Source organism: Lynx rufus, unplaced genomic scaffold, assembly GCF_022079265.1.
Source record: "Lynx rufus isolate CCGP_SWC_20201006 ecotype Redwood Valley unplaced genomic scaffold, mLynRuf1.p SCAF_5, whole genome shotgun sequence".
NCBI classification, from domain to species: domain Eukaryota; kingdom Metazoa; phylum Chordata; class Mammalia; order Carnivora; family Felidae; genus Lynx; species Lynx rufus.
In genome coordinates, this window is record NW_025814867.1 from 32572027 (window position 1) to 32860384 (window position 288358).

Below are 288358 nucleotides of genomic sequence, written 5' to 3' on the forward strand. Positions count from 1 at the left end.
TCTCTCTGTTGTAATATCTTGTGATTTCTGTCTTCTTGACTAATATGTCTCTAAACTTTCCTCAAAGGAACCCGCAGTCATTAATAGGGTCACTGTGCTTTTGGGAAAATGTTAATGTTCAGATTTTCAGGAATTACCAGACACTGGATCTCAATTATCTAAATTGAAGAAATTATCCAAATTGAAGCACAGAAGAAAAAAGATTTGAAAAAAAAAAAATGAACAAAGCCTAGAATGACTGGTACTAAGGACAAAGAAGTCTAGCATAAATGTAGATGTCTCAGAAAAGAGAGGGAAAGGGGCAGAAAGAAATATTGGCCAAAAGTTTTCTAAATTTGATAAAAGGAAACAGCAACAACAAACAGCAATCCACAGATCTAGAGAAATAGGTGAACTCTAAGCTGCATAAATACAAAGAAAACCAGCCACACCTAGAAACATAGTGCAAGTGCTGAAAAACCTAGAAACAAAACTTTAAAAGCAGCCAGGGTGGGGGTGGGTGGGGGGAAGACATACAGGAAAACAATGAAACTTACGGCTAGCTTTTCATCAGAAACGATGGAGGCCAGAAAACAACAGAATGAAATTTTAAAGTGCTGAAAACAAACAATCACAAACAAAAAAAACCCTTCGATGGCTTCCTATCATCTATAGAATCAAGTCCTTAATTTCTATAACCTGCTAGTGCTTACATTTCTAGTCATCTTCAGCTCCAGCAATATTGTGTAATACCTTTTTGATTGTGTAATACCTTTTTCATTGCAGGCCCCTCTATGTGGAAAACCCTTCTCTTCTTTGCCTTCTTATTTGCCTGACTAGCCTGACCACACAACTCTCCCTGTGGCTTAATGCTCCCCTGTACGTATCTATAGCTGTATTAACTATATTAATAATAAATATATTTAAAGCTCATTCTCTGACACCGGATTGAGCTCCTTTCAGTATAAGACTGATCTTCAGATCTCTAGCACCTATTGTAGTGTCTACCACAGAAGAGGACTCAATAAATTTTTGTTGAAGTTAATTCCCGTAAAGGCATAACAATACTCAGTCCAGATATTAAATTTAGTTACCAGGGTCCCCTAATTTCTATACTTCACAGTCAAGCTTGTGATTAGTTACTTCTTGTTGATTAGCAGGTAGGACTTTTTTTTCATTGTTGTTGTCCTAAACTGTCCTACCCAGCAGTGATGCTGAAGCAGATCATTGTCTCATCATTTCTAACTATAAGCTATCAAGTCTCCTGGGAAAAGTCTTGAGATATGGAGGCTTGATTTTCCCTTCCTTGTCTTCCCAAATCCTTTCCTTTGGGATTAATGAAGTGAGCTGCCTGCATGTTTTTATCCTAGACCTGCTATTGCTTACATTTCCAAAGCCCCATTTCCAGTCCAGAGGTCATATGTTTTGGCCCAAATTTTATTGTCATCTGATTCTGGCTAGTGCCTGGTCTACTCAGCACTAATTAGCAGGGGTGATTCCCATTTTTGGTTTGAGTTCCGCTAAAAGAGAGGAAGAAGAAGCCATGCGCATGTTTATGTTTGGAAGTTGGGGAAAGCGAGTGTGTGAAAGGAAGTCTCTGGGACAACTCCCACCCCATGACAACATGTACTCCATTCCTTCTAAGTCACCATAATGCAATTTCATACATGATTTTTGCCTATCTACCCTTTTCCAATGCTTTTTTGTTTCATCATTATTTTTGTTTCATCATTATTTTTATTCAACTTTTTCTCCTTTTCATATTTTTTTGAACTTTTCTTTTTTTTTTTTTTAAGATGTCCTGGTAAGAATGGATGATGAGGAAACTTGAAGAAGGACCACTAAAAGGAAAAAAACAAAACAAAACAAACATGTTTATAGGGAACTAAAAGCCTTTTTAAAAAACTCTTTCTCTTACTTCTTCTATTGTTTAAATAGGTGACACACAGAACTCAAGACATACATATTCCCTTACACAATAAAATCTAAACTTATGACTTCAGCATATTTTTCTGGGTTTATTTTCCCTACTTAAGGCAGTGGTTAAGACAGAGCTACCTGATGGCAAGAACCACTTTACCTGTAGTATTTGTATTAACACCTCCAACCGCATCACATGTCAAATATGTAAGTAGATTTGAACTGAGCCACATTTTGCTAATAGTTTGTTGTATGATTTTGGAGAAACAGCTTTAACCTTTGAACAATCCTTTCTCCAGCTTCAAAAATGAGTATAATAGTATCTCAATCCATAACTTTATAAGATGTATCAACAAATAAAACTATTGTGTTAGCTTGGGTTCCAATAACAAAATACCAACAACTAGAAGCTGAAGTCCCACATCAGGATGCCAGCATGGTCAATTACAGGGGAGAGCTGTCTTCCAGGCTTGCACATGGCCCCCTTGCCACTGTCCTTTCATGGTGGAGATAGCAAGCTCTCTGTTATCTCTTTCTATAGGAACACTAATCCTATAGGATTGGGTCCCCACTCTTATCATCTCAAAAAGTCTTAAGTACTTCCTTAAAGGCCCTATATTCAAATACAATCACATTGGAGGTTAGGGATTCAACATACAAATTTTGGGAGGGGATATAACTGCAACAGCCACTATAAAATATGCAAAGGTATTTAGACCCTTAGAATAAATTTAAAATTCACTTCCATTATTCATTTTGGATGCTAATAATGGGATATAGACATAGAATAGCTGTTGTCAAGAGTTTCATGGTTTACTTGCTGGAGCCAACTTGAAGCCAGGAAGGGGTCAATAGGTGATTTGTGCTTGACCTTGTGATCCTAAATAATAGCAACCAAACCATACATATCAGCACTCAAATGAATAATTTTGAAGTTAAATGCAGAAAAGTGCGAACTCTTGGGAGTTACGGTCAGGGCCAGGATTAAAGAAGGGATAGGAAAATGTATTAATTTTTACTTAAACTATATTTACTTAACGATCTATCAAGTACTAGGCAGTGGAGAAAAACAATACTGACATGGTTCCTGACTTAATAGAGTTTACCATCTAGGTACGGATACGGACAAGCTCTTTTAACAGCTTGGGTGGGGAAAATACCAGTGCTTCATGAAAGGTACCTAACACAGCAAGCTTCCTTGGGGAGCAAGGAAGCGGAGCCACAGAGTTGGTTCGGGAGGAATAATGCCCGCTGAGGGCGAGGGGCTGTAGTACCGGCGTGGGGAGAACCAACTTATTGATGACCCGGCAGGTGGCTGGGGCTGGGTCCCCAAGAATGGGCACACCTGGCACCGAAGGTCATTGTCCTCCTCACAGAATGGCTACCACAGAGACTGGAAAGCTATCCACGCACCAGGGCACTTACAAGGCCCTCAGACTCAGCTTATTTCGGTTTATGGCTCAAATTAACCATACGTCTTCTATTTTTCTCTCAAGTCGTCATTTCAGGCCGTTTGGTTTGTTTTTCGTTTTTGCTCCCCGCCCTTAAAAATCTGCTGGCAAGACCCTCTTTCAGGTGCCGAAACCAGAAGGGAGTTCCCAGAACAGTTGGGGCTTAACTTGGGAAGCAATAATTTCTGCTATGGAGTCCCTAACGTGGCACTGAGGAAGAAAGGCCCAAAGTAATCAGCCAGAGCAACCGAAGAGGCAAAAGCGAAAAGAGTCAGGGTCAGGCCAAGCGCTTCCCAACCTCTCGCTCTCTCTCCGCGGAGCTGCTTCAGCTAGCTCCACGCCCTACACACCGCTTGATTGACATGCGGACACGAGCAATCCGAGCGCGGCGCAGACAGCCCTCGCTTCAGGGATAGGAGGGAAGGGAGCGACTGAGCCTATCGGATTGTGCCGGGAGGGGGTTTCCTGCCCGCGCGGATCCGCCCGCCGCCTCCCGGCCAGTCGGTGCTGGAGCCCCGCCCGCTCGCCGCGCGCCTCCCGCCCCTCTCCCGAGAGCTACGCGGCGGCAGAGCGGAGGCCTCGTGCCGTAACGGCCATCGCGGCGGCCGCGGCGGCGTCCCGGTGCCTTCCTCAGGTGAGCTGGGGCCGCACGGACCCGGCAGAGGGAAGGTGAGACAGTCCTGCCGACAGGCAGACGGCAGACAGCGGTTCCTTCCCCCGTACGTCCACACAGCCTGTTACTCGCTGCGTCGCTTCCTCTTCTCCGGCGAAGTTAGCTCCCCGGGCGCCGTCTGCCGGCCCGGAGCTGAGCCGGAGGGGGCGGGGAGGCCGCTCGGCCGGGCCTGGGCGTTTGCACCGCGGCTCCGCGCGACCCTCTGGTCAGTGCCCCGGGTGGCGCAGCCCCAGGCCTCGCTCTGGCCGGCCGCTCTTGCGAGGCTGGGAGGTCGAGTGTACGGCGTGCGCGCTCCCCCGGTTCTTTTTCCTCCCTAAAAAGTCCTGTTGGCTGTTGTGGCGTAATCCGAGGCCGGGAAGGTAGGGACCTGGTAGAGGAGGGAAGGGGCACGCTCATCTCCAGCGCTAGAGAAGGGGAAGGAGCCGCAACCTGTGTTGAGGGTGGACATCCTTGGGATGCGCCCTGTGCCCCTCCCCTCCCCCCCCCCCCGCCGTTTCCCTCGTTCTCGGGAAATCTGGGTTATTTTAACTGTGTGGTCCTGCTGTATATACGTACGTTTGCTTGTTGCTTGCGCTGTGAGCTTTTGACTTTAAGTGTAATATACCCGGTAAAAGAAAGAAATCTCAATAGTTGGTTTTGTACTGTTTTCTTAGGCGCTTCCATAAAAGTTAAATTTGCAGTTAGAAGCTTGGGAAGCTGGATTTTTTTTAGGGCTGAGAACTGTAACATTATAGGAGCTAAAGTTAATGTCGAACGGATGAGCTGGTCACCTAAAAATAATTTTACCCGTTAGATTTGGTAAGAAACCGTAGGAGTTAGGAAAGAATGAAGTTGAGAATTTCTAATCCCATCTTGGATGGTGAGCGAAGAAGATCACTGTCTGATCAAAACGGGTAAATGTTGCAAGAGGTATTCATTTTTAGAAGGCCTACTTTGGTAAATTTATGAAAAACCAACCATACAATTTGTTAAGCATTTGGAAAGCACTTTTTTTAGAATCTCAGTCTTCATCGAGGTCACAAAGTAAATGGAGAAATAAGCCAAGGTTTTGTTTGTTTGATAATTGTCAGTAATGTTCAGTTCTTAAATAGGCTCCCATTCACAGTTTGATAGTAACTCAAGAACTAAGCATTGGTTGTTTAATAGTAGTTTTATTCCATCTTGATCACAGACTCAAATTTTCTTTTTTGGGAAAATTGTGATCTGGAGGAAATAGTTATAATACCTGTAAACACTATTTGCAGAGTACTCAAGACTTAGCTGTCCTTGTTCACGTGTTACATTTTAAATTTCCGCTTTATTTTTCTGCACATTATCTTTTAATCCAGGCTTCACCAGTGCTTTCAGGTCCATGTAAATAAAATTTCACACATACACAGAATGTTTTGTTAGATACCGAATGGTACTTTATGCCTATGGGTTTATTTTCTTTTGGACCTTTGAGAGCTTTCTTGCCAAAAAGCTCAAGGTAGATTTGATGTGATTATTGTTATAAATCACTTGTTGGAAAGGCCTGGGTGGCTCAGGTCACGATATCACGGTTCATGAGTTTGAGCCCCACATCTGGCTCACTGCTGTCAGTGCAGAGCCTGCTTCTGATCCTCAGTCCCCCTCTCTTTCTCCCCTCTCTCTCTCTCTTTCTGTCAAAAAGAATAAATATTAAAAAATAAATACAGGATACAGTCCATTTTTTCCTATCGTAGTATCACAGTTTAACAAGTTTCACAATTTACTTACCTTTATAATATGGAAAGATACCAAATGTTCTCTACCTACATCAGGAGATTAAATGATTATTTAGTTGCTAAGTAAAATTGGAGGAAACTCCGTGAAATCACTAAGCATTTAACAAATTCCTTGTAAGTACTTAGCTGTGCTGTTTTAGGAAGACAACTGATGTTTAAAGATTGTTTAAGGCAATGATTCTATCTGGATGATCCTCATTTTACTGATTCCATATATGCTTTGTTTTGGTATACCATACTTTCAGCTACCCAGACACAAACCTTGTGTCTTTGACATCTTTCATTAATATAACATTGGCAAATTTTCATCCACCATTTTTTTGGAAATTTCTTTCGTATATCTTTTCCTTTAGCTTTTAACTAGGTTTTCTGCCTACCTTTTCTCTCTATTCAGTATGTTCTGCCTTCTGCCTTAATCTTAAAATAATGCTTCCAGCACGTCCGTCACTGTGAAACCAGCAATAGCTCCCTGTTACCTACAGAGTATACTTCAGAATTCCTCATCTTCTGATAGTCTGCTCAAAGCTTACTTTTTTTCATATGACAGTGGTATTTCTCTATGGGAGCTGTCCATCCTAACTAAACCAATCTCTCATTCTCATTTAGACTTTGTGTTTGTCTACCTTCGTATCTGTTGAAAATTTGATTGCCTATCCATAGCCCTCTTATTCTTTAAAAGAAATCCCCTCAAACCCCCCCAGATTATTACCAAAGTAGCAAATGAAATCCTATTTTGTTGAAATTTAATTTTTAGTCCTGAAGTCAGTGTAGCCTTCCAGAACTTTCTGTTCCCTGTGTTGTTGCTTTCCTTTGAACCCATAGCCTTACTGTTTTATCATTCCTTTTTTTTTTTTTTTTAAATCTTATGTGGGCTTGTGTCATGATATGAAGCAATATGGCAGGAACATTGGAATTCCAACCATTTGATTTATAGGTAAGGAAAATGAAATCCATACAGAATAACTACACTAAAATTCACACATCTAGTGATGATGGCAGAGCTGAAACCCAAACATTGATTTCCTAAGTCAACTTCTGTGTATTTGTTTTTTTTTTTATTCAATTTTAATTTTTTTTAATGTTTATTTTTGAGAGAGAGAGAGTGTGCATGCATGCACGTGCCAGCAGGGGAGAGGCAGAGAGATAGAGGGACAAAGGATCTGAAGTGGGCTCCGTTCTGACAGCACAAGCCCAGAGCCCAATTCGGGGCAGAACTCAGAAACCAGGAGATCATGACCTGAGCCAAAGTCGGATGCTTAACTGACTGAGCCACCCAAGTGCTCTTTTTTTTTTTTTTTAAGTTTATTTAGAAAGAGCGCGAGAAGGGGAGGGGTGGAGAGAAACAATCACACAGTCTTAGTGCAGAGCCTGATGTGGGGCTTGAGCCCAGGAACTGTGAGATGATGTCCTGGGGCAAAATCAGAGCTGTTAAGCTTAACTACTGAGCCACCCAGGTACCCCAAGTTCTTTGTATTCTTTAAAAATTTTTTTCCTTTGAATTTTTTTAATGTTTATTTATTTTTGAGAGGGGGGAGGGAGAGAAGGAACAAGTGGGGGAGGGACCAAGGGAGAGGGAGACTGGATCCAAAGCGGGCTCTGTGATGCCGGCACAGAGCTGGATGGGGGCTGGAACTCATGAACTCACAAACCTCAAAATCATGACCTAAGCCAAAGTTGGACACTTAATCACCGAGGTGCTCTTCTGTGAATTTCTTATGAAGTTATACTACTTCTCATATTTTGCAATGTAGTTTTGTATTATTTGCTTCACATTACTTTGCACTTTGTGTTTTTATGCCTTCTCATTTAGATTCAAAACCTGTATGTAAGGGCAGTGGAGTCTTTATGACTTGGATTGTTTAATCATTAAAACTGATTTAAAGTCTTTTTTCTATGCTTGTTAGCTGTATTAACAGCATTAACAAAAATAATATTGTCATCTCTATAGTTGAGTCCATGATTCATTAAAAAGTGAGTGGATCTCTTAGAACTATTACTACTGAAGGTTAGTTTGCTTGACTCTCTTGACTCAAAGAGACTGAATGTTTGGTTGTCTTCAGAGTAAATGTGAACATTGCAATGGTTTGGAGGAAATCTGCAGGGTTGATCACATAACTATATTTAATGATCTAGCTAAATGTTCTTTTTCTCTTTTAGATTCTTAGAACAGCAACACTTTTACATTTTTCTACTTTGTCATCTTGTTCATCTGTCACGAAGCAGATTATTGAGCAATCTGCTTATTGAGCAAAGTATTCTGCAAACATTTCCATTTCGGGAGTCAAAGCTTTTTTATATTTGTTCTTGACATTTTTTTCTCCTTTTGGCTCTAAAGTTTCTGTTAATAGCATCAGCATAGGGTTGCCTTGGTATTTTTTTTTTTTACATTTATGTAGTAAGAGTTAAATGGTGTAATGTACAACAGAAAACTGTCAGGTGAAATATCTCTGGAGGGAATGTTTTCCTCTTTTGGTTTGAAACAGGTTAGAAGCTGTTTTTCTTTTATTTCCTGGTTTACAATTGTTTTCTAAATTATTTTTTATTAAAAAAAATTTTTTTTAGTGTTTATTCATTTTTGAGAGAGAGAGAGAGAGAGAGAAAGAGACAGAGTGTGAACAGGGGAGGAGCAGAGAGAGAGGGAGACACAGAAACCAAAGTAGGCTCCATGCACTGAGCTGTCAGCCCAGAACCCAACGTGGGGCTCGAACTCATGAACCATGAGATCATGACCTGAGCTGAAGTCAGACACTTAACCAACTGAGCCACCCAGGTGCCCCTATAATTGCATGTTTTTTATTTGTTTAAATAAATTATCTGCTGTGGGGTGCCTGGGTGGCTCAGTTGGTTAAGCATCCACCTCTTGATTTCAGCTCAAGTCATGGTGTCATGGTCCTGGGATCGAGCCCCATGTCAGATTCTGCGCAGATAGCAGGGAGTCTCTCTCTCTTTCTCTGCCCCTCCCCCCTCAAAATAAATAAATAAACATTTAAAAATAAATAATCTGCTAAAATAAACTGTTGAAATACTATCTTGTTCTGTATTCCTGAAATTGTATTTAAGGATTGCTGAATTGGATGGAAGTATGGTATGAATAATTTCTGCTTTTCCTCAAACAGACCAATTGAATAAAGCAGTGAGAATATGGCTTTTAAAAAATGGATATGTCTAAAAAGGTTTTTAGTTATTGTTGTTGTTTTAAGAATTGGCCTTCCAAAAATTTCAGTACATACTTCCAAATCATGTTACATTTAGATCAACTCAAATAATTGATATAACAAAGAATTAATATGCCCTGTATTTTGAGTATTCTAGCAAAATAAAAATTTATATTTACAACAGAAATATTCTATTAATTAAACAAGGCATTGGAAAAATTTCCTTAGAAATTTTTGATTGCTTACAGGTACTACATGTTCTTGATAACATTTTTTATTTTTAGAAACATTTAGAATACTTTGTGTACAGTCCCATTCACTCCCCCCCCCCCCGCCGCCCCCCCCCAATTGTGCTGCCCAGGGAAGTCACTTTAATTTTTCTGTGTTTTTTTTTTTATTTTCCATTTCCTTTTCATATTCTTTTTTTTTTCTTTTTAAAGATTTTAAGTAATCTCTGCACCCATTGTGGGGTTCGAACTCACAACCCCATAATCCAGAGTCGCATGCTCCACTGACTGAGCCCGCCAGGTGCCCTTCTGTATTCTTAAGAAGGCCTATAAGGCCTTCCATTATTTGGCTTTTGCCCACATTTTCCCTTTCCTTTAGGCTGCTCTTTGGGCCTTCTATTGCCAGGCTGGGTTTGTTTTTGTTTTTTTTTTTTTTGTTTTTTTTTGGTCTTGGAACCTGTGAACATGCTCTTCCCTATGGGCAGATGGCTCCCTTAGGTCAATTAGTATTAAATTTGGCTGCTGCTAATAGAAAGAGGCCAAATTTCTTTCTCACACCAGAGAGGTCCAGCATTTGTGTGGCACTCATTTACTAAATGTTATTTCCAGGTGTTTTTTTCCGTAGTGTAAATAATTGCGAGATACAGATCTTTGTGTATAAAGCCTTAATTTTTTCCCCCTTTGATTAATTCCTGTTACGGGATGCAATTGAAAATGTCATTAATTTCCTTAAAAACTTTTTAGAGAAAATATGGTTAAATTTTTTAAAATAGCAAAGTACACAAATTTCATTGTATAACTCAATGAGTTTTTATATTTGTAGACATACATCCATCACCCAGGTCAAGTATAGAACATTTCCAGTGCTCCAGAAGGCTCTGTCATATGTCCTCCCTATCATTATTTCTTGTCCCCAAAAGTTAATTACTGTTCTGACCTGTATCATTACAGGTTATTTTCCCCTGATTTTGAATTTAATATATCAATAGAACCATACACTATACATGTTTTGTGGGTGACTACTTCTGCTTAATATTGTGCTTATGAGATTCATTTATGAAGTTGGATGTAGCAGTAGTGGGGTCTTTCTTACCAAGGGTAGTATTCTGTTGATGAAATCTACAATTAAAAATTCACCATTAATGGACACTTTGTTCCTAGTTTTTTTTTTTTAGCTATTATGAATAAAGTTGCTATATACATTTACTTACAAGTCTTTCAGTGGACATACACACTCATTTCTTTTGTGTATGTATCTGGGAGTATAATTATTTTCTTGTCTACCAGTTTTTGAACGTGCTCGGAGCAGCTTTCTGTCTTGTCCATGGCAGTTTTGGTGATTTCTCTCTCTGCCATAAGGCTAGTGATCCCCCTTGCCTTTCTCCTGTGTTAAATCTCTTAATTCCTGTGAATCATGTCGCTTTGACCCCACAGTAGATTGCTGTTAAAGGCTGAGATCTCGCATGAATGAATGCAAGATTTTTTTTTTTTTGGTCTTCCCACGTGATTTTGGTGAGTGATGAATTTAGGTTGGAAATAATTTACTTTCAGAATTCTGAAGACCTCGCCATTGTTTTTGGCTTGTGATCCTTTTGAGAATTTCGAGGATATTCTGATTCCTGATCCTAATGTTTTTTGCTTTTTTTGGAATTTTGTATCTCTTGTATTCTGAAATTTCATGAGGGTGTGACTTGGTGTACATGTATTTTTGTGCGTTTTCCTGGACATTCATTGTTCCAGCCAGATCTGCAAAATTATGTTTGTTAGTTATGGGAAATTCTTTTGAATTATTTCATTGATCGTTATATTAGTCTGCTAGGGCTACCATAAAAAAATAACTAGAGGCTGGGTGGTTTAAACAACAGAAATTTATTTTCTCACAGTTCTGAAGCGTAAGAAGTCCAAGATCCAGGTGCTATCAAGGTTGGCTTCTGATGAGATTTCTTCCTGGCTTGTAGACCGGCCTTTTCACTATGTCCTTACAAGGCTTTTCTGTAAGGAGAGTAGTCTATCTCCTCCTGCTCCGCTTCTGAGGACATCAGTCCAATTGGATTAAGGCCCACTCTTAGGACACCTCCTAAAAGCCCTTTCTCCAAATTCAGTCACATTGGGAGTTAGAGCTTCAAGATGGATGTGGAGAGGGGGAAACAATTTATTCTATAACAGTGGTTTCCTCTCCTTCCTTTTTCTTTCTGAAAATTTTATTTCTGCTAGTCTGTTTGTGTATTAGACTACCCCTTCAGTATTTGTTTTTCTCCTTTATTTTTCATTTCCTACTCTGTTTGCTCTATATGAGTGGTTTACTTTATTTCCTGAGCCTTCTGTTGAATTTTTCATTTTTGCAAGCAAGATTTTGATTTCCCAAGAACTCTTTGTTCTCTTAAAAAATTTTTTTAATAAGGAGCATTCTGTGCTAGTTTCATAGATACATTTTCTTCTCTAATTTCTGAGACTATAAAATGTCTTTTTGTTTTGTTTTTGTCTTTTTTTCCCCCCCTTGTTTCTTGTTTGTTCTTGGAGACTCTCTTCTAAATTGGTCTAAGTTTTATGTTGGAGGTTTGCTTCAGGGGTCAGTAATCCGTGGATGTTATCGTGAGATTGAAAGCTTGAATTAATGGGGACTTAAAGACTTTGAACTTTATTGCATGGTGGTCCAAGTGAGCCTTTTTTTTTTTGAGAAAACCCTGAAGGTGTTTTTTTCTTAAGGGAAAACACAGTTCTGTTTGAAGGCTAAAGTTTTGACTGCCTTTTTTTTTTTTTTTGGTGTAAGGGACTGGTTTCTCATTCCCCACATTTGGTAGGGTACACAGATCTTTAATTATATCTGGTGATCCTCCAGTTCAGAGTTAGGTAGCCAACCATCAGGTAGATTTGGGGAGGAAACTTCTAAGTTTTTAACCACTTCTTAGCTTTCACCCAGTCTTCCTTACTTAACTCCCTCTTTTCTTAGTTTAAGCAGTAGCAGGTGCTGCTAGTTCCTGACTCCTTTGAGGTTTCCAAGGTATAAATTGGGTTTTTCAATTACTGGGTTAGGCTTCACCTTTCTGGAATTCGCTGAGGTAGTTACCAGTTGTCTCTTTTTGGTTACAAAAATTTGTTGCTATTGTTTGCTTTCCTGTATGTTTTGCCTTCTGTGTTAATTTTCTTCAAAAAAAAATTAAGTGTTAAATCCACTATTTTGATTGAAACCTCTCAAAAACCTTATTTGTACTGTCCTAAGCTAAGAATGATTTTACATTTTTAAAGGGTTATAAGAAAAAAATATGTGACAGAGACTGTGGCGCACACAGCACAAAATATTTACTATCTGGTCCTTTAGAGAAAAGTTGGCTTACCCTGTCCCTTGTTATAGTTTCTGATTTCCTTTAATAAAGCTGTTTCTAGACTACTACTTTACTCCCACTCAAGCTTAAGTTTACAATTTTGGAACTTCCTGAAGCTGTTTATTTTAATTTAGTCTAGTGCACATCATGGAAGTTATGACTAAGAATTGGTAGGTTCTACTCAATTATCAGAGATGTGGGATAATTGTAATGTAAGATCTCAAGGAGTAGGATAGCAAAATATTGAAGAAATAAGTCATGGAACATGCAATATATACATAGATACATTGTTCTTTGTCTTTGTCACTTAAGTGCAGAATTTAGGCACCAGTACTTTTAGTAATGGGAAGAGGGACAGTTGTCATAATGACAATAGGCTCAAGTCTTATTTTAAATGAGCCCTGTTCGGGGCGCCTGGGTGGCTCAGTCGGTTAAGCCGCCGACTTCAGCTCAGGTCATGGTCTCGCGGTCCGTGAGTTCAAGTCCCACGTTGGGCTCTGTGCTAACAGCTCAGAGCCTGGAGCCTGTTTCAGATTCTGTATCTCCCTCTCTCTGACCCTCCCCTGTTCATGCTGTGTCTCTCTCTGTCTCAAAAATAAATAAACGTTAAAAAAAAATTAAAAAAAAAAATGAGCCCTGTTCATCAGCCCTCTCTAGTTGGTAAATCATAACTGGCAGAATAGTTTTGGCTCTAGGCAAGAGGCTGTTCTAGGCAGTAATATATATACACATATAAGTGTGTGTGTGTGTATGTATATATATATATATATATATATATACATACATACATACATATATATATGTATTTTTCTACCTGATGCCAGAAATGAGAGGGAGACTTCATTTGAGCCACATGTCAAAATGGGAGAAACAGGATTACATTGTTGTAGGAAAAAAAAAAGTTTTTTTCTTTAAGTTCCACTGCCAAAAAACTCAATTATGTTTAGTCTTAATTGGTTTTTATATTTTAAAATTTTAACATTTATTTTTTGAGAGACGGAGAGAGCGGGAGAGAGCGAGAGACAGCGAGAGAGCAAGCGTGGGGGAGGGGCAGAGAGAGAAGGAGACACAGAATTGGAAGCAGGCTCCAGGCTTCAGGCTGTCAGCACAGAGCCCAGTGTGGGGCTTGAACTCACCAACTGTGAGATCATGACCTGAGCTGAAGTCAGACGCTTAACCTACTGAGCCACCTGGCGCCCCTGTTTAGTCTTAATTGTATGAGCAGTCTCATCACAGATTGCTTGTATAATTATCTTTAATTCCTATAAATGGTATCTTGTTTTAGTATTTATCACTGTTATTTTTTGTATGTTCCAGAATTATTTCTGTGAATATACAAACTCATGCTCACTTTTAAAAAATACGCTCATATTCTACATCTTATTTTCTAATTTAGAGATTCTGGAGTCAGCCTAAATTCCACTGTAGGCTTCATCACTGTTTGTTTGGGGTTAGACCTCTATAAGCCTCATTTTTTTCTCCTCTGTAATACGGGATGATACCTAATCAAAGGATTATTATAAGGATTATTATAAATGCAAATTCATTTCCAGGTTCCACTTGATTGCTAAGTAGTGTTTTGTGCGACTGCTCAAGGGTATGGGTTTCTTTCTGGTGGGGTAAAAATGTTCTAAAATTTATTGTGTTGATGGTTGCACAACTCTGAATATATTAAAAACCATTAAATTGTACACTTTAAATGGGTTATTGTATAGTATGTGAGTTATATCTCAGTAAGGTATTACCAAAAAAAGGAAAAAAAGCTGCTCAAACCTAGATCGCTTCATCAGTTTGTATAGCTAAGTGCCTGTCCTCTTCCTGCTTCAGCAGGAGATTGAAGATTTATCCTCTGTAAAGGACAAAATAGTGTCTCTGAGAGAGGGGTGGGCACTAGACATAATTGAAGATGAGGTGTCCCATGGAAAACACCTGAATTACCTGAAGTAAATGTACTCAATGTTGGGACCCTTATTAAGGCCTCTTCTCCTTTTTGGCTCCCAGAATTCTGGCTATCAGGTAGGAACTTGCAGGATGCTTCTTTTAACTAGCCCCAGAGGAAAAACTGTAAGTAATTCACAATCAGCTTTTAGGGTCTTACTATTATTTTATTTTACTTTACTATATATACACATATATATACATATAATAAACATATTGAACAAGTACCAAATGTAAACTTTATGCTAAATGCTCTGTGGGATGTCAAAGAAATAGAAGACTCATGATTTGTAAGAGTTCATAATCTAGCTTTAATTAAAGAACAGTCCTAAGAAATACATTGACAAAGACAAGTTTAAGAAACATCTTACCAGAAGTTCTCAGTAAATAATTGGGGTTGATGGAAGGCAAGTGAGGCCAAATCAGTCAGGTAAGTATAATCAATAAAGGAATGATGTTCCGTATATTAATAAATTTTCTCTTAAACACCTGCTGAATATCTAGGCTGGTGATACCCATATGTACAATGAGGACTTCTGCATTTTCCATGAATTTTTTTATCTTGGAAGTTAACAAATCTTTCATTACCCGGGGGGTCATCCCTGCCAATTTATCACTTAAAATACATGACTCAAGCACTCCAAAAACACTCCTTGACCCCTGAATTCTATTTGTCTTACATCTGGCTAAATAAACGATCCTTCCGCTGTAGTAGCAAGCAATAATCAACTATGACAGGCATCCTGTCCTGAAAATGCTGCTCCATCACTTAGATTTTTCCCTGGTCTGGACACTCTTTCAGAGCTCTTTCTACATAGTGGGATAGATTTCTACCATCTTATCTGGAACAATAGCCTTTCACTTACTGGTATCCCCTGATAATCCCACAACTCTTTTCGTTTTCCTTCACAGAAAGACCATGCAAGAGCTTAAGACTTCTGTAAGACAGTCTTGTTTCAGGAGATGACCCAGTCTCTCCAGCTTATCGTCACATAAACAGATTTTGTCTCCAAATGAAAGATTTGACCACCATAGCTACTGGTAGATTGATAACAAGCCTTCTCCAACCAAAGCCAGTGCCTGGCTGACATTTCCTGTGGTAGCTGGTGATTTGAAATGGCTGCTGTTAACAGACCAACTGAACTTTTGAGATCTCCACTCTTTCCAATTCCTCTTGAGTCTGCTGGTCAATCAACTTGTCTGTTCAACTTGTCTGTTAAGAGTACAGCTGTGCATGAATTTATCCAAGTAAGGTTGATGAAATCATAGTATAGGTGAAGATTTTTTTTGCTTATTAGTAACATATCTTGCTCCAGTTTCATCTCTTAACCAATAGAAAATGAACAACATCTCCTCTGCAGAAGGCAAGCATGGGATTCACATAATTATGCACTGCCACAAAATGTCAGGCCAGCTATGGAACACTGGAAGAATACATCCATCCATAAGGAAAAGTCATCCACACTTTCAGGGATTGTTTCAATCCAATGACCAGTATCTTTGTTAAGAATGCCATGGCCATGGGGCACATGGGTGGCTTAGTCAGTTGAATGTCCAACTTCAGCTCAGGTCATGATCGCATGGTTTGAAAGTTCGAGCCCTGTGTCGGGCTCTGTGCTGACAGCTTAGAGCCTGGAGACTGCTTTGCATTCTGTGTCTCTTTCTCTGCCCCTCCCTGCTTGTGCTCTCTTTCAAAAGTAAATAAACATTAAAAAATTTTTTTAAGACAAGAATGCCATGGCCGATAAGGAAAAAACTGTGAGATGAGCTGGATCTTTCAACTTAGGCTTAGAATGGAGAGGCTCAATTCACCCTTGGAACCACTTAAAAGACACCTAGACTCACATGTCCTTTTTCCCATTGCTCTTTAATGTCAATGCAAAAACAGCCTCTGCTGTCATTATAGATTGCAAGAGTTGGATCATCTATAAACTTAATATGCAATATTGCTATTCCTGGAGGATGAACATCTGTTATTGATCTTAGAAGTTTTCCATTGGCCAAATCCCACGTCATGGTAGGTCCTTTAGCAAAGCCACAGAGAAGTCTTGAGTAATCGTTGTTGATACTGAGGGCAGAGATGGTTCCATACTGTCCTAAAACACTAGTGCTTCCTAGTTGCAAAGCTTGATTCTGATCACATATTAAGCCAATTCATGAGATGTGCTGCTATTAGATTGGACACTAATTGCTGTAGGCAAGCCAGCATCCACTTTGTTAGCTACAGACCCTATCTGGGCAGAAATTCCCTTCAGTAGTGAATGTTGCCTAATCCAAGGAGTGAAAAAGAATCAGGTAATTTCTTCTTCATTTTTAAGTTTGTCTTGTCACCACTATCTGAACTTGCTACAGATGAAGTATCATAGGAGTGAGAATCAGTAGTATCAATGTTTAACAATGTAAGATCCTCAAGAATAAAAGACTCCTCTTCATCATCAGTCTTACTGATTATGCTTTCCAATGTTGGAGGAGTATCAGCTGTAAGGGATATCAAACTCCTTGTCATCAATCAGATTATTTTTTTTAAGTTTATTTATTTTGGGGGAGAGAGAATGTACTTGTAAGTGGGGGAGGGGTAGAGAGAGAATCCCAAGCAGGGATTCACTGTCAGCATGGACTCTCATGCAGGGCTCAGTCTCATGAACCATGAGATCATGACCTGAGCCGAAATCAAGAGTTGGATGCCTGACTGAGCCACCCAGCTGCCCCAGTCACATCATTTTTAAACTCCAGTTCCTTGTCTAGATCCATGTAAGAGAATTTTGAAACTGAAGGTTCAAGATTGAAAGACTTATTCAGCTCTTCTTCAGTAGTCTTGGCACAGAGGCTCTGTTAGACATTTTTGTGGTCTGGTTCATTTTCCATATTTACTCTTTTTTTTCTTTAAACGAGAACAGATCTACGCCTTTATTTTTTGGTAAATGTAAATCCTTGAGGGGTATAGTATCATTTGGATCCTGTGGCCAATGGCTTTAGCAGGAAGGTTGCTTCAGAATTTGGCATGAACCATGCCAGTGTTGCTGTGAGCACGTTATTTTTCCACAGATTACTCTGGTTTTGTTCAGTTTGCCATTAAGAGTCACTGTGTTTTTTACTTTGTACATTAAGCACATCTCTTACCTAGATAGAATTCAGTTTCATCTCGAGCATAAACACCTTCAATTTTAAGAAGAGCTGTGTGTTCCCTCTGCTTTCAGAGAACCTGCTTATGGCCAGCAAAAATGGCCTTAGACCACAGCCTTCCAGATATATTTGTCGTTTTAGGAGTCCCGTTCCCAGCAGGCCTCCACAGGTTCTAAAATGATGGAAAGAGCCCATTATTAACTTTTAATAATTATAATTCACTCAACCCAGGCAAATTTTTACTTGGTTTTGTTTTGATTTTTGGCTTTAGATCATGATGACCTGAATGATGATCTCTACTTGCAACCATTCCAGCCCAGGACCTTTTATTTATTTATTTATTTATTTATTTATTTATTTATTTATTTATTTATTTATTTTATTCACTTATTCATTTCTTTTAAAGTAATTTCTATGCTAAACATAGGGCTCAAACTCACCATCCTGAGATCAGAAGTCACATGCTTTACTGACTGAGCCAGCCAGGCTGCCTCTAGGGCCCTACTTTTAAATATGAGCAGACAATCAAGGATCACCAGGTGCATGAAGTAAGCTTTTAACATGAGATCAATTACAAAAAAAAATTTTTTTTTGCAACAGTCAGAACAAAAAATAATTCTTTAAAATTAGAGCATAATAGTAAGAAAAAACAGTAGAAGAAAGGAAGTTGAAGTAGAGATCTTTAATAAAGTAGAGGAAAATATGGAAAATAGGTTATAAAAAGAAAAAAGGTCAGTCCAGGAGGTGAATTTCCGTATAACAGAAATGCCAGAGAGAAAAGAGTGGAGAAAAATTATCAGTGAAATAATGAAGAAAAATCCCCAGAGTTGAGGAACCTCATTTTACAAATTGAGAGGAAATGGATGAAAATAAATGCATACCTTCAATCTGGGACTAGTCAGGAAAATGGAGACCACATTACTTATTATAACAGAATTTAAAGAGTTGTTTAGCTATATTATGGGTTGAATAATGTCACCTCAAAAAGATATGTTGAAGTCCTAGTCCTTCAGCATCCCAGAATGTGACCTTATTTGGAAATACAGACTTTACAGAGGTAAATCAAGTTAAAATGAGGTGAGTGGAGTGTGCCCTAATCCAATATGATTGGCATTCTTTAATAACAGTGGAGGAATTTAGACAAATTTGGATGAAGACAGGCATAGAGAGAACATGGCCATCTACAGGCCAAGGAATGCTTGAGGCTACCACAAGCTAGGAGAGAGTCCTAGAACAAATCCTTACCTAGTTACCTAGAACATTGCCAGTACCTTGATTTTGGACTTCTGGCCTCCACAACTGTGAGATGGATATTTGTGTAAGCCAACCTAGTTTGTGTTTCTTTGTTATAGCAGCCCTCAAAAACCAATACACTAGATAACTGTAGAACTGAAAAGACACTAAGGGAATACTCAGGTATCATACAGATAGTAACTATAAGAAGTAAATTACTAGCTTCTAGGGCTGGAAGAAGATCTTGGGATTATTAGAATTTAGAAGCATGAAGAGTGGTCTGGAGGAGCCAAAACTGAAACTTCTGAGGAGTTGCTACCTGCTCAGAAAGTAAAGGTATTTTAGGGTGGTCTGTGAATGGCAGGAAAAGCACAAAAGCAAAAAAAAATTGCTAACTGGAGCCAGTTGCTGCTGCTGGAATCATTGCTGTTGCCAGAGTGAAGTTTGTTGGTTGATGGTTGTTGGTTGATGCTGACCTGAAGGAGTATCTCCTTGTTCCCTCCTTTAGTCTTCTAGTGTCTTTCTTGTATGGAGAATACAGAGTCTGATAGGGAGTCAGCTAGCAAAGGAGATATGTGATTTATAGGGTTCCAGCCTCCCAACATTACAGAGTAGAGAACTAGGTTTGAAGCCAGGAGCAATAACTAACTAGTACACATAGACACTGAGGTATGTCCTCATGAAAGTTTGAAGTACATAGAACAAAGAACATCCAGAGGTAGGGGAAATGAGTCATTATAGAGATTCAGTATTCTCAACTGCAGACTCACAAGCCAGAAGGTAGTGAGTCTCAAAATTCCTCTCAAAATCTGAGGAAATGATTTCCAAGTTAGAATTGTATTCCCAGTCAAATTAAGCATAAGTTTAGAGTGTAGACATTTTCAGACATGCAAGGTCTCCACAAATTTCTCTTCCCTACTTCCTTTCTCAGAAAGCTAATGTGTGATTTGTTCTACCCACCAAAAGGAAGGAGAAAACCTCCATAAAAGAGAAGGTGAAAGATACAGGAAACAGGAAATCAGATTTTAGAGAGACAAAGGGAATCCTAAGGTGATAGTAAAGAGGATTCCCTGAATGCTGATTATCTAATAAAAGAGCAGTAAGTCCAGATTGTACCAGGTAAGAAGGCATTGGTAGCTGTATGACAGTGAAATTAATAGAATACCTGATGTCTGCATATTTAATTTAGGAAATTTGCAAGGAATTTGGAGTTGAATAAGTGATATCTTTCCTTTGCTTAGTTTTTTATATTGGCATTTTAGAACTTTGTTCTGGAATTACTTCCCTCTTATACTCAGTCCTGTGACTTTTAAGTAGTATCAATAGGTGGATGCTTTACAAATTTATATCTCTAGGAAAGATCTCTACCATTTTACATTCCCACCAACAGTGCACATTTTACATTTCCATCAACAGTGCCCAAAGATTCCAATTTCTCCAAATCCTTACCAATCCCTTGTTATTTTCTTTTTTCTTTCTTTTTTCTGATAGTAACCATCTTAATGGGTATAGGGTTTTAGCTCATTGTGGTTTCTGTTTGCATTTTCCTAATGATAAGCAGTGTTGAGCATCCTCTACTATGTTTATTGGCCATTTATATATCTTTGGAGAAATGTCTAAGTTCTTTGTTTTTTCATTGGGTGGTTGTTGAGTCTTGACAGAAATGTATCAGTTGTGGTTTTTCTTTCCTTTTAACTCATTCTTGATAGAGCAGGCAGAGAAATGTTTTTAAGATTTCTGTATTAGTCATGGTATGCTAACAGCCCTAGTAAGCAACAAATCTTTGTGGCTTAACACAGTGGAGGTTTCTATTACTTTCTCACATTACAGTCTAGTGTATATGTGTAATGGAGTAGGAGTTGGGATACCTCTGTTCCATGCAGTCATTCAGGGAAAGAGGCTCCTATATCTTTTTAAGTCATCACTGTTACCACCATGAGGCTTTTGGGGTTGTTTTGAAAAGAGAAGGGAGTATAGAAGAAGCTTTTAGTCCCCATATTGGAAGTGGCATATATCACTTTCACCCAGATTCCATTAGTCAGAACTGAGTCACATGATCCCACCTAACTACAGGGGTGACTGGGAAATGTAGTATAGCAATGTGCTAATGAAGGAAAGGAGAACACAGATCTTAATGAGCACTAGCAGTCTCTGTCACAGTGTATACTAGATTAGAACTTCTTGCTTAAAACTCTTTAAGAACTTTATTTAAAAAAATTTATTTTTAAGGTTCATTTTTTTTAAATTTTTTTTTTTTTCAACGTTTATTTATTTTTGGGACAGAGAGAGACAGAGCATGAACGGGGGAGGGGCAGAGAGAGAGGGAGACACAGAATCGGAAACAGGCTCCAGGCTCTGAGCCATCAGCCCAGAGCCCGACGCGGGGCTCGAACTCACGGACCGCAAGATCGTGACCTGGCTGAAGTTGGACGCTCAACCGACTGCGCCACCCAGGCGCCCCTAAGGTTCATTTTTGAGAGAGACAGAAGGAGTGAGTAGGGAAGGGGCAGAGAGAGAGGGAGAGAATCCCAAGTAGGCAACGCACTGTCAGCACAAAGCCTGATGTGGGGCTTGAACTCACGAATTGTGTGAGATCATGACCCGAGCCGAAACCAAGAGTCGGATGCTTAGCTGACTGAGGGAGCCACCTAGGTACCCCTAAGAACTTTTTTTAATGCATAGAACAAAACTGGCCTATGTCTGTTTCATCCTTACTTTGTATCACTTTTTCCTTTATTATTCTCAAGCCACATTAGACTAGGTCATTTCTCAAAACACGCCAGGCTTTTTCCCTCCTAGAACCTATGTGTTTTGTGGTTTCCTTTGCTTAGAGAACTCTAAATATTTACATGACTGTCTCCTTTTCATCTTAAAATGTCAGCTAAATTCCATCTCTAACTAAATTTCTGAAGTAGCCCTTCTAGTTCTGTCCCTTACGAAAGCAATGTGTTTGTATGTATCATAGCATTTGTCACAATCTATAATTTTTTATGTGAACATTTTGTTTGCTTTTCCTGTGTCCTCTGCTAGAAAGAGATGTCTTTTTTTCTCACTGTTCAATTTCTGCTGCCCAGCCAGTACTTAGCATATGCTAGTCATTTCATAAGTGTGTTGTATGAATGAAAGACTATTTATTATACACAAACAAAAGTGGAGAGACTAGAGTGAATAATAACCAAGAGCTCATGATAATTTAGATGAATTGCTGAGGACTTGGGTTTTAGTGGAGTCTGTATCAGTGGAACCAAAAAGGATGAATGAAGGACATTTCAAAGGAAAACACAACAGAAATTGCCGTGTGACTTAAGGGGGGAGTCTGGGTGAATGGGATGATGATGCTTTGTGATTACCAGAGGTGAGTAAGAAGGTTAGAAAAGTTGGCTTTTTGGAGATTATAACTGGTTAGGATTGTTGCATGTTGAATTTGAGGTATTGAAAGAAGAAATGAGGAATAGTAGTTTGGATTAGAGAATACAATTGGAACTACAGACTTGGGAGTCAACCGGCCAATAGTGATAAGATGAAGCCATAAAAATGGATGATCTGGGGCACCTGGGTGGCTTAATCAGTTAAGCGTCTGACTCTTGGTTTTGGCTCAGATCATGATCCCAGGGTTGTGGGATTGAGCCTGTGTCAGGCTCTGCACTAAGCGTGAAGCCTGCTTGAGAGTCTCTCTCAACCTCCCCCCTCCCCGTTTTTCCACCCTCCCCCCCTTCATGCTTGCCCGTTCTGCGCGGGCGCGTGCGTGCGCGCGCACACACACACACACACACACACACAAATAGAAGATCTGTTGGGAGAGAGGGTATACACTGAGAAGAGCAAATGACTCAAGGGGAGAAAAAAGAGGAGCCACAAATAGAGACCAGGAGGAGTAGGTGGAGGGGGAGGAAGAGAACCGATTTAGTATAGGGTTAAGGAAACCAGAAAAGAGTTTCAGGAAAGAGTGATGGTTAGCTTGGGTGCTTCTAGTATGGCTATTCCTTGTGATACGTATTTGAAGGTTCTAAAGTGTTACCTTTCATTAAGGTTATAAAATGGTGATATTAATATCTGCTTCTTAAGATTGTTGTGAGGATTATTAATATATTGTATTAAAAACAATATACTTAATTCATGCACCATGTCCAATAAACATTTTGAAGTAAAATACAATGGGACAGTACAGTTAGGGATTAAGGAGTTTGCAGAGGGAGAAAAAAGTACTGGGCTTCTGTAGCAACTTTAGAGTTATATTCTTAAATGTTATAGTAAGTTAAAATTGTACTAAAAGCTTATATAGAGATACCACTTAATTTTTGTTGAAATGTTTTTAGTAGGAATTGTGTCATCACAATGGTTATTGTTCTTAACCATATAGGTTTACTCAGTCTTATTCTGGAAGCATTTATAATGCACATGCCCCTTGGAAAGTCATTGTCCTTTAAGATAGTTTGAATAAATTATTACTTAACATTTAAATGGAGGTATATTTAAATAAAGAGTAGAGTATATTTAAATTGGAAGCATAGTTTAATATGTCAAATTGCACTAATACCAGCTTAAAGCATCTGACTCTTTTTGGTGGTGGAACTTCACTTGTGGATAGTATGGAGAAATTCCAATTGTTGCAGGATTCTATCTCCAGCTGAACAAGTATGAGAGTCATTAACACGAGGGAAGATGGAAGCTTTCTTGCATTCCTTTTTATTCTCATCTTTTAAAGTTTGTTCATCTTTTTGTTTAGGGTACTTGGGTGGGTTAGCTGATTAGAGTTTGGTACTATATCATATCTTGTATCATCAGTCATATATGAAATATATTCATATCTTAACATCTATTATAATGGAAAAAAGTAAGATGTTGCCTTTCTCATGATCAGTAGCAGTCTAAGAATAAAACTTTGGAATAAAGGGTAAGGTAAAAGGCAAATAGGTAAAGAAAGAAGACACAAGGGGAGACAAAAAGAAGTTGAGAGATAATTGGTGAAAAGAGCTGTTTAAATTTATCTTTCCTTTGCATTGGGTTTTAACTTGCTGTGAATTAGCAGTTGAGAATTGCTTTGTCATGTAAGTGTCCGTTGGCTGATGAATGGATAAAGATGTGGTATATAGATACAATAGAATATTATTCAGCCATTACAAAGAAGGAAATCTTGCCATTTGCAATGACATGGATGGAGCTAGAAAGCATTAATGCAAAGTGAAAAAAAGTCAGAGAAAGATAAATACCAGATGATTTCACTTACATGTAGAATTTAAGAACCAAAACAAATGAGGGAAGCCTGGGTGACTCGGTTGGTTAAGCATCTGACTTTGGCTCAGGTATGATCTCATGGTTCATGAGTTCGAGTCCCTTGGGCTCTGTGCTGACAGCTCAGAGCCTGGAGCCTTCCTTGGATTCTGAGTCTCCTCTCTCTGCCCTTCTCCCACTTGTGCTCTCTCTTTCTCTCAAAAATAAATAAACGTTAAAAAAAAAAAAAAAACCAGAGCAAGGGGAAAAAAATAGACAAGCCAAGAAACAGACTCTTAACTATAGAGAACATACTGATGGTTAACAGAAGGGAGGTGAGTAGGGGGATCCGTGAAATAGGTGATGGGGATTAAGGAGTGCACTTGTAATGAGCACTGGGTGATGTATGGAATTGTTGAAACACTATATTGTATGCCTGAAATTAATATAGTATATGTTAACAATATTGGAATTAAAATAAAATAAAATAGCTTTGCCATTAAAATATAATTGGTGACTTTTAGGTTATTTGCTACCCAGAGGAGACATGGCTTCCTAATTGTAAAATTCACATATAAGTATCATTGAATTTATATCCATAAAATTGGTGGTGGAATTTTTAGCATTAGGTAGGAGGACAAGGGAGGGAAGGACAGCCATATAGCAGTTACTATACTAAGTGTTTTATGTATTTTGTTTAGTTTTCATAGCCACCCATAGGTAGATGTTACTGAAGCTCAGAGAGTTTAGGTAACTTGCTCAGTGTCACACAGATAATAAATGGCAGAGCAAGAATTTAAACTCTGGTGTTTCTGTCCTCTCTTAGTTATCTTTTATTTATCCCTTTGCTTCATTTTACAATTCCATTCAGTCACTTGTTGGTCTATTGGCTTAAAGGAAAAAAAAAAAGCTCTTTTGAGATACAATTCACCCATTTTTTTTTTTTTTTTAATTTTTTTTTCAACGTTTATTTATTTTGGGACAGAGAGAGACAGAGCATGAACGGGGGAGGGGCAGAGAGAGAGGGAGACACAGAATTGGAAACAGGCTCCAGGCTCTGAGCTGTCAGCCCAGAGCCCGACGCGGGGCTCGAACTCACGGACCGCGAGATCGTGACCTGGCTGAAGTCGGACGCTTAACCGACTGCGCCACCCAGGCGCCCCTACAATTCACCCATTTAAAGTGTACGATTCAGTGGCTTTTAGTATTTTCAGAGTTTTGCAACCATCACCACAATTTAGAACATTTGCATCACCCCTTAAAGAAACCACATTCCTATTAGTCATCACTCTTTAACTTTCCCTACTCCCAGCCCTAGGCAACCATTAATCTGCTTTCTGTCTTTATGGATTTGTTCATTCTGGACATTTCATGTAAATGGAATCATACAATATGTAGTCCTTTGTGACTGGCTTCTGTCACTTACCATAATGTTTTTAAGATTCATCCATGTTAAAACATGTATCAGAACTTCATTCCTTGTTATTGCTAAATAATATTCCATTGTATAGATATACCACTTTTTAAAAGTTTATTTATTTATTTTGAGAGAGAGACAGCTCTAGTGGGGGAGAGCCAGAGAGAGAGGGAGGGAGGGAGGGTGGGGGAGAGAGATAAACAATATGTATTCTGGATATTAATCCCCTATCATATGTACGACTTGCAATATTATTTCCCATTACATGGTACACAAAAGAGTATAATTTTGATGATGTCCAGTTTATTTTTTTTGTTGCCCGTTCTTTTGGAGTCAGATCCAAGAAATTACTGCCAAATTCAGTGTTGTGATGCTTTTGCCTTGTTTTCTTCTAAGAGATTTATGCTTGCAGCTTATTTGTGTCTTTGATGCATTTTGAGTTCTTGTTGTTTATAGTGTAACGTAAGGGTCCAACTTCATTTTATAAGTGTTTATGTGAATATATGTTTTCATTTATCTTGGCCATATAACTAGGAATGGAATTCCTAGGCTAAAGGTTAAACTATGTTTAGACTTTGAGGAACTGCTGAACTGTTTTCCAAAGTGGCTGTACCATTTTACATTCCCACTAGCAGTATATGAAGGTTCTGGTTTCTCTGTTGCTTTTCAAATCCAAACCACATTACCTTCTGACTGGCTTATTTCAAAAATTTCCTTGGAAGGCCTCTTTGGTGATAATCTCACAACTCTGTCTTTCTCTTGTCCTCTTTAAGCAATCTTAATGCTGTACATTGTATCATAAAAAATTGGAGGTGAAATGAACTATAATCATAGAAGTTAAACTATCTGTTTTTCAATTGATAAATAAAATTTGGGGAAGAGATTTGACTCCATTTTAGAATGATAGTATCAAGACTAGATCCCTTACTTTGCATATAGCTTTCATTTATTTATTTATCAATTAAATTTTAAAAAATCTTTATTTATTTTTGAGAGAAGGGGAGACAGAATACAAGCAGGGGAGGAACAGAGAGAGAAGGAGACACAGAATCCGAAGCAGGCTCCAGGCTCCAGGCTCCAGGCTCCAAGCTGTCAGCACAGAGCCCGACACGGGGCTCATACTCACGAACAGTGAGATCATGACCTGAGCCAAAGTTGGACTCTCAACCGACTGAGCCACCCAGGCGCCTCTATAGCTTTCATTTTATTAAATCATTGTGTTTCCCATCGATGTGTCTAAAACTCTTTACCTAACTGTGTTCACTAGTTTTCCTCCCCACCATCTCCCCTAAAGTAGTCTAAAAGCAAGGAGTTATGTGCAGGTAATTTATTTGACAGGTGATCCTAGGGAACAAGAATAAAGGACCAGGGTAAATAAGAAGGAAAGCTAGTACAAGAATGTATTATTGAATTACTCACTGCTGTGGCAACTAGGGCTCAGTTGTAGTGGGAACTTCTGAGAATATAGGTGCTTCTCAAATTGTCTCCTCATGGATGGACAGGAGTAAACTGTTGCCTGCTTTTGTTCTCCATTAGTTGGCAGTTGCCCTGGGGTAGTATAAAATCTTTTGCCTTCCCTTCATCACTTTAAGATTCCACACAAGAGCCAGCCAAGTGGGTTGGTTCCTTGTGCTATCTCACTTCATGGCCTCAAAAGAGCCCCAGAGCAGAAAGCAAACGAATCCCAGTGTGTTCTGTGTGGGGAATAAGTCAAAACTTACCTGGAACCATTAGCCTGAGCTTATGACAGGTGTGGTGGTCAGAATAATGATCTCCCAAAGATGTCTATATCCTAATCCTCTAAACCCGTGAATATGTCACAAAAGAGACTTTGTAGATAGTGAGATTTTCCTGAATTATCTGGGTGGGCCCAGTGTAATCACAAAGAGCTTTGTTTTATAAGAGGGAGGCAAGAATGTCAGTCTAAGAAAGAGATATGATAATGGAAGCAGAGATTTGTCATGAGGTGTCTGAGAGCCAAGGAATACAGGCAGTTTCTAGAGTTTGGTATAGAGAAGGAATGAATTTTCTCCTAGAGTTCCTGAAAGAATGCAGGCTTTGATTGTAGTTCTGTGAAACCTGTTTTGAAATTCTTATCTTTAGAACTTTAAGATAACAAATTTGTGTTCTAAGCCACTAAATATATGGCAATTTGTTACACAGCAGTAGGAGACTACTGTTAGAGCTAGCATCAAAGGAGAGACCGACAGCATGAAGGTGAATATGCCATGGTCATATGCTTCACCATTAAATAGATCTTTTGGTTTGGGGTGATGTTGAGATGGATTTTGATAAAGCAAGCATTTTGAAGCCATTGGATGATGGTTCTGGGCAGTGGTACTGTTGAGGGACACTTTGGATAGGGAAGGCAATATCATTTAAGTAAGTGTAAATTCTGCTGCCTTCCACAGTTCTAGAGTCCCAACCCCATTACGCCACCTGATCAGCTTTATGTCTGGTAAGTTGCTGTGTGTATTCTGCAGTGATCCTAATCCTACTAGAATTTTTTCAGTTTTAGTAAGCTTTTTTATTATATTTTTCAAAAAGTAAATTGATGTTTTTGATAACAAGGATCTGAGGAACGTGAGTTTTAAATTTTAATATGGTCACTTGTATGATTTTATTTATAAGGAATTCAAGAAAAGGCAAACTATAGTGACAGAAGGCCCATCAGTAGTTGCTAGGGGGAGAGGATTGACTATAAAGGGGCACAAGGGAACTTTTTGAGCGATAAAAATGTTTTAGAGCTTCATTGTGGTATAAGTTACACAAATGTAACACAAAATGTATTTTGTACATTTATTAAGATTCATTAGATCTTTCAGCGACTGCGAAGCTGGGAAGATCTGCCTGGGCCAGGGACATAACGATCTCCTTATCCTCCTCCCCTTGAACCTTTCTCCAAAGTTCCTCAATAAAATGGTTTGATCACCCCCCCCACTCCAGAAAAAGACTCATTAAACTCTATACTGTTTTTAAAAAAATTATTTTTAAAAATATTTATTTTTGAGAGAGAGTGTGAGTGGGGAAGAGTCAGAGAGAGAGGGAGACACAGAACTCCAAGCAGGCTCCAGGCTCTGCTCTGTCAGCACAGAGCCTGACATGGGGCTTGGGCTCACAAACTGTGAGATTATGACCTGAGCTGAAGTCGGATGTTTAACTGACTGAGCCACCCAGGTGCCCCTTATTAAACTCTGCACTTAAAATCAGTGTAGATTAAGTCTCTCAACTTATTTGAAGGAAAGAAGAGGATTTAATGTACTCCTTTTTCAATCTTTTCCATATTTATTTATTTCCTTTTAGGTAATAATTTTTGATTCTTAGGTTTGAGAAATTCTTCCCTTCTCTGGGATTTTTTTTTTCTTCTGATTTTCCCATTTTATTAATTTCTGTTCTTTGTTTCTTTTTATTATCTTGAAATATAACCAGGATGTTTTAATCAGGTAGAGTAAGAGCCACAGAATAGAAATGACTGTCAGAAGGAAGAAGGTTTTACTCAGTTTCCTAGCAACTGGAGGCACAGCATTCCATGCCACATCATGGTGCCACATGGAGAAGCACCAAGGTTGGTCAGGATGCAGAAGGAGCAAGGGGAAAGCATGTCCAGAGCCTTTATTGTGGTTAAGTGGGAAGAATGGATGAGGCAGGGTAGGCAAGCCTGAGCAAGTTGAGGTTTGGATAATTTGAATAATTTATAGCTCTGGGTGATAGGATTTGTCTCTAGCTGTCTAGTACCTGGCCCCAGGGTGAGTTAGAACAGTGGGAATACAGGTTTAGTATGTGAGAATTTTTGAAAGGAGATGATAGGTAGGGGGTATAGGCTTTGGATTACTTGGTTATGTTTCAGAAATGTGCTCTCAGGCAAATTGTCATCTAGGTATTAGGTAAACCTGGGAGGGAGAGTCCCTCTCTGGGTCCAAAGGACCCTGCTATGTCAGACCATCATAAATATAGAAAAAAAAAAACATGACTAATACACTTCTGCTTTCTTTTGATTTACTTAGTTGTCTTTTTCTAGTTTCTTGATTTAAAATGTATTAGTTAAGCGGTGCCTGGGTGGCTCAGTTGGTTAGGCGTCAGACTTCAGCTCAGGTCATGATCTCATGGTTCATGAGTTCGAGTCCCACCTTGGGTTCTCTCCTGTCAGTGGGGACCTGCTTCAGATCATCTGTCCCCCTCTCTGCCCCATTTCCACTCTCAAAAATAAATATTTTTAAAAAATGTCTTAGTTAAGCATATTCATTCATGCTGTTTAGTTACATGTACAAGAAGGCTATAATTTGAGTTGAATTACACATTTTGATAATGTAGTACTTTTATTGTTGCTCAGTTCTTATTTTATCATTTCTAGTGTGGTTTTCTTTTTTTGTTTTTGGTTTGTTTAGGAGTCCCTTTTTAAGTTTCCAAACATTTAAAAATGTTTTATTGGCAATATCAATATTATATTATGGGTGGAGAGTATAGTCTTAGGTATAAGTTCTTTGAAATTATTTTGTGTCTTTGTGACTCTTAATGCATGATCAATTTTTGAAAATGTTGTTAGTTTGCTTGAACATAATTATATCCTTATTTTTTTGTTTGCTGAAAGATTCTCTATACAGCTGTCAAATTTACTCATTTTACTAGTCAAGTATTCTATATCCTTATTTATTTTTTGACTTCTTGTCTATCAGTTTTTAATATAACAAAATTAGAGACTCATGCAGTGGTTGAAGATTAATTTTTTTCTTGCAATTCTGGGAATTGTATGGAATCTTTAGATTGCTTTGGATAGTATTGACTGACATCTTAACATGTTAACATCTTAACAATTTTAAGTCTTCCAATCTATAAACATGGATGTTTTTCCACTTAGTTATGTCTTCTTTTTTCCTCTTTTTAAAAAATGTTTATTCATTTTTGAGAGAGAGAGAGAGCGTGAGCAGGGGAGGGGCAGAGAGAGGGGGAGACAGAGGATCCAAAGTGGGTTCTGGCTGACAACAGCAAGCGTAGAGTGGGGCTCGAACTCACGAACTGTGAGATCATGACCTGAGCCGAAGTTGGATGCTCAACTGACTGACCACCCAGGTGCCTCTTACGCTTTTTTAAATTTTAATTTAATTTAATTTTTTTAATTTAATTTTTTTATTTTTTAAAGTTTACGTCCAAATTAGTTAGCATATAGTGCAAAAATGATTTCAGGAGTAGATTCCTTAGTGCCCCTTACCCATTTAGCCTATCTCCCCTCCCACAACCCCTCCAGTAACTCTCAGCTTGTTCTCCATATTTATGAGTCTCTTCTGTTTTGTCCCCCTCCCTGTTTTTATATTATTTTTGTTTCCCTTCCCTTACGTTCATCTGTTTTGTTCCTTAAAGTTCTCATATGAGTGAAGTCATGATTTTTGTCTTTCTCTAATTTCACTTAGCATAATACCTTCCAGTTCCATCCACATAGTTGGAAATGGCAAGATTTCATTCCTTTTTGATTGCCGAGTAATACTCCATTGCATATGTATACCATATCTTCTTTATCCATTCATCTGTGGATGGACATTTGGGGTCTTTCCATACTTTGGCTATTGTTGATAGTGCTGCTGTAAACATTGGGGTGCATGTGTCCCTTTGAAACAGCACATCTGTATCCCATGGATAAATGCCTAGTAGTGCAATTGCTGGGTCGTACGGTAGTTCTATTTTTAGTTTTTTGAGGAACCTCCATACCATTTTCCAGAGTGGCTGCACCAGCTTGCATTCCCACCAACAATGCGAAAGAGATCCTCTTTCTCTGCATCCTCACTGACATCTGTTGTTGCCTGAGTTGTTAGTGTTAGCCATTCTGACAGGTGTAAGGTGGTATCTCATTGTGGTTTTGATTTGTATTTCCCTGATGATGAGTGATGTTAAGCATTTTTTCATGTGTTGGTTGGCCATCTGGATGTCTTCCTTGGAGAAGTGTCCATTCATGTCTTTTGCCCATTTCTTCACTGGATTATTTGTTTTTTGGGTATTGAGTTTGATAAGTTCTTTATAGATTTTGGATACTAACCCTTTATCTGATATGTCATTTGCAAATAGCTTCTCCCATTCTGTTGGTTTCCTTTTAGTTTTGCTGATTGTTTCCTTTGTTGTGTGGAAGGTTTTTATTTTGATGAGGTCCCAATAGTTCATTTTTGCTTTTGTTTCCCTTGCCTCTGGAGACGTGTTGAGTAAGAAGTTGCTGCCAAGGTCAAAGAGGTTTTTGTCTGCTTTCTTCTCGAGGATTTTGATGGCTTCCTGTCTTATATTTAGATCTTTCATCCATTTTGAGTTTGTTTTTGTGTCTGGTGTAAGAAAGTTGTCCAGGTGCATTCTTCTGCATGTCGCTGCCAGTTTTCCCAGCACCCCTTGCTGAAGAGACTGTTTTTATTCCATTGGATATTCTTTCCTGTTTTGTCAAAGATTAGTTGGCCATATGTTTGTGGATCCATTTCTGGATTCTCTGTTCTGTTCCATTGATCTGAGTGTCTGTTCTTATGACAGTACCATACTGTCTTGATGATTACAGCTTTGTAGTATAGCTTGAAGTCTGGGATTGTGATGCCTCCTGCTTTGGTTTTCTTTTTCAAGATCACTTTTGCTAGTCGGGGTCTTTTCTGGTTCCATACAAATTTTAGGATTATTTATTCTAGCTCTGAAGAATGCTGATGTTACTTTGATAGGGATAGCATTGAATATGTAGATTGCTTTGGGTAGTATTGACATTTTAACAATATTTGTTCTTCCTATCCAGGAGCATGGAATCTTTTTCCATTTTTTTGTGTCGTCTTCAGTTTCTTTCATAAGCTTTCTATGGTTTTTAGTGTATAGATTTTTTACTTCTTTGGTTAGACTTATTCCTAGGTATTTTCTGTTTTTTTGTGCAACTGTAAATGGGATCGATTCCTTGATTTCTCTTTCTGTCGCTTCATTCTTGGCGTATAGGAATGCAACCGATTTCTGTGCGTTGATTTTGTATTCTGCAACTTTGCTGAATTCATGAATCAGTTCTAGAAGTTGTTTGGTGGAATCTTTAGGGTGTTCCATATAGAGTATCATGTCATCTGCAAAGGGTGAAAGTTTGACCTCCTCCTGGCTGATTTGGATGCCTTTTATTTCTTTGTGTTGTCTGATTGCAGAGGCTAAGACTTCCAATACTATGTTGAATAACAGTGGTGAGAGTGGACATCCCTGTCTTGTTCCTGACCGTAAGGGGAAAGCTCTCAGTTTTTCCCCATTGAGGATGATATTAGCGCTGGGTCGTTCATATATGGCTTTTATGATCTCCTTCTATCCCTACTTTCTTGAGGGCTTTTATCAAGAAAGGATGCTGTATTTTGTCAAATGCTTTCTCTGCATCTATTGAGAGGATTATATGGTTCTTGTCCTTTTCTTTTATTGATGTGATGAATCACATTAATTGTTTTGTGGATATTGAAATAGCCCTGCATTCCAGGTATAAATCCCACTTGCTCATGGTGAATAATTTTTTTAATGTATTGTTGGAGCCGGTTGGCTAATATCTTGTTGAGGATTTTTGTGTCCATGTTCATCAGGGAAATTGGTCTATAGTTCTTCTTTTTTTAAAAATTTTTTTTTTCAACGTTTTTATTTATTTTTGGGACAGAGAGAGACAGAGCATGAACGGGGGAGGGGCAGAGAGAGAGGGAGACACAGAATCGGAAACAGGCTCCAGGCTCCGAGCCATCAGCCCAGAGCCTGACGCGGGGCTCGAACTCACGGACCGCGAGATCGTGACCTGGCTGAAGTCGGACGCTTAACCGACTGCGCCACCCAGGCGCCCCGGTCTATAGTTCTTCTTAGTGGGGTCTCTGGTTTTACAATCAAGGTAATGCTGGCTTCATAGAAAGAGTTTGGAAGTTTTCCTTCCCTTTCTATTTTTTGGAACAGCTTCAAGAGAATAGGTGTTAACTGTTCCTTAAATATTTGGTAGAATTCCCCCGGAAAGCCATCTGGCCCTGGACTCTTGTTTTTTGGGAGATTTTGATTACTAATTTGATTTCCTTACTGGTTATGGGTCTGTTCAAGTTTTCTTTTTCTTCCTCTTTCAGTTTTGGTAGTGTATATGTTTCTAGGAATTTGTCCATTTCTTCCAGATTGTCCATTTTATTGGCATATAATTGCTCATAATATTCTCTTATTATTTTTATTTCTACTGTGTTGGTTGTGATCTCCTTTCAATCTTGGTTTTTTTTTTTGGGTCCTTTCTTTTTTTTTTTTTTATCAAACTGGTTAGTGGTTTATCAATGTTGTTAATTCTTTCAAAGAACCAGCTTCTGTTTTCATTGATCTGTTCTACTGTTGTTTTTTTTGTTTGTTTGTTTGTTTGTTTTGATAGCATTACTTTCTGCTCTAATCTTTATTATTTCCTGTCTTCTGCTGGTGTTGGGTTTTATTTGCTGTTCTTTTTCCAGCTCCTTAAGGCGTAAGGTTAGGTTGTGTATCTGAGATCTTTCTTCCTACTTTAGGAAGGCCTGGATTGCTATATACTTCCCTCTTATGACCACCTTTGCTGCGTCCCAGAGGTTTTAGGTTGTGGTGTTATCATTTTCATTGACTTCCATATACTTTTTAATTTCCTCTCTAAATTCTTGGTTAGCCCATTCATTCTTTAGTAGGATGTTCTTCAGTCTCCAATATTTGTTACCTTTCCAACTTTTTTCTTGTGGTTGATTTCGAGTTTCTTAGTGTTGTGGTCTGAAAATATGCACAGTATGATCTCGATCTTTTTGTACTTACTTAGGGCTGATTTGTGTCCCAGTATGTGCTCTTCTCTGGAGAATGTTTTATGTGTACTCGTGAAGAATGTGCATTCTGCTGCTTTAGGATGAAATGTTCTGAATATACCTGTTAAGTCCATCTGGTCCAGTGTATCATTCCAAGCCATTGTTTCCTTGTGGATTTTTTGATTAGATGATCTTTCCATTGCTGTGAGTGGGGTGTTGAAGTCTCCTACTATTATGGTATTACTATCCATGAGTTTCTTTATGTTTGTGATTGATTTATATATTTGGGTGCTCGCACATTTGGCGCATAAATGTGTACAATAGTTAGGTCTTCTTGGTGGATAGACCCCTTGATTATGATATAATGCCCTTCTGCATCTCTTGATGCAGTTTTTATTTAATGTCTAGATTGTCTGATATAAGTATGGCTACTCCAGCTTTTGTTGACCATTAGCATGATAGATGGTTCTCCATCCCCTTACTTTCAATCTGAAGGTGTCTTTAGGTCTAAAGTGGGTCTCTTGTAAACAGCATCTAGATGGATCTTGTTTTCTTATCCATTCTGTTACCCTTTGTCGTTTGATTGGAGCATTGAGTCCATTGACGTTTAGAATGAGTACTGAAAGATGAATTTATTGCCATTATGATGCTTGTAGAGTTGGAGTTTCTGGTGGTGTTCTCTGGTCCTTTGTAATCTTTGTTGCTTTTGATATATCTATCTATCTATCTATCTATCTATCTATCGGTAGATAGATAGATAGATAGATATGTATATATATATTTTTTCATCTTCTCTCCCCTCAGAGAGTCCCCCTTAAAATTTCTTGCAGGGCTGGTTTAGTGGTCACAGACTCCTTTAATTTTTGTTTGTCTGGGAGACTTTTTCTCTTTCCTCCTATTCTGAATGACAGCCTTGCTGGATAAAGAATTCTTGGCTGCATATTTTTCTGACTCAGCACACTAAATACATCCTGCCACTCCTTTCTGACCTGCCAGGTTTCTGTGGATAGGTCTGCTGCAAACCTGATGTGTCTTCTCTTGTAGGTTAGGGACTTTTTTTCCCTTGCTGCTTTCTTGATTCTCTCCTTGCCTGAGTATTTTGTGAATTTGAGTATGATATGCCTTGTTGATGGTTGTTTTTTGTTGAATCTAATGAGGGTCCTCTGTGCTTCCTTGATTTTGATGTCTGTGTCTTTCTCCAGGTTAGGAAAGTTTTCCGCTATGATTTGCTCACATAACCCTTCTACCCCTGTTTCTCTCTCTTCCTCTTTTGGGACCCCTATGATTCTGATGTTCCTTTTTAATGAGTCACTGATTTCTCTAATTCTTAAATCGTGCTCTTTTGCCTTAATCTCCCTCTTCTTTTCTGCTTCATTATTCCCTATAAGTTTGTCCTCTGTATCACTGATTATCTCTTCTGCCTCATCCATCCTTGCCGCTGCTGCATTCTTCTGTGATTGGAGCTCAGTTATCGCATTTTTAATTTCATTCTGACTGTTTTTTACTTCTTTTATCTCTGCAGAAAGGGATTCTGATCTATTTTCGACTCCAGCTCGTATTCTTATTATCATGATTCCAAATTCTGGTTCAGACGTCTTGCTTGTATCTTTGTTGGTTAAATCCCTGGCTGTCATTTCTTCGTGCTCTTTTGGGGTGAATTCCTTCATTTTTGTAATTTTGAAGGAAGAAAAGAAATTAATGAGGTAGAAAAATTTTAATTAAAATTAAAATATTAAAAACACACACGCACAGACAGAAATCGAATAAATGATGCTAGATCCTAGGTGTGTTTTGATCTGGGTGTTGAAAGTGGTTTGACAGATTAGAGGGAAAAATGGGGGGTGGAAGGAAGTCATTTGAGAATCTGAAAAAATGAATACACTGAAGTACACTAAAATGAGATGATGGGAGTAAAATAGAATTTGAAAAAATGTACACAAAGGGAAGAATGTAGTAGAAAAAAATAAAAATATTTTTAATAAAAATTAAAAATAAAAATGAATTTTTCTTTTTCTGTATTCAAGAAAAAGAAAAGAAACAAAAAAGAGAAAAAAGACAAAATAGAAAAAAAAGGAAGTCGTTTGAAAATTTGAAAAGTTGAATACACTGAAGTAGACTAACATAAAATGATGGAAGTAAAATAGAATTTGAAAAAATTTACACAGAAATAAAAATATAGTAATAAAAATTAAAGACAAATATTTTTGATAAAAATTGAAAATAAAAATGAATTTTTTCTCTTTCTGTATTCAAGAAAAAGAAGTGTAAAAGAGAAAAAAAAAATTGAATAGATGAACCTGCTAACAGATTGAAGTATGACCGAAATTACTTCGTTTTCCCTTAGAGGTCAGACTGTGTAGTGCTTTATAGTCCATAAACTAGGCAGGCAGTGAGACTTGTGTTCTTGAAGAGCGAAGTTGGCCCAGTTGGGCGGGGCTCAGTTTAACAGCTCCGCTCTCCACTAGATGGTGCTGCTAGCCTACTGGGGTAGAGTGTTGCGGTGCTGTAGGTGCGTATGCGCATGTGCGGGAGCAGTGAAAATGGCACCACCCAGCTGCCCAGTCTCTAGCTTTGGAACTCTGTTCTCCCGGATCAGTAGTTGTACACTCATCCGCTGTCTTCACCTTTCGTCCACTCCCGCTTTTTCACTGTCTGTGACCAGGCGCCAGGCAGTACCTCTCTCCTGAGTTTCGTCTCAGATGTGGCTGTTTTCCCCGGCCCCTTACTTCTGAAGGACTGTGGCTTTGACCCATTCTGCCCCTCTGAGGGAAGGGTCTCACCGAGCAATGGCCGAATGAGCAATGGTTGAATGTTGGCTGCACCCAGGAACGCTTGCTGGACCCTGCTGCTGCCAGTGCCATGAGACTGTGGCCAGGTGCCAGCCCGCCCCAGAAAAAGTTCGCTAGATAGTGTAGCAGCAGCGTTTCAGGGATTATGGAAACTCACAACACACATCTGGCACCAGGCTTCACCCTTAACGACCTTGTTCCAGCACCAGCGAATGTGGCCGTTTTCTGGGGTCTGCTGGGATCAGGTGGCTTCAACAGTCTCTACCAAATGTCCTTCCAGCAGTGGAACTGCTTTTCCCTGTGTGGCCTGAGAACCTCCCGGACCCCACTCTGTTCCTGGGGATTCGCCCTTCCCACCAGAGCACCGCCAGGTATCAAGCTGTGGAATTGCAGCCTTTGCGCTCCCCTTGTTTACAGTCTTAATGGAATTTAAACCGTTTCCTTTCTCCTTTCTCCCTTTTTAGTTTAGCCCCTGCGGCTGTTTCAAGTTTTCCACTTTCTCTCCAGCTGCTTTTGGGGAGAGGTGCTTTTCCCATATTCTCTGCCCTCCCCCCCCCCCCACCCCGCCAGTCTCCGTCCTCTCTCCACTCGCAAAAGCACCTCCCTTCCTGCCCCTTCCTGCTCCTCACTCCCCAAGTTCACCTCTGCACCGCATACCTGCTGAATTCTGTGGTTCAGGTTGTGCAGATTGTTGTGTTAATCCTCCAATCAGTTTTCTAGGTGTGTAGATGGTTTAGTGTTGGTCTGGCTGTATTTCATGTACACGAGACACACAAAAAACTTCCATGCTGTTCTGCCATCTTGGCTCCTCCCTCTACTCTTTTTTTTAAATTGAGGTTTGTGGGTGTTTTTTTTTTTAAGAACAGTTTTAGGTTTACAGCAATATTGAGGGGAAGATACCAAGATTTCCCGTATACTCCCTACCTCATACGTGCATAGCTTCTTCTATTATCAGCATTCCCCACCAGAGTGGTACAGTTGTTACAATTGGTGAACCTACATTAACACATCATAATACCCAGAGTCCATAGTTCACATTATGGTTAACTGTTTGTATTGTGTACTTATTTCTTGTTTAATTTCTTTCATTACATTTCACAATGTAGTTTTCATTGTAGAAGTCTTTCCCATCCTTAATTAAGTTTATTACTATAGATTTTATTCTTTTTGATGCTCTTGTAAATGGTAAATAGTTTTGTTAATTTCCTTTTCAGATTGTTCATTGACAGTGTTTACTAACATTGTTAGTGTTAGAAATGCAGCTGATTTTTGTGTTGATTTTATATCCTGTTACTTTTGCTGAATTTACACCAGCTTAACTTTGATAACAGAAAAACTTTGCTATTATAAGCTTCATTCTCATCCCCTTCCATTCATTGATGAAATGATATACATCTTTAAACATTGTGTATCGAAACAATTATTATTGCAAATGGCAGAAATTGGGTTTTAATGCATTAGTCTCATATATTCTCTAGAAAGGAAAAATGTAGAGTTACAAACCAACGTTACAATAATAGTAATTTAGACTAGTGTTTTTAAAAATTGTTTATTAGTGTCTTAAATCTTACCAAAAACAAAAAATAGAGTTGCAGACTGCATTTTCAGTAATTCCATCTTTAAAATTTTTTTTTAATCTTTATTTTTGAGAAAGAGAGACAGAGTGCCTGCAGGGGAGGAACAAAGAGAGAAGGAGACACAGAATCCAAAGCTGGCTGTAGGCTGTGAACTGTCAGCACAGAGCCTGATGTGGGGCTCGAACCCATGAACCGTGAGACCATGACCTGAGCTGAAGTCGGATGCTTAACCGGCTGAGCCACCCAGGCTCCCTTCAATAATTCCATCTTTTGTGATTGCTCATGTATTTACCTTTATTGAGATCTTTATTTCTTAATATGACTTGAATTATTGTTTAGTATTATCTGGGAATGTCTTAATTTCTCCCTCACTTTTGAAGGACAGTGTCTTTTTTTTTTTTAAAGCGATTACTTTTATTTCAATAAAATAGAAAAGACAAATGTACATCCTTCACAGTGTCACCACTTTAAAAAATAATACAGCAAATGTATCTCCTGAAGGTAAAATGAAGTTCAAGACCATGAGGTATCAGTGATTTTCCCCACTCAAGAAGTCACCAGGATAGAACCCTCCCAGCTATTAAAATTGCTAAGACCTTGGTCAGGTTTGTGAGCTGTTCCTGATCATTTGGTTACATAACAAATGAAAGGTCTGAGAGGGAAGGAGAAGGAACAGGAAAGGAAATTACAAATGAGGGAACTTTTGGCAACATTAACAAAGCTTACTATATCAAATTCATAATCTAAAAACACCCCTACCAAGCCCTGGGGTCTTGGAATGTAGTGGCACAGTGGCGGGGAGGCAGAGAAGAGACGGCAATGGTTATCCACGTTGACACACAGAAGTAGAAAGATACCCTCAGAGTTGAGCAGCAAGTCATGGTGTTTTGTCCAGGATTCCCTGCAAAGTCCTTTAATCCAATTCTGAGAGTTTCCCACATCCACCTCCCAGTAATATTTGCCAGAGGTGAAGGCAGCCTGAGCTGCCCAGGAAGGCTTATACTGTGAACTCGCTGGACTGCGGGGCAGGTCTTGATGGTCGGGACGGCACTGCAAACATCTCAGGTCTTCAAACAGAGGCACACAGTAATTCCTTATGTTATCACCAAATATAATATACACTCGGAAGTTGTTAAGCCTTTCAGACATCCCGGTGATTGTCCCCTCACTGGGCTGTGGGTCCACAGGCTGGGGCAAGTGCGCCTGCACTGACTCCTTTTCATGATGTCTTCCAAATCCTGGAGCAGGCGCACATCTGCTCTGAGGCACATTTCCTTCAGCTCCTCATAGATTCTTGTCAGGAGTTTCCCCATTTGAAGCATTCTAGCTACATTTCTCCAGAGTCGATGAAAAATTTTCTTGCCTTCAATTGCCAGGCTCTCTAAATGTTTTTGCTTTTCTTGTGGAGGTATTGGTACACCTTAGGATATTCAGCCTTGATCATCACCATCCTTAGATTTACAAAACCCTGCCATACTCTAAGTAAGTTGTACTCTTTGTTTATATTTCTCTGATTTCTCTGCCTGTTTTTCCAAATAGATTTCATTTGCATCAGAAGTTTCTCCCTGCAGTTCTCAGCGACCTGTGAAAGTGGACAGTGTATGTGAGTGGTATGCCCTGGCGAATGAGAGCATTGCAAACACAGCAGGCTCTTGTCAGTTGGACAGAAGATATTCTTTAGTGCTTGGTGTATCCAACACACCTGCCTGGCAGACCTTGGTAACTGCTTGGCAACTGATTCTTTTTTAGCACGAGCTTGTCCCTCAGCAGAAATAATGCTTTTGAAGTCCATGCATGGAGATACTGCCCTGCATACAGGGCAACAGGTAGGATGCTGGGCATCTTCCCACAGGAGGCAGAGACACGGAGTACAAAAGCTGTGTCCACAGTTAATGGTGACAGAGTCTGTGAAATAGTCCTTGCAGATGGAACAGATAAGCAGACTGGGGGCGCAGCACACAAAAGTAGAATCCATGTTTCTTCCTGTCAGTCTTCTCCTCCGGGAAGCTCTCTTGCCTGTTCCTGTCTGCCCCCACCACCCAGAACCCATGTTCTGTATCTCTACCTAAACTGTCCAGGTTCAGGAAGAGGAGGATTTGGGTGGGAGAGGGCAAGAGAAGCTTCCCTTCTCATCTGTGCTGTTTCCTTTCTGAGCAAGAACTTGAAGGACAGTTTTGTCGAACATTGGATTTTAGTTGGCAGTTTTTTATTTCAGTATTTTGAATATGTCAGTCTACGGTTGACCTTTGAACAACATGGATTTGAACTGTGTAGGTAAACTTATATGCAGATTTGTTACTTTTTAATTTTAATTTTAATTTAATTTCTATTTATTTTTAAATTTACATCTAAGTTGGTTAGCATATAGTGCAATAATGATTTCAGGAGTAGATTCCAGTGATTCATCCCCTATGTATCACACCCAGTGCTCATCCCAACGAGTGTCCTCCTTAATGCCCCTTACCCATTTAGCCCATCTCCCTACCCACAGCTCCTCCAGCAACCCTCAGTTTGTTCTCTGTATTTAAGAGTCTCTTATGTTTTGTTCTCCTTATTTTTATATTATTATTACTTCCCTTATGTTCATCATCTTAAATTCCTCATATGAGTGAAGTCATATGATATTTGTCTTTCTTGGACTAATTTCACTTAGCGTAATACTCCCTGGTTCCATCCACATAGTTGCAAATGGCAAGATTTCTTTTTGATTGCTGACTATTACTCCATTGTAAATATATACCACATCTTCTTTATCCATTCATCTGTTGATGGACATCTGGACTCTTTCCATACTTTGGCTATTGTCAATAGCAGTGCTGTAAACATCGGGGTGCATGTGCCCCTTTGAAACAGCACACCTATATCCCTTAGATAAATATCTAGCAGTGCATTGCTGGGTTATAGGGTAGTTCTGTTTTTAATTTTTTGAGGAACTTCCATATCGTTTTCCAGAGTGGCTGCACTAGTTTGCATTTCCACCAGCAGTGCAAAAGAGATCCTCTTTCTCCGCATCCTTGCCAACATTTGTTGTTGCCTGAGATGTTCATTTTAGCCATTCTGACAGGTGTAAGGTAGTATCTCATTGTGGTTTTGATTTGTATTTCCCTGATGATGAGTGATATTGAGCATTTTTTCATGTGTCTGTTAGCCATCTGGATGTCTTCTTTGGAGAAGTGTCCATTCATGTCTTTTGCCCATTTCTTCACTGGATTATTTGTTTTTTGGGTATTGAGTTTGATAAATTCTTTATAGATTTTGGATACTAGCTCTTTATCTGATATGTCATTTGCAAATATCTTCTCCCATTCTGTTGGTTTCCTTTTAGTTTTGCTGATTGTTTCCTTTGCTTTTTATGCAGATTTTTAAAAATTTATTTTTAATGTTTTATTTTTTGAGAGACAGAGTGCAAGCAGGGGAGGGGCAGAGAGAGAGAGAGACAGAGAGAGAGACAGAGAGAGAGACAGAGAGACACACACACACAGTTTGAAGCAGGCTCCAGGCTGCAAGCTGTCCTTGTGGAGCCCATTGCTGGGCTTGAACCCACAAATGTGAGATCACGACCTGAGCCGAAGTGGGACACTTAACTGACTGAGCCACCCAGGCTCCCTATTATGCAGATTTTTTATACTACAGGACTGTAAATGTGTTTTCTCTTATCATTTTCTTATCATTTTCTTTCATCTAGCTTACTTTATTATAAGAATACCGTATATAATGCATATAATATACGACATATGTGTTAATCAACTGTTTATGTTATTAGTAAGGTTTCTTGTTCAGCAGAAGGCTATTAGTTGTTAAGTTTTGGGGAAGCCAGAATATATGGGTTTTTGACTGCGAAAGGGTCCCAACCCTTGCATTGTTCAAGGGTCAACTCTACTTACCCTCTTCTCTCCTCCAATGTTTCTTTTTTTGTATTATTATTTTTAAAAATGTTTTTATTTATATTTGAGAGAGAGAAGACAGAGCATGAGTGGGGGAAGGGCGCAGAGAGTGGGAGGCATAGAATCCGAAGCAAGCTCCAGGCTCTGAGCTGTTAGGGCCTGATATGATCCGTGAGATCATAACCTGAGCCAAAGTCAGACACTTAACCAACTGAGCCACCGAGGTGCCCTGCATCCTCCAAAGTTTCTAATGAGAAATCTATTGGTGATCTTATTGAGGATCCCTTTTATGTGATCATTCACTTCTTCTGTTGCTTTCAAGATTCTCTCTTTTAATATTTTCATTTATAGTATGTCTCAGTATAGATTTCTTGCGTTTATCCTACTTGGAGTTTGTTGAGCTTCTTGGATGTTTAAATTCATGTCCGTTACCGAATTTGGGACATTTTCAGCCATTATTTCTTCTTCTTTTTTTTTTTTTCAATCTTCTTAATGTTTATTTCTGAGACAGAGAGAGACAGAGCATGAGTGGGGAAGGGGCAGAGAGAGAGGGAGACACAGAATCCGAAGCAGGCTCTAGGCTCCTAGCTGTCAGCACAGAGCCTGACGCGGGGCTTGAACTCACAAACCATGAGATCATGACCTGAGCCGAAGTCAGTCGCTCAACCGACTGAGCCACCCAGTCGCCCCAGCCATTATTTCTTCAAATAATCTCTTTTCCCCTTAGTGTCCCTCTTTGCCTTTTGGCACTCTCACAATGCATCTGTTGGTTCTTTTCCTGGTGTCCCACAGATCCTTTATTCTCTCATTTGTGTGTGTGTTTGTGTGTCTGTTCGTGTGTGTGTTCCTCAGGCTTGCTAATTTCAATTGACTTGTCTCCGTGCTCACTGATACTTTCTTTTACCTGTTCAAATCTGTCTTTAAATCCCTTTGGTGAACTTTTCCTTTTTGTAATTGTACTTTCCAGCTGAAGAATTTCTTAGGTTTTCTATTTCTTTGGATACTATTATTTTGTTCACACATCATTTTCTTTACTTTCTTTAGTTAGTTAAGCATCTTTAAGATATTTGTTTAAAGTCTTTGTCTGGTGAGTTTGTCAGCTGATTTTTCTCCAGGATGGTTACTATTGGTTTTTCCCTTTGAATGGATCATACTTGCATGTTTCTTTGTATCCCTTGTGATACATTGGTTGTTGAAAACTGAATGTGTGAATTTAATAATGTGGTAAGTCTGAAAATCAGATCATCTCTTCCCCAGGGTTTCCTGGGTTTTTGTTTTTATTGTCGTAAACTTTCTCTGTGCCAGGAACCACTTTGAATTATAAACTTAAGCTTTCCTCAGGTCTTCACTGAGCTTGTGCCTTTTTCTGGGTATATGTGGTGACTTTCTTTTTTTTTTTTTTTTTTTTTTTTTGTGGTGACTTTCTTAATACCCCTATTACTAGTTCTTTAGTGTCCGGCTCCTGAAAGGAGAAGGTTAAAAAAGACTCCAGCCCTGTAGATTAGATTTTCTTCAGCCTGAGGGAAAAGGGCTTACATAATTGGTGTGTGTGTGCGTGCGCGTGCACGCATATGCCTCTGTCAGCACCTCAGTGATCAGAAGCATCGTTCAACTGTCAGAACACAGATCCCTGATATATGGATGACAGGATCCTTATTGCTCATTTTGACTCTTGAAAGCTGCTCTTGGAACTAATGTACAGCTACGTGGCATGGGCCTGGGGAGTGGAAGATGCTACTACTAGCCATTGCTGAGCTAACTGAAATTAACCAAAGTTAATAGTCCAAGACTTCCTCTGGAAGTTTCAAGCCTTGGGGTAGTCTCCAAAATTGTAAAATAGTTCAGTTAGACAGATTCTGCTAGTACAATTTTTGTCTAGGTGGAGAGACCAAATTTGGAGGGCTTCTTATGCCACCGTCTTCCCAGAATCTTCTCATAACTTTACAAAAGGGAGTTTCATTATAGTTTCAGAGTTCTTAGTCTTTTTTCCCTTGTTTTTCAGATTATACTTCAAAATAAACACATATGAGACCTTTTACTTAGTTTTTAAGTCTAGATAGCGGATACATAAAAGAAGGAATTTTTGTTTTCTGATACTTTTTTTTTCCTAAGAAGAAAACCAAATGCTTCCAACTGGAAGCGGATAAGACTGGAAAGCAAGAGACACCTTAAGGAGACAAATGCCTTCATTACTACTAAGGTGATGGTAGTGAGAATGGAGATAACATGGAATCATTTGAGTCCTATGAAGGAGGTAAAAAGGACAAGAATTGAGATGCAGGGATTGACTGAATAGGGTTTCATTAATCCAGATAACTAGATTGATAGTGTTACTGTTTACTGAATTATAGAGCACAGAAGCAGAAACTTTGTAGGGATAAATGTGAGGTGCCTACGGAGTAGATAAGTACTGTACTTTAGAAAGCATTTTCACACCTAGTTATTTTTTTTTAATGTTTGTTTATCTTGAGAGAGCATGCATGCAAGCGAGCACAAGCTGGTGAGGAGCGGGGAAAGAGGGAGAGAATCCCAAGCAGGCCCTGTGCTACCAGCACAGAGCCCAGCTTGGGGCTCCATTTTAACGACCATGAGATCATGACCTGAGCAGAAATAAAGAGTCAGATGCTCAACTGACTGAGCCACCCAGGCTCCACCACCCCTAGGAATTTTAAGTGATAGTGTACTGGTTCTCTGTAACTCTCTGGTAGGTCCTATTGCATGCATAAGCCAAAAGATAAAGATATAAGCCAATTTTAATAGTAAGACTTAGGTGGTAAAGCCCTGAAAATATTTTTGAATACAAATTACATAAGCACATGGAGAACATGAGGGAGAATTAGAATTAAGTATAGCAGTTCATGTGAAAATACTCATATTATGATTAATTGCATGTTAAATATGTCCTGAATTTCACGTTACATACAAGTTTTAGTATATGTTAGGAGAATATGGTTCCTAAATGTGATGGTATAATCTAAACCTTATTTGTACTATATAGCATGGGGAAATGATAGTTTCACTGTCCCCTGTGCTGTGTGTATTCTTTTGGAAATATGTACAACTTTGGAAACATGACTTGGAATGACACTTAAAAGAGATTTGGTAATTAAGAGTTTATTAAAGAGTAAAGACTAGAATACCAAGGGGCTAAGATGATGAAAACATTAGAAAACACAATACAGATCTGGTTTTATTTAGTCCAGATAATTTAAGGAGAAATTTAGTTAATAGTTTTGATATGATCATAGTTTTGATATAACTCAGGAGACTTTTTGATACAATCTGATTCAGTTCTCTTATTTTAACAATAAGAAAATGGAGTTTCAAGGAAGTTAATATGACATTCCTTGACTCATAATTAATGACAAGGCAGTTTAATGGCAACTCTTGTTTGTTAAGCATGTTTTATTTCTAGGAGCAGTAGAGCAGAGCTGAGACTAGAGCAAGGCAAGCAAGTTGCCTAGGGTACAAAGTTGAAGGAGGCAGTCACTTTCAGGTGCAGATCCTGGACTTGGAAGATCCTTATTTATCAAAGTAGTATTTGAATAGTCCTAGGACACAACTCCCAGCCCTGCAGATTAGGGATAGCCTGAGGAAGCTAGATGGCTCACTGATGGTGGAAGAGAATTAACCCTCAAGACCTAGGCCTTTGTATGTGGTAATCTAACAGTTTGCAAGTACCTGTGGAGTATTACTTCACTTAATGTGAGAGTGGTGTGGGGTTTTCTGTTCTCAGGCCTGGATTGGTTCCTATACTCCTTTTTTCTTTGAATCAGATCTCAGAGGCTGTAGTTTCTTTTGTTCTTTTAATAATTTAAAAAAAATGTTTATTTTTGGGGTGCCTGGGTGGCTCGGTTGAGCATCCGACTTTGGCTGAGGTCATGATCTTATGGCTCATGGGTTCAAGCCCCGTGTCAGGCTCTGTGGTGACAGCTCAGAGCCTGGAGTCTCCAGCCTGCTTCAAATTCTGTGTCTCCCTCTTTCTGCCCCATCCCTGCTTGTGCTCTCTCTCTCTCAAAAATAAATAAACATTTAAAAGAATTTTTTTTAATGTTTATTTTTGAGAGAGCTAGAGAGTGCAAGTGGGAAGAACAGAGTGGGGGAGAGTGGGGACAGAGGCAGTAGGTTCTGCGCAGACAGCAGCAAGCCTGACATGGGGCCCCAACTCCTGAACTGCAAGATCATGACCTGAGCTGAAGTAGATGCCCAACGAACATGCGCCGCCGCCCCCCCCCCCCCCCCCCCCCCCCGCCAAAGCTGTTTTCACCCAAAACCTGTTGGGGGTTCTGTCAACTTGGCTGGTGAGGTAGAAAATCTAGACATACCTCTCATTCCTTTTCTTTTACAGCCCACATAGCCAAATATGGAATCAATTTAGAGATAATAGTGACAAAGATGTAAGAGATTAACCTAAATCTACTTTTATTATCATGACCTTTGTTCTCTAGTTTCTGACTGCCATTTTATTTTTGAGGGTGCAGTCACCTAGTGGAGCTCCATTCCCCTTAGGTAAAGGACAGGTTTGTTTATGAGGGTCTTTCTCCCCAGCACTTAGAGGTTAGAGGCAGTCTAGACCGAATGAAATCCCTACTTCGGTGTCTCAGGAAGATTATTTGTTTTTCACAGAACCTCCACAGTTGATGGCACAAGTGAGTAGAAAAACCGTTCTCCAAATATTTAAAAAAAAAATTTTTTTTAACGTTTATTTATTTTATTTTTGAGACAGAGAGGGACAGAGCATGAAGGGGGGAGGGGCAGAGAGAGAAGGAGACACAGAATCGGAAGCAGGCTCCAGGCTCTGAGCCATCAGCCCAGACAGAGCCTGACGCGGGGCTCGAGCTCATGGACCGCAAGATCGTGACCTGAGCTGAAGTCGGACGCTTAACCGACTGCGCCACCCAGGCGCCCCCGTTCTCCAAATATTAGTGGCTCCCTTTTTGGCATTAACTTATGGGAAGAGAATAAAACCAGAATGCATGGCTTTTGTCTTAGAACTAGTGGGTATAAAGTTGTTATGCTGCTTCTCTGGATCTTTTTTATACTGGTACCTAGCTTGCCTCCTTAGGACCATTATACTTTTTGTTCTTAAGGCCTTTGGAGTTAAAGGCAGACCATTTGTTTTTATATTACACTTTAAAATTGGTGGAATCTGGAAACCAGAAGTGAAGACAGGTGGTTTTACTGGCTTAGTCAAAGGTGTATCTAAATGTATATAAACATTCGCAGTACATTAGACCCAGTTTACAAATGCAATTGGCATAGTTTGTGATGCTCATGTGAGCAGAATAAGTTTAATGTAAGTCAGCATTACAGATGAAGTAATATTGGCAAGAAATAGAACTTTTTCCACTAGCTTGTAAGCTCTTTCAGGACAGACTTATCTTTGTAAGCTGGATAGCTCATACTGTGTCTTGCACATAGTAGAGCCTTAAAAAGATAAATAATAGACAGGTGAAAGCTTGGTTAAGTCAGGGGTTTGGTTGTTCATAAGATCCACATCGTTTTCAGTGTTAGTTTTTTTTTCTAGTTAGACAATGATTTTATTGCGTGAGTACATAGTCAAATTTATGCAACCAGGGCAGAGGCTGTGGGTGACTCATATTTCCAATTGCGGGGAGAGGACTCCTTTGGTCTTATAATATATCAAGCCAACTAGTGAAGACAGCTCTCGATCAGAATCAGTGGGGATTTAACATCCTTTTCTGTTCCTCTCAAGATTCTTTCGAACAGCTTTCTTAATCAAATGGTCGAGATCCTCAGGAACATCAGGAGCAAGTCCTTTGGACTTCAGAATTCTCAAAATTTTATTGCTTGTCACAAAATGTACTTGTGCAACACCATATGAGTCTCTCTCAGGATTACACTGATTTATGAGGGAGTCAGGACCTTGGCCAGTTTGTAGATCTGTTCCTTCACGTCGGCAGACATCAACTTCAGCCAGGTGGGGACGCTGTGGCGATAAGGCAGAGCCAACTGGGACAGGCCCTTTCTGGGAGCATGCATGCGAGCTATGAGGCAGCAATCAGGCAATGAAAGAGTCCAGTGTTAGCCTTCATTAAACCTGGTCCAGAGTGTTTACACGTAACACACACACAGAGTTGTTAAATTTGGGAATGTCTGTACTTGCTATTAGGGTTTTCTTAATCTCCATTTAGTTTATTTTATCCTTGCTTTTGCATTTTTCTTACTTCTGAAGTCTTTCTTACAGAGTGTGCTTTTTTTCCTTTAAATTTGACACTCTAGGGATGCCGGTCTGGCTCAGTTGAAAGCATGCTGTCTTGATCTTGGGGTTGTGAGTCATGCCCCTCGCTGGGTGTAGAGATTATGTAAACAAACAAACTTCAAAAAACCAAATTTGATACTCTATTTTTTCTTTCAGTTCAGGTGCTCGTTATCGTATATTGGCCCTATTTGTTTGTTTTAACAGAAAAGTAATTTTGGTTTATGAAGTGAAATATCCAGGGATAGATTCTGGGTTGAGGAATAATTAGAATTGGAGGCTCAAAAAATAGAATCTAATCTCTGTGCACCTCTCAGCTTCATTGTCGGGTTCTGTATAGTGACATTTACTCTGCTTTCAGGTTTAAGTCTGTTGGGAAAAGAGAGAGTGCTTTCCCAGTAACCTATGTAGACATCCTAAGAAACTTTCTGAATCAACAACTTGTTTTAAGCCCATTCTTCACTAGTCACAGGAAATAAGGGGATTTAATATTCTGATTAGCTGTGCTTGATTGCATATACTACCCCTGGGTTGGAACTCCACCTAAAGAATGTCAATATAGAATTGGTGGATGGGGGCAGGGATGGAGAGGATAGGGTCTGAGAAGGAAGCTGAAACACTACTATGAAAAGAAGAGAAAATGGATGCTCATACAGCTTGAATGTCAGCTAGCTAGCTATTCACCATTTTGGTTGACTTAAGTTTGATTTTTAACGGATTAGTGAGGTTTTCTCATTTTTTCTTAATTATCAAAGTAATATATGAACATAGATGAAAATGTCAGACAGTGCTGGGGCACCTGGGTGGCTCAGTCGGTTAAGCATCTGACTTCGGCTCAGGTCATGATCTCTCATTCATGGGTTTGAGTCCCGTGTCGGTCTCTGTGCCGACAGCTCAGAGACTAGATAGAGCCTGCTTTGGATTCTGTGTCTCCCTCTCTCTGCTCCTCCCCCACCTTGCACTTCTCTCTCTGTCTCTCTCTCTCTCTCTCTCTCTCTCTGTCTCTCTCTCTCTCTCAAATGAGTAAACATTGGGGTGCCTGGGTGGCTCAGTCGGTTAAGTGTCCGACTTCAGCTCAGGTCATGATCTCACAGTTCGTGAGTTCGAGCCCCCCATCAGGTTCTGTGCTGATAGCCAAGAGCCTGGAGTCTGCTTCGGATTCTGTGTCCCCTTCTCTGTCTGCGCCACCCCTGTTTGCACTGTCTCTCACGGTCTTTCAAAAATGAATAAACATTAAAAAAATTTTTTAAATGAATAAATATAAAAAAAAATTAAAATGTCAAATAGTGCTAAAAGGCCTAATAACAAAAATAGCAGACCTTTGCTCTCCTTTTTCTACCCCCTTGCCTCAAGAAATAATCACTTAAAAATTTTTTGAGCTCTTGTAGAAGCAACAGCGTAAAAAGTTGAAAGTGATGACTTCTTGAGACCAGCAGGAGGAAAAAGGAGGAGGAGAACAAAGGACTGTTAACTTTTGTTAGAGGCCTTATAGTACTATTTGACATTTTAAACTATATTCATTTATTACTTTGATAAATAAAAAACATGTAATTGTTTTATCTCCTGATGGATTAATTTTAGACACCTACTGATTTTCTGTTAAGGTTAATGAGGTTATTTATTTATTTAGCAATCTCTGTACCCAGCTAGGGCTCGAAATCACAATTTTGAGATCGTGAGTCCCATGCTGTACCTACTGAGCCAGCCAGGTGCCCCCATTTATTTTCTTAACCTTTCTTAGCCTTATTGTCTTAGTTAAAATTGTATATTCATATTCGGGATTTTCATCATTATGACTATATAAAACACATACATATTGTTTATAGCTGACCCATCTACTATGATTAAATTTTACTTCTTGTGTAATTTTTTTAATTTATAAGAAATTTATATGGTTTACATTTAAAATTTTCTTTGTTGTCTTTGAACTTATAGCTAAGCCTTCCCATATTCCAACAGTTCTATAAATAGCCTAATCTGTCAGATAATTTTACCAGTTTTTTTTCTTTTTTTGGAATCCTCCAATTTGGACTGTTTATTCTAGATCTGCTTCTGATCTTAATTTACTTTTGCTAGCATTTTGGAAATTCCTTTTGCCTTTATTCATTGCTTTTCCTGCTTCCTAGATTCTGTGTCTTTTTTCTTGCTTTACTCCTTTGTTTTGCTGGAACATATTGTCTGGTTGTTTCCTAAGTCAGTGTAAATTGGAATTAAATTTTATGAGAATGGTTGTCTGAAAATGACTGTTATTCTTACACTTAATTTTACTTGGTAGTTTGGCTGTATAGGGGAGTTATGATTTAAAGTGTATAGAATTTCAGTTTTGCAAGATCAAAATTGTTCTTGAGATGGATAGTGGTGATAATTGTGCAACATGATGAACGTACTTAATGCCACTGAACTGGACACTTAAAAATGGTTCAGATGATAAATTTTATGTGTATTGTATCAGTTAGCTAGGGCTGCCCTTCAGAGTATCACAGATTGGTGGCTTAACAGAAGTTTATTGTCTCAAAATTCTGGATGCTAGAGTCTAAGATCAAGTTGTCATCAGGATTGGTTTCTTCTGAGGGCCTCTCTCTGGCTTGTAGATGGTTGTCTTCTCTGTGTCTTCATATGGTCTTTGCATAGTGTGTGTCCTAATCAGCTCTTCTTAAAAAAAAATTTTTTTTTTACATTTATTCATTTTTGGGAGACAGAGACAGAGCACAAGTCGGGGAGGGGCAGAGAGAGCGAGAGGGAGACACAGAATCCAAAGCGGACTCCATGCTCCGAGCTGTCAGCACAGAGCCCGACGTGGGGCTGGAACTCACGAACCTTGAGATCATGACCTAAGCCAGAGTCGGATGCTCAACTGACTGAGCCACCCAGGTGCCCTGGTAATCAGCTTTTCTTATAATGACACCAGTCCTACTGGATTAGGAGCTACACTAATGACCTCGTTTTACCTTAATTACCTCTTTAAAGACCTTATCTCCAAATACAGTCACATTCTGAGGTACTAGAAGATAGGATTTCAGCATCTGAATTTTGGAGGGGAAAAAATTGAGCCCATCATATGTATCACAGTTTAAAAAATGCATATTAAAAACATGAGTATAGTTGATTATCAACCCATTTAGGTTTAATTGCCATGTAGTACAATAAGGATTAAATCAGTTAATGTGTTTACATTTGTTGTATTAATTATGCCAGTAAATTCTTCATTATGTTACTTTTTTTCATAATTGGTGATTTATACCACAATTACTTATCATTTAGTAATATTAGCAAGATTATTCCTTTTACTTTAGTGGTAATGTATAATGGTTTCTTCTTTAGATTATATAAAATGTAATATTCTTCAGAGTGTAAAATGGTGATATGTTCTTAAGGTGATCTTGATACAGCTTATAATTGAGAGTAATAAGTAAAATTTTGTGATAGCTGACAAAATAATCATATAGGGAGTAGTAAAGCATTAATTAAATAAGTTGTTGAAAAATAGAATTACAGTTGATTATTTTGAGAACATGTTTTGCTTGATATACCTTTCTTTACTCTCAGGCCTTATTAGCTCAGTGTACTGTTAGTCTGTAAAAACTACTTAGTAAATATTTGTTGAATTAATTTTGGTATGCACAGAACTATTGCCTGTGGTTTTTTTTTTTTTTGTTTGCTTCTATTGAGGATATGTTCAAAGTGATATTTGCAAAACTAAATACAATAAGGTGGCATTTTATTTGACCTGTTTAAAAAGAAAAAGTCCTGATATTTTTTTTTTTAAGAGCCTTTATTTCAGACTAGCTTATAATCTTTTATTTTCCCCATGATGGGATTCTTACCTGTGTTGTTTCATTGTAAGAGTGTTTAACAATCAAAATTACTTGACAAGATAGTAGGGCTTAAAATGAATAGAATAAAATCGTTTTATGAATTGCTTTGTCTTTTTGCATTACTTACAGCATATTGAAGTTAGGTATTTGGGGATTTTTTTTCCCCCTTCATTGTTTACTGAAAGATCTGTAACCCAACCAAACTTCCGGAGTTAGTCACTTGGGTATTGTCACTCTGCTGATTTTTATCAGAAACAGGAAATTGTCAAGTTATGTGTTAAACTATAAGAGAGTCTAAAATTGCATTTGTATTAGCATGAGAGATTTCTTTTTAGAATTTTTTTCTATCACTTGCTAATTCCATACTTCTCAGAATGTAACAATTGCCTTGCCAAAAATGGTCATATTTATCATGGCCTATATACATAGCAAACTGTACTCTTCCTCATAGTTTACATATCACACACAATATGATTGGTAACATGATTTGACAGACTTAGTGTCATTAATATATAAATATACCCAGTAAATGTATAAAATATAAAAGTAGGTTGGGGAAGAATATATTTTTAGGTGTTTGGCCTGATGTTATTATTACTATATTTAGATTAGCAATTCTCTAGAGGTTCCTAACATACCTTTTAAAGAGTCTACAAGACCAGACTATTTTCATTATACAGAGATGTTAATTTCCATTTTTACTCTGGAGATTCTAGAGGCTGTATGAATGCAATGATATTTTATAATAAAATGTCAACATTTGAAGATCTGCAAAACTTAGTGAATGTATATTGCATGATGATACAGAATCATATGTGAATATAAACAAGTCCATTTAAAGTATCAGACTGAGCAGTGAATATTTTCTGCCAAATATTTTAGTTTACATTCAGGAAGATTCACACTTTTTAGAGTGTGGTTGAGATTTGACACAGTTATATAATCACTGCCACAATCCAAATACAGAACAGTTTTTCACCCCCTCATGCTTTTTTTTGTTAATATATTTAAAATTTTTTTTAACATGTATTTTTGAGAGACAGAGAAAGAGACCGAACAGGGGAGGGGCAGAGAAAGAGGGAGACACAGAATCTGAAGCAGGCTCCAGGCTCTGAATTGTCAGCACAAAGCCTTGTTCAGTGCGGGGCCTGAACCCAGGAACCGTGAGATCATGACCTGAGCTGAAGTCAGAAGCTTAACCGACTGAGCCACCCAGGCGCCCCACCCCCTCACGCTTTGTAGTCCAGGATGTCATAAGTAGCCTTTTGAGTCTGTTTCAAGGACATTGTATATGGTTAATCTATGTTTAACTTTATAAGAAGCTGCCAAACTGTTACCCTTTAGGTGGCTATACTGTTTTGCATCCCCACAAGCGCAATGTGTGAGTTCCCATTGCTCTGCATCCTTATTGACACCTGGTACTGTTGTATTTCCTCTCCTCTCCTCTCCCCTCTCCCCTCTCCCCTCTCCCCTCTCCCCTCTCCCCTCCTCCCACCCCCCCTCCTTCTGTATGTCCCCTCCTTCCCTTCCCCTCTCTTCCTTTCCTATTACCTCCCTTATCTTTTTAAGCCATTTAATTTGCTGTGTCATGATATCATTTTGTGGTTTTAATTTGCATTTCTGTAATGACTAATGATGCAGAGGATCTTCATATGAGTTTATATGTGATCCTTGTACACTATCCCCTCTTTCCAAAAGTTCACATTATGCCACTTAAAGACCTACGTCAGTATGGTAATGACTTTTTGTAAAAGCGAAAATCCTCTTTGGATTTCTTTCGGTTGTCAAAAACAGGTGCTTAGTACGTGAGATATTCTTTAGTAAAAGCAAAATGGTGTGACTTGAACTTTCAGAAAGAAGGGGATACATTGTATGTCATTTTTGCTTGTGAAAGGTTTCATAGGAATGCTGTACTTTCAGGTAGTGGGGGAAACCTCTGTCTTCTTTGGTGAAGTATCTGTTCAAATATTTTCACCATTAAAAATGTTAAATTTTTAAATATTTTTGTCCATGGCTTTTCTGGGCACAGCCTGAGGCACAGTGCTCCTTAAGGAATAACATGCCAGTGGCTCTACTGGCCTGGCCTCCATGACTTCGGGCTGGCAGTCTTCCAGCCTGTTGAAACCCAGGTAATGGCCTTCTGTTTTGAGATGGGGGAGGTGGCCTTAATGATCTCTGAATCACCTTTTGGGTCCTTCTTCCCTTGTCTTGAAGAGTATCTCACATTTGCAGTGGCATATCTGTATGTTGCATCCTATTAAATCTAAGAACACTGACAGTCTTTTTTCATCTTTGTCTCCTTCCAGTTCATATTGGCTATTTCCTGCTGGGGTGGCTGATTGAATCCCATGTTCACACCTTTACAAATCCCTATCAAAGAATCTCTTGCCACACTCGTAGTGTTCTGTTCTGAATGTGTTTTCTCTCTCTCGCTCGTTCTCTTCTTCTTTTTTTTTTTTTTTTGGCAGTACAGCAGACTGAGAATTTCTACCTTTTAAATTAACTTCCCTTTTGATTAACAATTATATCTTTAAGATATTTTTCTTCTCATGTTTTACTGTAAGCACTCAAGTGAAACCAAGCCACAATTTCAACACTTTGCATAGAAATGGCCTCAGTCACATAGCCAGTTTCATCCTCACAAATTCTACCCTTCCACAAAACACTAGGATGTGAATACAGTTCAGCCAAGCGCTTTACCATCTTCTAACAAAGATCACCTTTCCTCCAGTTTCCAATAACATTTACCTTATTTCTGTCTGAGATGTTACAGATTGGCCTTTACTGTTGTTAAAAAAACAAATTCGACTGGGTAAATGTAAAGATCTTACTGACTTTATTTGATGATGCATGAATTGGGCAGCATCTCATCTAGCAGATAGAAAGGAACTCCAAAGAGCTGTACAAAATTAAAGCCTTTTATTGGTAGAGAAAGGCAGGAAAAGGACGTTTCTAGCAAAGAGGCCACCTTCCTGTGGAGGATGGAAAGGTGCTGGGTAGGGTGGAGGATGGAAGGGTACCTCACTGGTGCTGACAGGTAATTTCAGATCGACTGGTTAAAGGTTAAATTTCTGGGAGAGACTGAAACTGCAATTATGCTAGGTATTGAGTCTTAGTTTTCTGACAAGGGGCTTAGTATGAGGGACTCCATTTTCGGTCTATTGTCTCCCTCTTTTTTTTTTTTTTTTTTAATGTTTATTCTTTTTTGAGAGACAGAGAGAGACAGAGCATGAGCTGGGAAGGGGCAGAGGGAGGGAGACACAGAATCCGAAGCAGGCTCTAGGCTCTGAGCTGTCAGCGCAGAGCCCTATGCGGGGCTTGAACTCATGAACTGCGAGATCATAACCTGAGCTGAAGTCAGATGCTCAACCAACTGAGCCACCCAGGTGCCCCCGTTGTCTCTTTTTTAACACTGTATTTCAGTCAACATTCTGTTCATGACCACTTAGGGATTCTCTTAAAAGGATTGAGGCTTTCCCTACATGTCTCCCACTTCTGAGCCTTCAGAAGAATTTACCCTTAATGGTCTGTTCATGGCAATGTAGAATTTTTCTAGCCTGTACTTCCAGTTTCTGTCCATTATCCAGTTTGAAAGCCACTCCCACATCTTTAAGTATTTGTTACAGCTGTACCCTCAATTCTTGGTACCAGTTTCTGTATCATTATGTTTGGGCTGATAATAACAAAATACGGTAGGCCGGGTGGCTTATAAACAGCAGAAACTTACTGCTTGCAGGTCTGGAAGCTGGAAGTCTGAGATCAGGGTGCCAGCATGGTCAGGTGAGTCCCTCCTCCATGTTGCAAGCTTCTTGTAGCCTCACATGGTAGAAGGGGTTAGGGAGTTGTATTGGATTTCTTTTATAAAAGTACTAATCCCATTCGTGAGGGCTCTATCCTTAGGGCCTAATCACCTCCCAAAGGCCCTGCTTCATAGTAACTATCACCTTATGGAGGTTAAGATTTCAACATTAATTTTGGGGAGACACAAACATTCAGACCATAGCAACAGTATTTCATTATGTTTTTAGTTTTAGGTTTCTTTCATTTATGTTTCATTACATTGGTAATTTGTCTTTTTGGTGATTCTTGCTAGAGAGTTATCAATTTTGTTGATGTTTTCAGAGAACATCTTTTGGTTTCAATGGTTTTTCTCTAGTTTCTATTTCAGTCTCACTGATTTCTGGTCTTTATTATGTCCTTTTGTTTCCTCTGGGTTTAACATGCTCTTTTTCTAGTTTTTTAAGGCAGAAACTTACATTATTGATTTGGGACTTGTTTTCTAACATTTTATTAATGACAATACTATAACTTTCTTTGTAAGTACTTTATTAGCTGCATCTAAAAAAATTTTATATGTTGTGTTTTCAGTTTTATTTAGTTCAAAATATTTACTAATTTCCTTTGAGTTTTCCTCTTTGATAACATGAATTGTTTAGAAGTGTAGTGTTTAATTTCCAAATACTTAGAGATTTTCCAGTTATCTTTCTGTCACTGGTTTCTAGTTTAATTCTGTCATGGTCATAGAATGTATGCTGTACAATATCAATTCTTTTTACAATCATTAAGGTTTATTTTAGTGTCCAGAATATGATCTGTCTTGGTGAATATTCCATGTGCCCTTGAAAAGATGTTTATGTTGCTGTTAAGTATAGTGTTATGTAAGTCAGTTAGATTCTCTTTGTTGATGATATTGTTTAAATCTTTTTTTTTTTTTTTGCTGCTTTTATACATGTTCCGTGAATTACTGAGAGTAGTTGTAGTTTCCAAGAATAGTGGATTTGTTTACTTCTTTCAGTTTGAGTAATTTTTGCTTTATGTATTTTGCAATTCTGTTAAGTATATATACATTTAAAATTGTTGTGTCATTTTGGTGAATTGACCTTTTTCTCATTATCTCTTGTTTCTATACCCAGTAATTTTTCTTGTTCAGAAATCTACTTTGTCAGATATTTATATAGCAGCTTTACCTTTCTTTTGATTCCTGTTTGCATGATCTTTTACTTTTATGCTATCATATTTAAAATGGGGTTCTAATAGTCTTTTATTAATTGAATCTAACTACCTCTCTAGTGTAAGACCATTTAGTGTAATTATTGATATATTTGTGTTTAATTATTTGTTTACTGTGGAGGTTTTTCTTGTCTTCTTTTGGATTATTTGAATACTTTCTTAGTATCCATTTTATTGTATCTATTGGTTTTTGGTTAGATCTTTGTCCTATTTTTTTAGTGATTGCCCTAAAGATTATAATATTCTATGTATACTTGACTTTTCATATTATATCTAGAATTTATATTTTACCACTTCAAATAGAACATAAGACCTCACTGGGTGATGGGTATTGAGGAGGGCACCCTTTGGAATGAGCACTGGGTGTTGTATGGAAACCAATTTGACAATAAATCTCATATATTGAAAAATAAAAATAAAAATAAAAAGCAAAATGTTCCCTGGGGAGGGAAAAAAAAAAAAGACCATAAGACCTTACAACCAAATAGGTCCCGTTGCCCTTCCCACTTTATATAATAATTATCATATGAATTATACATATGAACCCCCATGATGGTATTATAATATTCCTTCTCAAGAGCCATGCATGTTTTAAAGAATTTAGAAGATAAAAAATAATCTTACTATATTCACCCACGTATTTACTTAAAAAAATTTTTTTTAATGTTTATTTTTAACAGAGAGAGAGAGAGAGAGAGAGACAGAGCATGAGTGGGGGAGGGACATAGAGAGAGCGGGAGACACAGAATCTGAAACAAGCTCCAGGCTCCAAGCTGTCAGCACAGAGCCCAATGTGGGACTTGAAATCACAGACAGCGAGATCATGATCTGAGCCAAAGATGGATGCTCAACCGACTGAGCCACCCAGGTGCTCCTACTATTTTTTTTTTTTAAGTTTATTTATTTATTTTGAGAGAGCACATGTGAGCAGGGGAGGGGCAGAAAGAGAATCCCACACAGGCTCTGCATTGTCAGCACAGAGCCTGACACAGGGCTGGATCCCATGAACTGTGAGCTCATGCCCTGAGCCGAAATTAATAAGAGTTAGTGCCCAAGCCAACTTCAGGTGCCCCACGAAAGGCCTCTAATTGAGAAACAGCCTCTTCTCCAGTGAAACATTTAGTTTGGTAAATGTGGTTTGTGAATTTGCTCCCTGTTTTCACATTATATTCAATTTATATGATTTGAACTAAGCTTGGCTAAAAGAGATCAAGAGAGAAATGGCTGTTAAAATAGTGCAAATGTTTCTACCCATTCTACTCTTAGTTTATGCCTCAGGGTACACATGACATAGGAAGCATTACTTTGCTTTTTCAGTTGGCCTCAATAGCTATCCCGATGTTTTGTCATATTTAAAGATACATCGTTTTTCCTACTGTCTGGATTCTAAATTCAAATTAACTCTTACCTAACTGAAGAAATGATCTTCAGAGGAAATTTAACTTATTAGTGGTTTTTTTTTGTTTGTTTTTGTCTTTTCTTTTTTTGTTTTTGTTTTATTTTGCTTTATGTTATAATTATTTAGGTGTTAGTTGTGGTTCTACTATAAAGCAAATTTACTTCATACCCTTATTTCTGTTACATTTCTTTTTCTGTCATACTTTTCCCAATTTTCCTCACCCCTACTTTGTATTTTGGCTGCCAGTTCCTGTTAGCTAGTTTTCCATTAGTTTTATCTTTTATAGTACATTAAAAAATAAATAAATAAAGTAGGAGTGCCTGGGTGGCTCAGTTGGTTGAGCCTCCGACTTTGGTTCAGGTCATAATCTCACGGCTTGAGAGTTTGAGCCCCACATCAGGCTTGCTGCTGTCAGCACAGAGCCTATTTTGGATCCTCTGTCCCCATGTCTCTCTGCCCCTCCCCCGCTTGCACTCTCTCCTTTAAAAATAAATAAAACATGAAAAAATAAAGTAATATGTATTCAAACCACACAGATCTGTGGCGTACGGACTAAGTTTTACCCACCTTACCACTCACTGATTGAGGCTATCACTTTTACAGCTTGCAATATATCCTCCCAGAACTTTTGTTTTTTGTTTATTTTTGAGAGAGAGAGAGGAAGAGAGAGAGCACACAGGCTCATGAGCAGGGGAGGGGCAGAGAGAGGGGACGTAGGATCTGGAACAGGCTCTAAACTGACAGCAGAGAGCCCGATGTAGGGCTCAAATTTACAAACAGCGAGATCATGACCTGAGCCAAAATGCTCAACTGACTAAGGGCATCCAGGCCTCCCCCTCCCAGAACTTTTTAATGCCTATACAAACATCTGTAATTGGAATTTTTTTCAAAGTAGAATTATAATCCTCTTATTTTGGAATTTGCATTTTTACTTAATATTTATTGGCCATTTTACCTTACCAGTACTTTATAATTTAGACACTCTTGGTGTGCATTTCTTTTTTTTTTTTAAGGTTTTATTTTATTTTATTTTATTTTATTTTATTTTATTTTATTTTATTATTTTTTTAATTTTTTAAAATGTTTTTATATATTTTTGAGAGAGCGTGAGTGGGGGAGGGGCAGAGAGAGAGGGAGACAGAATCTGAAGCAGGCTCCAGACTCAGACCTGTCAGCACCACCCCATGCGGGGCTCGAACTCAAGGACTGTGAGATCATGACCTGAGCCGAAGTCAGATACCCAACCAACTGAGCCAGCCAGGCTCCCCTAAAGATTTTATCCTTAAGCAATCTCTACACATAACATGAGGCTCAAATTTACAATTCCAGGATCCAGAGTTGCATGCTTTTCTGACTGAGCCAGCCAGGTGCCCCTTGGTGTACATTTCATTCCTTATTTTTCATAGCAGTGAAACAGCAAACATTCTACATAACTTTAAATACTTGCATTATTTTTTCCTGTAGTATGTAGGTTGCTGATTCAAAGAAATGTGCATTTAAAATTTTGACAATCATTGTGAAGTTTTTCTTGAAAACTTTTGTACCTAAAATGTAATAACCAAGTTAAAAAGATACATGACTGGAAAGATTTATGTCAAAGACAAAGGGCAGATATTCCTGCTATATCCAGTTGGTGTTCTAACCACACAGAAGCATATATTCTGTCTTTCCTGTTAGGGTCTGTGTATTAGCGTAATCATAAATGTTCTTAGTAAAACATTCACAGTTTCCTAAAGCAGGTTGAGCTAGCAAATCATCATTTTGGAGATAGTAGATCTGGGCAGTGATCATCAATGGCTGATAAAACCATTAGGTGAAGCTTTGATGGGGAGCTTGATGATAGGTGAATCAGTTTGATATTATGAATCCACCATTCATTTTAAACATCAACCAGATATAGGGTGCCTCCAGTTTTATGCCAATAAGTACACATGAGTATCTCTGAAGTATTCCTACAAAAACAATAATAGAACCTGGGGTGGGTCAGGGGAGTAAAGCCTCTAGATAAAATTACCAATTTATAGGAGATAGGGAAGATAAAGGAACACCATGAGGATGCACCTCAGTCAAATCCACAATGTGGGAAGTGCTCTAGAACAAATGAAGCCAGGTTCTTCAACAAATAAATGGCATGGAAATAGTGGGGAAAGAGAACTGTGTTATATAGATTAAGGAGATTTAAAACATTAACCAAAGTGCAGTATACAGACTTAGTTTAGATCCTGGTTCAAACCAACTATAATTTTTTTTTTTTATTTAAATACACTTAGCAAAACTGAATGAAATGAAAGAATTGTTGGAGGTGCTTTTAAACTTAATAAAGAAGCACTTATATTTTTAACGGCACAAGTTTTAAAAAAATATGTTGATAGCTGAATTTCAGTATAGTTTATTGTATTTGCAATCTTCTGTATTTTTATGCATTTAAAACCTTATTCTGAGTAGGAGTAATAGGTTTTACTAGACTTAACTTTCTTTTTGCTATGGGGTGAAGGCCCATGGCAGAAAAGGTAAAAGCCCCTTGATTAGTTGCTAATTTTCATGGGGTATGTGTTATCTCTTAGTACTTATAGGTGAGATCATAGGATTTCCACACTCCCACCAAAAATTGGGGGGATAAATAAACCACAAAGGCGGAATATTGATAATTGAAGTTGGGTGATAGGTGGGGGGTTCGTTATACTATTCCTTACTATGTATGTGTTGAAAATGTCCATAATTAAAAGATACAACCTTTATATCAATTTTTAGTTACAATTCCAGTAAGTAGTAGAAGGCATATTTTGTACATTCGGGGGAGCTTTGAATAAACTTGGGCTATTTTTCTGTTACTCTGATAGGTAAAGACTAATGCCTCAATTTTAGTTTTCATTTCTTTATATAAGGACATTCAAGTGGATCTTTTACAGTACTTTTTGACTCCTTTCTTTTCCATAATTGCTTTTTTGTTCTTTGCCAATTAAAAAAAATTGTTTATTTTTGAGAGAGAGAGACAGAGTATGAGTGGTGGAGGAGCAGGGGCAGAGAGAGAGGGGGAAACACAGAATCCAAAGTAGGCTTCAGGCTCTGTGCTGACAGCTCAGAGCCTGATGCGGGGCTCGAACTCACAAACTGTGAGATCATGACCTGAGCTGAAGTCAGATGCTTAACCAACTGAGCCACCCAGACGCCCCTGTTCTTTGCCAGTTTTTAAACTTAGTTTCTTAACTTTGTTTTTTGATGTTGGTGGTAGGTAGAATAAAGGCTCCTGAAAGATGTACACATTCTAATGTCCAGAACCTGCGAATATGTCACCTTATATAGTTAAAGAGACTTTGCATATGTTAAGGATTTTGAGATGGGGAGATTATTTTGGATTACCTTTATGGGGCCACTGTAAATTATAAAGGTCTTTATGAGAGGGAGGCAGAAAGGTTAAAGTGAGCAAAATAGATGTGAGGATCACACTAAAGATCAGAGTGGTGCAGTCATGAGCCAAGGAATGCAGGCAGCTTCTAGAAGCTGGAAATGGCAAGGAGTAGATTTTCCCCTGCAGCCACCAGAAAGAACACAACTCTGCTGACACTTTGATTTTAGCTCATAAGACCCATTTCATACTTCTGACCTCCAGAGCTGTAAGGTAATTTAAGTCACTAAGTTTGTGATCATCTGTTACAGCAGCAGTAGGTACTGTCCTTTGCTGTAAAAAAGTTTAAATTTTGTTTTGTAGTTTCTAATACTGGAATCATGGTAATAAAAGACTTCCTTACATCAGGAGTGTGAAAATATTATTTCTATATTTTTTGTTTTGCTTTTTTTATCTCTAATCAATGTATTTTATTTTTAACTTTTAATTTTGAGATAATTATAGATCCATATGCAGTCATAAGAAATCTTACAACTTACTGAGAGATCCAGTGTCTCCTTTATTTAGTTTCTCCCAATGGTGACATCTGGCAAAAGTATAGTACAGTATAACATTCAAGATATGAATATTTATATAGTCAAGATACACATTTTCATCACAAGAATCCCTGATGTTGCTCTTTTGAAACCACCCCCACTTCCCTCCCAATTCCCATTCCCTTCTTAACCCTAGGCAATCATTAATCTCTTCACCATTGCTATAGATTTGTCATTTCAAGAATATCCTATAAGTGGAGTTACACAGTGTGTAACTTTGGGATTGGTGTTTTTTGGGTTTTGGTTTTTGTTAATTTGGGGGTTTTTTTGGTCACTCAGCATAATTCCCTGGAGTTACATTCAGGTTATTGCATATATCAGTTATTTTTTCCCCCCTTTTTATTGCTGAATTATATTCCATGGTATGGAATGTACCACAGTTTATTTAACCATTCTCTTGTTGAAGGACATCTGAGTGGTTTACCATTTGGGGCTATTATAAATAAAATTGTTTTGTATTTAGGTAAAAGTTTTTGTGTGAATGTAAGACTTCATTTCTTTGGGATAAATGCCCTGGAGTACAGTTGCTTGGTTGTGTGGTAGTTGCATGTTTTATTTTACAAGAAGCTGCCAAGCTGTTTTTCAGAACATCTATATCATTTAACATATTCTCATCAGCAGTGTATGAGTGATTCAGTTTCAACATATCTTTATCAACATTTGGTATTGTTACTGTTCTAATTTAGCCATTCTGGTAGGTGTGTGTGACATTTCAATGTGGTTTTAATTTGCATTTTCTTAAGAGCTAATGATGATGAACATCTTTTTATGTCCTTATTTGCCATCTATATATCTTCTTCAGTGAATGTCTCTTCATGTCTTTTGTTCATTTTCTACCTCTGTTTTTCTATTATTGAGTTTTTCCTTCTATGGATCTTGCTTGTGGTGTCAAGTCTAAGAACTCTTTGCCTAGCTCTGTATCCTGATATATTTTTCTTAAAATTTCATAGTTTTACATCTAAGGTTGTCATTCATTTTGAGTTAGTGTTTGTATAAAATGTGAGATTAGGTGTTGTACTTTTTTGCCAGGGGTTGGGTGGTGGCTATTAATGTCCTTTTGCTTAGCAACATTTGTTGAGAAAACCCCATTCCCCAGCCAGTGAATTACTTTTTATACCTGATCAAAATCCAGTTGGGCATATTTGTTATGGGTCTGTTTCTGGGCTCTCTTTTCCATTGTTATACGTGTCTATTTCTTTGCTGATATTATACAACTTGACTATTATATCTATATAATAAGTTTCCCCAAATCATTTTATATTGACTTAAAGAAATGTGTTAGCTTATTCTAGTTATTTTGCCCTTCCATCCAAATTATAGAATAATACTGTGTATATAAGCAAAAAAATTTTGCTGGGACTTTGATAAGAATTATGTAAACCTGTGTATCATTTTGGGAAAAATTAGTGTCCTTACTGTGTGTCTTCCATTTCAGAAACACTTTTAGATTTTCTTTAATTTCTTTCATCTGCATTTTGTAGTTTTCAACATATAGTCTCCTTCATGTTTTATTAGCTTTGTACCACTTTCATTTTTTCCCATTTTTAGTAATTATAAATGGTATCACATTAAAATTTTTTTTTTTTAATGTTTATTTATTTTTGAGACAGAGACAGAGCATAAATGGGGCAGGGTCAGAGAGAGAGGGGGAGACAGAATCTGAAGCAGGCTTCAGGCTCTGAGCTGTCAGCACAGAGCCCAACGCGGGGCTCAAACTCACAGACCATGAGATCATGACCTGAGCCGAAATCTGAAGCTCAACTGACTGAGCCACCCAGGCGCCCCAATGGTATTGCATTTTTAATTTTGGTGTCCATGTGTTCCTTCATAGAATATAGAAATACAGTTGATTTTTGCGTGTTGATCTTGTGTCCTGTGACCTTGCTGAATTCACTAGTTAGTACTGGGATGGAGTTTTTTTGTTTTTGTTTTTTTGGGGTTTTTTGGTAGCTTTCTTAGAATCTGTGTTATCAGTCATGTCCTCTGCAGATAAGGAGAGTTTTATTTCTTCTTTTCTGATCTGTGTGTTGTTTATATCCTTTACTTGCCTTGCTGAACTGGCTAAAACTTGCAACACTTTGTTGAATAAGAGTAGTGAGAGTGGATATCTTTACCTTGTTATTGATTGTAGGAGGAAGGTATCTGTCTTTAACCATTAAGTATGTTGTTAGCTGTAGGTTTTTTGTAGATCCCATTTATCAAGTTGAGGAAGTTCCCTTCTATTTCTGTTTTTCTGAGAACTTTTATCATGGGTATTGAATTTGTCAGATGCTTTTTCTGCATTGAGTAATATGCTCATATGATTTTTCTTGGCTTGTTAATGTGAATTATACTGTTTAATATTTGAATATTGAACCAGCTTTGTATCCTTGGAAAAAACCCTACTGGATCATGGCATATTAATTCTTTTTATATACTGCTGAATTCCACTTGCTTATATATTTTTTAAGGATATTTGCATCTATATTAATGAGGGATATTGGTGGTCATTTTTTCATACTGTTGTTGTCTAGTTTTGACATCAGGGTAATACCAACTTCAAAGATTAATTGGGAAATATTTCTCCCTCTACTATTTCCTAGAAGAGATAATGTAGAACTGGTGTAAGTTTTTTAAATAATTGGTAGATTTCTTGAGTGAAATCATCTGGACCTGAAGATTTCTTTTGGGGGGTAAAGTTTTTATATTATGAATTTAATTTCCTGAATAGTTATGGGGCTATTCAAATTATATAGTTCATAATGAGTGTGTTTTGATAATTTGTATTTTTTGAAGAATTGGTCCATTTCCTCTAAGTTGTCAAATTTATGTGTGTGGAGTGTTTATAGAATTCCCTTATTATTATCCTTTTGATGGGAAGGAATGACTTTGATTAACCCAAATACAGCTTTGAAGCTAGAGTCAGTCCTCCCCAATTGCATGGCTAAAACAATAATAGTGAGGTGACAATTAGAAGGATAATTGAGATATTGTGAGGAAATGAGAAAGTTCTGGGTATACAACCTACAGCGCCATCACACCAAATCTTAAATTTAATAAAATATCATTTGCCGGTTTTATATGATTACTCTTCTAAGTAAATTTTAAACTTGGTTTGTCACATTTCAAAATAAATTCCACTGGGACCTACAATTAAATTTCATTAAATTTATAGATTAATTATAAGGGTGTGTGTATGTGTGTGTGTGCGCGCGTGCGTGCGCACATGCAAGTTCCCACAGGGAAGGAATCAGAGTCAGTGCTTAAGTATGCCCGAAAAAAAAAATCCTCTGCTTTTTATTGCCTCAGAAAATTTATCACTCATTGCTGTATATTTTTGCATCATGTGCTAGTAATTATTTAGACTTGGTTGTAACTTATTTGGAAGTGAAGTAATTTCATACAGAAAAGTTGCAGGAATACAAATTGATTTTTCTGATTTCTCCCTGTTCATTGTTTTTTTAATACTACATCATCCTCTTATTTTAGCATTATTAGTTATTTCACTGCTTTACATACTTGAGTCATTCTTTCCAAAGAATATATGGTAGGTTTTGAGGCCTTGCATTGCCCCCCAAAAGTATCTACCTTATAAACACAAAACTATCTACACTTGAATGCTAGTGAATGTTGAATTCTAGATTAAAATGCATTTCTTTTTTTTTTTTTTTTTTCAACGTTTATTTATTTTTGGGACAGAGAGAGACAGAGCATGAACGGGGGAGGGGCAGAGAGAGAGGGAGACACAGAATCGTAAACAGGCTCCAGGCTCTGAGCCATCAGCCCAGAGCCTGACGCGGGGCTCGAACTCACGGACCGCGAGATCGTGACCTGGCTGAAGTCGGACGCTAACCGACTGCGCCACCCAGGCGCCCCTAAAATGCATTTTTTTGAGAACATTGAACAACTTGCTTCCTTGTTGAGAAAGGAGAATGCTATTCAATATCCAAACCCAAAAGCTGAATTTATTTGCTTGCTAAGCCAGAGATAGCTTTTTATGTATGATGATCTCTCTGAAGAAAGTAGGGAGCTGAACTAGTAAGTTCAAGAGTGAGTTAGACTTGTAAATTTCCTTTCTTTTTTCTGAAAGAGTTTGTGTAAATTGGAATTACAATTCCTTGTATTTTAATAGAACTTGCCTATAAAACTGTGTGGTTTTAATGAACATCAGGTTGTTCATTATGGGAAGGTTTCTTAATGACTAAGATTGAATGCTAGTACCTTTTTAGTTTTTATTTTTCTATAAATTTGCACATTTTAGTTTTCAGATTTATTAATAAAGTTGCTTATAGTATTGCCAGGTGTTTTGAATGTCTGAAGCATCCATAATTAGGACTCCCTTTTCATTCTTGGTATTTGGGTATGTTTTTCCTTTATTCATTTATCAGTCTTGCCAAACTATGTCCATTTTTAGTCATGGCAAAGAACTACCTTTGTATTCTATTGAGACTTTCTCCTATATCATTGTTTTCTGTTTCATTAAATTCTACTTTTATTTGTATTACTTCATTTTTTCTACTTTATATTTTACTTTTTTAACTGCTTAAGACAGATGCTCAGTTCATTAATTTAAGGTTTTCTGATTTTTCTGATGTAACTATTTACAACTAGGATTTCTCTATATATAGTCCTTTTGCTGCATCCCACAGATTGGCTATATAGTCTTTTTATTACTTTACTTCTCTAAATATTTTCACAATTCTATTATAATTTCTTCTTTGACTCATAAAGTTTTAGAAGTTTCCAAACAGGAGGTTTTTATTTTTTTTTATTTTTTATTTTTTTAGCTTTATTTATTTATTTTATTTTTTTTTCAATATATGAAATTTATTGTCAGATTGGTTTCCATACAACACCCAGTGCTCATCCCAAAAGGTGCCCTCCTCAATACCCATCACCCACCCTCCCCTCCCTCCCACCCCCCATCAACCCTCAGTTTGTTCTCAGTTTTTAACAGTCTCTTATGCTTTGGCTCTCTCCCACTCTAACCTCTTTTTTTTTTTTTTTTTCCTTCCCCTCCCCCATGGGTTTCTGTTAAGTTTCTCAGGATCCACATAAGAGTGAAACCATATGGTATCTGTCTTTCTCTGTATGGCTTATTTCACTTAGCATCACACTCTCCAGTTCCATCCACGTTGGCTACAAAAGGCCATATTTCATTCTTTCTCATTGCCACGTAGTATTCCATTGTGTATATAAACCACAATTTCTTTATCCATTCATCAGTTGATGGACATTTAGGCTCTTTCCATACTTTGGCTATTGTTGAGAGTGCTGCTATGAACATTGGGGTACAAGTGCCCCTATGCATCAGTACTCCTGTATCCCTTGGGTAAATTCCTAGCAGTGCTATTGCTGGGTCATAGGGTAGGTCTATTTTTAATTTTCTGAGGAACCTCCACACTGCTTTCCAGAGCGGCTGCACCAATTTGCATTCCCACCAACAGTGCAAGAGGGTTCCCGCCAAACAGGAGGTTTTTAAAAAGCTCTTTTTGTTATGGTTGTCAGAGAATATGGTTGTAGGATACCAAGTACTCGAAAGTTACTGGGACTTTCTCTATTGCCTAACATTTGATCAATTTGTATGTTTATTCCATTTGTATTATCTTTGGAAGTAATATATGTGTATGTTTATTAGATCAGATTAATGGTTTTGCTGTCAGTTCTTTTTTTTTTTTAAGTTTATTTATTTTGAGAGAGAGAGAGACAGTGCACATGTACAAGCAGGGAAGAGGCAGAGGGAGAGAGAGAATAGGAAGCAGGCCCTGCGCTATCAAGCATGGATCCCCTCACGGGGTTCCATCCCACAAGCTATGAGATTGTGACCTGAGCTGAAATCAAGAGTCTGGTGCTTAACCACTGAGCCACCCAGCCACCCCTTGATGTCAGTTCTTACCTAGCCTTACTAATTTTTTTTGTCTCCTTGATTTATACTGAGATAAGTATGTTAAAAATTGTCCTCTGTGATAATGGAGTTGTCTACTTTTCCTGTGGTTCTATCAATCTATTTTGGAACTATGTTAATAGGTACATATAAGTTTAGCTGTTAAATATATTTCATAACATCTTCTATTATGTATTGAACTAGTTTTTGTAGTGAACTTCTTTATTACTGGTAATGGTTTGCCTTAAAGTCCTTTTGTGTGTTATTAATATAGCTACACTAGTTTTGTTTTGATTAGTATTAGTATTGCCTGTTTTTTTGTGTGTTTTTTCGTATTTTTCCTTTAATCCTTTCAGGGCTCTTAGGGTTTTGGTGTATCTCATTTGAAAAGCATGTATACTACTACTAATTAATTAAACCTCATAAAAAATGTTTTCTATGTGGTTACAGTGCTGAAGCTGCTGAAAGATGGCAGAAGAAGTGGTGGTAATAGCCAAATTTGATTATGTGGCCCAACAAGAACAAGAGCTGGACATTAAGAAGAATGAGAGATTATGGCTTCTGGATGACTCTAAATCCTGGTGGCGAGTTCGAAACTCCATGAATAAAACGGGTTTTGTGCCTTCTAACTATGTGGAAAGGAAAAACAGTGCTCGGAAAGCATCTATTGTAAAAAACCTAAAGGATACCTTAGGTAAGTTATTTTGTATTAAAACACCAACAATACTTTTTTTTTTTAATAGTTTCTTTTAATTTGTATTTATTTTTGAGAGAGAGACAAGAGCATGAACGGGGGAGGGACAGAGAGAGAGGGAGACACAGAATCTGAAGCAGGCTCCAGGCTCCGAGCTGTCAGCACAGAGCCCAACGCGAGGCTTGAACTCACAAACCATGAGTGAGATCATGACATGAGCCTAAGTCGGATGCTTAACTGACTGAGCCACCCAGGCACCCCAACAATACTTTCTTTTAAATGGATGCTAGAGCTTGGTTTTTTGTACAGAATTTTGGCAGCATTGGGCAGAAATGACCAGAGAAGACCAGGACTAGACTTTCAGGTAGGCCAGGTAAGTTTGGCTTGTAGCAGGTATTCAAGTCAGAAGACTGTTAAAGGTCCTAAGTGTTAGTGGGTATTTTCTATAAATCTAGCTGATGTTCAAGGGCCAAACCAGAGTGGTGCTAAATAGCAGAACTGACTTCTAGCCTGTACTCCTTGAACCATGAGTGCCTGTTGGAGTGTAGGTAGATTCTGCATTTAAGTGAGACAAGGATAAATGAGGGAGATTTAGAATTGCTTACATGGCGTTAAGGCAACTTATTTAACTTGGCATATTGCTGTATTTTAACCTTTAATAGCTTACATTTCGAATTTTGCTCTCAAAAACAAACCATCATTTTATTCTTCCATTTGATGAGAGTTTTAAATTGTGAATCATTACTGTAGATTAGCATATACCAAACTGATGTCTTTCCTATTTTGTTTTTCTTTTTTGCCTCTAACTGTAGTTTGTTTTTACTAGCCCTCCATTAGGACCAGAGATAATGGAACCCATTTCACACTGGGCTTGGCTGAGCTGATAGGAAGGAAATATGCACAGATGAGGACTGGCCTCTTTTTTCTTTTAATTTAAACTCTCCTTGGCTGACAGGAAGGAATTGGGAGGGACAGAATTTCATTTTTGGTATTCAGGCAAACATGCTGTTACTTAGTGGTTCTTTGTCTATATGTAGAAGAGAAAGTAAAATTTTTCCTTGCAGAGATACTTTGGGAATAATGTGGCATGATTAACAAATATGAAATATTATTGACTAACTGCTTTGTATTTTATTTCTTGTTAAACATTGTTATTCTAGACTAGAGTGTTCTTTCAGTTATCAGCAATAGAAGACAAATAGCAAAAATTAAAATATAGTGTAACTCAAAGTAAATATAAAATGTTAGAATATTGGTTTGTGTGGTAATAACATTTCCAGTATTCTAAAGGTAGTTTAATAACGAGTTATTAATCTGAATTTTCACCGTAACTTTTAACTGTGTATCTGAGGTTACCTTTTATTATGATTTTAAGGTTTTACAAATGAGACCATTATTATTAGTTTTTTTTTTAATTAAGGGTTTTTTTTTTAATTTTAGAGAGCACAAGCAGGGGCGGGGAGTGAGAGAGAGGGGCGGGGAGGAGTCAGTCTCAAGCAGGCTCCACACTCTGTGCAGAGCCCAGTACAGGGCTTGATCCCATGCGCAGAGCCCCATGTGGGGCTGGAACTCAGGAACCATGAGATCATGATTTGAGCAGAAATCAAGAGTCGGACACTCAACTGACTGAGCCACCCAGGCACCCTTATTAGTTTTTAGTATTCGTTTTTTAAGTGGAAGACAAATCAGAAGACTTTCCTTGACTAGCTGAAGACACCAGAGTTAGAATCAGGAATACTTCTGATTTTGTAAATATTGGACACTTACTTAAAGCATGTAGATCAGAAGTATTGGGGAAAATTAAGGTAACTTCTATCAAGAAAGTATGCCTCATAGTGATGAAGACACAGAAAGGACTAGGGCTACACCTAGATAGACTTTTTTGTTCCTTTTGAAAGGATACTGGTATCCTGGGACTAGAGCAAATGTGTAAACAAAAGATTGCAAAAAACCTTAATATCATAGAGCAAAGAAGAAAAATATCCCACTTTTAGATACTATTGCATATAAATTTATAAAGCCCAACTAGATAGGGGCACCTGGGTGGCTCAGTCTGTTGAGTGTCCGATTCTTGATTTCAGTTCAGATCATGATCTCCTGTTTCATGAGTTCCAGTCCTGCATGGGGCTCTGTGCTGACAGTGTGGAGCTTGCATGGGATTCTCTCTCTTCCTCTCTCTCTGCCCCTTCCCTGCTCATGCTCTCTCTCTCTCTCAATAAATAGACATTAAAAAAAAAAAAAACAATTTTATATATGTATATAAAAAGCCTAACTAGATAGAATTTTTATTATTTGTTAACACTCCTGGGAAACCTTGTATACTATTTTCTGATATTACTAAGATAATTTTGGCAAGACTTTAAGTTCTAGGATATCTCTTTTAACTTTATTACTATATTACTTTTATTGCTGCCTATATTGCAGGGTACTTGAAAGCATTTGTTTTATTGTAATGATTTTTAGTTCTCCTATATAATGATGTATATCCACCTTTTGTATCAGATTGCCTTCTCTTTGTATTTCTAACCCCCTTTTTGGTAACTTAAATGTCCCATGTAGTTAATGGTTTTGTTTGACAATGATTATGCTGGTGGAGACTTTGTTTGAAAGTTAAGAAAGAAAAGGAGAAAACAAAGGAAAGCGTGAATGCATGAATATATTTTCAACTACTGAAAATACATGCTTTAAACCTTCTTCCAAAATAAGGCTGAATAATGAGGTAACATTTGTGGCCATGATGATATACTTGTTTTACAGGTTCTGTTTTAGTTCAGAGGGGAAAGAGTTTTGGAAGGAGAGAAGCCTCAGAAAGGCTTTCTATTCCCTGGGTGTGGGCCAAGTCACATGGATTGGGTGTGGGGAGTTTCAGTGTTGCAGAACAGACCAGGAAGCTCACTGAAATTATCCTGAGCTGTGTTAACAGACTGACAAAAGAGAACACGGGATTTTTATTCAAAATGGATTGGTTAAACGTCTTTAAAGATTTTTTCAGTAAGTTCATCTGTTTATTAAATCCATACTTTTCTTGTAGTTTTTGAGTTAGATATTTCACTTTAGTGAATTTAAAGAAAAACTGTATGGAGAGAACCAGGTGCATTTATATAATAGGCTGGTGCTTTGTATTGTCTATGATACATAAGCTAAATGGTGATACTTCATAAAATACTAGTTTTGACTTGATAAGTAAAATAGTTTTAAAATGCTTTAGTTCCAATGTTTAAATAATAAGTAGGAAAAGGATATAAATGAGTTTGCAGTTTTAATTTGGTAACTTTGAACTTAGCATAGACATTTGAAGTGTTAAATTGTAAACATATTAAAAATGTGAAGAAAAGAACGGATTAGGTGAGCAAGTTCCTTCAGCCTCAATATTTGAATTAACATAATATTGTTTTAGTACTTTTTACCTAGATTTTAGAGAAACAGTGTAGAAAATAATATTGAATAAAGCAGCAGTAAAAGGAATGTTTTTATTTAATCAATGTAAGATTGCTAGAAGCTGCTATTTTGGTAAATGTGAGATTTTATATTTTGAAATGAGTTGGAGAGCAGCTGCATCCAAAGAAAATGAAAATACTGAAAAGCATGGTGAATTATTGGGATTGTTTTTGAGTTCATTTTATAAAGTAATACTAATACTAACTTATAAGAGCCTAATGTGTATATTTGCTGATGGCCTTTTTATGATCTTACGATAGTGAACTTGATTTGATCTCTTTGAACATTTGCTTGGTGTTTCTAGAAAAATGAACAGAGGAGTTGTTGTAGAAGTTTCTTATGCATAAGGAATCTAGGGAAACAAAGAGTAACCTGTTGAGAGATTTCAGGGAAAGGGCAAAATGGAAAAGGAGCAAGTACTTTGTTGAAAAGAATACTGTAATTGTACTATTAAGACTCATTTGTTTCTTCAGTTAACTTTGGTGGCCAAGTGAATCCTTCTGGAATAGGTCTCCTTTGTTTACTTTTTGGGAAGTTAATACATTTTTAGATCCACTTTTTGGATTAGTTTTCCTTTTAGAAAGCTTATTAATTCATTCATTTATCAACATATTTTTCTTGAGAGCCAACTGCAAGCCAGATAAAAATTATAGAATGAAAAACTAATACTAACTCTCATGGAACTTACATGGTGAGGAGGTAGATGGTAGTGGTTATTTAATATTGATAATACAGTGGATTTCATGTCTCAGTTTGGTTGTAAATGATGTTGACCATAAATCAACTATAGAAATGGTATAAAAAGAATATATTGTATCATTAAGATGGTGATTCATTATATACCATCAATTCAATAATAACATTATCATTTACTCTTTTATCTTAGAAAGTTGATAATCTTAAATATGTTTGTAGACTGAGGGTCAGGGTTTATAACCAAGGTATTCCTTTTCTCATTACCTGCAGCAAGCCAAAGCTTGAATTTATTTTGCTTTGCAGTAGAAGATACAGTGTATCTTTGTGTGGTGGCTAGAATAAAAAAAGAGGGCTCAGGATTTTAGGTAAAACAGAATAATCAAAAACAATAATTTATTTTATTTCATATAGATGAAATGAACAGATAAAAATACAAAAATTTAAATAAAAACCTTTAATGGGAAAAGTGCTTGGGCAGCTCAGTTGGTTAAGCCTCGGACTCTTGATTTAAGCTCAGGTCATGATCTCACAGTTCATGGGATTGAGCCCCAAGTTGGGTTTTGTACTGATAGTGTGGAGCCTGCTTGGGATTCTCTCTCTCTCTCTCTCTCTCTCTCTCTCTCTCTCTCTCAGTCTCTCTCTCAATCTCTCTCTCTCCTTCTCTCCGTCTCTCTCTGTCCCTTCCCTGCTCATGGGCACATGCACTTTTTTCTCTCTCTCTGTCAGATAAACTTGTAATGAAAAGAACACCATTTATATGTATTTAGAATTCCCTAGTTGTGCTCCCAGATGTACCCCTTACTTAGCCATGTGGTTGAAGGTATATAACTAAACTTCCCTGATTTCTTATTCCTTATTTGTGAAGGAGAGAGTTAGGCAAGACTAGATGATCCTGGGAAGTCCCTTCTAATTCCGAAAGTCTTATAATCCTGGTAAACCACTGATGAGTTTTACGTGTGATAGAAATCAGGGGAAAATCCATGAGGGAAAGAGAACTAGTTTTGAAGAAGTAGGAACATAAGAACAGAACTATATAGTTCCTTAAAGAATTAGAAGGATCAGTAGTACTTTCTTCAGCTTCCTTTTATTGAACATTTATTTAGTCAGTGATTTAGATGGAGGAAAAGTGACATGCTTAAAATAAAGAAGAGCTAATGCTGGAAAAATAATACATTGGGTTCAGATATATGTTTGAAAGGTAAAAACTGAGAAATAAACAAGGTGAATCGGGACAGACATTAATGTAAAATTCTAATTAATTTGAATTAATTTAAAATTTTTAGTTACTTAAAATTGTTTTTAATGTTTATTTTTGAGAGAGAGACAGACAGTGCATGAACGGGACAGGGGCAGAGAGAGACGGAGACCCAGAATTCGAAGCAAGCTCTAGGCTCTAAGCTGTCAACACAGAGCCTGACACGGGGCTCAAACCCATAAGGTCGTGAGATCATGATCCGAAGTTGGATGCCCAACTTGACTGAGCCACCCAGGCTCCCTAATGTAAAAATTTTAAAGGGAATTAAAAAGATTGCTGAGAACCTGGCTTGGCAGGATTTTATATTAGTAAAAGACACATCAAGAGCTGCTGTGATAATGTGGGTGCTAAAGAATTTCAATGCAGTTCATGATAACATTAATTCAGATCTTTGCAGTTCAAGTGAAAGGATGCAAATAGCTACTTCATGTGTGTGTGTGCTGGCCAAATAAAACATGTGACATAGTTGTCCACTTTGGATAGATAAATACTTGAACTGTGGTATTGAGAAAACTTAGATGCTTCCAAATACTGGCATCCAGTATTGCAGTATCAAGGATCTGCAAACCAGGTTACATAAACGTAGTTATGGGTACAAAGATTTGCCTTAGGAAGAGGACAGTTGTCATGTCACTGGAATATTCACAATGCTCAACTAGATTCTTAAAAATTAGATTCTTAAAAACTTTGTTAATAATACATTGTTTTGGTCAAGAAACAGTACTATAGGAGGAAAGAAGTAAGACCAGTGGGTAAGAGTGGGGGGAAGATTGGAAGCTATACTAATACTTTTGTTTTTATTTTTAAAAAAGCTAATGATAAAAATTGATAAAGTTTTGGAGTGGTGGCAGGGTTTGGAGCTGATGGCCAAGAAAGTACTTTTGAAGATGTCTTTAGTGCAAAAAGGTGGTCTTATTAAAGCACGGGGACTGGACCTGTGGGCAGAAAGAGCTGCCCTAGGACCGTGACTGGTTATATACTTGGGAGTTGGGGGAGGTAAAGTCAAAAGGGCGTTTCCAAAGAGATTTTCTTCTGCTAAAGAAGACTCAAAGGATACTGGAGGCCTAGGGTTTTTTTTTGTTGTTGTTTTTTGTTTTGTTTTGTTTTGTTTTGTCAAGCTAGCATTGTTCTTCTCTTTAGCAAAGCATTAACGTTAAGATGGTAGGGAGTTCCTGGAGAAATGTTTTTTTACTCTGCCAGCCTCAAGTATTTGTCAGTAGGCTGCAGGTTATAAGGAAATTTAATTTTATCTGCCATTTCCTTCTGCCTTTGTTTCCCACATCAAAAATGACTGCCTCAGAATTGTGCACATCCTCAGTGCTGAGACCTGAGCATTCCCTTCCAACTCTGGCCAGGTCTAGCTATAAAATGCAATAATAAATATATAAGTGTTTTTGAAAAATTAAGTGCCAGAAGCACTAGGAGTAATAACTACTGTTGATTAATGGAGTGCCTGCTATGTGCTATGCACTATGCTGAGTGCTTTACATATAAACTTAAAAAAAATTTTTTTTTTTAAATTTATGCAGTAGGTATTTACCACACACCACCATTTCACAAACCAGGAAACTGGAGTTTAAAGAAAATTAAATAACTTGACCAAGATCAAATTGACCAGTAAATAGCAGGACTAAAATTTAAATTTAGGGTTTCATTAGACTTTTCCTGGTTGTACCCATTATGACTAAAGAGTAGAGGAAGAATTAGAGTCAGATAAGCAATGGATTAGTAGGATTTGACACAAAAGAGACTAAGATTAGGAGGATTGTGGAGGACTAACTATAAAGTTGAGAAGAATTTAGAAAAGGTAATACTTTGATCTGAGGGAGCTTGCTTATTGTGGAATGATCTCATTATTGCTGATTATAACATAGTTGAGAAATTAAGAGAAACTGATATTTTACGTTTGTATAATTTTGTAAAGTACTTTTCCATGCATTTTCTCATTGTTAACAAGAAATCGGAAGGACCATTTTTTAGCAAATAGAGAGAGAGAGCAATAATAAACAGGTTCTTCCCAAAGAGTTGGAAGCAGAGGGGGGAAAAGGCAAGCTTTCGATTATACATACATTTGTCAGTCATTCCCATGATGAACATTAATGGAACACTTAATATGGGCCACACAGTGGAAATAGGTGATTAAAAACATGGTGTTTGATCTCAAAGAAATAAATATGGGTATACAGAGGGTTGAACATTGTGGTAAAAATATTTACAAAGAGCAGTAATGCCACAAAGGAGAAATATATCTGTTCTGTTTTGGGGAGAGAGGGAAAATCTCCAGTGAGAAGAAGATACCTTGTTTGAGTCTTGAGGAATGAGGGTGGCAAGTGTTTGAAATAAAATACATTGTGGGCAAAGGCTCAGAGTCTTTCAAGAGCATGAGTTTTTTTGGGTACTGAGGAGCTTATATGCCTGTAGCATTAGTGTGAGGTTGAAGAAATGCTCACAGGAGAGACAGAGGGTTTTGTGTTGCATAGAAAAACAAATATTCTAAGCTTATGTTTTTTTCCCTGAAATATTTCTGGCCTCTGAGATTAAAATAGGTTGTTTTCAGTGTTTTCCATGAGTCTGTCCAAAAATTCTTCATTCTTTTTTTGACAGTGTATAATTAGTCTTAGACATCTTTTTCAGAATTAAAAAAAAAATCATTTTGAAACTAGCCTTTAGCTTCAAGTTTAAAATTTGGATTTATATCACTCTTCAATTTTAATCAATGTAGCAAACGCTTATTGAGTATCTGGTATGCACACAGTTCTAAATAGCATAGGAAATGCAGAAGATTAGTGAGACATGGAATGCTCCTTTCCGGAAGTGATGACTCTAGTAGATGAGCTTAAAAGACTTGTATGCTGTCATACAAGTACCTCAGAAGTACAGGGTGCTGGGTGCTTTAAAAAGGAGAGCTTACATCATTGGCGGATGATGGTGGGAAATGAAGTATGTTGGAAAACATAACATGGGAAATGAATAAAATAATTTGAAATGGCACTTCTTGAATGGGTAAGTTTTTGATAGGGAGATGTTTTAATAAGGTTTTGGGAAGAAACTAGCAAATAAGGCAAAGGAAGATTGAAATGTTATTTATTCAGGGGACTTAAGTGACCCATTTTTTATTAAGATTTAGGATAGTTTATCAAAGCTAGAACAAACATTCCTAAAATTCATATGGAACCACAAAAGACCCCGAATAGCCAAAGTAATACTGAAAAAGAAAACCAAAGCAGCAGCATCACAATCCCAGACTTTAGCCTTTACTACACAAAGCTGTAATCATCAGGACAGTATGGTATTGGCACAAAAACAGACACATAGACCAGTGGAACAGAATAGAGAACCCAGAATTGGACCTACAAATGAATGGCCAACTGATCTTTGACAAAGCAGGAAAGAGGATCCAGTGGAAAAAAGACCGTCTCTTTAGCAAATGGTGCTGGGAGAACTGGGTAGAGAAGAAAGATACAGGATAATTGCAGGGCATTATGGGAAGAATCTTTTATTTAACATTTATATCTGTACTGTGCTCTTACTTTACCTTATTTTATTCACTTCTTACAACACTATCATGGTAAGTAGTGTTTTCTCCATTTCTAAACTCAGAAAAATGAAATCATTTGCTCAAGTTTCCACAGTAAGTGGTATAGCTGGGATTTGAACCCAAAGGCTCATATAAAGTCGATGCTGTTTTCATTACTCTACCATAAGCCTAGAAAGGAAGGGTGAGGACATTCTGGAGAGGGCTATAGATTCTAGGAAGAGTTTTTCTCTTAATTTGATAGGTGTGAAGAGCCACTGTTGGCTTTTGAGCAATAATATCATCTGATTGCAACTATATTTACAGTTATATGGATGATGGGTAGAAGTGGGACAGATTGGATTAGTAAGAAAACTAGTTTAGAGGGTATTGAAGACTCAAGCACAACAAAATGGGCCTGAAATAGTGTGCAAATAGTGGGAATAGAAAGTGTTGGCAGAAAGGGAATAAGGATTTGATGCAGGAATCTTTTTAAGAAAGAAAATTTGTATGAGGTATAAATCATATAACAAAATGAGTCTTTTTAAAGTGTGTTGTGCAACCATCATATCTAGTTCCAAACCATTTTTATGACCCTCCCCCCCCCCAAAAAAAAACCCATTCCCATTAAGCAGTCACTACCCATTACCCTATCTCTTTATCCCATGGTAATTGATAATCTGCTTGCTGTCTATCTGGATTTACATTCTGGCTATTTCATGTAAATGGAATCATAAAATATGTTATCTTGTGTCTAGTTTCTTTCACTTGGCCTTCTGTTTTTGAGGTTTATCTGTTGTAGCATATATCAGTGCTTCATTCCTTTTATGGCTGAATAATATTCCATTAAATGGGTATGTACTGTGTTTTGTTTATCCATTAATCTGTTGATGGACACTTGGATTGTTTCTACCTTTGGGTTATTGTGTATAGGGAGCTATGAACATTTGCGTACAAGTATTGGAATATCTGTTTTCAGTTCTTTTGAGTATATACCTAGGAGTGGAATTACTGGATCATATGGTAATTATGTTTTTAACATTGTGAAGAACCATTACGTTGTTTTCCACAGCAGTTGTAACATTTTACACTTTGATCAACAGTGTAAGAAGGGTTCCAGTTTTCCCATATCCTCACCAACACTTGTTATTTTCCTTTTTTTTTTGGTTTGGTTTGGTTATAGCTATCCTAATAGGTGTGAAGTGGTATTTCGTTTTGGTTTTGATTTGTATTTCCCTAATGACTAATGATGTTGGACATCTTTTCATGTGCTTTTTGGGCATTTGTATATCTTTGTTGGGGAAATGTTTGTTCAAGTGTTTTGTCCATTGTCGAAATAGGTTCTTTTTGTTGCTAGGTTCTAAGTTCTTTAGATGTTCTGGATATAGACTGTAATATTTATTTATTTATTTGTTTATTTAAGAAAGAGAGCACAAGTGAGCAAGGGGCAGAGAGAGAGAGAAATGGGGCTCACCTGGGGCTCATGCTTTACCCAAAGCGGAGCTCATGCTCACCCGATGTCAAACTCGAACTCATGAACTGTGAGATCATGACCTGAGCTGAAGTAGGATGCTTAACAACTGGGCCACCCAGGTGCCCTATTTATTTATTTTTTATTGCTTATGCTTTTGGGTCAAATCTAAGAATTCATTGCTAATACACAGGTCATGAAGATTTTCCTCTGTGTTTTCTTTGGAGGATTTTAAAGTTTTAAGTCTTATATTTGAGTATTTTATCCATTTTGAGTTAATTTTTGTTTGTGAAAGAGGAGTCTAACTTCATTCTTTAGCATGTAGATATCCGTTTCTCCTTGTACTATTTGTTAAAGAGACTATTCTTTCCCCCATAAATGGTCTTGGCACCCTTGTTGAAAATCAGTTGACCACAGATGTAGGAATTTATCTCAGGACTCTCAGCTCTATTCTGTTGGTCTATATGTCTGTCCTTTTGTGCCAGTACCATACTGTTTTGAATACTTTGGCTGAGTAGTAAGTTTTGAAATTGGGAAGTGTGAATCCTTCTGTTTTATTTTCATTTTTAAAGATTGTTTTGGTTATTTGGTGTCCCTTGCAATTCCATATGAATTTTAGAATCAGCATTTTCATTTCTGTAAAAAGTATTGGAACTTTGGTAAGAATTACATGGAAGCTGTGGATCACTTTGGTTAGTTATTGCCATGTAAAACTATTAAGCCTTCAAGTCCATAATACAGAATGTCTTATCATTTATTTAGTCTACTTTAATTTCTTTCAGCAGTACTTTGTAGTGTTCAGTATACTGGTCTTGCATCTCCTTGATTAATAAATTTAACCTATGTATTTTATTCTTAATGCTATTATAAATGGAATTGTTTCCTCAATTTCCTCTTCAGATTGTTCACTGCTGCTGTACAGAAATACAACTGGTTTTTGTGTGTTGATTTTGTATCTTGCAACTCTGCTAAATTTGTTTAATGTAACATCTTTTGTGTGTGGATTTTTTTAGGATATTCTCTGTATATGGTTATGTCATCTGCAAATAAAGATGATTTTACTTCTTCCTTTCTGGTTTGGATGTCTTTTATTTCATTCTCTTGCCTAATTGCCCTGGCTAGCACTTCTAGTACAGTGTTGAATAGAGGTGGGTGAAAGGGCATCCATGTCTTGTTCTTCATCTTAGCTTTCAGTCTTTTACCATTGAGTGTGTTGTTAACTGTAGGTTTTTTTAAATAGATGCACTTTATGATGTTGAGGAAATTGCCTTATATTCCTAGTTTGCTGATACTCTTTATCGTGAAAGGATGTTAGATTTTATCCATTGCTTTTTCTGTATCAGTTGAGATGATCATGTGGGTTTTTTCCCTCTGTTGTATTAATGTAGTATATAATGTTGATTTTCATATGTTGAACTACTCTTACATTCCTGGGACAAATCACCCTTTATCATGATGTACACTTCTGTTAATATGCTGCTATATTGTTTGCTAGTATAGATTAACCCTTTTTTTGCAAATTCCATATTTGTGAATTGGGCTCCTTGTTAAAACTTATTTATAAGCCCTCAAATCGATAGTTGTGATGCCTTTATGGACTTGTGCAGAGTGGCAGAAATTTTGAGTTGCCTGATGCACATGTTGTCAGCTGAGGTTGAACAAGGTGATGCTCTGCCTTTTTTGTTTCAGCTCTCATATTGTAAATAAGTGTCCTTTATGCAGTCGGTTTAGTGCCATGATTTTTGCACTCTTGTGCTTTTAAAAAAGTCTCTATATTGTAGAACTGTCAGTTTCTTTCTTTAATTCTGTCAGTTTTTGCTTTATATGTCTTGGGGTTCTCTTGTTAGGCGTGTATAATATTTGTAATTACTATGTTTTCTTGATGGATTGACCCTTTTATCAATATATAATGTCCGTCTTCATCTTCTGTAACAACTTTTGTCTTGAAGTCTGTGTTGTCTGATACTAACAGACAGCTGTGCCACCCCAGCTCTCTTTTGGTTACCATTGTCATGGACCATCTTTTTCCATCCTTTCATTTTCCAACCTGTCTGTATCTCTGGATCTAAAGTGAGTGCTTATAGATAGCATAGAGTTGGATCTTATTTTTAAATCCATTCTGCCAGTGTCTGTCCCTTTAATCCAGTGTTTTAATTCATTTATGTTTAAAGTAATTACCCATAAGGAAGGCCTTCTGCTGTTTTGCTCTTTATTTTCTACAGGTCTTAAGCCTTTTCTCTCCTCATTTCCTGTATTACTGTCTTGTTTTGTAATTGATTTTTTTTTCTGATGTACCATTTTCCCTTCTCATTTCTTTTCTATGTATGTTTTAGTATTTCCTTAGTGATTACCGTGAGGATTACCATTAACATCTTAACTTTTTAGCAGTCAAGTTTGAATTAATGGAAATTTAGCTGGTATGCAAAACTATTCCTTTGTAGTTCCATTTTTATACATTGGGTGCCCATTTACCTAGATTTGAAATTACTGTTTTCTACATTTGTATCTTAAATCATATAGGAAAAAAGGATGTACAAGTCAAAAGTCTAATACTACTGGCTTTTATATTTATGAATGGAGCTACCTTTACTGTTGTTCTTTATTTCCTCATATGGCTTCAGGTTACTTTTCAGTGTCTTTTCATTTTAGCCTGGAGGACTTTATTTAACATTTCTTGTAGCACAAGTCTAGTGTAACAAACTCCTTCAATTTTTGTTTATGTAGGAGTGTCTTAATTTCTCCTTCATTTCTAAAGGGCAGTTTTGCTAATTATAGAGTTCTTAGTTGACAGTTTTCTAGTATCAGATTCTACCCCCTTCCTAAGGTTTGATGTTGCTTCTAATTGTGCATTGTTGTTTGCTTGTTTAGTGACTTCCCTAAACTGTTTTTGTAAACTCTGTATTCTTTGTCGTGTGTGGCCTCTGAAGGTGCTGTTCTGTCTTTTCCTTCCTTCAGTCTGTCTGTTCCTTATCCTGGTCGTTGTCCCTTACCCCAACGTGCTGCATCAATTAAATGATTTCAGTAAAAGAATGGGAATGTTCCAGGTCCAGTGAAACCAAGGCAAGCCATTGTACCAGTCCTTCACGTGGCTGCCAGACAGGTTGAAACTCACAATCACAATTCTTTGAGAATAAGCTCCCTCTGGCATTAGAAGTGCCAGTTGCTGTCCTCAAAGCCATTGTGGGCAGGCAGTTTGAAATGCCACAGCATTCTCTTACTTCAGAGCAGCAGCTTTTTTCACTATGCCTTGCCCTAGTTTTTGTAAGGTTTTTCTAAGTTTTTTTTTTTTTTTACTAGATTCCAGAGTGCTGCAAAAGTTTATTCTGACAGTATCTGCCAGCTCATTAATTAGTTTTTTGGATGGATGGAGCCCTAGAATTAATTCGCTATTCTGTCAGAAATCTCTGATGTGAGGATTTTTCAGGATGATATCATGAATACCACAAGTAAGGAAGTTGGGAGGGAGGGAGTTGATTTATGGTTATGGGAGAGGCTAGTTTCATTTGGAAAAGAGTGTTGTACTTGAGGTGCTAAGAGTACAATCTGGTAGATGTATAGCAATGTCTGAATTGTAGTGCTTGAATTCCAGAAAGAGCTTAAAACTGCAAAGAGACCTTGGAGCTTTCTATATAGAAGTTATGGAAGATGAAAGTATAAGATTTCTTTGAAGTAGAGCGGAAGTCCAGGCACTGTATCTTGGGAAACACTTTTCAACTATAAGGAATCATTCACTTTTTCATTCAGCAAACATTCACTTTGTTCCTATTTCTAGTGTGGGCACTGGAGATACAAAGGTACTAAGATCTAGTTTTCTAGTTTTCTGTCTTCAAGAAACAAGTATGATGCAATTTTATAACAAGGTTTAGAGGAGCCCAGACAGATGCACACAAGAATATTTAGTCACTAGGGAATGCAGGAGGCTTTTAGGGAAGTTAAAAGAGACAACAGTAGAGAGAGTAATCTGTGATCTTGGTTGCCACATAAAGAGTTTGAAAAGAATGAGGACTCTAAAAGGTACTGATTTGGCAGTAAAGAAATGACACAGTTTTTCTAAGAATGGTTTAATTAGTGGATTTTGTAGAATGGTAAAGATTAAAGGACCAGATCATAAGGAGTTAGGGAATGAGTGCTTGAGTGGTAAAGAAGTTGAAGGAGGGGCACCTGGGTGGCTCAGTCAGTTAAGCATCCGACTTCAGCTCAGGTCATGATCTCATGGTTCCTGGGATCGAGCCCTGTGTCAGTCCTGTGCTGACAGCTCAAAGTCTGGAGCCTGCTTTGGATTCTGTGTCTCCCTGCCTCTCTCTGCCCTTCCCCTGCTTGTGTTCTGTCTCTGTCTCAAAAATAAACATTAAAAAAATTGTTTTTAAGTTGAAGGAAAAACACCTTTTTAACAGTTTTTTTAAATGTTTCTTTCTTTTTTGAGAGAGAGACAGAGTGCGAGCAGGGGCAGGGGCAGAGAGAGAGGGAGACACAGAATCTGAAGCAGGTTCTAGGCTCTGAGCTGTCAGCACAGAGCCCGACATGGGGCTCGAATCCACGAATGGCGAAATCATGACCTGAACTGAAGTCGTGGCGCTTATCTAACTGCGCTATCCGGGCACCCCAGGGAGACACCTCTTTAAAGAATGGTGTAGTTCAAGAGAAGTAGCAGAGTTGAAGTAACTTTATTTTGGAATAGAAGTGGTGTGAGTTTGATTTTAGACAGTAGAAGGGAATAAGAAGGAGGAAAGCAAGGATGGTCAAGAGTCCCAAAAGCAGCAGGAACAATGGTATTTAAGAACCCAGAAGGATCGGAGGTTGAAAACTTGCATGAAGAAAAAGAGGGTAATAAAGAGTTCTAAGATAGAAGGTTTGAGAAACTTTTTAAATGCCTCAGTTCTGTCAGTAAAAACACAACACAAAATTATGTGTAAGAAATGATCAGCAGTGAAAATGCATGACCAAAGTTGATGTAGCATATATTTAGGGTGATAATATTCTTTGGTGCTTTTCCCACTTCTTTCAACAAATACATATTAGGCATCTACCATGTACTAAACATTTTCTAAGATTCTTGGTGTGATATTTGTGAACAAAGTAAAAAAAAAAAAAAATCCTGTCCTTGAGGAGCATACTTGTGAATAGTGTGAGGGAAACAAACAAGTAAATAATATATTATTTTAAAATAAACATAATGAGGTAAATAGGGAAACATGGATCTGGGAACTAAGAAAGCAAATGGAAGGAGTACCCAGACGTAACTACAATTTTATATTGCATATCAAGTTGTAATTTGTTGTTCTATTTCAGTACAGCTAATTGTAGAATCAAGGTTAATAAAATAAAACAATAATATGGGTTTGGTGGAGCCTTCATTACTTATGTTGTAGATGTGAGAGAAATAGTCTATATTTACATTTGGAAGAATTCTTGTTAATTTAGGAAAACTGTCATTATGTTACACAATTATTTCAGCACCTTTGATGAGAGAAAAGATGAGAAGGTAAACTGTCATACAATAACTGCATTTACATGTTTGGTTATGAAAAGAGAATTTATGAAGGAAGTCAAAAGGTACAAACCTCCAGTTATAAACAAGTCATGGAGATGTAAAAAGAAAGGGGAAAAAAAGAAGAAAGAAATTTGTTATCTAACTTTAAAGGCTTAAAAGAACTACAGAGTTGAGGATATTTTTTAATGAATGAATTGGGTTTTTCGGTTATCATTGTCTTATAATCTCTTATTACTCTTTTTTTATATCAACAGGCATTGGAAAAGTGAAAAGAAAACCTAGTGTGCCAGATTCTGCATCTCCTGCTGATGAAAGCTTTGTTGACCCAGGGGAACGCCTCTATGACCTCAATATGCCTGCTTATGTGAAATTTAACTACATGGCAGAGAGAGAAGATGAATTATCATTGATAAAAGGGACAAAGGTTATTGTCATGGAGAAATGCAGTGATGGGTGGTGGCGGGGTAGCTACAATGGACAAGTTGGATGGTTCCCTTCAAACTATGTAACTGAGGAAGGCGATAGTCCTTTGGGTGACCATGTGGGTTCCCTGTCAGAGAAATTAGCAGCAGTTGTCAATAACCTAAATACTGGGCAAGTGTTGCATGTGGTACAGGCTCTTTACCCATTCAGTTCGTCCAATGATGAAGAACTTAATTTTGAGAAAGGAGATGTAATGGATGTTATTGAAAAACCTGAAAATGACCCTGAATGGTGGAAATGCAGGAAGATCAATGGAATGGTTGGTCTGGTGCCAAAAAACTATGTTACCATTATGCAGAATAATCCATTAACCTCAGGTTTGGAACCATCACCTCCGCAATGTGATTACATTAGGCCTTCACTCACTGGAAAATTTGCTGGCAATCCATGGTATTATGGGAAGGTCACCAGGCATCAAGCAGAAATGGCATTAAATGAAAGAGGGCATGAAGGTGATTTCCTCATTCGTGATAGTGAATCTTCGGTAAGTTGGTTTTCAAAGGTAAATGGAAATAGAGCTCTGAGTAGTAAAAAATAAATAGAAAATTGGAGAGGTTCAGTCGCTTCCCTAAAATTAGCCAGGCAGTAAGTTGGGACATAAACTTAACATGTTCCAAAGCTAAAGTCAGTGTTGTTTCCAACCTTATTTTGAATAAAATATACCCCAGCAGTGATACCTCACTGGATTATTCGGCCTTATTTAAGTCTGTTGGTCTTGCATTTCTTTTTTTTTAATTTTTTTTTTTTTCAACGTTTATTTATTTTTGGGACAGAGAGAGACAGAGCATGAACGGGGGAGGGGCAGAGAGAGAGGGAGACACAGAATCAGAAACAGGCTCCGGGCTCTGAGCCATCAGCCCAGAGCCCGACGCGGGGCTCGAACTCACAGACCGCGAGATCGTGACCTGGCTGAAGTCGGACGCTTAACCGACTGCGCCACCCAGGCGCCCCTTATTTCTGAAATACCTTCTGTCGCATTAAACTGAAAAATGGAGAAAGTTGAACCCTGGATTCTTCATTCAGAGTAAAGCAATGCAGTAGACTGAACTGGGAAAACATGTCTTAAATTGCATATTGGATGCACTGTCATCCTTCTAGTAAAGAAAATCCATAAATTAAAACAATTGAGATTTAAGTTTCTTCATAAATTGGTTGTTTGGAAGTTGGAATACACTTATTATTTACCTGAAAAACCTATTTTAATACTCCATGTATTTGAAATGCATTTGCAATAAAAGATATTTTTATTCTAGCACTAGTAAAACAGTAAAACTATAAAACCACAAAAATTGAAAGAAAATAGCTATATGGGCACTTGGTTAGGGTATTAGAAATTTGATGATACTTATTTCCGTTTAAAATGGTCTTTATTTTTCCTTTTAAAAGGATACCACTACTTTTCCACTTTTCAAATCATTAGTATTGGCTTTGTTTCTGTGTATCTGGTTGTACAGAGGTGAAGGTGTGATTGTGCAAAAGACTGAATGAAAGAAGAAAACCTGTCTGGTGTGAGTGTGTGCACACTCATATGATGTGTCTATATTTAAGAGGGAGGGAGGAAAGAAGAGGGAGAAATCAAGGCTAATTGAACTGCTTGATATAAAGTTCAGGAAATGTAACCCCTCAGGAAGAGCAGGATTGATGATAGGGAAGAGTGGTGGGGTTTGTTTTCTGTTAGATGCCTGACCTGGTCCTGCTTTCTAGGACAAGCAGTGGGTAATAGGGGTTAGGAAGGGAGTGACCCTAGAGCAGGTAGTAAGAGTAACTATACGAATAGGGTATTTCCAGGAAGCCCACTGTTCGAAACTTTGGCAGTAACTATATAAATGGAGGCTTTTAGACTGTTCAGGAAAGTGTTAGGTTAAAAAAACCAAACAAACAAAAAAACTCAGAAAGTAGCTTGATTGCAGAATACTATGTATTTTCTTGTGGTGGGTAATTGAGCATGGACATTAGCCAAAATACACCATTTTACCAGTAGAATTTTTAAAGTAAAGGTCTCAAACAGGCATATTTTCTTTGACCTGAGCAATATTTTTAAACACTTGAATTGGTATTTAAATATTGAGATTTATTATAAAAATTCAGATGACAGACTTCCTTTTGAAATTGGAGGGCCTGCCAACATTGCCTATATTCCTATAAAGCAGCAATCACAGCTAAGTGGATTGGCCTTTGGATTGGCCATGGACTGTTGTTCCTCCTTGTCTGTCCACTCTGACTTGTTTACATGTCTTTTTCCCCTTGTAGGCATTTGAGTTTATGATTTCTCATTAGTGTCTTACTGTCTGAGAATTCAGAGCATTATCTCAGTCTGTAGGATAGCTAGTATTAGCCCACGTTTTCTCATGTGTTGCTCCAATAGTCTGATAGGAGAAAAGCTAGCTCTTGTGTCCCAGATGTTAAACTAAAGGATTTGCTGGTGGGTGTTAGAGCATATTATTTAAGAGACTTTGGAGTCTGCTTGAGTTTGAATCCTGCTCTCTTATTAACTAGATAGATGATTTTTAGTTTCTCTTGGCCTCAATTTTGTCATCTCTAAAATAGGTTTGTTAGAAGTTGTAAAGGAGATAATCTATGTAAATAATTTAATTAGAGCCTTAGTAAGTGCTCAGATTTTAGCTATTATTAGTTTAATATAAAAATGGTAATAGATGTCTTTCATAATGTTTACCCTACCTGTTTTTTTTCTTTTAGCCAAATGATTTCTCTGTATCACTAAAAGCACAAGGGAAAAACAAGCATTTTAAAGTTCAACTAAAAGAGACTGTCTACTGTATTGGGCAGCGTAAATTCAGCACCATGGAAGAACTTGTAGAACATTACAAAAAGGCACCAATTTTTACAAGTGAACAAGGAGAAAAACTGTATCTTATCAAGCATTTGTCATGATAATACTGACCAGAAGTGACTGCTACACAGCTATAATTCGTCACGTAATTGAAGACTGAGAAAATGTCAGTCCAGTCATGCTTGATTGGAAATTGCTTTCTAACTACATGAGAATGACTATAATACATAAGTATTTTTATTATAACTCAGCCCATACATATATACTACATATGCAAAGCATCTGCACAAAGCAATTCCTTATCCTTGGTCTTCTTTTTTATTGTTTTCTTTGCTGTTTTTCTTTTTGCTTCTAATATTAAGGTTTTATATTTTGAGAAAATGATGCAGATCAGAAGTCTTTATATGGAAGAATTTATTGGGTTTTTTTTTTTCCTTTATTTCCCTGTAAGGGACCATGTTAGTCATTTCCGCAGTGGTTTCTCTTCATATAAAATTATTATATCATTATATGGCATATGCTAAAATAAATTTCATGGAAATGTTGATCTTTTCTGTGACTAAATAGCAATAATAAATGGAAAATTAGAAATTATTTTCAGGTATTTGTTGTAAGCCATTGTAAATATCAAGTATGTTGTGTCTCCCATTTTAAAACAATTATTGTCTTCATTGTAAAGCAAAACAAATGGGATATAGGTTAGAAACTATGTCTTGTATACTTTTAATTTACAACTATTGGAAACAAAAATCTCTGAATTTCTAAGATTTTTTGAGGGGGTGCTTCTTTCTTAACTGGTTATTCAGGAGAATAAAACAGTGTCTGAGATATTTAGCTTTTCAAACTCTAAGTGGATGCTTTAGTGTTATATTATTCTTTCTCTGTTGTTATTTTACCAAGGCATCTTGTTTTGGGGTATGTTGATATCTGTGTCAGTGTGAAAAAAAGCTGTGGCCAGATGTTGGGAAAATAGGAGGCAGTGAGTTACTTGGTTTCTTCCCACCTCTGAACATCAGTAATTACCAGGCATGGTATTTCTACTATTTTCATTTCCTCCTTTTAGCTTTGAGTTTTGTCGACTGAGATACTAAAATTGATTATACCTGAGGAAAAAATGGAATGTGCCAAATGGTTAGAGAAAGTTATTTTTTTTAAATCTTACTTTTGCAGGGGTTTCTATTAGGTTTTTGTGTACTAACAAGCAGAAGTTTTGGGAGACTACTCTGGAGTATTGAATCTACTTCTGCAGGTCACAGAAGAAAGAAAACAGCTGTATTTTGTGGTCTTAGCTCCCCAACCCCGCATTATTAATTCTGGAATTTAAATTTAAGCAAAGTAACCTTCAATATTTTAATTAAAATGCTTACTAAAGCCATATAACTTACTAGGAAATCATACGATATTTTCAAAAACTCCCCAGTGCTGCCTAAGCAAATAAATGTTTCTGTTCTTCAGTATGTTCTAGATAAGCATTTCATACAACAAAATTACTGATGTTAAAATTGAAGTTGTCCAATTCATGAGGTTTCTGGTTTTGTGTTTTTAAAATTATTTTAAATATTTTTTATTCTTTAATTCTTAAAATCATTTAAAGACTTACATTGCCACTGGGTGGCAGCCCTGGCTTTTCCCACTAAGAAACAGGAGTCTGCAAATATAATTAAGACATCGATGTACAATATTTCATTTTCATCACATCTGCTTTTAAAAGCTTTTCAGTTCATATTTCATTATCTTTGTCAGTCTCCCTTTTTTATTAAGATTATTAGTGGACAAGTGTAATGGAAATAAAAGTCATGTATACATACCTTTTTTGCTATAAAATCACTTGAAGTTGAGAATAGTTTTAAAGTGGTTATAAATATGACTAGGTAGTAAACAACTTTTTATTTAATTTTAAACATTTGACAATGCTTTCTTTTTCTCCATTTTCCCCCAGTCTTTTTTTTTTTTTAAATCAATTAATACTTTGTATCACAGTCATGAACTATTTATAGCAAACTCTGCTGAGCTTATGTTAAGGATTTTGAGAAAGCAGCTAGGAATGGAGTAACAGTGGAAGTAGATTGCACATTTCTGTGCCACAGTTAGATTTATAATAACTAGAGAGTTTCCAGATAGCCCCTATGACCATGTTAACAAGCACTGCGTTTACTCATCTTCAGCTCATCAGAGTTGGGCATCTGATTGTTCAACAAAACAGAGCTTGAACAGCATCCAGTAGGTGAGGCAGGCAGAGCAGGCTGTATAACTCTTCCCATTTGTCAAAGCAGACAAGAGAAAACCTATTCCACACAGATATAAAAGGTATCATCATTCATCTTTTCTTTTTCTGTTGCCACATTTTTCTTCTTTCAAGTCCTATAGTTTCTCAAGACCAGGTGGATTTGCACCAGGTGGCCTGCAAATGCCAGGGAGATGATGAGCCAATAATATCTATTGTGTGCTCTTGTTATTATGGGATGAAAACCTCACTGAGAACTGTGGAATTTTGTACTTAAATGTTTTATCAGTTTTTTAAAAGTCTTAAACCGGTCTTTACATCAATGGCTATTTTTATAAGCATGAATTTTATTTGGAGCAATTTTAAGAAGAAGGAAAAAAACCTTAGAAAACATGTACATAGCTAGCTAGTAGCAGGACTTTATTGGAAACCAGGTTTCCTTATTCCCACCCTGGTACATCCTGTATCATACCACACTGCCCTCTGTGTGCTTGCTTTAGACTAAGGAGAGTTCTGGGAAGAGCAGTATTACAGAAATTTTCTTCCACATAGGAGACACTTGGCCATCAATTTAAACACAGATAACACACACGCATAACCCTGCCCAACCCACTTCTATAAATAACTTCTCCAAAATCTTGGAAGAACTTATTTCAGAACTTTATATAAGTTCAATAATGAATAGCATTTTGCAGTAGCTGTTAATTGGTCATAAGTTGTTAGGATTCAGCTGGATATATATGAACACATATAATGTATCTTTTACTATGAACAGTAACACAGGTGCGTAGCGTAATTCAAGACAGTGTCACAGGTATATCACTGAAAACAGAAAGACTAATCCATTGCTATTGCTGGAAGAAGAAAAAGGCCTAGCAGATGAGTAACTTGGGTTGTTAGGAAAAGACCATCCTTATAGATCTGTGGCACATAAATTATCTCCAGCTTTAATGCTCTCATTCTGTCATCTAATCCAGAGATTGCAAAGAAGTAGGGGCACTACTGTCAGCTTAAGTACTTTTGTGAGAATTAGGAAACCTCTTTCCCCTGCCCCTCAATGCAAGCCCAGCCTTTTCCCTTGTTGAAAAGTCCCAAATTTCATCACTACCCCTTTCCCACATCTTGGGCAGGTGCCCTGTTCAGGGTACAGCCAAATAGGAATACAGCCCACACAGTGCTTTAAAAAGTCATTGTTAGCATTTAAAAATTGGGGAATTTCACATAAAATTCAGAATTCTGGTTTACCTTGAATAATAAGCTGGCAATCCTAGAGTTGAATTCCCACAAGGTGACTATTGGATAGAACCTAACGTGAATGGTCCCCTTATGTTTACTGACGTACATGGTAAAAAAAAACCCCAAAACTCTAATAATCTACTTCCCAACCTTTACCCCCCCCCCCCCCCGTTCATGTTTCCAAATGTAGTTTTTGTTAGACCCTATCTTTCCTGTAACATGGATTTTTTTGGTTTAGAATCTGGAAACTAACATTTTCCAGAAACACCTCAGATGCAATGTCCAAATCAACAAATTAGAAATGTAGTATTACAACATGCTTTAACTTACTCATCTTTAATATCATGGTTTTAAAACTGTAGTCATTTCTTCCTTAAAGGACATTTGACACAAGAGAAATGACATCTTCATTTTATGTTCTGAAGAGCATCCAGTGGACTTTTTAAAAAAATAACAACATTACTGCTAGGGAAAACCATTATTTGATTCTACTCTGGGCAAGTAGGAAGCTTCTGTGTTCTCATAAGCTGGTTCTATTGGTTCAGCAAGTTTATCTGATTCAACTCTCTCATCTTCTAAACACGTGCAGACCAGTATGCTATGCATATTCCACACCCTAATTTCTTGTTGTTACAGGACCTAAACCAAGTGACCAAGGAACCGAAATACATTTTTCTAGTTTACTAACAAGATGTTCTTTTGATCTGAAAGTGTACACCGTTTGCCAAGACTTTTTTGTTTAAGGAGTAGAACCTAAAATGAAATTGTGAGATTTTGAAGGACAGAAGGAGTTTCAATTATAATTGGCCGTGTTCATAGAGGTAAATGTTTTAAGCCAAAGTGCCCTTTTAAAAATATGTTTGTTGGCCAGAACACTTTCATTATCAAATATTTCAGAATTGGCCTGTTGCCTACAGTGGCATAGCACATTTAATTTACCTACCGGTCTGACTTGTTTTTAAATGTTTCTCTCAAATTACTTTTTAAGCTGTTTTTAAAACTAGGTAAAGCTGGACTCAGCATTTTGTAATGTTGCTAATTTTATTTGTAGTTATAACCACAGAAGATAAAAAGAGTAGCCAATTTCCTTTATTTCATGTTTTCTGGTACCTTTTGGAATCATAATGACTGAAGTAGGAAAACATAAATAGACAAAATGGACATCTAAGGTAAAGATATCTAGTTGGTTTAAATAAATTTCTGGGCTGGCTCTACAAAAATTTGTATCTGGAAAAGTTGCAGATAGCCTTTGGGAAATTATGGGGACGGGTGGGTTCCAGAATAAGACTGACGTGTTCTCTATTTTGAAGGAATGATTATTAATTGATTTTCTTGAATTCTTTGGAAGAAATTTGTAATCCCTGAATATTCAAGCCTGTTGTTTCTAGGAGAGTGTAATGCCAAGTTTTACTTGTTTTGATATGTTTTCTAGATTATAGATAACGAGGATGTTACAGAAAACAAATACTGATTTCCTTGGGCATATGCTAATCACTTGGTGCCAAGATGAAAAAAATAATTTTTGAACCGTTACATCTGTGTATGATTGTGTGTCAGTGTTTAGCTTTTGGAGATATTTATCCATCCATCTAACCAACTCACCACAAATATTTGAATGCTTAAGTATCAAGAGTTCTGAGCTAGCAATGTTATAGTTGTCATTAAAACTTACCTTTCTAGTGATGCCTGATGGAGAAGTGCTCTAAAGAAAGAATAGATCATCAGGTTGTGGGGGTTGAGAGTAAGAGTGAGGTGTTAATTTACATAGGGTGATTAAAGGAAGCCTCTAATAAAAAAAAAAAATTGACCTTTAGGGCACCTGGATGGCTAAATTGGTTGAATGTCCGACTTCAGCTCTGGGCACGATCACCATTCATGAGTTTGAGCCTTGCATCAGGCTCTGCGCAGAGCCCGCTTCGGATCCTTTGTCCCCCTTTCTCTCTGCCCCTCCTCCACTCATGCTTGCGCTTTCTCTTAAAAATAAACATTTTTTAAAAAAATTGAGCTTCGAGCATAGTGTGCTCCACTTAACAGAATCATTGACAACTCACTGGGGTTATACCAGTGGTTGAGTGAAAATACAGTAACCATAATCATTTGAAAATTGTATTACGATGCTCACTTTTTTTTTTTTTGTAAAATTTTTAATGTGTAATTTTGAGAGAGACAGGGAGACACAGAATCCGAAGCAGGCTCCAGGCTTGGAGCTGTCCGCACAGAGCCTGACGGGGTCGAACTCACGCATCGTGAGATCATGACCTGACCGAAGTCAGATGCCTAACCGACTGAGCCACCCACGTGCCCCACGATCTCACTATTCTTGAGTTCGAATCCCACAGCAGGCTCCACACTGACAGTGCAGAGCCTGCTTGGGATTTTCTCTTTCTCTCTCACTCTGCCTTTCTCCCGCTCTTTCTCTCAAAAATAAATAAACTTAAAAAAATTGAGACTGGATTAGAACTAAATGTTAGATGTACTAAAAATATAGGACTTAGATACTTAGAAATTCCGGAAAAGGGAAGGGAATTACTCTGTGCCAAGAAGGTCAAGGAATGGTTTTTGGAATGAAGTAATTGATCATGCAGTCTATGCCAGGGCACCAGGACCTATCTTGCACAACCTTAACAGTGAGTGCTTCAAATTTTGCACCCTGCTGCCCCTTGCTTCATTCTAGTCCCTGCCCTACAGGAGTCAGAGGGCTTTTTAGGGATCTCTTCTTTGACCATCAACCTCCTAATCCCTACCCACTGCCTCTCTACCTTTCCATAAAAACTTATCTCCTTTCCTTTTCTTCCATAATTAAATATCAAATAGTTGAGTGGCAAATAGTGTAACAAAAAAATTCCTATTTCTAGATTGTACTTGCTTATGGTAGGAAATAGTTTTGTTTTTCCAGCAGTTCGTTTTCAGACCTAGATGATCCTTCAACTCTGGAAAGCAGTAGACATTAACCTGAGAAGTGCAGGAAACAGGTTAGAGGATAGTTTGGCTTGGGCATGTTGCATAGACAAGAGACCACAACCAGCTAATGAGAAGGAATAGAAGTACCTCAAAGTCTGAAGAGGAAAGGCAAGATCAGAGTGGGGATATCTAGTCTAGGCTAGGATAAGAACTAGGTGAAGCACAGCCCTCCAGAAGTCCTCACTAATGGCAGGCCCAAGCAGAGGTGGATGGTCTGAGTTCCTTGAGTCCTGAACCAGTCCTGACAAGAGACTGTCATTCAAAAGCTGCGGCAGGCAGGTAGCATTAGCCCTCAGTGTCCCTTGAGTGTGCTGAGCCCAAGACAGAGACTCTCCTTGCAGTGGCTTGTGAAGGATTTGTAGGCAATACTGCCTTGTCAGCATGGCAGACAGGCATCTTAACGGACTCATAGTGCTTAACTATCCTAAGACCCAAAGTCTGATGAATAACTCTCCTTCCCCCACAGCATAAGTAAATAAGTGTTTTTCTGTCTCATTTTCTGTTTACTTACCTTTTCCTTTCCATTCTTCTGTATTCCCTGCAACTTTTCAATCCCTGGGCCTGGCTCATGCCATTCTCCCAGCTGGAATGCTAAACTGAATGCATCTCTCTGACCCAAATCTAAATTGTTAGATCCTTAGGATTCCCTATTGAGATTTGTCTATTCCCTAGAACCATTGCTAATCTCTGGGATCACTCACCACACTGTGCTCCTCAAACACATTACAGGACAGTAAGGTGAATGACGGGGACGTGGAGTTATGCAAACCTTGGTTGGAATTCCTGTCTCCATCCCTGACAGGCTCTCTGATATACAGTAAATAAATTTCTCTGAGCCCTCTGTCCTAATCTGAAAAGTTGGAAATCAAATCTTACCTCGCAAGTCTGTTGTATAAAACATGGAAATGTTTATGGTTGTGGAAAGTCTTTAAGACAATTCCCAGCACATAGTAGATACCCAGTACACGTTGACTTTTATTGTTAGCTTTTAACACATGGAGATTGTGGGCAGAAGGGGATTTAGGATAGAGGAATTAGGAAACCAGGACTGGGAGAACAAAGATAAAACTGGGGACAGGTGGTGAGGCCAGCATATATGAAGCAGACCCAAAGGCAAAGGGAACCAGTATCAGATGCCAGGAGAGCAGTGAGAGACTGTACAATCAGCTGGTGACCAGAGGTCAGGACACAGATGTGGCCACTGACTCACATTGCTGGGATCGAGGAGAGTATCCACCAAGTGTTCTTGACCATGATGTAGTAAAATACATATATATATATAGCTAATATTTACTGTAGACTTACTTTGCTATACTCCATTCTAAGTGTACCATCTCACTTAGTCCTCACAACAGTGCTAGGAATTAGGTACTATTATAATTGAGGACGCTAAAACAGACTGTTTAGATGACTTGCCTAAAAAACAGCTAGTAAGTGGCAGATCCCAGATGCCAATTGATTGTGTCTCTAGAGCCCATTCTTTTAACTACTACCTCTAATAGAGATCTTGAACTGGAAGCCTTTCTTTGCTGATCCAGGGGCCAAACCATAAGATGGGGAGCTGGAAAGGGCTAGCTAGCAGAGCTAACCAAAGGGCTAGTTTAATTAGAGTAAACTATTTACTGTATTTTTTTAAAGATTTTATTTTTAAGTAATCACCCAATGTGGGGCTCGAACCAACAACCCTGAGATCAAGAGTCACATCTGCCACTGACTAAGCCAGCCAGCCACCCCTGTGTTTATTGTTAACATTATTAATATTACAAATGGTTAATATAGCTTTGTGAAGACTACTGATTTCCTGGCACTGGGCTAATTTGTTTTGTCTGTATTCTTTAATCCCACAACTACTATGTAAAATATTGTCTATTGTGTTAATGAAAACATGAGGCTTATGGAGTTGCTTTCTTCCCCTTCACATCAAAGGAGTACTACTTTTCCCATCCACTTTTCAACCTACACCTATCTTCTGATCCAGGCTCTCCACTGAAACTCCTCTTAGTGAGATTACAATGGCCTTCCTGGTGCTAAATCCAGGGGACATTTTTCAACGATCAATTCAGTGACACTTCTGCACTCCCCCTTGATTTCTCCATCCTTCATCATTTCCAGGACCATAGTTTGTTCCAGGGCTATTTCTGTGACCTATTTTTTCTCCCTGTTTCTTTTTTCTTGTGCTGGTTCTTATATGTGAGTCTTCTCCAGGAGCACATCCACATGTCTCCTTAATCTACATACTCTCCTTGAATGTTCTCACCCACTTCCTGGTCTCAGCTACCACTGGAATGCTGAAGGTAGGGGAAATGGCGCCATACCCTTGACACCCCCATAGACTTGAGACAAAGATCGTTAACATACTTAGACTTCAGCTGCCCCATAAGCATCTCAAGTTGCAGTGTATCAAGCTTAACACATGCAACCTTTTACTGTACCACCCTCAACCCTGCCTGGCTTTAAACCACCTCTCCCTCCTCCTTTCCATTATTTCAATTGAGGTGCTGTCATCCACCCAGTTACTCAAACCTAGAACTTGAAAGTCATGTTCTCCCTCTCCACCCTCCTAATCCATTCTAAATCTAAGAGCTGTCAGTTCTACCTCCTTCATCTTTTGAATTTAGTCACTTCTGTCTACAGACCTAGGAAAACCTAATGGAAGCCAACAACATCTCTCATCTTATTGACCAACATAGTTTACTCCTTGTCCTCTTGCCTCCAGTTTGGCCCCTTCTATTGTTTGTTTTCTCCACTCCAGTCATAAACTTTTTAAAGCTCAAATGCAGGGAATAACATGGTCAGATTTGAGCTTTTAATCCCTCCTTTGACCTTCATTGCTCTCAGAATGAACTCTAACCTTTCAACAAGGCATTCAAAGCTGTCTGGAATCCTGGTTCTGTCTGCCTTTGAGCCCCATTACCCAGCCTTGCTGCTCTCCATGTGAATGAAACTTCTTGTAGTTTCCTAAGTACACCATGCCTCACTAATTTTTTTCAGCATTTATTACTCGGCCTAAAAGTCCCTTCCTTCAGGATGACTTTTCTAATCCCCCAGGCTAGGTTAGATATTTTACCTTAATGCTCCTATATTTCTGTCACTTCATCTTCAATATTGATTTATTATTTGTTCCATACCTATCTTCCTCACTAGTTTGTAAGTTTTTGGTTTAGGGCAGGAACTATTGAATTCCCAGATCTAGTATACAGTAGGCCCTTAGTGAATGTTTGTTGAAAGAATAAGTGATTAACTTTCTTAAGGTTATATTGCAAATAAGTTCTGAAACTGGAAACAAAATCTGCGGCACTCTAAAACCCATGTTCTCCCACTAATGTATACATCACACAGTATGAAAAGATACAGCACCCAGAAGAATTGAAAGCAGGGTCTCAAAGAGATGTTTCTATACCCATATTCATAACAGCGTATTCACAATAGCTAAAAGGTGGAAGCAACTCAAATGTCCACTGATGGGTGAATGAATGCATAAGCAAACTGTGGTATATACATACAATGGAATATGATTTAGCCTTAAAAAAGAAGGAAATTCTGCAATATGCTACAATATGGGTGAACCTAGATGACATTATGCTAAGTGAAGTAAGTCAGTTACAGAAAGACAAGTCATTGCATGATTCTATTTATATGAGATACTTAGTGTAGTCAAAATCATAAAGGCAGAAAGTATAGTGGTGGTGGCCAGGGGCTAAGGGGAAGGAAGATACAGAGTTTCAGTTTTACAAGATGAAAAGATTTATGGGGACAAATGGTGGTGATGGTTGCACAATTTGAATTAATATCACTGAACTGTACATTTAAAAATGATCAAGAAGGTAAATTTTATGTTATGTGTATTTTACCACAATAAAAAATTTCCAAGGAAAGCCCCCAAACACACAAAATATATTGCAAGGAGTCAGTCCCATTTTTCTCCTACATCTTCCCGATTCCCTCTCTCTCTGCCCCAAGGTAACCAATCTTGTTAGTTTCTGTATCTCCTTCCAGGTTTTCCTTTTGCCAATAGAAGCAAATATAAAGCTATATTCTTTACCTTCTGACCTTTTAAAAATTTTATATTAGAAAGAAAAAATTTTAACTACTTTTTCTGAAGTATGTAGCACAAGGAGCTAATAAGTACTCAGCTTGAATGAACTCACAAGATGGAGACTTGGAAGAGGATAGCTATTTGATGAGAGGGTAAAATAATCTTGCTGGCTCACCACCAGTGGGGCCTCTATGGAAGCTCCTCAGAGTTATTATCTTTTCTCTGGAGCTCTCCTAGACCACTCCCTCTGATGCAATATATGGGTTTGGACAGAAAGGAGGGTGCTGCACAGCCCGCCCCTTCTGAGCTGTCTGGGCTGGCTCCTCCTAGAACAATTCAGGCTTCACAGCAATTCAGACCTCAGCTCCAACATCTACATTCTGAAGCAAGGATGGCTGAGATGGACAGAATGCTTCATTCTGGAAAGAAACGGTGTTCCGGGTCAAGCTGAGTTGGCCAAATACAGACCCCCTCTACAGTTCTAGAAGAAATTTTGGCAAGTCTTATCATGTGGTTTTTCTACACCTTGATTCCATGTTTGCTCATTGGTAAGTACGAATTAGAATATAGCCAATAGCTTGGGATTCAAATATAGGTTAAGAAGGTGAAAAATAACTTCAGCAGAATTTGGAGTTGTAACATATGTGTAGAACATCTTATGTCTGTTTCTATAAAAAGGTTTCTCACTTCCTAAACCTTCATCCCCATATCACAAAGCAAAAGCCAGCATTCTAGTTGGAAATCTGTTTCCGAATGGTCACAGAACAATCTAGAAAAATAAAATGTCAGAACAAATAGTTTAAAGGTTAGCAGAGCTCCATGCATTTTATTATTTATCTCATCTGGTTTTAAAAGGCACAACATGGTCATCTCAGTCTTTGTGTGCTTTGGAGATGTTATCTGTAAGGACAGGTTAAAGTAAGATAAAGATTCTAACAAAATACACATGAATAAAAAGGCTTACTTTGCAACCTTGATATCGGGTATAAGACTTACAAAAATTGGACTTCTTTCCTGATCACTGCAGAAAGAGTAGCAGTTGGATATTCCATAGCACTTTAAAAAATTTGGTTTGGGGCATTTTCCCTACCAGTCAGTTTACATAATTTTCTCTGCTCCACCCCTGGCTGCTTGTACCTACATGCTTTATTGTTCCAAAATTGAAGCTCTTTAGTCTTTGATGTTTCTTCATGTCAAAACACCTTTAAGAGAAATTTCTAATTTTAATGCTCCAAGGTACTGGGCACTTTGCAGTGTTGGTAGGAGCCTTGAGTACTTCCTGTCTTGTCTTTTTTTTTTTTTTTTTTTTTAACTGAGAACTAATTGTTTTAGTTTCAATTCGGCAACAACTTACTGCTAAAGTGATTTGCAAATGTTTAGAATCGGCTTTAACATCAGATTTATGGTGTCCCAGTTGCTCAACACATGGTGTTCAAATCTGCTGTTTATTTCGTGACCCAGCATATTCAGGCCTCAAGTCTATTTCTCACTATTCCTTGACAACAAATACAAACTACAGGCAGCTGCTGTCTTCACACTGACATGTAACACCCTCATTTCCTCCTCCTGGCTTTTATGATGCTTCCCACCAGAAACACCATCTCCGGCCCAACCTCCTATCATCTTTCTGGATGGGTCGCTCTTCTTTCAGACTCTTGCTGGACTGCTCTCCCCTTTGACCCTTGACCCCACATACTCTACTTGGGTGGGCTACTTCTGTTAATTGCACTGACCTGAGGGAAGGGCCTGGGCATCTTTTCTGGTGTCCTCGCAGCTCCTAGCATAGGCTAAACATGTTGGTTAATTGGTCGGTTAGCTGATTGATCAGTTGGTGGAACAAGTTGCCAGAAAAACACTCCCTGCACTAAGCCAGAGGGAGAAGATGGGAAGGCCGAATGAGAAGGGGAAAGCTCAGCTTTTTTCCCCCCAGGTTCTTTTCCCTTTATTGAGGTATCTTGACAGATAACATTATATTACTTTCAGGTATACAACATAATGATTTGGTACTTGTACATATTGCAGAATGATCACCATAATAAATCTAGTTAACATCCATCACCATACATAGTTATGTAACTGAACCCATGTGAGTTTGCTTCTTGAGGAGTCAGAAACTGCACCGGCTTCATTTGTTGCACAAAGAAAACTTGTATTTGCAGCAGATAAGGAGATCATGGGGGAATGGCTTCAAAAGCAGTAACTCCCAAGGGTGAATGGGTTCCTTTTATTTAGGGTTAGGATGAATATTCAGATAGGGAGGCCTTGTCATGGTATATAGAGGTGGGCATAAGGTCACACATGCACCTTAAGGCAACATGCCTGTACATACAGTGTATGTTAGGTAAATGGACCGTGTGCTCCTCCTTGGGTGGAGATTTTATTATTATAATGAGGTAAAGGTAATTGCTGGTCTTTCCAGAGGTCACTCTGTGGTTTATCTGCACAAGCACAAGTCAGGGGTTTAGCACAAACAGTCTATTCACCATCCTCCTCCTCCTCATCCTCCTCCTCCTCGTCCTCCTCCTCCTCTTCCTAGTCTTCCTCCTCCTCCTCCTCCTCCTCGTCCTCATCCTCCTCCTCCTCGTCCTCGTCCTCCTCGTCCTCCTCTTCCTTGTCCTCCTCCTCATCCTCCTCGTCCTCCTCGTCCTCCTCCTCCTCGTCCTCCTCGTCCTTGTCCTCGTCCTCCTCGTCCTCGTCCTCCTCTTCCTCGTCCTCCTCTTCCTAGTCTTCCTCCTCCTCCTCCTCCTCCTCCTCCTCCATCTCCTCCTCCTCCTCCTCCTTGTCCTCGTCCTCATCCTCCTCCTCCTCCTCGTCCTCGTTGTCCTCCTCCTCATCCTCATCCTCCTCCTTGTCCTCCTCCTTGTCCCCCTCCTCCTCCCCCTCCTCCCCTTCCTTCTCCTCCTCCCCTTCCTTCTCCTCCTCCTCCCCCTCCCACTACTACCACCACCACTACTACTACTCCCATACTACTACTGCTGCTACTGCTGCTGTTACTACTACTACCACCAACAGCAACAACAATAATAATGGCCACAACAATCACACTGGCCGTTTTTGAGCACACACTGTGCTCCAGATTAGCAAAAATGTTCTCTTGACTTCTCACATCAATCTTGTCAGGTAGGTGGTGTTATCCCCATGTTACATCCTAGGAAACAGAGATTCAAAGAGGTTCAGTGATTTGCCCAAGTTTATGCATCTCGTAAGTGGGAGAATTGGAATTTGACTCTGGTTTGGCTGATTCCAGAGCCTGTGCCCTTTGCACTTCTCTGCAGAAGCAGCTGAGACACTGAAGCACACCAGGAAAAGGGAGGACAAAATACAGGGAATAAAGGAATGGTACTACCTTTTCTGAGCATTTGCCATAAAGACCGTTGGAGGTGAAAGTGGCAGAAAGGAACCCAAATGAGGGGAGCTGACAGCAGACCCAGTGGGAGGAAGCCAGCATGGCGTCAATTGTAGGGAGGAGAAACAAGGATTTCTGCCTGGAAACTTTGCCCAGGGGCTTTGCGGTGGGCAGCCTTTACTTAGCAGCAAAAATATCCAAAGCAACATAGGGGATTAGGAAAAAGGAAGTCAGGCTGAGGCTAATTTCATGAAGGGAGCCAAGCCTTGCTTCACTTACTTAGCTTTCATCACTTGGCACTTCTGGTACCCACTATGTGCTGGGTTCTGGGCAAGGCGCTGATTATAGATGGACAAATTGGGAGTCTCTTGTCTTTAGGAAACCTAAAGACCTGCTGGGAAATACATTTAAGTCTTTGGCGTTTGGGACTTCACTATTATAATTTCAACTACTCTTTGGCAACGGGGGGGTGGGGGGTGGGGGGTGGGGGGGTGGTAAGGTCTGGATTAGTGGTACTCAAATGCACATTGCAATCACCTGGAGAGCTCTTAAATGCCTGGGTTTCACAGCCAGAGATTCTGACTTAATTAATCTAGGGTGCTTCCTGGCCATTGGGATGTTTCAAAACTCCCTGGGTGGGCCTTCTGAGAGAAGTGGTTTGTTCCAGGACTGGGCAGAGAAAATACAAGTCTAGAACATTTGTGGTAAGAAAGTGCTCCAAAAAGGATGGATGCCTAAATGAAATGAGTATCGTTAATTAAATCCTGGATTGGAAAAAGAACATTAGTGGAAAACCAGGCAAAATTCAAATAAGTGTGTTTAGTTAGTAGTAATGCACCAATGTTGGTTTCTTAGTTTTGACATATATATCATGGCTATGTAAGATGATAGTATTGGGGGAAGCTGGGTGAAGAATATATAGAAACTCTGTGTACTGTCTGCAGTTTTTTCTGTAAATCTAAAATAATTCCAAAAATAAAAATTCTATTAATAAAAATAACATGAAAAAAGAGAGTGAGGAGTGGGAGTAAGTCAAAAGGACGCAGGAACCAATCTCAAAGAGCTCCCAATGGCCAAAGCTGGAATTATTTGAGTAACAAAGTAAGTAACAATAGAATAAAATAAATATTCATGAGTCCATACTAATATAAGTAGTTGAACGAAGGAATAAATGAATAAATAAATAGAGGAGAAGGAACAGCTCTTCCTTACAGAATTCTCATTAATAAATGGAAAAATCACTGTTAACTAGAACATCCCAGCAGTAATTGTTGCAAATACTAGCCATTAGTAAGCGCTAAAATTAATGGATGAAAGTTTGAGGAGAAGCAGAATATTCATAGTGTCACAGTATCTCCCCTAAGTTATTTATTAATTACAAAGGGGGAAATGGTACTTTTTACATTAGAGACGCCTAACACCACCAGGAATAAGACATACTAACATCATGTACTCCCTGTGAATACATGTCAAAAAGTATTACCTCAGTCAAATTATGGGAAAACATCAGAAAAACCCAAAATGAGGAATATTCTACAAAACAACTGAGTAGTACTCTTTAAAAAAGGGAATGTCATAAAGATAAAGACCAAGAACAGACTGGAGGAGACTAACTAGATATGTGGTAACTAAATGTGGGATCCTGGATTGGTTCCTGGGAAAAAAGAAAGGACGTTAGGGGAAAAACTGGTGGCATTAAATAAAACCTGAAGCTTAATCAATGATATTGTATCAATGTTAATATCTTGATTTTCATAATTGTACTATGCTTATGTACATATGGATGGCTGAAGTAGAAGGGTATATGAAGTAGAGGGTATATGGGAGCTCTCTGTACTATATTTTGCAACTCTTCTCTAAGTCTGAAATTATTTTAAAACAAAACTTAACCAAACAAAATCAAACCATCTCCCTCATGATTCTAATGGGGCAGCCATGGTTGAGAATAGCCTCTAGACCCATGTTTCTCAAACTTTAATATGCGTATGAATTACCTGGGGATCTTGTTAAAATGCAGATTCCGATTCAATAAAATGTAGGTTGTAGCCTGAAGTCTGCATTTCTAATAAGCTTCTGGGTAATGTGATGCTGCTGATCCAAAGACCATACTTTAAGACTATGAATTAATCTGTCACTTTCCTGAGGCATGAATTTGTTTGCGTACCTTTTAAAGCTGGGTTGTAGGCACCAGTTTCTGCAGCAGCGAGTGATGCCAGCAGCCTGCTCAGCAGCCATGTCCTCGCTCAGCCTTGGCCTTTTCTTCTTCTGCTCATATACAGAGTAATTTTCTTACAATAATTGACTGTATTTGAGGGAGGAATTTTAGGGCATAGTGTCGTTTATAGAGCCAATATCCTCTGTAGTGTAAGCCCCATGTCATAAGCAGAAAAATGGTCCTCCAAAGATGTACATGCTCTAATCCCTGGAACCTGCGGTAGGTTACCCTCCATGGAATAAGGAATTTTAAAGATGTGATTAATATTATGGAACCTTGAGACTGGGAGATTATCCTGGATTATCAGAGAGGGCCCAATCTAATACATGAAAAATTGAGAACCTTTTCTGGGTGCAGTGAGAGAGAGATGGGAAGACAGAAGAGAAGGAAGGAGAAATTTGAAGCATGAAAGGGAATCAATCAGCCATTGTTGGCTTTGAAGATGGAAGAAGGGGGCCATGAGCAGGAATGTAGGCAGCCTCTAGAAGCTGGAAGGGCAAAGAAATAGATTCTCCTCTGGAGTATCTAGAAAGAATGCAGTCCTGCCAACTCATAGGCCTAGTGAGACCTGTGTAAGACTCCTGACTTACAGAACTGTAACATAATAAACGTGTGTTGTTTTAAGATGCTAAATTTCTTTATTCAAAAAAAGCATAAATATTTACAAGGAACCAAAAGATTATACAGAGGGTTCCAGGATCTCTCTCCAACTCTGGCACGAATTCCTATCCAGCATGGCTAGAGATAGAATTCTTTCAGACTTTGCACCCTCCTCAATGTGGCTAATCTCTGTCCTGTCCACACTTCCAAGTTTACTCTTACTTTCCCCTTGACTATACAGTTGAGCCTTGAACAACATACCAATCCCGGTGCAATAGAAAATCCACATATAACTTCTGACTCTCCAAAACTTGACTACTAATAGGCTACTAATGACCAGAAGCCTTACCAATAACATAAATAGTCGATTAACACATTTCATATAATACATGTATTATATACTGTATTCTTATAATAAAGTAAGCTAGAAAAAGAAATGCCATTAAGAAAATCATAAGGATAAGAAAATACACTTATAGTACTGTACTGTATTTATCAAAAAAGATCTGTGTATGAGAGGACCTGCACAGTTCAATCCCTTGTTGTTTGAGGGTCAACTGTATTCTTTGTTTTTGCACTTGCACAGTTACATCAGGTAGAGTCTTTTTTAACTGGTTTCTTCAGAGACTTGACTTCAATACACATGACTGAGGACACTTCTTATAAAGGAGAATGCTGTGTGGATAACAAAGTTTTCTTTTTCTCCCCTTAACTGTGTTCTCAAGACCATATTCTGTAACAGTTGGAGAGGATTTTTTTTTTTTTTTAACACTTTGAAGGTGGGAAGAATCACTTTTGGCTTGAGTTTCCATCTCATTGAGTCATTTCCTATTTCCTGGTTAGTGTCCTAGCAGAAAAGGAATCATTCTTCATGCAGTGCCATTGTACTTTCTATGTAACTCTATTAAATGTTGCCTGGCCTCAGTAGTTCATGGGCATTACTGTTTTTCCATCTCACACCCAGTGTACATGTGTTATATAAACCCGGGCAAAACAAAGATGATATTTGGAATACACTATACAAATAGCATAAGGATATTAAAGACGTTACCTTTAGGCCTCAAAAAGAAGCAGCAGTTTTCATTTTGATAAAGGAATGAGACTGAGTATTTTGCCCACAATGGATTTGTGAATGGATTCTGTGAAGTTCCACAGGTAGAAGAGAGTCACACAAGTGCAAATTATTGCATTAACACAATGGAACCACCTAAAGGTTGGGACATCTCTTGCTGTTTTCCTGCCCTAGGTGCCTTCTTATGAAGAAAGACATACTGTGTAATTCAACCTCAGAGTGTGTTGCTTAAATCCTTAAGTGACCTAATCATCAGGTTACCCTCCCTAAACAGGTCTCCCTCACTGATTTAATTGACTGGACCTAATTATAGAACTTCACATTTTTCCTAGGTGCATTTCATTTTGAGTTTATCCCATCATGATCTTTTAAACTCTCTTTTTAATGTTTATTTTATTTTTGAGAGAGACAGAGCGTGAGGAGGGGAGGTGCAGAAAGAGAGAGGGAGGCACAGAATCTGAAGCAGGTTCTCTCTGAGCTGTCAGCACAGAGTCCGATGCGGGGCTCAAACCCACAAACTGTGAGATCATGATCTGAGCTGAAGTCCGATGCTTAACTGACTGAGCCACCCAGGCGCCCATCATGATCTTTTAAAATATATCCTGTCATTCACATAATCAGAATTAATACCATTAATATGTCATGATATTATGGTTGTATTTTTTAATTGAAATTGTGTCGAGGAAATTCTAGATTCACATTCAGTTTTAAGAAATAATATAGGGATTGGGGCACCTGGGTAGCTCAGTCAGTTGAGTGTCAGACTCTTGATTTCGGCTCAGGTCATGATCTCACAGTCGTGAGGTGGAGCCTGTGTTGGGCTCTGCACTGACAACTCGGCCTGCTTTGGATTTTCTCTCTTCCTCTAGCTCTGCCCATCCCCCGCTCACGTGAGAATGCACACATGTGTTCTCTCTCTCTCTCAAAATAAATAAATAAACTTAAAAAAAAAAGAAATAATACAGGGACCCCAGGTTCCCCCAGTGGTATTTTGGAGAACGGTAGCATAATATCACAACCAGTATGTTGACATCATTGATACAATTCTGTCTTGTTCTGATTTCTCCAGTTTTACTTGTACACATTAGTTTATGTGTGTGTGCACAAGTGTGTGTATACGTTTGTGAGTTTACCACCACAGTCAGCATACTGAACAGTTCAGACATCACAGTGATACCTCCTGTTGCCTTTTTATAACTATACCCACCTCCCTCTTACCACCCTCACTTCCCCACTGTTTCTAACCTCTGGCAACCACTAATCTGTTCTCCATTTCTAAAATTTTATAATTTCAAAATGTTATATAAATAGAATCATACAGTATGTAACTTTTTGGGATTGGCTTTTTTTATTCAGCAAAGTTCCCTGGAGATTCCTAAGTTGTTTTGTGTGTCACTAATTGGTTCCTTCTAGTATTCCATGGATGGATATTCTATAATTTGTTTAACCATTTAGCTCTTGAAGGACATATAGGTCGATTCTAGTTTGTCTATGGACATTGTGTATAGATCTTTTGTGATAGAAGTTTTAATTTCTTTGGGATAAATGCCCAAGAGTACAATTGCTGGGTTGTATAGTAATTATAAGTTTAGTTTTACAAGAAACTGCTAATGTATTTTCCAGAATGGCAAATACCATTTTACATTACCACCAGCAATATATGAGTGATCCACTTTCTCTGCATCCTCACCAGGATTTGGTTTTGTCTTTTTTTTTTAATTATTTATTTTATTTTAGCCACCTGGATAACTGTGTGTTGCTATTTCATTGTGGTTTTAACTTGCATTTTCCTAATAGCAAATGGTGTTGAACATCTGTTCATGTACATATTTTCCATCTGTACGTTCTCTTCAGTGACATGTCTCTTCATGTCTTTTGCCTATTTTCTAATTATTGTTTGCTTTTCTACTGTTGATTTTTAATAGTTCTTTACATGTTCTAGACATGAGTCCTTTGTGAGATAGGTAGTTTTCTAATATTTTCTCCCATTCTGTAGCTTGTCTTCTCCTTCTCTTAATAGGTTCTTTTGCAGAGCAAAAGATTTTAATCTTGGGGCCTCGGTGGCTCGGTTGGTTAAGTGTCTGACTTTAACTCAAGTCATGATTTCATGAGTTCTTGAGTTCATGCCCTGCATTGGGCTCTCTGCTGTCAGCACAGAGCCTGCTTCAGATCCTCTGTCCCCCACCCCGCCCCTGCCCTGCCTCTCTCCTGCTCATTCTTGTTCTCTCTCTCTCAAAATCAGTCAATAAATAAATAAACCAAAAAAAAAGATTTTAATTTCGATGATGCTCAATTATAAATTTTTCCTTTTATGAACCTAGTTTTTGGTGTCAAGAATAAGAACTCTTTGCCTAGCCCTGAAAATTTTCTCCTTTGTTTTTTCTTAAAAGTTTTAGAGTCTACATTTTACATTCAGTCTATCCTTTTTTTTTGAGAGAGTGCATGTACATGCGTGTGTGAGAGGGGGAGGGGCAGAGGGAGAGGGAGAGGAAAATATTCAACAGGCTCCAATCCCAGCACAGAGCCCTACAGGTTTAATCTCACCATCTGTGAGATCATGACCTGAGCCGAAATCAAGAGTCTGATGCTCAACCAACTGAGCCACCCAGGTACCCCTCTATGGTCCATCTGAGTTCATTTTAAAATAAGGTGCAGGGTTTAGGTTGAGATGTATTATTATTATTTGCCTTGCAGATGTCCTATTGCTTTAGTATTATTTGCTGAAATGGCTATTCATCTTCTATTGAATTACTTTTGTGCCTTTGCCAAAAATCAGTTGAGTATATTTGTGGGTCTATTTCTGGGATCTCTATTTTGTTTCATTGGTCTATGTGTCTTTTTTTTCTTTTTTTTTGGCCAATACCACACAATCTCAATTACTATAAGTCTTAAAATTGGGTAGATTTATTCCTCTCATTTTATTCTTCTTCAAAATTGTTTTCTCATACATTTGAGATAAAGCTTATCTATATCTACAAAATCCTTGATGGGCTTTGATAGGAATTACATTAAATCTGTATATGAACTTGGGGAAAATTACCATTTTAATTATGTTGAATTGTCCAGTGCATTAACACAGTATGTGTCTCCATTTATTTAGTTTGGCCTTGAAATCCTTGACCAGCATTGTGGAGTTTTCTCTCTACAGATCCTAGATATGTTCTATACCTAAGATTTATTACTATTTCATTTTTTTGAGTGATTGTAAATAGCATTTTTAATTTTGGTATATAAGTGTTCATTGCTAATATATAGAAATACAATTAATTTTTAATGTTTATCTTGTATCCTATAATAATACTTGTTGAACTCAGTTATTAGTTGTAAGAGGTTTTTGTTTTTGTTTTTGCAGATTCTGTGGGATCTTCTCTTTTTTTAAGATTTTATTTTATTTTTATTTTTTTTCAAGTGTATTTATTTTGAGAGAGAGAGAGTGCACAAGTGGGGGAGGGACAGATTGAGAGAGAGAGAGAGAAAGAGAATCCCAAGCAGGCTCGGTAGTGTCAGCACAGAGCCCAGTGTGGGGCTTGAAGCCACAAACTGCAAGATCATGACCTGAGCCAAAGTCAGATGCTTAACCAACTGAGTCACCAAGGCGCCCCTTTATTTTTTTAAAGTATTCTCTGCACCCAATGTGGGGCTCACCCTCACAATCCTGAGATCAAGAGTCGCATGCTCTACTGACTGATCCAGCCAGACACCCTCATTCCATGGGAATTTCTACATAGCCTATCATGTCATCTGCAAACAGGGAGAGTTTTATTACTTCCTTTCCAATCTGTAATGCCTTTTACTTCTTTTGTTTGATTCATGACAGTTGCTAGAACTTTCAGTATTATGTTGAATAAAAGTGGTGATTTCAACTACATGGTTGGAACTCGAGGGTATTATGCTAAGTGAAATTAGTCAGAGAAAGACAAATATCATATGACTTCACTCATATGAAGACTTTAAGACACAGAAAAGATGAGCATAAGGGAAGGGAAGCAAAAATAATATAAAAACAGGGAGGGGGACAAAACATAAGAGGCTCTTAAATATGGAGAACAAACAAAGGATTACTAGAGGGGTTGAGGATGGGAGGATGGGCTAAATGGGTAAGGGGCATTAAGGAATCTACTCCTGAAATCATTATTGCACTATATGCTAACTAACTTGGATGTAAATTAAAAAAAAAAAAAGTGGTGAGAATGAACATCCTTGCCTTGTTCTTGATTTTAGGGGGAAAACATTGAAGTCTTTCACCATTAAGTAAGGTATTATGAGTAGGTTTTTTGTAGATGGTCTTTATCAAATTGAGATAACTCCCTGCTGTTCTTTTTTTTTTTTTAAACGTTTTTAAATTTATTTTTGAGAGAGAGAGAGACAGAGCATGAGTGGGGGAGGGGCAGAGAAAGAGGAAGACACAGAAGCCTAAGCAGCCTCCAGGCTCTAAGCTGACAGCACAGAGCCTGACGTGGGGCTTGAACTCACGAACTGCAAGATTATGACTTGAGATCATGACTTGAGCCAAAGTTGGATGATTGAGCCACCCAGGCGCCCCTTCCTGCTGTTCTTAACATGAAGAGAGATGTCTTCTTTTTAAAATCATGAATGAGTGTTAGATATTATGAGTACTTTTTCTGTGTCAATTGATATGACTGTAGGATTTTTCTTCTTTAGCTTTTTGATATGGTGGATTACATTAATTGATTTTCAAATGTTGAACTAGCCTTGCGTTACCTGGAATAAATTCCACTTTGTTATGGTGTATAATCTTTTTTATACATTATTGAGTTGGGATTGCTAGTATTTTGTTCAAGATTTTTGCATCTAAGTGCATGAGATATATTGTTCTGTTGGTTTTTGTTTTTGTTTTTAAAATATATACTATCTTTGATTTTGGTTTCAGGGTAATACTGGCTTCATAAAATAAGTTGGAAGTTCTTTTATTTTGTGGGAAGAGGTTGTATAAAATTGGTGTTAATTAAAAAAAAAATTTGGTAGTGTTCTCCAGGGAAACCATTGCCTGGAGATTTCAGTTTTGAGAGTCTTAAAGTTATGAATTATAGCTGTATATTTACATAGCTATGTGATAGCCATATATCTGACTAGAGAAATATTTTGAATACTTTAGCAGAGGAAGGATGTCAGAGAGAACCATGCCCCACCCTCTTGTGCCACCCCACTGCAGCTGGCTCTTTTCCTTTTCATCCCTGGGGTGATTGCAAAATTGAGTGGGGAGGGTAAGAGGCCTTCCTGTGGGTACCCCAGGTGTTTCCTTGTAGGGCAGGTCGTGGATGCCAAGAGTAGGATGGAGGTGTATCACTGGGGTCCTACATTAGAGAAGCAAGGGCATCAGCCCCCCATCCCCTCATGGTCACAGGGCTTGATAATGAACAACAGGTGCCAATCTGGACACAGGCACAGAGATGAAAAGGCCCCTGGTGAGGGCCCCAGTTCCCCCCACACTGTGCTACTGATGTTATCACTGTGGTTGTAACAGCAAAGGGAGGCAGGTGTTAGGGACTAAAAGAGAGGTGTGTCAAAGTGGGAGGAGAAGAACCACAGCAGAAGATCCAGACTGCACCCTTGGCTGCATGCAGGGATGAATCCCAGGACTGCCCACCTCCTTAGGAGTGCAGCTTCAGTTTCACAGGTCTCTTTGATTCTGTGTGAAAACCATAGGCCCACTGTGTGCACACCCTGGGCACACCACACACCTGTGTGAGCAGATGATTGTGTCCCAGCTGCCTCAGGGGCCTGCAGTCTGCCTGGAGTGGAGTCTACCATCTGGCTTGGTGCCCTTCTGGATTGGACTCCTTCCACAGCAGACCTGAGCCTGTATTTCCCAGCTGGCAGCTGGCTCCCCATTTGACTTTTGGGGGATGTGAAGGGATGTGCTTTGGTACCCGAGTGGCAATAGTGGAAGGAGGTAATGAGAAAGGGGCCGGAACCTGCATGGGTTTAGTCACATGGTCAGTGGCAGAGTCAAGGCCTGCATCTAGGCGGATCTGACATAAGAGTTGTAAATGTGCTTTAGTTTTCTCATTTATACAGTGGAGAAACCAATGGTCCTTACTTCACAGTATGATCATGAGGATTAAGTGAGATAATCATGTAACAATGTAACACATGGCCTAGACAGAACATGGTAAGTGCTTAATAATATCAGCCATTATTATTACTAATGTTAATATGCCATTTATCACCAAAGGCAGAATTACAATGACGATAGCAACAATTTAGCATTAACGCAAGTATGATAAAATTAGAATTGTTTCAGTTTTATTAACATGTGAGGCCTTTCATTAGAAACTAATTTGAAGCTGTGACATTCCCCTGATATGAGTTCAAGTGTCAGCCTGTCTAACTACCTCAATCCCAGATGGAGTGGCCATCCTGCCTGCCCCTCAGAACCTCTCTGTACAATCAACCAACATGAAGCATCTCTTGACGTGGAGCCCAGTGATGGTGCCTGGAGAAATAATATACTATTTCGTTGAGTACCAGGGGTGAGTTTGATTTGTTTTGTTTTGTTTTTAATTTTTCTCCCTTAAAGAGTAGTTGATTCCTGGAGATACAGTCGTCATGCCAGAGCTGAAGGAGGCTTGGTGAGCCCAGGGATAGATTATTTTCCACGATCTGCCTCTGTTTGCATGGGCATTGGGACAGTTGAAGAAGCAAGGGAAATTGTGCTGTAGATTTTACAGTGAGCTCTCTGGGAATACAAGTGTGTATAAACACATTCTGGTAGAGCTTCTTTTCAACAGTGAGCCAACTGTCCAATGCTAAAGAAAATCTTAAGAAATGATTTTGGCTCTGACTTGAGGTGGATAAATCATTGGAGTCACAGATCTTTTGGAGGTGGGGGAGGCCTCAGTTTTCCTGACTATGATCTTGCCTGTAGGAGCCAAAACAAATCATGATCCTAAAGATTAGCAGGACCTGGGGTTAGGCAGGATCTACTCTTCTTCAGGTGCCCAGGCTCTGAGAGCTCTTGAGAAGAGACAGGGACACAGAAGGCTCTCAATATGTTTCATTAACAGTAAATACACACTGAACACCTATGTGTGTAGACATTGCTCTAGGCTCAGGGGTACAGATGACAAGATTTCTAGGTATAGGGAGCTTCCATTTAGAAGAGGAGACAGACAGTAAAATGGTAAAGAATCAAATACACTAGGTCTACACTGTCCAGTGTGGTAGCACTAGACACAGATTGCTACTTAAATTTAAATCAGTTAAAATCACATTAAAGCATCTGTTTTTCAGTCATACGAGTCACATCGCAAGTTCTTAATAGCCACATGTGGCTAGTGACTACCATATTGAACAACACCGATATGGAAAATGTTCTATCGGGCCGCAATGCTCTAGGCGGTTTCAGATATGTTTAAGCCGGTATCTGAAGGACAGGAGGAGCATTGTGAACAGCAGGGATGGAACATTTGAGCCACAGTGAACAGGTAGTCACAGGTCCTAAGGTAATAAGAGCTCAGCATGGGAGGAATGGCAAGGAGGCCAGTGTAGAGGGAACATCATGTTTAGGGGCAGTGAAGGCCAGAGAGTGTTGCAGGTCCCAGGGAAGAGTTTGGATTCTGTTCTAAGTGCTTTGGAAGCCATTAAGAAGAGAAATGTCACGATCTGTTGAGTGATGAATGGTTTGAAGAACACCAGAAGTGGAAGCTGAGTCAGGAGACCACAGCAAAGCCAGGGATGAAAGTAGCCAAGATTCAGGGGGTGCTGTGGAGATGGAGAGGTCAGGACAGATTGGGGTTTATGCCTAGGTTTCCCTTGTCCCGTGATAAAAGGAGTAAGAAAGTATGGATGGTGGGTGAAGGAGGTGGATGGAGGAACTGGAGAAAGGAGCAAATGCTTCTTTTGCTGATCCATAAAAAGCAGGTCAATGAGGCAGTTACTTGCACCCATCATTGAGCCTAGGTAGAAGGGGCTGGTATGACACGATGTCCTCTTCTCCTTGGCCAGAGAGTACGAGAGCCTGTACATGAGCCACGTCTGGATCCCCAGCAGCTGGTGCTCACCCACCAAAGGTCCTGAGTGTGACATCACTGATGACATCACTGCCACTGTGCCGTACAATCTCCGTGTCAGGGCCACCCAGGGCTCAGAGACCTCAGCCTGGAGCACTCTGAAGCCTCCCTTCAATCGAAATTCAAGTAAGTCACTTCTCTTCTTACTCCCCCATCCCCATTGGCCTCCCCTTCAGGAACCAAATTCACTGAGAGTTTCAGAATTCTTGTTAGCATCAAATTAGCCTTGAACACAAACAGTCCTAACTGGTCCATTTATTTATTTGTTGTAAATGTTTATTTATATTGAGAGAGTGGGTGTGCATGTGTGGGTGGGGGAGGGGCCAGAGAGAGAGGGAGAAAGAGAATCTCAAGCTGATAGCCAAGAGGCCGATGCAGGGCTCCATCATGACCTGAGATGACATCGAGAGTCAGATGCTTAACCGACTGAGCCACCCAAATGCCCCCTAACTGGTCCATTAAAAAAAATTTTCAACCGCTAAAATTAAATAAATAAATAAATAAATAAATAAAAATTGCCACTGCTTCCCACATGCCCTCTCATTTTGGAAGAGGCTTTGGAAGTCATTCCTGGCTGTCTCTGTCAGGGTCTGCAGGTGGTGGGGAACATGGAAGGATTGGGTAGAAATCAGAACATGAGGGAGGCCAAGGTAGAAGGGGCTGAGGAAGGTGAAGACAGATTTGAAGGGGAAGTTGACCCTCTAGAGTCAGAGTGGTATGATTCAAATCCTAGCTCAGCCACTTGATAGCTGGCTCCCTGCCTTCTCACCCATAAGAAGGGCAACAGTTTGCCTCACTGGGTAGTTGTGGGGACCATATAAGGTGTACTATGTAAGTGTTCTGGGCAGTGCTGTCCTATCATAGCACTCAGCTACTGGTAACTGTTATTATTATTATTACCTCGGGGATGCCCAGAGTCGAGAGCCAGAGAGCCGAGAAGGGAAGAGGTGGGGGCAGGAGTGAGACCCCCAGAATGGGATATCAATAGGAATTTTGGTGCAAAATGTGGGCTTCTCTGCCCAGGCCTCTTTCCCCAGGCACTGAGCGCAGATACCGTGGTGGCAGTGGGATCCCAATATGAGGCACTGGCGGAGGCTGAGGGTCACTGGAGGGTGCAGTGCCCAGGCAGCACCCAGCACCACCTCTCTCCAGCTCCTAGAATCCTGGGACTATAGCCAAGACCATCGCTGGGGACTGGCAGCTATTGTTGGAAAGGAAGGCATAGGTCAGATGGAGATAAGAAAATGCTTATAAAACTATGTGGGCAATGGTGTGCAGTAACAACTTGTGCTTGAGAAGCCCTGTGTAAACAGGAAAAGGTCTTACTGCAGGAGCAGCTGAGGAACAGGAAGGAGCCTCTATACCTGCACCAGAAGGTAGAAGATGTCATCCTCTGTGATCGCTGCGTAGGTGGAGTTAGCTACAGATTTAGGATGGAATCATGACTCCGAAAGGGGTATTAAATCTGTTCTTTTGCCTTTGAAAAGGGCCACCCTAACTTCTCCCCAGGCATGTGAAAAATCTTGTTTTAAGGCTCTTCTGAAAAAGCTCTCTTACTCTTAAGGGGAAGCCTTATTTAAAAAAAATTTTTTTTCATTGATTATTTATTTTTGAGAAAGAGAGACAGACAGAGTGTGAGCGGGGGAGGGGAAGAAAGAGAGAGGGAGACACAGAAGCAGAAGCAGACTCCAGGCTGTGAGCTCTCAGCACAGAGCCTGACGCAGGGCCCAAACCTATGAACGGTGAGATCATGACTTGAACTGAAGTTGGATGCTTAACCGACTAAGCCACCCAGGCGCCCCAGTTAAGGGGAAGCTTTGTTGAGAGTAGAGGTTCTTAACCTTGATTGCACATTCCAGTCACAGCAGAGCTTTAGAACCACATGTCTGGGGCCCATCCCCAGAGAGTCTGATTTAAATAATCAGTGTGCATTTTGTTCACTGGGAGTTTGTAGCTTCCTCAGGTTGTTCTCATATATAGCTAGTTTTGAGATCAACTCATACAGAGACTAAATATCCCCACACAAGAGTCTAGAAATATGGAAAGGCATGGTCTCAAATTCCGGCCACTAACTATGTAATTCTGGGCAAGTCATATAACTTCTCTGACTTCTCAATTACGTCACCTGTACCACCTTCCTAAGCTTGCTGGATGGATGAAATGAGATAAGTATGTAGAATGTACAGGACAGAGGTTCCTGCCCCAACACTGTCAAAAAATTCTCCTCTGAACTGAAATGACTTTAGGTCATTTTCTCTAATTCTATTCTCAATAAATTTGGGGAAGAGAGGATCCAATATTAATCATGTTTACTTAAAACTGAAGCTTCTGAACTGGTTATGTTTTGCAGTTGGTCCCTGACTTCCCAGTTCTCCTGTCCACTATCCAGGCAGCTCTTCAAATGCCAGGAAATGCTTTGCTCTCCAAAAACTCCCTCTAGGAACTGCCTTTCCTCTGAGTATCCACTGACCTCAGTGCAGGGGGATTTAGCCCAGAGCACACACCACTGTACTTCCCAAGCCAAAGCCAACCATTGGGGTGGCCCTTCTGGTCATGCAGTGTCTAGATTTGATAGGCAAGTATGGACCCATCATCAGCGGCCAGGGACAGGAGGCTGCCTATGTGCACCCTTCTGTCCTCGGTCTGCTGATGGGTAAGAATCCACAGAGGCTGCTCCTGCCCTGTTTGGGATCCAGCCATATGAAAGATGGGAATTTGTGCTTAAGCTATAATTTCTGGAGTTGATTACTGGAATTTGTAAAGCCCTCTGACTTTCCAGCATCCCTAGTAAGAATACGAGATGAAGAATTCTTGGACCAAGAATAGAATGGCCAACCCGTCCACAGGTTGCTGATTTCCTGATGCTTAAAGGCATCAGCAGCCAGTATATATCACTGATTTATTTGAGTTACAGTGATACACATGTCCCTGCCAGGTATGTTCATTCCAGGGGCGCAAAGAATGGACCCAACTGTTCAGTATGGAACTGAATTCATGCAGGTGTTTGGCAAGCATTATGAAATAGCATCTGCTCACTTAGATGAGTCAAGGTGAGGAGAAATTTCTGCCAAAAAAGTAAAAAGAAGAACATGGATTATAAAATTTTAAAACAGAGGGGTGACTGGGTGGCTCAGTTGGTTAAGCGTCCGACTTCAGCTCAGGTCATGAGCTCATTGTTTGTGAGTTCGAACCCTGTTTTGGGCTCTGTGCTGACAGCTCAGAGCCTGGAGCCTGCTTCAGATTTTGTATCTTCTTCTTTCTCTGTTCCTCCCCCGCTCACACTCTCTTTCTCTCTCTCTCTCAAAAGTAAATAAAGATTTAAAAAAATAAAATTTTAAAACAGAAAGAAGTGTTTATCTGAGTACTGAGTCACTTTTCTTGAGTATGTATGCCTCCGAAGAACACAGCAGAGGACTTTATTATGGTCAAGGAGAAGAGTGAAAAAGAGAATTATAGTAAGTCTTTGTCATTAAAAAATTTTATTTTGCTCATTATTCAAAAAGCATTTACTGAGCACCTGCTGAGTACAAGAGAGTATTGGTATACAGAGGTCCCCCTAATTTTCAGGGGATATGTTCCAAACCCCCCAGTGGATGCCTGAAACTGAGAATAGTATCAAATTCTATATATACTATGTTTTTTCCTATATGTGCATACTTATGGTAAAGTTTAATTTTTAAATTAGGCACAGTAAGAGATTAATAGCAATAACTAATAACAGAAGAACAATTACAACAATATGCTGTAATAAAAGTTCTGTGTATGGGGTCTCTCCTCTCTTAAAGCACCTTAATGTGCCATACTGGCCCTCCTTCTTCTTGTAGTGATATGAGATGATATAATGCCTAAGGGATGAGATGGAATGAGGTGCATGACATGGACACTGTGACGTAGCGTTAACTACTGACCTTCTCATTGTATATCAAAAGGAGGATCATCTGCTTCCCTCCCCACCACAAGTACCGGAAACCATGGCAAGCAAAATCTCAGACACGGCAGATGATGGTACAGTTTCTGTGTGCTGGGAAGTGACATCACAGCCCTCCCTTCCCTACAACCCTAGCATGTTTCTACTGATGACTTGGTTCTGGTCTCTCAGGACAGAAATCAGTCCTGTCTGGGGCTGTCTCTGATTCTCCCCCTGTCTTGCCAACAGCCATCCTTACCCCACCTGGGATGGATGTCACCAAGGACGGCTTCCATCTGGTTATTAAGCTGGAAGACCTGGGGTCCCAGTTTGAGTTCCTTGTGGCTTACTGGAGGAGGGAGCCTGGTGCCAAGGTGAGACTTCCAGCCTTGGCCTTGGAGTCGGGCCTCAGGGATGGAGTCACAGACCTCTGAGAGGTGGGCGAGGAAAGCCGGCCCCTAAAGTGCTCACTGTCTGGGGGTGGCCCGAGCATGAACAGGCCTAGGTGGAGGATGGGAAAGGAGAGATGGGAGTAGACTGACAATCCTAGAGCCTCCTCTTGAAAGAATTGCTTTGGTCCACCCCACGCTTTGGCTTGGAGCCTTCTCGGGCCAGATTTGCTGAGGTGTGAGGGTTGCCTCTTTGCCCTAAACTCTAACATAGTACGATCCATAATATCTTTCAGTGCCTTTCTCATTCCTCATCAGCCTGTCTCCTCAGCCATTCTCCCTAAAGTATGTTTAGGTACAGCAGACCAGAGTGTTCTAGATTATATAGATGATTTAAAAAGCATATGAGACTGGCACAATCCTCTTAAGGGCGTGTATCTGGGTAGGGTGCAGAAGTTGGGGCAGAGAGCCAGGAACTGGCTTGTGAATAAACCTGTCTAATTAGTGACCAGTTGGCCACCCAGAATGCCTAGATGGGGCACTGCCCCATCATACTGTGGGATAGTTGCTGCAGACTGGGTTGGGTGGGATGTTGGCACTCCCAGAGTGAATGGCCAAACAAACAGAAACAGCAGAAGGGCTGGAGCTCGGGTGGGAACTAAGGGATAGCCAGACCCACCAGAGACCCCACCCAAGATGACTTACAAAGGCTACTGTAGGCAGCATGAGGGAAACAGCCTTCATTATAAATCTGGATAGGAGGCAGCAGAGAGCTTTCACAGAATCTATGAACAGAGCTGTCCGAGGGTGCCTCTGACCTCACAGCAGTATCTGGGGGGCCAGGCACATGCCCTACCATCTACTCAACAGGGGCTGTAATTTGGGTATTTTCCCCTGAAAAGTGACATGTGTAGGTGGGGCAGGCAATAACAATGGTTTCCAGTATTTACTTGTGCTGGGTCAGGGCCCAGTGGTAGGACATGGCATTGCCAGCCAGGCAGAGGGAGTAGTATGGGGATAGATCAGGGCCTAGGCAGGAGGGAGCATGCAGCTCCCTCAGATTCTTTGGGATGGAGCCCATTCCCCACCCTTGGAAACTGGCAGGGCCAGTGCTAAGAGAGGAGCATGTACTCTGAGTCATTGGGGCTTGGCCCAGACAAGCCTCTACAGGTACAAATGTGGAGCACAGGCCTCACCAGGTGGGTGGAGGTAGAGGGGTATACAGATGGGTGGACAGATGGGTAAATAGATGGATGGGTGAGGAAGCATATCCTACTGGCTCCATTGCTCTTGTGAACTGATCACTTTGGCTACACTGGCCATGCCAAGTCCCTCGGCTCAGTCAGATTTCTGAACTTGAGGTGTTTGCACAAATGTTACCCTGTCAGAAAGAACTTCCCTAACCACTCTGTTTAGTCCCTTCTCATAATTCTACCTCCTTGCCCTACTTCCTTTTTCTTCACAGCTCTATCACCACCTGCCATGTGGCCTATAATTGTCTCTGTCCCCCATGTAAGCTCCATGAGTGCAGGGACTTTATTTTGTTCAATGCTATGCCTACAATAGTACCTGGCACATAGTAGGTACTTAATAAATACATGAGAATGAATGAATGAATAAATGAGAGGGAATATTTTATATGCATCTCAGAAAGGAAATATCTATAACTTTACTTCCTTGGCTCTTCTTGCCTTGTCCTGTCCTGCTTCCCTGAGGGTGTAACTGTTTTCTGGTCTCCTAAAGGAACATGTCAAAGTGGTGAGGAGCAGGGGCATTCCGGTGCACCTGGAAACCATGGAACCAGGGGCTGCATACTGTGTGAAGGTCCAGACATTCGTGAAGGCCATCGGGAGACACAGCCCTTTCAGCCAGGCAGAATGTGTCAAGGTGCAAGGTACGGATGGCTTGCCTGTTTCCTGGAGTCCTACATAGGTGAAGGCCCCTCCTGGTGGATGCTGGGTTGTCTGCTGGGTTCCTTTAGTTCTGAGTTTGCCCTAGGTTTCACTGACCTGCCCCCGAGCTCGGTGGGTTTCTGTGATGAAAGTGTACTTTCCTGTAATTCTCTTAGAAGCAAGATTTCACCTTGGGGCTTGTTGGGGTCACTTGAGCAGCTGTCTAGAACACTTTCCTCCTGAAAGCTCCCTAGGCCTGAGGCCAGATGTTGCAAGCACTTGTGAACCAGGGTGGGCTGAGGGTGCCAGAGAGGTATGAGAGTCAGACCTTGCAAGGAGGCACCCCACTGTATATCACCGCTACTTTCAGCTGGAAGGGACTTGATGGAAAGTCTACAGAATCCTCTGGTTTGACCTAACTTTTTTCCCTTGACTTTTTTATGGTCTAAAACTTACAGTGTTAAAAAAAAAATCCTTTGAAAAGAAACAAAACAATACCCCATATCCCACGATTCTGCCACTCAAGCACCACGAATGACATTTTTGTGTAACATTTTCATCTTTAAATAATTATTTTAAAAATTTAGTACTTTCATATGATTCAAAAAATATAAGATACATGTGGAAACTCTCCTTTCTACTTCTCTTCCCCATCCTTGCAATTCCAGCCCCTCCCCTATAGGTATTCATTTCTTGTATACCCTTCTAAAGACTTTTAAATACATATACAAGTAAATGAAAATCAAAACCACACTCAGATATCACCTGACGCCAGTCAGAGTGGCCAAAATGAACAAATCAGGAGACTATAGATGCTGGCGAGGATGTGGAGAAACGGGAACCCTCTTGCACTGTTGGTGGGAATGCAAATTGGTGCAGCCACTCTGGAAAACAGTGTGGAGGTTCCTCAAAAAATTAAAAATAGACCTACCCTATGACCCAGCAAGAGCACTGCTAGGAATTTACCCAAGGGATACAGGAGTACTGATGCATAGGGGCACTTGTACCCCAATGTTTATAGCAGTACTCTCAACAATAGCCAAAGTATGGAAAGAACCTAAATGTCCATGAACTGATGAATAGATAAAGAAATTATGGTTTATATACACAATGGAGTACTACGTGGTAATGAGAAAGAATGAAATATGGCCCTTTGTAGCAACATGGATGGAACTGGAGAGTGTTATGCTAAGTGAAATAAGCCATACAGAGAAAGACAGATACCATATGTTTTCACTCTTATGTGGATCCTGAGAAACTTAACAGAAACCCATGGGGGAGGGGAAGGAAAAAAAAAAAAGAGGTTAGAGTGGAAGAGAGCCAAAGCATAAGAGACTCTTAAAAACTGAGAACAAACTGAGGGTTTATGGTGGGTGGGAGGGAGGGGAGGGTGGGTGATGGGTATTGAGGAGGGCACCTTTTGGGATGAGCACTGGGTGTTGTATGGAAACCAATTTGACAATAAACTTCATATGTTGAAAAAATATACATATACAAGTAAATGAGAATATATATATATATATCCCTTTATTTTAGCACAAATGGTAGCATACTTGATGCACTGTTCTGGATCTTGTCTTTTTCACATTATATATCTTATAGATTTTTCCACATCAATGAAGAACTTTTTCGTCCTTCTTTACAGCCTCACAGTATATAGTTGTGTGTATATGTGACTAATTTAACTAGTCCTTCATTGATGGACATTTAGGTTTTTTTCCCAATATTTTTCTCTTCTAGCCAATGCTTTAATTAATTACATCATACGCAGATCAGCTTGCTGGTTTGTGTATATTTGAAGATGAATTCCTGGAAGTAGAGCTGCTTGGTCAGAGGCATCCATATTTGAGTTTTGACCACTGTTCCCAAATTGCTCTGCATGGTGGTATGATCATTCCACCATTGTCCACGTGTAGACACTTGTGCATACACTCTGTGCTCACTTTTACACAGATATAACATTCATAACATTTTCCACGTGGATTTCCTGGTTACTATTTTATACTCCTTTTTAAAATCATGTAAGTCAAGTTTGGTGAAGAATCCAAACAACAAAGAAGTGTATAAAGTGAGAGGTACATGTTCTCCATTCTCCCCCACACCACTCAGGTTTCCTTTGGCAAGTTTGACGTTGAATCTTCCAGTCATTGTGTGATGCCAATACTCGTAGGCAAAATGGGACTGTACTGTGCTTACCATTCTGTACCTTACTTGTCTTCACTTAGAAGTATATTGTGAACATCTTTTCATGTCAGTACATATGGACAGGCCTCATTTTTTAAAGATTATTTATTTATTTTGAGAGAGAGAGTGAGCACAAGCAAAGGAGGGACAGAGAAAAGGCTCTGCATCAGTGCAGAGCCCGACGTGTGGCTCGAACTCATGAACTGTGAGATCATGACCTGAGCTGAGATCAAGAGTTGGACACTTAACCGACTGAGCCACCCAGGCATCCGGACCTACCTCATTTTTAAAGAAGATGTATAATAAGTGAATTAATCAATGTGCCAAAATATATATAACAATATATATAATATATATGATATTATAATGTATATTATATATTCTGTGCTTTCCAGTCTTGCCATTAGAAATCAGGCTGTAGTGAACAAATTTGTGTATATCCCAATTCCCATTTTAATAGCTGAATTCCTAAGCTACCATGCCAATGTCACATAATATATTAACTTGTCTCCTATTTTGGGGTATTTAGATCTATTTCTGTGTTTTAGGTGATTTCCATTTGCTTTTGATGATGATGTTCATTGATTGATTGATTCATTCATTCATTCATTCAGTGACTACTTACTGAGCATTGACTATGTGCCAAATACTGGCCTAGTCACTGGGATACAGCAGGGAAGCCCCTGCCCTCATGGGAGCTTATTCTCTAGTTGGGGAGACAGGCTACAAACAAGTAAACAAATGAGATAGTTTCACTTGGTGGTATGTGCTATGAACAAAACACACCAGAGCATACATGGAGGTGGTGGGAGGTGCGGAGGGAGACTGGTTATGGGGCTGTTTGCCCCAGTCCAGATGTCGCCACGAACCGCTTTCTGCGTATAATTGTTTCCTTCCTTGAAATTATTTTTTGGAATCCACTCAGAGGAGTAAATGAAAGGGTATGAACATTCGTTTATTTCTTGACGTGTACTGCCGAAGTATTTTACAAAATCACTGAAACAGAGCACAGTGCCCCTAGCCATATACCTGATACCACAGCCTTCCCTGTGGCCTCGCTGGCTGTGCCACCCTTCACACCGTGGGTGAGGGGTCTGACCTAGAGGGGCCCAGTGAGTTGCTCCACGTCACGCGGAACAGAAAGGTGGGAACATAACCGATCACCCCTTCTGCATCTGCAGATGCTCACACTTGGCACTTTCTGATGCATGTACTGAGCATGCTCAGTACAATGACTCTGGGCTTCGGAGCCAGCCCTAGCTGTGTGACCAGGGGTAAGTCACTTAACGGTAGCAGGGGCTCGATATATCGTAGTTATAATGTGACTGTTTTCTGAGGTCAGTATTTCCCTCCATAATGTAAGTCAATGCCAAGAGCAAATTGTGAAACACATTTTGTTTTCAGTTACCACCAGCTCCCTTCTGTGCTGTTCTCTCTCGGCACCTCCCCCTCATCCTGCCGGTGTCCTGGCACTCTGCCTTCCTCCCGGCAGCTGCGCCGAGGTACGTGTTAACACAGCTAGTGGCCTAACACATGATGCTCCTCCCTTTCCCTTCCCAAGAAAAAGATTTTAATCTTCCCTGGGGCTTTCTGAAAACAACGCCTTAATCTGGATTCTAAGAAAAATGGTTTTAATGGTGGTAATTTTAGTCACTAAGGCAGACGTCAAATCTCAGGATGTTGGCATCTGCCGTCCTGGCCGATGTGCAAAGCCAACTCCAGGAAAAAGTGAGGGAGGCCAGGGTGGGGGACTTCACCTTCTCTGTTGTCTCCTAAGCCTGTTCTTATCTTTTCATTTCCAGGAGAGACCCTCCCCCTGGCGCTGGCCCTGTTTGGGTTTGTTGGCTTCATGCTGATCCTCGTGGTTGTGCCCCTTTCCATCTGGAAAATGGGCCGGCTGCTCCGGCACTCCTGTTGCCCCGTGGTGGTGCTTCCCGACACCTTGGTAATGATATTCTTTTTTCCTTTCAGCATGACGATTACCAGATGGAGTTTGATGAGTCTGGCATGGGCACACATTCTGTGGCTTTACAAGCATTTGCACAAAGAGGAGAGAAGAGGATTTATAGGAATTCACTTCTTTTTTTAAAATGTTTATTTATTTTCAAGAGAGAGAGCATGCAAGAGTGGGGGCAGGCAGAGAGAGAGAGGGGTACAGAGGATCTGAGCTCTGTGCTGACAGCAGAGAGCCCGATGTGGGGCTCGAACTCACAAACTATGAGATCATGACCAGAGTGGAAGTCGGACACTTAACCAACCGAGCCACCCAGGTGAATTAGAATTCACTTCTAATTAGAGGGGCTGAGAGAGAACTTTCTTCTCTGGGGAGTGGTGGCCTTCCTCAGGCTCCCATCAGGCCACTGCTTCCTGCCCTCAGGACCTGGCACAGCCAAGAGAGCAGGTGTGTTACACCATTCAGGATGCTCGGCATTTCAAGAGTCATGCACAATCTTACACTTCTGTACTGACCTGCGAGCATTCTTGGTCCCTTGCCATAATTAAAACAGCAGCTACATCCATTCATGTTCCAACCCAACATATTCAACTCATATGCCAAGAGCCTCATTGGTTCTCAGGGCATAGTGCATGTGTGTGAAGCATGGACCATGCTTTGCCTTTGGCTGGGGGCTGGGGCACAGTCTGGACCTGGCCAGAGACTACCCACGGTTAGGGGTCCCCACCTGTTTTCTCAACTCCTTGCCAAGGCAGGTTTGAGTCTCCAATGAGGGTAGGTCCTATGCCCATGCCAGGGTGGGAGGAAAGCAAAAGCAGGCCTCCAGTATCTCCCTATGTGCCATTTTGCTAACTCCTGTGCCCCCCCATGCCACCTAGACCTTGACACTTAAAGCAGCACAAAACAAAACAAAGCAACAACAAACAAAAACAAACCCATCCCTGTCACCTCAGGGATTTCTCACAGATCTCTCCTGGCAGGAGGGAGTTAGCAGTCAGCTTCTCAGAGGCAACTAGAATCAGAAGTGCCTATGGTTCATTAGCCTGGAGTCACTCTGGAAGGAGTTACTCTTATGATATCTGCATGACCCTGCGAGCACAGGCCATGCTCTCCCTGCACGTGGAAGTAATCCTCCCTGTGACCCAGTCTCCACCACACCCTCTACCCTGTCATCCTCACACCAGCTCTTTCTCTTTCTAGCGCTTCTACGTAGACCTAACTTAAGCTGACACTAGTGCAGAGTTAAGTGCCAGACACTGTTCTAAGTCTTTAAATATATTGACTCATTTCATTTTCCCTTTTCCATCATTGCTTACCAATGTGCGTTTCATCAGCGCCCCACCAGCCCACTCTGAATGACTAAATGGTTCACTGCCAAACAGGAAGGCACCGTGGTATAGCAAACACAGGGGGGCAGGGCCGGCCTATTCCCCTTCAGCAAGAACCCTAGGGGCTCAAAGTTGTGGGACCATTAAAGGATGTGTATTCTGGGGGTGCCTGGGTGCTGCAGTCGGGTAAGCGTCTGACTCTTCATCTCAGCTCAAGTCATGATCTCACAGTTCCTGAGCACAAGCCCCGCATCAGGTCTCTGCAGGAATGGTGTGGAGCCTGCTTGGGATTCTGTCTCTCCTTCTCTCTGACCCTCCCCCTGCTCGTGCTCGTTCATTCTCTCTCTGTCCCTCTCTCTCAAAAAAATAAAGATGTGTCTTCTGCAGTTGTTGGAGTAGTGTTTTATAAATATCAATTGGGTCAAAATATTTGATCATACTGTTCAGATATTTTGGTATAGTTCTATTAGTTATTGAGACAACAAAATCTCCAACTAGGAGAGTAGATGTGTCTATGTTTGTCAATTTTTCCTTCATGTATTTTGATGCTCTGTTTTGGGTGCATGCATATTTATAATTGTCATGTCTTCCTTAATAATTGAGACTTTTAGGGGCACCTGGGTGGCTCAGTCGGTTAAGTATCTGACTTAGGCTCAGGTCATGGTCTCATGGTTCATGGGTTTGAACCCTGCGTTGGGTTCTGTGCTGACAACTCAGAGCCTGGACCCTGCTTCGGATTCTATGTCTCCCTCTCTCTCTGCCCCTTCCCTGCTCATGCTCTGTCTCTGTCTCAAAAATGAATTTTAAAAAATGTATAAACAATAATTGAGACTTTTATTATCATAAAGTGTCCTACTTTATCTCTGGCAATATTCCTTATCCTGATATCAGTATAACTCTTTGTTATTTACTGTTCGAACAGCCTATCTTCTATCCATTTTACTTTATACTTATCCATATCCTCATATTTAAAGTGTGTCTCTTGTAGCAGCATATGTTGGTCTTAAAATTTTATTTTTTTAATAAATCCATTCCAAAAATCTCTGCCATTTAGCTGGAATGTTCAGTCCATTAACACTGAACTCTGGTCCTCTCACCATCTAACTTTTGTGTTTGCATCCATATCTGTCACTGTTCATGGCACCAAGAGAGACTTGCCCTCCGTCGGGGAACTGTAAAAAATGTGAAACTCACCCAGTGATGTTATCTTCTTTCAAGTGTCAACTGTTCATTGCTCTCCAGTGACCTAAGGAAGTTGATTTTATATTTTGATCAGTTTTTTTTTAAGTTTATGTATCTTGAGAGAGACAGAGGCAGCATGCGTGAGGGAGGGGCAGAGAAACAGGGAGAATCCCAAGTAGGCCCTGTGCTGTGAGTGCAGAGCCTGATGCAAGGCTTGAATCCATGAAACCATGAGGTCATAACCTGAGCCGAAACCAAGAGTCAGATGTTTAACTGACTGAGCTATCGAGATGCCCCATGTTTTGACCAATTTTTAAAGTTGTTATCTGTAGGAGGATTGGTCTGATCAGTGCTCCTCCACCATAAGTGGAGTGAAAGAGAAGGTGCTGGACCAATCCAAAATGATAACGGTAGGATAGCATCCCTGTCTGAGGCAGGTCATAGCTCTTCTTTTCCACATGTGGTAAAAAATTTAGCCTTCCTTGGCTGGACTCCATCAAACCATCTTTTGTGGTTTTCCTCTCAACTCTGTTACTCATGCTCACCCTCTACTCACAGGGTATTCCATTCCTAACACTCTCTCTCATTTTTCTTCTTCCAGTCTACATTCAGCAGCCCAGCAGAGGTCCCTCCTTACTGCAGGATGAGGGACATAGGATCCTTCCAAGACCCAAAGTGAGTGACAGAGCAAAGGGCCAGGAAAGAACCATGTAAAGGGTCAGTTGCTTATAGAATTTCAGGTACACAGGAAGAGCCCTCAAATGGCAAGAAGTCCTAGGAATTCTAATGCATTAAGAGCCACACTCTAGGAATGCCTGGGTGCTCAGTTGGTTAAGTGACTGACTTTGGCTCGGGTCATGATCTCACAGTCTGTGAGTTTGAGCCCCGCATTGGGCTCTGTGCTGTCAGTTCAGAGCCTGGAGCCTACTTTGGATCCTGTGTCTCCCTCTCTCTCTGCCCCTCCCCTACTCATGCTCTGTCTCTTAAAAAAAAAAAAAGAAAGAATAAATGTTAAAAAAATTTTTTTTTAAATAGCGTTTGGAGAAAACCAAACAACTTTAGAGGAGACCAGAAATAAGGATATTCTATGAGAATATGACCACTTTTATCCATGGGAGATAGATACCACTATCCTTGCCTACCTTTCCCTTCTCTGTTCTTAACCATCCTCCCTACATCATTCTGGTGTCTGTTCCTGTGCACATTCCTTTCCATAAGGTTTTTAATTGTTATTCTTTTTCTCCCTAGATGTTTTCAGTGAACAATTTCTCTGAGTATATGTATATTTCCCATAGTGCTGTATGAGAACTCAATCACTAGTGTTCATTAAATCCCAAACAGATTCTGGAGTTGTATGTCACCACCACCCTCTCTCCTACCGCAGCCTTGACTTTAGTACAGCCTAGCTGTACTTCAACATTTGCCTTAGTGATAATCTTCTAAAGTACTAAAAAGCAACTTCCAGCCATCTTTGCAAAACCCACACATCTTTCTAATCAAACTTTGGAAAATTACCAAGTGGAAATCCTTGACAATTCTTCAAAAAGCCCTATTGAGTTTGTAAGTGTTTAATTTATCTGTTTGGATTAAACACTTCATGTCTACATCTATAATTTCACGGTTGGTGATGGTTGAATTCTAAAATACACCATTAAGATTTTCTTTCCATTCAAATTTATATCAACAAGTAACAGTCTAAAACAAAAATATATATGCAAAGAGAATTATATCAAGAATGCTCAGGGGCGCCTGGGTGGCTCAATGGGTTGAACGTCTGACTTTGGCTCAGGTCATGATCTCAGAGCTCATGAGTTCAAGCCCCGTGTCAGGCTCTGTGCTGACAGCTCAGAGCCTGGAGCCTGCTTTGGGTTCTATATTTCCCTTTCTCTCTGCCTCTCCCCCACTCACACTCTGTCTCTCTCAAAATAAATAAATATTAAAAAATTTTTAAAAATCGGGTGCCTGGGTGGCTTAGTCGGTTAAGCGTCCAACTTCAGCTCAGGTCATGATCTCACAGTTTGTGGGTTCGAGCCCCATGTCAGGCTCTGTGCTGACAGCTCACAGCCTGAAGCCTGTTTTGGATCCTGTGTCTCCCTCTCTCTCTGCCCCTCCCCTGCTCATGCTCTGTTTCTCTCTCTCTCAAAAATAAATAAACATTAAAAATTTTTTAAAAGAAATTAAAAAAAAAGAATGCTCAGTGTATAGTCCCTATTTTAAAGTATTATTTCTTTTCCTTGTCTTTCATCCATAATTGCTTCATAGGGATGGAGACTTTGGTGCGAAAGAGTCTTCCTTTTCTTTCTATGACTGACTTTATTCTTTCTCTTCTTGCTGTACCATTCCACAGGAATATGGGTATGCATAAAGGTGGCCCCAAGGTAGTCATTCTTCAGTGGGCCATCCTAAGTTTGGCTTAGTGTGCTTTGTAGAAAGTGGAGTTTATGTGTTCAGATGCCTCTGGGGCCCAGACAGGTACAAAAAAAAAAAAAAGTGCACTGCAGTGAACATAATTCGACAGAGAGAGATGGTGGGGACCATGGCAAACATGTCCCAGCTAAAGAAGGCAGCTGTTTTTCAGCTCTGGCATGTTGTTGCTGAGAGGGAATGTGAACCAGTGCTATTGGATCTCCAAGTTTTATTTATTTATTTATTTTTTAAAAAAAAAAATTTTTTTTTTCAACGTTTATTTATTTTTGGGACAGAGAGAGAGACAGAGCATGAACAGGGGAGGGGCAGAGAGAGAGGGAGACACAGAATGGGAAACAGGCTCCAGGCTCTGAGCCATCAGCCCAGAGCCTGACGCGGGGCTCGAACTCACGGACTGCGAGATCGTGACCTGGCTGAAGTCGGACGCTTAACCGACTGCGCCACCCAGGCACCCCTGGATCTCCAAGTTTTAAATGAGGAACCAGAACTCTAAATGTTTATGGGAAATCTGATTTTTAAATGTGGAAAACTAATCCAGATTAAAAAACAAATCAACTGAGCCTTGCTTGAAAGTCTGTTCTAGCCTACAGGACGAGAGTTTCATACCTTCTGAACTTCTGAGATTGTGCTGTTTTACTTTCGTGTTCTAGAACTACACTTTCCAACATGGTGGCCGCAATCCATGTGTGACTATTAAGCCCTTGAAATGTGGCTAGTCCAAATTGAGATGTACTGTAAATATAAAATATGTAATAGACTTTGAAAACTCATTTCATTAATATTTTTATATAGATCATAAATTAATATTTTATTTTAAAAAGAACGTACATTATTAACATTAGTTTCACCTGTTCCTTTTTTACTTTTTAAAATGTGCCACTAGAGAATTTTAAGGTGTCTATATAGCTCAAATTATGTTTCCATTGGACAGTGCTGCTCTAGAGTTAATAATCAAATGTAATCGCTGCAGATTTAGGTAGCTAGTATCCTAAGGATCTGACTGGACCAGCAGCAGGGAATTGGTGGTGGGCTCCACACAGCACTCCCCCCTCGGTGAACCCTGTACGTTGTCCTTCCCCGTTGCATGCCTGTGAACACTAGGACTGAGCCCTGCAGCCGCCTCTTTGCAAACAAGGATCAAGGGCACCTGGCTCCCTGAAGCTGATTCTCCTGGGCACTGAGGTGGAGGAACCCCTTGCTTACTTGCTGTGCCCATGTGCTCCTCCTTGGAGTGATGACAGGAAGGGTCGTGGGAGACAACTGTAGAAGAACCTAGTGAATTTGGTGGAGCAGTGGGGAGAGTCCCTCTGAAATGCTGACACCTGCACTTTTACAGCCAGTTAGGAATACGTATTGGAGCGCTGGGAGAAGATGGTAGCAACACGAATATGAGTGGGAAGGGACTCCCATTTATGGAGCGCCCCCTCTGGACTGGGCACCCTGCCACATGCTGTAGTCTCACAAGGTCATTATTTTCAGAGCTCTCTGGTGGAAGGAGGTTAGACTTTTTGACCAGAGTTACATTCTGGGCTTTCGTGGGGCAGTGTCCCAGAGAGATGAGCACGGACATAGCAGGGCCCCAAGACATCTGCTGGTCTGTGAACTGGAGGATGATCTCAGTAAATATTGGAAACCCCTGATCCCAGGGTTAAAATTATCTTTGGGTTTTTTTTTTTTTCCTGCTTGAAAGTTAATTAATCAAATAGCTGAGATTTCTGCAATATTCTCTATGATTGTGACTACTACTTTATTGCTACGATAATGTAGCAGTAGTATAATATTCTACCATAATGAATATTATGACATGATAATGAATGAATATTAATGAAAATTTATTTTTTCAGAAAATAACCAATTCACCCCAGAAGTTAATCAGCTGCAGGAGGGAAGAGGTGGAAGCCTGTGCCACTGCTATGCTGTCTTCGGAGGAGCCCTTCAGGACCTGGATCTAGGCAGGCTTTGGAAGGGCCCAGTTGAAACTGAGAAGCTGGTTGGCATGGCACAGAAATAAGGAAGGGAAAGGCTGTGGACCAGTTTTCCTCCATGGACAAAGGACAAGAAAAGCAAGAAGAGCCTGCTGGGTCCATGTCTAGAAGTGACTGTCAGAAGCAGAGTGGTTTGGCAGACAGAGCACTGAGTTGGGGTGAGAAGACGTGGCCTCTTAGAACTGGATCTGTCTGCCATTCACTGACCGAATGACCTGGAGAAAGTGACTTGAAATGGGGGAATTCACTATACAACCGTTAAACCACTATATATATATATATATATATATATATATATATATATATATATATCCAGCACTTGCAGAGCTTTGGGAAACTGGCAACACTGTACATTGTGATTGTTTCACCTTCTCTGCAGAATATAACAAGAGTGTAACAAGAATGATAAAAACTCTTCACACCGGCTGGCTTGGAGATCCCACTTTCCTAGAGGAAACCTTGAAGAGGAAAGGAAGGATGGGCACAACAGTGTTGACTTCGCTTCCAGCCAAATGCCTGTGCGGAGGTGAATGGCTCAGCCAGCTCTACAATACATGACCTAGAGGGAGGCCCTAGGCCCGTGGAAAATGGGATGCTGTGGATTCATGAGATACTGTAAAGAGTAAATAATGTGTGCATACTAAAGGCAGGTAAAATGTACGTGTACGAGGAGAGGAGAATGCAGGAGGATGTCAATAATGTGTGATGTTTGCTGTGTTCCCTTTACCTGTAGAGTTGTTAAAGTATAGAATTAAAAATAAAAAAGGGTCACCTTGGTAATCTTTTTGGCTTCTTCCAAAAAAGTGGTCTTTGGGGTTCTAGTTACATTATCGACCTTGTGTCCAGAGAGGCTCCTGAAGACCACCGTTGGTCAGGAGTTGTGGGGGTGACCTCAGGTAGGGGATGGGACAGGGAAGGAGAGCAGGCAGCTTCTGGCTTCATGAGAACCCTGACTGATACAGCCGGCCACAGCTTTACCTGGTCAGGGTGATCCTGGATCTTCCTGGAGGCCTTGCTCTACAGGAAATCCCTTTGGGTACCTCTCCTCCCTAAGACAGCTTCACTCAAGGTGTCCTCAGCCCCTTCCAGCATGTTCATCCATGACTCACCTCTGGAAGCCTCTTCCTGCCCTTCTCCCTACCAGGTGAGGAAAAGAGTCAGGGTTAGAGAAGGAATAAAGAGGGAAGTTTCTTGAGAAGTAAAAGGTTTGATGGGCAAGACCTGTGCCTCCCTTCTTAGCCCTCACCCCCTCCCAGCTTTGGAGCCTCAGAGCTGGTTTGTCTCCATGCCAAATTCTTGGGCGCCTTCCAGCCAGCCCAGAGGTGGGGACAATCTAACTGTTTCAACCAGATAGTTTCCCCTACAAGATAGAGGTCTACAACCCCCTCTCCACCCGGTGGGGTCTCAAGTAGCCAGAGGTGGACTCTCCAGAAAGATGACATTACAGAAGATCTTTTCCTTTGTACCATTTATATGCTTCTGTGTTGTTTGACTCTTTCATGAAGAGTATGTGTTGATTTTATATTTAGCCTAAATTGGAGACATATTTTCAGTTTGTAAAAATAAAGGCCATCTTACTCTACTGGTCATCACTCTCCCTCCTCCTGCTTCCACCCTGGGGCTGCTGTCCCTCTGTCACCTGTCCAGGACTAGAATCCAGAAATCACCTAAGATTTCCCTCTGCTTGAGTCCCTCTCACAATTTGTCCCAGTGCGTATCCATTCCTGCTGGCACGTATATGTATAGAGAATTTTCTCCCGATTATTCTGTTGTCTTTCAGTATATGTGCTGCCGAAGCGAGCACGTATTCTGTTGTCTTTCCAGTTCCCAAACATGCACCCCCTGAGGTCATTGCAATCATGCACCAGACATTGAGCTAGTTCCCAATAGGAGAGGGCTTGCCTCCTCTGTAGCTGGTCATTCCCTCTCCCTGGAGTGCTTATATCCTGACTCCTGAGGCCTCCTCTCCTCCCCTCCAATCCATTTACCCCCATCACCTGGTTCTTTGAACTGTGACACTTTAAGGAGTGAAAAGAGGGGCACCTGGCTGGCTGAGTCGGTAGAGCCTGCGACTCTTGATCTCTGTGCTGTAAGTTTGAGCCCTGCATTGGGTATAGAGATTACTTAAAAATAAAAAAAAAAAATCTTTGGGCCTGCCTGTGTGGCTCAGTGGGTTGAGCAACAGACTCTTGATTTCAGCTCCAATCATGATCCCAGGGTCATGAAATCAAGTGCTGCATTGGGCTCTGCGTTGAGAGTGGTGGAACTCTCAATCTCTCTCTCTCTCTTTCTCTCTCTCTCTTTGGGGCCCCTGGGTGGCTCAGTTGGTTAAGCGTCTGACTCTTGATTTGGGCTCAGTGCATGATCTCATGGTTCATGAGTTCAAGCCCATGTCAGGCTCTGTGACGACAGTACAGAGCCTGCTTGAGATGTTCTCTCCTTCTCTCTACTCTTTCCCACTATGCATGCTTGCACTCTCTCTCTCTCAAAATAAATAAACTTATTATATTAAAATTATTATTATATTATATTAAATTTTATTGTATTAAATTTTTTTTAACATTTTTTCATTTTTGAGAGAGAGAGAGAGAAACAGAGCATGAGTGGGGGGAGGGGCAGAGAGAGAGGGAGACACAGGATCCAAAACAGGCTCCAGGCTCTGAGCTGTCAGCACAGAGCCAGACGCAGGGCTCACAGACCACGAGATCATGACCTGAGCTGAAGTCGGATGCTTAACCGACTGAGTCACCCAAGCGCCCCAACTTAAAAAAAATATTTAAAAACTTAAAAAAAATTAAAAAAAAATTTAAAATAAAAAGATTCTTGGGGCAGGCTGGGTGGCTCAGTTGGTTAAGTGTCTGACTTCGTTCAGCTCACAGACTTTGGCTCAGCTCATGATCTCACGGTTAGTGAGTTTGAGCCCCTCGTCGGGCTCTGTGCTGACAGCTCAGAGCCTGGAACCTGCTTCGGATTCTGTGTCTCCCTCTCTCTCTCTGCCCCTCCCCCACTCACGCTCTGTCTCTCCTTCAAAAATAAACATTAAAAAAAATTTTTTTAAACAAGATTCTCTCTCCTTCTGTCCCTCTCCCCTGCTTACGCTCTCTCTTTCCCTTTAAAATTTAAAAAAAAAAAATCTTTAAGGAGTGAAAAGGGCACAGTTAATAACTACAACAGAACAGGAAGACTGACCATCTGCAATTTCTCAACCCCATGGAATGCCCCTATCCCCAGAATCAAGCCCAGCTTTCTTTCTTTTTTTTTCTTTTAAATGTTTATTTATGCTTGAGAGAGAGGGCATGCTCCAGCGGGCTCTAACAGCAGAAAGCCCGACTTGGGGCTCAAACTCACAAACTGAGATCATGACCTGAGCCGAAGTCAGACAATTAACCGACTGAGCCACCCACGTGCCCCCAAACCCAGCTTTCTTACCCTGCCCTCAGGGAACTGCCAGTCCAGTGAACAAAACCCACCACTCCATGAAGTTTACATTTCCACAGGGGAAGGGGGAAAGACAAATAATAAGATAATATAAAATCAAATAATGATAGTAATTATTATTTTTAAGTGACTTATCTGGCATATTGGGGGTGTGGAAGTCTAATGAAAAATGAAAAGGTAGAGCAGAAAATGGAGATGGGGGCAAGTTGCAGCCTCCTCTAAATCAAAGTGAATGGAAACAACTGAACCACAACTGTTAGTTACATCCTTACATAGCCAGGGGTGGGGGGTGGGCAGGGGAGGGAGATTACCATTAGTTCTAGAACGGAGTAATTTGGGAAGAAGTCTTGAGGAGTATGTTCTCCAAAACAAAAACTTTATTTAGTATTTGTACTGTTTGTATTGATAGTGTTTTTTTTTTTTTTTGGTTTGTTTTTGGAGATATTCTCTTAAGTTGTCAGATACAGCAAGTAGATAGTTATATTTATTTTGATAGGAACCTAGATTTCAGGATTGGTGAAAGAGAAAGCCAATTGTAGACTCAAAAATTTGAGTAGGAGCAATGTATTGTTAGAACTGAATTGAACATATCAATACACAGTCATGCCTTTGTAAAACAATTAAAAATATATTTCTCTTTTTGTAAGTTTTTATCTTGAGAGAGTGCACACATGTGTGCACATGTGCAAGAGCAGGGGGAGGGGCAGAGAGAGGGAGAGAGAGAATCCCAAGCAGGCTCTGGGATGTCAGCATGACACCTGATGTGAGCTCGAGCCCACAAACTGTGAGATCTTGATCTGAGCCCAAATCAAGGGTAGGATGCTTAACTGAGCCGGCAGGGGCCCCCAAATTTCTTTCTTTTCTGGCTTTTTTCCCATCAAAATGGCCCAGTAGCAATGTTACCCCATAATGCACACTAATGCCTGCATTATGGTTTTTAATGCTATTTTTCTCCCCAAAGGAGCCAGGGTTTCTTGGAACAATGTCTAATTTTATGTCTGGTCTGGGGCAGAAGAGTATGAGGCAATCTCAGAACACTTATCACCTTGTTGGGCCAGATTTCTTCTGGCTTTAAGTAACTAGGTCGTTTGAAATCTAAAAGGGCCCCACCAGCCAAAGTTGGGACAGTGTGAGCATCAGAATGAGAATATTGGCTGACATCAGTTGGCAGAGTTGAAATGTCATGAGTCCATAATAACACATAAAAAAAGCAAAGCTAATACAGTGAATTCTCAAAAAAAGGTGAATAGAATGCATTTCAGTGAGTCTTGTTATGTAGTCATGTTGGGCTTATTGACTCACCATATCAATGAAGAATAGCAGTAAATGTAAATACCTCAGTCAGAAGGCATTTTTCTCCAACACCACCAATCCCTGGCCCAAGCCACAACTCTCTTCTGCCTGGACGTGTGCAACAGCCTCTTTACTGGCTGCTCTCCATTTCCAGTCCTTCCATCTTGCCTGTTTCCTGTCCTGCCAGGGATTCCCAGTGACATGCCTTTATTTTCCTTTTACAGAGGCTTTGTAGATTCAGTTTGTCTGCCTCTTCCCTATCTTTTATATGTGTTATGTATATATATAATATACATATTTTCTATGTATAATATATATGTGTATACTTTTTCTTATTTTCTATATGCCCCGTTTTATTCTTAGGCTCTCTGTGGGTGCAGAGCTCTTAGTTTCCTTTGAATCTGGTCTGAATTGATTGATCCCTTCCAGGAACTTTTGCAAAGCTTCTGGAGCCCTCTTGGAAGGGGACCTCATTAAGTTCACGGGTGTCTGGCGCCACCTTGTGTGGAGTGCTGGAAAAATTTTTTCTTGTGTTGCCACTCAGCCAACCGCCTAGAGTTTCCTGGATTGAGAAAGGAAAACTCAGAAACGTTTCCCAGAATGAGAACTCAATTACAAAACTTCATGGGCTTGGCCTCTAACAAACCTCCACTGTCATTAGTTGATTCAGAATATAGTGGACGCCATCTCCTCACTGGGGCTCTGTCTCCAGCATGTCATTAGGGGCTTCTCTCTGCCCATGTGGCATTCCCTTCCCTACTTGGGTGTCCCTCTTTCTTCTATGCTGTCCTTCCCTATCTCTTAAAAAAAAAAGAGATTTTTGTTTTGTTTTGTTTTGTTTTTGTTTCTTCTTGTGTGTGCCCTGTTTCTAGCCTATCCCTAGATTAGACTGACTTTCTGAAGTGTTCCTCAGGCCATTGTTCATGAGCTCATGTTATTTTTAAAATGTTTTAATGTTAATTTTGTATTGACAGAGAAAGAGAAAGAGAGAGAGAGACAGAGTGCGAGTAGGGGAAGGGCAGAGAGAAAGGGAGACACAGAATCTGAAGCAGGCTCCAGGCTCCGAGCTGACAGCACAGAGCCCGACACTGAACTCATGGACTGTGAGGTCATGACCTGAGCCGAAGTTGGACGCTTAACCCATTGAGCAGCCCAGGCGCCCCCGTGAGGCCATGTTAAACTACTGTGACACCTAGTCTGTGAAATTTGAAACGGGCATACAAGAATTGACCCCAAATTACAGTTTGTCTTGTGGGTTCCAGGGATCTTCAGGTCCTGGAAAACCCACTCTTGCCTGAACTGGGAGCATGTACATGTGAGAGCAGGACGCTCCCAAAAGGAAGATGCAGGCCTTCCTGCCTCCCTGTGAGAGGTTGCAAGCCCAGGAGAGGTTGTAAAACCCGGTTAAGGACCGTGGAGGAAAAACTGAGCAGGAACCTTCTTGGGTACCTGCAAAAAAGTCCCAAGAGCAAAAACACAAATCCTCTTACTGTGGAGGAGATATTTGTCCCTGGTCCCTCCATTGGACTCCCTTGGGGAAATTTATAATGACTACTTTAAAAATCCTGGCACAAACCTCAATAATGTCTACATTTTGCTCCTGTCCTTTAAACCAGTCATCTATGAAGTGGCCCCAAGTCTCCACATTTCCTGGAGATGCCTCAGTGTAAGATTAAGTCTACAACCATCATCTTTGGTTTCTAGCCTTAGGAAATCATCCCCCAGAACTAGGGCCCTCTGAGGTCATCCCACCTACATTAACAAGGCTGAAGGGCCTTCCCAGGTGAGACTCATGTCATGAAGTTAACTCTCCATCTCCACTCTCTGACCTTCACGTCTTGAGTTTTGCAATTGGAAATAGATCAAAATGGAATAGCGCCCTCTCCTCAGATTAAGCCTAGATTGTGGAGGATTGCCAATGGGGTGAAGAATTATTGTATTTTAAGTGAAGAGATTTAAATTAGCAGATAGATGGCAGCAAGTAGATGCTATAAATTTAAATATGGGTGACTGTAAGCAGTTCAGTTTTAAATTATGAGATAAGCTGTTTGTCAGATATAAGGATTTGCCTCCTTTCTTCCTTTCCCTCCTCCTCATCTTTTTCCTTCTTCCTTTCCTCCCTCTTTCCCTCCTTCCCTTTCTTTCTTTTATTCCTTTTTCTAACAAAGTTTTAAACTCTGCAGAAGAAGCTTAATTTTGGGTTGGCAAAGACAAGCTGCAAATTGAAGAACTGATAGGCAGCAGCTGGATCTGAGGGATGGTTCTAACCCTGCTGCCTAAAAGCAAAAAGCCCAGGTTCTGGAGACATGCATGGTATCAGCAGGGTGTATGCCAGAAGTGGGGCCGGTTCTTTCCTTTGGCTAATGATTCATTTAAAAAAATCACCCCTCCCCCCCCCAAAAAAACCCACATTTATTCCAAAATTATTTTTTTAATTAAATACTATTCAAAACTTGAAAGAGGCATCAACAATATTGATAACTGAAACCAGATAATCTATCTTTTTATCCTAAATTCAAAGAATTTGTGATTCACTTGAAGTCCCTCCTACAGATTACAAAGTCAGGAATCTGGGGCATGACATATTTGATTCTGGGCAGAATTTTGATGTCTCCTCTAACATTAACTAGTTAATGTCCTATGAAGCAGTGTGCTATAATTTCTTTTTTAAATGATTTTAATTTTATTTTTTTAGAGACAGCATGCAAGTGGGGGAGAAGGGAACAGGGGGAGAGGATGAGAGAATCTTAAGTAGGTTCCACAGGGCCTGATGAGGGGCTCCATCCTGGGGTCATGACCTGAGCCGAAATCAAGAGTAGAATACTCAACCAGCTGAGCCACGCAGGTGCCCCTGTGGTATCATTTCTAAACAGTGATATCTTTTATGAATGGGTTCTATGAGAATCTACACAATCTGGAAATTTTATTAATTTGTAAAAAGTTTCCACTTAAACTTTCTGAGAATGGTTTAAAGGTGAAATAATCTGTTGTTTCAGTCATCAAAAAATTGTGATATAATTTGATATATCTGGCTATGTATTTTTTAATTGAAACTTTATTGAACTGTATCTGGTTGTATTTCATGACGTTCTTATTTGGCTTTGGCAAATTTGGATTTTGTATAGAATGAAGGTAATTGGTAACTGTGTTTTCCAAAGACTTTGGAGAATTTGGAGTTCTACTCTATGTTGATCAATAATTCAAATAAGGACAATAATGATGTATATGAAATAAAGTCTGAATTTTGATCCATAAGTCAAAAAGGATTTCAGGTAAAATCTCAAGATTCTGCATTTACAGGTACTGTTCTTGGATTATCATAAAGAATTTGATCCTTTTGTGAGAAAATTAAAAGCTTTGACTAGTTCTGGGCTTAAGACACCACTAATTGGTTTTGATTCTTCACTGCAAACCTTGAGGTAACAATACATAACACCGTGTATTAGGTTGGTAAGGGAATGTTGAACATTATAAAAGAAGTGAGAGCTTGGAGCTCATAAAAGGAGCAAGATAAATTAAAAAGCTTAGGAGATTAGAACAGGACTTTACAAGAAAAGAAAAAAAAACAACAGAATGTTTGAAAATAATGTAGATTGGATAGGTTCGTTAACAGGAGGCAGAATTGGTTCTTTCAGCCAGAAATCATGTGTACCAGTCTTGATATTATCCCTATGGGGTAAGCCATTGTAGATGGACAGATAATGGTGAAATGCAATCATTGTGCAGAATTCTGGCCACTACACTGCTAGAGGTGTCTCCATCATCTTGTGTTACAGAGGACATTCTTTCTCCTTGTGGCTACCAGTCTCCACCTACTAAGAGCTTTGGTCTGTGGGCTAATCTAATGCTAGGGCTCTCAGATTGAAAATGAAGGAAAATGGGGGCACCTGGGTGGCCCATTTGGTTGGGTGTCTGACTTCAGCTTGGGTCATGGTCTCGTGGTTCATGGGTTCGAGCCCCACGTCAGCCTCTGTGCTGGCAGCTTGGAGCCTGAAGCCTTCTTCGGATTCTGTGTCTCCTTCTGTTTCTGCCCCTCCCCTGCTCGTGCTCGGTCTCTCTCTCTCTCTCTCTCAAAAATAAATAAACATTAAAAAAAGAGAGAGAGAGAAAATGAAGGAAAATGGTTGCATCAAAGCTCTATGCCAGGACTCACAAAGCCAAATAGAGTGAGAGATTATAAATGACTCTAGAGCAAACATTTTTTTGTTTTTTGCAAATCTTTAGTGGAATGTGGCCTAAAAACAAGCAAAAAAATAAGCATCAGAAAAATTGAACTTTATTAGGTAATTTGATAATTTACATTAATGTGGTAAAGTTATTTTAGAGTTATTTTCTTTTCAAAGAAAATAAGCAACTATATTAATTTTTTTAGGAATCTAGACTTTTTTTTAGCATAAAAGAAAGGATATACAATTGTAGAATAAAGGATTTGAGTAGGAATACTTTATTGTTAGAACTGAACTGGAAAAATCAATACGAACTCATGCTTTTAAAAGAACAAAAATAGTAAACTAAAAATACATCCTTTTGTCTCTTTGTCTGCTGAAGTGGCCAGGGAGACATGTCACCCAACAATGCATCTCAGCTTCCACATTCTGGTCTATAGTTCTCTTTTCCCTCCAAAACACCTTGGGAGAAATGCAGATTCTGTACTTCGAAAGTTCAAGGTGAACTTGAACAACTGAACAACAAGACCAGGAAGCAGGAGAGTTTAAATAAATTAATGGAATCAAAAGGACATTGGAGCCAATCTAAAAGGGGCTTCCACTGGCAAAGTTAAGACAACTTGAACATCAGAAATAAGAGTGTTGGCTTACTGTCATAGAGCAAGCCAAGTTGACATAGGGTAAATCTGAGAAGTCATGAGTCTAAAATGGTATGCATAGTGCATTTAAATAATGGAGTCTAAGAGAAGATTTAAAAAGTGTATTATGTTGGTATTACTGTCTTCTCTATTGCATAGATGAAGTAAACAGAAACGCATACACAAGAATACCTCAGTTAGAAAGAATTTTATGTTTCAAGGACAACATAAGTGGATTGACCCTGCCACTTGAAACCCTGAGTCAGACAAGGCCACATAAAATATCAAACTCCAATTAAAGTATCTTTGATTATACTCATGTATTAAAAAGACCCATAAGATTAATGCTTTTAGGAGCTGAGGTTTAATGGATCCTGTCCTTCCAAACTTCCTGAGTCTGCCTTTTCTGGCCAGCTCCTGGCACTGTCTGGGGACAAGCCAGGAAAGAGGAATTGTGTCATTTCGGTGTTTCCATGCAAGAGGTAAATGCTCTGGTATTTGCGATGTAAAAATGAACAGTAAAATTTGGTTAATATTTAAAAATTATAATATATTTTTTTACTTAGAACACATTAAACAGCAAATAAAAACCACTAGGACAAGCATAGAAAAATATCACAGAAGAAAGTAAAAAGCTTCTTATGTGCCTTTAATGACTTTTTTTCTGCTTCATGCACCAGGAGACCCACAAACTATATATTTGGTCCTACTTATAGTCAATGGGCTTAGCCAATGAAAGAGACAGAGGAAGGAAGAATAATTATGTGAGTCCAAGGTCTAAGAAACTGGAAGAATGACAGACTGGGAAGGTGGAATGGCCTGTGCTTGGGGCAAGGATGATGAGTTTGTTTTGGGATGAGGTTTAGGGTGCCACGTGTCCAGGAGGCAGTGAGAGCAGCACTCACACGACACAGAGCCCATCCCTGCAGCGGGAGGGGCTGGCTGTGTACAGGGAGGTTAAGAGGTGTGAGCAGAGAACTGAGGTGGTCAGTTCGTTCTCTCTATCTTTGTAGTTTTCTAGAACTTGAGGGAGGTGAACTGTAAGGAGAGGGTGGTTGTCAGCATCCTGTGCTGTGGAGAGAAGAGACCAATGGGTCTGGCAGGAGGGCTGTGTTAAATGTGGGGGCTGAAGGCCCCACTGCCTAGAACTCTGAAGGGAGCTAGAAAGAGTAGAAGAGGCAGCCCATTCCTTCCAAAAGCATGGGTACAGGAGGAAAGAATCAAGGAGAGCAAGAATGGCTGGAGTAGCAGATCCCAGAATGCTAGAGTCACTTGGGGGAATGTTAAAAAGGACAGATGCGTGGTCCTTGGATGACTTGAAGAAGGATTTCCTGGGGAAGGTTGGAGGGGTGGGGGAGGAGGGGAGGTTGCTAATCCGCTGTTCAGTAAACAGGCAAACAACAACAAAGTAAAGGGAAAACAAAAGACTGTAACTATTGAGAAGGTGCCTAGGATTCAGAAACACTAAACTGGAGCCTGCTCCTGTTTAGAGATACATTTTTGTCCTGATGTAGCTGGTTCCTTGCTGTATGACCTTGGACACAGGGGTTTGGGGATTGGCCTAGTGTTACAGGCCTGGAGTGCCCAGACTACCCAAAGCTGATGGGATTGAAATGAGTATGCCAGGCCTTGCAGATCAGGGGAGCCAAGCATCTGGAATAGGGCAGCTGTAGGGAAAGGCTAGATCACAGGAGCAGGTGCTTGGGGGTATGTGACATCTACCTTATTCCAAGCCTTAACCTACACAAATGTGCATATATCCCCTGAAGGCAGAGCTGGAGGCATCTGGACTGCTTGCCAGGGTGGTGGCTGTTCTGGACAGTTGGGGTACCCTCCAATAAGACATATCTGGGAGCCTTGATTGTGGCCAAACTCCTAGACTCCATCAGGCAGTCCAAATGGGTCAGACTGTTGCAAGTTTAAGGCAGCTGCCTCTGATAGATGTTCGGGGGTGGGATCCCTCCACGCAGGAGTCTGCGCAGGTGGTTTGGGGCTTGTCTGGGCTCCATACGCCTGGAGGGTCCTGGCTGCGCTGGGTGGGCGGATGGGGTGTGTACTGCGCATGCGGGAGCCGCACAGGTCCGGGAAGGCAGGCACCGGAAACAGGGCAGCTGTAGAGAGAAGCTGAGTTACCTGATGGAGCTACTGGGGTTACCTGGCATCTGCCTAATTCCAAGCCTTAGCCTACAGAAATGCACATATTCCCCTGAAAGAGAAGCTGGAGGAGGCTAGAGTGCTTGACCAGGCTGCCCGAGGTACCATTCCCTAAAAGACATCTGGGAGCCTTGATGACTGGTAAGCCGGGGACCCTAGCAGGCAGCCAGTCCAAATGGGGACTGGTTGTTGTTCCTTTAAAGCAGCTGCCTCAGAGAAGTTTTGCGGAGTTGGGCTCCCTTTACCCTGTTTAGGACCGACCTCAGCTCCACAGGCCTGGAGGGGCGGGGCTGCTCTGGGCAAGCTGACCGGTGCTTACTGGGCATGTGTGAGCCGTGCGCGTCCGGGGAGCCAGGTTCCTGGTACAGGGCAAGTGTCGCGCAGGGCCAGTCAAGGTTGCTGGGGGCTGTGGAGGGTACAAGGCTCCAAGCTCCCCTGGGAACAGAGCTGGAGGCTTGTGGGCTGCCTTGCCACGGTGGGGCCACGTGGGAAGGTCAGATTAATCTTCAATAAGAGACACTTGGGGGGCCTTAAATGCCGGAAGAACCGAGGACACCGTCAGGCAGCTGGTCCAAGCAGGGACTGACCGTCCTCAGTTTCAAATGGCGCCTCAGAAATATCTTCAGGCTGTCTATACCCTGAAGCCATTTAGTTGGTGGGGTCCTGCTGGAGACCCACGGGTCTAGGGGTGCCCCCTTCAAGTGCCGGGTCTGCTAACAAGGTGCCGTTTGTGGTCTGTGATTGTGCATGCGCGGACAGGACGCGGGAGCCAGGTCCTGGGACAGAACAACGTTAGGTGAGGCTGGCTTACAGGAAAGGATTTGGGGGACTACTTGGCATCTGCCAAATTCCAGGCCTTCACCTGCACAAATGTGCATAATTCCCCCCTGGGGGTGGAGCTGGAGGCATGTGGACTGTTTTGCCCGGGGGGGGGGCTGTTTTGCCGGGGGGGGGGGGGGCGCACATGGGCTCCTCGGGTACCCTCCGGTGACAGACACCTGCTTGCTGGAGAAACCCAGAACAACATCAGGTAGCCATTCCAAGTGGGGACTGACTGTCACTGGTATAAAGCTACCACCTAGGAAAGATTTTCAGGGAGTGTGCACTCTCCACATCAGGGGCCATGTAGGTTTTTGGGACTGGGCTGAACCCAAAAGGTCCGGAGTGCCCTTGTGGGCAAAGGCTGCCTGGCACAATGCAGGCTGTGCATTTGCCAGCAGTGCAGGTCAGAGAAGCCAGGGACCTGCAACCAGGCAGCTATGGGAAAGACTGGGTCACAGAAGCAGGCCACTGGGGTTACCTGGCATCTTGCCTAATTCCAAGCCCTAAATGGCAAAAATGCCCATATTCCCCCTGAAGGCAGAGCTGGGGGCATCTGGACTGCCTTGCAAGGGTAGGGCTGCACTGGACCTTTGGGGTGCCCTCCAACATGAGACACCTGGGAGTCTTGATTGCAGGTGAACCTTGGGACCCCAGGGTAAATGGGATCCTTGGGGGTCCTGTTGCTCTGACTGTACGGTTGGAGAATGTCTCTTGCTTTCCATGGTGCAGCCTTCCTTTACTCCCTATTGCCTAGACAGAGGCCCAGTGTCTTCTTGTCCCTCCCAGAGGAGCAGACACCTCTCCATGAGAACTGATGTGGGGTGCACTAGCTCAACATCCTGGAGAACCCCACTGCCAGAGGCAGTGAGAGCAGAGGGACCAATAGCACTGCTTTGGCTTCAGACTCCTTGGGTTTGAATTATGACTCTTATCACTTAATAGCTGTGTGATCATGGGCAAGTTACTTAACCTCTCTGAGCTTCAGTTACTCATCTGGAAAATGGAGCTAACATTACCTCCTCAATCATGGTGGGTAGATAGTAAATGAGAAAATATATGTAAAATTTTTAGTGCAATGTCTGGTGGATAGTTGGTACTCCGTGATTCCAGTCAGCTGAACTTCTTGCTGATTGGCCAGTTGCTCTGCTCTCAAGGAAGGTGTGTATGGCTGCTGAGGCCTGAGGGGTGTGACTTCATGGGCTGCTTTTATGTCAAGCAGATGTGGTTCCTGAGGCATGTTGCCTCTCTGGGTCTGGACTCTCTACCTGCCCCAGTGGGAGTGCTCAGGCCCCTCTTCTTGTCTTTCTTACCCTGTTTGTTGGAGCTTCAAGGCTTGGGCTGATCAGCCAGGCTGAGCCAGGCTGGGCTGATGGTGCAGCTGCAGGAAAGAATAGGAGCCTGGTGAGAGCATTGGAGGCTCAGAGCCTTCTGAGCTTGTTGGAGTAGCCAGCCGACCTATGTGGTATCAGCGTCTGCATCTGAGATTTTACCTGAAAGTTCTGAGTCACCTCTGAAGTTCCTTATTGTGAGTGGGAGGGCTTGGGGGAGCTTCTGGCACTGTGTTTCTCCAGAATGTGGAACAGTCTGTCCTATATCAGCTGTCATGGAGAGGCGTCCACTCTTCTGAGCAGGCAGGACAAGAGAGGGAGGGATTTCTGCCAAAGCCAGTAATAAGCAAGTGCCTCCCATCACTAAGGGAAAATGTAGTTACTTGTAGAAATGGGCTTGTCTGCTCTGTTGCTGAACTGAGGTGACTTGGGCCTGGGATATACAACCTGCTTGTCTAGTAGCTCAGCAGTGTCTGAGGCATGACTTGAAGAAATATGATCAAGTTGGCAGAGTGAGCACACAAACCCTCTCTGTAACCTCCTCCAAACACAGAGGACTCTATCTTTCTCTGTCTCTCTGTCTCTCTCTCTCTCTCACACACACACACACATGCATGCATGCATGCACACACGAGGTCTTTGTGGACCAATAGTGAAGAATAAATCTATGGAGTAAGCTGATGAAGTGTAGCCCAAGTGTATAAGGAACTGGATATACATAGGTTAGGCTTCAAAGCTCATGTGGGAATGGAAATGAATGTACCTCACACTTGGCAGGAGAGTGGACCCATGCTCACTGCATGAAGCTGGGGCTGGGGCTGGGGCTGGTTGTCTTGTCTACTTAGTGAATGGTGACTGAAAACACTCCAGAAATGTGCTATTGCCCAGGGTGCAGGAAGAAAAAGGGACATCTTTGTTAAAAAATGGGAACTGGCTGGTTCTGCACAGGAGTGTGGCACCAGGAATTTTGTTGGCTGAGAGCAAACACTTGAAACTCCAGAACATAAGACCTGTTGCCAGGTGTGCAAACTGAGAAGAATGGGCTAAGGCAGCTGCAGAAGTACCTACCGTGGAACGACTTGTTTGAGGAAAACACTCCCATGCAGAATGAGCTATAAAAGAAAAATGACAAAGGACATGATGGAATCCATTATGATTTTCCATTATATTTCACTTCCATTATATTTCCATTATATTTCACAGACTCAGCAAACAGAAAAATTCATAACACAAGAGATGGAAGTAATCGCTTTGAAAATCTACTGACTCATGGAGTGTCCCCCACCCTCTTTTAAAATTTATCTAGTGGGGGCAGTTTTTTTCCTTGTCAATCGATGACATTTTTGGTCACTCTTCGGTGATAGAAAGCTCTATCGTTACTTTAATTCAATCACTTTAATTCAGTTCATAACTAAAATCACCTATTCCCAGACAGTAAAACTTTGAACATTTATGAGGGTGAAACCTTCTTTTGTCTTTAGCAGGTGGGGTTCCTTACTTCAGGGAAGTATGTGGTCTGTTTCCATCTCTCTTTTTTTACTTCTTCCTCCTTCTCATGCTGCCATTGTGGGCCTGTCTGATACTGGATTTCAAGAAGGGGCTCAGGGAGGGGCTTACGTGATTGGAACAGTTGAAAGCTGGGTTTGGATTCCCTGGGACTGGCTGAGGTTTAAAGCTAACTTCTTTCTCTATGGGCACTTCTGTGAGCTCTTTGTAAGCTTTTCTGTTTAAGTTTTCAGATTGTAACTCCATGATGTAGGCAATTAATTTTATTTTTCCAGCTTTAGATGGTTACTTTTATATGTCAACTTGACTGGGCCATGGGAGTGCCCAGATATTTGGATAGGCATTATTCTGGGTGTGTCCGTGAAGGTTTTTCTGAGATTAACATTTGAATTGGTAGACTGAGTAAAGCGGATTGGCATCCCCAATGTGGGTGAGCCTCATCCAATCCAGTGAAGGCCTAAATAGAATAAGAAGGCTGAGTGAGAAAGAATTCTCTCTCTGCCTGTTTTCAAGCAGAGATAACAGTTTTCTCTTGCCTTCATACTCAGACTGGAATTTACACCAGTGCTGTCCTGGGTGTCTAGTTTGCCAAGTACAGATCTTGGGACTTCTTAGTTTCCATAATCACATGAGCCAATTCCTTATTGTGTATCTATTCACCCGTCTATCTCCCAGACCAATACAGATTTTGATAGAGTGGTTCTAGAAGAAAAGAATTTTAAGGATGAGTTTTCTGAATTGGTTCTGGGGTTTCTGGAATTGGTTCTCTAATCTGATTAGATTTAAAGATGCTAATGACTTTATTTCCTCTAGTAAAGAGAACACTGATAATTCATGGCATAGTTTGGCAATAAAGATGTACCAAATATCTTTATTGGATACTCTTAATCATCCACTAATCAAGGAACTGGGTAACTGTGTATATACTTTCTAACATTTTTTGAAAAATAACAAATCTAATGAGATTGGCTGGTTGCTTCTAATGTTGCTGGACAAAGTGGCAAAAGAAAAGGATGAACTCAGGGATTTGAATTCCCAGCTCAAATGCCACGTAAATCACCTGAAAGCTTCTATGTGTGCCCTGAAGGAGACTCTTATCTACTATAGCTGAAGAGTTGAAATTGCTGAAAATCAAATGCAGAATCTTACCCTGCAATTGGCTGAATTATAATGTAAATTGAACTCCCAGCCTTGCAGGGTATTAAAGTGAGGGCATACTGGGAAAGAATGGGATCCTGTAAGTTGGGTTGGAGGTGTGTGGGATGAAGTCCCTGATGAAGCTGGGGAATTTGAGCCCCTAAATTATTTTTTGAAAAATTTAAAAAAATGTTTATTTATTTTTGAGAGAGAGAGAGACAGAGAGAGCTTGAGAGCGAGCGAGCAGGTGCGCACGCACAGGGAGGGGCAGAGAGAGAGGGAGACACCGAATCCAAAGCAGGTCCCAGGATCTGAGCTGTCAGCACAGAGCCCAGTGCTGGGCTGGAACTCACAAACTGCGAAATCATGACCTGAGCCGAAGTCAGACGCTTAATGGACGAGCCATCCAGGCACCCTGAGCCCCTAAATTTTGATGAATCTTTTTTGCCTGTGGAAGAGGCCTCCCTGCCCCCCAGTAGAAGCTGCCTTCCCACCTCTAGTGGTAGAGATTCCCTACTGAGAGAATTAACTTTGCCTTGTCTGAGGAAACTATAATGGCCTCCCCTCCCCTGAGGCAGTTGCCAGACAATGGTGACAATGGTGAGTTTCCTTAGGCCCCACCTCCACCTCCCTTCTTTGTGTCTAGACCTATAACTAGACTCAAATCCCACCAATCCCTAAAGATGAGGTACAAAGTGTGACCCATAAGGAGATGCACTATACTCCAAAAGAACTACTTGAGTTTTCTAATTTGTGTAGACAGAAATCTGGGGAATGTGTGTGGGAATGGAGGGTGTGAGGTAATAGTGGAAGGAACATTAATTTGGATCATGTGGGATTTATTGATACAGGTGCAGTAAGCAGAGATACTGCATTTATGTTGCAGCTCAAGGAGTTAGGAACGGCTGTAACTGTTTGGTTGACATAAACGGACCAAAAGGCGGCCCACAGTGAGCAAATTAGAAATGACTGACCTGTCTTGGCTTAACGTAAAGGGATTCACAAGCTTGGGGAGATTAGAATGTTAGAGTGGATCTGTCATTTAAGATTTACTCACTCACACTGGGAAGGTACAGAAGACATACATTTTGCTATAGAACTCTGTGATTGCTCTTCTCTGTAGACCAGGCCTTCTAGTGAGAGCTGCAGTCATGGAATTGGGAAACCTAAATACAGTGGGAGTAATTGGATCTTGGGGTGGCAGGGGTGAAGTGGTGGTGCTCAACTGCCAAAGGCAAGGTGAGTGTGGTTACTGTAGTGGACAGCAGAGTCAAAGCAGCAATCAGAACAGTCCAACTCATACTGACCTCTGGCATTGGCTATTTGCTCGTGGTATTCCTAGAAGTAGGTGGGAAGCCTACTAAATGTTTACTTGATCTGTATAAGAAAACTTTTAAGTGAACAAGTTTAACCTGAATTATAAAAACAGAGTCACAGCTCCTCAATCAATTCCCAAATGTGAGCCAGTTTATAAACCCAGAACCCTGTGAATGAAGGGAGGGCTAGATCCCCTCTAGGAAGGACTTTGGTATACAACCAAAAATTTATACTACTCATCTTCCTCCCAGCCTTCCCCAAAGGGAATTATAGCCTCTGGGAGGGCAACTGTGCACTGGAGAAAGGAAATAATAAGGGCTTTGGGGATTACTGGATACTGACTCTGAATTGACCCAGGATACTGGATACTGACTCTGAATTAACTCCAGGAGACCCAAAATGTCATTGTTTCCTACCAGTCAAGGGTAGGGAGTTATGGAGGTCATGTGACTAATGGAGCTTTAATTTAGATTTGACTCATAGTGGGCCCATTGGGCCCATGAACACATCCTGTGTTTATTTCCCTTGTTCTAGAATGCATAATTGGAATAGATATACTTAGCAGCTGGCAGAATCCCCACACTGGTTCCATCATTGGTGGAATGAGGGCTATTAGGATGGGAAAGGCCAAGTAGAACTGTTCTTACTTAGGAAAACAGTAAATTAAAAGCAATACCAAGTACCTGGAGGGATTGCAGAGGTTAGTGCTACCATCAAGGACTTGAAAGATGCAGGGGTGGTGATTCCTTCTATAGCCCCATTTTACTCACCTATTTGACCTATTTGGAAGACAGATGGATCTTGGGGAATGACAGTGGATTATGGATTATCATAAGCTTAACCAGGTGTGACTCCAGTTGCAGCTGCTGTACCAGAGGTGGTTTCATTGCTTTAGTAACTCAACCCATCCCCTGGTACCTGGTGTATAGCTGTTAATCTGCCCATTGCGTTTTTCTCAATACCTGTTAGTAAAGATCACCAAAGCAGTTTGTTTTTGCCTGACAAGGCCAGCAATACACCTTCACTATCCTACCTCAAGGGTATATCAACTTTCCAGCCCTCTGTCATAATTTAGTTCACAGAGATTTGTTTTCCCCTGTGACAGTTGTTTGTTATAAAGTTGAACCCTGATTCTCATGATGGGCTTATCGGTAGGATTTCTGATAGTGAGCATGACCACCAGGACTGCCAAACTTTCCGGATTCACAGTGCTGGGGATCACTTAGCAACAGGGTCTGGTGGTACTGGATGAGGATGTCTTTGATCTTCTTCTTGGAAGCCTCATCCATGTACTTCTGATAATAGGCCACTGAGGCTTTGGAGGTGGATTATGTAAATCCATCTGGGCCATGTAACCACCACCCTTTACTTGGACTCAGATGTCCACTCTGGCAAAGTGCACCTTTTCCAGAAGCAGAACAAGGTGCAGTAGCTTGTATTGCAGTGTGTGAGACTATATCATCTCCAGGGGCTGTCCATTCAACTTGATGAGGCCATTGCTCCATTAGCAGTGCACCAGTGCTGTGGCCATCTTCTTGCATCTAAAGACCTGCATGGACAGTGTGGCTGTGAATGTAGAGAAGACCTCCTCACCGCTTAGTGCCACAACCAGGAAAGGAAGTTCATAGGGATCTTGACCACCTTTCTCTTCCACAAGATATTGCACTGGTCCATTACATTGATAACATGATGCTGATTGGATCTGGTGAACAAGAAGGAGCAACTACTCTAAACTTAGTGGTAAAATATGTATGTATTAGAGGGTGGTAAATAAATCTGATTAAAATTCAGGGGCCTTCTATCTCAGTGAAATTTCTAGGGGCCCAGTAGTACAGGGTCTGTTGAGATATCTTTTCCAAGGTGAAGGGTAAAATTGTTGCATCTGGCCTCCCCTACAACCATAATTGTGGCATAATGCCTAGCGGGCCTCTTTGTTTTAAAAAAAAAAATTTTTTTTTAACGTTTATTCATTTTTGAGACAGAGAGAGACACAGCATGAATGAGGGAAGGTCAGAGAGAGAGGGAGACACAGAATCTGAAACAGGCTTCAGGCTCTGAGCTGTCAGCACAGAGCCCGACATGGGGCTCGAACTCACGGACTGCGAGATCATGACCTGAGCCGAAGTCAGACGCCCAACCGACTGAGCCACCCAGGCGCCTCCCTAGTGGGCCTCTTTGTATTTTGGAGGTAACATATTCTTCATAAGAGTGTGTTACTCTAGCCCATTTACCAAGTGGCCCAAGAAGCTGCTAGTTATGAGTTGGGACCAGATGAGAGACAGCTCTGCAACAGGTCCAGGCTGCTGTGTGAGCCTCTCAGCTGCTTGGACCATATGCTTCAGCAGATCCAATGGGGCTTGCACTGTCAGTGGCAGGTAGGTATGCTGTTTGGAGCCTTGGGCATGCCCCTACGGGTGAATCGTTGCATAGGCTCTTAGTATTCTGTAGCAAAGCTCTGGCATCTTCAGCAGATAACTACATTCTTTTTGAGAAGGAGCTCTTGGCCTGCTCTGGGATTTAGTAGAGACAGAATGCTTAACCATGGGCAACAAAGTTACCATGTGACCTGAACTGTCAGTCATGAACTGGGCATCATTTGACACACCAAGCCATAAAGTTGGACACAACAGCACTCCATCATGAAATGGAAGTAGCATATATATGTGATTGGGCCTGAGCAGGCCCTAATGTCACAAGTGAGTTATATGAGGAAGTAGCCCAAGTGTCCATGATCCCCACTCTTGGAACATTGACTTCTCCCTTTTAGCCTGAACCTTTGGCCTTATGAGGAGTTTCCTGTGATCAGTTGACAGAGGAAGTGAAGACATGAGCCTGGTTTATAATTATGTAGGTACTATACAAAAATGGACAGCTGTGGCACTATTACTCCTCTCTGGGACATCCCTGATGGACAGTGGTGGAGGGAAACTCTCCCAGTGGGCAGAACTTTGAGCAATGTGCCTGGTGGTTCACTTTGCTTGGCAGGAGAAATGGCCAGATGTGCGATTATATGCTGATTTATGGGCTGTAGCCAATGGTTTGGCTGGATGGTCAGGGACTTGGAAGGAACATGATTGAAAAATTGGTGACAGGGGCATGTGGGTGGCTCAGTCGGTTAAGCACCTGACTTTGGTTCAGGTCATGATCTCACTATTTCGTGGGTTCAAGCCCCACATCAGGCTCTCTGCTGTTAGCATGGAGCCTGCTTTGGATCCTCTGTCCCCCTCTGTCTCTGCCCCTCCCTTGCTTGTGCTCTCTCTCTCTCTCTTTCTCAAAAATAAATAAACTTTAAATAAAAAAAAAAGAAAAATTGGTGACAAAAAATTTGGGGGAAGAGCTCTGTGGTTAGATTCCTCTGAATGGACAAAAAACATGAAGATATTTGTGTCCCATTGAATGCTCAACAAAGGGTGCCTTTGGAAGAGGAGGATTTTTTTTTTTTTGAAGAGAAGGATTTTAATAATCAAGTTAATAGGATGATCCATTCTGTGGGTTTTGTTCTCTTTCCCCAGTCACTTCTGTCTTCACTCAATGGACTCATGTATGAGGTGGCCATGGTGGCAGGGATACAGGTTATGCATAGGCTCAATAACATGTTTCCACTCACCAAGTCCAGCCTTGCTGTGGCCACTGCTAGTGCCCACTTTTGCAGCAGAGACCAACCTTGAGTCCCCAGATGGCACTATTCCCTGGGGTGGTTAGCTTGTGACCTGGTGGCAGGTTGATTATATTGGATCATTTTCATTATGAAAGGGGCAGAGCTTTTTTCTTACTGGAATAGACACTTATTCTGGATTTGGATTTGCCTTCCCTGTATACAGTGATTCTGCCAAAACCACCACCCATGGTCTTACAGAACACCTTATCTGCTATCATAATATTCCACACAGACAGAATTACTTCTGATCAAGGAACTTCACAGCAAAAGAAATGCCGCAATGAACCCATGCTTATGTGGAATTCATTGATCTTACCATGTTTCCTACCATTTCAAAGCACATGGCTTGATGGAACTCTGGAATGGTCTTTTAAAGACTCAGTTATGGTACCATCTAGATGGCAATACCTTTCAAGGCTAGGACAGTGTTCTTCACAAGACTTTATGCTTTGAGTCAATATCCAGTATAAAGTAGTACCCTTCTTCCCATAGCCAAAGCTCACAGGTCCAAGAATCAAGAGATGGAAATGGCAGTGGCACCACTCATTATCACCTCTAGTGACCCACTTGCAAAATTTTTGGGTTTCCTGTTCTCATAACGTTATGCTCTGCTGGCCTAGAGGTCTTAGTTACAGCAGGAGGAAAGCCTCCACCAAGAGATAAAACAATGGCTCTTGACCTGGAAGTTAAGCCTGCCACTTGGCTACTTTATAGTCCTCATGCCTCTGAATCAACAGGCAAAGAAAGGAGTTACTGTGATGCTGGGTGATTGATTTTGACTACCAGAGGAAATTACACTCCTACTCCACAGTGGAGGTAAGGAAATGTATGGAATATAGGAGATCCCTTAGGGTGTTTCCTATTGTTACCATGTGCTATGATTGAACTCAATGGAAAACCACAACAATCCAGTCCAGTCAGGACCACTAACAGTCCAGACCTTTTAGGAATGAGGGTTTGAGTCACCTCAGCAGGTAAAGAACGAGGCGAAGGAAATGGGTAGCAGAAGAAGGTAGTTGTAAATACCAGCTATGACCACATGACCAGATACAGCAATGTGGAGTCTATCACAATTATTCCTCCTTATTGTTATGAATGTTTATAGGTGTGTGAATATATAAAAGAAATACCTTTAATCTTCCCTCTCTTATTCCTTTATCATGCAACATAAGATATACTGACCTTATATCATGTATATCAGTATTAAAATAATGTTAACCTTATATCCCATAGTATTTTAAGTTATGGGATATCAAAGAGAAGTAAACATTACTCAAGGACTTTACCTCTTCTGGGGAAGGAGTGTGGTTTTGTTTATATGCAGAATAGTTATATCATGTTGGATGGCATTATGACCTTTTATTATCTTTATTTGGAGATGAAGCATGTTTAAAATTTTTTTAATGTTTGTTTATTTTGAGAGAAAGAGACAGAGAGGGAGAGCGTGAGCAGAGGAGGCACAGAGAGAATGGGAAACACAGAATCTGAAGCAGGCTCCAGGTTCTGAGCTGTCAGCACAGAGCCTCACGTGGGTCTTGAACTCACAAACCGTGAGATCATGACCTTAGCTGAAGTTGGATGCCCAATGGACTGAGCCATCCAGGCACCCCTGGAGATAAAGCATGTTTTAAGGAGAGGCATGTGAATGCCAAATTGGCAAGGGGTGGACTTGTGATGGTTAATTTTGCATCAACTTGACTGGGCCATGGGAAACCCAGACATGTGGATAAACATTGTTCTGGGTGTGTTTGTGAAGACATTTCTGGATGAGATTAACATTTGATTAACTGGTGCACTGAGTAAAGCAGATTGCCCTCTTCAAAGTATGTGAGCCTCATCTAGTCCGCTGAAGGCCTGAATAGAATAAGAAGGCTGAGTAAGAAAGAATTCTCTCTTCACTTGTCATCAAGCTGGAATATCAGTCTTCTGCCTTCAGACTGGGACTCAGACTGAAACTTGTACCATTGTTCTCCTGAGTCTCCAGTTTGCCAGTCTCCAGTCTGCAGATCTTGGGACTTTTCATCCTACATAATCATGTAAACTGATTCCTTATAATCTCTCTCTCTCTCTTTCTCTCGTTCTGTTTTTCTGGAGAACCCGAACTAGTACACAGCTGCGTTTTCCTCCTTGGTGTCTGGTTTTCCCAGATGCTGCCATCTACTCAGCATTCGCAGGCCCTTGGCCTCCTCAAATTGAACCAGGCACCCACCCCTTTGTTCCCCAACAGCAAGGAGCACATATTGGGTTCTCTGCATGGAACCCTAAAGTTGGGGTTTAGAGATAAACTGCTCCCCTTTCACCCTTCCCTGGGGGCAATGAAACTCGGAGCACTTCAGAGACATCTTCCTCACAAATCCTTTGAAATGTCCAACAACTCAACCCTTTTATATCCTGTCAATGGGTGAGTTATAATATTTGAATATTACTTTTAAGTTTAGCATCATGTTGTATATTGAAGAGGTAAGGAGGGAATAGCATCTCTGCAAGGAGACCAGGGGATTATGAAACATGAATTATGAAAAATACTGCTATTGGAAGTAAAAAACTACAATAAATAGGATAAACAACAGGCTAGAATAACTGATGAGAGATGAGTAAATCAAAAGATAGAAATTTCATATAATATACCATCAGAAGATAAAAATATGAAAAATATGCATAAGATGTTTAGTCACAGAAGGTAGTTGAGAAATTCCAACACACATCCAAGAAGAGTTCCTGAATGAGAAAACTAGTGAGAATGTAGGAGAGGGAATGGCTGAAGCATTTCTATAATTGCAATAAAATTCCAGTTTGAAAAGTACACAGATTGTGATGAAGGTAAAGTAGTAAAAAACAACAAACAATCTCTCCCAAGCAGCACCATGCCCCACTGGGAACAGGAAAAGGAGATCAAGTATCAGTGAAGTTGTGAGACAGTGTTGCACCAGATTGTATTCCTATCAAAGGAAACATCTGGGTTATAAGAGTCTCCTGCCTTCCTTGGTTCAGGGTAGGAGAATAGGGGACATGTGACTGGAGTCTCCATAACCTACAATTTTCTTCTTTCTCTGTAAACTGATTTAACAAGTCTTTGTTTTGTTTTGTTTTGTTTTTTTTCCATTGGGGAGGGGGAGAAGACTTTCTGCTGCTTCTCCTCCTTCTGTAGCTTGTGATGAACTTGAGGCACTTGTTATTTAGGGCTCAGACACGTGGTACAGCACACAGTAGGGGCTCACTCCAGGAGGTTTTCCAAGTGTTGCAACCTGTCTCAGTGTTTGGGGCCCCACTGATTCAGGTCTTCTAGAAGAGGCAGTGAAGTTGTGTTAATATGTGGTGTGTCTCCTTCTAGATCCTTTTCTCTCTGAGATGGGATGATACGTGCAGTATCACCAGTTATGGTTCTCCCACTCCATACTGCCTTTACTCTGGATCCCTCCTCCACTCAGGATTTAAGAAGGTAGATGGGAGATACTCGTTCTAAGGAAGCTGTCACAGTGGAATCAGATGAAATATGCCAAATTCTTGGATTTTAAGCTAGAAAGTTCTCATCTTAGTTATAAAATAGAAAAGATAGAGAAGATTATATATTGACAGTTTTCCCCCCTCCTCCCATCCCCAGACTAGATCAAGCTGAGGAGGAGGAAGAGGAAAGATGGGGAAGAAGTAACGAAAAAGTTAGGGTGTCTAAAAGGGAAGCCTTATGTGCCCTCCCCTGGAGGTTAGATATCATATATGAGGGGATTATAGAACTCTCCAGATCAAGTTTGGGGACTCAGGGACTGAGGGGTCAGTGATAAACCTCCATTTGGAGATTTGGGGAACAGATACCTTCCCCTTAAAATGTGATGAAATAGGCCCCTAAATTTAAGAGCCAAGGTAAGGAAAGAAAACTGCATTGACTAAGTTGAAATATAAAATGCCTGACTTCTTCCAGGACAGACCATGATTACATTTTCTGCTATCAGGAGCAATGGAGACTCCAAATAAAGGTAAAATTGAATTCGGTAATGATAACAAAAAAATGCCATATCACGTATACTGTGTATATATGTATGACTTGTCATGTATATTGTACATATTGTTACATACATATTGTTAACATATATACATGGCGCCGTTAGGTTATTTTCTCTCTTTCTCATTCATTCATTCATTCATTCCAAACACTGATGCGATGGCTATCTTTGCACATTTGTGTATGTGTAGGACTGATTTCTAAGTCATAGAGATGTGCAATGTAAAGATGGATTCCACTTATGCATTTGATTCAATTCCTCCATTTCCCTTTCTCAATGACCTGGCTTTATCCTGAGATGGGATGAAACAGTTATGGCTTCAATATATGCCCACCCAACCCCCCCCCCCCCCCCCGCGCGGTTTGACAAGTTAAGATATTTAAACATTAAAGGTGGGTTTATCTATCACCAAAGGGGTGTTGAAAAGTGAATATTTGTTTCTCACTCAGTCCTCTTTCTGGGTATTAGTGAATATCTAGACCAGTGGCATTGTTCAGCTTTCGGAGCGGCTTTCCAAGCAACCCGCCAGAGCGGCTGCAGTTCCCAGAGAGGCCACTAGGTGTCAATGTAGGTCTTGGTTGCCGCCAACTGGCGGCTGCCGTTAATTTCGTTCGGTCTCGGTGGAGCCTCAGCGACCTCTCCTGCAAAATAACAAATGTCCTCCGTGGAGCAGGGCACTTTCTTCGGGAAGGACTCCAGGGAGCTCAGGAGTTTGCATACGAAGCCGAGGGAGCGAGGGGCTCTGATAATGATATTCAGCGTCTAACGGAGTCGCTCACAGGCAGAGCCGGGGTCTCCCAGATTTGATATATGAGATTATTATGGAGAGGTAATGCAGACCGACTGATGCTGTGCCCCGGATTGCGACGTGGATTCCTGTGTGAATTGTGGGGCTTGGCGCAGCAGAGATGGTCGCTTCACAGCGCTAACGAGAGGGCGGGGTGGGGGAGGGGAGGGTGCTATGGGGACAGCCAGGGACCCAGGACTGCCACGGAGTGCCAGGCATTCTCTCAGTTCGTTCTCAGCAGCCACGAATTGCTCCTCTCCCCCGGGTGCAAGAGAAGACCAGACTCGGAGGAGCATTCCCCCTCAGTCCTGGGGGAAGTTGGGGCAGAGGGGGCTGCCAAGTGGTTGCTATTCTGGATTTAAGAAGCTTGACTGAATCAGTATTAAACTTATGTGGGGTAGCTCTTCAATCTAGGACCTTATGCCGGGGCTAAGAGAAAGTGGAGGCGTGGCTTGGCACTCTGGAATGCGGCCTCAGTCGACCTCTAAGGACAAGGGGTATAGGGCTGGTAGAAAGTTCTCGGAGGAACTGGTAGATCCCCCTAGAATGGTTTACCAATAAAATAGTCTTTATTCTCTCTTCCAGCCTGTGCCAGGCCTCTTTCATGATCCACTCTATTTAGACTGGAAGGTTGATTTTTTGTTTTAAGAGTTTTACGTTTGAGCCTGATTACCAACTTGAAATAAAAATTCTATCCTCTTGCTTTAATGTTTCTAAGTACCCTGGTGAGTTCATCTTCCTGCAGATCTAGGGGCACTAGCAGGGGTATTGCCTTCACTGCACCATATAGCCCTGCTACACTCCTCTAGGGCATTATACAACGAGGTACTATATACCTTATATCCCCATGGGGTCTTAGCATCCTCTTTCCAAATATATATGGCCTTAATTTGCATAACAAGAAGGGTCCCCAAGGGCCCCAAGGTGACAAGCTATCCTTATGCAGTGGACCAAGAGGTAGTTGGTATAATTTGTTCAATTTTGGACTCACTTTGGACCTAGTTACTTTTACTGTTGGCAGAAAGCTCCTTTGTATCTGTAGACACTCAAAGTGAATCTGTAAATATTGAATTTTTATTTGCTAATTTCTGTGGATAGGCACATAGGCAATTATTCCATTTTCAAATGAGTGAATACAGGGTTCTTAACTTCAGGACACTGTGGAATGAATGGTTGCCAGCCTGACAAAAAGGGTGAGTGGAGGGGTTGTGTGTGTCATGCTCACTCCCATTCTCTTATTTTCTTGTTCTCTCTCATTCCTTGGCCTCTATACCTGAACCTGAGCACTCAGCCTGTTTTTGGGGCCTGGATGTTGGGTACCTTGCCTTGCTTAGTGTTCTCTGCTGCTACAATCAACAATGGGAGGGGCATTTAATATTACATTGGATAGAAGAGTCTTCATCTTGGGTCTGGGACAAAACACAGGTATCATGGCACTTTCTGTGTGATTGACACCATTAAATATGCCTCCAGGCCCTAGCAGTTGAGGGTAAGGAAGAGGGTGTGGGTGGTGGGGTTGTGGTGGGGATACTAGGGTTCCTGATTTAACCATTTTATGCCTAGTGTCATGTAGAAGGCAACATAAATATGGTTCACTGATTGTCAGGCAGCTAGTTGGGTCATGGTATTCCCAAAGAGGTGAGAGGGTTAGAGAGTGCTGGTACACATGAATTATAGGCAAGAGAGAATTCTGATGGTCTGGGTCAAGCTCTGGAAAATATCTAAGACTCTTTCTCAGCATTCAGTACTGCCTAGGACTTGTAAACTGACCTCCGTGTGAAGGGTCTGAATTCCAGAAGTGGATTGCTGGCCATTAGGGCAAAAGCATGGTGAAGCCAGGAGAGAGGTATACAGAAATGGTGAAAGAGATCCAAGAGGATCTGGTGGAGCATTGAGAATGTCCCCTCCACATGTCTGTTGTGTCCTCCCTTGGCCCTTGTACATGTTGTTTGAAACTGGAACCATCAGTATACACCCTCTTGGGCAAGTGATGAAAAAAACTCTCAGCCAGACCACACCCAGGATTCACATTCCTTTTGAAAGAATGTCAGACTCTTCAGTCTCTACCCATTGTCCTCAGACCCACCTTTTTGGGGTCTCTATGCCTCTTGGAAGATCCTTTCCTCTTAGTATCAACTCTAGTCTGGGATCTGGGCTTTACTTGAGATGAGGGCGAAGCCAGAGCTTAAGTGGGATCCCCAGCTAGCACCTCAGCTGCTCCTTGCCGAGAAAGGAAGCCCAGAAATGGTATGGAGAGGACTAGAGTGGTGGTGAAATATGGCCCTTAGGCACTGTCCACATACAGTCAGCACGGGGATGTCATTGGTCATTTATTCCACTCTGGGCCTCTCATAGATAGGGACACAGAGGCGCAGAGACATGGTTACTCTGAACTCACTGAGGGGCCTCCTGGCCCTGGCTTCCTTGGGTGGTTTCATCACAGGTTATTGTTCAAGTGTCTGTCTTCCTGGGTCCAGGAAAATGGGAAAATGCATTATTATCTTATCACTGCCGGAAAACACCTTTTAACAGTTTCCCACAACTCTGAAGCCCCCAGGCAGGTCAGGGTCTTCAGAAGAGGTTCCCTAACAGTACAGCTGGGGCTCACTCTGCTGCACGGTCAGCTTTTATTGGAACAAATGTCAGGTTGAGCTGCCTCTGTTTCCCTAGACTGATGAGTTCTTGGATATTAAAGAAGAAATGGCCCAGATTCACACTGGGCCCCCATGTCTCCTCCTCTATTCTCTCAGCTAAAAGAGTTCATCATCAAATCCTCTTTATTTTTGGCAGGGGGGAGGAAATTACTCTACCTTTTAAAACAATAATGATGGGACAGAATCATAACAGGGAGCATTTAACAAGTTCATTCAGCTCAGGCATAATGCCCTGCAAGTACCTGCTGAATCACACTGAACTATGTAAAAGTCCATTCTGAAAAACCCACAAATTTGATTAATGCATGTTTGATGTTCCAGTTTTATTCATCGGGGATAATATGTGGTATGGGTTGAATCTGCAGCAAAAAATTTTTTATTTTTTTAAAAATAACAAATGACATCCTGTGGTCTCTTTTCCATTTTTATTTTTTTATTTTTTTACCACAAGTACAATGCACACCGATAAAAAAGATGTACGTCGCATGTATCCGTGATAATAGCCATGGCAAAGGCAGTCTGAGGCATATTAACAACAGACTTATCTATGGAGCAGCACCTTATGTAAGATGCATTTTCCTCTAGAGCCAAGCAGCAAAGAATCCACCTATACAAGCAGAGAAGTGGCCCCTGGGCCCACGTGCAGCCCAGCGCCAGGCCCGTGGCAGGGGGAGTTTTCTCACCTACATAATTGACACAACAAGGGTATGATTTCTTCCATTTAGCACAACAGAAGCTAACATGTAAATTGCCACTTGATGCTCTGCAGTCTGGCTATACTAATGTCACCTATGGAGTCCAAGATAATTTTAGTGACATCTTTCTTTTCTCTGGGGGAAGAAGTGTGCTTTCTGCCAATGTCCATCTGACAAGCTTGGATAAACATTTGCATGGCAAGTGGAGACTGTATTTCAGGTTTACTTGAATTGAGTCATTCAAGATGTCTTTTATAACCACCCTGTACTCCAGCAGAGAAAGATATAGGGCTAAATAATGATAGAAAACTTGGTCAAAGCTTATGGAATAACCTTGAGTCCCTTCTTTCCTGGTGGCCACGGGCTTATTAAACAGTGGTAAGCATATGGGTCATCCAAGAAGGCCAGTAACCTTCACCTACGCATCTTATTAGTGATGTGACACGTTCATCTCCACCCTCCCACATCTAATCACAACCACCTCTTCTTCAGCCCCATGTCCTACATCACACTCAGCAGACCAGCAGCATTGTAACTATAGATTGGCTCTTCATTCTTCCATGCATGCCATCACTCAACAAGTGTTGATGGAACCCTTACCTAGGCTGCCCCTCCCACTTCAGTTCTCTACTGCCTAGCCTTCTCTGGCTCTCTGTCCTTTGTAGCCAGCAGCCCCCCCCCTTTTTTTTCTGCTGTTGGTTTTCTACCTATGCTCTCTCTAGCAGCCCTGCCTAGCTCACTTTCCAGATTCTGCATGAAGTCATCCTGCTGACCCTCCAACCCAGCCATCTCCAATGTTTGATTTCTTGTTCCTTTTCCAGACCTCTAGGCCTGCTCAGGAGAGTCAAGAAGGTTGAGTCAACATCTCAACTCAGCTGGATATGCTAAGAATCACGTTGAACTTCTTTTCCTCTTGTGGCCCCTCCAGGGCATTTCCATGGAAGCACCTTTGAGCCTGAGCACCCCAAGAGTTGGTCTGTTTCTGCTTCCTCATGACTCAGAGGGGTCTTTGCCTACAACTTTCATATTTCAATGACTGTGTCGTTCTTTATCCTCCTTTGGCCTGATTCTCCCTCAGACTCTAGTCTTCTGTTCATCTTCCATTGCTGGACTTTTTTAAGGAGTGGTCAGCATTTCTGCCTCCTTTTCTTTACCACTTGTATACCTCTAATCTCTTCACATTTAATTTCCACTCCTTCCATTTTGTGAAAACCAGGTTTTTTTTTTTTTTTTTTTTTTTTTTTTTTTTTTTTTTTTTTTTTTTTTAAGGATACAGATGAGGACTGTGCCTGGACTCAGTGTCTTTTCCTCAGACCAGTGGCAGTGTTGGTCCTGTGTGATCACTATATCCTTCATATGGTGGATAGAATAATGACCTTCCAAAGATATCCATGTCCTAATCCCTGGAACCTGTGAATATGTTACCTTACATGGCACAAAGGACTTTGTAGATTCGATTAAGTTAAGGATTTTGCAATGAGGAGATTATCCTGGATTCTCTCGGTGGTCCCAATATAATCACAAGGATCCTTATAAGGAGAAGAGAGAGACAGGAGAATCCAGTTCAGGGAAGGAGAGCCATAATAATGGAAAAAGAAGCCAGAGTAATGCTACGTCATGAGCCAAGGAATGCTGGCAGCCTCTAGAAGCTGGAAAAGGCAAGGGATGGAGTGTTTTTTATAGAGTTTTCAAAAGGAAAACAGCTCTGCCGATAACCTGAATTTTAGCCCCATAAGACCCATTTCAGACTTCTGACCTCTAGGACTGTAAAAGAATAAATCTACATTGTTTTAAGCCACTAAGTTTGTGGCAATTTGTTATAGCAGCAATAAAAAACCAATGCACTTGTCAAAACTCTCTTCTCCCTAGATTGCCACATCTAAAGTGATGGAAACTACTTCTGCTGGTCCTTTTGAGTCTATTTCCTATAAAATGGCATACCTTTAAGCCTCAACCCTCTTCTCTTGCTGTGCATTTAGCATTTTCACAATGAATATTTGTAGAATTAGCCTCTGTGTTTAATAATACCACTGTATTTGGCACATTTGGGGATAACTGCTTCACCAACACTCTCTTCTTAGAGAATCTTCCTCCACCCACAGCCCCTGCTACATAGACAGCAGGCCATCTGACCCTGCCCCAATCATAGCTGATTGGCACAGGGATGTGCACCTCATCTAAGGGCAGCTCATTGATAAGCTTGCCTGGAGCACAAAAAAGTGAGTTGGGCTGGTCAGATGCCATTCTGGGGAATCTAAATGATACCAAGTAAGTGTTCAGTTTATGGTAGGCACTGGAGCAGAAAGACTGTGGTAGAGTTTTGTCTGGGGTGGCAGTAAAGGGGTACATGAAGTTTGGGAAAAGGGGCAACTCAGAGGTAACGGATTGGAGGACAGGAAGGGAGTGGAGGTAGTTAGAGAAGCTGAGGAGCCACTAACGAAGGAGAGTCTTGGAGTGGCCTTGGTTTCGCCTTCCCTAGGCCTAGAAGTTTTCTGCATTCCTCTGAGATGCTTTGTGTCTTCATAGAAATCCTTTTCTTGAGCTAGTTTGAATGGATTTCTGTTCCTAGTAACCAAAGATGCCCAACTAGAATGATCTGTATTTGTCCAGTTGTTCAAGCCAAAGACCTGGGGGTCTGCTTTGACTCTCCTTGCCTTTTCTGTTGTCCTAGAGCCTGAATACAAGAGAGGGGGAGAACCTGGGACAGAGGGATACTAATATTTAAGGAGTGGAAGAAGAATCTTCAAGGGAGGATGAGAAGGAGTAGAGAAGTAGGAGGAAAACTAGAAATGCATCCTTGAAGCATCCCTGAAGTGAAGGGAGTGGTTAGAACATTAAATGTCATCAGATCCTAAACCAAATTGCTTTTGTTTTGATGTCAGGAGCCCTCTGGGTGATGAGAAAGTAAATAGCTTTTTGTAAATCCAGTAACTCAAAACTAGGAGCTTGAAGAAGAGCATTTGAGTGAGAGAACACATAAGCAATCCTCTGGGGGAAGCCAAGGAGACTCATTTGTTAACACCAACTACAAAATATGTACAGGGACAGGAAATGAGTGATGGGGAATTTCAACTAGGTCTGACCTTGAGCTCCTCAAGGTCAGGGTATGTGTCTTTTTCACCAACCTATTTGCAGTGCCTGCCTGAGCTCCTGGCATTCATTCATTCATTGTTTCCACAAATGTTTACTGTACATTTGGGTGTGAGGAACATAGTAGGAATTCAGTTGGGCAAATTAAGCTGTTTTTACATCATGTTCTGAAAGCTGTGCATTAAAAAACTGCAGATTTTCCTGGCTGACAATTTTAACTCCCAGAATGCATGGGAGGAAGAGACAGTTTGTTTAGAAGTAAAGATATTTTCTAATTGTCAGTGAAGGAATCCAGATTTTGTGATAATGAAAATATTTAATGAAAAATATTGTTGTTGGATGGATCCATACAACTAAAATTTTAATACAGAGATACTCTTCACTAAAAATTTTAAGGATAGGGTCCTCTCTGGTGTTAAGTTGGATATGTCCCTGAATGAAGGGGAGTGCCCTGAATTTCCCAGGGCACCACTCTGAGGTCACAGTGATCCAGATGAATTACGTTATCCCACCAAATGAGATTCAACATGAATCCTGGACAGCGTGGACAGTGGAAAACAAGCTCCCTTGCTCTGTGACTCACTTTGGAAAAAAGAGAAGAGGAATTATCATAAAATGTGGTCTTTTGGAGATTCTGGGAGCATAAGGACAGAAACCTTGTGGGCAGCATGCTTAGGTTGGGTTGAAAATACACTGGAGTGATTCTGTGTCCATAGGAAGCCCTCCAGGTTGGCCGCAGCCTGGCTTTGTGAGAGCTTATTAGGATGCAAAGCAGTAATGCAGGCTTGTTCATGGAGCTCATCTCACCTCTGTCCTCTCAACTCTGCCTAGGCCCATTCCTAAGTGTGAAAGTTCTGATTGTTATCTTGGTTACAGAATCCCATTCCTTGTCTGTTTTCTTTTGCCCTTATCCTCACATTTCTTTGAATGTCCTTTCATGGGACGCCTTGATCTGCTCCCAAAGAAATGCAATTATCAGAAATCAACCTCTCTCACCCATTTCTGCCCTAAGCAGCTTTTGCCCACTGGTGAATTTCACATTGTACTGAGAAAGTCAGCAACTAATACTAATAACAATAAAATATGTTTGTATTTTTTAGATGACTTTTTCCACTGGGGACTCCCTGGTGAGAGCCAGGCGCTGAGCAGAGTGAGTGTGTATATGAGCTGGAAATAGAGAGCAAGAAAGAGACCTGGCCGGCTGAAGCCTTTCCTTGACAGCTAATTTCCATTTTTTGGTATCAAGGGGTCTGTGCCAGTAATTGGCATGCAGATTGTGTCTGATGGGCCTGTTATACAGAATAAAGGAATCTGCTAGTTAGAATAAGCCAACCCCAGGCTGATGGATGGGGCATAAGGAGGTCATTGCAAAAGAGAAATTGTGTGTGTGTGTGTGTGTGTGTGTGTCCCTGTGCGTGCGTGTGTTTCACAAGAATTCCTACCCCCTCCTTTCTCCCTCTTTATCCAGCAAACTCTAATCTTTCATATTGCATTGAGACAAATGTTGCTCCATTTCTCTGCCTCTCTCTGTTTTTCCCTTGAAGGGATATTTGATGGAACCCACTCCAGGTTTTAATAAAGTGTGGGGGCAAAGGAGAAATTAAAGCAGTGTCATGGTTTGTTAGCAGCCCAGGATCTTCCAGGATGGGCCCAGGCTACAAATTATACTCTGGAATTAATTGGCAGAAGGTAGTTCTCCTGTCCATCATTCTTAATCCAAAGGCGTGGTGGAAGCAGCTATGGGCTATCAACAGGAAAATGTGTGCTGCTATCCATTTCCCCTTTGCTTTGTCTAAGTCATTGGTCTGATTAGGCAGCTATTTTTTTGACCCCCACCCCATGCCTTGATTAGGTAGGAGTTGTGCTATTTACTGTTAACTTATAGATTAGCCAAATAATTCTTGGCATCCTCTGAAGCTGGGTGTTTCCAGTTCAGGTACCCACTGGGAATCACAGGGGTCCACAACTAGGCTTCCCATAGCCATGGGAAGCGGAAAGAGAATTCAGCTTCCTTTTCCAAAGCTGCATTTAAGCCAGAAACACTACAGAGTTTATTCTTATTAATATGATATATGTGTGTTAGATAGACTATCGTGTTTAGGGTAAGATTTAAAGAAACATAAAAACATAGGAAGAACCAACTTGCTTCTGTTTACCCATCCCTGGTTCCTCCCCTCAGACTGGGATAGATGATATTGACTCTTGCTTGCTTTGTCTGGGATGTGCCAGAACACTGGTCTCAATAGTATTTACACAGCTTGGGAAGGTTCATGCCTTCAGCCAGCACTTAGCTTTCCCTAAGAGCCCAGATCCCTGCCTCTTTGTATAAGGGAGAAAATAACTTTGTACTTTATAGGCCTCTGTCTTTCTTGGTACAAAAGAGGAGCACTCCTCTATGTTGACCTTAGAAATCCTTAGGATGACCTTTCCCAATTAGAAAGGAGTAGTTTTCTCATGTCCAGCTCCCTTCTGTCTGAATACAAACTTAAGTTTGTTGAGTGAATTTTTAAACTCCTATTTACAATATTTGTGGTCTTCCTTACAGTTTTTGGGCCTTATATGTAATAGTGTTTTTGACAATAAGGTGCTTGACGCTTCTAATTTTTTTATTTTTATTTTTTAATATGAAATTTATTGTCACATTGTTTCCATACAACACCCAGTGCTCATCCCAGAAGGTGTCCTCCTCAATGCCCTTCACCCACTTTCCTGTCCCTCCCACCCCCCATCAACCCTTAGTTTATTCTCAGTTTTTAAGAGTCTCTTATGGTTTGGCTCCCTCCCTCTCTTACTTTTTATGGTGCTTGAGGCTTCTAAAGACTTTTCTTTAAAAACATATTCAAACAGGACATTATCATATTTTAAAAAAGAAATAGATGAGTTCCTTACAGAAAATTGTGTGCTTTCTTATTTTTTATTAGATAAATTCAGTTGTGTCACTGAGCAGACATCAACAAGTGTTCCAAAATTCTTCCTTTGTCTTCTGAACTGATCCAGAAAGATCCCATGGGGTTATCTCTTTGGGACATGTCTGTCCCCAAGGCTGCTTTAACAGGTGAACAAAGAGGAAACATTTCAGAGGGTCAAAGCCATTTCTGACCCAGTCCTACCCTTCTGCTTAGCTCTGCATGCAGATTTTTTTTTTTTTTTTTTTTTTTTGGGTAATCTCATTAATCCCTAAGGGTGGGACCAGTGTCTTTTATTTCTTTTTCACTTCTAACAGCATGTAGAAAAGTGCTCTGTCCACAAGTAGTACTGGAGAGAAAGTGGAATGAGGAGGGAGGTAGAAGAGCAGGAAGGAGAAGCAGGTAAAAATGAAGACAAAGGAAAGGAAAAGGGAGAGAGGAGAGACAAGAGCAGAGAGGGAAGGGAGCTGAACAGCCACCTTCCAAACCCCATTCTCCCTGTAGAGGCTGTCTGCCTCTTGGCCACCTGCCGGGGCATATCCCCTGCTCTGGGACATTGCTGTGCACCATCTGCAGGCATGGAGGTCAAACAGGAGGCAGTAAGTGCCACTACAGTATTTCTTTTAACTGTCCGGAGCCCCTGCTTAATGCCCTCCCCTGCCGAGGAGAGACTTCCTTGGCATACTTCTGCCAAGTATACCAGAAAGTCTTCCGTTGCCTGCTGATATAGATAGTACTGTTTCTCTCTCTTAGACATATCAGTATCTGGGAATTTTTGCTTTGTAACTGGAAGAGCATAGAGGATTTTTTGGTGGCAAGAGATGTAAAAAGGAAGAGGGAGAGATGGGGGGTCTGGTATCTGCTTAAAGTTCAGGTCAGTATATTGGGCATGAGGCCCTGTAAGCTGAGAGTGGGGAAACCCTGGAAGACACAGAGGTCCCTGCTGGTGCCCAGGTTCCTCCAGGTTGCCCAGGCCCAGAGGTGGGGATGGAGGTACTCCAGGAGTTGATGGGGCCACTTGGTGAGACTCTGGGTGCTGACAAAGCTGCTTGGGGACCCAGGTGATGAGGAGAGGCACAGACCTGTGAGGAGATCATTCTCCCACTTCTGGGGCCCAGCACTGTGAGGGCATCTCTGGAGGGTGGCTTTGGGATCACCTGTCATAGCATCTGTGGCATGGATAGAGGGAGACATTCCCCCATGGGCTGGCAGAGGTGAGGCTCATGCAAGCAGCTTTGTGGGCAGGGTGATATGGACAAATGAGATGTGGGGTTCAGAGGAAGGAAGGGCTGATGCTTGGTGGCAACTGCATAGCCCAACTTACGAGTACCTGCAGGCTCCCCTCGAGGATGCCCAGAAATAACTGTGTGTGCTTAGGTCGTTCTGGGTTTCTGGAGTCCTGCTGTTTCATGGGGTGGGGGCTGTTATTAAAGCCATCAGAGGTCAAACTTGATTTTCTAAGTTCTGAGGCCGCCCTCCCGAATGACAGAGAAAAGAAATGAAAAGAAGGCTGCAGCTATGGGAAACAGGCCACTTGTCAAAGGTGTGGGTCCCCTTGTAACAGGGGTTCTTCCAGCAGGGCTGCAGTAGTCACTGCTGCTCTCTGCTCCTCCAGAGGCAAGGCTTTCCATATTTTAATACCCCAGCCTTGCCTCTGGACAGGGAACCTCCTTCTTAAGGGTCCCGTCTCCTTGTGTTCCTGAAGCATTAAAAACCTTAAACAAAGTTCTTTAGTGGTCAGGTAGGCCTTATTTTTTTTAAATGTTTATTTTTGAGAGCAAGAGAGACAGAGCATGAGTGGGCGATGGGCAGAGAGAAAGAGGGACACAGAATCCAAAGCAGGCTCTAGTCTCTAGGCTCTGAGCTGTCAGCATAGAGTGTGATGTGGGGCTCAAACCCATGAACTGTAAGATCATGACCTAAGCTGAAGTTGGATGCTTAACCGACTGAGTCACCCAGGCGTCCCCCCCACCTTTTTTTTCATAATTTTTGACAACTCTAGAGAGGGCCAAGGCTAGCCAATGAAAATTAGGGACACCTCTGGGTAAGTTATAAAAAAGTGCCCCTTCCCTGAGAAGAGCCCCTTGTAGGGTACATAGTGCAATGAGTGAAGCAAGGCTAAATTTGAGCCACACTCCTTCCTTGTCCCAGTGCCCTGTACTGAATAAGCTAGAAGGGGTGCTGGCCTCTTCCACCTTCTCAACTTGTCAAGGGTACTACCATTGTCATATGATCACATGGTTCATTTTCAATATTATTTTCTTACTGTCTACTTTGAGTTTTGTTAACTTTTATTAAAAATTATCTTTGTTTTCCCCTCAGGTATGTACTTTTAAAACTCTTTAGGGACATGAGTTTGTTGCTGTGTTAACCACATGGGCAGTCAGGTTTTAACTGAGAAAACAAAATCACTTTGGTTATTGCAACAGAAAGAATTTAATGCAGGAAGTTGTTTAAGCAGAGGGCAGAGTTGCTGAGAAGACCAGCAGTGGATGGAAGAAACAACCCAGAAATTAGCAATGGCAGGAAGCTGCTCCCACTCCTTGCTTGGAGAGATGGAGGGAAGAAGTGGTGTTACCAGGAACAGCCATCCTGCAACTGTGAGGCTGCAAGCATGGGGGCCAAAGCCAGCAAGTCAAAGATGGGAACATGGAAACACAGGCACTCTTGGTTCCTCGATGGCATCATTAGGTTGTCAGACCAACTCTATGATCACCTTTTTCCCATTTTCTTGTTAGCAAAAAATAAATGCCTGCATTGTTTGAATCAGTTAGTTAGATTTTCTCTTACTTAGAACTGAATACATCTGCTGTAATATTTACCCATTTACATTAATAACTTCATTAGATTAAATAACTGTATTTACATTCACCCAGCCCTTTGAAGCAATAGCTGGCTGGCTGAGGCAACAATGATGGCCCGGCCTGGCCTGTGGGTGCAGATGCCACCCCAGGCCCACAAGGGCACATTGGAGGTGCTGGTCAGTGGTCAGAAGTGGAGCTGGGAATGACCCACGCTGGAATTCAGCTCAGAGGTCTTCCATTGGACACCACCACTGTGTGGTTCATTTAGCAAGCCTAGCTGCTGTGTTCCCGCTAGGGGGTCCTGGAGGAAGTAATTTCCATTTCTTTTTTTTTTTTTTTTTTTTTTTTTTCAACGTTTATTTATTTTTGGGACAGAGAGAGAGACAGAGCATGAACGGGGGAGGGCCAGAGAGAGAGGGAGACACAGAATCGGAAGCAGGCTCCAGGCTCTGAGCCATCAGCCCAGAGCCCGACGCGGGGCTCGAACTCACGGACCGCGAGATCGTGACCTGGCTGAAGTCGGACGCTTAACCGACTGCGCCACCCAGGCGCCCCCAGTAATTTCCATTTCTATTTGGCCAGTGTTGCAGTGTTTCCTGACTGGCCCACACAATATAAACATGCCATTATAGTATTTATCCTGGAAGCTCCCTGAGCCTGCAACTCAACAATGCACTCAAAGATCTCCTCTCTTTTCTCTTGGGTTCTGTGATCTCAGGGCTGTGAGTTAACAAAGAAAAGAGATGTCTTGAGGCAAGGTCCCATTTTCTGTCTCTTTACTGATGATTTTCAGTCTGGGTTGGTTTCACTTGTTTATCTGGAGTGGCAGTGGGTAAGTGAACCTTGGAGAGTGATAGTACAAATATTTGTTTAAAGAGTTGTTGAACAGTGGGTCCATTTTGCCCACCTGGTATGTTCAGTTTTGGGGCACACAAACTAGGTTCAAATACTCCACAGACTGGTGGAAATTGGTTTCACAATAACCAGAGTGTAAATAATTGTTTATGGGTTTTGTCTTTTCTTTCACCTTTTGTGTGTTACAAAGCTTTTTAATTTTCTTACAAGCATTACGCACCCCCTTTTCTGTCTTATTATTACAGGGCACAAAAGTTCTGAAGTTGATATAATTCAGCATCATTATCATAGCAAAATGTATCATAGGGCTTACTATATGCCAGGCACTGAGCTAAGCACTTTCCAAAAACTAACTCATTTTAACCTCATAACAGCCTTAAAAGGTAAATGTTAGGGATCGGATTGTGTCTTCAGTCCTAATCCTAGTACCTTAGAATGTGATCTTATTTGGACATAGGGTCTTTCCGGAGACAATCAAGTTAATGTAAGGTCATTAGGGTGGGCCCTAATCCAAAATGACTGGTGTCCTGATAAAAAGAGAAAATTTAGACACATAGATATACATTCAGGGAAGATGAGGTGATGACAGAAGGAGAAAGTGGCCATCTACTAGCCAAACAGAGAGGTCTCAGAAGGAACCAACCCTTGATTTCAGACTTCCAGCTCCCAGAACTATGAGACAGTAAGTTTCTGTTGTTTAAGCCACCCAGTTTGTGATATGTTGTTCTGGCAGCCCTAACAAATGAATATAGTAAATATACTACTATTGCCTAATGATGCTACCATTATCTTTGTTTTCAGATGAGGGAGCTGAGGCACAGAGAGGATGAGAAACTTGTCTTGGTTTATAATACTAAGTAGGAAATTGTATGCCAAACCCTGTTATGATGTGGGGGTGGGCCTAGCTTCCTGGTGGTCCAGGTTTCATTTACCACAGATACCCCTCTTCTCCAAGTCTTTCACTGATGTGTCAGTAGACTTTGTGTGGAAGTAGATTTGATGTTTGCTTAACTGAGAATGGAAGCTATGTTACTCAAGGGCCCAAGACCCAACTGTTTGCTGGCCTGTTAGAAAGATGTAGGTTCTGCTGGCTGTGGAGATGTTCAGACGCTTTAAATTACTTCTGCTTGTAACCCCCACAAAGGAGAGCTAGATACAAGAACACATGCATGTGTACATGCACCTACCATCTCTTGTATGCACACACAGTGGTACGCACACATTCCTCAGCTACGTCCACATTTGCAAACAGAAACACACACACATCCGGACCCATATAAATACAGGCAAACACACTTGTTTATATGTATATACTCATTCTCCAGCAACACACCTATATACTTATGTACTTCCATACCAACATGCCTATTCTCACTCTCTCACACACATACCTGAGAACACACTCAGTTAAATGGCTCAGACCTGGTGGCCTTGCGTCTCTTCAGAGTGTTTGACAAGCTAGTGTTGTGTCTTAAGTTGCCCAGAAGCAGATACTGAGATGAGAGGGAGTGTGCCAGCGATTTATTAAGGAAGTGCTCCCTGGGGAGACTTGTAAGGGAGTAGGATAAGCAGGACAGGAAAGAAGAGGAAGCTGGACAGTGTGATTTTAGACGAAGTTTCTGCTTTGGCTTGATCCTTTGCAGTACTCTGGAGCACAAATTATCCCTCATTTTGCCTCTCATTGAGAAGAGAAGTTGCTTTCCTATAGCACCAGTCATGCACTGGCTTCAGGCAGCCCAGGGGCATAAACTCCCAGACATTCTGTTTATCCTTGTGTCTGGATAAAGTTTCCAGCAGCCCAGGGATCATTCTCTGAAGGCTGCAGGATGAGAGCTTTTTGAAGCAAAGCACACAGGGAGAGAATCTTGGTAATGGCACACAGTACTGGTAGAGGGGATCTGAGGGGATCTGGGTACGGTCCTGTGTGTGTGTGTGTGTGTGTGTGTGTGTGTGTGTGTGTGTGTGTGTGTTGAGGGTAGTGCAGGGGGCTATTGCATGGGGAGACCTCTTTCAAGGAGTAGAAGGATGATCCAGGGATATAGTGAGGGGTAGAGCCTAAGGGTATTGGTTCTGGCCCAAGATGGCCACCTGAGCAGGGGCTAGAACAGGTAGCTCAGTAAGGGTGACCCATTGAGCAGAGGCTATGTACCCCTCAGGAATCCTCATGTCTCCTTGGCCAGGATGTGAGGAAGACCAAGGTCAGCCTTGGAGTCAGCTGCAATTCTGTGCACCTAAGAGGAGGGGCAGATCACAGGGAAGGCAGACAAGCTGAGGTTCCAGGCACAATGCAGCATTTCTTGGCTGCAGGTAGTTCCGGGCTCTCCCCATACTTAGGAGCTTCTAGGTGGCTGCTGCAGAGAACTGGTTGTGCTGGTGTATCCAGTGGGGGATGGAGTAGGAGGGGTCATTTCTCTTGTTCATCATCCCCTTTGGCCAACTGGACTTCAGCTTCTGTGTACAAGAATGGCAGAGCCCCTGAATCCAGGATGAGGGACAGGGGGAGCAAACTAATATTTTCATAGCACCCCTCTAGTAGGTATTACTTTTCCCGTCTTGAAAATGAAGAAACTGAGTCAGGAGAGGTAAAGTGAGTTGTCCAAAGTGACACAGGGGTTCAGTGGTGGAATGGGGATTAAGAATCATACCTGTACTCCTAATGGCTGGATTGCTTCAGGGCCCGGGGCCTTTGGGATAGAGGCAGCAATGGTAGCAGGGGCAGAACCCCAAGTGTGGGGTTCCAACTGGCCAGGCTGGGGAGCAATTGCCAAGCTCAGCCGGGTATGCTCTCCTCATGGTGACAAGACTGTCAGGCCTGATGTTTCTGCTGGCCTGGCAATCTACTGGGGAAAAACACTGGAGATAGATAAAGAAAGGAAATATTTTTCACGAACAAGCAATAATTTTCAGGGACTGGGCAGCTTAAATTCATATTCTAAAATAATTTATTTGCAAGGGCACAGTCCTGCTAAAAAGTAAACCAAATTTTCATTAGTGAACAGAATACTTAACATCTGAAGCCCTGACCAATTCAGGGCTGCTTGCAGAAAAAGGGGTAAGAAATTGCTTTATCTCTGTCTGCATGACTAAAAAGGTCACCATAGAAAGAAGAAAGGGAAGACCTGCCCAAGGACAAATTCCAGCTTAAACTTTAGGATGCAAAATCCACTTGGTTACCAAAATGACAGTTCCTCAGCTTCAAAAATTAAGCCTCAACTGTAGCAGTGGCAAGAAGCTGTTGGCAGCTTTAAAATATTAATTTTCTGTGCTACAAGTTGTTTACTTGAGAGCTGGTGCCTGGCTTTCAAGCAAGATTGCTGTGGTCCTTAATAAATATTTGGCAATTTGGCTAAAACCCAGCACTTTTAAACCTACCTTTGGCCTTAACATTGCAATGTTTGAGAGCTGACTCCTCAAATAATGGGAGGCTGAGGATAAAGACTCCACCACTTGGGGACTTTTTCCTAGAATATCAGAATTGGTAAAGAATAGCCATGCTCCAAGCTTCTGGACTTTTGTTGTTGAGAGCCCGGGTGTGAATCCGGAAATTATTTAAAAGAAAATATGTTACAAAATTTTCATGAATTTTAAAGTATTTTTCAATTAAACTTTTTGCTTTGAGATAATTGTGATTCACATGCAATTATAAGAAATTATGCAGAAAGACATGCATTAAAATATGTGTGTGGCGGGTGCCTGGTTGGCTCAGTTGGTTAAGCATCTGACTTTGGCTCAGGTCACGATCCTCATGATTTGTGGGTTTGAGCCCCGTATCTGGCTCTGTGCTGACAGCTCAGAGCATGGAGCCTGCTTTGGATTCTGTGTCTCCTCCCCACCCTCCCACCTCTCCTCTGCTTGTGCTCCCCTTCTCTCTCAAAAATAAATAAATAAACATTAAAAAATTACAAAACAACCCCTGTGTGTGTGTGTATGTGTGTGTGTGTGTGTGTGCGCTTGTGCGCACGCATGCATTTTTTTCTATTTCAAGATGTTTATGAACACCATTACTTATTCTTTCTGGTCAGTAGGGATTCCTGTGGAAGGGTGAAGCATATGGAACTGTAGCATCCTGAACTCTGAGCTGCTCTGTACCAACCCGCCACACACAGAACTAAATGGCTGGGTGTTTTTATCCTCAGTTAATGTTGTAAGGGAAGAATTTAGCCATGTATGTCAGAAGTCCAGGCAGTAATGAAATTTACCTCAGGTTTGCACCTTACAAATGACCATGAAACAAGCCATAAAAAAATCAAAAGAGGATGAAATAGCATATTTATTTCTACAATGGAGGAGAAATGTATTTGCGATATTTAAAGCAATAGAAGATATCATCAGAAACAAGGCAAATCAAATCAATTACAAAAGAGTTTTAACTTTTGGTAGCAAAAGAAAATACTAAATGAAATAACTTATAAAATCATTTTAATCATTATGAATAAGGCTTATGGTTCAAAATAGATACAGAATTATGCAAATTTATGGATAAGGCCTGGACACTATGTGAAAATTTATCAAAAAATATGAAGATATTGTTTACATATAAAGAATGACAGGCAACATCTTTCATTAGTATTGCCTTTACAATTTATAATGTTTCCATATTATCCTAGTGGGTAGATTTGCTATAGCAAAATGTCTTTTTATTTCTTTGTCTGCAAATAGGAAACTAACATGAAAAATGTTTAGCTTGAATAGTAATTGAAGACATGCAGATTTGAACAGCAATGGAGGGCCAATATTAAATTAACAACAACAAAAATAAGATCAATAAGACCTGTTATATTAGTTTCTGTGTTGAAAACTCACACACATTACTGGCTAATCTGTAATTTGTCCCTATTTTTCTGAAGTGCAAGCTGGCAATTTGTAATGGAAACTATGAAAGCATTCATACCCTTTGAGTTGGTAATCCCACTTTTGGGAATATACCCTAAGGTAATAATTCAAATGAAAAGAAAAGTCATTTATACAAAGATATTTATGGCATCAAATTCATTATAAGGAAAGATGGAAAGTGACCAAAATGCCTAGTGAGTGGGAATGGCTAAGAGAAGCATGGTATATCAGAATTCTCTGTGACCGCTAAAACGGAGACATATGTGAAAATGTGCATACATCACCATGCTAAGTGCAAGCAAAACAGAATGCAGAATAGAATAGTCACTCTTACAGATTTCATGTACATGGTGTCTGTGCTTTGATGAGTCTGGAAAAAATATAGATGGATGTGAATAGCTGGGTGTTTTAAATTCATGGGATATTTTTCCTATAAAATTCTTTAAACAGTCAAACATCTATTTGACAAAACAAAAAATGGTGGTTAAAACGTTATTACATGTGTAATCCACGTAGTCAATTCTTTTCAAACACATAGGATGCTTCTACCTTTCCTTGGAGAGCTGACCTTACTATTTCTGTATTGCTATTATTGTAGTTAGGTTATCACCTGTGGGTAGGGCCTGCTGCCTGTGCAGGAAACCAATATAAGGATGCTGCAAATATCTGTGAATGGTCTGGAAGAGGAGGAGTTTCCCCCTCTGTTCCAGATACAGACTTCTCACTTTTCCTTAAGTTAATACATCCTCTGAACCTTGAGGAAGATTAAGTAATGCTCTGCTCCAGGGTTCAGAGAATGAATCTGAAACAATGTAGAATGAGGGCAGGTTTGGGTGAGGATCTGACTTTATGCCCCTGGTCTAGCAATCTTTTTGCCTTGTATGTATCTTATAAGGTATAACTCTAAGGTAACTTGACTGAAAGTTCCAGAAAATCTTGCCTCAGTTTACTCAAAAACTGGGAAAAATTATTATCCCTTATGTGAAGAAGCCCACAGGCAGGGCAGCTCCAGACTGGTTAATTCCATGGCTGAAGGTTCTTTCCATTTTTCCATTCTGCTAATCTCAGAGCATCAGCTTTGTCTTCTGTCAGCTTCAATGGTAGTTCCAGCACAGCTGTTCTGACTCTAGTCCATGGACATGACACCTAATATCAGGACTTATTCTCCCATTTGAAGAGAAACGTTTACCAAGATTTGCCTTCTGCCCTCACTATCAGCAGCCTTCCTTTCAGATCTCATTGGCCAGACTTGCATTCCATGTCATTCCTAAACCAATTACTGTCAAGAGGAATGAGACCAATGGTTTGCTGAAGTTAGGCCTGTCAGGACTTGTCCCTGTGGCTGGAGTCTCCCTACATATTAGTTGGCTCCCAAGGTCTTCCTCTCCTACTCCTCTGGCTGAAAAGCTGCCCACTCTGCCATGCACTTCCTGTGACTGCCCACAGTCATGAAATGAGTGAATAGGTAGAGAAAAAAAAAAAGCAATGGGGATTCTCCCCATATTATGGAGACCCCACTTTCTCTGGTCAGAGAGGACTCTCTCTCAGAGTTTTAGGTGCCCACCTGGCTACTGCTCCCATCTATTGTATTGCCATGAAATTGCCTATGGGCTAGGGAGTGAGAATGGAAAAAAACAAGCAAAGCCAACCCACTCCATCAGATCTGTAGGGGCTTGCTTTCTTATGCCTCAGAACAGAAATATAGATCGTTTCCCTTGGAGTTCTTTCTGTCCTCAGCTGGTGCACAGCTCCAGTCTTCCAACTGCCTTTGAGTCTAGGCTCAAAGACACTAAAGGATGAAACCAGAAAACTCACTGTTATTTTGGTGGTTCTTTGAGTTCTGTTTTCCTTCCCCAATCTACCTGCCACCGTTTACTTTTCAGAGTTGTCAGATAGAAGCTCCATGTACTCTGTCCAGGATTTTTGATTGCATTCAGTGGGAAAGGGAGGCTGGATTGTACTTACTCTATCTTGACTGAAACTGGAAGTGTATCTTTTTTTTTAACTTCCAGTATTTGGAAGACAGATGCTGGGCATCAGTCTATGAGAAGGAACAATCTTTCAAAACTTGTAGAATCTAGAAGTGATGATTATTTTGGATTTGATGTCAAAGGAGAGGAAAGAAATGGTATCCCTTTACGGTTTGAACTGGTGGTGCAGGAGACTGAAGTGGGCATTAATGGGAAGGAAGGGCAATCTGAAGTTGGAAACATGGACTTTTAGAGGATGGGTTTTTGCTAAGTTTAATTTCCTGAAAGTCATGGTAACAAACACGGGTAAGTAGCATTCTCCACCTAACCCTGCTTTAATGACTTAGCAAGATTGAAGATATTTTGCACATGTAAAAATGTTTCTAAGTATATGAATAGTGCAGGCTTTTATTACAGTCTTCACATATGTCTTGTTAACTAAGACCCTTTTGATTGCGGGTGATGGGACTCATCTTGAGCAGACTTGGGTAAAAGGAGGAATTGGGTCATGTACATCAGTTAAGATTGAACCGTTATACTGTGAAAAGGGAAGGGGAACAATGGGGTTTCAGCAACGATTTGATCCATGGTCTTGAACATGGCCAGTGTTCCTTCTCTGCTTCTCTGTGCAGATGGGCTTTCTCCACATGGTGAGAAAAGGCTTTTGAGAGCACATGAGTTTTGTTTCTTTAAGTCTACATTAATGAAAAACATTCTGGAGAAGGGCTGTCTTTGGCCTAGACCATGGATGTCCACCATTAACTTAATCAACTATGGCAGAGATAGGAAGATAGATTCATGGAAGGAAATGGTAGCCATTGAAGATACTGCATGGGGGGAGTGTGGGGCACGACCAGTTAACTAAAAGGGAGAGTTTTGGGCAAAACCAATATGACAGCATAAAGGAGAACCTTGCTTTCAGCCAGACTGAGATGTTATATCCTTGTAATCATATAGTTCTATTATGTTCTATTTTTCTTCTCCAGAATCCAAATTTACCTGCATCCTCTGGTCTTCCTTTCCTCCAATCCTCCTTATTATTACTATTTTTTAAATCATGTTTTGGTCATGTGCTGTTTTTTTTTTTCTTCTCAAATTTCTCCCAGTTGTTGCTTTTTCCTCTCAGCTTATCAACTTCTCTCTGTTTTTCTTCTTGACTTTCTCCCTGTGCTCTGTGGACACTGTTTACGTAGAAGCAAACTGAAAAATTAAGTTTTCTGAAGAGATTATGATCCCTAGTTCATAGCAGGAAATAAAAGGAAAGAGAGTGAACATTGGTTCAACATTCACTGAGTTCAAGGTCTTGGGCTGCCTATTGTAGCCCAGTGGTAAGTGACCCAGCCCCTGTCAACCATGAGCCATGGTTAGCACAGGGTGAGAGGCAAGTAAGCTGACAGTCATGGAATGGATTAGGCTAATGGCAGAGGAAGTCTAGGGTCCTGGGGACAACTGGATTGATTGCCTCCCAACCTGGATTTCCAAAGGAAAGATTAATGCTTGGGGAGACTAAGTAATTTGCCTTGACTCACATGTCTGGGAAGTGGGTAAAACAGGAATTATCCTTGGTCTGTGGAGCCAAAGCCCATATTTCCTCCCAATACACTTGGGGTTGCTAGAGGAAGAGCATGCATGAACTAGAGTTCAAATCAGGATTTGTTCCTCATCACAGCTGCCTTGAAGCTTCCATCTTCCCTTTCTTTAGGCTCATTTTATCATCTGATATAGCTCTACAGAGATGAGATGTACTTCTTGTGTCCCTTATCACCTTTTTGGGATTTGTCATTGATTGGATAACATAGGAGGGAGAGAACATCAGAGGTCATTAATCTCAACCGTCTGCATTCTAGTCAGGGCTATCTCAGATGGGGTATCTCTAAAATAGTGTGTGTTAGGGATATACAAAATTTCAGAAGGTAAGCTTGGCAGATAAGTGGAAAGATTTAAAGACACTGACATCAGGGTCCCTGACAAACAGCCTAGCCAGATCACCCTACTGTGAAGATGATGGTTCATGAACTCTATCACACACTTGGGACTTACCGTCACCTTTTTAGAGTCACACTCTTAAGCAGATTGGTCTCGGATATACATAGTATGAAGAAATCTTACATGTAAGAGAGAGATTAAAACAAAGAGATGCAAGTACTTTCAAGTAAATTGTCTGCAGTAGGAAAAAGTGTGAGGGTGAGTGGCTCAGTTGGTTAAGCGTCTGGCTCTTCATTTCAGCTCAGATCATGATCTTATGGTTTGAGAGTTTGGGCCCTGTATTGGGCTCTGTAGACAGTGCAGAACCTGCTTGGGATTCTCTCTCTCTCTGTTCCTTCCTCACTTGTGCTCTCTCTCTCTCTCTCTCTCAAAATAAATACATAAACTTAAAAAAAAGGAAAAAGTGTGAAAAACAACTACTACTAATATCCTCAGAGAACTAAAAGTTTGTTTCATTCACGAAGCAAGAAAAGATTACTATTAAACAAGTATCTATTAGAGGTTAAAAATATGAGAAATGAAATTATAAGCTCAATAGAAGGATAAGAAGAAAAATATGATGAAATCTCTCAAAGATAGAAGAAAAAGTCTGGTAATAGAAGATAGGGGGGACAATCCAAGAAAGATAGAGGACCAGTCCAACACCCAGAAACTAAAAGTCCCTGAAAGAGAGAATGGAGACATCAAAGAAGAATGTATCATTAAAGAAACAACTCAAGGAAATTTTGAAGAATTAAAAATTCAAGTATTCAAATTGAGAAGTCCTGCTGAGTGTCAAACACAATGAGAGAAAATCAGCTGACTCTAAGACACACCATAAAATTTCAGAACAGTAAGAATGAAGAAAGATTCAGAGAGAAAAATCAGGTTCTATAGTGAGGGTCAGGAATTGAATAATATTGGACTTCTCAATAGCAGCACTGGGAGGTAGCATAGGATGATAAAGCAACACCATCAAAACATTAGACGACTCAGATGCCCAGTAGTATCAGAGTTCTCTAGAGAAACAGAGCCAATGGGCACTATTTCCCTTATTGGGTATATAAGTGTATAATTGTACGTATTTATGCAAATATAAAAATGGATTTTTTCCCCCAAGAAATTGGCTCATGTGACTGTGGGAGAGCTGGTAAGTCTGCAATCTGTAGGGCAGGCTGGAGATGCAGGCAGGAATTAATGTTGCAGTCTTGAGGCAGAATTTCTTCTTCAGGAAACCTGTTTTTTCTCTTAAGGCCTTTCTACTGGTTGGCTGGGGCTCACCCACATTATTGAGGGCAATCTCTTTTATCTAAAGTCAAAGGATTGTAGATGTTAAACACATTTATAAAACACTTTTCACAGCAACATCTAGATTAGCATTTGATTAGGTAACTGCGTACTATAGCCTCGCCAAGTTGACACATAAAACTAACACACCAGACAAGCAGTCAGTTATGTGTGCCGGTAGCGTAAGACATTTTTCAAACATAGTCTTCCATACTGGAAGATGTGTTCCAACAAACCAAGGGATTAAACCAAAGGAGGACATGTATTTCAGGTTGGGCCGCCTTGAAGACTCTGAGATGTGGATTCTTGTGCAACTAAGGAGATAAGAAGAGAGTGGAGGAAGTAGAACAAGAAAATAGAAGAGGCCAGGCAGGGTGTGATTGCAGGCATAATTCAGTCTGATCCTGCAGGAAAATGCTGGAGTATAAGTTACTTTAGAGCTTTCCCAACCTGAAAAAAGGAGCTGGCTTGCATGCTCCCATACTAGTCCATCAATGGATAAGAGCTGTTCTGGGGCATGTTGGGTGAGTGATGAAAATTCCAAGGTACTTGGATCTCTGGCTTTAGGCAAAGCACCTCTAGTAACCCAAGGGTAGTTCTCCTCCAAAGAGCTATAGGTGTTGGTTGTTGGAAGCAAAAGTACATGAAGTCAGGAAGGATGTGTGTGTATGTGTATGTACATGTATGTGTGTATACAAAAGATGGTGAAATGGGGTATGACATTACAAACTGGGATATGAGAAACAGAGAATCCAACCCTGGAGAGAAACAAAGGAATCCTCAGGTCTATGGTGAAGGGAACTCCCTAGATGACAGTCATGCAAACAGTTTAGATTGCCCAAGTGGGTCAGAAGACTGGGAGACAATTACTCAAGAAGATAAAAATGATAAAATGCCTAATGAGTTTAAACATATTGAGAAGAGATTTACATATATGAAGAAGAGTTCACAGCTGAATGAATGATAAGGGTATAGGAAACTTAGCAAATGAAAGACCAAGACAATCATAAACTCCAGGGAAAACAAAGTGTATTAGAAAGTAAAGTAACCATATTTCATAAGCCCCATGACTCAGTTGTGAATAACATTGCATAATCATAATAATGTAAACACTGAGTGTACTGAATTTAAATCATACAGTAACACTACTGAGTGAATGGAGATAGGAAGTAGGTGTGTGTGTGGTGGATTGGAGAGAGTGGCAGGAGTCTCAGTTTCCATGTCAGGGTATAGTGGATAGAACATCTGGAAAATCAAGGAGCAACCTCAGTATGTTACTTACGGATGGAGAGGAAAAAGACCAAAACAGTCTTGTAAAGGTTGAAAGTGGGTTCCCTTGGGTGGTGAGAAAGGGGGAGGGATAGGGCACTGTGTGCAACTACTATTTTTCGTATAAGTCCTACAAAACAATTGGACTCTTGAAATTGTGTGCATGTGAAACTTTTATTAAAATAAAAGAGTAAATTAAAAAAGGAAAGCCCTACAGGCAGAGATGACAAAGATGTGGGAAATTAGGAGGAATAGGAGTCTGATTCAGATACATTTCAGATACATTAGTTTGTGTTTCCACCACTCCCAAGCAGGACCCAGTAGATAACAATGCCAGGAGGGAGCCTTTGATCTTCAGACTTCAGCAAAAAAGAATCTCAGAACTTTGAAAACAAACTCATAGAAATGTAGAAGTTTGGAGTCTTATATTCATAGAATCTCACTTTAATTCATCTTTTAAATCTCAACTCGGGTGTCACTTCCTCTAGGAAGCCTCTACTGACCTTTCCTGCACATCCCCAAGACCTCTTCCTTTTCTGCTGTTCTAAAACTCATCAGTCTGGAATATCAGGTTGTTTACTTATCCTCCTCCTCCGCTGATGGTAGAACATGCATTCTAATTATTTCCAAGTAGATGCAGCCATTTCCAGTTTGAACACAATTGTTGAGGATTTTTGCCCCAGCTCCCACCTTGTCCCTGGAGTGGCATCAAGTACAGGGAGTTGGAGATATCTCAGCTTCATGGAGAGCTCTAGGTCTTGGTCACAGCAAGAGTCCATGCTGGCTTTGGGGATGTGTAAAGTTACACATCCCAGATGTGTGTGTGTGTGTGTGTGTGTGTGTGTGTGTGTGTGTGTGTGTAAGTTCATTTATTTATTTTTTGGGGGGGAGGGGCAGAGAGAGGTAGAGACAGAATCCCAAGCAGGCTCAGTGCAGAGCCTGATAATGGGGCTCAAACTCAACAATTTTGAGATCATAACCTGAGCTGAGATCAAGAGTTGGATGCTTAACCAACTGAGCCACCCAGGCACCCACCAGATGTGATTCTTGGCATTCTGAACTATTGGCACCTGCAGAGATGTCTGTGTCATTGGCCTGTGCCTTCTGTGTTCCGACCATGAAGCTCTTCCTTGTCTGCTGTTCCTCCTCAGTTATATCCTTGAGTCCTTTGAGTGAACTCTGGAGTTTCTCTGGGGTGAGGAAGACTCAGGGACAGCCATGCCAGGCCCTATTTGCTCAGACATGCCCTCCACCATTTTCTTCCACTGGGTCTGCACCACAGTGGGGCTGTGAAACTCTCAATGACCTCACTTACCCTGTTGGGTCTTACCTGTGAGTGGCATGCATCCCTTCTTCCACAGATCCCTGAACTAATCTGTGCTCGTCTTCTGTTGCTGCACAACAAACATTACCACAAACCTAGAGGCTTAGAACGAGACACAGGTATTATCTCCTGGTTTTAGTGGGTCAGGAGTCTGGCTATGGCTTAGCTGAGTCCTTTGCAAGGCTGCATTTGAGGTGCTGCCAGGGCAGGGTTCTCTCTCACCCAAAGCTCAGTCAGGGGAGCATTTGTTCCAGGCTCACATGCTCTTTGGCAGCACTCAGTGCCTTGTAGGCGGCCACACCGAGGGCCTGATTTTTGTTGGCTGTTGGTTGGAGGAGGCTCTCAGTTCCTTGTCACATGGTCATTTCCATAGAGAAGCTCACAGCACAGCAGCTGGCTTTTCAGTTAACAGGGACAGTGTATTCTTGCAAGATAGCACTAAAATTGTATACTGTGCAGTCACATACACATAATCACGTACACTCTGTCACCTTTGCCGTATTCTATTGGAGGGCAGTAACCGGTCCTGCTCACACGAAAGGGGAGGAGATTATGCAGAGGCATGAGTACTAGGAGGTGGAGATCACGGAGAGCCGCCTCAGAGTCTATCCATTGCAAGGTCTAGTTCTTAGATCCAGAAGCCCCACTGGGGTCCTCGGCCCCCACTTCTTTATTAATCTGTGGCTCTCTCTCCATCTCTCTGCCTCCTTCTGGCCTGTGGAGTTTTGGGTTGGGGAACTGACTTGCTCTTCCTCAGGCATGTCTTCTTAATTGTACTGTTAGTACAGAATGCTGCCTTTTTGTACTCAGAAGCCAGGATTTTGAGATCTAAAGCTGTTTTTTTTTTCTACCAGAAGTTCCAAAATTCTATTTTCACCTCAAAAACTGGAAACTCACTTTTTTGTTCTTTGGTTTTTATGCCCTTCCTTTCCAATGCAGTAAGCCCGACTGCCCTAAATGCTGCCTGAAAAGTAGGGAAGGTCGTGGGCAAAAGTGAGTGACTGGAATAACATCACTATGCCCTACCACAATCCACAGGGGCTGCTGGAACAAATGCAGATACAACATCAGGGACCTGGGTGCAAATTCTGGCCCTACCACTTATTAACTCTGTAACTTAGGGCAAGTCATTTATTTTCTATGAGCCCCAGTTTCCTCCCCTATAAAATAGGGATAATGATACCTCCTTTTTTTTTTTTTTAATTTTAGAGAGAGAGAGCATGAGCAGGGGAGAGGGGCAGAAGGAGAGAGAGAGAATCCTAAGCAGGCTCCATACCCAATGTGACCCTCGGATCATGACCTGAGCTGAAATCAAGTTTGATGCTCAACTGATTCAGTCACCCAGGTGCCTCAGTACCTACTTTTATAATGTTGTGAGGATTAATTGGAATAAGGTTGGGAAAAGTGCCTTTGTAAATTATGATGTATCATATGTATGAGCATTACCATTATAGTTGCACAAGTGCACAAGAGGGCCCTTTAACTGATTGTATACCCCAGTACATGTTGACATGGCTTCTTTATAGTTATGGATTGGGGACCAAAGCCTTTGATGTATTATGTGTGTAATAGCAGGGGCCAACTGCAGGCTTGTAGCTGGGTCTTGGGCAAGGGCTGGTTTGACTTGAGATTTTACCAAATCATTGTTACAATAACCAGATGGTAATATTATGTGTGTGGATGCTTCTGGTAAATTACAGAGGTGGAATGAATGAACCATCAGATTCTGAAACTGGGAGTGTTATTCTAAAAGGCCATTTGGACAGAGTTTATTCATTCCTGGCACAATGTTCTTTCCATCACAACAGCATTGCAACCCATGATGTGATGCTATCGTGTATGGTCCCAGGCTGTGTGTAGGGGAGAGTTATGTTATGCATAGACTTGCAGAGTTTTTTCTTCTCTTTTGACTTGCTCAAACAATATTAATTTTAGTAAGTATTTAGGAGGTCAGCTGTCATGGGGTGGTATGGATGACAAAAGCAGGCTATAAAATTCCTTTAACTTTCTCTTAAAAATCTCATCTTCAGCTGCCTAGTAGCTCATCTTTTCCTAGAAGAAAGAAATTGATATATCAGATTGCAGACCCAGCTGAAGGCCTATAAAATGAGTGAATCAACTTGTTACATAGGTATGAAATTAGGGCCCTCCTGATGGTAGAAGGAACTTCTCGACAGGACCGCCTCATTTTGGCCACAGATATTTTGAATTTGTCCTTCTTTAGTGGGGTCTTTCCACATCATCTCTCTTTAAAGTCAGCTGAATTGAACATAGAGCATCTTTGTAAACTGCATTATTTATCTAACATTCTTAGAAGAGTGACTGTAGGTGTACCTTAGGCTTCATATTGAAATGGGAAAAAAGAGAGGATGATTCAATGATCTTAAGTGGTGGTGTTTTGGGTAAAGTGAGAACTCAGAGTGTGGTTGGCAGAGGGAAAGCATTAGTCCATAGGGGATCAGAGCAAAAGCCCATATTGACCTGCTCTGCAGAAAATAAATATGCAGACAGGGGTATCAGTATGGGGGAGGCTTCCCCTGCCTAGGGCATACAAGCAAGCAGGGTAAGCACTGCTCCCAGGCTGAGAGTGTTTGCTTCCTGCATTATTTTTCTAGGTTCACTAGTCTTAACTCTAGAAGGGGTAGGCAAAGGCTAATGGGTGTTACTAACATTTTTGAGTTTTTTTATGTGCCAAGCCAAGTGTTAGGGACTTCATGGATGGAACCTCATTCAGTCACAGTAAGAACTATATAAAGCAAATACAATGGCCATGACTTTTATGGTCCCAATAGGTTCTAAGACTCAGATGAGAAGAAATGAAACTAAAAATTTCTCTAACATTGAACACAGTTTGCAAATCCCTATTCCTGCTGCTAGAAAAAATGTAATCTAGCACGATTTCAACTCTTCAACCCAACATATTAATTTTTTGACCATTCCTGGTTTAAAATATAACCATTTCAAGGTCTGCTGCCCGCCCCCCCCCGCCCCCATACTCATGCATTTTGGTTAAAGGAGGCTTCAGGACCTGGTGGCATCAAGTTGGTGGGCATCTGGCCTGTCGTTGCCTCACTGATGAGGTATCTTCTGCAGATGCTCCTCTTTGTCTCTCTTCCCATCTCAGTTTGTGCTTAGTTTGGGAGCAGGGGTATCTTCCTCTGCTGACTTGGCCCCACTTCTGGCCTTTTCATCCTGAGCTTAGTTGTAGAGAGCTTCTTCTGATCTGTCCTCCCCAGCCTCAGCTATGGGGCCTACCTGACTATGCTATGGTTACATCCAGGCTAGCTCACAAGTGCTCATTCTCAGCAAACTTCTGCTTTCCATTCATGCCCATGGAAACTCCTGGGATTCCTATAGCCAGACCCATAGCCTCTTACTGTCATCTCTGCAAGGCTGCCCATCAACTTTAAGAGCTCTAGGATGAACAGGGCCCAGCCCCCTCTGCTCTCAGAGCATCTCTGCACAGCCTGGGCCTGCCCCAGGGATGAGAGGTGGGGAGCTGGGTTGCTAGAGGACGTCTCCTTCTTTCTTCCCAAACTCGTTTCCTTCTCCTCCATCTTGGAGCTCTTTCATTTGCTGTGATGTACAAGGCCAAATCTGCTTCCTCTATGGTATCTCCATTTACAAGTTTTCTTGTCTTACACTCAGGAAGTGTCCTTTGACCTTAGAAGGTGAAGGATGCAGCACATTTGTCCCCAAAGGTAACCATTGCTACATCAGTGGATATCCTTCCCTTTAGTTGCAGAACATCGGTGGGAGAGTAGTCACTGTACACTATACAGCCACTTATCAACTAATGCTTTGAAGTGTTATTTCACTATGTTAAATGTTATTTCACTATATAATGTTAGTTCACTATATTATCTCCATTTCACACATGAGGAAATTAAGTCTCAGAGAGTTTGAATATTTGATCAAGCTGGGCCAAAACCCAGAGTTGTCTTTTTTTTTTTTAATGTTTATTTATTTTTGAAGGGGGGGGCAGAGAGAGAGGGAGACAGATAATTCCAAGCAGGTTCCTCAATATCAGTCTGTAGCCTGACATGGGGCTCAAACTCACGAACTGTGAGATCATGACCTGAGCTGAAATCCAGTTGGACGCTGAACCGACTGAGCCACCCAGGTGCCCCCAAAGTCACCTTAAAGTAGATGCTTCTCATTCCCCCTCCCCCAAATCATACTACTCTCCATAGGAAGCCCATATTCCTTGTCAGGTTTGGGGTGGCCTCAAAGAAGGCCCCATGGGGTATGACAGGCTCAAAGTCACACTGGAATTGTTGACTAGGTGGGACTGTGAGAATCAAGGTAACTGTACAGGCAATAAATAGGTGTGTTCTGGCAAGTAGATCCCTGCTGCTTCAGTTAAAGCAGGAAGGAGGAAGATATGGTGAGTAAATTCCTCAAGATACTGACTGTTCTCTGCATTCAAGGAAGCAGAAAAACCAGCGAGAACCCACAAGTGGGTTCTACCCAGAGAGATGGCTTCAGAGACACAGGGGGAAAAGATACAGGGACATTCTTGACTTTTGAGGGCTGATTCACCAGCAGGCAAAAACACAGTATTGGAGACACAAAGGATACATGTGAACTCCCTATTTCCCAGAAAAAAGAAAAAGATTACTGGTCAGAAGTATAATAGAGCACTTTCAGCTCAAGGTGATGGGTCTATATACTTATTTTTTTTCCCTACTCAAATCTCACTGAAATGACAGAAGGAATAAAAAACATACAAACCTACAAGGACAAAGAATACAAGAGAAAACAGATCTCCAGACATTGATATTTGGAATCCCCCACACAAAGTGGCTAGGTCACCACCTGACCCCCTGCTATAAAGCCCAGAAGTCAACAAACTGCATCTAAACACACACAGCTTCCATTCAGTTTTTTAGGACTTTACTGTTAGTTGGACAACCAACTAATAGTTGGATCAGCAGACATTTGTAAAAAATCTCTCCCAGAAAAGATAGTGACCCAAACAAGCAAACAGGAAAAAGTAACTCCAAAGAAACACAAATGTGAAAGAAAGAAGAAAGCCTAAACAAACAAACAAACAAACAAACAAAAAAACCAACCCTCCCTATAATTAAATATCCTTAGAGGTAATGTGAGGTATTCTTAGAGAGATAAGAATGGATATGACATGGAAGTACTCCTGGGATTTAAAATATGATAAAAATTCATATTATATTCAATAAGTGAGTTCAAAGACAACACCGAGGAAGATAATGTAGAAGACAGTTTCTCAGGAATATAATAAAAAATAAAAGAGATGAAAATAGGAAAATAGGAAAGAAAAGATGGAACTGGAGAACCAAATCAGGATGTCAGTATTTGACTAATAGGAGCCCCAAAGAGACAAGAGAGAAAACTGGAGGAGAGGAAACTATCCAAGAAATAATACAAGACATTTTACAGAAATAATACAGGATAATTTCCAGGATAGGAGCTTCTGGTTTTAAAGTCCCAACAAAATAAATGAACAGAGTTTGACTATAAAGTACATCTTCAAGTAATTTCAGAGCATCAGGGATATAGAGAAGGGCTTAAAATTGTCTTAGGAGAATAAGCAGGTTATGTACAACATAAACGGCATGGAACTTATCAGTAGGTACCTTAGAAGGAAGACAAAGCTTTCAGAATTCTAGGACAGATGCATTTCAATCTAGAATTCCATATTCTGCCAAACCACCAATCAAGATCGAAGATAGAAGGACATTTGCAGACATACAAGTTCTTACAAATGTATCTCCTTTGCATGATGTTCAGAGAGCTACTGGATGTGTGTTCCACAAAACAAGATGGCAAACTAAGAATGAGGAGAACATTAGGTCAGTGTGGGGAGAGGCAACACAGGAGAGAGACAAAGGGAGTTCCTAGGATGGTAGGGAAGAGAAGTTCCAGCGCTGTGGCTAGTTTGCAGATCTAGAGAGCACCAGGTGAAATTTGAGCAGAGAGATGGAAGTCTCTGGTAGGAATGTTTCCAGGAAAATTACTGGAACTGGTAGGTTATCTGATATGTTTGATGGCATTGAGATGGTTCATATCATCCACAGGAGGAAGTTGACAATAAAGTATAAAATAGAAATATCAAGAAATAAGAATGTAATTGGGAATGCAGCCACTCTGGAAAACAGTATGGAGGTTCCTCAAAAAAACTAAAAATAGAACTACCCTATGACCCAGCAATTGCACTATTAGGCATTTATTCAAGGGATACAGGTATGCTATTTCGAAGGGACACATGCACCCCCGTGTTTATAGCAGCACTATATTGACTATCAACAATAGTCAAAGTATGGAAAGAGCCCAGATGTCCATCGATAGATGAATGGATAAAGACGATGTGGTATATATATACACGATGGAGTATTACTTGGAAATCAAAAAGAATGAAATCTTGCCATTTGCAACTACGTGGATGGAACTGGAGGGTATCATGCTAAGTGAAATTAGTCAGAGAAAGACAAAAATCATATGACTTCACTCATATGAGGACTTTAAGAGGCAAAACAGATGAACATAAGGGAAGGGAAACAAAAATAATATAAAAACAGGGAAGGGGACAAAACATAAGAGACTCATAAATATGGAGAACAAACTGAGGGTTACTGGAGGGGTTGTGGGGGGGGAATGGGCTAAATTGGTAAGGGGCACTAAGGAATCTACTTCTGAAATCATTGTTGCACTATATGCTAACTAATTTGGATGTAAATTAAAAAAATAAAATAACAAAAAAAGAAATAAGAATAGACTAATATTATTTAGAAATAAGCCATCAGAATAAACTGTTGAAAAATTAAAAATGGTTGTCTCTGAGAAGCTGAATTAGGGATGCAGTGGTAGCAGTCCCCAGTATTGATAAATCCATAGTTCTGTTTAAAATATATGGGGCGCCTGGGTGGCTCAGTCAGTTGGGTGTCCGACTTCAGCTCAGGTCATGATCTCACACTCTGTGAGTTCGAGCCCCGTGTTGGGCTCTGTGCTGACAGCTCAGAGCCTGGAGCCTGCTTCAGATTCTGTGTCTCCCCCTCTCTCTGCCCCTCCCCTGCTCATGCTCTGTCTCTCTCTGTCTCAAAAATAAATAAAAACATTTAAAAAATTTAAAATATGTATATGTATTATTTTGAAAAATATTTTGAAATTGCTGATATTTGTCAGTTTTGTTGTGTGAAAATGGCAATTACACATGATTCAACTTTATTAAAATAGAAATGTGAATCATTAACAGTAATGCTATACATACCAGAATTTATTGGTTCTACAGTAGTATGAAAATCAAGAATTTTTCATCAAGGTAGAAAAAGGAAAACAAAATTATAAGCGCTTTTGTATAAACTCAGTAGATGAAAACACTTCAGTTATATCCTCCTTGCCCTTCCTAGTTTTCCACATGTTTCTGTGTGTGAATTGTTTCTTCATGGCTGCACCTCCCTTCTTTAGCTGTCTAAAATTTCAGCCATGGTTGTGGTTTCTTTATTGATAAACGATTATTTGAAAACCATGCCAAAACACTTGTCTTGCTTTTTCATTTCTTGGCATCTCATGATGCCTATACCTTATCTCTTTATCTATCTCTATCTCAGTCTCCTTCTCCTGCATCACTTTTCCAAACACCGTGTCTTTCTTCACTTTGTTCAGATTTCTGGGCAGAGATTGGACAGGATTCACACTGTTAGGGTTAGGTGAGATACAGTGGTTCACTGTACAGTGCTGGTTCTGGACCTTAGCACACAAACACATCTACCCTGGAGTACCCTGGGAACTGCTCCTAGTGGCTCCGGGTGAGCCCAAGGCAACCATATGCACTGCAGGATGTAGCCCCTTAGTCACAGCTGATTGAGACAGAGATGGTACCTAACTCAAGCTAGGCCAATCAGATTCCCTTCTCTAGGAATTTGGAATTGAACTGGGAGGACAACCTGTTACTTAGTTTCCTTGTGGAGCTGCAACATGCTGCCTTAGGAGCTGTGGGCTGCACAATCTGTCCTGTGGGTAAGGATCAGGAAATGCCACTCTTCAGAAATAGGACAGTGAAGCAGATTTGCAGAGAAAATCAGAGATGAGGGATGGAATCGAAATCATGATGACTTCCAGTTGCATGTTCTAGTTCTTTCCTGAGAAAGGCTGCATTCTTCCTCTTGGATTCTGTTAAGACAGCTTAGTGGCCTTAAAAGAAAATCCCCCCCTCTCCTTTCTTTGCTTAAACTAGATTGAGTAGGCTACAGTAACTTGCAACCAAGAGACTACTAATGGAGACATGTTAATCTCTAGGATTCTGTAATTCAGTGACACATTGGGCTGCTTATGATTTCAGGGGTGGGGGACGTGGGAACCGAAGTCTTGGGCAATGGGAATGGGGTTCTGTGTGAGTGAATTATACTGGGTTTAGTGAATATGATAAGGTCCTCCCCCACTACTTTGCAAGCATATCTATGGGGGGAGCTTGACTACACTAGCTAAATATTCTTCTTCAAGTTTTGATGTTAGTATTGGAAATGCAGCAGATAAAAACCCAAGTAAATCCAGCTGGTATTTAACTGTGGTAAGGGGAGACACCCTTTCTGATGAAGATTTTTCTTTCTGGTCTTCAGTGTGTGCAGTGTGGAATCCATTCTAGAAAGCTCCTGTCTATATTAAATCCTTCTCATGCTTAGTATTTTTCTTCCTTCCTTGTGCTCTGTCTGACCTGATATGATGTCATTTGGGCTGTATTAAACATTTTTTTTGAAAGAGTGAACATTATACATTTCATCCAAAAAATGCTATTTCTGGGTCTACAATTCATCTCTGCCACGGCATTTTCCTGGTTCCTAAAGGACTCTGGTACAGACGTACCTTCTCCCCCTCCTCCCTTTCACCTTGGATTCAGCACTAAAAAATGTAAAAGACGTTAATAAGGCAGGAGGTGCTTTATGCCACAGGGTATAGACGATACTATTGGAAATGAGGAATCTTCTTCCTGAATGTTGTCAATTTGTTACTTTTCTGAGTCTGCTGGTGGCAGCTCAGCATGGGGCCCCGTTATCTCCCTGCCCAAGCAGCTGGCTTTGGGCGCAAGTCTGGACTAGGAGAGATTGCTTCCTGGCCCCAGTGGGGCATTTCACAATTTTCTTTTCCTTGAGAAACTTTAAAAAGCTGTCTAGGCTACATTACCTGTGTACTTCATTTGTAGCAGCTATCATGTGACTTGGTCCAGGAAAGGCAGCAGCCAGATACCCTGCTGTGGAGAGGGTGAAACGTGTCACCCTGTTGTGGGCTGGCGCCTGGGACACAGGGTTCACTGGTCTCTGAATCAGGCTATTTTGGCTCAACCAACACTTATTTGACACCTACTGTGTGTGAGCAGTTTATGCTAGGCCTGGGGATACAATGATCAGTAAGAGGTGGTCTGTGCCCTCAAAGAACTCACAGTAGAGTGATGAAGGTGAAAAAAATAAACAAATACCTAATATATAATGGGTAAAGTCAGAGAGAAGAGGAAATGCAGGAGCAGGAGGAGGGAGCAGCTAGAACTGGTATAGAAGGGTGAGGGATGGAATATGGAGGGAGGTGGTCATCTGATCTGCATCTCAAGGAACAAATTGGAGAAGCCAGGAGTAAAAGTGAAGGACAAGCATTTGAAGCAGGGGGAACAGCATGAACAAAACATGGAAGTGTGAAATGAGTGGCCTACTGGGGAGGGGGGATATATAAGACAGGGCTGGCGAGGTAAACAGGGCCCAGGTGGTTGTGTACCATGTTGCAGAGGAGGGGATTGACCTTTCTTTTATAGGTGTTGGGGAACCATCAATAAAAGGGCATGCCTTGCATAGGTGGAAGTGCTGAGTCCGAGGAGCAACCGAAGGGCTGAAGCCCAGGCCCAGAAACTCTGGGAAGGAGCTGGTGGTGGAGGCAGAACTGAAGGGCTGGCAGCAGTGCTGGCTACCTTCACATGCTGAGGGTCTGAGCAGAACCAAGACAACCAGAAGACAGACAGGTAGGTAGATGGGCAAGGAAGAATCCATGGGTGTGCAAGCCTTGAGGGCTGTGGATCTGAAGTCTGCACAGTGAGGTCAAGCTCAAAGAATGGGGCAGGTATTGAGGGTCAGAATAAGCCTAAATATGTCAGAATTGGTCAGAAGCTAGAGGCCCACTCAGCTGCTGGCACAGGACCCGTCAAGAGTTGTGACACCTGCCTCTTTAACATCTGGCCCTAACCACCCCTATCCTGTTAAGCTAGCTTTAGGAAATTATAGGTTTCCCCTCAAAAGTCCATTCCTACTATTCTAGAGGTGACTGACAAGAACCATGCTTGGTCATCAAGCTGCTGATATGGTTCCTGTCAATAGATATGGTGGTTTGGGCCAGTGGTGGCAATGGCGGTAGAGATCAGTAGACAGATTGAGATGTATTCTGTAGGTTGACACAACAGGACTTGGTTAGAGATTGGATGTGGGGCTGAGCAAGAAGGCATCTCAGGACTGACTCTAGTTTCTGGCTTTTAGCTATTAGAGGTTGGTGGTACCAACTGCTTATATAGTGTATTAGTTTGTTAGGGCTGCTGTCACAAAGTTCCAAAGACTGGATGGTTTAAACAACAGAAATCTATTTTGTCACAGTTCTAGAGTCTGGATGTCCAAGATCCAGGTGCTGGGAGGGGTGGTTCCTTCTGAGGGCAGAATCTGTTCCAGGCTTCTTGTTTTGTAGATGGCCTTGTGCTCCCCGTGTCTTCATGTCATCTTTCTTTTGTAAGTGTTGGTGTCCACATTTTCTCTTCTTACGAGGACACCAGTCATTTTGGATTAGGGCCCACCCTAATAACCTCACTTTAACTTAATTATCTCTTTAAAGATACTGTCTCCAAATATGGTCACATTTGGAGGTACTGAGTGTTAGGACTTCAACGTAAGAACCTGACTGGGGAGGTGAACAATTCAGCCCGTAACAATGGAAGTCATCAAGAGAGGAGCAGTTTTGTGAGGAAATTAAAGAGTTTAGTAATGCATATATTAAATTTGAGATGCCTATAATATATATATATATACGCCTATAATATATAATATATATATATTTTATATATATATATATATATATATGAAAATGTTATATAAGCAGTTGTATATACAGAATCTAGAGCTCTGAGATGAGGTCTGGGCTGCAGAGACAAATTTAGGAATGGTTGGCAAGTTGAAAATTTATTTAAAGCCATAAGAATTGGCCCTGTGTGTGCTGGGGAAAGGCACTTGTATACAAAGAATCCAAGTTGAATCCCACGAAGTCCACAGAAGTTCTTCCCTCTGTGACGCTATGGCCCATGTCTTCAGGCTTGCCGCAGAGTCAGTCCCCCAGGTCAGTTACAATGTAGAAATTAGCTCAAAAAGAATTGTGGAGGGGCGCCTGGTGCCTCAGTCAGTTAAGTGTCCGACTTCAGCTCAGGCATAATCTCACGGTTCATGAGTTTGAGCCCTGTGTCGGGCTCTGTGCTGACAGCTCAGAGCCTGGAACCTGCTTGGGATTCTGTGTCTCCCTCTTTCTCTGCCCCTCCCCCGCTCGTGCTCTTTCTCTCTCTCTCTCAAAAATAAATAAGCATTAAAAAAAATTGTGGATTACTTGGCAAGACTCTTCCATTGCAAATAAAGATTTATTTTAATTTTTTTTCAACGTTTTTTATTTATTTTTGGGACAGAGAGAGACAGAGCATGAACGGGGGAGGGGCAGAGAGAGAGGGAGACACAGAATCGGAAACAGGCTCCAGGCTCTGAGCCATCAGCCCAGACCCCGACACGGGGCTCGAACCCACGGACCGCGAGATCGTGACCTGGCTGAAGTCGGACGCTTAACCGACTGCGCCACCCAGGCTAAAGATTTATTTTAAAAAAGAGTCCTGACTATATATTATCATTATAAATATAACACATGCTTACTATTAAAAAAATCCCTGCAAACTAAATGGTATGGTAAAGGAAAGTGAAAAAAATTATCCCATTTTGGACACTTGATATTCTCTTACTTTCATTCCTTATTATAGGATCAGCCATAGCAAATAGCTTTGTAAGGTTTGACTTCTTTCCTTTGACAGCACCTTGGCTCAAGCAATATGCTGAATATCTTTTGCTACTTATCTTGGGGCTACTGTGCACATATACAAGACTGATAAAAAGTAGAAATAAATTTATAGGAATGAGAGAATTTTTTCTCTTTTTAATGAGGTATAGTTGACATACAACATTGTGTAAGTTTAAGGTATACATGATGATGTGATAAACTTATATATTGTGAAATGATTACCACATTAGGATTAGTTAACACCTCCATCACCTTACATGATTACCATTTCTTTTTTTTTTTATGGTGAGAATATTTAAGATTAGCTTCATAGCAACTTTCAGTATATAATATGTCCTGGTAACTATAGCCATCATGCTGTTCACTAGATCCCCAGAGCTTATTCATCTTACAACCGGAAATTTATACCCTTTGACCAATATCCCTTAATTTTCTCTCATCCACAGCCCCTGGCAACCACCGTTCTATTCTGTTTCAATGAATTTGACTTTTTTAGATTCTGCATGTGAGAACATACAGTTTTTATCATTCTGTTTCTGATTTTTTTCACTTAGCATAATGCCACTAAGGTCCATCCCTGTTGTAGCAAATGGCAAGATTTCTTTCTTTCTCATGGCCGAATCTCTCCCTATCTATATATTGTCTCATAGAATTGTCTTTCTCTCTATATATCTATATCTATATCATCTATCTCTATATATCTATCTCTATATATCTCTTTCTCTATATATCTATTCTATATCTATATCTATATCTGTATCTATATCTATATCCATTTTTCTGTAAATGAGCACTTAGATTATTTCCATATCTTGGCTATTGTGATAATGCTGCAGTGAACATGGGAGTGCAGATATCTCCTTATGATATTGATGTCATTTCTTTTGGGTATATACCCAGAAGTGGTATTTCTGGATTGTATGGTAGCTCTGGTTTTAATTTTTAAGGGAATCTTCCTGCTATTTCCATAGTGGCTGTACCAATTTATAATCCCCCCAGCAATGCGCAAAAACTCCCTTTTCTCCACATCCTTGGCAGCACTTGTTGTTTCTTGTGTGTCTTGTCTTGACAGCCATTGTAACAGGCACGAGTTGGTTTTTCATTATGGTTTTGATTTCTGTTAACTGATGATTAGTGATGCCGAGCATCTTTTCAAATACCTGTTGGCCAGTTGTATGTCTTCCTGGGAAAAGGTCTCTTCAGATCCTCTACTCATTTTTACATTGGATTATAATTATTATTGCTATTGAGTTATATGAGTTCTTTCTGAATTTTTGATATTAACCCCTTATAAGATACATGATTTGCAAATATATTTTAGGTTTTCCTTTTCATTTTGTTAGCTGTTTCCTTTGCTGTGCAGAAGTTTTCAGTCTGATGTAGTCCCACTTGTTTACTTTGCTTTTGCTTTTGTTGCTTGTATTTTTGGTGTCATATCCAAAAACATTGTTGCTAAGACCAATGTGAAGAAGATTTTTCCTTATGTTTCTTTCTAGGAGTTTTATTGTTTCAGATCTTATGTTTAAATCTTTAATCCATTTTGAGTTAATTTTTGTGAGAGGTGTATGATAGGGTTTCAGTTTTATTCTTCTGCCTGTGATTGTCCAGTTCCCCCAACTCCACTTATGGAAGAGACTGTTCTTTCCTCATTGAGTGCTTTCCCCGCTGGTCTCATAGAATTGTCTTTCTGTGTTCTTTAGCTTATTGAGTTTCCTCAAAACAACTATTTTGGATTCTTTATTAGACAAATTGCAGATGCCCATGTCTTTGGGGTTGATTATTAGAAGGTTATTGTGGTGTCATGTTTTATTGATTTTTCATGTTCCTTGAAGTCTTGAGTTGCTGTCTTTGCATTTGAGGTAACAGTCACCACCTTCTCTCTTTACTAACTGACTTCAGGAGAGGCATGCCTTTTATTAGTCCTACTAGGGTTTCTGAGGCTTTCTCAGATCTTTTATGGATATACCTACTCCACACTTCTTGCTCCCTCTTGTGGCGGATTTCTTAACCTTATATGCCTTCTGTCTGGCTACAAGGGAGGAGATCAAGTGCTGACAGCTTCCCCTTTGTTTTCCCGAAGGTGGTACTAAGGCTCAAGTTTATGGAGTCTCCTTGGCCTGTAGATTTGGGCTGACTTTCTGTGTCTACTCACTAGGCACCTGCCAAAGCTTGCTCTCAGTGCCATTGGTAGTATGCCTTGAGAGCTGGCCGCTGGGTGGGTGTATGTGTGTGTGGATGAGGTACGTGGAACACTGAGGATGCTCATGTGTCAGTTGTGAGGACGTGTGGGCCAGGTGTTCCAGCAATTATGGATAGGTTTGATGGAGTCCTTGACATTGTTAATAGGATCACATCCCTTTAATGCTCTCCAAGATTCCCAACTGCTGCTTTCCCACTGTCTTCCTGCACCCTACTTATGAAGCTTATGACTCAAGTCTCTGGATGGAGTGAGAGAGGAATGGACCTCCTTGCCAGCACCCTGCACAGCTAGGGAAGCCAGGTGTTCACTCACATGCTCTCATTTCTCCCCACAGGAGAAATCACAGGCCAAGATGTCTCTTGGCCTTGAGCTGCGCCGTCTTGGGGAAAGGATGATGCAGGTAAAACAAACTGTTCCTCTTACCCTTTCTAATGCATTCACACTGGTATTTCCCTCTTTCCAATGGTATGCTGGAACATCTTCACTGGAAACCTGGACTTCCACAAAGGCTTTTTCTTCCCTGGGTAATTGTCTAAGACTGTTTTCCAGGGGCTCTCACACCATAGCTGAGAGGGACTGGAACTGGTTTGGGGTCACTGCAGGGTACACAGCCAGGAAGGAGGTCTCTATGCCTATTATCTGATGCCTGGGTGGGTGTGTCCTCCTGGTTCCTTGGCAAATGGTGCTGGATCTGACAGCTCCTACAAAGACACTTCTGTCTGTGGATGGATGCCAAATTGTTGTTGAGGTGGGGAGAGGACACAAATGAGGGATGTCTTAGTCATATGGGTGATGTCACTCCAATGAGATAATTTTATGTATCTTCAAATAGTGTTTTTTAAATATAGCAAAAGGAGATCCTTGAAGAGAATCTAGGACCAGCACCAGGGTGAGGTGACTGAGAGTTCTATGGTACATAATTTTAGGAGGGTCATGCACATGCAGAGTCAACCTCTCATCTCACCCTAGTCCCAGGCCTAGGTGGATCGGTGGGGTCTCTTGATGACTATAGTCCTGAAAGCTTCTTCAGGGACAGGGCATAATGCCTGCTGAGTATGGGAGACATTTGGGGGCAGGATATTACCCTCCATATACCACATCATGTAGATGAATGAAGACAGCACAGTCTTAACGAGAACAGGTTTTGGGACCAGATGAGCCAGGCTCAAATTCTTGTTCTGCCATATGCTAGTTGTGTGACCTCAGGCACCTACATGAGAATTCATCTGTTGGAGAGTGGTGAGCAAAGCATGCCACAGGACGTCTGCTCCACTAGAGGTCTAGTTTTGGCCCTTATTCATGAGATGGGTGCACTGAGAATCTTAGGACAGTGTGAATCACTTCTATCCTGGGAAATTGGAAGAAAATACAGTAAAGGAGAGGACCACTAGGTACATTTCAGTTTAATAAATAATTACCAAGGACCCATATGTATAAGACATTGTGCTGCGCTGTAGGGGATATAAGGGTAGAGGTGTAGTTAGGGTAATATATACCCTTAAGCTCTATTATCCCCTCTCCTCATAGGGGCTGTGTCTGGTCTGGCTGGTGATGTGCTCTGTGGAGGTAACAGGCCACGAGTTTGTCCTTTACCTGGAATTGGTTTGGTTGCTGAACTTAAGAATGTTTTAAAAACTGGGGGTACAGTAAAGGTAGGAATGGGAGGGTGAACTAAAAATGGGATCTGAATGGGTCAACAAAAATGAGGAGGGTAAGAGACACTTACTGGGGCCAGAGAGAAAGACAGCTGGTGGGGGAGAGTGGGAGATAGATCAAGAGAATAAATGTGAAGAGGGTCATGGGTGAGTACTTGGCAGAGAACCTGCTCTCCAGAGCTGGCTTTTACCTTCATGGCATGGCTTGTGGCAAAGTGATGGGACAGGTGCCTATCACCTAATGTGGGAGTCATCTTCTTGCTTCCTTCCCCAGGCTTGAGTGTTAGTGTTTCTGAGGAAGCATGGCTACATTTTCTAGAGACACAAACTCTGGAAACCCTGTGTTTAGAGGCAGTAGCATGGAAATTAACAGTTTTTGTTTTCTTACAAGTCAGCATAGTCTGGGCATCAAGTCAAAGCTCAGTCCTCCATTGCTGTAAATCATCTTATTATTATAGACTTTGCTGAGACTGATGTCTCTCAGTCACAAAGGTTCAGCCATAGCATGCAAGACTTGTTGGTCTAAGGGTGTGAATCTTGCTTTGGGTACGAGAGGTCCCAGGTTCAAATCTCGGATGAGGCCAAGGCATGCATCCTTGTTCTCTACTATTGGGGCACCTGGGTGGCTCAGTTGGTTAAGCGCCTGACTCTTGATTTCAGCTCAGGGCATGCTCTCATGGTTCATGAGATGGAGCCCCCCATCACTGGGCAGCGCTAAGCCAGCTCAGACCTCTTTCTCTATCCCTCCCCTGCTCATGCTCTCTCTCTCTCAAAATAAATAAATAAAAAACAAAGGTTCAGCCATAAACACGTATATAAACTCATGAGCAGTATTGGATACAGCTGCTGTTTTCTACTTTACAGTAAATTAAGCTCATTTTTCTCTGATATTAAAAATATTCTTCCTTGACCCATTCTATCTTTGTGTCTCTCTATTGCTTCCAAGCTCTTTGAAGTAATATACTTTGTCTCCAGTTTCTCATTCCCTCTTTTCTTCACATGAGCTCAACTATGTAGTTTTCACCACATTTATTCCACAAACACTTGCTCACCAAGATCCTCTGTGGGTTGCCACATCCAGTGGGCCTCTTTTAGTATTTACCTAAAGTCCTCACTGTGGCACCAGATACTGTTGACCACCCCTCTTCTAGGTTTTCTTCTTTGGCTTCTGTGTTATTGTTCTCTCCTCTGTCTTCTTCCATCTGTCTGGCTGTCCTTGGTGGATTCCTTTTGGTTCCTCTGCCTTTCTGATGTTGCTGTTCCTCAAAGTTGTTTCCTGGTCCTCTTTGCTGTCTCACCTTGAGTGTATTTATTCATTCCTATAATTATGCAATTATTATCCTATATTTAGAATTCTATAATTAAACCTATAATAGCTATAATATATAAGTCCTTGACTCCCACATCAACATCTATAGTTTGTATTGTACTCCTGAGATTTCAGACCTATGTATTCAGCTGCCTACAGGATGTTCTAGAAGTGTTTCAAGCTTAACATGTCCCAACTTGGACTGATTATTTCCTAGAAAACCTGGTCCTCTTTACATATTACCTTTATCAGTAAATGCCAACCCTTTGTTCAGCCACCAGGGCCTTAGACCTCATCCTAGACACCCCCTTTCCTTTATCCCTCACATACAACTAATGACCACATCCTGTTCTTTCTGTCATTTCAACATCTCTCCTGTTCATTCTTCTCTATAACCTTCTAATTAGTTTCCTTGACTCCAGTTCGCCACATGCAATGTGTTCTTCAAACTCTTGACAGTGTGATCTTATGAAATACAAACCTGACCATTTCACTCCCTGGTTTAAAACTAGTCAGGGGCGCCTGGGTGGCTCAGTCGGTTAAGCGTCCGACTTTGGCTCAGGTCACGATCCCATGGTCCGTGAGTTCAAGCCCGGTGTTGGGCTCTGTGCTGACTGCTCAGAGCCTGGAGGCTGTTTCAGATTCTGTGTCTCCCTCTCTCTCTGCCCCTCCCCTGTTCATACTCTGTCTCTCTCTGTCTCAAAAATAAATAAACGTTAAAAAAAATTAAAAAAAAAAAAAACTAGTCAAAGGCCTCCTGCTACCCAAGAATAAAGCTTAGACCTCTTAGTCTGGCCTACCTGAGTTGCACAGTCCAGCTTCTTCCATTTTGCCAAGCTTGTCTTTAGCAGAGCTCTCCTCACATACTTTGCCTACTAAGAGAACAAATAAATGAATGAATTCATGATTGAAGTCACTAATAAACACAACAAAGTGTACCAAGTAGTTTAAGATCTATTCCTGTTGGAAGTCCACTGTGTTGATAAGCCCATATGATGTCCTGAATTAAACATTTAAAAATTATATTTTAAATATATATTTATTTATATTTATATATATTTATTCTTTGTAACTGAGGAGGACAGTAGCATGTAATTTCAGGGAGCAAGGTTTCAAGTCAGCATAACTTTATACTGATGAGAGCTGACCACAAAGTGGTGGATTTCCCTGAAGTAGGGAGGTCCCCACATCTGGAGGCGACCAGACAGAAGCTGAGTAATTACTCAGGCAGGTTGGAGGAGGGACTTCTGCACTGTGTGGAGAAATGTATTATAGGGCCTCTTATTTCCCTGCCATGAAAGGAAGAAGAGGGAGGGAAAAGAATTAATGTTTGTTGAACACTTACTATGTGCCTGGCATTGTTCTTGGTGCTTTATATTTATTTGTTCACTTTCTCTAATAATTGTTTTAGAGGAGAGTGCCATTACCATCTTTGTTTTATTGATGAGGACTCTTAAATGTATATATTTTTATGATTACAGTTTTCTTTTTTTCCAAAATTTTATTTAAATTTTAGTTAGTTAACATAGTGTAATATTGGTTTCAGGAGTAGAATTTAGTGATTCATCATTTACATATAACACCCTGTGCTCATCATAACAAGTGCTCTCCTTAATACACATCACCTGTTTAGCCCATCCCCCCTCCTTCCATCAACCCTCAGTGTGTTCTCTATTGTTAAGAGCCTCTCTCTCTTTTTTTTTCTCATTAAGAGTCTCTTATGGTTTATTCGCCTCTCTTTTTACCCCTTCCCATATGTTAATCTGTTTTGCTTTTTAAATTCCACATATGAGTGAAATCATATGGTATTTCTCTTTCTCTGGCTTATTTCACTTAGCATTATACACTGTAGCTCCATCCACGTCATTGTAAATGGCAAGATTTCATTCTTTGTGATGGCTGAGTAATATTCCAATATAATATATGATATATTGTATATATATACACCATATCTTCTTTCTTTCTTTTTCTTTCTTTCTTTCTTTCTTTCTTTCTTTCTTTCTTTCTTTCTCTTTCTTTTTATGAAATTTATTGTCAAATTGGTTTCCATACAATACCCGGGGCTCATCCCCCAAAATGTCCTCTTCAATACCCATCACCCACCCTCCCCTCCCTCCCACCACCCATCAACCCTTAGTTTGTTCTCAGTTTTTAAGAGTCTCTTCACCATATCTTCTTTATCCATTCATCAGTTGATGGACATTTGGTCTCTTTCCATAGTTTGGCTATTGTTGATAATGTTGCTATAAACATGAGGGTGTGTGTACCCCTTTGAATCTGTATTTTTGTATTCCTTAGTAAATACCTAGTAGTGCAATTGCTGAGTCATAGGGTAGTTCTAATTTTTAACTTTTTGAGGAAGCTCCATACTGTTTTCCAGAGTGGCCGCACCAGTTTGCATTCCCACCAAAAATGTAAGAGTGTTCCTGTTTCTTTGTATCCTCTCCAACACCTGTAGTTTCTTGTGTTGTTAATTTTAGTCATTTTAACAGGCATGAGGTGGCAGTTTTGATTTGTATTTCCCTAACGAAGGGTGACATTGAGCATCTTTTCATGTGCCTGTTAGCCATCTGTATGTCTTCTTTGGAAAATGTTTATTCTTGTCTTTTGCCCATTTCTTAACTAGATTATTTGTTTTTTGGGTGTTAGTTTGATAAGTTCTTTATAGATTTTGGATACTAACCCTTTATCGGATATGTCATTTGCGAATATCTTCTCCCATTCCATAAGTTGCCTTTTAGTTTTGTTGATTGGTTACTTTTTTATGCAGAAGCTTTTTATCTGGATAAAGTCCCAGTAGTTCATGTTTGCTTTTGTTTCCCTTGCCTCTGGAGGCGTGTCTAGTAAGGAGTTGCTGTGGCTGAGGTCAAAGAGATTGCTACTGTGTTCTCCTCTAGGATTTTGATGGTTTCCTGTCTCACATTTAGATCTTTCATCCATTTTGAATTTATTTTTGTCTATGGTATAAGAAAGTGATCCAGGTTCATTCTTCTGTATGTTGCTGTCCAGTTTTCCTAACACCATTTGTTGAACAGATTCTTTTTTTCCATTTAGATATGCTTTCCTGCTTTGTTGAAGGTTAGTTGACCATATAGTTGTGTGTACATTTCTGAGTTTTCTATTCTGTTCCATTGATCTGTACGTATCTGCTTTTGGGCCAGTACCATACTGTTTTGATAACTTCCATTTTGTAATATAGCTTGAAGTCTGGAATCGTGATGTCTCCAGCTTTGCTTTTTCAGGATTACTTTGGCTATTTCGAGTCTTTGTGGTTCCACACAAATTTTAGTATTGTTTGTTCTATCTCTGTGAAAAATGGTGGTATACTGATAGGGATTGCATTAAATGTGTCTATCGCTTTGGGTAGTATAGACATTTTAACAATATTTGTTTTTCCAATCCATGAGCATGGAATGTTTTTCCATTTCTTTGTGTCCTCTTCAATTTCTTTCATAACTGTTCTACAGTTTTCAGAGTACACATCTTATCCCTTTGGTTAGGTTTATTCCTAGGTATCTTATTGCTTTTGGTGTAATTGCAAATGGGATTGATTCCTTGATTTCTTTTTCTGCTGCTTCATTATTAATGTATAGAAATGCAATGGATTTCTGTACATTGATTTTATATCCTGCAGCTTTGCTGAATTCATGTATTAGTTCCAGCAATTTTTTAGTGGAGTCTTTTGGGTTTTCTATATAGAGTACCATGTCATCTGCAAATAGTGAAAGTTTGACTTCTTCCTTGCTGATTTGGATGCTTTTTAATTTCTTTTTGTTGTCTGATTGCTGAGGCTAAGACTTCTAGTACTATAACGGTGAGAGTGGATATCTCTATCTTTTTCCTGACCATAGAGGAAAAGCTCTCAATTTTTCTCCATTGAGGATGATATTATCTGTGGTCTTTTGTATGTGGCCTTTATGATGTTGAGGTATGTTCCAGCTATCCCTACTTAGTCGAGGGTTTTTATCAAGAAAGGATGCTGTATTTTCTCAAATACTTCTTTTTTGCATCTATTGAGAGGATCATATGGTTCTTATCCTTTCTTTTATTAGTGTGGTGTATCACATTGATTGATATGTGAATATTGAACCACCCCTGCAGCTCAGCTGTAAAACCCATTTGATTGTGATGAATAATTCTTTTAGTGTACTGTTGGATTTGATTTGCTAGTATCTTGTTGAGAATTTTTACATCCATGTTCGTCAGGGATATTGGCCTGCAATTCTCCTTTTTAGTAGGGTCTTTGTCAGGTTTTGAATCAAGGTAATGCTAGCCTCATGGAATGAGTTTGGAAGTTTTCCTTCCATTTCTATTTTTCAGAAAACTTTGAGAAGACTAGGTATTAACTCTTTTAACATGTTGTAGAATTCTCCTGGGAAACCATCTGACCCCGGACTTTTGTTTGTTGGGAGATTTTTGATTACTGATTCAATTTCTTTTCTGGTTATGGATCTGTTCAAATTTTCTTCTCCTGTTTCAGTTTTGGTAGTTTGTGTTTCTGGGAATTTGTCCATTTCTTCCATATTGGCCAGTTTGTTGGCATATAATTTTTCATAATATTCTTTTATAACTGTTTTATTTCTGTGGTGTTGGTTGTGATCTCTCCTCTTTCATTAATGATTTTATTTATTTGGATCCTTTCTCTTTTTGAGAAGTCTGGCTAGGGGTTTATCAATTTTATTAATTCTTTCAAAGAACCAGCTCTTAGTTTCATTGATCTGTTCTGCTTATGTTTCTATATTGTTTATTTCTGCTCTAATCTTTATTATTTACCACTTTCTGTTGGCTTTAGGCTTTATTTGCTGTTCATTTTCTAGCTATTAGGTGTAAGGTTAGGTTGTGTATTTGGGACTTTTCTTGCTTCTTGAGGGGAGGACTCTTAAATCTCAGAGAGGTCAAGTAACTTTCCTAAGACCATTTAGGAGGTAAATGATAGAGTTGGGCTTATAGCCCTAGAGTGGCTCTCAAAGTATATTTCCTAATCAGTAGCATCAGCTACTGGGATCTTGTTAGAAATGCAAATTCTCAGGTATTTTCCCAGACCTATTGAATCAGAAACTCTGGAGGTGGTATCCAACCATCTGTACTTTAACAAACCCTCTAGGTGATTTTGATGCCCACTAAAATTTGAGAATCACTGCTCTAAAGAACATTCCATTAAATCTCATTATGTATATTGGAAAATATTAGGAAAACATTCACTTCACATTTTGAGAGAATTTTGAAAAACAAATCTGCTCTTAGTCTATATGGCATCTACATTTAGTCTGCTGCCTTTGAATATGGGGCAGGTCAGGGGACTTCATGGTGGGTCTGAGCATCCAGCAGCTCCCAGCAGATTGCAAGGTAATTCAGAACCACATTTCCCCTGAGAATAGCTTCTGTAGCTTCTCAGATTGTTTCACATAAGGAACAGTGTGAACCTGGGTAAAAGAAAAAAAAAAAAAACATAACTAAAAACAACACCTTCCAGTTTAAAATATGAAGAAGATGCCACAAATCCTCCAACCCCTTTTTATAGAATGAATTCAATAAAAGCAAGAGAAATTTTGTGGTAAAAAAAAAAAAGCCAGATAGAACTGCTGGTAGTATGCTATCATTTATTTTGTTAATTCAGCAACATTTCAAGTGAGACCCAGACACTATAGCATTTAAAAATAATGCAACCTTGCTCCTGATGCAAGTGGCAAAAGCGAGAGGTCTCCACAGAGCTTTGCTAAAGGGGAAAAAAAAAGAAATTAAAAACCGTCCACTAATGTGCCGGCGAGTAATGAAATAAGAATCTGACACTTGGTGCATTGAAATGCAAACAAGATGTCCCTGTGTTACCCTGGCAATTCATCATAAAGGCCGGTGCATTTCTGCTTATTATACATGAGGTGCAGTGAATTATTACCAGGCTGGTTCTTCTAACAAACTTTTCAAAGTATGTACATGATAGGGTCAAAAGAGATTTATATGTGTGTTTGTGTGTGTGTGCACTCATGCTAGGATGTGCACGTAGAATTGTATGTTTCTCTGCCTGTGAATACATGGAGCCAGATCTATCTGGATTATAAAGGAGAAATTCAGGTGATGACCCAAGTTTTTGGAAACATTCTCTCTCTCTCTTGTTCCCTCTGTCCCTTCCTGTCTCTTCTATCTACCTATTTGTCTGTCTGTCTGTCTGTCTGTCTGTTTGTCTACCTATCCATCCATCCATCCATCCATCCATCCATCCATCCATTTTATAGGTCCCAAGGAGGGGAGAATCAGAGGAGACATGGTTCTGTGCGCTGTGTAAAAAATGCAGTAATCGCTCTCAGGCAGACGGATTGGGATTTAAGGGGCTTCCTTGTTTGCTGTGGGAGAAGCAGGAAATGGTGGGAGTGAGGGAAACAGGAGGAAGGTTGGTGTGGGGATTGCAGTGATTTCTCTGTGAAAAATTTCCCACATCTCCTAAACCAGTTTCATTATGGGATTTTGCATAAGGTTGACACATTAAGTGGAATAAAAAAATGGAGATTCTTATAGAGTGCACAGAAAAATATCTGGAAGGATACACAGTAACTTATAATAGTTATTACTGTGGAATGAGATTATGCGAAGGGAGAAACAGGAGGCTTTACATATTCACATACCTCAGTTTTATTTGTAAAAACTTGTCATGGAATGTTTCCAAACCATACAAAAGTAGAGAGAATAAAAACAAAATAGAATACTTGTACTGTGCCCCAGTTTCAATAATTATCAACTCATGGCCAATCTTGTTTCATTTTACCCTACTTCTCCAGCCCATTTCTTAACTTTCCAGCTTATTTTGAAACAACTCCCAGGTATAGCATTCACTAGTAGTGTACTAATTTAAAAAAGGAAAAAAGAAACATGTTCTAATATAAAATAAAAAAAGAGAAATTAATTTGGAATCTATAATAATTCAAATATGGCTGGAGTTTCCATCTTCTAGTGAGTTTTTTTTTAAGGTAGTGATTCTCATACCTGACTGATCACTGGAATTTCTTGGGAAACTTTTTAAACACGTAGGTTCCAGAGCCCACCAGGACCCACAGAATCAAAATCTCCATGGTGGGCCCAGGGATATCTGTGATTAAAAAGTTCCATATATGATTCTGATGATGAGCCAGGTTTGGGAACAGTTGGTCTACTTAAGATAAACTGTTTCAAGTACCTTCAAGCACTTTGGAAAGACTTAATTCCATATAAGCAGTTGATACGCTAATTACAAATTTGCCTTATCTAGTCATTAAATTAGGTTCCCTAAGGACTACTCTGAATCCCTTGGATTAAAGGAGTAGTTGAATCTAGTTAACCCAGTTCTGATTAGTATATAGCTATAAAATAGAAAGACACATTTTCTTAAAATATTCTATAATTCATACTTATTACCAATGTAATACTAGTCTTTGCTATAATTGGTGAAAACATGTGCTTTATTTTTGCCATAGATTCCCTAAGTTTAAGGTAAGGAAATGGGATCTCAAAGCAATTAAACAGTTTTCCTAAGGATATATAGATGGTTAATGGCTGATCCAGGGCAAATTCAAAGCCTGCATTGTGATAGGCACTGGTGAATCAATACAAATAATACAGGGTTCTAATGTTCCAAGGACTTAGAGTTTAGTGAGGGAGAAAGACACATATTGTGGACATGACTCAAAATACCTGCAGACTAGAGCAGTGATAAAAAGTAGTGGGAAGATCTCATTAAAAAAACTCAGGTGCCCCAAAATGAAACTGTTTTAATTTTTCCAGAACAGAACTTAATTTCTATTTTAAACTTTTATTCTAACAACAAATGGACACTTTATTTTTGGTCAATGTAAGTAATCTTAGTCACTTCAGGATTTCCTGACCAGGCTCTTACCATAAGTTTGAATTGAATTCTGGGGGCGGGGTGGGGGGGGGGATGGGCATCAGAGTGCTTAGGCTGGGGAGAACTTAGTACCATCTTCCACCCTGCAACTGCTGACTATCTCATCTCATTTCCGTCTGGTCCATAAGGGCTGGCTCATTTAGATGGTAGCTGTATTTTTTTTATCCTAATCACAAGGCTTTTTAGATCTGGGTCTTAGCTGCTCCCACAATAGTTTTGGTTATACCCAGACAGTTGGCTGTTCCATGCACTGTGCTGATGTAGTATAATAAGAAATGTATATTTGGTCTTTGTCTCTGGTTCTTGGCATAGAGCTCTTTGGAACTTCCTGAAAGATGAAAGTGATAGGAGCATCTTTTGTTAATCATAACAAGTCCTTTTCAACTGTAACTGAGTTTGGGCCAATGAAGCAACTGTTGGCAGGTTTTAGATAGTTTTAGGATGGGGGCTGGTCACCAGAAAGACCAAACCTTGGTTAGAAGCTTGGGACTTTTTTTTTTTTTTTTTAATGTTTTTATTTATTTTTGAGGGGAGGGGGAGGGGCTGAGAGAGACAGAGAGAGGGAGACACAGAATCTGAAGCAGGCTCCAGGCTCTGAGCTGTCAGCATAGAACCTGACATGGGGCTTGAACTCATGGAAGCTTGGAACTTTCAGGTCCACTGCTATACTCAGACCTCTGGGCTGGAGATTGAGTTCAATCACTAATGGTCAATAATTTTATCAATCACCTACGTAATGAAATCTACATAAAAATCTCTAAATGGCTGGGTTCAGAGAGCCATGATGCTGGGCTTCAGGAAATTCCATTATTTTTGCTAATTACTGGACTTTACCTGGGAACTGAGCACAGATCTGCCTTATTTTTGGATCTGCAGGTCTATTTGGCAATTCTGTTATGCACACTCCCTCCAAAAGACTTGGCTTGGTGTGTGTGTGGGTTGTTAGGGATAGGTGGGAAGAGGTGGGAGAATAAATGGCATGGGTATCCCTCTCAGAGGCCCACCAGGGTCTACATTTATTTCTTCTTTTCTACTTAGTGATTGCAATACTGATTTTTGATGTCCCAATATTCCCACAGAGTATACTTATTTTTCAGTAGCATAATGCCAGTGTGTTTCCCTTTGATCTTCTCTCCCCTTTGCCTCAGCTCCCCAGATTATAGAATATTATGCATTTTCCTATGAGTGGGGATTGGTAAAAAACTGTTTTTAAATGTTTTTGATCACACATTTTTTCAAATCTTTTTTTTTTAACTTTTTAATGTTTATTTATATTTGAGAGAGAGAGAGAGAGAGAGAGAGAGAGAGAGACAGAGTATGTGAGCGGCAGAGTGGCAGAGAGAGAGGGAGACACAGAATCCAAAGCAGGCTCCAGGCTCTGAGCTGTCAGCACAGAGCCTGATGCGGGGCTCGAACCCATAAACTGTGAGATCATGACCTGAGCTGAAGTCGGACGCTTAACCGACTGAGCCACCCAGGTGCCCCTCAAATCTTTTAATTTATGGCATAAACTATGACTTGACTTCTTCAGAGCTTAGAATGTCAATGCTGTCCAGCCAAGACCAGCAGGAACACACTTATAGTTGAACAAATTTGGCTTATTATTTGTTGCAGTGAGGGAGAGCACATACCATAAAGAATCAAGGTGTTGTCTGTAAGAGGGTATTAGAAAGGACTTATTATAGAATTTGGGCTTGTGTTAAGAGATTTTGAAAGGGTTTAAGAAAATGAGGTTTTGCTCTGGATTGGATGCTGTCAGGAAGTAGGGTAATTCTATGGTTGGGTATCTTAATACATTTTATCTAGTAGGAAGGAAGATTAGAAAGAGGCTAAAGCTATAATTGGTAAAGAAGCAGCAGTCATTCATATTAGCTGGGGGAGGAGGATGTTGGGTATTTTTGTGGCTTGGACAGGTTTGCATTTTGATTGTGTTCAGACATGATTATGGACTGGTCTTGTTTTTGTCTTGATCCATTATAGTTTCATAGTGGCCTTGTCTGATACTGACATTCTGTGAAACTTATGATTGACAAGAGAACATTCAGACCTATCTGTGGGTGCCGGGCCAGCTCCTAGCAAAACCAAGGCCAGGCTGATAGTATTAAGCCAGATCCCAAATGTCAGGGGCTGTGTTTTTCTTTTTCAGTATATGAAATCCAGATTTATGTCCCCTAAATAGATTTTTGAAGCACAAAAGCCAAGAATACATTTTTTATGTTTTCCTATGTTCCCAAAGTCTAGCTCCTCAAAGAGAGGACAGCCTTGAGATATCAGGTAATCTTAGAGAAAATGACATCAGTTACAATGTTAAATCATTATCCTGTTATCTGTACAATGACATTAGCAGATGATTGGAACTATGATAGAGGTAGCATTGTGTAGGGAGAACCTAACACAGCCTCTCTGGAAGAGGTGACCTTTGAGATGACTTTTTCACCAGAAGAGGGAGAGGGAAGAAAAGATTCTAGGTGGAAAGAAAAGCCACATTGGCAGAGCTGGGGGAAAAGAGAGTACACTAGAGAAGTCAGTCATGGTACTTGCCTTGCTCATGGTTCCTTATAAGTAAAAGCAAAAGATTCCACCCCTGTCTGAAGCTGATTGGATCAGAAGTGCTTACTGACCCAAAAGGGCAGCTTCTTTCTAGGCTGGTCAGCAACCTATGAAGTTGCCCTGAACATAAAGAGGAGCTGGGTCAATCCAATTTTGTTTCTTTTTCAGGATCGTGGACTAGGAAATGTCCAGAGAAACAGGCTTTGAGGGGCCAGAGTTGAAGTTTAAGGGCTGTGTGAAGAGGAGCCTTGAGGAAAAGTGGGAGTCAGGAGGGATCATGGACAGTCAACATTATGGGGAGCAGGGACTCAAGGCAGAGAAATGGCAGGTTGAAAGAATAAGCAGTGAGGTAACTGGAACAGACAAACCACAGAAAGAGAAGATACCTGACAATAGTTGAATCCTCTTAGTGCAGAGTGGCAAAATGGAAATCCACTCACTCCTGAAGTTCCTCTTTTTCTGTGGGTAGAGAATGATTCAACCAGAATCTTTGTTCCTGGAGTTCAGATCCTTTCCTCCTCCTCAGCAATCTACAGAGAGCCTTACAGTGCTCCTCCACTGACTCAAACCTATTTGAATTCTTTGCAACTGGAAGACCCCAACTAAAGCACAGAGGGAAGCAGGGACCAGAACCTGGCAGGTACCATCTGCTAAGACTTGGGGCTTAGAAATAAACACCTCATCAGAGCTCATACAGTTGTAAGTGCAAGAAAACCCAACTCAGTTTGGTTTAAGACCAAATAGCACTGTGTTACCTCACATAACCGGAAAGTCCAGGGGTGGTTGGTGTGAGGCATGCTGGATTCAGGACTTGGACAATGTTATCAGGACTGTCTCCCCATGTCTCTGCTCTCTTCTTTTCTGTGTGGTCTTCAGGCAGGCTCTTCTCTAGGTTTACATCCTATAGACATAGAGTGTCTTCTTAGTTGCTTGGGAAGAAACCCTGGGAAGGAGGATTAGGCCAACTTGAATTAGGGACCTGTCTCTGAATAAATCTCGATGGCTGTTAACACCTGGTATATTGGTGGGACCAGCCTTGCTCAACTGCAAGGATAAAATTGAGGGTAGATGCTAGACAGGCAAATTTGGAAGCATGTCCTCATGTGGATGTGCTTGTGCATTTAAACTCCTTTATTAGTTCTAGCCACCAGAAGATGAGAAGCCTAGATAAGGACAAAACAAAACATCGCCATTATCTGGACAGGAATGCATCTTTTAATTTTAGTAAGAATTAGTTCAGAAGCCAAAATATATTTAATCTGTTGTTACTACTTTTTTTTTTTTTATCTTTCCAGATAGCTTTGGAATTTGATATAGTTGGTGGCACCATGATTAGAGAGTCATAGGACCATGAGAAAATGAAGTTCATGATGAGTCTAGAAGGAAACCAGCAGTGTGTAACAGAAGGGTTGTTTCTGGAGCTGAAAGGGTTGAATCTGGTTCTGTCATTTGCTGGCTTGAGTCATTTAGTCCCTCTGGGCTTCAGAATCTGTAATTGGGGAGGATGATAGACATCCTGTAGTGTTGTTGGTGAGGGTTAAATGCAAGATAAAATGTCTGGCATATGGGAGGTGCTGACTAATGGTAGCTATTGTTATCCACAGGTTGCTTCAAGGCTACATGGCTCAGCCTTCCAAGATCCTCCTGCCTTCAGGGAGTACACCCCCAATCACTTTAGACTCCCTGTCAGGCTGCTCTACCTGAGTCTACATTCAGCCCACCCCAAATAAAGAAAAACCCTGGTTGAAATCAGTTGATAAGGGACAGTTTGAAAACTACAGGTTTAATTCAGCTGACAGCAAGTTAATAATTAGCCAAAACTGAGAAATATGTTTAGAGAAAACATATCAGAATTCAGTGTTTTTATTTTCCAAATTAGTTTGTGTATACGGTTATTGACTCCTGTTATAAATGACATTCTAAAACCTTATACCTAGCAGTTTGCAAAGCAGTCCTAGAAACAGTGTGTATGTGTGTGTATGCATTTGTGTGCACATGTGTTTTGTGTGCACAAGAGGAACAGTGGTATTGTTGAAGGGGCCATTCACCTGGGAACAGAAGCTGATGAAGCCCCTGGCAGGTGGTAGGACCCTTGCCAAACCTGTGACTGGTTCCTAGGGATTGACTGAGGGGCTTGGGTCCCTGTTGAGGCTGTTCTTGTTGTGGCTGTCTGCACTAGAGAGCAGGCCCAGAGAAAATGTCTCAATGGAAAATTCAAAAGCTAGTTTTGAATAGAACCTTGCAGCAGCCAGTGTAATAAGAGACAGTGGGAAGCTGGCTCTGTGGCTCACAAGCTAAGCACTGGGCCAGAGCTCTGCCACTGTCATCTATGCATTAATGCATCTTCTGCCTCATACCTGCAAGCCAGGTGTGGGATTGGCGGCGTGAACCAGCTCCAAATCAAAGCCCACGTGGACGTTCTGAACTTCTTTCATTGGCCTTTCCTCTAGCTTTTCCAAGGAGGAATAGCAGAAGCGCAGGATGGTCACTTGGCAGCTGGAGTTTTATGAAGGTCATGTCAAATTTTAAGGCTTATAGTTCGTGAGTGCTGTTGGCTTCCAAGACCTATTTTTCTAGCCCAGAAATAAAGTGCAACCAGCGTTCATTCATTTGTTCATCCATTTATTCTACCCTGTCTACTTCTTAAAAGAAACAGAAGCATTTTTCAATTAAAAGAGAAGCCGTGGAGGATCAGGAATATAGATGTTCCTCAAACCTCAGTTGATATTTTAATATAATCTTAAAAATATAGTTCTGAGGTTCCTAGAAGAAAGGGAACACATTGTATCTGATAAAGGGAGGCTTACCAGCACATCTCCAGAGAAACATTTTCTGTTATGATTTCCCTAAATGCCAAACAGGTGTGTAAATTTCTCTAAATCAGTGGCTCTCCTCATGTGGTCCTTGGGCCAGCAGCATCTGGGAACTTGTTAGAAATGCATACTCTCAGGCTCTACCCCAGACCTAGGAATCAGATACTCGGGTTGGAGCTCAGCAGTCTGAGCTTTAACAAACCCACTAAGCATTTCTGGAAGGATCCTGAAATTTGAGAACCACTGTTCTAAATGTGCTTAGTATTTAAAGAGGAGCCAGGTGCTACTAATTACTTTGATGCCTATTCACTTTGTTTAGCATGTCCATAGCAATCTGCAAAAGCAGGTGATCCATTTCATGGCCTTCCCCATACCTATGGTCTTTGCATAACCCCGGAATAGGGAGGTCAGACTGTCTATCATCAGGCTTATTCAACTCCAGCTTGTTTTTAGGAAGATGATGGCTATTTTTGAAAAACACACTTCTATCCGTTCTTTTCACCTTCAGACTAGTAGTGATGTAACATAAATGCGTTTTCTTCAGCTGCAAATCTTTGTCAGTATTTTTAGGAAAAAACCCTATAAAATGTAATAGGTGTAATTTCTTCTCAGTTTCTCCCTTAATATGTGCCTTACCATCTTATTAGAGGTAGAAATTTAATTTACATCCAGTAAATCTAATCAAAATTTCTAATTCCTTGCAACATACATGTGTATTTGTCTTCTCTGTTGAAATCAGCACACTCATCCATCTGGATATTTGCAGAACAACTAGCTTTTCCCTTCTTATGGAATTTCATGCTATTTTTTTCTTTTTTTTTTCCTTCTTTTAATATGAAATTTATTGTCAAATTGGTTTCCATACAACACCCAGTGCTCATCCCAACGGGTGCCCTCCTCAATGCCCATCACCCACTTTCCCCTTCCTCCCACCCCCCATCAACCCTCAGTTTGTCCTCAGTTTTTAAGAGTCTCTTATGTTTTGGCTCCCTCCCTCTCTAACTTTTTTTTTTTTTCTTTCCTTCCCCTCCCCCATGGTCTTCTGTTAAGTTTCTCAGGATCTACATAAGAGTGAAAACATATGGTATCTGTCTTTCTCTGCATGACTTATTTCACTTAGCATAACACTCTCCAGTTCCATCCACGTTGCTACAAAAGGTCATATTTCATTCTTTCTCATTGTCACGTAGTATTCCATTGTGTATATAAACCATAATTTCTTTATCCATTCATCAGTTGATGGACATTTAGGCTCTTTCCATAATTTGGCTATTGTTGAAAGTGCTGCTATAAACATTGGGGTACCCTATGATGCCCCTATGCATCAGCACTCCTGTATCCCTTGGGTAAATTCCCAGCAGTGCTATTGCTGGGTCATAGGGTAGATCTATTTTTAATTTTTTGAGGAATCTCCACACTGTTTTCCAGAGCAGCTGCACCAGTTTGCAATCCCACCAACAGTGCAAGAGGGTTCCCGTTTCTCCACATCCTCTCCAGCATCTATAGTCTCCTAATTTGTTCATTTTAGCCACTCTGACTGGCGTGAGATGGTATCTGACTGTGGTTTTGATTTGTATTTCCCTGATGAGGAGTGACTTTGAGCATCTTTTCATGTGTCTGTTGGCCATCTGGATGTCTTCTTTAGAGAAGTGTCTATTCATGTGTTCTGCCCATTTCTTCACTGGATTATTTGTTTTTCGGGTGTGGAGTTTGGTGAATTCTTTATAGATTTTGGATACTGGCCCTTTGTCCGATAGGTCATTGGCAAATATCTTTTCCCATTCTGTCGGTTGCCTTTTAGTTTTGTTGATTGTTTCCTTTGCAGTGCAGAAACTTTTTATCTTCATGAGGACCCAATAGTTCATTTTTGCTTTTAATTCCCTGGCCTTTGGGGATGTGTCAAGTAAGAAATTTCTGTGGCTGAGGTCAGAGAGGTCTTTTCCTGCTTTCTCCTCTAGGATTTTGATGGTTTCCTGTTGCACATTTAGGTCCTTTATCCATTTTGAGTTTATTTTTGCGAATGGTGTAAGAAAGTGGTCTAGTTCATTCTTCTGCATGTTGCTGACCAGTTCTCCCAGCACCATTTGTTAGAGACTGTCTTTTTTCCATTGGATATTCTTTCCTCTTTGTCAAAGATTAGTTGACCATACTTTTGTGGATCTAATTCTAGAGTCTCTGTTCTATTCCATTGGTCTATGTGTCTGTTTTTGTGCCAATACCATGCTGTCTTGATGATGACAGCTTTGTAGTAGAGGCTAAAGTCTGGGATTGTGATGCCTCCCGCTTAATTTTTTTTTCTTAAAGCACACTTAATGAACAGTTTAAGTAAAAGCAAATGAAAAATTCAGATACTTGTCCTTCAGTTTCAAAGACAAATGAGAGACATGATGTTTTGGTTTTTTTTTAAAATTTTTTTTTAATGTTTATTTATTTTTGAGACAGAGAGAGACAGAGCATGAATGGGGGAGGGGCAGAGAGAGAGGGAGACACAGAATCGGAAGCAGGCTCCAGGCTCTGAGCCATCAGCCCAGAGCCTGACGCGGGGCTCGAACCCATAAACAGCTTTGCATCCCTGGGTGGGGGGTGGGAACCCGCTTAATCATGGTGTATCATTCTTTTAACAGATTGTTGAATTCTACTTGGAGTTCCATTTGCTAATATTATGTTAAAGGTTTTTACATCTGTTCTCATGAGGGATATAGGTTGGTAGTTTTATTTTTTTGTGTGTTTTTAGAGTTTATTTATTTATTAAATTAAAAAAATGTTTATTATTTTTGAGAGAGAGAGAGAGAGTGTGAGCAGGGGAGGGGCAGAGAGAGAGGAAAACACAGAATCTGAAGCAGGCTTAAGGCTCTGAGCTGACAGCATAGAGCCCGACATCAGGCTTGAACTCATGAACCGTGAGATCATGACCTGAGGTTAAGTAGGAAGCTAAACTGACTGAGCCACCCAGGCACCCCTAAAGTTTATTTATTTATTTTGAGAGAGAGGGAGAGAGCATGTGTGCACATGAGTTGTGGAAGGGTACAGAGAGAGAGGGAGAGAGAGAATCCTAAGCAGGCTCTGCGCTGTTAGCACAGAGCCTGACGTGGGGCTGGATCTCAGGAACTGTTAGATCATGACCTAAGCTGAAATCAAGAGTTGGACACTCAACCTACTGAGCCACCCAGGTGCCCCATTTTTGTATTGTTTTTGTCTGGATTTGGCATTTGGGTAATAATACTGGCTTAAAATGAATTGGAAGGTGTATCCTCCTATTGTACTTTCTAGAAGAGATTGTATACAATTGTTGTTAATTCTTCCTTAAACATTTGGTAGAATTCTCCAGTGAAACCATCTGGGCCTGAAGGGTTTTTTTTTTTTTCCCTTTGTTTTGGTAATTTTTAAATTATGAATTCAATTTTCTCAGCATTTACAAGGCTATTCAAATTACTTTCTATTGGGTGATTTGTGGCAGTTTGTGTTTCTTGAGAAAGTGGGTCATTTCATTTACTGTTATATGTATGTGTGTAGAGTTGTTCATGGTGTTCCTTTACTTTTCTTTTGATGTTTGCATGGTCTAAATTGATGTCCCCTGTTTAATTCCTTATATTGGTAACTTGTGTATTGTCTTTTTTTCCTTCTCAGTTTTGCTAGAAGTTTATCAATTTTATCAGTCTTTTCAAAGGCCAGCTGTTTGTTTCACTGATTTCTCTTTAATGTTTTTCCTTCTGCTTGATTGGGATTATTTTGTTTTTCTTGTTTTGGTTCTTGAGTTGGGAGCCTAGATTATTGCTTTTAGACTGTTACTCTTAGTGCTATAAAATTTCCTCTAAGCACTGTTTTAGCTGTACCCCACACATTTTGATAGTTTGTGCTTTCATTTTCACTCAGTTCAATTAAATTATTTTTTACCTTGAGATTTCATCCTTGACCTAAGGATTATTTGGAAGTTGTTTAGTTTCCAAGTATTTTAAGATTTTTCCTTTATCTTTCTGCTACTGAACTTTAGTTTGATTCCATTGTGGTTGTGGAGCACACCCCTAAGATAACAATTCTTTTAAGTTTTTGAGGTTTATTTTATAGCCCCAGACATGATCTGTCTTGGTATGTGTTCCATAAGCCCTTGAAAATCATGTGTATTCTGCTGTTATTGGGTGGAGTGTTCCATAAATATTGATTAGATCTTGTTGTTGAATGCGTTGTTGAGTTATTTTATATTTTATTTTCTGTCTAGTTGTTCCATAAATTGCTGAGAAAGGGGTGTTGAAGTCTCCAACTGTAATTGAGGATTTGTCTCTTTCTCTTTTCAGAAGAGAGATTTGTCTCTTTCTCTTTTCTCTTTCTCTTTGTCTTTTCTCTTTTGTCTTCCATATCTTGCAGCTCTCTTGTTTTGTCTATACACATTTAGAATTCCTGTCTTCTTAGTGGACTGACCCTTTTATCATTATATAATGTCTTTCCCCATCTCTAGTAATTTTCTTTGCTATGAAGTCTACTCCTACTTTCCTTGGTTACTGTTTATGTGATATATAGTTTTCTATTATTTTACTTTCAACCTGCCAATTTCATTACATTTGAAGAGAGTTTCTTGTAGATAGCATATAATTGGGTTAGGTTTTGAAGTCTACTCTGCCAAGCTTGGTCTTCTAATTGATACATGAAAATCATTTATGTTTAATGCAATTATTGATATGTAAATATTGACATGTTAATATGTCGATAAGCCTGCCATTTCATTTTTTGTTTTCTCTTTATTCTGTTTGCTTTTCCTGCCTTGAATATTTTCCATATTCAATATTGAATATTTCCTGCTTGAATATTTTTCAAATTCCATTTTGATTTATGTATGGTATTTCTGAGTATATATTTTTGTATATATTTTTTTCGTGGCTGCTTTAGATATTACATTATATATACACATAACTTACTATAGTCTGTTGATGTTGTTATTTTACCAGTTTGAGGGGAGTATAGAAACCTTACCTCTTTATGTGCCCTTAGCCTCTCCCATTTATAATGTAATTGTCTTAAATATTTCCTTTCTATGCATTTAGAACCACATGATTCTATAATTTTTGCTTCATTATCAGTCATAATTTAGACCTCTCCAGTGGAGAAGAAGCTTATTTTATTTACCCATAATTTAGCTACCATGTTCTTACTTCTTTCTTGATGTTCTAAGTTTCCTTCATTTATCATTTCCTTTCTCTCTATTTTTTTTTCAGGAACTTTCATGCTGTTTTCCATATTGCCTGTACCAATTTACAATCCCACCACCAAAGTTTCCCTTTTCTCCACATCCTCACCAACACTTGTTATCTCGTCTTTTTGATAATTGGCATTCTAACAGGTGTGAAGTGGTTTTGATTTCTGTTTCCCTGGTGATAAGTGATGTTCAGCATCTTTCATGTACCTCTTGGCCATCTGTATTTTCTCTGGAAAAATGTCTATTCAGATCTTTTGTCCGTTTAAAAAATCAGATTATTTTAAAAAAAGTATTATTATTTTTGCAATTGAGTTGTATGTGTTCCTTATATATTTTAGATATTAGCTTATACTTATAAGTTAGCTGATATACTTATCAGGTATATGATTTGCAAATGTTTTCTCCCATTTCATAGATTACCTTTTCATTTTGTTGATTATTCCTTTTTCCCCCAGAAACTTTTTAGTTTGATGTAGTTCCACTTGTTTATTTTTCCTTTTGTTTCTTGTGTTTTTGGTGTTATACTGAAAAAGTCATTGCTAAAACCAATGTCAAGAAGCTTTTTTCCCCTATGTTTTTAAAAGGGATTTTATGGTTTCAGGGCTTACATTTAAGTCCTTAATCCATTTTGAGTTAATTTTTGTAAGTGGTATAAGATAGAGGTCCAGTTTCATTCTTCTGCATGTGATTATCCAGTTTTCCCAGCATCACTTATTAAAAAAGACTGGTCTTTCCTCATTGAATATTTTTGGCTTCTTGTCAAATATTAGTTGGTTGTATGTGCATGAGGTTATTTCTAAGCTGTCTTTTCTATTTCATTGGTCTGTATGTCAATTTTTAAGCCAGTGCCACACTATTTTAATTACTATAGCTTTGTAGTATAGTTTAAAGTCAGGAAGTGTGATGACTCCAGCTTTGTTCTTTCTCAAGATTGCTTTGGCTCTTTGGGGTCTTCTGTGGTTCCATATGAATTTTAGATTTTTTTTTCCTATTTCTGTAATACCATTGGAATTTTGTAGGGATTGCTTTGAATCTGTAGATGGTTTTGAATAGTATGGGCACTTTAACGATATTAACTCTACAGACACAGTATATCTTTCCATTTATTTGTATCTTCTTCAATTTCTTTCACCAAATTTTATAGCCTTCCATGTAAAGATCTTTTACCTCCTTGGTTATATTTATTTCAAAGTATTTTAATCTTTTTGATGCTATCACAAATAGGATTGTTTTCTTTATTCCTCTTTCATATGTTTTCTTGTTAGTGTATAGAAATGCAACTTATATTTCAATGTTGATGTTGTTTCCTACAACCTTACTTAAATCATTTATGATTTTAATAGTTTTTTTTTTTTTTTTTGTGGAGTCTAGGGTTTTCTCTCTATATGTATACATCTCATGTCATCTGAAAACAAAGACAATTTTACTCCTCTAATTTGGGTGCTCCCAAAGGCACTTTTGTCTGTGGGTGGTTGCCAAATTATTGTTGAACAGGGATACAAGTGAAGAATGTCTTACTTGACCATCTTGCTGATGCCACTTATCCCCCTTTTCTTCTTTTGTTGAAGCAACCACTATAATGAACTTGTTATATAACATTCTTGTCCACATTTTTTTCTTGTCCACATTTTTACACATTTATCATATATTTGTACCTAAAGTCTAGCACGTCCATGTCTGGTATTGCTTTGCATGTTACAAACATTTATATATTGATAGAGATCAAGTTCACTTATTTTAATTACTGAATAGAATTGTATTGGATGGGTATGCCTCATTTTATTTTCATTGATCAATAGTTCACTGCCTTTAATATTTGATTATTATCAAGACTGCTACTGTGTGCATCCCTGGACATGTCTTTTTGTGCAGTAGTTGAGAATTTCTCTGTCAGATTCCAGGAATGAATGAAAGTGCTAGACAATATGGTAATGCATTTTTAATTTTACCTGAAACTGTCAAACTGCTCTCCAAAATGGCAGTACATTCCCACCAGCACTGTGTTTTTGTTTCCCTCTAATTCTCCAACACTTGATATTTATTGTGCAACTTAAAAAATATTTGAGAGTCTAAAAGATTTGAAATAAGTGATATCTCAAAAAACACGAACAGTATTCTGTAACATCATGCCGTCCCTACCCCCAACCCATCAGGGGTCCTTACATTTAGAATAAAATCTACATTAAAAAAAACAGCCTATTAAAGCTGTACATGGCCTGCCTTCTGGCCAAATCGCCACCATCCCCTAGTGCCATTCGTTGTTGTATTTCAGATGCTGGGGTCATACTGGCCCGTTTCTGTTTCCCAGTTAAACTCAGTTAAACTCTGACCTGTCTTTAAATCTTTATATTTACAGTTCTATCTGCCTGGGCGGTTCTCTTCCCAGTTTGACCATCAGCTTATCCTTGAGGCATCAGGATGAAGGGACAAATATTACTTCCTTAGGGTGGCCTTCCTAGAGCATCCTGTCTTTGTAAGGTAGCAATAACATCCTCTCCTTTCCCCATTTATTTCCTATCAGATTGCCCCCTTTCACCTACCACCATTTGTTTATTTGTATTTACTTGTTTACTGTGAACAGGCAATATAGCTTCTTCCCTCCCATCTTCCAAATGTCTAGCAAAATGTCTCTTGAGTTCCATACTAACCTAGGATTATGCAGGAAAGGGGGATTTTGGGAAATGTAGTTCTAGCTCAAGTAGGTTGACACAATACAAATCTACCACAAATTTAGCATTGTTCTTATGGGTTGGGAAAAGAGAAAGATATTTATTGGATATGTTTTATGGGCCAGGGACCATGCAAGGTAATTTACACATATTTTCACTTAATTCTGAAAACAGTTCTGTGAAGTAGGTGGTATTGTCCTCATTTTATAGAAGACTGTAGCTCTATGAGGTTAAATAGCTTGCTGTATGTCATATAGTTACTAAATGATATCATTGGTATTTAAATCCAAGTCTTTCCAATTCCCAAACCCATTCATTTCAATGACATAGTCCCAGTTTTTAAGTACTTAGATAGTTTTATTACTATTTACATCATTTTGGTAGATTAATTTTGTCTTAAAAAAGTAAAGCTGTCAGTGACCATTAGCTTTTTATGTGTAAAAGTGTCCAGTGGGGAGATGATGGCTTGAATTGCCCACTGAAGCCAAGATGACTATCTGGGGCAGAAGGTATCAATTATTTAATTTTAATTTTTTCCCTCCAAATTATTTTCCCTACAAATTATTTTACTGATTTCCCATTATCTTTAACATTCAGTACAATTACTGTTCTTATTTTACAGTTTCTTTTAGATAGAATTGACATAAAGCACTGTACAATTTTAAAGTGTATAGCATAATGACTTGACTTACATAAATTGTGAAATGATTACCACAATAAGTTTAGTTAACATTGAATCTTAATTATTAATGGGAATAGAAATCACCCATAGAAATGTGGTCCTCACAAGAGTTTCCCAAGCTTGTCTGAAGGTTAGAACCATCTGGAGTGCTGGTAAAAAGTATAGATTTCTAAGCCACTCTGCAGGAGATTTGAGTCATAAGGTTTGTAGAGGGGAGACTACCTTTAAACAAATACCCCAAGCAATTTGTATCATAAGGCAAAATTGGGAAAAAACTGCCTTACTTTCCACTTCAAGAACTTTTGATGGAGTGGCAGTGAATTTGATTTTGGAAGAAGAAGGTTCCTAGAATTTTAGTAAGAATGGCAGGAGTGCAAGGAATGCCTTGCAGATGCAACCAAATTTCAGAGCCAAATATCCATACAACCAAATGTACATAGAAATATGTGAGTACTTGAATAGTCAGGCTTGACACAGTGGAAAAAAATGATAAGGCATTTCAAGAGAGAAATTTATCCAGGAATTAGTAATAAGGGTGTTGGAAGGGCTGGGAAAACAAAACAGAGTAAGGTGAGGTTACTCAAAGAGGCATGGAGAAAAAAAGGGGAAATAGGGTGATCTGGAACCAAGAAGCTACCGAGGTACCTGCTTTGGAGTTGATTCCCAGGCTTAGCTACCTGAGGCTTAGTCATTGCTGGGGTGGACTGCAAAAAGAGGGGAAGAGAGAGAGGAGAGAGAGGAGGGAGAAAATGAACACTAGTTTCTGCCGTCTTCCTGCTCTTCAGTCTCTTCCAGTGCTTCCCATTGTCTGAACTTGACTGGAATTCAGCTGGGAAACAAGTGTGGGGATTGTAGTCTGCAGTTTGCAGACTGTAGTCTTCGTGATACGAAACAGAACATAAGTGGTGGAAATAGAGCTGAGAGCCAACAGATGATTATTTAATCAACTGGAGGGTCCAGTCAAAACAGGGTCATGGCTTGAGGCAGTCTGTAGCTAGGGGAAAGAAACCCACGTCATTCCTCAAAGCAGGGAGTTGTAAGAGTTCAGGTTGGTAACACTTGTGTCCATTTTACTTAGAAATGTTGCTTAACACCCTCTGTGATATAGTTTATGGCTTAATCAATGGAAAGAGAATCTATTATAATTATCCAAGTCAGAAGCTGAAACTCCATCCTCAGGGGTGAGTCAAGTCAACAGCCTTATTTTGCAAAACTTACAAATGTTTAAAAAACTTTAGAATACATTTATATCAGGGAAACCATAAGACATTTACTTATTATACTTATTATAAGGTTAATGAGAACGATGAGTCAGTTTTCATGAACACATACATATGAAATCAGGTTCTGGGTGATCATTGTGCTTTTCAAACTCAAAATCCAGTTCATTTCTGAATTTTGTTGTGGCTGCAAATACTGAGAAGATTCCAACCCACACAAATCAGTAGTTGCAAATGGTGGAAGATTTTAAACAGCAGTTTTTGCAACTTAGAATGTGTTTCAATTAAACAGAGGCAAGAAGAGATTATAAGGAATTTTGCACATAAATAAATTAATGTAGTAGCAGGAGTCTGTGTCAACAACCTCCCAAATGTGTTAACATTTGAGTTACTTAAAAGTTAAACTTCCAAAAATTGTTTCTTAACCACAGTCATATATCTTCACATAGTTAAAACACTAATGGTACAAAAAATTTATGATAAAATATAGTAGTTGCTTTTTGTAGCCCTCCCCACCTCGATTCTTTCTCAACAAATACAACTACTTTCAACCACTTGAGCTGTTTCTTTGAGTGTTTGCCTTCACACCTCTCAATAATCTTGTTCAAATTTTTCTTGAATAACCTGTTTGGAATATTATCTGTTATCTTTCTTTTATGTTGACCGAGGATTTTATAGGTCCCTACTCTCTCCTGCCTCCTACACTTTTGCCACTCCTCGTTTTCTCAGTAGCACAAACTTTGGTTAAGTTAGTGTTAACATTGTATGTCAACTATACTTAAATAAAAAAGAAATTAGTCAGTGTTTACACTGTAATGACAATGTAAATATTGTTTGCTGCTGACCATCATTTACTGTGGTCATTTCTCCTACAACTTTATTTTTCCTGGAGTTAATAACTGCTTTATTTTTTTTCACTTGTTTAGTTTACTATGTGACCATTATAGCCTGAATTATGGCCCCCTCCCCAAATTCATATGTTGAAGTCCTCACCCTCAGTACCGCAGAATGTGACTGTGTTTGGAAACAGGGCATGTAGAGAGGTGATTATGTAAACATGAGGTCATTAAGGTGGGCCCTAATCAACATGACTCGTGTCCATATAAGAAGAAATTAGGACACGGATCCTTAAGAGTCTTTAAGCCAAGGAGGGGCCTTAGAAGAAACCCACCCTACCAACACTTTGATCTTGAACTTCCAGCCTCCAGAACTGAGAGAAAATAAATTTCTATTGTTTAAGCCTCCCAGATGGTCCAATGAACTTACTGATAATTTTTTCCAAACACTTAAGAATTCCAAACAGCCTGTCAATTCCACTTTTCCTCCCCTTTTCTCTTATTGCCTTTTTTCAGTTAAAGCACAGGCTAATACAGAACCTGGATACTCCACTCTCCTCAGAATACCTGACTTGGAGAGCCAAGTATAGGCTGGATTTCAGCCCCACTGATCTGGGTGGAGGTGGAGTACCTGTGTGCCAGACATGAACTGTACAGCTGCACTCAGTGCCCTCCTGTATGTCTTCCTGCTCTAGTCTGTGCTCTTGTCCTCAAGTCCCTTGCTGGGGCACTCAGGCTTCCCTTCACCCCTGTCCTTGTCTGCATCATTTGTTTTCTGGATCCTATGTTATCCTTTTTTTGGTTTACTCCCTTCTTTTGCCAAAGCAAGATTTCCAGTAATTTTCTTTTTTTTTTTAAAGTGTTTATTCATTTGTTTTGAGAGAGAGACAGAGAGCATGAGTGGGGGAAGGGGAGAGAGAGAGAGAGAGAGAGAGAGAGAGAGAGAGAGAGAGAGAGAAATCCTAAGCAGGCTCTGCACTGTGAGTGTAGAGCCCAATGTGGGGCTCCATTCCATGAACCATGAGGTCATGACCTGAGGTGAAACCAAGACCCGGCTGCTTAACCATCTGAGCCACCCAGGTGCCCCTCCAGTAATTTTCTAAGAACAATATATGGGAAAACAAATCTTGAATCCTTAAATATCTGAAAATGTCTGTATTGTACCTTTACACTCGATCAATAGTTTGGTCAAGTAGAAATAATTTGAGATTAAGAATAATTTTTCCTGGAGAAATGGGAACTCTCTTGCACTGTTGGTGGGAATGCAAACTGGTGCAGCTGCTCTGGAAAACAGTGTGGAGGTTTCTCAAAAAATTAAAAATAGAACTACCCTATGGCCCAGCAATAGCACTGCTAGGAATTTACCCAAGGGATATAGGAGTGCTGATGCATTGGAGCACATGGACCCCAATGTTTATAGCAGCACTTTCAACAATAGCCAAATTATGGAAAGAGCCTAAATGTCCATTAACTGATGAATGGATAAAGAAGATGTGGTTTATATATATATTGGAATACTACTTGGCAATGAGAAAGAATGAAACCTGGCCATTTGCAGCAATGTGGATGGAACTGGAGGGTATTATGCTAAGTGAAGTAAGTCAGGCAGAGAAAGACAGATACCATATGTTTTCACCCATATGTGGATCTTGAGAAACTTAACAGAAGGCCATGGGGGAGGGGGAGAGGGAAGAAAGTTACAGAGAGGGAGGGAGGCAAACCATAAGAGACTCTTAAGGACTGAGAACAAACTGAGGGTTGATGGGGGGGTGGGGGAGAGTGGAAAGTGGGTGATGGGCATTGAGGAGGTCACCTGTTGGGATGAGCACTGGGTGTTGTATGGAAACCAATTTGACAATAAATTATATTAAAAAAATAATTTTTCCCTCAAAACTTTTGAAGTTATTGGTCTACCATATGCTGTCACCTAGTGTTAAAAGCTCCAGGGTCTTTCTGATGATCAGATTACGTGAATTGGTATAGATGAGTAATTTTGAGATCCACTTAAAAACAGTAGTTGGCAATTGTGCATCTAAAATTATGCAAGAATAATGTGATTTTACATTGTGGAATAATACAAGCAAAAGCACTTAAACTTTGAAATGCTAGCTATGAGAAATGTTCTTATCACAGTTTTGACCTCAGTTGGAGGGGTGTGAGATAATATGGAAGAGAAAGACCCTTCTGATGATGTGGAATGCAGTTTATTTTAGGCTTGATTAAAATTTGGGGTAGGGAATCCAGTCATTTTAAGGAAGCATAGAGAAATGGCTTTTTGCATGATATCTAAGGAGGCTTCACCCTGAAACAGGCCGCAAAATTACTGTCAGTGAATGTTCTGTGGCTACAAGGAAATTGTGTGCTCTAGAATTCATTCAACAAATGTTCACGGAACACGGTCATGTGACAGGCCGTGTGCTGGGGTCTGGGGATGGAGGAGTGAGCCAGACAGACCTGGCCTCTGCCCTCTTGGTGTCTGCTTTGAGTGCAGGAGAATACATTAAGCAGTAACTTAAAGTAACATGGGTTTTTTTTAACAGAGTGCAAGGGGCAATGGGAAGGTCTGGGGGGGCGGGGCAGGCCCTAATCCAGGGAGCATGTGAGTCAGACTGCTAGGGGAGGGGAGGTTGACAAGAGTAAAGAATGGGTGGGATGAGCCATGTGGAGTGCCCAGAAGGGAAGAGAGCTCCAGACAAGGAAGTAGTGTCTGCTGGGCATGGGAGGAAAGTGGTATTTTAGGGACCTGAACACTATCTGTGTGGCTATACCATGTGGGGCAGGAGATGGTGTGACAAAGCTGGGGAATTCAGCAGGGTTGCAGCCATGAAGAGATTAGGTCTTGATCCTGATAGCAACAGGAAATCATTGCAAGGTTTTGTGAAGGGGAATGACATGATCGGATTTGCTTTTTAAAAAGAACACTTAGAAGGGATAGAGGAAAGAGTGGAAGCAGCCAACCAGCTTGTACTCATCCAGGGGAGAGATGAGGTGGCCTGAATACATGTTGGTGGGGTCAGAAGGAAGTGGGAAGAGTTTGGAGATACAGGAAGACAAAATTGACTGAAGTGCCATTTTGTTCTCCTGAAAGAGAGTGTTTTCTCCAGGGGTGAGAGTGGCTGCAGTATGTAGAGGAAGATGAGACAGGGATGGTGGGACAGTGACCAGTAAGAAGGAACCCCCATGGTCACACAGTTCCTGTAGGTCAGGGCCCATAGGAGTCTCCATCCAGGCAAATGTAAGAATCAGGAAATTGTGTTTCAAAGGCCCAGGGTTGAACAAGTTTCTGATGTAGAGACAGCAGTGGGGTGGAGGGTCAGAGCGTCAAGAATTCAGGTGGTTGGCAAGAAAGTCAGCTAAAGGCCACTTAGAAGTGCAAGGAAGCCTTAGTGCTGGTTCATGATTCTGACTGAGCAGGGTTCTCTGAACTCTCTATGAGGGTAGGAGTGCTCTCGGCTTCCTACTGAGGGCAGGAGACTGGATAAGTAAGGATTCCCACCAGTTTTTCCCATTCTCAGGATGCAGATGTGGGTGAGATATGGCTCTTCAGAGGTGACTCAGCTGTACCAGTATAGCAAAAAAGCCATATTTCCCAAAGTATAGTTCTGTGAATACTATTCAAGAAGGGGAGGGGTGCCTGGGTGGCTCAGTCAGTTGAGTGTCCAACTTTGGCTCAGGTTGTAATCTCAAGGTCTGTGAGTTCAAGCCCTGCATCAGGCTCTCTGCTGTCAGCACAGAGTCTGCTTTGGGTCCTCTGTCCCACCCCCCTTCTCTCTGCACATCCCCTGCTAGCTCTCTCTCTCTCAATAAACAAACATTAAAATAAAGAAGGGGACATAGTATATTCCATTGCCCAAATGTATTTGTTCACAGAACCTTTTTCTCACGGAGCATCTCACAGAATGGGAAGGTCAGAGAAGGTGGCTTTTCAGCTGCAACTTGAAAAGTATGTTGGAGTCTGCCTGTTGGATAAGCAGCAGCTGGGGGAAGTTTGGGAAGGGGTGGAAGTGTGCTCCAGGCACCATAATTGGCTCAGAGAGATGAGCACACTCACGCATCACACAGGATGTGTTTCACTGGGATGTGAATCACTGCTGTGAATGGAAAGGCTTTGGGCCTGTGGAAGAAAATGTCTGACGCAGGAATGAGTGAAAAATATGGAAGCATGGAGCTAAGATTAGTCTATGGGAGTTGGCTAACAATGAACAACATGGAATTTTCACATCCTTTGCAAAGCCAGGGGAGAGGGAGCATTACCTAAGATGGAAAGAGTATCCCCTGGGCCTACTTGGGTTTGAGGTTTTGTCCTTGACCAGTTGGGTGAATGGTTTATTGGCATTCTGTGCAAACAGATTAAAGTGAATTTGTTTATGGCTTTCAACCCTAAAATGACAAAGTTCCTTGTTGGGGATTTATGCTTCACTAAGAGGCTGCGACATGCTGTTATAATAACAAAGTGACCATAAGAGGGCGCCAAAGACAAAAGTATGTTGCTATTTTTGGCGGAATGAATTCAACAGAGCACTATCTTAAAATAGGGCATGAAAGGGAAGGGGAGAGATCTGAAGAGGGCAAGGAGAAAAAAGAAGAAAGGATAAACTCACTGACAGAGGGTTACAGATTCGTATTTAGTCTTGGTAGCAAAGTGGGAAAATATAGAACAAAACAAAATCTACCCATTATTCAAGTAGAGTCTGCTTTAAAAGATTTTAGAAAGAGACTTAAATATATATATCTTTCCAGAGTATAGTTTGTGTTTTGCCTCCAGACCCTGAAAGCATTTGTGGGTGAATAGGCCTCTCCTCTTTGAAGACAATGTCTGTCTTTCTCCAGGCTCTAAGTGCAGATAATCCCTTCAGTTGGTGGGTCAGGACAGACTGAAACCGGGAGAAAGGACATTTCTTCCTGGGTTGCTTCTTAGGGGAAAGATGAAATTCTATTTCAATATATTTAAATTGTCCAGGAGCCACTTAAATAGTAATACTTGTTCTTTGTTTTTCAAATTACTGAGGCACATCTCAGGCTTCTCAGCTTTTATTTCTGTGATGTTAACATGTATAAGCAATGCCCATGCATTGAAAGCTTTAATAGAATCATAGGACTTTAAGACTTATTCAAATTATTTAAAAATGCCTGTTTGGATGATGAAAAATTAAATGTTTTTTGCCTCTCCTTTCCCAGTAGTTTATATTTATGAACTGCTAAAATGCTAACCTTCATTAAAATAAATGGATTTCAAAAAATTCTATGATTCGTGACAGACTATTTGGAATTTTTATTAAATAACACAGGAATTTATCTTGAGTTTTTTTTTTTTTTTTTTTTTTTTTTAGCCCAGGAGTATAACGCAAGAATTGCTCCTTTAAGGAAATGGAGCTCTTTCTCTGGTGCCACATCTCCCAGTGAAAGCAGAGGAATTCAGCTTATAAATAACCATCCATTAGGAAGTCCCAAAGACCCTAAAAACCTTATGCTGTCTGGTCTTCTTTGGATACCTAGACAACTTTAAATAGATTGACCAGAGACTGTAAACTAATTTGTCAGATTGGGAGACTGGTTTCTAGAGTGAAAACTTGTGCCTCGCTGACCATATATTTTTTCTTTTCTTTTTCCTTATTGGTGAGGGTGTTAAAAAAAGTTGTATGGGTGTGATGCTTGCTTAAGCTTAAAAAGATCCCACTAAACAATAAATCTCTGATAGTGCTTAACATTGAATGCTGTTTCCATGGAACTGAGGAAGCCGTTTTTATACAAGAGAGGAACCAGGCACAGAGATAATAAACAAGGTTAGGGATAAATGAGTACCTTGTGAATACATAAGTGCTAAAAGTGGGGATTTTGTGGGATCAGTGTTTTGATGCATCTGTAATAGATGCATCAGAAAGAGATGAAGGACAGGAAACTCTTCAGGTTTGTGGAGGATACCAAATGCACAGAATCCTCACTGGGCTGAGAGTCAAACACTCTCAGCAGGGAATAGAGGGGGCAGAATCAAGTGGGGAGAGAGAGAGGGAGAGAAAGAGAGAGAGAGAGTTTAGAGACCTCTGTTGTTGTGGACCAGGAGTAGATGTGCCAAGTTCAAAGTTACGAATGAGGTGATGCAGCACCGGTGTGATAAAGCCAGGGAGTGGCTGTGAGGGCTGTGTAAAAACCTAACTCATTAGTTAGCCATTACTGCCAGATAGGGGGTCTGCTCAGCCTGGGTTCCAGAGGGCTGCAGGTTAAGTTAATCCTTTATGTGCTGAAAGTTCTGTGTAAACCTTCTACAATAGATTCTTTTCGATAAGGTGCTTTTCAGGCTTCATAGAGCGTATGAAAAACAAGAGAGTATTTTCTTTTTCGCTACGTTCATGAGCATCTCTGAATGTGCTGCTTCTCTTGCATTTGGCTGGAGTGCAACAAATACTAGGCATCCTTGGAAAAGGTCAAATGGGTTCTGCTGTCCGCAGGAGGCAGGTAGAATATGACCCTGAATCCTCTGCTGGGTTGTTCAAACTACTTTGTCTCTTTTGTTGTTGTTGTTGTGATCATGTGTCTTCTCCTTTTTTCCCCCTTCCTCTCTTCTTCTTTCACAAAATATATGAAATGTATCGAAAAGAACTGAAATTACCTTAATAAGTATTTTTATACTCCCCACTGAGATTTAGCAGTTGGACATTTTGTTATGTTTGTGCCAGATTATTTTTTTTTTTTTTTTTTTTTTTTTTTTCAACATTTATTTATTTTTGGGACAGAGAGAGACAGAGCATGAACGGGGGAGGGGCAGAGAGAGGGAGACACAGAATCGGAAACAGGCTCCAGGCTCTGAGCCATCAGCCCAGAGCCCGACGCGGGGCTCGAACTCACGGACCGCGAGATCGTGACCTGGCTGAAGTCGGACGCCCAACCGACTGCGCCACCCAGGCGCCCCCAGATTATTTTTTAAATACATAAAACATTACACATTCGATGGAGGACTCTTTGTTGTGTCTTAAAACCCTTTCCTCCCTCTTCCTCCTTCCTTCCTTTCCCCTTTCCCAGAACTAACCACTTTCTCAAAGTCTGTGCATATTCCTTCTGTCTGATGTTATGTTTTCACTGCATTGTATATATTTCTTTCAAAAAGTAGTATATTGCTTTTGTGGGAGTATTTCTAAAACTTTACATAAAGGTATGCTATATGCATGATTCTGCAGACTGCTTTTGTCATTCATTCAGTGTTATGTTTTGAGGCAGTGTCATGGTGATATATTTAGCTTTAATTTATTCATTTTAACGACTCCTTTGTATTTCATAATTTAATATAGCAAAATTAGATAATCTAGACACCTTTTGATGGACATTTAGATTATTTACAATTTCTCATTACTTACAAGCAATGCTGCAACAAAATGTCCTTGTATCACTCTTGATGATTCTCTTGAGCATATGGCTAAGGATTTTCCACCAGGACATTAGCCACTAGTCACACTGTGCTGTTGAGCACTTGGAGTGTTGCTAGTCCAAATTGGGCTGTGCCGTGAGTGTAAAATACATGCTGGGTTTTGAAGTTTTAGTATAAAAAAAGGAATGTAAAATCTGTACTTTGAAAATATTGATTATATGTTGGAATGATATCTTAGATATACTGGGCTGAGTAAAATAAGGCATTAAAGTGAATTTTACCTGTTCCTTTTTTTAGTGTGTCTACTAGGAAATTTAAAATTACACATGGAGCTTGCATTTGTGGCTCACATACTTCTATTGGTCAGGTTACTCTTAGTAGGTTTCTAGGGTTTGGGTTTTGTGTATTTTTCTCATTTTCTTTCCCATTCCTTCTTTTTGCTCTTAATGGCACTTGATTTTTAGAGTCTGTGTTTACCTATGAAGGAGCACCTTTCATTGCCAGCTCACCAATCATGTCATTCTTTCTGTAATCTTTCCTCTCAGGCTCTCTCTGGCTTCTAATTTCTGTCTGTGCAGGGTGACTGCTAGGGATACTTGGATGTTTTCAGATACTCTGGATGGCTGAGGGTGTTTGATGTTTGACTATCGGATAAGAGGGGTGTGACTTCATTATTTATGGAGTTTTGGGGTTATCACAGCACTCCATTATGCCTTCTTAAAATTACTGGTTTGAGATTCTTCCTGAGGACACAGATTTAGCTCTAAGCTATCACACCCAAACTTATAGTATCTGTGAGTCAGCTTCTCTACCCAAGAAACTGAATAAATCTCTGAAATGCTAATCCATCTTTAAGGAGCCCAATAGTCAGAGTTTCAAGGCAGAGGTTCCCCTCCCTTTCTCCCCCACGAACCCTTGCCATTATTCTCTCTAAGAAGGCAGGGATTTGAGACACTCTCAATCCTGCTTGAGACAGGGATTGGGTATGCACCATTCTCACTGCTATCACAGCAGCCTAAAAGATGGCAGCTAAGCCAAGCTGGAAGGAGCTTCTGTTCCCTATAGTGGTGGCTCCCCCATGTGTGACACGGCTCTGCTCTCTTAGCTTCACCATTTCCAATGAGAAAATAAATTGCCTCTGTGCAGTCGCATGCAAAGTAGAGAGTCCTCTTAGCTGGCTAGAGCTGGGAGGTTGATAGAGAGCCGGAGTTGTGCGCACCAATTGTTAGTGGGTAGAGCTAGGGACGATTTTTCATTGTCTGCTGAACTCTGAGCACACCCTCTTGGAGTGGGTCTCAAATTTGAAAACAAATCTTCCCAGTGGCTTTTCCAGCCTGCTTGATTTTAGAAGGATGGAGCTGTTGTCCAAATTTTTCAAAAATCCACAAAGTTGAATGACACAGCTTATATTTTAGCAGAAATATTTAACACTGCTATCTACCAAGGCTTTGTCTGCACAAAGGGAGAGGCTGTGCTGTAGTTAAATGTGGGTTTCGTGGTTAGGCAGAGCTAGATTTGAACTGTGATTCAACCACTCATTAACCCTGCGGGCTTGGACGAGGTATGACCACCTAAGACCACCATAAGCCTCATTTTCTATGGCTGCAAAATGGGGACAACAGTAGCACTTTTTAAAATTTCTCTGTTACTGGAACGATGGTAACTATTATTACAACTATTATAATGCAGACCAATTTGCAAAGATACAGTTGAATCACACAAGTGGTTGCTTTGGGAACCAATTGGTTGTATAGTTGGCTTTAACCAGTTGTTTTCAGTCTAACTCTGAGATGTTTGCTTTATGCTTGAGTCAATTTTTCCAGAAGAACGATTTTCACATGGGTACCCTGTCCCCACCTCTAGAGATGCTTAATCAGGATTTTGAGAAAATATGGCCCCACAAAATCATATTACATTTTATATCATGATTTAAATTTTGCAAATAAAAACTTGTTTTTATAAAAACAAACTTATTTTTATTCTACACTAATTGTGGTCAGAAAGTATGACAAAATCTTGACTGGTGGGGCTATGCGGAATATAGATTCTAAGAGTGGTCTTCAAGGTAGGGTGAGACAGGTATGTGTGAGATTTTTGTGATAAACACAAAACAGCTTTAGACCTGAGTGATTCTCCATTTCATCTATATTTCTGCAATTCTGTTACCTGCCACTAGATGCATGTGAGTGCCATTAACCACCGCAATGATTATAATCAGGATAATAAATCTGTTCCTGGCTAATTTGCTTGTTGTACTTGTTTTATGAAAATATAATTTAATGTAATCTATTGATTGTGGTTTGAAGAAAATTCTGTGCAAGATGGAAGAAAAGAGTTGGAGCTAGGCCACACATTTTCCAAGAGCACCATGTCCCTTTGAATGGGGTAAAAATTGGTGATTGGGAGGCAAAGAAAAAAAAGAAAAAAATCTAACACTTTTTATGTATCCAGTACAGATATGTATGTATATGTAAACAGGTATACAGCATATCTATGGTATTAAAATGTAATGGGAGAGCTATTAAGGAAAAATACCTAAAATGGCTGCATAGAGAGATGAAAATAGAAAAAGGCTGAGGAACATGGCCTCGCTTCACGTGGTTCATCTGGGCTGATTCTGGTCTGGTGAAGTGATGGATTCTCTAGACCCAAAGATTCACTCTCAGCTTTCCTTGGGTGACCCCTGAACATGCTCAACTCCCCCACCAGGCCTTCTGCTTGGAGGGGCCTAGAGTAAAATCCTCTAGCAGCTTTTATACTCCATAAACACGTTACCTTAATGAACCTGCTTGCAACAGCTGCCTTACCTCATTTTCTTTCTGCTCTTCAATTTGGCCTTCAAAACCTATCCCTTTTATACTTCTCCTGCTGTTGCTATTTACTTCTAAAATAAGAGAGAGAGAGAGTCCCACTGATGGGTGAATCTCAGTTGTGCCCCTGACCCTATGACTCTTAACTTTCAAACAGGATATAATTAGTTGGGTGGGTGAGTTACTATATTAATCCAGATTATAGGCTGTTCTTTCCATTCACACAGTCGTCTTCACCCAGGGCCGGGCTCTGCAGGAAAAGGAGCCACTTGCTGCCTGTGGGGCTGGTGCTGTGTGTTCCTTCCCTCCTCATGGCCAGGCAGAACTGATCCTGCCTTCCCTCCTTCCAATACAGGATTTTGTTTAGGCCTCTGATGTTTTTGTTCTTATCTCACTATATGCAAATGATGCCAAAAATCACACATGGCCCTAAATCTTCATTTCTTGGGCTAAAAAATGTCCATTTCCATGATTACCTGTACTTTTTTTTAAACTAGTAATATTTCAGTGAAGTTTAAAAAACCTGCAATTATCAAATAGAGATGGGGTGCCTGGGTGCCTCAATCAGTTAAACATCTGGCTTTTGGTTTTGGGTCAGGTCATGACCTCACAGTTCATGAGATTGAGCCCTACATTGGGCTCTGTGCTGACAGTGTGGAGCCTGCTTTGGATTTTCTCTCTCTCCACCCCCCCTTTCCTCTTCCCTGCATGCTCTCTCTCAAAGTAAATAAATAAACATTAAAAAAAAATAGAGACAATAATGACGAACAAGTAGATAATGAAAGATATTTTTTAGTTTGGCAACATTGGGGATGTGTAATTTTACTTTCCCCTGGTTGTTTTATACTCTCTTCACAATTTATTTTTGTCTCTGTTTTGGACTTGCAATGTAACACAGCCTTCTGAGGTAATATACGATTATGCCAGAGAAGGTCAGCACGCAGGACATGGCTCAAGGATGCTCCAAAGATCAGATGCTCCTGGAACTAGGCCAGGAAGGGGCAGCTTTTGCAAGAGGAAGACAGGAAGTAATCCCATCCGCTGGTTGTGTCTGATTCAGGCACAACAAATGGAGTCCTTTCATCCAACAGGATAAATGGCTGAATGACTTGGAACTCATTTGTTAATATAGGAGAGGTAAACATAACCCATGAGAGAGACCTCCAGGATCCTAGGAATGCCTGTCACTGGGGAGCTTCTTTTAGCTGAGCCACTAGACTTCCATGTGGCTTTGTGCTAGGGAATGCAGAGAAAGGTATTTCTTTGTCCAGATTTGATGATTACTTGCATGTAAAATTTTTGCTGCTCTCTTCAGACAGAAGCACAAATGGAGGTATAAATGTGTTCTCATAGTGTTAGATGCTTTTACACATGCTGTTTCTTCTACCTGGAATGGCCTATTCCCACTTGCGCAACTGGTAATTTGATTATTTGGTGAAGTTTGATGTTTCAATTTACATTCTCCTGATAGTGCATATGTTTATCAGCCATTTGAGTTTTCCTTTTATAGAACTGACTTTTAACTGTTTCTAGTAGATTATTCTTGTAATTTTCTTTATATATTACTCTTTAATATCCTGATAATAGTCATCTGTTGGTTATATATACTGCAAACATGTTGTGTAAAATATGGCATATTAGAAAATTAATGTTAAGATTACTTTATTTTATTTTTTAATTTTTAAAGTTTTATTTATTTAAGTAATCTCTATACCCCATGTGGGGCTCGAACTCACAACCTTCAGATCAAGAATTGCATGTTCTCCTGACTGAGCCATCCAGGTGCCCCATGATTAATTATTTTATAATAATAAATTATATTAGTTACATAATTGTCACATGAGACACAATTTTGGCCTGTGAAATATATTCAATTTTATAAGAAAATGCCAAGTGCCTCTCAGAGAAGTTTTATCATTTTTCACTTTCATCAGCAACAAATGAGAATTCCATTTGCTTCAGATCCTTGTCATCACTTGGTATTGTTAGTTTTTAATTTTAGCTTTTCTGGTGAGTATGAAGTGGTATATCATTATAATTTTAATTCGCATTTTTCTGATGACTAATAATATTAAGCACCTTTTTATATGCTAATTGGCCATTTGGATAACTTATTTTGTTAAGAAAAAGAATTTTTAACTGTTAGAACATCCTCTTGTATTGGAATAAACTACTTACTCATCATCAATTTTTTCATACTCTTTTAATTAACTTTGCCAATATTTTATTTACTATTTTTAAACCTTTTTTTTTCCGAAGAGATTAACCTATAATTTTTCTGTCTTGAAATCTCCTTGTCCTGTTTTGTATCAAGGTTATATAAACTTCATTAAATGAGTTGAGCATCCTTCCCTTTTTTCTACTCTTTGGTACATTTTGATAAGGTAAGGATTATCTGTTTCTTGAAAGTTTGATAAAACTTAATTGTAGAACTGTCAGGGCTTGATGCTTTTACTGATTATGGTTCTAATTCAGTATTCTATTTCTTCTTTAGACAAGTTTGGCAATTTATCTTTTTCATGTCACCTCAATTTTCAACCAACTGGCATAATGTTTTCTATAGCATTTCCTTTTGATTTTTAAATATCTACTGAATCTGTGTTTTTTTAAGGACTTTTAGTATTATTTTTGTGTTCTTTCTTTTTTTTTTTAAAGTTGTTTATTTATTTTGAGAGATAGAATGAGCAGAGGAGGGACAGACAGGGAGATAGAGAATCCCAAGTAGGCTCTGTGCTGTCAGTGCAGAGCCTGATGCAGGGCTCAGTCTCATGACTGTGAGATCATGACCTGAACTGAAATCAAGAATCAGACGCCTAGCCAACTGAGCCACCCAGGTACCCCATGTGCTTTCTTTTTTATTTTTAGTTCCTTTGTCAGTCTTGTCAGAGATTCGTCTATTTTATTGCTCATTCTACTTCCTTTTGTTATCAATTTCATTAATTTCTTTCATTTATTACTATTAATTTTATGATTTGTTATTTCTGTCCTTCTACACTTTGATTTTACTTGTTTCTTCTAATAACTTCTTATGGTGGATGCCCACTTTGTTACATTTCTCTTTTTCTCTTTTTAAAAATATGCATTCAAGACTACAAATTTTCCTCTAAGTACCTCTTTAGGTATATCTCACAAATTTTTATATGTAGCTTTTCCATCATTTACTTGTAAATGTTCTATACTTTGTTGTGACTTCTTTGTCCCATGGATTATTTAGAAGTGTCTTTTGTAAATTTCCAAATTCAAGGGTCTTTTCTTCCAGTGAGGTCATCTTTTCTTATGAGTTCTAATCTTAGTGCATTACAGACAGAACACATGCTCTCAGTTGGTTGATTTAAATGACACAGGTATCAGCCTTTGGCTCTAGAATCTAAATACTTCAAAATCAGGATTAGTAAAACCAAAGACAATAAAGAGATCAGATGGAATTAGTTCTTTGAAGAAGCCCCACAAAGGAAGAAGAGTCCTTCTGTGATGTTAATTCAGTAGTGAGACTGGGTTCAGGTCTCTGAAAACTATGGGGAGTCTTATTTGAAATCTCTGGATTCCTGGTGTAGATTCTTTAGGCATGAAGGCAATTCTGCCCATCACAGTCTGAGTAACTGAATATTAAAATGGAAGTTTTAGCTGAAACTCAAAGACAATGAGTGAGAGATACCATAGCAAGGGGCCAAACATGATACAAATTTTCAGAGAAAATGTTAAAAATTAGTTTCTCTTAAATATACATTTACACTAGGGATAAAAACAGTTGGGTTTTTGGAGATTAGAGAGAATTTGTGAGGAGAATTTCTTTGGTAAGATCTTCATTGTGAGTAGCCCCTGTCCTCACCATGGGAGTGGTGACTTATGCCTGATTTTGCCTCAAGCCTAGAAAAAGGCACATCAGTGGGATTACTCAGAGTTTCTATGACCTCATGACAGTGGCTTTGGGGCTGGCTCCCACTGGGTAAATCTTAAAAGAGTGAGAGATGGGCTGGCTAGCTAATGGTGGATGACTTGAGGTGGTGTCTGTGTTGGGATTCCCTTGTCAGGGCAGAGGGGCATGAGTGTTTCTTAGACGACTGTGTGTGTATGCAAGAGCTGAGTCTCACCCACTAGGGACTTCTGGAAGGGTCATTGAGACCCAAGTGACAGAAACTGGAGGTAGACTGCCCAGGGTTTGTGGACACAGGAAAGTGACCAACTGGACTAGAGGTGGATTTGCTTGGGTCAAGGACATTGCAGGGGAGAAATCAATGGGGAACTCTGAATACGTGTGAAAGTGCTTCACAGGCATATCAGGGTAGTATATGCCATGAGTAATAACTATGGAACTTAGGATAGTGCCCCTCACCCTTCTCCCTGGGCCCCCATTCTTGGAAAGTCAGAAACAGGAACTGGGAATGAGAGACATGAGCAAGGAAGATGGAAGTCAACTATTCCCTCTTCCCAGGTAGCAAGCCAGTGCTGGGGAGAGAAAGAGCAGCTGTAGCCTGGAATGAAGTTAGAAGTTTTGACTATACATGGGACTAGACATTCTAATTGCCCTTTTGAAACTGTGCCTGTAGTCCTCTTTTTCTTACAAGTCATTAGAAAAGTCATGGAGCCAGCATGAGTTTTATACAGGGGCAGAAGTACTTTACTGGTAAATTTTAAAGGGATACAGAAAGACAAAATAGAAATGCTTTGCGATTGCATTCCATGTGTTCTGCTTATTCAATGTGTTGCTTTTATCCGATATAAAGTGGAATTCTTGAGTCTCTCAGAAAATTATTGCTTGTATAGGGCTGCAGTGTGAAGAGGCTGATGACCAAAGAGGATAATAGGGTGTAAGTAATAGTATCAGCCTTGGCACATTCTCTTTTCATGCGTATCCTTAAGGAGGTAAACTATCAGACATCTTTTTAAGAATCTTTCTGCATAGTGCTTGCCTTGAGTAACATGAGGACCTGCTAGACCATGACTGGTTATCGAAGAAGCTACCTGATGCTCCTGAATCTTTACCTCCAAAAAGAGGCAGGGCCCTGCCCCTGGTTTCTGTGTGAGGATATAGGATCAGGGTGACATGGGTTATTGTGAAACACAATTGTTTCATTGTTGAAAGAGTCATACTCTTTCAACATATTGAAATCCCACTCGTTCTTAAGCCCAGATTAAATTCCTTCTCCCTAAGACATTCCTTTGCCATACTCCATTGGAGTCTGTCTTTCTCTCTTCAGGATCCCACATGACTTTATACTCATTCATACTTGAAGTGTGGTAGTTTGTATAATGGTCTGTTTCCTCTACAATATTGTATTCTCCATGAGGGTAGTGATCCTGATGTGTGTGTCTTTCCTCACAACTACTAGAAAACCTGGTGAAGGATGGTGTAACTGAATTGAGGCTTTCCTTCTACATCCACTTCCAAGAAATGGTGGTGGTAGTGGGTATTCTAGCTTCCTGAACTGGAAAGAACATGGAATTTGGATTCATACAGATAAAAGTTTTAATTTTTGGCCCTGCTATGTACTAGCTGTGTAGCCTTAGACAAGCCACTAAACCTTTCTGAGTCTTGGTTTCCTCATTTGCATAATGGGTAATTCTTACATTATAGGCTTGCCATGAAGACTAGATAGCATATGTCAAACACCCAGCAGTGTCCAGTATAGTTCAGGTGCCAAGCAGTGCTAGCTCCTTTTCTTCTTTAATTAGTCCTTTTGGGAAAGCAGGGTTAGAAGCTGAGTGAAGGTGGTCTCTGACAGGTTGTGGAGGAGACATTCTAGAACACCTAACCCTTGTAGTTTTCCCCTAGAAAGATATTTGGAGATTCTGTAGAATCCTTTTTCATTTTTTCCCTCTATTTTTAGGCAGCCCTAAACCTCACACCTGAGCCCATTAGTGAGGAGTAATATATGACAGTAAGATATTTAAGTGGATTGCATTGGTTTATTGCTGTTTTAACAGGACATTTTATCTAGGAAATTCCTGGTTGTGGGATCTTTCTTGTCCTGATAAATTCATTTTTGTACCATAGCAGAAAGTCCCTTGCATTAGCCAGCAGTCTTTCAATTATAAGTGGAGAAAGCCACAATCAAATTGGCTTATGCAGACAGGGGGGTTTATTGGCCCATTGAACTGAGAAGTCCAGAGGTAACCCTGGACTCAGGCTCACTTGGATCCAGGTGACCGTTAGTTGTCAACAGAACTTTCTCAGATGCAATTTCTTAGCTTTGCTTCTTTTTTCTCTTGGCCTCATTTTTTTTTTCCTTCTCATAATAGACATGTTTCCCCTTTACTTCTCTCAGGCAAAGTGGTGGAAGTTCCTGTCTTACTTCCTTCCAGCACTATGACCCTCAAAGCAAGAAACAGTTTATCTTAGTGGCTCTACCAGAAAAGTCCTGGTGAAGAATCTAATTGGTCATCTGTGTCACATGCCTATTCCTGAGCAAATCAGCATTGTGGGTTAGAAGGTAGGTGGGAATTCTGATTGACCAGACTATGTTTCAATCCCATGCCTGTGTGGATGGGGGAGGAAGAGGGAGTTCCTTGTGATTGACAGCCTCTCAGGTCCACATAGGCTAGGGAAGGATGTCTCCAGAGGAAGAGACTGGCCAGGCAAATAAATATGGTGATTTATTATACAGAATGTCTCAGTTTCCACAGTCCTTATCCTTTATTATTATTTTTTTCTCTAGAGGGCTCCTTTCATTAAGTGTTTTCCTCACATGTAATACAGTTTCCTCCACTGTTGTGTTTAATTAGAATTAAAAGACCTCTTAACCTTTCTCCCATATGTAAGTTCGAATGGTGAATGCTCAGTGGATTCCTTGGGAATGTCTCTGTAAGGAAATAATGAATATGATAACATCATCTGAACTATTAGTATGATTAGTTGCTCCTTTCCTAGGCATTTTCTCCAGGATTGAAAAGTGTGTTGGGTGATGAAACTTCAGACTTCACCCAGGTAGTGAGGGAGACAAGCACTGCTGCTTCTGGGGAGCTTGTGGTAAGGCTATGACTTTAAAAACATGATATTGTGCTTTGGTAACCTAGCTGGAGGGCCAAAAATTTATATGTATCATTCCATAATGGAGACCTTGTGAGGCTCCAATCTTGTAGCTGTTGTTATGGGTCAGATTTTGTGGAATAAATTAATATTATGATTAGAGACCAAAATGTGCCCAAATTTTGCCCTGCCAGTCACTCCCTGTGATGGTTAATTTTGTGTGTCAGTTTGGCTGGTCAAGGGATGAAACATTATTTCTGGGTATGGATGTGAGGGTGTTTCTGGATGAGATTAGCATTTGAATCAGTGGATTCAGTAAAGTATGTTGCTTTCCTCAGTATGGATAGACTTCATCCAATCCACTGAGGACTTGGACAGAACAAAAATGTGGAGGAAGGAGAATTTGTCCCCTTTTGTTTCCTGCCTTACTGTTGAATTGGGACATCTCCTCTTCTTCAGTCCTTGGACTAGGTTTTAAACCCATTGACTCCCCTGGTTCCAGCTTTCCAGGTTCCCTAGCTTGTAAACAGCATATTGTGGGACTTCTTAGTTTCCATAATTATGAGCCAATTCTTCATTATCTATCTATCTATCTATCTATCTATCTATCTATCTATCTATCCTTCTATCTGTATATCTCTCTCTGTATTTCCATCCTGCTGACTCCATTCCTCTGGAGAACCTTATCCTCAGGACACCATAAGTAGCTGATATCTCCATTCAGGTTCTCTGGAAAAGGCTTGGTTAAAGCATATTGCATGGGCCTGAGACCTAAGTGGGTATCTCCATGTCTTCCAAGAATAAAAATTTTGGAATTCTTACTACCCTCTGGTTGGCCACATGGAGAAATGAAATGGAAGATGTGTTGAGGGATGGATATAGTCAGATTTGTAGACCAGGCTGGAACTCATTCTCTTCTTTCAGCTGTGTGTGAGAAGGAAGAGAAAAAGAAATAATAGGGCTCTTTTGTGGCCCTGGCAAGATTTCTGGTTCTTCTACATCAAGAGGAGGATGCAGAAAAGTGAGTGCAGCCCTTTAAGCTTCCATGGTCTCACTCATGGTAATTATGGCCTAATCAATGTCTGGACTAGTGACACATCATATCGGTACACCTTCTTGGAAGGGAGCAAATAACTGAGACCCCACAAGGCAGAATTAATTGTGGGATCTGGCAAGGGAGAGGGATCTGAAATAATTTTTCCCCAGGACTTTATTCCACGTTCTGGCCTAATTAAAAAATCTAAAAACATTGGGTTGTTGGCCATCTCAGACCATTAAAAACATAACCAAAAAATTTACCTACTGCTGACATATATACAAAAGACAATGGTGAGCCAGTTCAAGCATTTTATCTTGAATAAGCATGTCTTTAATAATGTAATGTAAGCTTTTTTGACAAAACCCACCTTCTACAAAATTGTATATGAGAAATAACAAGGATTATGGGAAAATAGAATGAGAAACAGGCTACTCAAAACTTTGTCACCATAACACTGAAAAGCAGTTGCAACTCTAGTAAAAATATTAGAACAGTGAAAAAGACATGTTAAATCCCTGAGATATGAAAAATACTGCAGCAAATGTAGGCCTTACCCTAAAAAAATGCTCAATGGAAATACAGATAAGGAAGTGCTGAGGATGATGGGTTGCAGAAACAAGGGAAAATAAAGGTGGAAAGAAGCCTGCAATAGCACATCTGAGACAGAGGAGGTAGTCTTACTGCCTTCAGAAAGAACTTCGGATGAATGATGGGTATCATGTAAGATACCCAGCTTCCTACATTTGCTGAGAAACATGAAAATGTTGGCAAAAATTGTACATGAATTAACATGACTTCTGTGTTAAATTAACATCATTTCTGTATTTCTCACTCTTTTATGAACTAATTTGCATGACAGAAACGTGAGTTGTAGAAGAACATACTGTATTTCTCTGGACACATGCTAATAAATATTTCATAGTTATTTTGAGTTTCATCTATAAAAAACATTTGTCTCAGATTTGTTAAATGAAATAATGCATGTGAAAAATTTAAATAAATGACAAATTGGCGTGCATCTCTTTGGTAATGAGATCTTACAACTTGTTTACCAGCCTTGGGAAAGTTACTTAAATGCTCTTTGCCCCAGTTTTCTCATCTGTGAAATAGGGATAAAAACATCTTCCCTGTAGAGCTGTTATAAGATTGAGATGATATAAAAAGTACTTAAGACAACTTTGATGTATTTCTTATGATTAGATTATCATGCTATCACTGGAAAACCAACTTTTAAAGTGGACTTAAGCATCTTTCACCACTTTTAAAGGAAAACAAAACCCTCAACCAGATGCCCCTCTAGATCTTCTGAGTTCTGTCGGTGGGCATGGATCATCTTTTGAGGGAAGGGCCAGCCCCATTTCCTTCATCCTCCCTCCATCCTGTAATCTGCAGCTCTCAGGCTTCTCTCTTTTCCTTGCGCAAATGTAGTAACTCTCTTTTATTGTGTGTGAGTATGTTTCCTCAATTACTTATTTAATCTTTCAAATTAGCTCATTTAATTCTCTGTTGGTGAGTATATTACTATCTCCAATTGATAAATGGAGCACAGAGAGGTTAGGAAACTTGCTGAAGACGTCCAGTTTGTGAGTGGCATGGCTGAGAGTGAGGAAGGTCTGTCTGATGCCAAGAATGGTAGTCCTAACCTGACCCCATGCAGTGGGGCCAGTTTGGTCAGCACTGTTAATTGGTTTGAGTCACTTCTCTATCTCTGGTGTTTTTCTTGAAGTTCTTGGGTAAATGCATCTGGCTGGCTTCTTCTAGAATCCTCCTCAGGGGACTCTGGGAAATGGAGTCTGACTTTGTAGGAGAGAAGCACAGAGACACCTCTGAAATGTTTCCCCTCACAAACAACACTTATGTGGGCTAATAAAATAATTTTTGGAAACATGCTATCTATTAAGAAGTTATGGGTATAATCATTTAATTCATATCTTCCTTTCTATGAAAGGATGATTCCCAATCCTAGTTTTCTTTTTTTTTTCTCTTATCCTCAAAAGTTGGTTTCTTTACTTCCAAAGGAAAAATTTATTATGCATTTTCCTTCATTTAAAAAATATTTAACAACTGATTTGTGTGTTGCATGAAAGTTACACATTTCCTAAGATGCATTTGCTATTTTATTTTCTTTCATTCAAAAATGTGTCAGTAATCTTTTTGTTAACATGAAGATAAAGGATTAGTAATGCAAGATGCAGTTTTCTTGTAACCTTCTTGAAAGCAGACTATAGTTTCTTATCTGGCTCCAACATTCATTTTCCTGAATTGAAAAAAAAAAGCGACTTAAAATGAAATAAACCACATTTGATTCCTAAGAGCATTGCTAGCAGGGAAATGTACTGAGAGAGGCAGACTTGGTTGGATTCCAGAAAGCCCCTCTGCTCCCCAAGTGAGAGAGTTGACTAATTTTGCATTTTAAAGAACAATTTTAATGCAGGAAAGAATTGTGAATTGTCTGTCATTAATCACTAATCAGAAGATATGTATGATTTTATTCCCTGAAAATTCCAGCTCTTAGGAAAAAACAAAACAAAACAACCCAAAACAATGAGGTGTAAATCTTCAGGTTTTGGTTTAAAATTTCATTTTATTTATTGAGTGCCTCTTCTGAGCAAGGAGCTAAGTAAGTTGCTGAGAACATTCAAAGAGGAAGAAGAAAAGCCCCTGCCCTGGATGGGTTATATCGACTCCCCTCCACCCCTGCTAGTAGAGGAGGGAGGCACATGTGGTGGAAGAAATACTCTTGGTTTTTACCCTCAACTGCAAAGTTCAGGCACAAATAGAGGGTATTAATAGATCATTTACATACTTTATATGTGGTCTGAGATTGCCTCAACCTTCCTTGCCTATCATACATATACCCTTGGCAAGTGTATATGTGGAGGTGGGGACTCAATGTGTATATGTGGAGGTGGTGTTTGAAATGCCACCTGAGCACAGATGGGGACTTGTTTTTTCAGAATCTCTCAGGTCAATGGATCACCTTGAGGGGCGTCCTGAAACCTGTAATGACCCTTCACATGTGCCAGTGCCAAAATGTATCTAACTTTGACAGAAACTTGTGATTGTGTCACCACAAGGTGTCCAGAGCCAGCCAGGGCATTTCTGGGTGTGTTGCCGTCAGACATTCAGCTCAGGCCAGGAAACACCTGGCCTACCTTGCGCCAGACTCTGGGCTGGACCCTGGAGGAACACAGGTGAATGAGATCTTGTTCCTGTCCCCTAGGAAGTACTCCTAACATATACTAAATGTTAAGATGGGGGTGAGTGCCAGTCCTGGGAGTGTCAGAGGAAGGGCCCACAGATGAACCTGAGGGTTCTGGGGAAGCTCCTAAGAGTGTTGGAGGGGAAGGAAGAGGTGGTCAGGTCAGGAAATGTGAGGAGGCACTGCAGGAAATCAGCATGAAACTTGGCAGAAAGTTCCATGCTGTCATTGCACAGGCCTAGAAAGCACCTGTGGAATCTGGCAGTCAGGGCCATTGGTGTGCTTTGTGAAAGCAGTTCCGAGACACGATGGGGCAGAGACCAGGTTTAAGCGTAAATGGGAAGCAAAGAAGTAAAAACAAATGGGCAGTCTGAGGGTAGCGTAGGTGGCAAGGAGGGCATGAGAGGAACTAGGGAGAGGGCACAGAGGGAGAGAGACCTTTGGTGCAGCTGGAGGTAAGTAGAGGGAAGGATACTGGAGGGGAGGGTGTTAGACCCAGGTTTGGGGAGGGGTTGGTTTTGTGCAGGAGGAAGGGCTCCTCAGGTCTGGCCACCTGGACCTATTTGTAGGTGCTGAGTTGGCATGGGGCTGATTCACTCAGGGTGAGCTCCTCACTAGGGAGGTGAGGCTTTCCACTGAGAGGAGCCAGACAGGGACACTGCTGATGGAATAGGTGGAGTGCAGACCAGGAAAGGGAGCATTTTATCTGCAAATACTTCTGTATGTAATCTTCTAAAATAAAAGACTGTTTTAGAAAACATAACTCTAACATGAGCATTACATCTAAATATAATCAATAATTCCCTAATTTCTATGTACATTTTCTTTATTAACTTATACATTTTAAACAATCCCTTTGCATTTTAAACAATCCCTTTGAAACCCCATTGTATAACTGGTACTTTGCAAAGTCGCCCTTGTTATCCTGAAATAAAATGATAGATAAGTATGACCTACCTATAGAATAAAAAACAAGCAAAATCCAATACAATGCCCTAACTGAATACAAAAGAGAAATAAAATAAAAGCAACATAAAATTAAGCATGTCTTTCAACATTTAAGTAGTTGGACACTATTAATATAGTTCGATGCTTGAACTTTAACACAGAACTGCTATAAAAGTGACAGACTTGAACACAGACTGATATAGAGGTATCATGTGGTAACCTAATTATTATGAATGACACTGTCACTAGTGACATATGTTTTGGAAATAAACTCTTGAAAAAATTTCTAACAAAATAGGGTACAGTCTTCCCTTAATTTATATTGTTGCTCTTCCTGAAAATTCAGGGTTTATTCAAAGTGTGTAAAAATTGCTTTGTGTTTATATGTAAAATAGAATTAGGCTCTCAGTGCAGATAATTTTAAGTTATTTTTTATTTTATTTAAACAATTTTCATTTTGGGGCGCCTGGGTGGTGCAGTCGGTTAAGCGTCCGACTTCAGCCAGGTCACGATCTCGCGGTCCGGGAGTTCGAGCCCCGCGTCGGGCTCTGGGCTGATGGCTCAGAGCCTGGAGCCTGTTTCTGATTCTGTGTCTCCCTCTCTCTCTGCCCCTCCCCCGTTCATGCTCTGTCTCTCTCTGTCCCAAAAATAAATAAACGTTGAAAAAAAAATTAAACAATTTTCATTTATATTTTATTATTATTATTTGCTTTAAAAAACCCAAGTTGGGGCACCTGAATGGCTCAGTTGGTTAAGCGTTCAACTTTGGCTCACGTCATGATCTCTCAGTTCGTGAGTTTGAGCCCTGCATTGGGCTCTGTGCTGACAGCTCAGAGCCTGAATCCTGCTTCAGAATCTGTGTCTCCCTGTCTTTACCCCTTCCCCAGTTCACACTCTATCTCTCTCAAAAGTAAATAAACATTAAAAAAATTTAAAAAAAAACCCTAACTTTATTGAGGTCTGACTGACATACAAAAAGCTGTAGGTATTTAACGTATATAATTTGATGAGTTTGGAGAAGTATATACTCCTAAAATCATTATCATATACTATTACCATAAACATATCCATCACCTCCAAAAGTTTCCTCCCACCATATAAATGATTTTTTAAACTGCTATGAATGTCTGGGGAAATATTCAAAAGTCATGTGGGATTTAGAACAATTCTTTATTGGTAGGACCATCCCATGCATTGTGAGATGACTATTACTTATGCTTCCTGCCCACTAAGTGCCAGATATTTAAAGTGTGTGTGTGTGTGTGTGTGTGTGTGTGTGTGTGTTTAAGTAGGCTCCATGCTGAACATGGGGCCCAATGTGGGGCTTGAACTCATGACCCTAAGATCAAGACCTGAGCTGAGATCAAGAGTCAGATGCTTAATCAACTGAGCCACTCACGTGCCCCATTCCAGAACTATTTTAGATTAAAGGAGATTAAAGAGACTTGATAACTCAATTCAATTATGATCCTTAATTGAATCCTGGATGGAACTTAAAACCAGCTACAAAGAACATTATTGGGATAATTGAGGACATTTAACAAATTATATAATAGATAATAGATAATAGTATTGATGTTACATTTCCTGATCACTGGGATAATTATTGTTCTAGTCTTGCAATTCTTCCACAGATTTGAAAGCTTTCAAGATAAAATGTTTTGGGGGAAATGCCCTCACAAATTTTCAAAATTGCCATGGGGGGTAGTACCACTCCCACTGAGAACTGGTGCCATAAGTGATAGGTCCAGAGGGAAGAAGGAGATGGAGTTGGGGAAGAAGGAAGAGATTAGAAGTGGGAGTGAGGTTCCCTCCCTGGGCACCACCATGGGGTGGACCTAGGAGGGGTACCTAGAAACACCTTTAAATTTGGGTTTCTAAGAATAGTAATGACTTATAACCTATTTATTGTCTGAATTTTAGAAGTGGTAGCCTGGCTAATATTTCCCTGGCCACAATGGCAGGAGAATAAAGTTACCCTTGGAGAGCATCACAAGAGGTACATTAGTGGCTGATAAAAGGTGAAGAGTTCATGCCAGTGGATGCTAACAGATGGGTGAAGTTGGCTGTGGTCCAGAGGTCCCCTCCATGCTCACTCCCACATCCCAAACTTTGTTCAGCGGCTACCCTGAATAAAAAAGGGATACAAAATGGGGGATAGGGTGAGGTGGAAGACAAGGGACCCACAAAACTTGACAGAGTTAAATTTAAAATATTGGAATGATCACTAATTTAAATTTACTTGGGTATGGCTAAATTGTTTGCTGCTGTCAGATGGAAATGGGGGATCAAATTGAACGGAGTTACAGAAAATGAAGTTTCATTTCTTTTGGTAAATATGATTTTGTGGCTTGTAAAAACTTGAATCTGCCAAAGCAGTTAGATCAGATGTGCCCATGGAATAGAGGATTCAGTTTCTAAATTCTACAGTACGGTTTTATTTATTTTGTTTCATGGTTTACAGTGCTAGTGTTTGAATTCTCAGAGAAGTAGAAAGGTCAGGGGCATCACTGTACATATAGGATGTATCAGAGAGATGACAAGGGAGTGGACAAAAGGTTGTGCAAACATGGAAACAGCGTTTTGATAGAGACAGGGAGCTGCTGGGGAGAAGTCACGTCTTAAATTCTGAGTATGGGAAATACCAGAAGTCTTGAGAGTCTCTTTTCCAGTTCTCTAATGAAGAAGAGATGAAGACAACTTGTTCATTTAGTTACAAACAAAACAAAACAAAACAAAACAAAACAAAAAAACCCCTCATACTCCTCAATGAAGCCTGTGGAGAATGTATGGGCTCCTGTAAAATAAAACCCCTGCACCTTCAGCTGGCCCCCCTTTGTTTAATCAGAGGATGCCATAGGAACCAGCAAGGGCAGATGGCCGAGATCCTATCGCGGCAGCCCCAGGAATTAGGAACATTAATTTTAAAGGGGGATTAAAGCACAGAAGAACATTTTTAAAACATCATGCATTTTCATAAGCATCTAGGCACACTCCCTGGCTAGATGTTTATGTGATGATGGGTCTTTGGAACAAAAACTGTGACAGAAGCAAAAGAGCTCTATGTGTGTGTGGGGGGGAATATCAATATTTGCCTTGCGAAAGTACCAGGAAGTGTTCTTCTCTTGTCTCAGTTTTGGTTGCTTGGCCCATGGGGTGGAGGGAAAGTCTGGCATTATTTTGGCTTGGCAGATGATGGTGTTTCTGGGAATTGAAGCTTCTCTTAAGACATCACAGCTTCCATGAGGAATTCTGTCCTAGGCATCTAGGAGCTATGAAGCAGTCTGTCCATTCCGGGCCAGACCTCTAAGAGATTTCACTGCCCTGCACTTTAGACATCAATTCACCATGGTGTTGTAATCTTCAGACCGATGAATGCATGCTCCTAGGGTTACCCGGTGATGTTCCATGCAGCAAGAGGGTACACAGAGAGTTTAGGTGCCCAGGCTCCACATATTTTCTTTCCTAAGGTTTATCTGCCTGGGAACATACCTGAAGACTGCAGATACTCTTTTTTCATTTCCTTTTACTTCAGAAAACATAGGCATACCTCTTCCTGCTCTGGTGCTTTATTTCATGATGGATAAACCTCCAGTGGCAATAAACAAAAGGTTTTTTTTGGTTGAGAAAGTGACTGGCTTTAATGACTGGGTTAAAAATCCTTTCACTACTCAGTTGGTTAATGACTCTTCACTTTCGTCAATATTGATGTGTGTCCGTCGTCCCTGGCCTGCAACCTTCCTTTTTACCCAGGGTAGCATTACAGACATAATTATTATGTCTATTAGAGCATTGACTATGTCTGATATCAAGATGTGTCTCAGAGTCAGTGGCACCTTATAATTCTTTCAGTTAGATCTTAGTTGTGAAGTTGCTTTATAGCCTGATAATTCTATGTAAGAAAGCTCCAGAATAAAAACTTATGGAACAGTGTCCATGGCTTGGAAGAAAATCCCAAAGACAACAGTGGAGCACTCTTATAAGAAATGTTGCTTCACTGATGTTCTTGATAGCACAGAGTATAGTGGGTACAAAACTGTAATCGTTAATCCTTAGGTTGAAAATTCATTCTGAAGACCTAGCCTCAGACTGTGAAGATGTTGTAGCCAGTTTATTTCATTTACGTTACCCTTTTTATGAATGCACAAGAATGATATGTAGTTAAAATCTGTGTCTAAAGTCTAAAAGAGCTATTCCAATAAATCTAAAAAAAAAAAATCCAAGGTGATAAGAAAGTATTATATCATGGTTTAATTGACAGGACTTTTTCCCCCTACAGGTGTATTAAAAAATGTGTTTTAAAATCAGTAATGTAGTATATTCAGTGAAATGCTATATGTTTAATAATTACATACCAACATATATAATAATTTATGTTGCTTCAAATAATTGTGTGCTTATAGGCACATTGATAATGTAGTTCAAAATGTTAACACTTAGAACTTTAGGAATATAGAAAATAAAACTTCTCTCTCTTTCTCTGGATCAATACACAAATTTGTAGTAGTGGTTTGCACAGGGTCTAACATATATCCCTGTATTTCCCTTGAAATTTTAAAATATCCATGTGTTTGTTGTAGCATCCTGGGGTACCCCATCGCTCAGTTTGGGAACCACAACTTTAGGCTGTATTCTTAATCGTCTTTGCTGCCTTAATGAAGTTCAGGCTCTCTGGTTTCCCTGAGGTGGTTAGGACTCTGACAGCAGCTGGGGATGAAAACTTAATGAAGCCGGGCAAAGAAGAAACCAAAAATAGACCAAGGAAAAACCCTGGGCTCAGTGACCGCCTTTCACTGGGACAAATAGCCATTTGTATATCTAATTTTGAGAGGTCTCTAATCCTGACTAGCTGCTAAGGATTTTCGCATTACCACATGCAACATTCTCTTTTCTAATGCAGTCTGAAATTATAAACTCTGAGAGGGCAAAGGCCATGTCTTCTTCAAAATTATATGGGACACCTAAAATTATATATAATTTTATATTATGCCCTACACAGTGCTAGGACTTGAGGAGGTACTTAATAAATATTTATTGATCTAAAATCAGTAAATCAATGGAAGAAAGAGAAATATATTGTATCCAGTACTAAATAGAATTCTTTGAGCTTTGTTGAAGAAAAGTGCTTAAACATAGTGTTGTGTTTTCTTAGGAAAGATATTCTCCTACATCAGTGGGAGTATCAAATCTTTTACCCAGGTATGGTTTAAGAAGAGCACTAAGCTGTGCAAGGCGGGAATGAGGCCTGCCAACATTCCCCTTCTATCACGGAGAGGAACACTGGGCAGTCCTGCTTCTATACCTAACATTTCTAGTTTGCAAATTCTACTTTTCCTTTGTCTACAGAGTTAGAAAACAATTTTTTGGTCTTGTGAAGAGAGAATAAAACGCTCTTTTTTAAATGTGTTTTAAAAAACACTATCTTAATGAAGAGTTCTTTTTTTATGCCAAACTGCATCACCCCACCCACTTTCTTTTTTTTTTTAAATTTTTTTTTTTTCAACGTTTATTTATTTTTGGGACAGAGAGAGACAGAGCATGAACGGGGGAGGGGCAGAGAGAGAGGGAGACACAGAATCGGAAACAGGCTCCAGGCTCTGAGCCATCAGCCCAGAGCCTGACGCGGGGCTCGAACTCCCGGACCGCGAGATCGTGACCTGGCTGAAGTCGGACGCTTAACCGACTGCGCCACCCAGGCGCCCCCACCCCACCCACTTTCTTTAAAAATGTAATTAAAAGTTTGCAGTTGTTGTATCATATGACTTCACTCATATGTGGAATTTAATATACAAAACAGATGAACATAGGGGAAGGGAAGCAAAAATAATATAAAAAGAGGGGGGACAAAACATAAGAGACTCTTAAATACAGAGACAAACTGAGGGTTGCTGGAGGGGTTGGGGTGGGGGGATGGGCTAAATGGGCAAGGGGCATTAAGGAGGTCACTTGTTGGGATGAGCATTGGGTATTATATGTAGGGGATGAGTCACTGAATTCTCCTAAAACCATTATTGCACTATATGCTAACTAACTTGGATGTAAGTTAAAAAAAAAAAAAAAAATATATATATATATATATATATATATATATATATATTTTAAAGTTTGCAGCTGTTAATTTTTTTTAAAGCACAAGCATTTTCTTTAAAAAAAGTTTTTTTAATGTTTATTTATTTTTGAGAGGGAGAGAGACAGAGCACAAGCAGGGGAGGGGCAGTGAGAGAGGGAGATACAGAATCCAAAGTAGGCTCCAGGCTCTCAGCTCTCAGCACAGAGCCTGATGCGGGGCTCAAGCCCACAGCCCATGAGATGACCTGAGCTGAAGTCGGATGCTTAACCAACTGAGCCACCCAGATGCCCCTGCAGTTGTTAATTCGTTAAGGTCATTTGAGGTTCTGAGTTCCTGGAATTCTCTTTGTTTTCTGTGAACCCTTGAACCTCTGGCTTGAGCTTTATCCATCTGTATTTTCAGTACTGGTTGCTCTGTCAAGTGTTAGACCTTCTCTGCTGGGACTGTGCTCCCTGCTGTTGCCCTGCATTCTGCAGTTCAAGGTAGAGAGAGGCGGCTGTAGGCACCAGAGATGAAAAATGGAGGCCTTGCACAAATGCTAGAGCATCAAACCACGAGGCTTCTTTTAAGGGAAAGGAAAGGCCATGGTGAAGTAAAAGTGATGAAGAGGTGTTTTTAGCAACAACTGGTGACCCTGATGATTATTTCAAAGTCAGTTATTTTGAATAGTTTAAGGTGTTAACCTTGGCCCGGCCTGGCTGCCTTTAGCCACAGAGGCTGAAGGTGTCCAAAGTGAATTATACAGAAGGCCATTTAGGCTGAGCCTCTTGGCACTCTGAATCGGATGCCATTTTTAATTTTTATTTTCTCATGGTTGCTGTGTGTGTGTTTGTGTTTGCAAAAGCAGTTTAGGCCCTGGAATTGCAAGCTGTTAAGACTGGGCTGCTTTGCTATCTCCTATCTTTGTTCCTAACCTCATTTTGAAGGATTGTTACACATGTGTAAGTACAATGGGATTATTTATTCATTGTGTCTGTCCACTCTTTTCTGTGCCACAAAAGGAGAAATAGCGTGCACCGCGACTTAAGAGCTTTCTGACCGCTCCAAAGTCATGACGTTTCCTTTGCTTTTTGATGGCTGGCTTTGAAAAGCGGGGGAAGCTGGGTGACAAACTCTGTTGGCTCTAGGAGGGAGATGACTTGTCGTTGTTGTGAAAAAGCACATTTAGTCACTTTTAAAAAGCAAACTGCGGACCTAATAGAGCCACACAGCCTTCTTTGGAGATTGCTACAAGGTGGATTGTCTTGATAAAACATTTGAAGCCAGAAACCCATCAAGCGTCAGTGAATATAAGCACTGACCTGAACCCAAGCACACAACATTCTCACCACACTTCAAAGTTATTTTTTTTTTTTCTAATAGAGAAAGGATAACTGTCCAGTACCTTTCATTTTGTCTTTTTTGCAATTCTTCCAGTTCCAAATCAAATGAAAGAGTATGATGATGAACTATTTCGAGTATATCTGAGACCATACGCACTGGTATCTGTAGGCTCAGCTTTTTGGCTTTCTGCAGAAGCTGTGAACATGCACTTGAAGCTGAGTATTTATCAGGTCCTTTCATGGCCAAGGGCAAATCTCTATGTTAAACAAAACAAATGCCTTCTTTGCATTACCCTCTCCCAAGCCCCTTGATCACTGTGATGTTTCCAATCACTTTTTAGGGGATACTGACAGATACTAACCTCAAGTCATGTGGCTTTCCTCCTAGGCACTTACCTGTCTTTGAGGTAGGTGCCACCAGGTGAGGGTAGAATCTTGAGGCATGACAGCAGTTTGCTAGATGTAGATGAGAGCAAGCAAGTGACAATACATGGCTACTGATATTTTTGCCATTAAAGTAACAGCTATCCTAAGTAATAATATGAACAATTAACTATGTTTTAATTACCAAGCCTTCTCCCAAACCATCATTTCAGTCTTAGCTCTCTGCTGTTAAAGGGAGTGATGCACCCTTCCTACTCCTGGGTTGTTGATGAATTGTGATTCAATGGACTATGTTGAGAAAACAAAAAAAGCTGAGATTTAAAAAGGGATTTTATTTGAACAATGAAACATGCACCTTGCAGAATGGTTGTGCTCTGTTATAAGCAATGTACTGAACAAGATGAAGAGAAGACAGTTTAGGAGGGGCAATGGCAATGGACCCATGTTGTCTGGCCCCTGTTTTCCTGGCCCATCAGCCTAGGCCCTCTGAAAGGCTGTGATTGTAGCATTCGTCTTTCCACCTTTCCTTTCTGGAAAAGAAAAATACAGAAAAATAGAAAGATCAATGTAAGATTAATACTTGTATACTCACTGCCCAGAATTAACTAATATTGACACTTAGACATTTTTGCTTTAGGTTTTTAAAACCATTTAAAAGCAATAGTACCTTACAGATAAAATTGAAGTCCCCTTTATTTTTCCTCCCCAGTGCCATTCATGTTCCCCTTCCCACAGAAGAGTGAACTTTATGACCTTGGTTCTCCCCAACACCCCAACAAAAGCCTACAGTGTTTTTAGTACCATGAATTAAAAAAATGCAAATGGTGTCACAATGTTCATAGTACCTTCATTGTTTTTTCACTCAGCGTTTTGTCTTCCAAATCTCCCCATATTGAGATATGTATGTGTGTTGAGTCATCTAAATTTCTGTATAGTATTTAATTGTATGAGTATATAGAACTTTCCTCTTGATATGTTCAAATATATCAGGTGTTCTGCCAAAGTCATCTTCTTGAAGAAGTGTCCCTGGGGGCCTCTAACCTCCTCCAGTTAGCACTAGTTACCTTTACATTGGCAGCATATCTGCTATCCTAAGAATTTTCCTTTTGCATTTCCTGTATTGGATTTCTTCTTTCATACGTCCTCTATCTTCCACTTTCTTAGTTTACAAAGAAAACTAAGTTAGTTTGCCAAAACTTAGTTTGCCTTAGTTTGGCAAAGGCCATATTATGGTAGCTTCCTGAAAAGCAGTTCATGGGAGAGAAACTTTTTGAAAAATTAAATGTCTACAAATGTCCTGTTTTGCCCTCACACTTAAAATACTTTTATTGGATATATACTTTTAGGTTGAAAATAATTTTCCTTCAGAAAAATTTTGAAAGTATTGCTCTACTGTCTTCTACTTTTAGAATGTTGTTATTTATGCCTGTGAAGCTATTCTGATAGTTGTACTTTATTTGACGCCTCTCGCTATTGTATTTCCTTTTTGCAATAGGGGCGCCTGGGTGGCTCAGTCGGTTAAGTATTTCCTTTTTGCAAACTTGAAGGATCTTCAAGTGTTCTGAAATTTCATGAAGGTAGGTCCTGATGCGTGTTAATTGTGATCCATTGTTCTGGGCAGTTACTGGGCCCATTTGGTCTGAAAATGCATATTATTCATTTCTGGGAAAATTTTTGAATTATTTATGTGATAATTTCCTCTCAAGGTTTTATAGTTTCTCTCGTATCTTCTGTCTCTAGTTCTTTGTTCTACTTTAAGGGATAATCTTTCACCTTTATCTTTTAACCCTCAACATGAGGTTTTTCATTTTGCTATTGTCTTTTTAATTTTGGGGGTCTAAAACAACTTCTCCATTTTCTTTCATTTAAAAAAAATGCTATCTTGTTATTAGTTCATGGATATATAATGTCTTCTCATGTCTGTAATGATACTAATAATGGTTTTCAAAGTTTTATTCTTCTCACATGGAGTCTTTTTCCTTCAAATTTCCTTTTAACCTTTGGTCTTTCAATTAGGACTTTTACAAACGGTGGGGGGGATCCTCAGCTGTCTAGTATTTGAATGGGGCACTAAACCTGATTGGGACTTGTCAACTGTGGGTGTCACTGTAGGGAGATTGGATTGGAAAATTGTGTTTAGAAACTCCCAGTGTAATATTTTTTAGATCTTTTTGGTAGGAATTTTCCCTAGAAAAGCTTTTTATGTTATTGACTGGAACATATATAAACCTGGCTATCAGAATTATGGAAACTAAGTGGAGAAAATAAGCCAAGAGTCTCAACCTTCAGAATTAAAATGTTTACTTTAATCTTACTATTTTCATCAGGTACCCTCAACTAGCTTGATGCCCCCCATCCATAGACCTTCTATTCTATCCTCTCAATGAATAAACTACAGGGTAAGGAATGGGCAGTTTCCCTTGCTGGCGAAATGAGGATGGGATTTGGGGGTTTAAATGTTTTTTGTTTTTTTTTTAGGTTTGTCTATTTATTTATTTACAGGTTGGGGTGGGGGTGGGGGGAGAGAGAGAGAGGGAGGGAGGGAGGAAGGGAGAATCTCAAGCAGAGAGATTCTCAAGCAGAGAGAATCTCAAGCAGAGAGAATCTCAAGCTACCAGCACAGAGCCCAACCTGGGGCTTGAACCCATATATGGTGAGATTATGACCTGAGCCAAAACCAAGAGTCCAGTGCTTAACCAACTGAGCAATTCAGGCACCCCCTAAATGCTTCTTTAAAAGTCTTTTAACAATTTTCTTGTTTATAACTCAATGTTATTCTCACATCCTGGTAAAGCCAACGATAAACTTTTTGATACTCTGTCCAGTAAATCCGGTTGCTTCTTGGTGTCTTCACTGCCAGTTTAGAATCTGGCCTCTTGGGGTCTGTTAAGTAAACTACTGCTCACTCATCTGCGTTTCAGATTGCAAATTATGCTGTTGCTGTTAATCTTTCTATTCCTTTTGTTTTGTGGTTTCATGTCTTGGAAATCCACTAATTGTTATTTTACTGGGATTTAAAGAGGAAGCAAATATTAACATATGCATCTGACTTTCTGTCTTTAATTGGAAACCAATTTTGCTTCATCTTTCAAGTTTAAAGTTTTGATTTTCACATTTTTATTTTTAATTCATCTGGAATTTACTTTTATGTGTAGTTTAATGTTGTTGCTTGTTTTTGTTTTCCAGATAAGAATTCAAATTTTTTAACATTCTTTTTAAAAAAAAATTTTAGGGGCGCCTGGGTGGCTCAGTCAGTTAAGCGTCCAACTTTGGCTTGGGTCATGATTTCGCGGTTCGTGAGCCCGAGCCCCGCGTCTGGCTCTATGCTGACAGCTCGGAGCCTGGAGCCTGCTTCAGATTCTGTGTCTACCTCTCTCTGCCCTTCTCCTGCTCATGCTCTGTCTCTGTGTCTCAAAAATAAATAAACGAAAAAAATTAAAAACATTTTTTTTAATGTTTATTTTATTTTTGAGAGAGAGAGAGAGAGAGAGCAGGAGAAGGGCAGAGAGAGGGGGAGACACAGAATCCGAAGCAGGATCCAGGCTCCGAGCTGTCAGCACAGAGCCCAACTTGGGGCTTAAACCCACGAACTGCAAGATCATGACCTGAGCTGAAGCCAGATGCTCAACCGACTGAGCCACCCAGGTGCCCCCCCAGATTACATCTTTATTCAGTTTCCCATTCATGAACAAGGTATATCTTACTTATCCAAGACTTTTTTTTATCCTTTCATAACATTTTATAATTCTTTATTAAAATATTTTGTTAGATTTATTCCAAGTTTCCTTAAAATTTTTGCCGCTGTTGTGAATTGCATGTGCATATACACCCTATTGTATTTAAAACTTGTTACTGATTGATTATTGTTATTGCTAGGAATGTTACTGATTTTAGTATATTGATTTTGTAGCCAGCAAAAACTTTCTTGTTGCTTCTAATATTTGGTCTGTAGTTTATCCTGCATTTATACATGGAAAATAATAGTTGCAAATAGCAGCAATTTAGTGTCTTTCTTTCCAGACTTCTTGTTTTTCTCCCCTTGGCCTTACTGCTTTGCCTGGTACCTCCACAACAGTGTTGAGCAGTAGCAGGAGAGCGGATATCTTTATTATATTTCTGACTTTAATGACAGTGTTTCTAAGTTTCTAACATTATGTGTTGTGTTTGCTCTAGGTTTTTGGTGGATACCTTTTTTATATTAAAAAATTCCCTCCTATTCATAGTTCATGAAGACCACTTAAAAAGTCACGAATGAATGTTCATGACTTGTCAGCACCTACTGAGGTTCCCCCTTCATTTCCTTAATGGGAGTTACGTCTTAATGGATTTTCTGATGTCGAAACTTGTTTGCATCTTGGGCTAAACACCAAGTGATTATGACGTAATTTTAAAAATATACTATTAACAAATTAATTTGTTAATATTTTAGGACTCTTTGCATATATGAACAATTACGTAAGATTGGTCTGTAATTGTATTTTATTGCACTGTACTCTAGTTTCGTTATCAAATTATAACAAGTTATATTACAAGTTTATTACAAGTTATAAACTTAGTAAAATTAGTTGGTGGCTTTCCTTTCTTCCCTCCTTGAAACGTTTTCTGTAAGATGAAGGGTATCCCTTCCTTGAAGTTTTGGTAAAAATAATTTATAAAACAAAATGGACCCTGGTGGCTTTTGTAGGCCAAAAATTTTGACAGCTGATTCCATTTCTCATTTCCAGTTTCTGGCAAGACTCTGAAAGGACTCCTTTGTGATGTACAGAGACCAGTTTACCATCTGAGTTGACTAAACTAATTAGAATAGATCTGTAGCCAGGTACCAAGGGGAAGATGCTCTTTGCCAGGCTGGAGGTTGTCATGTACATCTTTTTCAAGTATGTTGGCTTCAGTGTAGTAAAAACAAGTGTTACCATAGAAAAGGGAAGGAGAAAGACACTAATAAATGCCAATGACTTACAATGGACCCCAAATGACGCTAAGTTTGTTCTCTAATTTAAATGTGCATTATTAAAAAAAAATAGCACTGTATATCATCTGGACATCTGTAGTCTCACAGCCTTTAAGGTTAAAAATGGAACACTGTCCAATGTCCTTTTGCAGTCTTGAGAGAAGATCGGTCAGTTGTCTTGTAAACAGAATTGATTCCAGACCTGTGATTATGCAAGGACATAGGCAGCGTTGGGTCAGAGGGTTGTTTTTGGAAACAGTCTCAGGAGAAGCTACATTTTTTCTGGGATCACTTTTTTTTTTTTTAATTTGCAAAGTAAAATTTATAACATTTTAAAGAACCTTCATTTTTAATCATGTGGCTTCCTGTGTTTAAGTAAAATTTTCACTTGAAATGAATACAGTCCTATCTCAGTAATTACTTTCCAAATCTTAAAGAACTTAGATAAGCTTCCTTCTTAAATTCAATTCTCTTTTGAAGAGAAACAAGTAATGACTTTCAAAGTACTTAATGTATTATAAAGGAGTGGCAATGGGACATAAATTTCCTTTAATATAACCTCTTATTTTAGAAACATAGGTACAGATCTGATTGAAGGAAAGTCTTTTTAAGTATATCAATTGTCTTATCTCAAAACAAGGGTAATGCACTGAAAATTGGGTCATAAAAACACAAACTTTATCTCCTGTTGTTTATTCAGTATGCCAAAAACACCTGCTGGAGGAAGGGCATCCTTTCAAGTGCCATTAGTTAATTGCCAGGGAAAGCTGGATTTTGTCTTAGTTTGTCATTTTAGCCTAGGGAGAACTAATTCTTATAAGCAAATAAGTTAATTCTTAGTCTTTTTTTTCTTACTGCTCTCAATGTAAAGTGACATGATTGGATTTCTTGGATTTTGTTTTAGGAGAAAAGGAAGAATCTGACCTTCTTTGGGCTAGACACCAGAGTAGCAAAGTGGGTACGATACACTTTGCTATTGGCCAGGCTTTGTTCCCAAGCCCCAATATGGATTCCCAGTTCCTGAGGGGCAACTACATTACTGTATACTAGGCAGGCAAAAGTGGCCTCAAATGAAAGCACTCTTTTGGAATGATAATGATGTCTTTCTGTTCAGATAGACAAATGTTTTCATCTTAATGGGCTCATTCAGAGGCAACCATAAATCTCATGTTGAGTGAAAGGGAATAGGAAGTATTTGCATACTTCATTGCAAGAGGTTCCAGTGTCCTCCCCTGGACCAAGTTAGCCTGTATGGCTAATGTTAGTGTAACCTGTGTCCATGCTCCTTTGTATTCTACTTAGGATGCACATAGTCCTGCATCCTTTCCATTAATAATGACTTTAGGATTCAAATGTCTTGTTAGTGTGCCAGTTATTAACTCTCTTTTCAATATCTGGCATTTTTTTGGTACTTTTTTTTTTTTTACCAAAGTACACATGTGTGTGTGCATGTGTATGTGTGTGCATGTGTGTGTGTGTGTGTGTGCAAAGGAGAGAGAGGGAGAGAGAGAGAAAGAAGGTTGTAGTATCATTTTATAGTAGGGTTTAGAAATGTGATGTAAAGAAGGATCTCATGTTGGGAGCTTTGGGCTTAGGTGGCTAGGGCACTAGGGCAGCTAGCCCGATATAAGCAAGGCAGTAATTACTAAAGACCATTCTATGGCTTGTCCAAAATGGGAGCTGAACATAAGAGCAGTTCTGCAAAATTCATCTCAGTGTTGTACCCCTTGAGAGCAAGCCATAATCTTCCTTTTTCAATATTATAAGTATAGTGCTTGTACCTTGATCAATACCTATTTGTAGTTGATGGGCTCCATGTTAAAGATGCCCCAATATAAATGTAAATACTCCAGGTTTCTGATCTTAGAATTGGTCACGGGGAGATGTTCTGCCCCATGTTTTTGTCATGTGGAGTGGCTGGGCTGTACCACAGGATGCTGTGTGAGGATGAAATGATATTTATTATTCTGATGCTGTAAGAAGTGTCTACCTGCTTAAAAGCTGCCATTGCCCCCTGTTATGATTTTTTGAGATGTTTCACAGTAAGGCAAAGGAACAAAGTCTGTCAATCTTGCAGTTTTGGGGTTTATATTATTCTAACGTTATTTTTGTGAGTATTCTGGCCCTCCCTTAGTGGATTGCACAATATTTAAAATATGAAATCAACAGAGACTTTAGCTTTTTAGAGCCACAGTCCTAGCAGCAGAGAAAGGAGAATGAGTCTACCTAGAATATAGGAGTTGTTTTAAATTTAATTTTCTAGCGTCTAGTTGCTATGGCTAGTCTGGGTAAATGGATGAACAATGAATAAAGAGAATGAACAGATAAATCAATATTAATGTTTTCCTTTCTGGGCCTCAGAATCAATCATAAGACCATCGCTGGGTCCCAATTTTTGGCACCAATCAAAATGATAGCCTTGGTTGCTGGGACCATCCCTTGATGCATTTGTTTTTGGAGGGCAGAGATAAACTATGGAAAGATGGAATGCTGTATTTTACCACCAGAGACATTGTGTTGTTCTTGTCCTTTTTTCTTTTAGAGAGGCCAATGAGGCCCTTTGGTCCAGGGCTGTGTGCTAATGTTCCTGGAGTCACCAGTATGCTGCTCAGAGCACAGACCAACACAGCATTTCCTTTCCTGGGAGATTCCAAGGGTTCTTCCAGCATCATCATTTCAGTTTTTCCCACAGAATGTCCCACCTGGAGACTTTATAAATGTGGTAGCAAGTAAGTGGACTGCACTGGTAGAAGAACTGGCTGCATAATATGCAAGGCCCAGTGCAAAATAGAAATGTGGGGCCCTTTGTTAAAATTACCAAGAATTTCAAGACAGTGACTGCAGAACATTAAATCAAGTGCAGGTCCCCTTCTTAGTGGGGGTCCTTGTGGGGCTGCACAGGTCACATGCCTATGGAGGCAGCCTTGAATGTCAGGGTGTTTGCCTTCTCAAGAGGATGCTTTAGAGACAGCTTATCTGAGGTGGGGGCAGCCAGAAAGACTTTTTCCATGCCTCCTTTTTTCCCCCTTATCTTGTCTGGTGGTGCCATGACTCTGTGACTTGGAAATAATGGCCCTGTTTGGGAATGTCTCTGGTGTAGGGATACAGCCAAAGGGAATCTGCTCCCTAGAATCTTTAAAGAAGTTCTATTCTTGATGGTTATCACTGCCTGGAGAAGAGAGGATGCCCTGGGTCACTGTTGTAAGAGGGTGTGAGTGGTAGGAGTTTAGGGTCAGATCCCATTTTAGAAGATTCGCAGTGTCCATTGTCATGTTAAAAGCTCCAGGGTCTAGTGGTATGGCAGTAAAGACATGAGTGAACTGTTCCCAGATTTATTTCATAGTGGATTAAAAAAATCTAATACCCAGAAACACCCCAAGCATTTGGATTCTGCAGAACATACTTTGGGAAATGCTTCAATAGAGCAATAAGAAGAAAATATGTTCTTTTAAGAAAATGTTAGGAGATAATGAGCCTGAGGCCTGGGTTGAAAAAAAAGATGCTTTCTAAGATGCTGACTTAGGGACCCAGAGTGGGACTAAAGAATTCACCTTGGGGTGCCTGGGTGGCTCAGTTGGTTAAGCAGCCAACTTCGGCTCAGGTCATGATCTCATGGATTGTGAGTTCGAGGCCTGTGTCGGGCTCTGTGCTGACAACTCAGAGCCTGGAGCCTGCTTCAGATTCTGTCTGTCTCTCTCTCTCTGACCCTCCCCTGCTCATGCTCTGTCTCTCTGCCTCATATATAAGTAAACATTAAAAAATAATAACAAAATAATTCACTTGAAAGCAAAAGACATGGTAATTAGACAAGGGCACACATGAAACGAATAGCCCCCTTACTTGTGCATGTGTCTGTGGGCCTACGTGGCATGCTGTGACTACTTTGTACCAACATCTGTGTTCCTCTGATCACCAAGGATGTCACTTTTATGAGGACTGGTCTATAGCATGTGTGGTGGACTGTTTTTTCTCCTTTTAGGACCCATTACCCTTTTCTGTTTATGGTTGCCTCTTTTTCTTTGGGGGGGGAATCTCTCTTCCCATTCTCAGTACTTGTGGCTCAACTGGGGCTGACTCTTCTCTGGATCTAGAGGTGGTACCATGTCACATAAGCCATTAGATCCACAAATAGTGCAGGCAATAGCAATTGGTCCAGGAGAACCAGTGAGAAACAATGATGCTCTTATTGGCAATGCAGGGGTAGAGCATTCTCTATCCACACATGTGCAGGGGCTGTTTCTGGGTTTTCTATGCTACTGAATCAATCACTTTTTTGATCCCTGTGCTGACTCTGTCCTATCTTCAGTACTGTAGTTTATGAGATGTCATGGTATTTGATAGCACAGTTTCCCCCAATTTATTCTTTAGGAATGTCTTTGGACACTGCTCTTTCATATAAATTTAAGCAACTCAAGTGTCCTCTAACAGATGAATGGATAAAGATGTACACACACACACACACACACACACACCCCGGAATATAATGCAACTGTAAAAAAGGTTGAAATCTTGCCATTTGTGATAACATGGATGTATCTAGAGAGTATAATGCTAAGTGAAGGAAGTCAGAGAAAGACAAATACTATCTGATTTCACTTATCTATGGAATCTGAAAAAACCCAAATGAGCAAATAAACAAAAAGCAGAAAACACCCATAAATACAGAGAACAAACTGATGGTTGCCAGAGGGATAGGCAAAATGGGTGAAGTGTAGTGGGAGGTACTTCCAGTTATGGAATGAATAAGTCACAGGACTAAAAGGTACAGCATAGAGAATATAGTCAGTGGTATTATAATACACTGTATGGTGACAGGTGGCGGCTACACTTGTGATGATGATAGCATAATATATAGAGTTGTTGAATCATTATGTTATATACCTGAAACTAATGTAACGTTGTGTGTCAAATAAAAACTCAGATAAAAACTAACTGAAAAGAGTAGACAAGAAAACCCTAAAGCCTGATTTGAGTTTACAATAAATCCATAGATCTTTTTGGGAGCATTAGGATTTTGAGTTTTCTTAAATACAACATTGGTTACCTCTCCATTTTTTTTCTGGCTTGTTTTCACAACTTTCAGTAAAGTTCTATACACTTCTACTTCCAGTTTTTACATATATTTTATTAGGTTTATTTTATATTGTTTGTTGCTATTACAAATTATATTTTTTTGAATTATACTTTCTAATTTCTTGTGGTAGTATATTTGAAATACAACTGATTATTGTATATTGATCTTAAATCTAGCCACCTTAAGAAATTCTCTTATTAATTCCAAAACTTTGAATTCTCAGCCTTCTTTTCACTATTGCCTCCACTCTCTATGAGCCTTTTGAGATTTTTTTTCTTATTGCTCCCTCCCCCCAGTCAATTTCAATACCATGGTTAGACTGTATATTTATCTATTTTTTAGGCATACCTAAACTTAATACATAGAGTGAGGTTGTTTTTATTTTTGATTTTTGCCTACCAAGAACACATTTTCTCTCCCAGGGGGTGTTATAACCTCACTGAGAATGCATGCCCTGGATAAAGGACCATTTGAGACCTGAAGTACATGTTTTAGAAGCTCCTTACTGGAGTTCTCTTGGTGGTACACCCTCAACGATAGTTTTGCTGAGCATAACTCCAGGTTGATCATCTCTTTCTCTCAGCACTCGGAAGACATTATTCCACTAACTTCAAGGTTTCATTGTTGCGGTTGGGGAATCAGTTTTGTCTTTTTTTTTTTTTTTTTTTTTTTTTTTTTTTTTTTTTTTTTTTTTTAGGGGATCTGTTTTTCTCCTGTTTGAGTGCTTTTAAGATCTTCTTATTGTCTTTGGTGGTCTAAGTTTCACCATTCTGTTTCTGTGGACTTATTTTTATAAATTCTGAAGGGTAATGTTTTTTATCAGTTCTAGAAAATTCTTAGCCATTTTCTCTTCAATATTTTCCCCCCCATTCTCTCTATTCTTTTATTCTGGTATACTCCGATTGATGCCTATTACTGTCTTGCCCACATCTCTTAAACTCTTATGTTTTTATATGAGTTTTTCTATGCTGTAACTGAGATTATTTCTTCAGCTCCATGTTTCAGTTCATTGTTGTTTCTTTCACATGTGACTAACCTGTTTAACCCATCCATTAAATTTTAATTTCAATGATTACATATTTATTTCTAAAAGTGATAAAAGTGGCCTTGAAAAATCTAGGTCATTCTGATACTTTTTAGTTACGTCTACCTTTTATTTCTTTAATCATTTTATAATATTTATTTTGAATTCTGCTTTGGAGAATATTTAAAGTACTTGGGTATCAACTATGTTTTTGGTTTTCTGCTTATTCTTACTTATACATGCTTGTGTAAGAAACATGGTTTCTTACATTTCTTACATGTTCATACATGGATGGTTTTGGGTCTGAGAGTGAAAGGTCTCAGTGAAATCTACTGAGAAAAAGTATCTGTAGAAAAAAAACAGCATTCTTTTGAAGTTTTAAAAATCATCTATCCTTTTTGATTTTCTTATTAGTGTTTTTGATGACTACATTAATAAATTTTGATGAGGAACAATTTATCTTGTATCTTGTATCTTGTCCAAGATTATGAAGATTTTTTCCTTTTTTTTTTAACTTTTGTAGTTTAAATTTTTACTTCTAGAGCTGTTTATCCGTCTCTAATATTTATGTATGATGTGAGGTAGGAGTTGGGTTCATTTTTCCACCCATATATTCAATTGTTTCAACATCATTTGTTGAAAGATTTTTGTTCCCTGCTGAAGTACTTTGGCATCTTTGTCAAAATTGTCCATATATGTGGGCGTATATCTGGACATTTTATCCTAGTCCATTGATCTAATTGTCAATATTCAGTGAACTATAAACTTAAAACCTGTGCATTTTTGGTATGCAAATTATACCTCAATAACAAATGATGTAATAATTAAAAAATCTTATTCCATATCTGGATCATGTTTGCCAAACAAAGATAGTAATTACAGAATTAGAAAATATATGCTTTCATTCCAAGTATTCCATTTTTATACAGATGTCCATCTACCCATCCATTTAATTATTAGGAGCTCTTACCTGCTAGACACCATGGTGGTCTCTGGACATACAGAGGAATAACCCATGGTCCCTGTTCTTGAGGAGCTCATAGTTGAGTGAGAGAAGTTAGACATGAGAAGGAAAATGTACAACCTATTGTCATGAGGATTGTGCAGTAGGCAAATGTGGGGCACTGTGGGAACCGGAGAGGGCCATCCAACCCAGTTTAGAACAGTTAGCTCAGGAAAGGATTTATCAAAAAGCCTGTGAACTGGTTGGGCACTCACAGTAAGTGAGAGCTGGTCTGGCTGTGCATGCCTGTCTGTGGTCATAATGAAGGTGGGGAGGGGTGCAGGAGAGGGAGCTGGGAAATGAAAGGCCCTACGAACAGTGATTTTTAAATGTTTAAAATAGGAGGGTACACAGGGTCACTTAACTAGTTGAAAGAGTTGCATTTTCATAAAAATAAAAATTCATATTCTTTAAATTTTGTTTTTAATATTTATTTATTATTAAAAAAATTTTTTTTTCAACGTTTATTTATTTTTGGGACAGAGAGAGACAGAGCATGAATGGGAGAGGGGCAGAGAGAGAGGGAGACACAGAATCGGAAACAAGCTCCAGGCTCTGAGCCATCAGCCCAGAGCCGACGCGGGGCTCGAACTCCCGGACCGCGAGATCGTGACCTGGCTGAAGTCGGACGCTTAACCGACTACGCCACCCAGGCGCCCCTAATATTTATTATTTTTGAGAGAGACACAGAGAGACAGAGAGAAAGCAGGGGAGGGGCAGAGAGAGAGGGAGACACAGAATCGGAAGCAGGCTCCAGGCTCGAGCTCCCAGCACAGAGCCCAAAGCGGGGCTTGAATTCACAGACCGCAAGATCATGACCTGAGCTGCAGTCGGCTGCGTAACCGATTGAGCCACTGAGGTGCCCCTAAAAATTCATATTCTTTATGAGAGAAGTGAACAGGCTTGATGGGAAGAATGACATGCAAACACCCAGTGCCATGGAGAACAGGGTCAGGGACAGTCTCTGGCCCTTTGGAGTGGCAATAATGATGCCTAGGGCTAGGAAATGAGTGGAGGAGTAGGAGATTGGGCACTGAAAGGATAACAGCACAGATGGGGATACTGTGACAACTAAAACACTTGGTTTGTTTTATAATTAAATTAACCCATTAATGACACCGATTCCTATTATGGATAGAAAAATATAATGAACTAAAGAAATTCAAATAATAGCTATGGTAGTCCGCCTTATCTGTGTTTTCACTTTCTGTGGTTCTAGTTACCCATGGTCAACTGTAGTCTGGAAGCAGATGGCCCTCCTACTGACATCACCATGCCAATCATTCCCCTCACTTCATCTCATCACACAGGTATTTTACCATCTCACATAATCACAAGAAGAAGGTACAGTAAGATATTTTGAGAGAGAGAGACCACATTCACATAGCTTTTATTACAGTGCAGGCATACCTCAGAGATGTTGTGGGTTTGGTTCCAGACCACTGCAATAAAATGAATATCCTAATAAAACAAGTCAAATGAATTTTTTGGTTTCCCAGCACATATGAACATTATGTCTACACTATACTGTAGTCTATACAGTGTGCAATAGCATTATGTCTAAAAAAATAATGTATATACCTTGGGGTGCTGGGTGGCTCAGTCGGTTGAGCGTCTGACTTGATTTCGTTCAGGTCATGATCTCATGGTCATGAGATTGAGCCCCTTGTTGGGCTCCATGCTGGGCCACTGGGAACGGAGCCTGCTTAAGATTGTCTCTCCCTCTTTCTTTGCCCCTCCCCCACTCATGTGCACTCTTATTTTCAAAAATAAACAAAATAATGTACATACCTTAATTAAAAGATATTTTATTTATGGCTAAAAAATGTGAATCCTCATCTGATTTCAGTGAGTAGTAATCCCTGATCATAGATCATCATAACAAATATAATAATAATGAAAAAAGTTTGAAATATTGCAAGAATTACCAAAATGTGACACAGAGATATTAAGTGAGCAAATGCTATTGGAAAAATGGTGCTGATAAACTTGCTTGATGAAGGGTTGCCATAAACCTGCAATCTGTAAAAAATTCAGTATCTGTGGAGTGTAATAAACCAAAGTGCAATAAAATGAGGTATGCCTGCTTATTGTTATAATTGTTCTATTTTATTATTATTGTTGTTAATCTCTTACTATCCTAGTTTATAAATTAAACTTTATCATAGATATGTATGTACAGGAAAAATCATAGTATGTGTAGGGTATAGTATTATTTGACTTTTCAGGAATCCACTGGGGGTCTTGGAACACATCCCCTATGGATAAGGGGGACTACTGTTCCATTAATTGAATGCCACTATGTGTGGGTGCTGTGCCCTGTTTTTCACATTTATTAAATGCAGCCCTCTTCATTTACAACTACCTTTTTACAAGTTAGGGCAGTGTGGTCAGGAGCTTGTGTCATTAGCTTGACAAGTTCACTCAGCTGGTAAGTGTGAAGTTAAGATTTGAATACAAGGCATTTCAAAGACTGGGTTCCTATCACTATTTAATATAGCTTATCTCTAATTGTTTATTTGAATTTTGCAAACAGTTAATTTTTCCCCACAGAATTGTGCTATTTATTTATTTTTAATGGTTTCAGTATTTTATTAAATAAAGTTTCCCTACTTAAAATAGTATAGAAATGCAGATTTAGAAAATAGAAGTATCCATTCTCTGTCACCAGTGGGTACCATGCTGTTTGTTTTTAATCTGCAAAACAAACTTCATGAGTGAACACTCATTTTTTTTAAAAAAAATTTTTTTTCAACGTTTATTTATTTTTTGGGGGACAGAGAGAGACAGAGCATGAACGGGGGAGGGGCAGAGAGAGAGGGAGACACAGAATCGGAAACAGGCTCCAGGCTCTGAGCCATCAGCCCAGAGCCCGACGCGGGGCTCGAACTCCCGGACCGCGAGATCGTGACCTGGCTGAAGTCGGACGCTTAACCGACTGCGCCACCCAGGCGCCCCAGAGTGAACACTCATTTTACTTCTGGAAGTAGTTGATGGCTGGACTAGGGGAAGGATGATCCGAGCAAACACTGTTTCATGAGTATTCGTCATAGCAGGATGGCTATGTGGATGGAAAGGCGAGGTGATGGTGGTGATGGTGTGGGAGGGACTGGGAATGACTTCTGCTAGAGACTTGGCCAGTGAGTCACAAACCTTCTTCTCAATGGTTTTCTTTGAGATCCTTAACCCTATTTATGAAAACTGGGAAATGTCAATAAAGTAGTATTTTCAACATAATGTTTCAAAACAGAAGGTACATTTTGATCATTCTGAGCAAAATGGTTAATGAACATTATTGAATAAAATATTTATAAAAGGACCAATCAAATATATATAATTTCAGTGATTTTACATTCTGATAACTGCTCTCAAGGAAGACTTTCTTTTGTAGGCCATTTTGCCAAGTATATAGTTAATAGTGTTATTTGTTAGACAGATTTTCTCATTTGTCTCTTGATTTTGTGCTTAGTATTTTCATTCTAAGTATTATGTTTGTAAGGATTGATTTTTAAGAAATTACTACCTTTTGTAATGTTATATGTTCTAAAGTATGTGCCTACATCCTCACTCTGATTTGGAATTCCTAGTATTTGGAATACATACTTTTACATGAATTCTCTTCATTTTCTTCTATTTTGAAATGTGAATGTCCTATTAGCCGAGCTCAGACAATTGTAAAGGGCTGAAACTTAAGAGAGCAGGTACTAAGTGTGGCCCCACCTACAATGGCTAAGAAAGGCCAATCCTGCAGAGAATATTGGGTGCACTGGGATATTGGCCTGATTGGAAGACCACGCCAGTAGCGGGCACTGGAGGGGAAAGGCATGTGTCCATCTAAAGGAATCAGAGTTCTGAGAGGCATGTGGCAAATGGTGCATCAGCCAAGATGCTTTCAGCTGTGATGGAAAACTCCAATGCAATGGACATAAACAAAAAGGAAATTCATTAAGTTATATAACTGGAATCCCAGAGGCAGGGCTGGCTTCAGGGTTGATTTATCCAATGGTTTAGGCTGCATTCCTGTGTTTTTTCTTCATTCTGTTTCTCCTCCATGCCAGAATTATCCTTAGACAGATGATGAGGTGACTAACCACTCCCAGGCATTGTGTATGGGTATGATAATGTCCAGAGGAAGAGTGAGAATGTCCCTTTGGGAAGGTCTCCCAGAAAAGCAAGGAAGCACTTGCCCAGAAGTCTCTAGAAAGCTTATCCTCGTTGGCTCATTTTCAAACCAATCACTAGCAAGGAGGATGAGATTCCTTTGGATTCCTTTGGATTACTGAAGTTGGGGGAGCTATTTGCTTCCCCTGAACATTGTGGCTATGTGGGAGGGGGGCTTTTTTAGAGGATGATGTGGGGAATAGGTGCTGTGTAGGCTATCTGGTTGGGAATCCAGAAACAAGTGACCCTTAAAAACTTAGATATGTTGTGAGCACCAGTGAAGTATGAGAACAGTTAGTAAAGTCCTAGGCACCAAAAGAGGGCTGATATTATTCAGGGAATGGGATATAGATAAGATACTAAAACCATGGTCCATGGACAGGGTGATAGGCCAGGAGCCTAGATTAGACAACCAGGACGCAAGTTTGGATCCAGATCAGCACAACTGTGAACTGATAATTGAGATCAGGATTGGCCTCAGATATGTACCTTTAAGGGCTAGCGGCATGGGCCCTGGTGGGGCAGTGGAGTTTAGGAACATCACTGCATGGATTAGACAAGAGTGAGTAAGAGAGGGAAATTGGGCTGATTCAGTAAGGTGAGCTGTTGCCCAAGTGGCAGACCAATGGTTAGGACTATTCCCTTGACTGGGCGGAGTCACACAGTAAGAAGAAGAGGCAAGGTTGTGGTGGGGCTGGGAAGGAGGAAAGGGTAGTTTGGGAGCAGGGGAGGTGTCATTACTACTTACTGCAGCCTCTTTAGTTGTTTGCTGGCCATATTTGTGTTTAAAGGAATAGTGCTCATTGATTGCTGTTGATGGCCAAGTGGCCTCATTTGAGGGGTGAGGAAGAAAGCAGAGGCTGAGAGACTAGTTCTGTGTGTGAAAAGTGAGAAATTTGATGTTGTTGATGCATTCCTGGGTGTAGTTGCCACTCAGTGTTCTTAATGAAGTGAAAAAAATCTTCAAGCTGAAAATCCGTTCTGAGGTCAATGAGAAAGGTGACAGATAATATGTTACTAGCTTTTCTGTCGATTATCCATTATGTTACGAGGATTGTGTGTTGAAACACTGCAGATAAAGTGTCTCAATTAAGACTTTAATTTAGATTTAATAAGAGTTATTATATGTTAATAAAAGATCAATTAGCAGTTAAATAGCCATTGATCCAGGTACAATAAGTATGTCAGAAAGACATCAAGTTGTCATTGAAATAACTAGAAATTGCATGGGCAACATGTGAGCAATTAGATTCTCAATATATTCAGGCTATAATGAATGTCAATGCATTTAATTGCCATTTAACAAGAAAGCTTAATGTAAAGTCTCATGCCTATTAACTCACATACCTGTTCACAGTTCTCCAATAGATTTACTTATTCATTGGTTCATTCAGCACATATTTAATTAAGCACACTCCAGGTAAGTAGAAGTAGGGAAACAGGAGGAATAGGCACATTTGAATCCTTGCCTTCAAACCACTTAAAATCTAGTATTGAAATAAACTTAACCTACCGGAAAGAATGAAAGGACAAGGTAGACAGTACTATGTTTTTCACATATTTTCTGATTAAGTTCCAACTATCACCGCCATGAACTGAAATTTCTCAAATATTGAAAGAAACTTTCTTGAGGAGCTGGGTTTATGTCATGTTCCTGAGACATGATATAGCAAAGCTGACTAATATAGCGATTAAAAGAGGGGTTGATTGAGTCAGGGCAGGGATGTGTGTTGTGGTGTGATGTTGTCCCAGGAGAAGCTAAAGCTTTATCATCCTGGGTATTTGGAGAGAGGTACTTGAGAAATACATTAGTTCTTACTAGGGCAAGTGGACATTGATATGTAAAAATTATTCTCAGTGTTTTCATCCTCAGCGTCCAGGAATCTCAATTTCTCTGGGAGCATATAAGGATCTGGGAGGGAGGTAGTCACCAATGTCTGATAAAAAATGGTTAAAGTGGTGAATTTATACTATATGAATTTTATCTCAATGAAAAAAAAGGGTGATTTATTGATTGTAACTAGAGTGGGCACATTTTTGAGCAGCAGTAAACTCAAGCTCTTGCTTCACTGAGAACTGTATGGCTCCTTGTAAGGAGGTCCTTGTGGCCATGGTCCCACCTTGTGATGTGGCTCCCTGGTCATGCTAAGGCTTTTCTGATGTAGGACCTCTCTATGAAGCTGGCACTCTGTCCTGGGCATTGCTCTGAAAAAGTGCAGCACTGGTCCCTTTTTCTTTTGGGATTTCTTCTTTCTTCAGGCTCTTTTCTGCAAGACCAGAAAGGTATTTTATTTTTATTAAAAACAATTTTTTTTTATTGTCAGGCAGAGAAATGACTCTTCTGTCATTACTGCATTCTATTCCATTTTTGAATATATTTCACAATTAGTGTTGAAATGCTCTAGGCTCTAGATCTTGGAAATCATAATTCCTTTTCCTTCCCAGAAAGCTCAGGTCTTTCTAGGAACTTCAAGGTCTTCTTTACTTGCTCAAAAGACAATTGGTCTCTTTCTCCAGCCCTTCTCTGAATGCATATGGAGGGCTGGAACTGCCTCACTGCTGCAGGGTGGGTCAGTTATTTAATCCTGGGAAGCAAAGCAGTGAAAAGTATTTGTTGTATGTGCTGTGGCCTAGCTGACCCCAAGCCCAAACTTCTGTAAATCTCTTGTATACACCAATCTTGGTTAGTGCTTGACTTGGGGAAGTAAAGATAAAGGGCCTGTGCTCCACCTTTAAATCAACCGGAAGCTTAGATAAGAGACCTACCACAGGAGATGAGAGAGAGAGAGAGAGAGAGAGAGAGAGAGATTGAGAGTTCAGCAGAGGGAGGAAACTTGAGCCAGAGATGGTTGTGAGCATTGTCCTAGAAGACATTGCTGGACATCTTCTGGATGTGGGAAAGGAAACCCCAGAGGCTGGAAATCTGGGGACATCTATGCAGGTGACACCTGAAATTACAACCATAAAATAAACAAATGAATAACCAAAGTAACAACCTAGTTGAAAAGTGAAAAATTTAGACAAGTAAGATATTTTGAAGATGGGTTAAAAGTTGGTTCTAAATTCTATATTCTTTATCCATCACAATTTAAATTTAGTTAGGTGAGTTTGTATCAACAGAGTGAAACTTTAGTTTTGCGTCGTAAGAAATGACTTTCCAGGATCTGCTGTTCGTATGCATTTACTTGTGCAGCAGGAGGAGCTCTCTGTTGTACAATCACTGTGTGAGGGGGAAGATTAACTTGAAGGGGGCAAAGATAGAAAAGACAGAGGTTAGACCTCAAGGGGAGCAGCAGAGAGTGGTGTGGGGGAGGGAGGAAGCCCAGGCAAATAAACAAGTTATTTTAGTGTTATAGACAGCTCAGTGTGGAGGTAGGCCAATGAGGGTTTTGTTTATGTCCAAATCTTATTTTATCTGATAACCAAATAGATGAAGGCACAGCAGAGTAGTTATTTTACAGTTAAGCTGCCTCCCCACTTTTGGCAACGGGATGAAAGACAAAATAAAGGAACTGATGTGATGGACGCTTTGTGTGCTGCTTGTCCTCAGACCTTCTCCTCCCCTAAAAGAGTCAGGGCTGGAACAGACAGGACATCACTGAGTGAATTAATCCTGACCGTAGGCAGCAAGGGAAGCTTCCACCAGTGCCCTACCCTGTACAAATGATGGGCTTAAAGGAAGTAAAAAGGCGATTTGAATAGCAAGCACTTAAAAAGACTCCCTTGTTCTCCGCCTTCAGGTCTAATAGCCCTCCTCAGAGCAGACACAGAGTGTTCTAAGAGAAATGAAAATATCCCTCCTAAACACACGCAAGCACATAACAAAAGCCAAGTTAAGAAGGTTAGCGACTTAGTTGTCTCAGCAACATGTCATCAAGTTGAGATGAGCAGGAAACACAGATAACACGAGGAAGAAGGAAAACATCATAAGCCCACAAAGGGAGGAAAGCCGGGATGCTGAGAGAAGAAAAGCAAAGCCCCTTTTCTTGCTGTTTCATTAAGGGAACTTAACTTTTAAACAGCCTCTCAAGAAAGCTAAAATAGAATCTGCTTTTGTGTAACCTGTGTACTTGGTGTGTGTTAAGAAATTGTGTTATCAGCATTTCCTGTGTGGCACACTGTTCAAAAGGAAAATTGTTACGAATGTTCGTATAATTCCACAGGGAAACAAAATAGTGTCATGTGAAAATGGGATTTGATTTTATATTAGAAATTAGCAGTATGGGATAAACATACAGAAATGGCCAAATGGAACCAAAACTCATCATCATAATATTACAGCACAAAATGAGACAAATGGACATTTTAGAGCCTGATTCTCTCTCTCCTAAGATTGTATTCAGAAAATTGCTGACATTTGGTTCTTGGGAGAGGGACATTTCTGATTGTGGAACTGCGAGATTTATACTCTCAGCCAGGGCTGTAAACTTGTTATTGGAACAGGAGTATGGCAGTGGGAGGGAAGTTAAGGGAAGGCAGGAAAAGAGGCAGGAGGGGGAGGACCATTCCATTGTTACACAACTCTAGTTATTAGAAAAATGTGTTTTAATGTTAAATCAAAATTTATCCCTGGGTAAGTTTCCAAAACCTGTATTCTGAAACGATGCAGAACAAATCAGCTTTCTCTGGGTCACAGCAGTTCTTCTGATATTTGAATGATAGCGTGTCGTCCCTTGATCTTCTCTTCCCTCTTCTCTGGGTCAGGGGTTCTGAAAGTGTGGTCCCCAATTTGCAATGTCAGCATCACCCGAAAACTTGCCAGAAATGCAAATTCTCAGCTTTCCTCCCTGCACCTAGGGCATGGGTCCCTGAAACCTGTGGTTCAACAAGTCTTCCAGGTACTTCTGATTAATGTTTAAATTTGAGAACCACTGCTCTGGCTAAGAATCCTTCATTCAGTGCTCCAGCTGTAACTCATCCATCCATCTATCCATCCATCCATCCATCCATCCATCCATCCATCCATCCATCCAGTACTTATAGGCCTAATACATTGTAGACGGGGACTAGGGATAAAGATATGAAGGCTAGTTTGTGCACTCAGACAAGAGTTGGTTTTGAGAGCCCTCCCTATCCTGACTGTCCTCTGGTTGCCTGGTTGGTTGTAATTCTCAGATGTAATCAATGAGTAGCATGTAGCACAGCAGGACGGCTTCCTCCCTAAATGTAACATTTTCAACATTTTATCCACAGGGTGGGTATGAGAGAAATTGTTCAATGCCTCATTGAATCCAAGAGAGGATTGAGCAAGGGTTTGGGATAATGGAACAAGTGTTTGGGGAAGATTAATCTAGGAATGGGGTTAGGACTGAGTTAAGAAATTTGGTAGTTTGCTCCTCCTAATTCACCTCCAGTGAGTAATTTCAATCCCTGTGCCTGGAGCACTATCCATCCTCCTGTAGTTCCCGCCCACATTTATGCTGGGCTTGGTCATGTGACATGCTTTGGCCAATGGGTAATCAGCATCCATAAAGCAAGAAGAAGCTTGATAAATGCTTATGCATCAGGACTTACCTTATCAGAATGCTGCCTCCACCTTGTGTGTAAGCCCAGCGTGGTATGGTCTCTTTGAGGCTAAAAAACACATGAAGAGAAGCGTGGAAATCCCAGCTGACCCTACTGCCCCAGCTGAGTTGAATGTCAAGCAGACCTTCCAACTGCGGGAGTTAGTGATGAGGTGAGCTGCCCAACCAACTCACACAATTGTGGAAAGTAATACATTAATGGTGTTTTAAGTCATTAAGTTTGTTACACAGTAATAGATAACTGACAGTGGCGAGTACTAAAGAAATGAGGAGCTTTGGGGGCTAAGGTGATCAGGATTCCAGTGGGACAGAAGCATGGAAACGCAAAAAGGAAGAAACCTCATATATGGGGCAGTTTACCTGTGGAACGAGCTAGTCTTTGGACGATAAGTAAAATGGTTCTGAGAATTTAGAAACACGGAAAATGACAGAGTTTAAACAAAGTATATTTCTACTCTTGGAAAGTATCTGTATTATATATTCTTGAGGGAGAACAGTTGGTATTTTGGAGATTATCTGTAATACTAGGGGCTATCATCAGGGGTCCAGAGAAACCCTTTGTTGAGATGCTTTGTTAGATCCTGTTGGCACTGTGATACCAGGTATAATTATTATCTATGGCTATGTTACAAATCACCCCAAATTTAGTAACTTAAGAAACACCTATTGTCTCACAGTTTATGTGTGTCATCCAGATGTGGTTTTCCAGGGGTCAAGGTCTCTTACCAGGCTGTAGTTAAAGTGTTGACTAGGACTGCAGTAATCTCAAGGTGAGACTGGGGAAGGATTCACTTCTAAACTCGAATACCAGCCTTTTGGCAGGTTAAGTTCCTCATGGGTTGTTGGGCTGATGGACCTCAATTCCTCACTCACTGTTGGCTGGAACCTTTCCTCAGTTTCTTGCCATGCGGTCCTCCGCTCAGGGCAGATAAGAACATGGTATCTGTCTTCTTTGGAGTAAATAAGAGGACAAGTTTAACAGGAAGCCAAAGTCTTTTTTAATGTATCCTTGGAAATGATATCTCATCATTTTCATCATATTTTATTCATAAGGAGTGTGTCAGTAGGTTAGTCCACACACAAGAGAAGGGCACTAAGCAAGGGCATGCATACCAGGAAGTAAAAGATCACCAGAACCATTTTAGATGTTTCCTACTCTGGGATTGGGATAGGTAGTACCTCTGCACAGCTCTAGGTGGCCACAACCTGTTAGCCTGGGCCAGATTTTCTATATACTTAGATAAGGAAGGTGGAAAACATCCTAGAGCCACCCTCTAGGCTTTAGGTTCTCTGAATTGATCATATAGACAGATTTATCTTCTGAAATACATCATTCCTCTTTTGCTGAGAGATCTGGACTATTCTAATGGGATGGCCCTGTTTTCTCTCCATTTCACCTCAGGACATCTAAGTCTGTATATACATCTACTTGTCTTTCCCTCTATTCAAACTCAAGTTCTCTCTCTTCAGCAAATCTGCCACCTTAATAAAGCCTTTACTTGATTCACTTATTCCCTGTGATTGCTATCCTATTCCTTACCTTTTCATCACCCCAAAGTCTCTACAATAAGTAGTCTTATAACCCCTGTATTCACTTTTCCCCTGTAACTTTCACTATCTACATCCACCTCCAGCTCCCTACTAAAATTGCACTCTCCAGAGTAATCAAGGGCTCCCATCTTTCACTGCAGCTCTTGGCTCTTTGTCAGAACTCACTCTCTTTGACTTCTTTACAGCATTTGACAACATTAGCACCTTCTCTTTCTTGCAGATGTTTTCCTTTGGTTTCTGTGTGCATAGTGTCTAGCACATAGGAGACACTCAATAAATACTTGTGGTTGAATGAATACTCTGCTAGTGTCTTCTGTTTTTATGATTATTCCATATATGTTTTCTTGGCTCATTTTCCACTTCTTTCCCCTGTAAATATGGATTTGATATTTGATTCTACATGAAGTGTTTATCTCACTTCTCAGGGTTTAGCTATTGCTTAGAAAAATGTTTGGTGGAATATGTTTTTCATGATATTGGTCAGTAGATGTGAGTGACCTTCATATTTCCTTTCTGGAAGACGTCTAATATTTGGGACATTTAGCATCTGTCAAACCCTATGCTGATCCCCTCCCAGACCTAGGGGCCAATTACTGTGGTCTCATTTTCTTTGCCACAGGTTGGTTTATCCCTGAATTGGCTGCAATTTGTTATTATGACTTTATTCCTTTTGTATTATTTTAATGTTGACTCAGTGGACTTGGGGAGACAAATATATGTGCTTAGTCTTCCATTTAAATCGAAAGCCTGACCGTGTTTTAACACACTGAGCCTATGTTGACATGTATCAGTTACCTATTAATGCATAACAAACCACCTCCAGATTAGCAGCTTGAAACAATAGCTGTTTTTTTTACTCATAATTTGGTGGGGAAGCAATTTGTGTTGGGCTCAGCTGGGCAGCTTTTCTGCTAGCCTCATCTGGGGTCACTTAGTGGCCTTAGTCATCTGGTAGCTCTACAGGGGCTGGATGGTCAAAGATATCCTCATTCATACATGTAGTGGTTGATGCTGGTTGTCAGCTGGCTAGTCTAGCGGGCTTTGACTGCTCAACTCTGTTGCATGGCCTCTCCTCCTTCAGTAAGTTAACCGAGGCTTCTCCACATGGCAGTCAGGGAAGTATTCTAATACCATGAGAAAAGAAGCTGCAAGGTTTTTTTAAAGCCTGTGTTCAGAAGTCATGTGTTATTTCTGCCACATTCTGCTGGATTAGAACAAGTCAAATCATAAGACCAGTTCAGATTCAAGGGATAGAGAAGTAGATTCTGCCCCTTAATGATGGAGCTGCAAAGTCATTTTGTAAAGGGGCATGCATATAGAGATGGGAGGATTTTATGACCAATTTTGCAATCTAGTATTTGAGTGCTTAAGGCTAAATGGCTTTGTTGTTCTTATTTAAGTAATATATGTTAAATATAAAATATGTAAGCAAAAAAATCCAAACACACACACACACACACACACACACACACACACACCCCAAAATATCACCTCATCCTGTGAAGAAGTAACCTAGTAACTTCAGGTGAACATCATTCCTAGTAGCTCTTTTTGTGTGTAAATGGAATGAAAAATGAAGAATATTTTTGTAAAAATTGGGTCTTACTCTATATTTTTAGAAAAGGAAAAAAAAGCATTAAATTGAATTTTTGTTGAATTTAACAGAAGAAAAAGAAACCAAAGAGAAACCAAAGGAATTATGGAACTTCAGATAATGTGTTTTCACCACAGAGATATTAGATCCTAAAAGTTCTCCCTAAGGTTACAAAGAAAGATTATAAAAAAAAATTAAGAAAGCTAGAGGTTTTTTTTTTTCTTTTAAAGATCCATGTTTAATTTTAGACATATTGATTGACTCTCTGCTATGAAAGATAAGGAAATTAAAACTTTTAATCTTCCTCTCACCTCATTTCCCACTCCCCTCATCTTATGAGTTTTTAGTGACATTATTTTAACAAAATGTCAGAGTATAAAGCATTTATATTCTACATTTATAATTCCTTAATTCCATAATTATCAAGGTTTAGTCTTACATCTATAATTAAATGAATTTGCTACTCCCCCTTGCCCTACCTGTCCTTATACCACAGTTTCTGCTTTTCTGAATTATTTTTTAAAATTGTGATTCATTTTCAGTAAGCTGGATTTCCTTGTCAAGTTTTTTCGAGATGAACTCATGTTACTTACTCTCTGAATTCTTGCATCCCTGAAAATTTCTGTTGGTTGCCTTCACATTGACCTGGCTGGGTTTGGTGTCCCAGTTTCTTTCTCATGAGGCTGTGGGCACAGGTCCACTGTCTATAGGTATTGGATTTTGCACTGTTCCCTTTATTGGTGCTCCTCCATTCATTCTCGACTGGCTGGATGCATTATTAGTTAGGTTTTTCAAGAAGGATTCTTAGATGCTTTATCCTTCAAATTCTTTCATGTTGAGAATATTTGTTACTTTTACATGTTTGGCATTTGCCTCTTTATAGGTGATCTGTAGTTTTTTGGAGTGTGCTGGATGCTTGAATAATTCTTTCATAGTCTTTGTATCTCAATAGTACAAGAAGGTGATGTCTTGTTGAACTGGAATTTTCTGGCACATGGTATTAGTTCTTTATAGCAGGGAATTTTTCTTGTGTTATATCTCTAACTACATTTCCATTCTGTTTTCGGGATCTTCTTCGGGGACAATTTCTACGTTAGACAGCCTTTGTCCTTCATCTCTATTATTTTCTAAGTGCTTTTAAAACTCTTTATTTTTTTCCCCCAAGATTTATTTCTTATCTCATGTCATTTCTCAGTCAACAAGGCCTGGATTGTTCATTGATGTTTCTAATTTGATTATTCTTTAATGATGTGATTTTGGTCTTTACGTTATGTCATTAGCTATGTAATCTCTCTTTTGGTCTCATTCTGTTGTTTTGTAATTTTGCCTTCATATTCTTGATTATTGATTTTATGTTTTTATGAAGTATCTCTGTAGCCCAACTCAGATGCATGAAATTTTCTTCTAAAATGAGTACTTTGTCATTAGCGTGCTACATTCCTTTAGATGTGGTATATTTGCATAGCTGTTACTTATTTATTTATTTATTTATTTATTTATTTATTTATTTATTTATTGTATCACGTTCATGTTAATGTGGGCAGCTCCATTTGTCCTTCTCTTTTATCTGATTGAGTGTGGATGAAGTTTTTTTGGCTCTCTTTCCTCTGTAACTGAGATCTGTATTTCTCAACTACAGTTTAAAGGCTGAGCTACTGCAGTTTTATTTACTTTTCAATTTCCCCCAGGGCACAGGGCAGGAGCTGGGTTGAGAGGTGGAAAAGCAGAAGACTTCTGAAGGCAGGCTAGTTTTGCTGTGTGGCTTGGACTCTGGGTTGTCTTCTGGGATTTTATTAAAGGCCTCATTCTGAGTTTAGACCTTCTAGTCAGGGTATGTCTGTTTTCTAGGGAGGAACAGGCTTCAGACCATCCTCACAATGCAGCCTGGCACCTTAGAAGTCTATTTTACTGCTTCTTTACGGAGATCCCAAGATGGTACTGTGAGAGATAGGGGGTTGATATCTCAAGAGTTTTAACTATGATGTTGACTTGGCTCAGCCCTTAGTCTTCTCTCCAGACAGGAGGCTGTTGGAGGAAGTCTCAGAATTTTGTTGACTCACCTCTTTTGCCAGTTGGGAGCTGAGGCCAATGTTAGGACCTTATAGAGCCACACCATAAACTTGATTCACTTCTTGGTCACCACTTTTTGAAATTTGCAGATGTTTGGATTGTTGCTGATGAATTTTTTTTTTGCTGGTATTATTATTATTTGCTAATTTCAGATTAGTTCATCAGATATGAGAGGAGATTATGTTTTATTTCTTTTTGCCCCTTTTGCCCTCAAGCCCTGACATACTTTGTTTTTGTATAGTTATATATATTGATTGCTTACTTTGAAATTTTAAAGTGGTAATATAAGGCAGTTTTTTCAGATGTATATTTACGTTCTAGAAAGTGTAGGAGATTCTCTTTTTACTTCTTTGGTTCTGACAATTCCCCAGATACAGTAAAGAATGGTGATAGCTAAGAATAGAAAACAAAAACACAGATTAACAACAGCCATAAAAAATGTCAAAGCTAAAAACATCCTACAACTTTTATTGGATCCTACAATTGAGCCCAAAGTCAAGATTTTCACAGATGATATTATTTAGTTTGAGATAAGTAATAGTCTCACTTTTAACTGAGTAAAATGAGATTCAGAGACTTTAAATCACCTTCAAGCTCAAGGTCACACAGCTAATAAACCTGAGAGTCCTACTTCAAAGGCAGGCCTGTGTTCCTCTAAAGCCAAAGTTCCCTTTCAGGGCTCCTCCAAGAAGAATTCTATCCTATTTCGCTGAAGGGAATGCAGAAAGGGGCTGAGACAACAGCTTCCCCAGACAAAGAGAGCACAGAGGAACAGCTCAGTTTGTTAGTAAGAATATCCTATTTATGATAGTTCCCCAAGGGATAGAGTCCCCTCAAGAATTTAAAGCATGGTCATCCTATAGTTTGGGTTTTCAGACAGAGGCTAACAGAGTTATAATGGGGAGGGGCTTAGGCACCAGCTGTAGATTGCATGAATCACCTATTGCTGTGTAACAAAGTAGGTTGGAGATGAATCATAATCTAATCTAAGTGTGGGTTCAAAATGTGACTTCACTCTTAGAGGCCTCACAATTTGCTAAGCATTAATCAAGAATTAACCTGGAGAAAATGTGCGGGGAAGGTGTGGCTTCAAACTGATCCAGTGAACACTTAAAAAGAGGAAATTGACAGCAAATGCTTTTCCAGATTGAAGAAAGAACCATCGAGGGACTTCCCTTCACAAACCAGATGGCAGCCTCCAGCTGGCTGCCTGAGAGATACTGAAATTGGAAGTGCTCAGTAGCCAAACAGACCTGCCCTCTTTCAGGTCTGCAGGAGGCCCAGGATTCTATGGTTTGTAATTACCTCCCAACTGAGCCTTTGTGTGGAAACATAGCTGGCAGAGTTGAAGCTACTGCAGCATTTTCTGTATTAATTTGAAATTGCCTCAAGTCATATTATTTTATGGATGTAAAGACATAGTGCTGGTTAAATCAACACTTAGTCCCTGAGAGGTTTTTTTTTTTTTTTTTTTTTTTTTTTTTTGGTATAGGATAGTGGCGACGGTGGGATAGAGGTGGGGGAGTTTAAAAACATCTCTTTCTCACTTATACTCTCAAGTACCTTTGGTGGTGATGTAACCTCGCTTGGATTTTTGGGGCGATTGATGATGATTATCAAAATTTAAAATGTGCATGACCTTTTGCTTCAGCCACCTTAGGAGGGTCTTGTGGGCATCTTGTTCATATCTCAAGAGCAAAGGGAAGCTATTACAATGTTTTTAAAGCAAGAGGGACTGGATGTTGGGATTGATGATCTGATCAGATTTATAATTTGAAAAGCTTCTTATTGAAAGATAGTTACAGAAGTTTAGGTGAAAAAATATGGTAGCTTGGACTCAAGTGGTAATGATAAAGATGAGAGGAGGGGTGAATTTGAGTGAATTCAGGAATCAAATACACCAGGACTTGGTAAGTGACTGGATGGATAGTGATTCTCTTCACTGAGGTTTGTTTTGGAGTATGAAATACAACGCAGTGATTAATAAGAATAAGGTAGACCAATCATTCAAATTACCCAGACATAGACAAATGTCCAGAACATATTATTGAGTAAGAAAATTAGATTATAAGTAGTATAAATAATATTTTACAATTTGTTAACATTCATCTACCAATTTTTATGTTTTGGAGGGATTTCTGAATATAGGCACAGGCTCATAACAGTGGTCATCTTTAGGGTGCGGGTGGAATGATTGGGGATCATTTGATCTCCTTAATATACTTTAATGTCATTTGATGTTTTTGTAATAAACTTGTTACAATTTGGGAATTATACATATTATATTTGGGATTCATCTCCAACCTACTTTGTTACACAGCAATAGGTGATTCATGCAATCTACACCTGGTGCCTAAGCCCCTCCCCATTATAACTCTGTTAGCCTCCCTCTGAAAACCCAAACTAAAGGATGACCATGCTTTAAGTTCCTGAGGGGACTCCATCCCTTGGGGAACTAACAAAAATGGGATATTTTTACTAACAAACTGAGCTGTTCCTCTGTGCTCTCTTTGTCTGGGGAAGCTGTTGTCTCAGCCCCTTTCTGCATTCCCTCTCATCAGAGGGAGGTCACAAAGACTGGGGGCTGAGTATTTAAGGATCTAGGGACTTAATGGAGGAGATCTACAGCTTGAGGGCAGAAAACAGACCCTGTGCCTTAGCTCAGCTCAGCTCAGAAGCCAGTGTATCAAGAGGAGCCAGTGAAAGGAAGGGCAGCTTTGGAAGAGACCCCCAATGCTTTACCTGTGCCAAACCAGGAGGTATGAATGACAGTGTCTCTAGACTCTGTATAATCCAGTGCATTGTGGTACGAGTTGTGTATATGCTGTGCTGCAGCCAGTCTCTGGAGAGGCAGAGGAAGGAAGGGTGGCTATATATCACTGGTGCATGAAATGTTCAAAAAAGGGAATACAATCTGAGCAGGCAGAAGTGAAAACTTGAAACGTTTCTGCAGTTCATTTTCCTTTTCTGTTTTTCTGATGTTCTATCCATCTCTACATGGAGCCACACGCCACAGAGACATCCGTACCCATCAGGAAGACTGATGCTTGTCAAGGATGCCTGCAGTCAGCCCAAATGTGAGATGGTTTAATCCTCTAATTATAGATGACTCCAGTAGCAACAGGAACTCTAAGCCCCCAGCCAGGATCACAAGAGACACAATCCTGGCTCCTCCAGGTAAATCCTGTGATTACCCAGCACAGGAAAAAGGTGGGATCTGAAGGGTTCTTTATTGGAAGCCCACATGAGTGCTGGCTTTCTGAAGCCTGGCTTCACAGGCCCCATGTGGCATCCATCAGCTCATTCTCTTCACCGCACAACCCAGACTATGCTGTTCAACTTGCTACCAATTTGTGGTGTGAGTTACAATTAATAATACTCTTCGTTACAACCCTGAATATTTGATGCGGCATAGCACAGTGTGGCCTGTTGGGCTTGAATCCAACTCTACCACTTACCCAGCAGTATGAGTTTTGAAAAGTTACTCTTTGCTTCAGTTTTCCCATCTGCAAAATGGTAATAACAGTAGTACCTACCTCATAGGATTGAGACCCTTAGGGTTGTAGTGCAATTAGCATGCAATAAACACTGATAACGTTTATTTGTTGTATTCTGACTAGCGTTAGATGACCCGAAGTCCTCAGAATAAATCAATTCTACTTCATTGCCACGTTTGAAAGTCTTCTGGGATTTTGGAAGTGAGGAAAATAAAGTTTTCTTTTGAGGACAAACCAAAGAGATAAATACATAGGAAATCACGACAGTCACCTCAAAGTGACAGAATTGTTCTTAGGCAAACAGGGCTTAACTGTAACCACTCTTTATTCACTCATGCATGCGTGTATGAAATGACCTCTGAGTGTCTACCATGTCTCAGGCACTAGCCTGGTTGCTAAATGTAAATTGGGACTTGGTATTAGCCTTCATGGAGCTTACCAACTAGTGGGAAAATGGGCAATAAATGAGAGTAAGTAAATGGACACATATGTGGTAACAAATTGCGTTAGGTGTTATAAAGAAAAAGGGCACTGTTAGAAGAGGGTTTGGCTGTACAGTATTCCATGTCTGACTACACCGCATACTATCCATCCTATTATTGATGGAAATTAAGGTTATTTTGATTTTCTTTTTTGGCAATCATGAATAGTGCTGCTAGGAACATTCTTATATATAGGAATTTCTAATTCCTAGGTTTAAATAGTGATTTAGAAATTAACAATAACAATGATAGTACAGTGATTGGAAATGCAAAGGAACAGAATTTGAGTTACATGAATTCTATCATTCTATGTGTCCACTTTGGAGTTTACAAACATCTGTAGAGATATTTGAAAGGAAGTAGAATGGATCCCAAAGAACAGAGGCATGGACAGTTTTGAAATTTCTGGAATTTATTATGGAGTGGTACATTTATTAATCATGTACAAGCTTAACATTGTGTTTTAACATTAGGCTTTTCCTAACTGCTTGAATATCTGTCCATTCATATGAAAGATAATTTTTAAAAATTAAAATTAATAAAGTGTTTTTATCTCAACTTTGAGTGAAGATAGTTTGGCAAATCTGGCTAAGTTGCCTGTGTGTATGGATATGTGAAAAAGATCAATTCTGATGAAGTCGTTGAAAAACTTGGAGTTTAGGCTCAAAATCAGAAATTATTTCTATTCACTGCAATGACAGATTCCTATGTAAGTATTTTCTCTTTTAAAATATATTAGCACAATTCAAAAGTATTACTCCATTACTTTTTCATCCTTTTTTCCTATAATATTATTTTTTTTAACATTTATTTAATTTTGAGAGACAGAGCATGAGTGGGGAGGGACTGAGAGAGAAGGAGACACAGAATCTGAAGTAGGCTCCAGGCTCCAACCTGTCAACATAGAGCCCGACACTGGGCTGGAACCCACAAACTGTGAGATCATGACCTGAGCTGAAGTTGGACACTTAACTGACTGAGTCACCCAGGCGACCCTTTCCTGAATATTTTTTAAAAAATGTTTATTTATTTATTTTGAGAGAGAGAGAGAGAGAGAGAGAGCGAGCAGGGGAGGGGCAAAGAGAGGAGAGAGAGAACCTCAAGCAGTCTCTGCACTGTCAGTGTAGGGTCTGATGTGGGGCTTGATCTCATGAACTGTGAAATCATGACCTGAGCTGAAATTAAGAGTCAGACACTTAACTGACTAAGCCATCCAGGCACCCCTGTAATATGTATTTTTAAAGATTTTATTTTTAGGTAACCTTCACACCCAACATGGGGCTCGAACCCACAACCCCAAGATGAAGAGTCGCATGTTCCACCAACTTAGCCATTCAGGCAGGCAGTCCTTTCCTGTAATATTTTATTGAAAAAAATTTTTGGCATGTGTTTACTAGCATACAAAGTTCAGCAAAATAAATTTTCATTGTGTTTCTTTTCTGGCATTATTATTATTTGTTCGATTACACGATTGTTCCTGGAAACAATTTTGTTGAATAGAAGTTGGGAGTGTTAAAAATTATATATTCTGGGTATCAGATATGCCAAGTATTCCATTTCATATGTATTTTTAAATTTGTAACTATTAAGTTGCTCATAATTTTCTCCTACCTGTTTGATGTCTTTAGCACCTGAACGGATTTCCTTTTCATTCCTGCTGTTATCTGTGCCATCTCTTATTCTGGAGAATGAGCTTTGGCTTTGTTTTTTATTCCTCTTCCCTTCTTCCTGCCAATCTCTTTTATATTTGCTTTCTGTTTTATTGATAGCTGTTATTCTCTCTTTTGTAGATTTCTTCCCCCCTCTTTTCTTAAGTTTTTGTGATGGATGCTTCACTCATCAATCATTTTCCCTAAGTAATAGATGCATTTTAAGGCCAATATTTCATATAGGTTTCAGTGTGTAGTGTTCAGTATATAGTAATTTCCTTGTTACTTAGCCTGAAGTGTTTGAAATTTCCATTATTTCTTCTGTGACCCATGTTTAACAATATAACTTTAATTCCCAAATTTTTGAGAATTTAAAGATCATTTTAATATTGTTTCTGGTTTAATTGAATTTTGGTCAGAAAATATACTCTCATCTCAGTTGTTAGAAATTTGTTGAGACTTGCTTTATGGCCTATTATATGGTCTATTTTTGTAAATATAGGTGTAAGTTTGCAAAAAGCAGCGTATTCTGTAGTTGTTGGGTATAGTGTTCTCTAGATAAACATTTGGTCAAGTTTTGTCAATCCTGTTTTTCAAATCCTCTATATCCCCACTGATTTTTTTATCAGCATATTTTATGAAACACTTGAAAGAGTGTTGAAATCTTCACGATTGATGGATATTTACTTTTCTGTTCATTTTATTAATTTCTCCATTATATATTTTAGGCCATATTATAAATGCACATAAACTTAATATTTTCTGTTTTACTCATGAATTGAAACTTTTTATTATTATGAAGTGACTGATCTTATCTCTAGGAGTGATATTTTCCTTAAGTTCTGTTTTGTCTGATACTGATACAGCTACCCCATCTTTTTTATTAGTATTTTTATGCTACCTTTTACTTTGAACTTTTCTATACCCTTGTATTTTATGTGTCTTTTGAAAACAGTGTATAGTTGCATTTCATGGTTTTTTTAAATTTTCATTAAAAAAATTTTTTTTTCAACGTTTATTTATTTTTGGGACAGAGAGAGACAGAGCCTGAACGGGGGAGGGGCAGAGAAAGAGGGAGACACAGAATCGGAAGCAGGCTCCAGGCTCTGAGCCATCAGCCCAGAGCCTGACGCGGGGCTCCAACTCCCGGACCGCGAGATCGTGACCTGGCTGAAGTCGGACGCTTAACCGACTGCGCCACCCAGGCGCCCCTAAATTTTCATTTTTAAATTAAAAAGGAAAAAATTTTTTTGAGACAGAACAAGAGAGCAAGAGTGTGAGCAGGGGAGGGGGAGAGAG

At 40.0% G+C, this 288358-nt stretch overlaps 3 protein-coding genes and 2 pseudogenes across 6 annotated transcripts; 2 read left to right on the forward strand and 3 right to left on the reverse strand.

Moving 5' to 3' along the window:
- The first annotated feature begins 3892 nt into the window (after positions 1–3892).
- Positions 3893–93461, forward strand: NCK1 (NCK adaptor protein 1). Of its 3 annotated transcripts, none has more exons than XM_047098903.1 (4): positions 3893–3984; positions 69086–69329; positions 85449–86161; positions 88375–93461. In XM_047098903.1, the coding sequence occupies exons 2-4, from the start codon at positions 69104–69106 to the stop codon at positions 88567–88569; spliced, it is 1134 nt and encodes a 377-aa protein (XP_046954859.1). In that variant the 5' UTR covers positions 3893–3984; positions 69086–69103; the 3' UTR covers positions 88570–93461. The 3 variants fall into 3 exon arrangements, with proteins under 3 accessions (XP_046954859.1, XP_046954858.1, XP_046954860.1); XM_047098902.1 differs by having other exon boundaries at positions 3895–4019; XM_047098904.1 differs by lacking the exon at positions 3893–3984 and adding an exon at positions 56183–56201.
- On the reverse strand, positions 39127–40477 carry LOC124526139 (tripartite motif-containing protein 77-like). The gene is given in 3 exon segments (XM_047098901.1): positions 39127–39710; positions 39713–39904; positions 39907–40477. Coding segments are annotated over 3 exon segments (1347 nt in total).
- Positions 47928–48392, reverse strand: LOC124526142 (40S ribosomal protein S13-like; annotated as a pseudogene).
- Positions 93462–98966: 5505 nt separating the features above from the next.
- Positions 98967–133028, forward strand: IL20RB (interleukin 20 receptor subunit beta). 2 transcript variants are annotated; one of them, XM_047100024.1, is made up of 7 exons: positions 98967–99473; positions 112526–112652; positions 114127–114317; positions 118348–118472; positions 120231–120381; positions 124366–124508; positions 131299–133028. In XM_047100024.1, the coding sequence occupies exons 1-7, from the start codon at positions 99434–99436 to the stop codon at positions 131404–131406; spliced, it is 885 nt and encodes a 294-aa protein (XP_046955980.1). In that variant the 5' UTR covers positions 98967–99433; the 3' UTR covers positions 131407–133028. The 2 variants fall into 2 exon arrangements, with proteins under 2 accessions (XP_046955980.1, XP_046955981.1); XM_047100025.1 differs by lacking the exons at positions 124366–124508; positions 131299–133028 and adding an exon at positions 123968–124217.
- A 17355-nt stretch (positions 133029–150383) lies between these two features.
- LOC124527130 (40S ribosomal protein S16-like) lies at positions 150384–186890 on the reverse strand (annotated as a pseudogene).
- Between the last annotated feature and the right edge of the window lie 101468 nt (positions 186891–288358).

Excerpts from the sequence above, each read along its gene's own strand:
- NCK1 (XM_047098903.1), top strand. The coding sequence starts at position 69,104 with ATGGCAGAAGAAGTGGTGGTAATAGCCAAATTTGATTATGTGGCCCAA. Across the intron at positions 69,330-85,448 it reads AAACCTAAAGGATACCTTAG|GCATTGGAAAAGTGAAAAGA; the intron begins GTAAGTTATTTT and ends TTATATCAACAG. Across the intron at positions 86,162-88,374 it reads TTCGTGATAGTGAATCTTCG|CCAAATGATTTCTCTGTATC; the intron begins GTAAGTTGGTTT and ends TTTTTCTTTTAG.
- IL20RB (XM_047100024.1), top strand. The coding sequence starts at position 99,434 with ATGTGGTTTTTCTACACCTTGATTCCATGTTTGCTCATTG. Across the intron at positions 99,474-112,525 it reads GATTCCATGTTTGCTCATTG|ATGGAGTGGCCATCCTGCCT; the intron begins GTAAGTACGAAT and ends CCTCAATCCCAG. Across the intron at positions 120,382-124,365 it reads AGAATGTGTCAAGGTGCAAG|GAGAGACCCTCCCCCTGGCG; the intron begins GTACGGATGGCT and ends TTTCATTTCCAG.